This window comes from Cheilinus undulatus, linkage group 16 (genome assembly GCF_018320785.1).
Source record: "Cheilinus undulatus linkage group 16, ASM1832078v1, whole genome shotgun sequence".
Taxonomy (NCBI): domain Eukaryota; kingdom Metazoa; phylum Chordata; class Actinopteri; order Labriformes; family Labridae; genus Cheilinus; species Cheilinus undulatus.
In genome coordinates this window covers 44,312,747-44,601,104 of record NC_054880.1, presented here as the reverse complement: position 1 = coordinate 44,601,104, position 288,358 = coordinate 44,312,747, and the positions used below count along the sequence as shown (strand labels likewise).

Sequence of the window (288,358 nt, the reverse complement as noted above, 5' to 3'; positions counted from 1 at the left end):
TGTTTTGAGTTTTTGTCGACTAAAACTAGAATAAAACTATGAAGGGCAGAAATGACTAAAATGGGACTAAAACTAACATGCATTTCATTTAAAGGCTAAAATTAAGACTAAAATTAAAAACTGCTGCCACAGTTAACACTACTGAGGACAGCAGTGAGTTGTTTTCTTTCAAAAAAACGACAAAGTCGCACCTCGATTTGGGGCTACGACGTCACGTGTTTTGTTGCTCTGATTGGCCCATGAAGATGTGACAGAACGTCCAATCACCTCTGAGTTTTTTTCAAAGGCTCTGCTTTTTCCCAAACACGATCTATGGAAGGTTCTGAAATGTCAGGTTAACAAGCTGGACAACAGGTGACTGGAAAAGTGTGCCTGTTCTGATGAGTCTTGATTTCTGAGTGACATTGAAACGGCAGGGTCAGAATTTAGTATGATCAACATGGAAGGCAGCAAGACCAGCGGTAACCACGGCACATTTAAAGTCACTTCAGTCGCCTTTCTCCTCATGCTGATACTCGCTTTGAACTTCAGCAGGTTGTCTTGACATGTCTACCTGCCTAAAAAAAGAAACTGCTGTCATTTGATCTGCTGATAAGATATGTGAGTGTAGATGGCTTACAGTATAATTCATTGTATACATTATGTCATTTATGACCATTACTGACCTTGTCAATTATTAAAATGCTTTGCAAGCAAATGAATGAGTAATCTCAGCAGTAAATCAGGGCCTTTCATGTGAACAATTTTAATTTAACCCTGGGACGGCTCTTTTAAATCGTCTTTCTTCTTTATCTCTCTGCTGTGTTTTCTCTGCAGGTAGTTGGATGAGCTGTTTGTATCCAAAAAATAGTGCTGAAGTTTTCCCTTAAACCAATTTTGTGTTTGCCTTGTGCTGGCAGACTTCTCTGATAACACAGTGGTTATCAAAATAAAGTTTTACACTCAGTAGTAGTTTTATATCTGGTCTTTACTTTACCTTAGGCTGTCTCATTGATAAACTTGGCTTTAGAAAATGACCAGATTCAGCAGATAAATAATAATTTGAGCACTATTTTGTCGTGCTTTACTTGGTTTACAGTTGTTTAAAGGCTTATGACTCACTTAAAAACCACTTCGGTAAGAAACACACACTCATTCACGAAGGACAGGTGATTTTCTGACATTAAAGATTCATGGGTTGTTAACCTGAAATGGTCTTAGTCTTTTGATTTAAATACTGACATGCTCGAGTCCCTCCAGTTAGGTCAGCCCTACTCACCAAAACCACATTAAAATTTTAAAAAGGCTATTAAAGAATGAACAGACGTACCTCCTCCATGGCTTTGACACAGGTAAGGGAAGCGCCACACGTTGCCAATCCCAATGCAGAAGCCCACACAGGTAAGGATATACTGGGCTTTGTTGTCCCATTTGGGCCTGTCGCCTGCTTCCCCCTCGTCCATTTCCTTAAGATCTTCCAAGGTAGGGATCCTATGATCCAGACCGGGGTTAGAAAGTACCAGTTTCATGGTGCCCCAACAGAAGGAGAGACGTCACACTAATGGTTAGAGGAGCTAAAGTGAGGGCCAGGTGTATGCACCCTGTGACGTCTCACGTTTATGGTCCTTTTCTTTATCTGCTGCTGATTAGTCATGGCATTCGCTGCATTACGTTTTCATACAACCACTTAGTCACTCTGCTTATCAGCCTTTACACATAATAAACAGTGGCTTCATAGAAAGCACTGTTTGAATCTACCAGTCAAGGAACTGCCTGATGATTTGCCCATTTAAATATATAACTGTTCAATGCAGTAGCCATGTTTCTTCATGGCCCTGAGGCTGATAATGGAGCAGATAACCATTACTGTGTATGCAAGAGCCTTCATTAATGATGTCAGTGAGGCTCTGGACCTTCCTCACACTGGTTTGTTTCACCAGTATTCAAAGATATATATGTTAATATTAATGTAAAATATGTGAAAGCGCCCGTGTGTCAGCCTTCCTGCTATGAATCTGTGTTTTCTTTTACATTTTTTCCCAGTGTATGAAGGATGGATGACCAAATAGGCAGAGTTCACTAAAAGGTTGCTTTAAAGGTGTAGAAATGTTTATTTTTTTTATTCCTACATGTCTTTATTTTGGTTTAAGTACTGAAACACATTTTCAGCTTAGCTGATAAGGCCTTAAGATAGATCCTTCTTTATTATCTAATCTTAGGGCCTGACCTTGAGGAGTTCACCTGTGTAAAATCTGGTCTTATATTTTACAGTCTTATTATTCCTTTTTAAAGTGTAAAAATGTTAAAATGAAGAGAACATAATACTGATATGCAGAAGCATCATAAGAAAAAGTTCCAGTTGTTCCTTGCCAGAAACAGTGAAGGTTTGGTTGAGCTTGTAGGGAGGAGAAACAAGCTGCAGGCTGAAGTGTGATGATCAAAATACAGGCGCATCTCAAAAAATTAGAATATCATGAAAAAGTTCATTATTTTTCGTCACTCTTTTCTGAAAGTGAAACCCACATATTATGTAGACTTGTTACACACAGAGTGAAATATTTCAAGCATTTATTTCTTGAAATGTTGATGTTTATGGCTTACAGATAAGAAAACCCAAAATTCAGTGTCTCAGAAAATTAGAATATTACATAAGATCAGTTAAAAAAGGATGTTTTAAACAGAAATGTCAGGCTTCTGAAAAGTATGTTCATTTCTATGCCTTCAGTACTTGGTTGGGCCTCCTTTTGCATGAATTACTGCATCAATGCGGTGTGGCATGGAGGCGATCAGCCTGTGGCACTGCTCAGCTGTAATGAAGCCCAGGTTGCTTTGATAGCGGCCTTCAGGTCATCTGCATTGTTGGGTCTGGAGTCTCTCATCTTCCATAGATTCTCTATGGGGTTCAGGTCAGAATCCAGCACAGTAACACCATGGTCACTGACACAGATTTTGGTACCTTTGGCAGTGTGGGCAGGTGCCAAGTCCTGCTGGAAAATGAAATCAGCATCTCCATGGTGCTTGTCAGCAGAAGGGAGCATGAAGGTCTCTAAAATGTCCTGGTAGATGGCTGCGTTGACTGTGGACTTCAGAAAACACAGTGGACCAGCACCAGCAGATGCCATGGCAGCCCAGATCATCACTGACTGTGGAAACTTCACACTGGACTTCAAGCAACATGGATTCTGGGCCTCTCCACTCTTCCTCCAGACTCTGGGACCTTGAAGAGGAGCAGATGTCCATGGTGGTTTTAGTCCTTTGGATCTTGATCCTCTTTGACTTCTCATCTTTGGATTCTTGGGACTTTTGATGTCTCACTTAGGATGAAACTGTGAGTCTATAACTTTGTTATAGGAGGCAGGAGGCTCTGTGTTATGGAAAAGTGCTGGAGAGCAGATTATCCCCAGACTGAACGGAACAAAACTATGAACTGAGTAGATGGTTTCTGCCTTTTATCATTGCTTTTGTTTGTTATTGCAAGAACCATGTGGTAGACAGCATGGAGGCATGGTAACAGCCCTGGATGTTCTCCAGGTTACACGGTCCACAGACTGGTGGAGAGGCTCTGGAGGATGGAAGGGATGAGACAAATGGCAAGAACACAAACAGCTATGGCAAGGGTTCAACCTGATTGGTGGAGTCCTGGAAATGGTTGGCAGTTCAACTATATGAGCAGAGCAGCACTGAAGGATATTGGGAGTCTGACCGGTCGGTAGAGCTCAACAATTTGCAAAAAAAGTCTAATTGCGATTTTTTTCCTCAGTATTGCGATTGCGATTTGGTATGCGATTATTACTAGGTACCTCATCTTGTGTATTTTTCAACAAATTCAAGCAATAAATCATTCTATATTATAACCTAAACTTAGTCAAGCAGCATGTTTTGACTTTCCAGGAAGGGCATAGCCAGAAAACCTCCATATGGATTGATGCATTTATGAAAATGTGCATTGAAAACAATGAAATAATTCAGAAGAAATTAATCTAGCATAAGCTGAAAAGGAGGGAGCACCAGGCTTTATGCTATAAAGGAGGAGGCTGGGGTGGAGGAGGTGAAGCTTTGCTGCGTGATGCATCAGCATTAATGCAAGCAGGAAATAGTGAGCAGTTTGTCATCTTTAAATGGACTGTTGTGTTGAGAGAAATAGCTGTGATTGGCTGTGGGAGCTGAGAGGCAATAATTGGTATCAGCTGGCTATCAGCCAATCGCAGCTAGGGGTATGACTTACATGAATAACACTAAGCTTCATTAATATTAGATAGAATGACCTAGGGCAGGAGGATAATATATATACATATCTAATTAAAATTATATTTTCTCATATTGCAAATTTGATATCAATTGTTTTATTGAATGGGGATTATCGTTTTTGTCATTCGTTTTAATCAAGAAAAACTTACATAAAACACAAAATTGACAATTTTTGTAAATCATTTTATAAAAAATGACAGTTGACTGTTTGAAAAATGTGCATAAAATCTCTACAGCTGCAAAATGAATGTAATAAACTGGTATTTTTACATATTTCAAGTTAAAGCAATATTGCAATGTCTGCGATTTTTAAATTGCAGCGTGCCATACTGTGATTTAATCTCATCTGTGATTAATTGCCCAGCTCTACTGGTCGGGAATTTGTTCTTTTGGCTGGATTTAAGGAGAGTTATCAATGACAGACGTGGGCCTGCTCTAGGAGCCAGTGATGAAGGTTAGCACCAGAGTTAAGAGACCATGATAGCGGTTCAGTTGATTGTGTGCCTCCTGAAACAAAAGCCACTGCAGATTACAGATGGGATGTTTCTGCTTCTATGGGGGTAGGACCTGCTAAGGTGAAGGACCGAGAGAGTGCTGTGTCTACTCGACAGTTACAGATGTTACATTACCATTTTTCCTGTCTCAATTCTGATACGGAGTACCGATCTGATCCTAGTGTAGGCCTTCTGGCCAACTGTGATGTGGAAAACTAGCAAATTATTTTAGCTTTGAATCAAAATGATTGGCAGCATCAGTACTATTTTAGAGAGTGGCATGCTGTAGCGCTCATGTGAGTCAATTTAAACATTAAAGTCAACGCATGAATTAAAGCCTTTACACTAGCATAGGCCTGAATAGTTCAAAGAAATATTTTAAAAAGATGCCAGTTTGGTATGGGATTAGACAAAATAAACAGTAGTCACATTTTTAGGTTGACAGCCAAAATTCACTCAGTAAATAAAATAAAGAAAACATGTAAGCAGAGAAGAGGCGTTGCTCCAAGCAGCAAAATGAATAAAAGACGTTAATGCTTTACTGAAACAAAGTTAGTGTTGGTAACATGAATTATAAGGTATTTAAGAGGGCCTGAATGATTGAAGCAGTTGAATACAGCCTTTTCTTTTTTAAGATTTATTTATGGGCTTTTCATGCCTTTATTTGACAGAGGAGGACAGTGGATAGAGACAGAGTGGTGAGACACATGCAACAGAGGGCCACAGGTTGGATCCCAACCTGGGCCGCCCTCATACCTGGGTCGCATCTTGGACCACTAGGCTACATAAATAGCCTTTTAAAAATAATCGTTTATCGGCCAAAACTTGGCCGATAGATGTCGATGTAAACACTCATATTTTATATAGAAAATATGACTCAGTTTTACTCAGACAGGATGTCTATGTTCTATTATATATCCAGTAGAGGGCGCTCAGACTCCCTTCATGTCCCTCGCTCCATACTTACCTCCTTACAGTAGAGACGAGAGCTCAGAGCAGCTTGGCTGAGCATCAGATTTGTTGAAGAGCTTAGTCCAATGGTAGGTTTACCACTAGTTTGTGAAATCAAGAACTCTATAAGCTTCCTGTTTCTTGTCCATGAGGCATGATGTACTTCATTGTGTTGGTTACATTTATCTGTTTATGTTAGCGAGCTAAAGTCAGGATAACTTAGCTTAACATTAGCTAGCCGTAAACTGTAGTTCTGTCAGTGATGACAAAATGAATGCAACAGTACTGTATTACGCTCACTAAGGCAGCTGCATGCTGCCACATAGGACCAGAGAAAATGAGAATAACACCAGTTGTGACCAGCGGGGTTGGGGGTGTTTCTGGTCAGAGTTTGATTTATAATGACCTCAGAAAGATAGAGGACAGAATGTGAATGCACATTTAGAGGACATCGGAGCGGCGCTTTTTAAATCGTGGTTTACCAGAGACTTTTATGACGCTGCTTATCCACTTACTTATTACCTACAGATAATAATAAGTTCATCATTAGTAAATAAACTCACTGACCACTTCATTAGACACACCTGTGTGATATAATACACACCAATAACAGCATCATGAATTCTCCTTTGTAAATGTTGTCTTTGTAAGTGTTGACACTGTCAGAGAGATGATTTCTTTATGGTTATCACTGACAGAGTGAGTGTTGCTGTTGTTATAGGAGGTGTTCCTAATATTTTGACTCTCTGGTGCATGTGAGTGGGGTTGGCAAAATATCACAGACTCCTCAAAATGCTGCTCCTCACACCAACACTCATTACCACCTCAGTAAGAAGCAGACAGAAGAATATTCAGCTTCCTGGCAGTCAAGCTATTTTTTATTTGTAAATTAATAATAAAAAAAATAAATAAATCAGCTGATTTATCAGTTATCCAAATGTTTTATTCCCCAATATTGGAATCAGCCCCCAGAAATCTGTAATAGCTGGGCCCTGGTGTTTGTGCCTTTGTTTTGGCTGGCAGGGGGGTCACTCTGGAGTAGCAGGGCACTGAAATGTAGCACAGAAGTACGTACTTTGATTCAGCTTGTAGGGAGCTGGTTATAAATAGCTGCTGGTGCAGTCATAATTTGGTTTAATTGGAGGAAAGCCAGCTTTAAAATGGCCCCTTTTTTTAAACAACAATTCTGATGAGTGTTCATTGACATCCTTTTTTATAACTAATTAGCGACGGCCATTTAATTGATCCATTAAGCGCCAATGAAAAATCTCTTTACCTGATGGATAATGAGGAATGCAAGTGGTGTTGGGTTCAAACTTGTATTTTTGCTATCATCATGGGATGTTGTTTTCTGGCTGTACAGCAGAATGAAGCCAAAACTAGTCAGCTATTAGATACTTTATCGAAAGTCACACTGTTGGCTGCCAGTTTAAGAAATCTGTGCCTCATTTCAACCAGCCTCTTGTATAGAAGAAAGAAAGAAAGAAAGAGACGGCCTGCTGCAGATTATTCATAAATTAAAACTGATCAGGTGACTGAATGTATTTTACCGGATGAGGACGGAGTCCTCTGTGGTAACAAGATCAGCAGAAAAATCTAAACCAAGCTGAAAAGAGACAAAGCATCCTATAGTGTCTGCTCAGGTAGGTAACAATGATGGATGTTGATTTGATGATAGGAAAAATCATGAGTCACTAAATTAAATATTCACTTAATGATAAGTGCTTAGCAGGCCTTGCTCCATTAACTGATCATTGAATTGACTGGACCCTAGCTAGTATATGTTAATCATCTTCTGTCTCCTGTCTTTTGCGAGCATGATGCAGTTAAATTGCTGCAAGCGTCATCTATTAATCAAGGATTTGTGGTGAAGTTAGACGTTGAGCCGCATTTGCCACAACGACACACTTTCCACTCTTTGGTTGCTTATTATCTTGTAAAACATGATGCTAAATTAGGAAGGAGACCTCAGTTTAGTTTCAAATTGTATGGATGAGGATAAAATTATTAGCCCCCCAATGAAAATGTCAGTTTTTCACCAGTATTTGCCAAGTGCTGTTAAACAGAGCAGAGAGTTTTTAACTCGGCTTTTCCAAACATCCTGGTTTTATTTTGGATGCTTACATTATTTTACTTTGCACAAAGAAACAAAATTATTTCACTTAAACCAAAAACTACCAGGGTCAAAATTATTAGCCCCCTTTAGAACTGACCTTTTAGTGGAGCCATGGCAAAAACCACTGTTGGTCAATGATGTACGTGTTGCACACTTGGACAAAAACAGGGACTTCCAGGTGCGCATGGGTTCGTTTAATAACTTTAAACTGTAAATAAAAGAACACAAGTACATCACTTTAGCGTGGCATCATACCAGCGGGCATCTCCGTCTACTGAACAGCATGTACACTTACTCGCTCACAGACACACGCTGCTTATAAATGTCCATATCTTCTGTCATTCACACTCACACAGTACAACTCAAAGCAGGAAGTCTGAAAAACTACTAGCATCTTCGCGGGCAAAACACGTCAGGTGCAGCACTTCAAAGACTATCAAATAAGTTGCAAACTTCGACATAACGTTACTTATTTGCACTCACAGACGTCCGTTTCCACACACACTCGTTACACATCTGTTCCGTTATGTTTATACATAGTTTTATCACAGTTTAACACTTGGCTCACCTGTAAATACAAGAACACAAGCACATCACTTTAGCGTGCCATCATACCAGCGGGCATCTCGGTCTACTGAACAGCGCGTGCGCAACTGTGCGTCAGTAAGACCACTCGGCTGCCCCAAACAGTACCTGTGTAATCTTTACTCGTTTGTACCACAAATAATCCTGCTAAAACTCTACTAGTGTTCTGTGCATGAATATATCAGGTTGGAACTGAACTAAGTAATTTACAAATTAATATAAAAATAAAATATATTAAAGGGGGGTGTTCCTTGAGCTCATTTAAATGCACAAAAGTGTCCATCAACATGCTTCACATTCCTACGGGTCCCACATACGTTAACTTTGAAATGCTCAAAGTTTGTAAAATCAAGATTAAACCAACAGTTATTTTCCAGATTACACCCAGTATATCAGTTAGAACTGTTGAAATGTCATGAAATAGATGACTGCAGTACTCTACAAATTCTATATAAAGCTCATGAGAAATGATTGCTGTGGAGGTATTATGTTTTGCAGGTAAGTACATGCTGTTTTGCTCCTAAACATATTACACTCATACAAGGGTTGGCTGTCCCCAGCCTTTGGCTCAGCCCTGGAAAGTTCCTAAGGAGGAAATGTTTACTGGACCATTGTTCAGTTCCAGTAAGTGTTTGTTAAAGGGATGTTGGAAAGCTTTCAGGAAGTGTGTGTGTGTGTGTGTGTGTTGTACACTTACGAGTGTGTAGCTACACTTAGGCTCGGAGACATAAATATATAAAAGCCTGTGATCAGAGAGGTTGGGGGTCTCACTCTTGAACCATTGTCCTGTAATAAACATGGCATCAAGGCTGCATTCAACTCGTTCTGACACCTGACTCGTCTTTTAATGTAGTATTTCTTGCAACAACATTTCCAGCCAACATCCAGCAAAAATTAAAAAAAGGAGAAAGCACTATAACTTAAAGGGGACAGAGATCTTTAAAAAAAAAAAAAACAAGATTTAGAACCAAACTGATGGAAAGTTGTGTTTCTGTGAAAAGAATCATTTTATGGAATAATCTTGGCAGAGAAACCAAAGAGTCTAAGTCAAACATTATGTTTAAAAGAAATATTTAATCTAGTACGATGAGACAGTACGATGAAATAAGATACATTTTGTTTTGTATTGTTGTGACATAATCTTGATTTCTTGTAAATCTTGTAAACTCCAACAACCATGGTGACTGTAGACTTTTGTCACTTTTGAGAAGAAAACAACTCAGTGCTGTTCTTTGTTCTGATAAAACTGACGCTATAGCAGCATCCACGCTAATCTCTTCCACCATAATTGCACCGGCCTCTTCTCGCTGCTTGCTTACGTCACGACTCCGCCGCACCCAAAAGTACCGCCCCTCGTCGCTGATTGGTCCTGTCACTTTCTAACCGGGCCCAAACTGTTCAGACGGGAGCTTTGCAAGATGGATTAACCAGTGAGAAGCACAGGAACAAGCGAATCCATCTGCTTTGCAAGGTTAAGCGCTGTTCAATATTGAAAAACTGTATCATGTATTTAAAGACTTATCTCTTCTGTTTATGCACTACAATAGAAACAAAAGTTGCAATGTCAAAACTATTTTATTGCACCTTTCCTCATAATTTGTTATTTAATACAAGACAAAAAAGTGAAATCAGTGTAAAGTAAAACATTTTCTGCTGATTTGAACTTCATATAAACATATGAATACTAAATATAGAAAGGTATTCTTATTTATCACTGGAACTGAGAAAGATCAGGAGAAATGTTTCTAAAATCAGTTGCACTAGGCATGAGATTGAATACAATTCTGACAAAACAGACTTAAACTTAACTGAAATGGATCTTCAATAGGACTAAAATAAGACTAAAATCAAGTACAATTTTATGAAAATTATCAACACTTAAAAACAAAAACATTTATGGTCAAAAATGTAATGTAAAACCAAAAGCATTGTAAATTTCCCCATATTTATACATTTTTTCCATCACTTTGTAATATCAGTGCGTCCTGGTGTGCTGCAGACTTTCCTACGGTGCCACGTGTTTCTGGGTCAGTTTTCCTAAAATACTGCAGTAGATCCAGCCACGTCTGCAGAAAGTCAAACTCTAACTCTGGTATCCGACCAGCTTCTCAGATAAAGGGCCATTCCAATAAGCTATACACTTTCTATACACAAGTGCTTCAAGCAAGCTCACGTGCAAAAAAAAAAACTTTTAATTTCAAAAATAAGGGATGGACTTACTCATGTTATCATTTTCAAGCAGAAATTGAATAAATGGTGTTAAGTATTAGAATGAATGGCAGATTTTACAACAGATTTAAAAGTACGTCAACAACAACAGTTTCAACTTACACCACTTTAAAACAAGCTCCCAGAAACCCCCTGTCCCCGTCCCATGCATTGTATCTTGAGGTATACAGTTCAATAACCTTACCAGCGCCTTTAACGGCAGTTTGAGGTCTGTAAACTTTCTCCTCTTTCAGATATACTGTATGGTTAGGATCATTTAGCATTATTACAATTACAATATATTTTACAAGTTATTGTGAAGTGAAACAGGTAAAATAAGGCCTAACCCAAAAAATTACTACTACACCAAGAATGAACAGACAGAGAGCTGGACAGACAGTAAACATTAGACTCTTTAGACCCTTATTTATAAAGGCCAACCATAACAAAATATATAGGCAGGGTAAAAAGTGACATGTAACTACAGTGCATTAATTAAGCAGCAACAAATATGATGAAACATTCATGGAAAGCCAGTATTTATCAAGGCAACACTGCTATTATCCTTTCATAGCATGAATGTGTACAAAAAGAAAAACCACTGCATTTAAAATAATGGTTACTGAAATGAGGAAAGAGAACAGAAATTTGCGATATTAATCTAATTTTATGAACATTTGTCGGTTTTAAAAATTCTATTTTTTTCTGCACCTCACAAGGACCAGCCTATAAAGTGCGTACGCGGGCACAGCAAGACCAGGGATTCCTGCCAAAATAAAGATGACCAGATTTATCCATGAAGGGTACGGCACTGACGCCAGGGATGGGAACTTCTCCTGTAAAGAACATAGAAGTAGTATCAGTCTTGACTGTGGTAATCTGCTGACTAATTCTTAATCATGTGCTGCACCACAGAAGAAGAACAGCCCAAAGATGTTAAGCCAGAGGTTGTCAACCTTTTCAGCCTGTGACCCCCCAAAGTAAAGGTCCCAGAGACCCCCACTGTACCTGAAGGTGGATGAACAGCCAGGAACATTCAAGAACATATGCAGACAAGGCCGTCCAAAAATGGGGATAAAGGGGAGAGCTTTCTAGCGCCCAGCCAAACCGGGGCCCCATGGAGGTCAGCAAAACCATGGTCCATTGTAAAGTTACACTGTGATAACCATATTTTATATTCAACCTGATTAACAACCTCTCTTGTCTCTTATCAAAGACACAAATATCTGTATTTATTCATGTGTGTAGTAAAAGCCTTGTTAAAAATGTACATCATTTTTTTGGCAAAAAATAATGAAAATGGTCTAAAAAATGATAAAATGGGTTAATAATGGCAAAAAATGGTGGAAAAGGTGGTGAAGTTGGATTTTAGAAGTAGCAGAAATGGGTTTGAAGTGGCAAAACAACAACAAAATAAGGCCAAAATGGATCAAAGTTGCCAAAATGGGCATAAATAGTGGTTAAAAGGAGTTAAAATATGGCTGAAATGGCTTTAAATTGGAATAAATTGGTGGAAATTTGGTGAAATAGCGTTGGAAAATTGATATAAACATGCAAAAATGGTTGATTAAGAAGGAAAAAATAAGCAGATATTGCCAGAAACTGGTTTAACTAGTGGTTCTCAACGTTGGGGTTGGGACCCCCATGGGGGTCTGGAAACACTGCGAGGGGGTCGCAAGATGCCCTAAAAAAACTAAGAATATTTTTTAAATGACACTGTTGGCACTTTACATCAGTTTTGCTCAATTTTAACCCGTTTTTATCACTTTTCCCATTGATTTTGCCAATGTTAACACATATTTGCAACTTAAAACCCATTTTTTCCCATTTCAAACTTCTAACACTTTTTTCTGCCTGTTATTACCGCTTCTACACCAAGTCTTGCCACTGTACACCTGTTGTTGGCTCTGTTGACCCATTATTGCCTCTATTAACCACTTTTTTTTAGCACATTTTTTATGCCTATTTCAACCATGTTTCACTATCTGATATGCTCATTTTTGCCAGTTTAACCCATTTCTGCCAATTTCTGCCCAGTTTTTGCCAGTTTATATCAATTTTTCATCCCATTTCACCAAATTTTCCACCCAGTTTTGCCAATTTAAAGTCATTTCAGCCACTTTTTGAGTCCCCTTACAACTATCTATTCCCCTTTTTAGCTGCTTTAACCAATTTTTGCCACTTTTTTTTTTTTTTTTTTTGCCAACTTTATCAAATTTTTGTCACTTCTAGCCAACATCAGGTACTTTTAAAATCCAATTTCACCACCTTTTCCACCATTTTTTTTTTTTTTTTTTTTTTTTGCCATTATTAACCTCTTCTAACCATTTTAACCCATTTTATCTCTGTTTTTAACAAAAGGGATTTGAACCCATTTTTAAGGAGGCTACCTACCACACAAATGAATGAAACATATACTTGCTTCCCTAACCCTAACCTTAACCCCAAAGAGGGTCGCGACCCCAAGGTTGAGAACCACTGTATTGAGCACTACATAATTATTGCATCACACAACCAGGGTGAAAAGTAAAGTCAGCATAATGCTAGATTGATTATATAAGAGGTTGTCTACTTACATAGCTGGGATCCCAGACTAGGTAGGTGAGGTCTTCTTGGCCTTGGTTAACCAGATAGAAAACTAAAATAGCTAGAATGACAAGAGGACTGGTCAGCCTCCATGAAACCTGCCAGAAGATGGAGGGCTTATATCCAATCATGAACTTGATGTCCTCATTGAACCTGAAAAACCACAAAGATTTTAATGTATTGCAGTATTTTCTAAACCTATCCCGTGAGAAAAGTATCTCTCAGAGTTTGAAAATATGAAATCAGATTTAGGACACTTGCCCTTCTGAAAAAGGGGAAACGCTCTGGAAGAAAACTCTTACTCCCAGTTAAGCCCTAGGACCTGTTAATGGGAGCTATCAGATAAAGGCAATATTTTTGATTTTGCTTCCCTTCATGACCCCTGATATGCTTCAAAGCCCAACAGTGCAAAGCAGCAAAGGCCAAGACACCCCTGTGTTGTCAAGTAGGCATCTACCCTCGTTTGTGTCTTGTCAAGTTTGGCCCACAACAATTAGGATAGGCTGAACCCTCGGATCCTAGGACATTCATCACTTTTATCTTCATTATATCAGTTGATAGTCACATTTTTATAGATTGAGGCATCAAATTTGGCCAAATTTATTATTTTTCTTCATACTAAAAAAAACAAAAGTGTTCCCCATAGAACTCTATTGATGCCAAATAGCTCCATCCATCCTTGTTCTATGGCACCAAAACAACATATAGCATCCTTTTCTATGCAGTCACTCGATCACCAGGGCTCTAAACTTCACCATTCCACAGTGATCGAGTGGATAGTGCCAGTGCACCATTTTAACCCCTTCTACGACGCACATGCAGGATTTCTTCCATGGACTCAGAGCGTTTGAAGCGCTCTTTCACCCACTAAACATCATCAGAATTAAATGAAACAATTCGTGCTACTAAATATGGATGTCTGAGAGTGGGCCACATGTGTAAGGAAAAGTTTGTGTGCTCCTACGCGTGTGCTTGGGAGTGAATCTGCGTCCAAGTTTTAGAACCGGACATCCCAGAAGTGGAGTGTTTACACAGGGTATCAGCGGGGTAGTAAGGTACTAAAAGGTAGTAGATGAAATTAGCTCAAATTAAGGCCATTGAAAGGTAGTAAAAGATAACAAACACAATTTGACTTGGAAGTAAATTTTTCATCACCCCTACAATATATTATGACTTTTGCATTGATCCTGAATTTTTGTTTAAGTTTATTTAACCAAAAAAATTTTTTAAAATAAAATACACGTGTGAGCAGGATGGCAGGACCTGGGTCGGCGTTGATAGCCTCGAATGGTTCTGCTGCTCGATCTGTTGTGCTCATGCGTGGTGTCAAGATAGCATCACAATGGGAAAAGGTAAGTTTTCACAACTTTGGCTCGATGACCCGACATTTAAAGACTGGCTTCAGCCGGTCGTGAGGAATGACTGGGAAGCTTTTTGTAAAGTGTGCAAAAAAACATAAATGTAGGGCCCTATGATTTCTGCATTAATGGAATCACGGAATTGATCAATAAAAACAGAATTTACAATTTAACGTGGAAATTGAATGAATTTGACTGAAATACTGTGTTTTTTTAGAAAGAGGAAGGCATATCTGAGGAATATGTTCCAAGGGGAACACTAAAGCGGGGCACAACTTGTCCTTCACTCACAAACACTCACCCCGCCCCCTCCTAAACAATAACAGCATGTCAAAGCAGCTTCACGAAACACCGGCAAACATCACGTAGCCCCATACTGTGACCTGGAACGGTGTCAGGGCGGTCAAATCACACCGAGAATCCATCATTCACCAGCAGCAGATTCACGCGCAGGGGGAGCAGCTCCCTATTTCGTTTTTTGGTGCGACACAGAGCAGTGCAACTGCAAACACAAGCTCAGCTATGAGCACAAATATTGCATGTTGGTAGTAAAAAATATTGTAGAGGTAGTAAAAAAGGTAGAAAAAGGTAGTAAATCCAACTGTAGGATTCCTGTATAAACCCTGTTACATTCAAACATACAGTTTCTGTGTTCTGCAGACTGGGACAAAGAAAGGGGGAACTTTGACCAACTTTAACTTTGCCATCGCTTTACAGCAAGTGGATGGACATGCATGAGGATGCACGGGTCCTTCGATCAATAGGTAAGAATATATCATATCTCAAATATGCAGTAAATTTATTTATGTGTGTAATGAGCGTAATCGCGGTCACATTTTGGTTAGAGGTAGAAATTGTTTGTGATTCATATCCTACATATTTCCTCTGATTTTTTTTGCCTGTACATAAAACAAACCTAACATGAAGTTGTTGAATAGATTTGAAGCAGTTAAAGTAAAAAAAATAGAAAAAAAAGGTTGAAAAATGATTATTTTATTAACACTTATTTGCATGTCCGATTTCTGGACATACTGGCCTCAACCATGCTATAAATTACAAGGGAGCGGGGTTAAAGACCCTGTAAAGTGAAATCCGAAGTTTTTGTCTAAACACTCGAGAAATGTTGGAATCTGGTTGCTGTAAACATGTGAAAACTCTGAGATCTACATGAGACTGAATTCTGGATTTAGGCCATTTCATCTCTTTCCTGGCTTGGTTTCATGTGGGCGGGGCCAATATGTGGGCTCACGATGTCAGGAGCCCACAGTAGAGAACGACCCCGCCCCTCTAACACTACAAAGGTGCAAAGGAATTCAGTCTTGTACTCTTGTACTGTTCTATAATGTTCATGTTTCATTGCAAAGTTATAATTGTGCATGTTTTGTTTATTGGTTCATGTTTTTAGGGGAAAATATTTTTCCAAGTATGACACCATGAGTGAGGGGGTTAATGCTGCAGACTACCTGTGTCCTGAGTGGGCGTGGCTTCAGCTCATTCAACAGACACGCCCACACCATCCTGGAGCAGATTTTACTGCCTCATTTTTCATGATTTGAAGCTTCATTTTATAAACTTGGAGATGCTTTATGTGACTGAAATTTGACCTGGGGGTTCATAACACAGTGATCTATCATACCACAAACCTAAATACAGATTTATTTTTACTTTACAGGGTCTTTAACAATGCTCAGGCATCCTAGAACCACCCCTTCCTCGTTAGCTCTTCTTGCACATCATACCCACATGTGAATAGAGAAAAACAGAGTCAGCAGGGAGATGTTGAAGGGAACAAGACAAGGCAGAGCCAGGACAAGAAGCCTGTTTGTGCTATAGCGCTCACCCCTGTTAGGTTTGGCTGAACTCTGACCCAGCCTCCATCTCCTCGAGGGAAGAAAGAGAAAATAAAGATGACTGTGATTTCCTTTACCTTTTTTTGTTTGCTCTGCAGCTGTCATTATTTTATCAAAAATGAGCATGCTATGAACGCTGTACATCCCACCTACCCTTGTAATCCTAATGTTCTACACAACTGTGCAGCTTCTGCTACCCAATCTGCATATCTAATATTTGTTTCCTTCCATAGACCATATTCCCACTGTTATGTTCAGGGTAGGAAGCGTGCTTGTTTTAAAACATGTAGCACTGTTAAATTCATCTATATATTTTCTTTAATACTTATCTCGTTCTGAGTTGTGGGTGTTTAATCCCAGATATGTCATTAAAACATGGTGATTCTGACAATTTATTAATCCTATTTTGATTAAAATGTGACTGGAGAAACAATGGATGTTAAACAAATGTTAAAAAAATACATTCTCTTGGCCAATCAGCTACCAACAAACTAAAGCTAACTATAGCACAGTCACTTCCTGGTTAGTATTTCTATTTGGTTGTCATGGATACGACAGAAAGGGCTGCATTAAGACTCTGACATTCATTTTAAGCACATTTAAGTTTAACTCTGAGGTGAAACTCTTTGGATGTATTTTTGCTGACAATGTAACAATCATGCTGGATTATTCTTGAGCTTCACAGTCATTTTCATTTCCATAATTAATAAACAGAAATGCCAACTAAGAGGTGGCTGAATGCTAACAGTGGCTTGGTCCTGATGTCAGTGTTGGTTAGCGTTACTTTGTTACATACAGATTAAAGTAACAGGTTAGAGTACTATTGCAGCACCAAAAATCTAAACCCTTTAAGTGTTCGTTGCACATGTCTGTTGTAAAATAGTAGTGTATAACCTCCTGTAATAATAATAATTTATATACAGTGCTTAACAAATGTATTAGACCACCTGTCATATCTGTCTCAGAGACCATCCAGCATCATGAAGTGCTTTAATGCAGACTCTTTCATTTTCAGTCAGCTCTCCACGTTTTACCATTTTGAACAGGAATGAGGAATTTCCAACTGAATTCACCCAAATTTGAGCCGGCTCACTGGGCTTCTCTGAGAAGTCAGAAATGAATCAAGCATAACATTCAACCACTAAAACTCATTTTTCTCTTCAGGAATGACAGTAAATAACTATAATTTGACATATTAATCAAGAAATATTAATGTGCTTTACTGTATTTTACTAGGGATTAATAAACTAAATAATTAGCAATGAATCCAACAGAGAAAGTCTTGAGAATTTAAACAGAAAGTCAAACAAACTGAAACACAGAAGTTTACAAAATTCACAGTTGAAAAGAGTGGAAATGACACAGATGGTCTTGAAAGACCAGTAGTCCCTATCTGCAGGCTCGCAGGCAAAAGTTTCAGGACTGCAGATTCAGGACTAACTCCAGGATCCGTGTTTTTGACAACAGCGCCACCCAATGAAGTGGAGGAGCATTGCAATCAAACAGGTTGCAGCAGATTATGGACTGCAGATTTAGGACTGTAGATCTAGGACCTGTGTTTTTCATTTGAGTTGGCACAACTTTGATAGACAGAAATCTTAAGTTTACTTGAAGTACTTTTTTATGTTGGTGTTTTCCTTTAGTTTTATATAACTGTTTTACCCATGTTTAGTGGTGTAAGCCATATTTTTTCCACTATTATTATGACTGCCTTCTAAGTTCCAGGCTAAATAAGAACCTTTTTTGAGTACAGAATCACAAATTCCTTTATTTTTTTAATTTTACTTATCTCATTAAGCACTATATCCTGATTGTCATCCATTGCTGTCATGAGTAGTAGCAATAGCAATAGCTTAGCAATCTGTATTTGAAAGAATGCCCATAAAGGACACGTGTGCAAGCAGAGCCCCAGATCTACGGTCCTGAATCTAGTCCTGAAACAGCTGCCTGCAGATACCCCCTTATCTGAAAGACAGTTAAACTAGTAAAGATGAAAATATCTGGGAAAAGACAATCTGATATGAAAGTTTAACTCTATACACACGTAAGAGGAAGACATCACATCATTGGAGTTAAAATAAGAAATAATAAGATTAAAAGCAGGTAAGTAGAAGGAACAGATAAGTCAATTAAAAACATGATGTTAAGATGGCAATGAAAAGAAGACGCATGGATTAATAGAGCGAGAGCAGCAAATGAATAAAAGAGTGATGAAAACATAAAATAGATCAAAGGAGGCCTCACATGAAGGCTGTTCTTTAAGAATTTTAAGGAGTGATTTAAAAGATGTTAATGAATCTGCCTGCATACGTCTGCCTAATTTATGATCCATAGTCTATCACTCTGCAGCCTAATAATAGAAAAGCTTGCATTTTAACTTTAATATGCTCACAATCTCACTCTGAACTGGGCAGAAGCTCACAGTATAATGTATGTGCACAGATACAGTATTTTGCACAGACTGCATTTATGACCTTATTTCAAGTTTTTCTTTTCCTTTTTGCACAAAAATTTGTCTTCCACTGACTGGCATGCTGCTGCAATGGAAAACAGAAACAGTGTAGACGCTAAATGATCTTTTTCACTGCCATCTTTTTCGACACTCAATTCCTATCAATTAGTTATTCAACACACGGTCATATCACCACGTGTACTCGGTTTGAAATGGGCTTTTTTACAAGTTCAGTGTTAATTTTGGCAGCTATTTTTAATTTTAGTCTTAGTCTTTAGAGGAAATTCCTTTTAGTTTTAGTCACATTTTCCATTGTGTCTGAACACAATGGGAAATCCAGGCCTCAGTCTACCTGGCGTTAGAGGTTCTGGGGTGGGGTAGCATATCATAAATAATCTCTGTTTGGAACTTTTTCAATGTTTGATCAGTTATAGGGACATGCAAGAAAATACATGAGCTCCACAAACCTGTCAATGCCGTAGAGGTAGACAACAACTATCAGCTCAAATACTCCGATGATAAGAAGTGGAATAGATCCAGCAAAGTTGTCGAAGAGAGTTACCCAGTAAAGCCCCGACTGTGTTGCAAAGAGGAGGGAAATGACGAAGGCTACTAGACATGTTACCCCTGAAACACAAATACACAAAAGTATTTCATTTAAAATCTTGCTTATAATTCACTTCCAGTTGCAAATCTTAATGTTTATATGTGTAACTCTAAAAGAGAATACCTGTTACTGCTTCTTGGGGCCATTTTTTAGGAAATAAACTGAGATCTCTCAGTGGGACCACCACACCCTCAAAGCTTCCAAAAAGGCTTGAGACTCCCAAGCACAGAAGCATCATGAAAAAGAGGATAGACCAGCCTGGGGCGCCAGGCATCTTTGTGATGGCTTCTGTAAACACAATGAAGGCCAGACCAGTTCCCTCCACTCCCTGCATGGAAGCAGAAACCTTTGTAGTGAGAGGAAATAGGAGGAAAAGTAATGGACTGTGATAAATGCTCATCAGCTCAGTCACCTCATTGAGATTTCTCTGAAGGTCACATGTTTCAATGCCCAGTCCAAGGACTATGTGAGGATAGGAGCTGTTCAGATTAATCAGAGCTTCCTTGTAGTTGCTCGTCGTGATGCTTTCTTCAGGAAGTTCAAATGCGTTTATTAGCGTCAGGATGTTACTGGGGGACAAATATGTCACTTGTTAATATGTGAAAAATATACAGTAGTAGAAGTTAAAGATAAACTAGAGTAAATGAAGAAATGACTGCTTTAATATTATCCATGATCAGCTATAGAGGGTCCTGGAAGTTGGCATTTTTTTCATAGAACTGGAACAAACTTAAGACTCCCTGAGAACCTTGTTTAAGGTAGTAATGGAGTACCAAGGCAGTGGCTATGAGCCAAGTGGTCCTTGTATAGCCAGAGGGAGTTTTGTGTTTACCTGTGAAAAACTAAAGGTAGTTTGACAAATACTGCTGGGCAGAGGCCAGTCCAGGCTACCAGGCTTAAGCCTGATTTATGCTTCTGCGTTCCGTCCAAGCCGTAGGTACGCCGTCAATGCGATCGTTGACCATTCCAAGTTCTGCGTCGAGGGAACGCATCGCTCTGCAATTCACCGCCATGACGCTAGGGGGGTGTGGCTCTGTGTGTGTGTGGTTTCAGAGGGGTAACATCCGAGTGGCTGCGTCGCACTCCGCAGAATTGTATGTCTGTTTTTAATGAAAGAGTGGATGCTTGGGTGTGTGATTACAACCAGCAGACGATATTACATGTTGTTTGCACATGAGCACAAACCAGAGGTTGCGCTGGACTTTTTTGTTGTCCGTCACTCCTTTAAAATCCCGCTGGATCCATCCTGACAGAGAGTTTCATACAGCACACGCTCATGTGTCACAGCACAGAGACAAGTTGGAGAGATGGAAAACAACTTTATAATTGTGTCTCTGTTATGACCTGTGAGTAGGTTACAAACATATGCCTTTATCTGTGAGATTTCCATGACTGATATCATGAACACTACGGGGTTAAAGTGAGGTTTCAGAGAGAGAGAGAGAGGGTGGGGGTGAGCGAGCAAGAGAGAATACAGCAACAGGCGCTGATCTGAATCATCATTCACCCATCTCTCTGTTATATTTCCATGGTTGATATCCACATAATAAATGAGCAAGCTTTGGAGTTTAAAGTGAGGTTTCAGTGGTGAGCAAGCGAGGTGGAAGCAGTGAGAACTGTTCTGAATCATCGGTCACCTTGGACACATATGAAATTTTGCATAAAATCGAACCTGTTACAAAAAGAAAGGGAAATAAAACAACAATTTCGGCATCAGTGTGCAGACATGACTAGAACAACATGAAACAGGTTCACTGTGCAAAGGCCTCTGCATGCCGACCTGTGTACTGAAACACCTGCAGGCTGCAGCAGCCGCTCCGTGCGCTGTCAGCACGGACACCAATGTGCTTTCATTAATCTATGATGCTGAGGTCAGTGAGAGCCCACTGGCTACAAGATTTTTAATAGATTAAATAACCTCCTTGATAGTCCATGTGTGCAAAGGTCTATGCATCTGTCTGCGTGTGTGCACTGAAATGCAGGCTCGTCCTCATCATTCCAGCCCGTCAAAATGACGGACAGCCTTCAAAATTCTCCGTCATCCTTCAAAAAAAAAATCCATCAGTGACGGAGAATATAGGGTTAACACGACCTCTGCAAACGTAACCAATGATGTAGCGTTGCTGTTAATAACAGGATGAAAGACCAGAAAATACCACTGCTGGAAATGATGTTTTGATCGGACCAATCACAGCCCTTGCGGTCCGCATCGCCGCGACGCGTAGTTAGAATTTTTTGGAGGTGCGTGTCAGGCTATGGCGTAGGGGTCCGCATCAACGCAGAAGGCCACGCGTAGCTACGCATAAATCAAGCTTTAGCCTGCTGCCACTGCAACAAAGTCCCGACCAAGGGACTGAAGATGAATGTATGAAAGGACCGATAATATGATGATACTCTAATAGCAGACTGGCTTTAAATTCAAAGGAGTAAATCATCCATCTCATACCAAGACCTCCTGATTACTCACTTGCTTATACAGTTATCATATCTCTCTGTGGCCCTGAAGCCAATGATGGTATAGGTGACTGCAGCTGCATAGATTGAAGTGAGGCCGGTTACTACTGTGAGGATCACAGCATCTCTCATGCAGTTGTTGCTGGAGAAAAGAAAAAAATGAAATTTAGTGACATATATTGCTGAAAACCGTTTCCATCTTTATGCCACTGAAGTTTTGTTGTTTCTCTTTTTCATCTTTCTGTTTCTTCCTCGTCTATCTTCCTTCTGCTCCTCCTTCCCCTTTCCAACCCCCCGTGACTTTGTCAGATGGCTGTCAGTATGAGTTTATTTCCTCTCCGGGTTCCTGCCCATTAAAGAAAGCATTCCTAGACCTCCCTATTTGTCAAGTGTCTTGATAATTCTGGCTATGAGTGGGTGCTTGAATGGCTTGACATTTCTTGTGTCTCAATAAAACAGAAAAAACTATCTTAATGTCACTTACTGGATGGGGTTGTAGCTTGAGAAGGAGATGAGTCCCCCCCATCCCAAACCAAAGGCATAAAACACTTGGGCACCAGCATTCAACCAAGTCGTTGGACTTGTCAGTTTATCAACCTGCAAGGAGGAAGAAGCATTGTTATGTCTTTGTGTATGAGAATGATGAATTGCTTGTTTGAGATTTTGAACATACATCAGGTGTAAAAAGGTGTTTTATTCCACTCAGTGCTCCTTTGAGAGTCAGCCCTCTGACCAGGAAGATGGCCAGCACGATGTAGGGCAGGATGGCTGTGATGTACACCGCCTGAGGTGACGAGAAAATGCTTTAAATTATGAAATCATGTTACAGCGCGGATTTATTCATGCATATATGCTGTTATAAAGTTTGACAGACCTTGCCTGAGGTGCTGATCCCCCGTATGTAGCAGATACAGAGGATTGTCCAGGCTGCTATCAGGCAGACTACTATGGGCCATTGAATCTCACCAGAGTCCGCTATAGAGGGTGTGCTATTCAGAGTCACTCTGTAAAAGTAGTAATCCATAGTTGAGCTCCTCTGACACTCTGGGACAAAGCCTATAGGGGTGAGAAACAGTTGTCTTTTAATCCAGTGTGGCATTTTGATGATATAATGTGCTTGAGGATGTTCATGTATGCCTTCAGGTACCTGTCCTGTTTTCATTGAGAGGGCACTGGGACCACGGCAGTGGGCTTTGAAAGGAATTAAAGAGATACCACATGATCCAGGCTATTAAGGTGTTGTAGTACAGAACAATCAATGAGGACACCAGCATAGACCCAATACCTGTAGGAACAAAACATTAACAGCTATGAAGCTCATGAGTAGGCAAATATTTGCTTCATTAAAGCTTATGTTCATGTGTGCCAGTGGTTCCTTTAGCCTTTTTTATTTTTCTTACCAATACCAGTCAAATAAGGGTGGATGGCCCTCCAAACTCCCACGCTGCCTTTCCTGAGACGCTGGCCGATGGCAAACTCCATCAGCAGCAGAGGCATTCCCTCCAGCACCAGCAGGATCAAATAGAGAATCATAAACGCACCTGAAAGTTGAGAAACCATAACATGACACAGGGTCCATAGGGGAATAGTTATGCAGCAAGAGCCCCTGCTGTATTGATAAATTATTAGACTAATCAACCTTTTGAAGACTCAGGCTGCAAAGGCTGAAAAGATATCTTATAAAGGTACCAGGTAGAAAATTAAGAAATGCTGCAATTTCAAAAGCATAACTCTGATTTATCAACAGAATCATGCTACAGAAATACATTTAGATGGGAACAATGACTCCAAATATATCAATAGTGTCAGTCAGTGCAGTCTTCAAAGCCTTTAACTGAGGTTCTGGTGCTGGAAAGGGGGCACTCCTAAGACCCCACTCTCCTAATTCTGGATCATAAATCAGTGATCCTGTCTGAAGTAGATATTCAGTCACACAAATAATGTCCAGGTCTCCTCATATGGCTCCATCTCAAGCTGGAAAACTAGAAGCATGACCAAGAGCACCAGACCAGCGACCATTTCAACATCTTAACTCACTTAGAATTACAGATATCTTTAATTCGCCTCAATTCTATACAATTAAAGATATCTACATGTCCCTTTTTGGATATCTTAAATTAAGTTTTGACTAGTCAAAATGGAACTGCAGATATCTCAAAATGGAATTAGGGATGATCATAATTCAATTTTAGACATCTACAATTCAATTATAGATATCTTGAAATGACTTTTGATTACAGATATGCAAATTGGAGATATCTGTAAGTTTAATTCTTCCTAGTCAAAATGTAATTAGAGATGTCTTGAATTAGAGTTTTGACCAGGCGAAATGACGTTGCAGATGTCTGTAATTATGACAAATTTGACCTGCCTCCCACTTTGGGCCAGAGCGGAGCAGGCTGTTGTTCAAACCATCAAATCTATGGAAATCTGCTCGCCATACATGTCACATTGTAGGCCTACCTGTGTGAGCCAACGCCATGACTGCTTCTGTCTTCCTCCATTCATAAACATAAGGAAACAAACCCACTTCATGTTTGATTATAGCGGGGAGGGGAAATGACGTATTTCTGGATATCCAAAATAAAGCAGCGTCATTGATGACGTTTGAGATATCTTTAATTCTCATCCTGCCTAGGCGAAATTGAATTACAGATATCTGTAACTGTCATTTCAGATGTGTGACGAGTTGAATGATGTTTTCGGTGACGTCCTTGCAGATATCTATAATTCAATTTTGCCAAATCAAAATTGAATTACAGATAACTTGAATTAAAATTCCAACTGTTCAAAATGTAATTATGACTAGTCAGAGAGACATTGTAGATCTCTACAGTTTTAATTCTGGATAGTCAGACTTAACTTTTACATGTTAAACGGCTTGCCATAGGCCTCTTGTCCCTGCTTGCTTACATCACGACTTTGCCACGCCCAAAAGTACCGCCCCTCGACGCTGATTGGTCCTGTCACTTTCTAACCGGGCCCAAACGGTTCAGACGGGAGCTTTGCAAGATGGATTCACCAGTGAGAAACATGGAAACAGGCAAATCCATCTGCTTTGCAAGGTTAAGCAATTTATGAATGAAAAGAAAACACTGGTTTTCTGTTTAATACCTACGGCTTGTACTGTTTTTATTTATCAGAGTATTCCGTTTAAAACATGAAGTAGCGTTGAGCAGGACGCTGTGGAGGTGGGCGATGCTGAGAGGGCTGGTCTTAACTCACTGTAAAGGCCAGGTGTTGGGGGTTCTCATGTTACGGAGGTGAGTATAGGCGACTGAATTTGTAACCTATGGCAGCCACCATGACAGGTGACATCCTGTTACAGTTAAAAAAATAAAAAATGTCTGTCTTTGAAAACTTCCTGAAATATTTGTGATACTGTAACAAAGGCATGGTCACCTTTTAAAATGATACAAATATTTCAGTGCAGAAATTCTGCATACTGTATCTTTAAAGCACTCCTGTGGACATGCCGTGTGGTTTTGGCATTTCTCCCCTCCAGTACAGACGGCTCCGGTTAAAAACAGGAGCTGATAAGTGGCTCCTACTTTAGTGGCGTCTCACTATAACGCTCACATCGTTGATTGAATGCTGACTAAAGTAAATATTTTTTTATCTTCAGTATTAGTTTCTATATGATATGGTATCAGCAACCAAGGCAGCAGATAACTGAACCCAATGATACGGTGTAAATCAAGAGGAGAGGGGGGCCGAACATTGACCCCTAAGGCACTCCTTGGATGTGCCATGTGGTTTTTACATCTCTCCCCTCCAGTATAGACAGATCTGTCACAAAAACAGAAGTTAAATGGCCATTACTTTGGAGCTTTGCAGCTTATTGTCATGATAATGTAAAAGAGATTGAGAAGAACCTGTAGAATTAGCAGCTGCTCTAAGAAATGGCAGACTTACTAGTACTTAAGACAGTTTAGAAGGAAATATTAATGAAATGATTTTGTAGATTACATGGCTCTACTAGCTAGCATAATCAAGTTAGATCTGCATGTAGTTATTTCAGCAGCTGTGTGAGACAGAAGAGAAACTGTACCAATGAATATTCAAAGGAACTTTCTGCTGTCTTCTTCTCTTTGATGTTTTTAAGCAGCTGTTCGTGTCAGTGGGAGCCTGGGATGCTTAGACGCCACCGCAGCTATGCGGTCACCAAAATATGGCAGCACCCACAACTCAGCAGTAGGAGAGAAAAAATCTCTGGGATTTAGGACGCAAACCATCCGAGGGAAGATCCTGGCCAAGCTGCAGATTGTGTGGTTGAAACATGTAGCCAATGTGGAAGTGATGAAACTGCAGTTCCACGAAGGCCCACTAGAGGCCGCCTGCTGAAGCACCTGAAGTCACAGCCATACCTCATGTTAAAATGCACATTTATACATCACAAATTAATGTATTTACCACGTGGTTCAGAACTAATTTTAGTCAGAATGGTTCGTCTTATTATAGGCCCACACTGCATAGGGCGGGATTCTTATTTATTTCTAAAGGGACCTGCCTTCACTGCACCCTCTTTTCTGTTACAGGGTTGATCAAAAAGTTCATTTGAGGCAACTTTTTCAATATGGCAGCAATGGAAGGCCTTTATTGGGGGGCTAAAGAGACAGAGGAAATATGAGGAGAGAGTGGGGGAAGACATGGTGCACGAAAAGGTGTTGAGGACCAAAGTCTGACGCCACTCAGGCTTCGTCCAATATATCTGTGGTCTATGATTCTGACATACCAAGCTTATGAAGTGTTTAAAATAGTGGTGGTTCACTGTGCCTACACCATCAACGTGACGCCGTGACAACATGACCGTTCTGAGTTCTGCGTCGAGGGAATGCGTCGCTCTGCAATTCACCGCCATGCTGCTAGGGGGTGTGGCTGTGTGTGTGGTTTCAGAGGGGTCACATCTGAATCCTTGTTTATCTTCCGGTCATGGTGACTGAGGTGGAGCGGGTGTGTTTGGAGTTGGAGCTCATCGATATCGACGAAAAAATTATTTTGATGCAAATGTTGAAGCACGGGCGACAGGGAAGATGTTTGCGGAGGTGGTCTGTACGACCACTAAACGAGTTGAGGCTGAGAACGGGTGAATTTACCACACTGGTTCGCCCACTGAGGGACCTGGACGGTGAAATGACGTTTTGAGCAGACCAATCACAGCCCTTGCGGTCCGCGTCGCCGCGACGTGTAGTTAGGATTTTTTGGAGGTGCGCAACAGGCTACGGCGTAGAAGTCCGCGTCGACGCAGAGGGCTATGCTTAGCTACGGCGTGGACGCGACGCAGAAGCATAAACCAAGCTTAAGGTGGCTGATAGCCCCAGCAGAGAAGCAGAGGACTACTAGCTGCTCTAACCCAGGGCTCATCAAACACATTTGTACAGGGGCCAGCTTTTTTCTTGGAGAACGCTGAAGGGGCTGGTCTTCACAAAAAAACAAAAATCAAATGAATATTTGGTCTAATAAACATGTCATGGTTTGGTTATTTTATTTCCTTTCATACAATGTAAAGTATTTTTTGCCTTTGGCAGTGAGATCAGTCCCAATTGCCTAAACTGTAACTGCCACTAGGGGGCAATTGCAATATTTTGGCTACATATTTCTGGGGCTGGCATGTTGTCCATAACTGGGTTTGATGCTAAAACACCGGGTAGGAAACTGATCTATGGTTGTGGTTCTTTGGCAGGAAAACTTGAACTCTCAAAATGTGGAAAGTTGATGTGGAAAACAGAAGCTTAGGACTGGATAATGAGTGTCTATCATGAATCATATTCCCTGATAATGGCCAGCGGATGAATTTCTATAAAATGGGTCAGACATGAAACCACTGTAATGAAGTCTATAGAGATTTTTAAAACAACACACCCTTCATACCACAACATATTTTCCCCAGCACATTTTCTGATTTTTGATGATCTTCTGGGGGCCGGATGGGGGGCTATGATGGGCCTGATGTTGTCCCCAGGCCACCAGTTGATGATCACTGCTCTACCCATATTGGGATTCCATTACCAACTATAGTTCATACTAGGAAGGTTGCGGGGGCGTAGCTAAGGATTTGTGGCCCCCAGAATATTACACAGGGCCCCCTTAACTGGCTAGCCAAGCAACAAGTGTTGCGTCATTTTTACAAATATCTATGCATTTGAATGTATTTCTGAACCATAATTTCCCAGTGTATGAGCAGTGTTTTTACCATGGTTAATTTAAATTTACTTGCGTTATTTTGTGGTGCTGGACTATACCATTTGGACATTTATAAGGGGCCCCCTAGTATTTTATTCCACTCTATTTGATACAAATTTCAGTCTGTTGACCAGTTCATTTAATCACTTTTGATTCAATAATGACACTGATTACATCATAAATATTAGAAAAATTAAACAGTAATAAACTAGATAAAAAGTCAGGAACATGGGAAAGAAGTTTGTGTTTTCTCTACATTTTCAATTTTGCATCTCACAGTTATGACTAAATGTTATGGTTTTAACATTTTATTTCATATTTTAACCCTAACATTTCATAACTTTGATTTTTTTATCTCATATTTTTACCTTTTAGATTCACAATTTAAAATTTTAAAGCCTATTTTACCTTTTAAAGTCATGATTTTGACTTTTATCTCATGTTTTTACCTTTTTCAACTACTAATTTTGACTTTTATCTCATCCTTCTCACCTTTTAAAATCATGATTTTTTATTTAATCTTAGTTATTCGACCTTTTAAAAATCATGTTTTTAACTTTTATTTCACGTTTTGATCTTTTTCAACTCCTAACTTTAACTTTTATTTCAGTTTTTATCTTAAAAACTCTTGATTTTAAATTTTATTCATATTTTGACATTTTAGACTCATGGTTTTTAATTTCATCTGAGTTTTTTGACCTTTTAAAATCCTGATTTTGACTTTTATTTCACGTTTTGATCTTTTTCAACTCCTAACTTTAACTTTTATCTCAGTTTTTTACCTTAAAAACGCATGATTTTAAATTTTATTCATAGTTTGACATTTTAAACTCATGATTTTGATGTTTACCTCAGATTTTGGCAGTTTGAAATCATGATTCTTAATTTTGTCTCAATTTTCGACTTTTGAAATTCGTGGTTTCAGTATTCTTTCTCATATTTTGCCTTTTAAAAACATTATTTTGACTTTAAATGTCATGTTTTTACCTTTTAAACTTATGTTTGACTTTTTTCTCAGACTTTGAGTTTTTAACTTATCATGTTCACCTTTTAAAATCATTTATCTTTAGAGCCAAGTTTTTTACCCCCATAATTCATTTCTGCTGAAAATAAGGTTGCCATTTTATGGTTAAGTATGGACCCTATTAGGCCCTCAGGTTAGACCCAAGTTCAGAATCCGGCCCCTGCTGTTACTGAGTTTGACCCCCCTGATCTAAGGTAAACCACTAATCAGCTGGTATAATATATACATATATATATATGTATATATATATATGTATGTATGTATGTATGTATGTATATGTCAGGAGATATTGGGGCACTCGGTATCCACCATATGTCGCTCTTCTGTTTTTCATAAGCTTGCACAACGTGGTTAAAGATACCACAACTTTAAATTTTTTTTTTTTTTTTTTTTTTTTTGCTTTAGAAAATTGTCTTACTGTGTATTTCTTACTCTTAAATATTTGAATGCAAGGCAGGTAGAAATGATTTTTATCACTGTAAAGTTCAACCCTTCAACTGTTCCAACTTTCAGAAATGTTATTAGTGTAAAAAAAAGATATGAAGGTGGGACCCCCCTATCAGCACATTGATTTATCAACCATTTAGTGATTATCAGACAGGAAGTAGCTTGATCAAAACGCATCCACGCCATCTTCTTATGATCTTACCTCCTCCATTACTTTGGCACAAGTAAGGAAATCTCCACACGTTGCTTATCCCGATGCAGAAGCCCACACAGGTGAGGATGTACTGAGCTTTGTTGTCCCATTTTGGCCTGTCCTCAGCCTCCTCCTTCTCTATTCTTTTCAGATCTTCATATGAAAGTATCCTGTTATCTAGTCCGGGGTTTTGAAGCTGCAGTCTCATGTTACACTATCTTTCTTGGAAGCATAAGTGAGGGCTCAGTGTCGCGGCCGGCAATGTCAAAACAAGTTTATGACCTCTGCCATATCTGATTTAGGTTGCAGATTAGCATGCGCATACACTGCACTCGTATTTTTATACTCTCATTCACTCATCTATAAAATCAGAAGTGTTACTGTGGTGCAGACAGCTTCAGAGGATCACTGCTGCTTATTGGTACTTTACTGCAACCTTTAAAGACAGATTTTATGTAGATCTAAAACTTTGAATGATGAGAGACTTTGCAAACTTAATTTTTCCATTCTGGTCAACGATTAATGTCATTCCCAGATTCTCTAATGGACACAGGTCGGCTCCTACGTGAGCAAAGCTTCATTTAATGATTAAATGGTGAAGCTGTAAAAGAAACTTTAATGCTGCATTGATTAGGAGATATAGGCACATTGACAGGTAAACAATGAGTTGTTGCTCTTATCTGTTTATGTCATTGGTTAAATGATAACAGTCTGGAAGAGTAACCAGATGATCGAAGTTCAATTAGGCTGAATTAAACTTTACATCCTTGATGTGTTTCTTATATTTCAAAGCTACTTATTAGCTTACTATGTAGCCAAAGCTGAACAGTAAAAGCCCCTCCAGCACTGCAGTGATAGTCTGTATCAGTGCTCACTATCTTTCCTGCTCCATCCAGTATTGTATCTGGTTCACTGACCTTAGATCCACTCTGGTTTTACAGTCAGTGTGAGCTCTCCCTCTCTCGGCAACTGTACTTCTCAACACCTTGACCTTGTTTGAACATATTGTATGGCTCACACGCACACACACACCCCCCCACACACACACACACAAACACAGTGCTCTGACGTCAAAGAGCTTATGAGGTTAAATAACAACTGATTAGTTAACTTACCTTGGGTCTTTTAGAGGTCCAAATTTTCCACTTTGAAGACAATCCAGAGCTCAGCTTTATGGTGGTGCGTTCAGGTACAGTATGTAAACCAGGGGCTTTCATTCAAAACAATAACAGAAGATGGCCGGTGGATATGTGCTGCTCGGCCCCACCCATCCTCACTGCTTCCTAGAAGACTGCTTAGGTGTAACTATTAAACAGCAAACTGATGCTTTAGTTTTGTATATGAGTATTTCCTACTTAAGGTGAAAAGCTGTTAAAGTGTGGCCTTCCAAGGTAATGCTGCAAACTGTAAGTAGCACACTGACATAGCCACTGTCGCATTAACTGAAAATTCTCCATCATAGACAGAATTTTTAAAGGATGACGTAACATTTTGAAGGCTTGCCATCATTTTAATGGACTGGAATAGTTAGAGCCCTTTTCTATTTAGCACCCACGGCCCATCAAGGCGGTTATTAAATCCACTGAAAACAAGACTGGATTAAAACCTTGTGTATGGCTGACCACAACTATCCGGGATGCTTGTTGAAATGCTTGACTTAAGTGTGTCCTCTGGCAGAGTGATTGGAGTTTAGGGTGTGTAATTGTGCTGTCCTTAATGTCTGTGGGTTGAGAATTGAAGGATCATTAAAGTTTAAAACATTAAGCCCTTTCAGCAGGAAACAGCAAACCTGACACACCAGATCAGCTGAATATGTTTCACAATCATCTGGGAAAGCTCCCATAGAAAGTGTTTTGGAAGGGAAGGGCTTTTCAGAAGGTGATTGTAGGAACGTTCTGTCAGTCACATTCACAGATTGTTAATTTGGGAGCTTCATGTAAACTTGATGCCAAGCCCGGTCAGGAAGCATGCAAAAAGAACTGCTGTGCCGTGACAAACTTTCAGTGTTACACACTGTGCTTGTTAAAAAGAAATGTAGTCCAGTTCCACTTAAACATGCTGCTTTCCTACAGCTACATGAAAAGCATTCAGGGTTGTTTTTATTCTTTATTGCGTGCAGAAACGTGGTCCAGTTCAAGTAAAACGGACGCAGTGCTAAAGCTTTATCAGAGGTTTTTACCGCAGCCATTACTGAGGGCTTTCAGTACAACTAAACCACGCCCAACTCTGCACAAATCTGTATGTACAGTTCTGAAAGTAGAGTCAGTCACTCATTCAGTCAGTCACATACAGACCCGTGGGTAGGGCTGATCTCTGCGGTCAGCCAAAGAAATCTCATGGCCTGTGGGCTCTATCGCTGAGTTTGACACTATAGTTAAGTGAAAGCCAGCAGTCTCCATGCAGACAGCACGCTGAGAGGCTAGAGGTACCTGAGCACGTCACAGGTGGTCATGCTTCAGCTCTGAGTAGAGTTTCAAATGTGAGCACGTTGCAGACGCTGTAGAACTGTAGTCTCATAAACTGTGGCTCTAATTTTAGTTCAAGGAAATAGTGTTTTTATTAATTATTTTGCACGCATCCGTGTGCGTCTGCTGCTAAGAATCACGGTCACAGAGATTAAGCCGTTATGCAGCTATGTCCAGGAAATATCCTTTATATTGAACTAGTGTCAGCCTCATGCAGAGTGGAACATAATGATGAGAACAGCTGGTGAGCACTGTGAAGAATTTAAAAAATTGCAAAGTGCTCAGCCTTAATAAAGTCTGTTACATTTTCTTTGTATCACTACTACCATAGTATTAGTTAAATCAGTCTGAGTTGAGGATCCTCTACATCAATGGTTCTCAACATGTGGGTCAGGACCCCATCGGGGGTTGTGAAACACGAAGAGGGGGTCGCCAGGTGCCTTAAAGCTGAGAATACTTTTGAAATGATTTCTTCTCACCCAGTTTTGTTGTTGTCACATTTCATCAATTTGGACCCATTTCTTGCCACTTTACTCCATTTTAACCCATCTTCATCCCTTTTTACCAACAATTTCTGTCAATTTTAACACATTTTTGCCACTCTAAACCCATTTTTATCAATTTTAAACCCTTTACACCACTCTTCACTCCCTGTTTTTTCACTTCTAAGCCAATTTTTGCCACTTTCCATATGTTGTTGCCTCTGTTGACCCATTATTGCCACTATCAACCCCTTTTTATCACATATTATGCCCATTTTTGCCCATTTTAACCACATTTCACTGTTTGATTTGCCCATTTTGACCAGTTCAACCCATTTCTGCCAGTTTAAAGCACGTTTTCCCACTTTTAAATCCCATTTCACCAATTTTTTGCCACTTTAAACCTACACTCTATTGCCAGAAGTATTCACTCACCCATCCTAATAATGTAAATCAGGTGTTCCAATAACTTGCATGTCCACAGGTGTATAAAATCATCACCTAGGCATGCAGACTGTTTCTACAAACATTGGTGAAAGAATGGCTCGCTCTCAGGAGCTCAGTGAATTCCAGCGTGGTACTGTGATAGGATGCCACCTGTGCAACAAGTCCAGTGGTGAAATTTCCTGGCTCCTAAATATTCCACAGTCAACTGTCAGTGGTATTATAACAAAGTGGAAGAGACTGGGAACAACACCAACTCAGCCACCGAGTGGTAGGCCACGCAAAATGAGGTTATTTGAAATTATCACAACTTCCTCTCAGAAATACAAACTGAAAATATTTCAAAGATTCTTGAAGTTTGGTTAAAACAGTATGACCAAACACAGCATCAAGGATGAATATAAGACAGAGGTGTCAAACTCAGGCACAACAGGGGCCGGATTCTGACTTTGGGTCTTACCTGTGGGCCCAACAGCGTGGATATTTAACCATAAAATATCAACCTCACTTTCACCAGGAATGAATTATGGGGGCAAAAAACTGATTTTCATATTAAAATAATCAACATGGTAAGTCTAAAGCCTCAAAATCTGAGATGAAAAAGTCAAACTTATTGGTTCAAAAGGTAAAAACATGACATTTAAAGTCAAATAATGTATTTAAAAGGCAGATCTTTGAGATAGAAAGTTGATATCAGTATTTTTGATGTTGAAATTATGAGATAAAAGTCTAATTATTGAATTTAAGAGATTTTATAAGGGATAAAATTCAAAATTGTGAGTTTTAAAGGCCAAAAAAGAGATAAAATTCCAAATCACATGTTTTTAAGGTCAAAACAATAAGATACAGTTTTTAATCATTAGTTTTAAAAGTCAAAATAAGTTATAAAAGTCAAAGTTAGGAGTTGAAAATGTCAAAATGTGAGATACAATTCAAAATCATGAGTCAAAATATTGCTTAAAATTTAAAATTGTTGATCTGGAAGGTCAAAATATAGGAGAAAAAGTCAAAATTATGAGTTTTAATGGGCAAAATGTGAGACAAAATAAAAAATGATCCGTTAAAAAGATCAACTTTTACTTAAAATTTTAAATTGTGATTCTAAAATGTCAAAATATAAGACAGAAAGTTAAAACCATAACTTTCAGTTATAATTGTGAGATACAACATTGGAATATGAAATGAAAACAAATGTATTTTTCACTTTCCTGACTTTTAATCAGATTTATTCTACTATTTCTAATTTTTATGATTCATCGGGGATGTTTTAAATCATCAGGGTTTAGTTCACATTTTTGTTCTGGAGGAAATCTGCAGACCTCATACTGGTGGGCCGGGTATAACTGTGCCACGGGCCACATTTGGCCCCTGGGCCTTGAGTTTGACAGCCCTGATATAAGGTTTGTATAAGCCTGTGGGCCGAGATAGGCCTCTGTTTTTTATTTACAGGTTCAAGAAGAGCAGGAAGCATGTATTTGATTCAAAAATATAATATTTATTAGATTTGTTTGTTGTTGCTGAAAAAGCTGAGAAAAGAAGACATTAGTAAGTTTAGGGCAAATACTTTTATTTTACAAGACTAGTAAATAGCTTGAAAAAGATAAATAGCTGCAAAAACAGAAAACTCCAAATTCAGGTAGTATTTGTGGGTTTCTGTAACCAGATAGGGTACTTACTGTGGGGAGAGTCTCTCACAGCCCTCCCTACAGATACCCCAGCACACTGTCAAACTTCTGCTTAGTTCAGTCTAACTGCAAAAATGTTGATTGATATTTACTGAATCTTTAAAATGAATAAATAAATAAAAAAACACTCCAGGAGAGTCTATATTCCTCACAACCATTATACCATGAAGACAAAAGAACACTCAAAGCTTACTGAAGGGTTGAAAGGGTATTGAAAAGTATACTTAAGGGGATGGGGACAAAAAAGGCTCTGAACATCCCCCAGAGTTCAGTTAAATCCATCATTTAGAAATGAAGGAATATGTCACATGTGTAAATCTGCCTAGATCAGACCATCCTCACAAACTGAGTGGGCGTGCAAGAAGGAGACTAGAGAGAGAGGACACCAAGACCCCTATGACTACTCTGAAGGAGCTCCAAGCTTCAGCAGCTGAGATGGAGAGACTCTGCAGACAACAACTGTTGGCCGGGTTCTTCACCAGTCAGAGCTTTATGGGAGAGTGGAGAAGAGAAAGACACTGTTGAAGAAAACTCAGATTCAGTCTGGACTAGAGTTCACCAGAAGGACTGTGGGAGACTCCATGGTTAACAGGAAGAAAGTTCTTTGGTCTGATGAGACCAAAATGGAGCTTCTTGACCATCAGATAAGACACTTTACCAAACACTGCACATCACCACAAACACACCATCCCCACTGTGAAGCACGGTGGTGGCAGCATCATGCTGTGGGGATGCTTCTCAGCAGCCAGCCCTGGAAGGCTTGTAAAGGTTGAGGGTAAAATGAATTCTGCAGATGTAGGAAAATACTGGAGGACAATCTCACTCGGTCTGAAAGAGAACTATGGCTTGGAAGAGGATTTGCTGCAATTTCCAGTAAGACAATGATCCAAAGCACACAGAGAAAGCTGCACAGAAATGGTTTAAAGACAGCGAGGGGAATGTTCTGGAGTGGCAGAGTCAAAGACCAGACCTAAACCCAATGGAGAATTTGTGGCTGGGCTTGAAAAGAGCTGATCATGCTTGATTCCTCAACAGAGCTTGAGCAGTTTAGCAAAGAAGAATAGAGTAGCATTTGCAGTGTCCAGATGTTTGAGCCGGACTGAGACCTATCCTCACAGACTCAGAGCTGTGACTGCAGCCAAAGGGGACTCTAGTAAATACTGACCTGAAGGGGCTGAATATTTATGCAGTCACTAATTTTACGTCATATATTTTATGTAATTGATATTACTTTGTAGAAATCTGTTTTCACTTTGACATTAAAGAGGGTTTCTGGTGATTTTTGTGTCAAAAAGCCAAACTGTATCAACCATGATTGATTTAGAAAATCACTGAAAGGGTTAAACATCCAAGGGGTGAATTTGGGTGGCTCAGCCTACAGCCTACCCCTTCAACACAGGACAACAGACATCTGTAACCCTAACACAGCTCATGTTTCTACACAGAGCTCCCTTACCTGCACGATCAGTCCTACCACACGTCTACCAGGATTCAGACAGAGGCCTAGATGCTCCCACACCTGTCCTTACACAGCAGGAAACTCCCTACTTCTACCTACAGAGGGCAGTATTCTCACCTCACACAGCACAGCAAGGCCAGACTCCTTTCCCTGCCAAACATTAAAGACTAAACCTAAAGGTCAATAGATTCAGTAAAGTTATGATGTTTCTTAATAAGTCAGTGGAAATACTGCTGTTAAATCAGATGTTATTAATTCAGTCCTGCAAGTTGTATGTGTGCATGCATGTAATTGAAGAATTAGAGCTGTTTTAGCTTCAAATTGTGAATTAAATGCTCAAAGAAAAAAAAACCCATAAATGTTAATTCAGTTTCTGTTAATGCTCTCATATTTCTCTGAAGGATTTCCCTGAAGCTAATGATGGTGTAGGGAACTGCTGCAGCAGCTACTGAAGTGAGTCCTGTTACAGTCTCAGTATCCGGTATGTTGTCCCATGTAGGACTGTCCCCCGGGTTCGAATCCGGCCTGAGGCCCTTTACCGCATGTCTCTCCCCCACTCTTGACCCTGTTTCCGACTCTATCCACTGTCCTCCTCTATCTAATAAAGGCACAAAAATGCCCAAAAATAATAAAAAAAAAATCCAGTGACATTGCTGCAGCACACACATTCTTAAAGCTCAGGCTGTCCTAATAAAAGCATGTTTAGAGCTTGACTGTGCATCACAGGGTTGATGTTTTACAAGATTTTTAAGACAAAAAGTCCAGGGACACAGCGGTTGAAGAACAACTGAGAGCTCAAAGGGTTAAATGCATAAGAAGTCTTTATTTGCACGTATTCATTGTTCACATTATTATTCAGAGATTATTCAGAGTCATGGAAGTATAAAAGAATGAATCTTAAAGTTACAGCAATAGTACAAATGTATGGGAACCATATGTTTTGAATTTAAAGGACATTTTAAATCCACTCTTTTGTCTTTCACTAAACTGTCAGTAAATTGTGAGTAAAATAATTTGTTGTGCATGTTGTAGTTGCATCCATCTGTTGTGAAAGATGGGATTACAAAGCTACATACAGGCTCCACAGTGATAGTTTTCATAATTATTGTTATTACGTGTAGGTAGCTGCAAAAATGTTTTTCCTGTTTTTAAATTTGCATAAAAAAACAATAAATATTTGATCTTAACCTGGAGATGCCAAACCAAAGTCAGTAAAGCTTAAAACAACATTTAAACCCTCATAGTATCAGTCTCTAATTCCTCCAGATGCTCAGTATTATAGCAAATAAACACACTTTATTTGGAGTTTCCCTTGATTTGAAAAGTTAAGGACTGTTGACCATCTTTTCCCTCTGAGTACTTTTGGTTTTGCAGTAGACATAGACCCATCTACATACGGCATAAACAGGCACTGCAAGACTGGGGATTCCTGCCAGAACAAAGATGACCACATTTATCCACGAAGGGTACGAGACTGATGCCAAAGACGGAAACTTGGCCTGCAGTGAGAGAAAAAAGGTCTGTTACTTCTACATTTCCTGAATTATTGATATCTAATGATATTTTTCTTGTTCAACAATGACAGAACGAGAGAGCAGCCGTTTTCAAACAGGTGTGATAGCTGATCACAGAGCTGGTGTACTTACAGATTTGGGATCCCAGACTAAGTAGGTGAGCTCCTCTTGGCCCTGTGTAACCAGATAAAAAACTAGAATCACCAGAACGACGAGAGGACTGACGAATCTCCAGGAAACCTGCCAGAAGATGGAGGGCTTGGATCCTATCATGAACTTGATGTCCTCATTGAACCTGAAACACAAGAGTGTTTAAGCAGAGCGTTAAACAGTCAGCCAGGAAGCAGGCTGATGGCCGAAATCTGCAAAATGTATTCCAGTATAGAAGACCCTCTCTTTTATTATCCAGAGGAAATCTGCTGTTGTCTCAGGTGAGATAGGAACAACACAGAAACATCCAGATGTTTCAAAAGTATAAGAAAATGGAGGGCTTGATCAACAAACAGGAACAGTGACGCCCAGGCAGAGTGTTAAAGGCACGGAGATGGTCAGTGAAGCAAAGTTAGGTGATAGTTATCTTAGTTTTACAATCTGTAGCTCTGCTGCTACTCTAGAGCAGGGGTTCTCAACATTGGGGTCAAGACCCCATTGGGGGTCGTGAGACACTGAGAGGGGGTCTTCAGATGCTTTAAAAAACTAAGATCATTTTTTTTTATTAGACTAAGGCCACTAAACACCAATTTTGCCTAATTGTAACTCATTTTTATCACTTTTTCCCACAAATTTGCCAATTTTAACATATTTCTGCAATTCAAAACCCATTTTGTCCATTCTAAACCCTTTCCAACACTTTTTTTTTTCCTGTTTTTGGCATTTCTAAACCAAATCTTGCAACTCTCTGCCTATTGTTGGCTCTGTTGCCACATTATTGCCACTATTAACCCATTTTACCACTTTTTAAACCACATTTCACAATTTGATATGCCCATTTTTGCCATTTTATGACTTTTTCTGCCTCAGCTAACCTGTTTTTGCCAGCTTATATTAATTTTCAACCCATTTCACCACATTTCCACCTATTTTTGCCACTTTAACTCCATTTCAGCCACTTTTTAATCCCCTTTTACCACTTAATATGCCCATTTTTGCCACTTTAACCCACTTTTTTTGCCTTTTTTTTTTTTTTTTTTGCCACTATTGTCTTATTTTTGGCATTTCTAAACCATTTCTGATTTCACCACCTTTCCCATCATTTTTATGCCATTATTAACCCATTTTAGCTATTTTTAATTTCCTTTTAAACAAAAGGATTTGCATTTTTCAGGAGAGGGACCCAACTACAGTCAAGATGGCCAACATGGGCATTGCTATACATCCAATCCATGCCAGAAATCCCAAGCGGAAGTTTCTTCTTCATGTTGGACTCAGCTGCCAGTGTTTGTCAGTCTGTCACCCTTTGTGCTGGATCCTCAAATATATCACCTTCCCCCTTACCCTGAACCTAACCATTCAGGGTTTAATGCCTAAGCCTAACCTTAGACGTACGGACTTCCGGTTGAGACTTCCGGTATGGATTGGATGAATGTGGGCCATCTTGTCTGCATCAAGGTACTCTTGTTTTTAAGAGGGCTACTTATACACAAATGAATTTTTTTTAAATTCTTTGATAGGAGTGTTTTTTATTCTGGTTAAATATAAAATACTACAGCTTAACTTTACAATCCACCATGATTTTGCTGGTCCCCAGTTTGGCTGGGCCCCAGAAAGCTCTCCCATTTCCCCCCCAATAGACGGCCTTGTCTGTTCATGACTATTCTCGAATGTACATGGTTGTGTTCAGCCACCTTCTGGTACAGTGGGGGTCCCCGGTCTCTGGCACCTTTATTATGGGGGTCGCGGGCTGAAAAGATGGAGAAGCTCTGGTCTAGAGTAACATTTCAGCTACCCAAGGTCACCTGCAACTCTCCAGTTCCAACTGTCCCCTCTCATCTGTTCTGATGTGCCCTGAATTATCCCCACAGCAGCTCACCTTTAACCAACTGGTCTCACTCCACGTGTACCAGAATCTTAACTCCAGTAACTTATCAGTGCAGCCTTACTGTTATACGTTGTTACTCTGCTTTGTTAGCCTTGAAAAGCAGACGGATTCCTCCGTTTCTGTGTTTCTCACTGGCGAATCCATCTTGCAAAGCTCCCTTCTGACTGGTTTGGGCCTGGTTAGAGAGCGACAGGACCAATCAGAAGCAAGGGGCAGTATTTCCAGGCGCGGCAGAGTCGTGACGTAATAATAACTTTATTTATTTTGTATAGCACTTTTACTTTTTTTTTTGTCATGTGATGCCATGCAAACTGAGGCATGTCAGATGACAATCAGAGTGCAGACACCCTGTGATACTACACAGCTAAGACAGTGGGGACCTCATCAGGATGCAGGCAGGACACAGACATCAAGAACCATAAAAAAAATGGAACCAAGATGGAACCCAGGCGGTGCAGGAACCCGGCTACACAGGCTGAGACCGAGAGGACAGAAATATAAGACGTGAGAAGCAAAGAGGAGTAGAACAAAAACAAGAGCTAAACAATAGAAGTCAGTAAAATGTAAATAAAGAGGGCAGAAATGGATAAATAAAGCAGAATACAACAAGCTCTAAAACAGTAAAGCAGTAAAATTGACAAATAACAGCAATAAAAGGGACGTGATAAAGAGATAAAAGCAATAAAGAGGAAGACAGTGGCGGATTGAAAAACAGCCAAGGGAGAAGGAATTAAAACTAGGTTGACAGGTAGTAAAGGTGAGTAAAAGATCAAGAGGAAACTAAATATGATTAGAAACTAAAATAAAGTAAAAAATTTGTGAAAGGATAAAAACCAAATAAGAAGAATGAGACGACAACATCACGTAAAAACAAGCCTATAAAAATGAGTTTTAAGAAGTGATTTAAAAGATGTCATTAGCTGGGTTTCCTTTACATTTGGAAATGCGCAAAATCAAATAGCGCAATTAAACTGGTAATGGAAACACCTGAATTTCGAAAAAACCCTAAAATATAGCTAAAAATGTTTTACACTTTCATGAGGAGGTTTTCTCAGACGTTTCGATATAGAAATATATCGCAAAAGTGTAATGGAAACACTTTATCCGCATTTACAAGTCACGGGACGTGACGTACGGTGTCACATGATCAGTCACTCCAAGACAATATGGCGCTGTATGGGTAGACAGAAAAAGAGATGAGACTTTTCTTAACATCATACTTCTACCCTTATGCGTGGCTTTTACCATACACACGGACTTGACCTCTGAACTATCATCTGTTTCCTTCGTCTTTTGTTCAAAATTATCAAGGCAACCACCGTAGCTGTAACCAAAACCGTACCAACACGCAACAGGTTTTTAGTGTCAAGCTGCCCTGCAGCGGATTCACGTGAGATGAGATTTTACGAGAATGGCAAGGCCTATGCCCAAAACTCCCTTCAATGGAAACGCATTCAAAGCGCAATTGTACTTCATCAAAATTTAAGAAATATCGTTTTTATTTTGCAAAAAACTGTAATGGAAACCCGGCTAATGATTCTGCATGCCGTATCTCCTTGGGCAGGTCATTCCAAAGTCGAGGGGCCCTGATGGTAGAGGCCCTATCACCTTTAGATTTGAGTCTTGACTTCGGAACAACCCCCGCCTGAGGATCTAAGGCTGGCGGGTTGGCTCATATGGGGTTAAATGTTCTTGAATATAGATTGGAGCCAGACCTTTCAGCGATTTAAAAGTAATGAGTAAAATCTTAAAATCAATTCTAAAACTAACAGGAAGCCAGTGTAAAGATGCTAGATCCTGCTGCTTTCTGTACCAGTCGGAGGTGAAAGAGGAATTTATGGGAGATACCAGAGTAGGGGATTACAATAATCTAATCTGGAAAAGATGAAAGCATGAGTGAGTTTTTCCAGGTCCTGTTGAGTCAGTGTTGTTTTTATTTTGGAGATGATACATAAATGAAAGAAGAAAGATTTAACAACTGATTTTATGTGATGATCAAATGTAGGATTGTTGTCAAATAAATATCACACCTAAATTTCTGCCAGTGGGTTTGATGTTTGTTGCTGCTGGCTGTGAGTATTGGGGATTAAACAATATAATTTCAGATTTTGAGTTGAGTTTCAAAAAGTTCTGTGCCATCCAACAGTTAACATGATTTAAACAGCCAGCAACAACAGCTGGGAAAGAAAGCAGCGACAAGAGGCTGGTGCAATTATGGTGGAAGACATTAGCATGGATGCTGCTAAAGCGCCAGTTTTATCAGATATGACGACATTTCTTCATTCAAGAAGAACAGAAACAGCAGTGAGTTGTTTTCTTTTCAAAAACCACAAAAGTCGTACTGACATGTCTACAGTCGCCATGGTTCACGATATGCAGTTCTCTATGGAATTACTCCTCGGTAGTGGCTACGTCACATGATTTGTTGCTGATTGGCCCGTAAAGATGTGACAGACAGAACATTCATCCAATCACCCTCTGAGTTTCTTTTTCCAAGGCTCTGCCCTTTCCTGTACACCGTCTATGGGAGGTTTTAGCTATGAGTCACCTGTTCACAACCATACAAAAACCATACAAAAGTTTCAGGAGCACCAGGTTAACGCATCCATGCTGATAGAAATAGATTGTTCTGTTGACTCATGATTCGAAGTTTCTGTACAAGCGTTTGCATAGACATCTGTGTAAGGTTCAGCATTCTGAGATACACTACAGCAGGGAGAGTGAGCCTCCCCTTCAGTGGACCCCCACCCACAAAAAGGATTCAAATTTAAAAAAAAAAAAACAACAACAACAACACCATTTCAAACATTTATGTCTAATCTTTAAACATTTTTAACATTAATATATTTTGGATATTTTGGGCTGCAAATGTCCTTAAACATCTGCCTTTCCCTCTTATTCAGTTATCATGCCATTAAATACTCCTTTTTCATGTTTTTTTGGCCATTTAACAACTTCTTTTTGCCTCTTTTTCCCATTTTTTTTTCACTTTTTCCACTTTTTGCCCCTTTTTCACCTTTTTGCCCATTTAAGCTACCTTTCATCATTAAATATCCTTTTTTCCCCCAATTTTTTGCTCATTTTTGTGACATCTTTTTGCCACATTTTCCCAAATTTTGCATCGTTTATCCCATTTTTTACTTCTTTTTTAAACCATTTTTTGCAACTTTTTGTCCATTTAAGCTACCTTTTGTCATTAAATACCACTTGTTTTCTTTTTTCCCCAGTTTTTGCCTCTTCTTTTTGCCATTTTTTCCCATTTTGCCATTTTTCACAATTTTTTGCCACTTTTTTGTCCATTTAAACTACCTTTTGCCATTTCATACCACTTGTTTCGTCTTTTTTGTCCATTTTTCCCACTGTTGACTGCTTTTTGCCCATTTAAGTCACGTCCCACTCATTTTTTTGTCACTTCTCACCCATTTCTGCAGCTTTCTGACCATTTTCCCACTTTTTCTCCCCGTTTTCACCCCTTTTCACTCATTTTTTGCTGCTTTTTGACCATTTTGCCACTTTTAACCTATTTTTATTGCTACTTCAAGCTGTTTTTGTCACTTTTCACCTCTTGTGAAAATTGTAGCTTGAGTAGTTGAGGGTTGAGGAACACTGCTCTACAGCATAGTCCCCATGGTAACTATAAGTCTATCCATTTTGCTCCATGCACAGCAGAGGTTAGCAAAGCAAATCACCTTTTTTCAGGTTTATGGTTCCACGCCTCCTCTGAAGCTCTGTGGCACCCCCCAGGGGAGGCCTGCCTCACTTTGAAAACCACTGGACTACAGCCTTTATCTTACAGCATCTACCTCCCTGATCACAAGACCTTCGACATAACTGGAAAATGCTTCACTTTGTTTTTAAATCTAAATGACTGTAGTGGCCTTCTTGTCCTTCACCTATGGACCACTTTATCTGACTGAATCTGAATGATATTCCTTCCTAGTGAGGTAGGCAGGTGACCTTGAAGATAGGGAGTGGAAGTTTCCATGAAGAGACATTATAGTTTAGTATGACTGCGTTCTCATCACTGTGTGCCGTTTGTACCATCTTTGCAAAGATTAAAACCCCATGTGTTTGACTTTGTTTTCTGCTGTCAGCCTCTTTCTGGGTATTAACGACTGGAGGAATGTTTCTATCACATGCACACTGCCCTCCTGAATCATCCCGGACTGAACCAGTACGACTGCCCCACCTTCCCCCTTTCTACGCCTCATAATTTGGCCTTACACTCATATAGTCCTGTTCCAGCCCCCAGGTTATACCTTGCTACTATCTTGTCCCTATTGCATTTTACTACCTCTGATATGGGGGTGCAAAGTCTTCATCCCAACATTCCAACTCTGTGGGTTTTACATTGCACACATGGCTTAGCAAGGAAAGCAAATTTAAGGGATTCTAGCCTGGCCTTTACCGTTTGTTTCCTGCAAGCAAGATTAAAACTGCAAGCCCCCAGTCTACTACAAAGCTTGCTCACCCCAACTTTTGTGAAAGTCCCCCTTTTTCTCACTCATCAATATCAAAATCCTCTGCTTCTGCTTGCTCTGCTTTCAACCAGACTGAGAAGCTGCCATCAGGATCTTGTGGGCAGCCTCTGTTCTTTTTTGCCCCCAAAGCCGTCTCACCTAGTGGCATCAAGGTCGACCGTCAGAGCTCCTCTGACTGTTTGATAGCTTCTATATCAAGCTGGTTCTTTCCCAGGCTGTCTTGAGACACTTGCTCTGTCTCTGCCCTGTTTGACCATCAACCTTGGTTCCTCTGCTTCAGCATCTCTAAAGCTCCTACCTCTCTTCCCTGCCTCCAGGCAGCCAGCCTCAGGGCTCCTACTCTGCCCAGTCTTCCTCCTCTCTGTTCCCTTGACTTCCAGCTGGATTGTAGCTCTACTTTTAGACATCTTTTTTATGTCCTCTGTGCCGGCAGTAGTCAGGGCTAGAATCATTCGGTTTAGTTTGTCCTCCACAATTCTTGTGAATGTCTTGAGTGAGGTACGAGGGATTTTCTTCGACCTTTGTCATGGATTAACTGATAAGATTTTTGGAAGCCATGGGTCAACAGACAAGTTTCTTTTTCCATGGTTAAGTCTTCTATGTACCTGTAAAGCAGGTAAGTATCAAAACTGTAAATCCATTATTCTGAGTTTAAGACTGTAGAAACATCCAAAAATATGTAAAAACAGTCTTAAATGCAAAATAGTGGGATTTTTCAATGTGATAGAAAGGATACGATTAATTGCGATTAACCTGCATGAATGCCTTTAATTTTACTCCCGTTTGTGTCCTTTTAGACCAAAATGGCTCAAGTCATTCATTAAGCTATGAAGATTTTATACATTGATATTTTGACAGAAAGTTTTTGTTGATTTTCTTTTACCAACAACTCCACTAATAGTAGATATAAAAAATCTATAAGTCTGAAAATTCTTAACCCCTTTTGTGCCAAGCTCTGTCATGGGAATCCCAGGTGTTATAGATGGGAAAAATACAAATATTAGTGATTTCAATATCATATTTTCATATTTTTTTCAACCTTGTAATTTTTTTTAACCAAGGGTATAATTTCAAGTCTCAGGTAAATAAAAAAGGTTCTTTTTTGACATTATTCTAAAAACTCAGTGTTTATCTACATAGACCACAATAGGTAAAATTATGCAATCTGATGGAAAATAATAAAACATACAACTTTTACAAAAATACATAAGAAAACCCCCCAGCATGTATTGCATGCGTGTTTATATGTTCTAATAGCTCCAGGATAAACAAATCGAATTATAATGGAAGTAGATGGGACCAAAATGGACACTGGAGACACAAACGTCAGGATTTTTGTACAGAGTTCATAATAAACACGGACTATGAGTTAAAAGAACATTTTTCAGAAGATTGCCAAAGCTCATGCCTGAGGCTTGAAAACTCAAAAAATCTCCCCTTGTGCCCTCCTCGGGCATTTTCGGCCATTTTTCTCCACTTTTTTTCTTAATTTGTGATCATTTTGTCAGTTTTACAGCTTGTGGCATACATTTTTACAGGAACTTTTCTTTCTAGTTAAATTTTTGAAATCCAACGTGTTTTACTCTTACATGTCATTCATACTCTCTCAGTGAATTTTGTACCCGCTGGACACCTTCGAAGAAAAAAAGGTACACGTACAAAAAAAAAAAAAAAAAAAACATTATTAAATCAGCATTCATCAATATTTTTTTCTACTTTTTTTTCATAAATCTCTTTAACAACTTCAGACCTGCTCAAAACTACCAAACATTCAGTAATTCTCGGAGTTGTAACCCTTTTAAACTTACACAAAACTCTCCATAATATACAGTTGAAACCAGAAGTTTACATACACTATATAAAAAGGCACATAAACTTTTTTTTCTCACCGTCTAACATTAAATCAGATTTAACTTTTCCTGTTTTTGGTCAATTAGGATTACCAAAATTATTTCTATTTGCTAAATGCCAGAATAATGAGAGAGATCATTTTTTAGACATTTTTTTTATTATTTTCTTGAGAGTCAGAAGTTTACATACATTTCATTAGTATTTGGTAGCATTGCCTTTAAACTGTATGACTTGGGTCAAATGTTTTGGATATGCTTCCACAAGCTTCTCACAATAGTTTGCAGGAATTTTGGCCCATTCCTCCTGGCAGAACTGGTGTAACTGAACCAAGTTTGTAGGCTGCCTTGCTCACACATGCCTTTTCAGCTCTGCCCATAAATTTGCAATGGGATTGAGATCAGGGCTTTGTGATGGCCACTCCAAAACATTGACTTTGTTATCCTTAAGCCACTTTGTAACCAGTTTGGCAGTGTGCTTAGGGTCATTGTCCATTTGGAAAACCCATTTGCGCCCAAGCTTTAACTTCCTGGCTGATGTCTTGAGATGTTGCTTCAGTATTTCCACATAATGTTCTTTCCTCATGATGCCATCTATTTTGTGAAGTGCACCAGTCCCTCCTGCAGCAAAACAACCCCACAACATGATGCTGCCACCCCCATGTTTCACAGTTGGGATGGTGTTCTCAGGCTTGCAAGCTTCCCCCTTTTTTCTCCAAATGTAACGATGGTCATTATGGCCAAAAAGTTCAGTTTTAGTTTTGTCAGACCACAGAACATGTCTTCAAAAATTAAGGTCTTTGTCCCTGTGTGCATTTGCAAACTGTAATCTGGCTTTTTTATGTTTCTTTTGGAGTAATGGCTTCTTCCTGGGAGAGTGGCCTTTCAGCCCATGTGGGTACAGGACTCGTTTGACTGTTGATAATGATACACTCTTACCAGCTTCAGCCAGCATCTTCACAAGGTCTTTTGCTTTTGTTCTTGGGTTGAGATGCACTTTTCAGACCAAAGCACGTTCATCTCTGGGACACAGAACCCGTCTCCTTCCTGAGCGGTATGATGGCTGGACATTCCCATGGTGTTTATACTTGCGTATAATTGTTTGAACAGATGAACGTGGCACCTTCAGGCATCTGGAAATTGCACCCAAGGATGAACCAGACTTGTGTAAGTCCACAATTCTCTTCCTGATATCTTGGCTGATTTCTTTTGATTTTCCCATGATGTTACACAAAGAAGCAGTGTGTTTCAGGTGTGCCTTAAAATACATCCACAGGTGTGCCTCTAATTAACTCTAATGTTGTCAATAAACCTATCAGAGGCTTCCAAAGACATGACATCATCATCTGGGCTTTCCCAAATTGTTTAAAGGCATAGTAATCTTAGTGTATGTAAACTTCTGACTTTAAAGAAAGTCATAAAAATTGTCTAAAAAAAAATCATTTTCTCATTATTCTAAAATTTAGCAAATAGAAATAATTTTGGTAATCCTAACTGACCAAAAACAGGAGAAGTTTAATCTGATTTAATGTTAGATGGTGAGAAAAAAAAGTTTATGTGCCTTTTTATACAGTGTATGTAAACTTCTGGTTTCAACTGTAACTGGCAAAAATACAAGAATTTCCTGCATGGTCCTACCATGAGTGAACGGTTGAATCTGGTGGAATACGGTAAAAATGTCAATTTTCACTCTGTTTCTTCACATTGAAATGCTGACATTAAAGAATGCATGATTTTATACTGCAATGACAGTGAGATTAAAAAACGTGGTTTTAATGGAAGTCAATGGGGGCATTTTTGCCTCGATGGTGTCAAGAGGGTATTCCTGGCATTACATAAAAATTATTAATGCAATCAAATCAATTTTGTTTCTAATCTTTGACCCATCCAAGACTCTCATCAGCACCAAAGCCCCTTCTTTCTACTATTAATTTTATGGAAAATAATCCCCTTTTTGTGTTTTTTGCAGTCAAAAATGAAATATTTCAAATCATCAAACTGGCATTAAAAGGGTTAAAATTCCGAGAATTATTTGATTTTTTGTAGTTTTGAGCAAGTCAGAAGTTGTTCAAGAGATTTATGAAAAAGTAGAAATAAATATAGATGTATGCTGATTAAATGGCAGGTTTCATGTACGTGTGCATTTTTGCCTCGAAGGTGTCCAGAGGGTGCCTTAATGTTATAGCTGGCACTACAAAAAAAATACAAGCGCAATCAAATCAACTTTGTTTCTAATCTTTGACCCATCTAAGACTGTCATCAGCACCAAAGCCCCTTCTTTCTACTATTTATTAAATGGAAATAATTCACTTTTTCTGTTTTTTAGTAAAAAATCAAATATTTCACATAATCAAACTGGCATTTAAAGGGTTAAAATCTTGAAAATTATTTAATATTTGGTAGATTTAAACAGGTCTGAAGTTGTCAGAGAGATTTATGAAAAAAAAGTAGAAAAAAATATAGATGTATGCTGATTTAATGGCAGTTACAGTGTACATTTTTTCTTTGAAGGTGTCCAGAGGATAGTAAATTTGAGGAGGGCACAGGGGTAAAGGTGTGTACCTGGGTCCTATCTTCCTGGCTTCACCTCTGTCTGCAACATTTTGTTTGTCGATCGTTCCCAGCTTGTTCAAACTCAAACAGTAGTACGTGTGTTATTTGCCGTTACTTAAATGGTGAGCTGCAATAGTGAAGGTATAACGTCCTGAACGTGGATGATCTGACTCACCTGTCTATGCCGTAGATGTAAACAACAGCTATCATCTCAAAAAACCCAATCGTCAGCAGTGGAACAGATCCGGCAAAGTTGTCAAAGAGGGTTACCCAATAAAACCCAGAATGCTGTGCAAACAGGAGGGAGATGATGAAGGCGATAACACATGTTACTCCTGAAACACACATGCACAAAACACATACATTTTAAAGATAAGGGGATATATTTACCTGGGTTTGCATTATCAGTGTGTTATGTGCTGATGGACTTTTATACGTGTACCAGTTACTGCTTCTTGGGGCCATTTGTGGGGCAAAATTTTCAGATCTTTCAGCGGGACCACGACACCCTCAATGTTACCAAATAAAGTAGAGACTCCCAAGCAAAAGAGCATCAAGAAGAAGAGAACAGACCAGGCTGGGGAGCCAGGCATTTTTGTTATAGCTTCTGTAAACACAATGAAGGCCAGACCAGTTCCCTCCACTCCCTAAAAACATAAACAATGGTTAGGATCAAGGAACAACAGATGCAATCTGGATTTGCAGTGGTAACGTAGGAGGAATAGCTTGCATTGTAGTCACCTCACTCAGAAATATCTGCATGTCACAGGTTTTTATGTCTAATCCAAGAATAACATCAGGATAGGTGCTGTTGAGATGAGTAAAGGCTGCATCATAGCTGCTTGTAGTGATGCTGTCTTCAGGAAGGTCGAACGCATTTAATAGAGTCAGGATGTTACTGAAAAGAAAACATGTCAGGGAAAAGTCTGAACAGTCTTTCAGACATTAGTCTTTAGTTGCAAAGTGCACCATTGAATTCCCTTCAACCTGCAAAGTATACAGTTGAATTTGGACTAGTATTTAAAGGTCACTTATTTAACCCTTTAAAGACAAGTTTATATTGATCTCAGAGGTCCCCAAAACATGGCTGTGAAGTTTGTTGCTGAAAAAACACTAGTGTTGGATTTTTTCATGTCCTCTGTTTCAGCCCTGCTCAGAATGAGCTGTTTCAGTGTCTGTGGCTTTAAATGTTAATGAGCTGTCTGGCTCCGCCCCTCTAGGGAAATGGGTGTGGCTTAATGGATGTGGCTCTCCTGATTCTCAGCTGAGAGGAGGACAGAAGAGGAGAGCATAACTTTCTTTCAAGCAGGGAAGGCCAATTAAACCTGGGGGCGGGGCTAACTCCCCACATGACATCATGAGGGGAAAATCTGAGAACGGCTTGTTTCAGCACACATTTTCTGAAAGGTGGGGGGGGGGGGGGGATTTTTATGGTACTCGGGGGGATTGTGGACAGCCCAGGGCCACATGTTTTTGTGAGAAAAGCCTGAAAAAGTGTATTTTGCGTAATATGTGACCTTTAAGACATGAGTAGGGAGAGACATTCACTCACTCACTGATACAGTTGTCATAATTCTCTGTGGCCCTGAAGCCAATGATGGTGTAGGTGACTGTGGCAGCGTAGATCGAAGTGAAGCCGGTGATGGCTGTCAGGATCATAGCGTCTTTCAAACAGTTGTTGCTTGAGGGAAGAGAAAAGGTAAAAAAAATTAGACAAAGGCTGAGCATGAGACACAGCGGGGCTCCCATAAACTCTGTCTTACTGAACAGGGTTGTAGCTTGAAAAGGAAATCAGTCCCCCCCATGCTAAGCTGAAGGCATAAAACACTTGGGCGCCTGCATCCAGCCAAGTTGTCGGTTTGGTCAGCTCAGCAATCTGAAAGAGTGAGGCATACACTGTGACATTTCCCTTTGTTTTGTGATAAATAGATCAACTATTATATGATGGAGGTTTACACCCATACATCTGGTGTGAAAAGGTATTTTATTCCACTCAGTGCTCCTTTGAGAGTCAGTCCTCGGACAAGAAAGATGGCCAGCACGATGTAGGGCAGGATGGCTGTGACGTACACCGCCTGAGGTGACAAGAAAATGCTTTAAATCATGAAATAATTTACAGAGGTGATTCATAAAACCTCGTTTGTGGGAAATTCGACAGACCTTGCCTGAAGTGTTGATCCCTCGTATGTAGCAGATACAGATGACCGTCCAGGCAGCTAGCAGGCAGACTACTATGGGCCAGTGAATCCCTCCAGAATCCGCTATAGAGGTTGAAGTATTCAGAGTCACTCTGTAAAAGTAGTAATCCATAGTTGAGCTCCTCTGACACTCTGGGACAAAGCCTACAGGGGCAGAAACAGTTGTCTTATGTTCATGAATGGCATTTTGATGGTTAAGACAGTGTTACTCAACCCTGCTCCACCAAAGAGGCAAACTGTAAAAAGGGTAAAAAAGGCATAAAATGACAAAAACTGAGCAATAATGTGGAGAAAAGTGGCAAAAATGGGTGAGAAGTGACGAAACATCAGTTAAAGGTGGCAAAATCAGCAAAAAGCAGCAAAAAGGAAGCAAAAAATGAATGAAAAGTGACTTAAATAGGCAAGAAGCAGCAAAAAGGTGGCAAAAATGGGTAAAAGGTGGCAAAGAAGGGGCAAAAGATTGCAAGGAGCAAAAATGTAGGATATTCGTGTTAAAATTGGGAAAAAAGTAGCAAAAAGTAGTGGGAGAATGGTTAAAAGCAGCAAAGATATGGCCAAAAGTGAGTGAAAAGTGAGTAAAATGGGCAAAAAGTAGCGAAAAGGTGGCAAAATGGGCAAAAATTAGCACAAAACAAAGGGGGGGGGGTGCAAATTGCAAAAAGCAGGATATACGTGGCAGAAATGGGGGAAAAGTAACAAAAGTAGTGGCAAAATGGGCTAAAAAGTTGATTTAAAGTGACAAAATTGGAAATAAGGGGCAAAAAAATGGTAAAATAGGTAAAAAATGACAAAAACTGGGCAAAAATGTGGAGCCAAGTGGCAAAAATGGGTGAAAAGTGACAAAAACATCAGTTACAGGTTGCAAAATTGTCGAAAAGCGTCAAATATGTAGCAAAAAATTAGTGAAAAGTGACTAAAATTGGCAAAAATCAGTGAAAAGGTGGCAAAATGGGCAAAAGGCATTTAAATGGGCAAAAAGTGGTTAAAAAAAGAGGGGGGGGATATTGTAAACAGCAAAAAGCAGGATATACGTGTTAAAATTGGGAAAAAAGTAGCAAGAAGTAGTGGGAAAATAGGCTAAAAGCAGCAAAAATTGATTTAAAGTGGCAAAAAATTGAAATAAGGGACAAAAAAATGCAAATAAGGGCAATGGAAATATACAAACAAAGAATAAAATTAAAGCCTTCTTTATAAGTGTGGGAAAGTAACTGATTAATGTGACTTGGAATGGATCATTTCTGAGGTCAAAGTTTCCCTTTTTAAGGTTTTCTGGGGGAATAATATTTCAAATTTAGACATAGAAGAGCCACAAATCATCACTGAAGAGCCACATGAGGCTCCAGAACCACACGTTGAGTAACACTGGCTTAAGGAAATGTGTATACTTTCAGGTACCTGTCCCATTTTCATTGAGAGGGCACTGGGACCACGGCAGTGGGTTTTGAAAGGAATTGAAGAGATACCACATGATCCAGGCTATTAAGGTGTTGTAGTACAGTCCGATCAATAAGGACACCAGCATGGAGCCAATACCTGGGTGGAAAGAACCATCAGCTGATTCCCAACTTGCAGGCACAGATATGTTTCACATTCCTTGTTGCTCTGTTGGCTACTTTGCTTACCAATACCAGTCAAATAAGGGTTGATGGCCCTCCAAACTCCCACACTTCCTTTCCTGAGACGCTGGCCAATGGCAAACTCCATCAGGAGGAGAGGCATTCCTTCCAGCACCAGCAGGATCAGGTAGAGAATAATAAATGCACCTGCAAAGGTATGATTGGTAGAATCACCAGCAATCATCAGAATTACAAATATTAGAACTGTCAGCATTAATGCATTAATTTCAATCTGATTTGAGTCTACAGATGCATTAAAACTGCTTGCATCAATCTCATTCTTTGTTGCTCCTTTCTGCACACTTTGGTTGAGCCACTGCAACATCTCCCTGCAGCCACAGTGATGTAAAATAATACACAACTGCAGCTTAATGTCTTATCCGACAGGAAAAACCTCACAGACAGGAGGACAAGTCAAACATTATCTAAACCTTCTGTCATCACACATTTCCCTCCCTCAATCTTCCCTTATTTCATTTGCAGTCCTTAACAATATTTTTTTATATATCAAATATATTGTATTTTTTCCGGCCAAGTTTATGTCACTACCTGCAGTCTGCACAAGTTTCTTATTTTATTTATTTATTTATTTATTTTATTAAAGCAGGTCTGGATTCAAACAAGCTTAATTACCCTTAGTTTAAGACAAAATGAAGAATAAAGAACAGTTAAATATGCCAAAAAGTGGAATTTCAAAATGCAACTAAAAGGGGAGATTAACTGTGATTAACTGCACACACACACACACACACACACACACACACACATATATATATATATATATATATATATATATAAAGACCAGTGTATGGTTTGTTAATATTGTCTGTCCTAATTTTTTTTGAGGAGATAATCACTCCCAACCTCAGTTGTTTAGTAAATCTTGAGAATAAGATTCTTTTTGATCTAAATAAAAGTGAAAAATAAAAGCCTTTTTGAATTTATGCATCGCCTGAAGACTCACACATTATTCTAAACACAAATAAGCACAAAGTTCGATTATACGCAAAGATATTCTTATGTGTGTGCTGCCGATACAAGTTCCTCAAGTGGGATTTTATTTAAAATTAAAAAATAAATTGCAAAAAGTGTTGAATATGCCAGAAACACTTTTTAAAGCAAGCATTCGTACAAAAACACCGCTGGATCATTATAAATACGTCCCTTTTGAGCTCACCTCCTCCATGACTTTGACACAGGTAGGGGAATCTCCAAACATTGCCTATCCCGATGCAGAAGCCCACACAGGTCAGGATGTACTGGGCTTTGTTGTCCCACTGAGGTCTGTCCCCAGCCTCCTCCTCCTCTCTCCTCTCCAGATCCTCGTAGGAAGGGATCCTACTATCGAGCCCAGGGTTAGGGAGTAGCAACCTCATGGTGCAGCAGATATGACAAAGATGTTACACTGCTGTTCTGAGAGCAGAAGTGATGGCTAAGTGTTGCTCATGGAGACGTTAAAACAAGTTTATTATCTTTGGCATTATCTAGGGAAGCCTGCAGATTAAACATTAAACATGGGGAATATAGTTAGAGCCATCCCTCATGGTGTTTTACTGTCACCTTGGGTTTTTCCAGCATTATATAATCAAAGAAAGGAGGTACCTTTCACCTCGTTTTTACAGGACAACCTTCTTCTTTTGGGTATTCTGCCAGCATCAGGTGAGTAGATTACAACCAGCTGCAATACTCCAAAAACCATAAAGTAAAATAAACACACAGAGAGCCACCACTACAAAGTCCAACACAGTCCACACCAGTCCACTATCCTCATGTTTTTAACATCTTTACGACATGTCCAAAACACAAAACTAGCACCAGCTAATCTGAAAGCAGCTGACAGCCAGGTAGAGCTTTACCTTACTGCATCACAATCGTGGGACGTCGTTCGGCCTTTTAGAGGGGCTGAAGCTACCCTAGAATATTCTTAAGCCCCCCACCATTAACTACAGTAAAAACACTGATGAAAGTACTTAAGGAATGCACCACACCATCATGATTTCTGCTAGATGTATAGATTAGTGATACTCGACCCACGGCTCTTGAGCAGCATGTGGCTCTTTAGTGCTCAGTTTAAACAAGAGTACCTTGCTGCAGACAAGATGGCCGACATACATCCAATCCATACCGGAAGTCTCAACCGGAAGTCCGTACGTCTAAGGTTAGGCTTAGGCATTAAAACCCGAGTGGTCAGGTTCAGGGTAAGGCATGGGGGAAGGTGATATATTTGAGATCCAGCACCAAGGGTTAGGGTTAGGCTTAGGCGCGATAAAGACTGACAAACACTGGCAGCTGAGTCCAACACAAAGAAGAAACTTCCGCTTGGGACTTCCGGCATGGATTGGATGTATAGCGACGCCCATGTCAGCCATCTTTACTGTAGTTGGGTCCCTCTCAATTTAAATGAAAACTTGGATTTATTTTTTTAATCCATGTATTAATACTGTCGGGTGTGTGCTGCAGAGGAATGAGAAAGAGAGCAGAAAAAAGTCTGCTGGGGTTGCATCTCCTCAGTAGGTTCATTCATTGAGGTGTGCCGACTGGTGTTCAAGCTGAACCTTCTTATGCCCTCGTTTAAACTGTTTTCTTAAAGGCCACATATTTTACCCCTTTAAAGACCCTGTAAAGTGAAAATAGATCTGTTTTTAGGTTTGTTGTATGACAGGTCACTGTGTTATGAACCCCTAGGTCAAATTTCAGTGAAATAAAACTTCCCTAATTTCACTTTCCCAAGTGATTTTATATAGTCGTGCTGGGGGCGGGGTTATCCAGCATTGTGGGTTCGTGACATCATGAGCCCACATATTAGCCCCGCCCACATTAAACCCAGCCAGGAAACAGGAGAAAAACTTTCTAACAGTCCCAATCCAAAATTCAGTCACATGTGGATCTCAGTGTTTTCACATATTTACAGCAACCATATTCCAACATATCTACACTGTAAAAAGCAACATCCATTTTACTCATAAACATTGAGTTGAAATTACTCAGTTCTTCTTAACCTGTTCTAAATACTTATTATAAACAAGTTAATTGTACTTCTTGGCCATAACTGCAAAAGGGCTTGATTTACTTAAGTTTACTTAGTTTAAAAAAATTTAGTAAAAAGGGGGTGTTATTAAGTTGTGTTAACTTAAAAATCCAAAACAGTGATTTCAACTCTATTTTTATGAGCTGATAGAACTTATTTCAGTTTTAAGTGAACAGTACTCAAACAATTTAAGTATTTTTTGTTATAACTCACATTATTTGAGTTGTGGCAAATCTGCAGTTTTCCCAGAATGCCTTTGGGCACTAAACCTTTATGCACTCTGTTTGCTGCAGCTGTCTTTGCCAGGACACTTTTGAAAAAGAGATTTTTAATCTTAATGAGGTTTTCTCCTGGTTAAAAAAAGGTGAAATAAGATAAATAAATAAAATGCACCACGAGTGAAGTTGCTGTCTCAATTAAACATGTCCTGCCCATAGGGGACACTGATACTGTTATCAGCATCAGTGTAAGTTATATGGCACACTATCATTGATGAAGTGGGTCACCAATAGCCATTGTTGCAAATGGTGGCCCAAGATAGTCCACCTTAGGTGAAATGATGACTTACAAAACTTTTGTACTAGCTGATGTTCTAAGGTAATCAGTTATGTAAGATATTTTGAGTGCTATTAACTTATCTGAGTTTACAATGCACTAAAACTGTTAAGTATTACACACTCAAAGTAGATGATCTAGGCTAAGTCCTGCAAACTTAAATTAACATTTGAATCTCAGTTGTGAAAACTTAAAATAATTGATTTTAAACTAGTAGTGAATACTTAAATAGTTCAAGTAGAACAAGAACTGCACACTACTAACAAACAAGTTTTTTTAACTCACAAAAGTCAAGTGTAGTTTACTTGTTATTTTTGAGGCAACGACTTTCCATAATTTTTTTAAGTAAGCTCAACTAATTTTTTCTTACAGTGTAGTGTGTTAAGACAAAAACTTTGGATTTCTCTTTACTGGGTCTTTAAGACAAGTTTATATCGGTCTCAGAGGTCCCCATAACATGCCTATGAAGTTTGTCGCTGAAAAAACACTCTAGTATTGGATTGTTGCACGTCTAACAACCCTCTGTTTCAGCCCTGCTCAGAACAAGCTGTTTCTGTGTCTGTGGCTTTAAATGTTAATGAGCTGTCTGACTCCGCCCCTCTCAGGAAATGGATGTGGCTTTAATGGGTATGGCTCTCCTGATCAGGAGAGGAGTGGAACTTTCTATGAAATGACCTGGGGGTGGGGGCTAACTCCTCGCATGACATCATGAGGGGAAAATCCTTAGAAAAGCCTGAAAAAGTGATTTTTGCATAATATGTGACCTTTAAGTCACTTCCTGCTGATGCTCTCCCATCAGCATGATGTTTTATGATGATCATTGTGTTACATGTCATGAGACCCGTGTTGAGACAATTTACTGTAAGTCTCCTGAAACTGAGTTTTATTTGATCTTTAATGTATTGTTAATAATAAATACTGTCAAAACTGATATTTAAGTGTGTGAAGGATCTTGTTCCACAGCTTGTCAGTGAAATGATTGAAAAATACTCCAGTAAAGGAGCCACCACAAGAGGAGCAGACAGTCGAGACTGTAAACCAGCAAAATAAAAAACATTTGTCCAGTCCTCTTTCTCAGTTAAAGGCCCACAGATCTGGAATATTCTCCCATCAGAAATAAAAAAACACTGGCTGACTTTAAAGAGTTCAATAACAGTAAAACAACAGCTCAAACAAAGGCAAATCTGTGAACACTAAGCTACATGTTTTATGTTTTTATGTTTATATCTTTCTTCTCTTAGTCTGCATGTTTATGTCTGCCTTACTGTTAGCTTTGCTGCATGTGGCTGCACGTCTCCTTGCTGTTGCTGTTGTGAGGTTGTCCATTTATGTCTGCTGTTGTATCACGTGTCATTCTGTAAAAGCCTAACCAGGGACAAGGACTGTAAATGAGCCATGGCTAGGCAAGGCAAGGCAAATTTATTTCTATAGCACTTTTAAGACACAAAGCAATTCAAAGTGCTTTACAGGTGCACAAAAGCAAAGAACATTACAACAGAGTCCTGCGATCACTAGATCACAGTGCATTCACAAAGCAGACGTACGAGTCCAACAGAGACTTTCGCAGGCACTAAAATACACTCACTTGTGTGTAGTTATTCAGATGCTGACAAGGGCTAACATAAACACATTTACACATGTGCATGAAATAATGATTAAAATGGTGTTTAAAATGATGTTAAAATATTGACTTTTATTTGAGAAAGGAAAAAAGTAAAACCCAAAGGGTTAAAACAATGATAACACCTGAACAGAGGACGATGCAGATCTGGCAGATTGCTTCATTAAAATACTTGATTTTTCATTCACACCACTGTAACCAGGAATGTTTTGAGCCCTGATTTGAATGTGCTAACTGTTTTGGCACATCTCAGGGGCTCGGGCAGTTGGTTCCAGAGATGGGGCGCATAGTAGCTAAATGCTGCCTGTTTGGTTCTTGTCCTGGGTACAGTCAGGAGACCTGAGGCCGTTCAGAGATTTAAAAACAAGTAAAATTTTAAAATCTCTCCTTTGTGGTACAGGAAGCCAATGTAGAAAGAAGTCTTTTAAACACTGCATCAGTCGTACTGTAAGTAAATGCACCAATGCTTCTGTATCGTTCCTGACAAATAAACTGGTAAATAAATAAAATTGAAGCTGCACAATGAACTGGGGCTGAGCGGTGTGTCTAGGAAAGCAGGTGTGAGACAGGGGCGGTTTTAGTCATTTCAAGGCCCAGGGCAAAGACCAATATGAGGCCCCTCCCCCTTTAGCTAAAATCATTGATAATGATTGGAGAAAAATAGAAATTTAACTCCTTCCTTCTTGGTCTACCTGTGAACTCTTCAGCTGACCCTCAAAATTCATCACAGCAAATGAGGAAAATCCTCGTCTTTAGATTGCACAAAGAAAGTTAGGACTGTATTTTTAGGGACACCAAGCTAAAATAAAAGCGGACAGGCTAATGTGTGGAAACTCCTCAAGACGACTCAAAATGAGGCTCAGTAGTGTGTACGGCCTCCACGTGCCTGTATGCACTCCCTACAATGTCTGGGCGTGCTCCTGATGAGAGATCAGGATTCTAGGGGCCCATGACTGACAGGGGCCCAGAGAGGCCCCTAATATGATTATAATACTGACAAAATAATATGACACTCAGTAATAAATGTACAATCACACATGTATTTTATTTACATTGCATTGGTAACACTAAGTTTATTTGTTTTGGAAACATTTCTACATTTCTCAGAGTATCAGTCTTGCAGCAAATAACTGAATCTAAATGAATTTCATTGTATTTTCAGTGCTTCCCCTACCAAGTAACTGTCATGTTGTACTCTTCACAAATATGGGAATGATTGTCAAAAAATCATTAAAATGCATAGTTTTATGTAAAACAGGATCAAAACTTGTGAGGGGGCCCAGTAAGGGTTCTTTTCATGGGGCCCAAATCCCTGACGGCGCCCCGTCCACACTTACGATAAGTTTATTCAATGTGATGTGAAGTTATTCAGGAAAATAATAAATGGGAGAGAAAAAACATGTATCAGCAAGGAGAATAAAGGACCCACAAGTGCTGAAGTATATTTGTCTTTTTCTGAAATTTACAAATATTTTATACAACAAAAAATCTTTTCAGGTTAAAGTGAGAAGAGTAAAACATATCCAGATACAGCACTATAAAAACACAGATTACTGGACTGAACAGCATCTACTGGACAAGTACTGGGCTTTAATTTTGCATAGATTTGGACAAATGAGTGAAAAATGTTAATTCAAACACAAAAATATCCAAACAAGTTTAACAGTTGAGGAGCTGAGACCTGAGGCAGAGGAGCTGGTCAGAAGGTTGGGGGTTTGATCCCGTCATGCTGACGTGTCCTAGGGCAAGACACTTAACTCCAATCTGATGGACTCTTTACGTGGCAGCTTCTACCATCAGGGTGTGACTGGGTGAATGCGACCCATGGTACCCATTTACCTTTCACCATTCCCCTTTTTGCAGCAAATACAGATCAGTCTACCTAATGCACATGCAGGAATTGTAAGACTGGGAATTCCTGCAAGAACAAAGATGATCACATAGATCCAGACAGGGTAAGAAACTGATGCCAGAGCTGGGAACTTCTCCTGTGAATCAAAACACAGTGTGATATGTGCATTAGTACTCAATTAAAGTTAAATATTAGAGAGTCCTTATTACCCTCCATCCTCTACTTAACATTTCTCACCAAGAGCACACGAGGCATCATGGATGTTTTATGTAGTATCTGGTGTACTTACAGAGCTGGGATCCCAGACTAAGTAGGTGAGCTCTTCTTGACCTTGTGTAACCAGATAGAAAACTAAAATAACCAGAACCACTACAGGGCTGATGAATCTCCAGGAAACCTGCCAGAAGATGGAGGGTTTATATCCAATCATGAACTTGATGTCCTCATTGAACCTGAAACACAATCAGAACATTTCATTAGTTTGAAAAAGTCACGGAGTATTTCATGAAGATGCTCCTCTCACGGCTCATTTATGCTTCCTCCACTCTGAAACAGATCCAGTCATTTTAGGAGAGTTAAAAACATCTGGACGGACATCCACTTCCTTTGCTGCTGCTCTGTCTCATCTCCATCCAGCTGGTCAGCTAATTCAGGGGTGTCCAAACTATGGCTCAGGGGCCAACCGCGGCCCATGGAGCAGTTTTAGCTGGTACTAAAGTACCTCATTAGTGCGTAAAGCCTGTGCTTGACTGCCTTATACATCTTATTATTCAAACCTGGTCATGCTGCTGTGCTAATTTTGTAAACAAACATTTTGATGATAAGAGTTTGTGGACAAGCTTTTTCCAGTTTGATCAGTAGACTGGAATGGTACATATATTGACAACAAAGGCAATGAATACAGATGAAGACAAAATTCCCCCCCACCCCATGATATTTAACAACTGTTTTGGACAAAGTGAGACATTTTTGACAAACCTTTCCAAACATCCTAGTTTTATTTTGGAGGCTTACATTATTTAACTTTGCACACAGTAACAACATTTTTCTGCAAAAAACGATCAGAGGGGGGGGCGCTCGTGAGCAGCGACATGTAAAGACGTGGGTTTACGAGCTCTGCATGGATTAAAATTTAAATATTGTTTTTTCGCTCTCACTCAGTCATAAAGTCAAAAAGGGCATACTACAATGTGTTTGTAGTTGTATAATTTAAAAAACAGACGTCTCCTGAACCGTTCGGTGAGTTAAAACGCCTTGAAATTCCAAAACATTCAAAGGCCAAAACAGGCCCAGAGGCCTTGGACTCTCCCGACCCTGTATTCCCGGAAACCCCCGAGAGCTTGTCGGACGTGGACGCGATAATGATGGCGCTGAAGAGAACGGAACAAAGTGTGGTAGACAAGATCGGTACGTCCATCGCCTCATTATCAGGTGAACTTAACAAATAAACAATCTCTCGAGAGACATGAGGACGGAAATTGCCGGAGTCCAAAATGAGATAAAAGCATATGCTACACGGATCGACAGCCTGGAGGAAGGAGCTAACAGCTATGCTAACAGGGTCGTGGAGTTGGAAAATAAAGTTATGTCCCTCACATCAGAAGTCACTCGGTTGACGGCTAAAACCGACGACCTCGAATGTCGCCAACGGAGAGACAACTGCAGAATAATCGGCGTGGAGGAAGGTTTTGGAGACACGCGACCTGAGGCAGCGGTGGCTAATCTGCTGAAAGACACCCTGGACCTGACCTACACACCCACGCTGGACAGAGTGCACCGGAGCCTGCAGCCTAGACCAAATGGTGGAAATCCCCCGAGGGCTTTAAGCATCAAATTTCACTATTTCGTGCATCATTTCACTATTTTCAAGAAAAAGCTGATGTTCTTCGCAAGGCTCGAACCCATGCACAAGCAAGCACATCGAAGCTAATCTTCGGCCTCGGGAGACAGAGGGTGAGTGAAAATGACTTGTTAATGGGGACATTTGGACAATGCTACACGTTGATAGAGACTCAGTGAACTACTTATAAATATACTGAATCACCTCACTCCCGGAGTACCTTCTCCGGGGCAGCAGCAGAGGCTCACACAGAAGAAAATGCGTTATGTTGTAAGGACCAAAGACTTAATTGCGCCGAATCGTTGTAGGTACAATGATTTGTCATTTATGTGCAAATAAGCGGCTTTCTGATTCAAATTATGGTAACAAGAAGGGGGACCTATTTTGTGTTTACTTTTTAATGACCGCTGATAATATTAAGGTATATGACAATCCTTGGTGAACCAGTCCTCCTGATATTTTATTTTATTTTGAGCTCTTCTGAGTTCTCTGGAATTTTTATTTTAGCTTAAAGAGGCGTATATAAATATATTTTATTTCAGGGCTTACTCATTTATTTTGTGATGCTGTCTGCAGCTGTGGATTTTGAAGGATGGTTAAATTTTGTTTATATTTAATGGGTCTCATCAAGGTGTAGCCATCTGAAAAACAATTCAAAATTGCCACATTTATTGCCAGTTGATCCATGTAGGGTTCTGTTGAGAGTTAAGAATAGATCTCATGTGTTATATGCTAGGAAGTAGGGGGACTATTTGTAGGGCAGTCTCATGTTCAAGGAAGACCAGCCCAGGGATCCAGGACAGCAAGGGGAGGTTTGTATCTTTATCTGGTATGTTTTCTTTTTCTTCTTTGTTTTTTCTGATGCAGTATTGTAGTTTCATTATGACTCATTCTGATATAGTACTCTGCCAGTGGATGTATTTATACAAAGCCTTTTCATTACAACCCCAGTCTACAAATGGTTTCTGAAATAGAAAATAATCAAAAAGGTGCAATATCCTTTGTTAGCTGGAATGTAAAAGGACTGAATAATCCGGTGAAACGAAGCAAAATGCTGACTCACCTTAAATCACTCCATGTGGACATCATATTCTTACAAGAGACACATTTGAAGGTTGCTTGTCAGGGGAGGTTGAGGTGTAAGTGGATTGGACAAATTTTCCATTCAAATTTTAATTATAAGGCCAGGGGGACAGCTATTCTTATCCGGAGAGGGATTCCATTTGAACTTACCAATACTATTTCAGATGTTAATGGACGTTATGTCATAGTTGTGGGTAAATTATTTAATACCCCCCTCATTTTATTTAATGTTTATGGCCCAAACTGGGATAATCCTCAGTTCTTTAAAAATGTCATGTTGCATTTACCTGATCTGAACTCCCATCAGTTAATTTGGGAGGATTTTAATTGTGTCCTTCATACACATCTAGACAGATCGAATCCCAATCCAAGTAGCTCCCTGTCAGCTTCAGCAACTGTTGTGAATTCTTTTCTGCATTCCTACGGCCTGTGTGATCCATGGAGGAAAATGAATCCCACCACCAAAAAATTTTCTTTTTTCTCCCCCGTTCATCACAGTTACTCAAGGATTGACTACTTTATTGTAGATAATAAATTACTACCTTTGATTTCCAGCTGTCAGTATCATAGTATAGTTCTGTCTGATCACTGCCCTGTTCAGATGGATATACGGTTTCCAGATAATATAGCTCCCCAGCGTATCTGGCGTTTGGATCCCCATTGGCTCTCATGTAACCAATTTAAAACATTCCTCCATGAACAAATAGATCTATTCTTTGAAGTTAACAATACTCCAGATGTTTCATGGGGGGTTCTTTGGGAATCATTGAAATGTTACTTAAGGGGACAGATAATCTCTTTCATTACTCACAGAAGCCGGCAACGCAGTAAACGACTAGACGAATTAAGCCATAACATTGCTGAATTAGACAAAATATATGCTGTCTCACCTACACCGGATTTATATAAGGAAAAGCTGCTGCTTCAGTCTGAATACAACAACCTTTCAACCTGGCAGACAGAAAAAGCTTTACAGAAATCTAAACAAGTTCATTATGAGCACAGTGACAGAGCAGGCAGGCTACTTTCTCTTCAGCTCAAACAACATTCAGAGGAACGCGCCATACCAGAAATTAAGGTAGATCCTAATACAACCTCTCACAACCCCCAGACCATTAATGATCAGTTTAAACATTTTTATTCTAATCTCTATCAATCAGAGACAGAAAATGAGCTGACTGAAATATATGCATTCCTTGATTCATTGGATATCCCAAAAATAAGCCCTGAAGCCCAGGCCTCCCTGGAAACCTCCATAACGTCTGAGGAAATATTGTCTGCTATTAAAGCAACTCAGAGTGGGAAAGCACCTGGACCGGACGGGTTCCCCATTGAATTTTATAAGGAGTTTGCACCAAAACTTGCACCTATTCTCAAGTCTGTATATGAGGAATCTCTTTCGTGCGGGAAATTGCCACAGACCTTATCTCAGGCGATAATATCTGTACTGCTGAAGAAAGGTAAAGATCCCCTAGAATGTAGTTCATATAGACCAATAAGTTTACTTGGGTGCGACTACAAAATATTAACCAAAGTTCTTGCACGTCGTTTAGAGACAGTAGTGCCCTCAATTATTGATGAGGACCAAACAGGCTTTATCCCTGGACGTCACTCCTTCTTCAATATGCGGAGGTTACTTAATGTGCTATTATCTTCCCACTTAACCCTACAGCCAGAAGTCATCCTATCTCTAGATGCTGAGAAGACGTTTGATAGGGTTGAGTGGGATTATCTTTTCGCAGTGTTGGAAAAGTTTGGTATGGGGCCAGTTTTCTGCAAATGGATCAAAATTTTATATTCTGCACCTGTGGCAGCAGTCCAGACTAATCGGGTGATATCTGAATATTTTATGCTCCATAGAGGTACCAGACAGGGCTGCGGTTTATCTCCATTTTTATTTGACATTGCAATTGAACCCTTAGCAATCGCCGTAAGGTCAGAAGATAAAATCAGGGGTATAACTAGAGGTACAACCTACCACAAAACATCTTTATACGCAGATGATCTGCTTCTTTATTTGTCAAACCCATCAGAAGGTGTGCCACACCTGTTAGATCTACTAAAGAGATTCGGAAAGATCTCAGGATATAAGATAAATTTAACTAAGACTCTTCTCTTTCCGGTAAATGATTTGGCCAGACAGTTGACTTATAACCACCTACCCTTTAAAGTAGAAAATGATACCTTCAGTTATTTAGGAATCTCAGTGGCAAACACAATAAAGGCCCTTTTTAAACACAATCATAAAATCTTATTAGAACGTACTAAAATCGACTTGGATAGGTGGTCAAAGCTCCCTATTTCACTGGCTGGCCGAATTAATTCAGTGAAGATGACAGTAATGCCTAAGTTTCTTTATTTATTTCAGATGATACCCATTTTCCTCCCTAAGTCCTTTTTTGCTCAACTAGATCGTCTTGTCTCTTCATTTATATGGAATAAATCCACAGCAAGAGTGAAAAAATCTAATTTAGAGAGAGCTAAATCAGAAGGAGGTCTGGGCTTACCTAATTTTTTACACTACTATTGGGCTGCCAACATTGCCAAACTCAATTATTGGACCACAGGGTTCGCTGGCAAAGAAGGACCCCTTTGGGTGGACATGGAGTTAAAATCAACTCTACCAGTCTCTCCAGTTTCATTTCTAACAGCGCCACTATGTGCTAAAATCAATAACCAGAATTTGAATGTCAATTTGGTTGTCAAAAACTCAGTTAAAATATGGGACCAGTTCAGGAGACATTTTGGCCTTAAAGGTATAAATAGACTTTGCCCTATTATGTTTAACCACCTCTTCAGACCGTCTCAACTAGACTCAGGATTTTCATTGTGGCGTACAAATGGTCTTGTTTTCTTTAAGGATTTGTTTAATGAGGAAGGCTTCCTATCGTTTATTTCACTTTGCCAGGTTTACAATCTGCCAAACTCTCACTACTTTAGATATCTTCAGGTGCGCAGCTTTGCCTCCAATTTTTTTTTGGGTTATCCTAACTACCCCCCAGAAGATATATCATATTTAGTACTCAACATTGACCCATCCAAGAGAGGTTTTATCTCTAAACTATACAACTTGATCCAAAAAGAGCTTTTCCATAAATGGGAAAAATCTAAAATTGCCTGGGAGGCTGATATTGGGGAATCCATTCTGGATGAAACTTGGGAAAACATTATTTCTAAAATACACACTTCATCCTTCTGTGTTCGTCATGGAGTCATCCAATTTAAAGTGGTGCACCGTCTTCACTACTCCAATGATAAATTGGCTAAGATATATCCAAGTGTTGCCCCAGCGTGCCCCCGGTGTCAGTACTCTCCAGTTTCCCTTTGTCACATGTTTTGGTCTTGTCAATCTCTATCCAATTTCTGGATCCTGGTTTTTCGTTCTCTTTCAGCAATAGGGAATGAGACTATTAATCCCAACCCTCTGACGGCGATCTTTGGAATAACTGAAGAAGGTGTAAAGCTCCCCACTTCCTATAAAAATGCTATAGCTTTTGCGTCTCTGATTGCCCGTCGTCTCATTTTGCTTAAATGGAAGAGTAAAACCCCTCCTACTTTTACTCAGTGGATTCGTGAGGTCATGATGTTCTTGAACTTGGAGAAAATCAGGTATTCTGTACGTGGATCTGCAGAGAAATACAATAAGACTTGGTCCCTATTTGTAACACATGTCAAAACTTTAACACTGCTTTGAGATATTGGACTTTCCTGTTGCCTGGTCACTGTGTATGTGAGATTTCGGCTGTGGGAAATTGTGAGACATGGTGCGTCATTTGTTGTCTGGTGGTACTGGACAGATGGCACAATTCTGAGCATCAGTTTTGTTTTTGTTTTTTGTTTTTTTTTTTAAATTTTATTTTTTTTAAATTTATTTATTTTTTAAATCTTGTTTCATTTTTCTCTTATTTAAATTTGTTGTTTGTTTTTCCTTTTACTTGTTCTATTAATTATTTGCAATATATATTATTATTTTCTTCCTTTTATCTGTTTAATTTTTGGATTTTTAGTTTACATACTCCTGTTATTTGCTTCCTGAAGGGTGAGGGTGGGGGTGGGGGCAGGGAACTTATGTCATGATCTTCATTTTGTCATATGTTTTGTATATGTTAAAATAACAATAAATAAAGTTATTAAAAAAAACAAAAAAAAAAACGATCAGAGTCTGAATTATTGATGCTTATAGTCAGTTGTGTCTCCTCTTTTAAAGGATACCAGCCAGCAGTCGTTTGTTGTAGTTTTAGACCTTGTAGACACAGAGATGAAAATGATATATTACTGTTTCATTTTGAAAAAGTTTTCTGTAAGTATGGGATCCTTTCAGCAAATATCCGCATAAACATGAAACCACGTGAAAACAACAGAAAACACTGTTGTATGCCAAGCCTGTAAGTGGCGTTGTAACGCTGCCACAGAAATGCGCCAAAAGAGAAAAGTAAATGACGGGAAACTGCCCCAAACTTTCTCCTGGTTGTTCCTCTGGTTGTTCTCTGTGGTGGATTTAAGAACGTCTGGTGTGTGCTTGTTCTAGGTGGTAGAGGAGCATCAGATTTTGATGTAAAAGTCGTAATAAGCTAAATAGCTTCAGCAGCACGAACACAACACATGAAACACTGATGAGACAAAAAACCTACGTGTATGCTCCTGAATTCATCTCCATGTGGATGGGGCCTCAGTCTCAGTCACGTCGTCTGAGAAAACCCACCCATTTCTCTTTGGCAAATCTCTCAAGCTCCTCCAGATTTGATGGCCTTGTGGCATTTGGCCTTGGTCTTCGGTTCACCCCACAGATTTTAAATGGGATCCAAGTCAGGGATTTGTGCAGGCCGGTCAGTTACCTTGGTCTTCTGGAGGAAGTTCTTTACCAGGAAACACATATGATTTTGGATGTTGTGTTAGAAGACAAAGCAATGACCCAGACTGCTTCAGGTTTTCTTTCAAAATCTTTACATTTCCTTCTCTCTTGAGTCCTTCCATTCTTCCAGACTCACTGAAGCGTCCCCACATCATAATCCTCCCACCACCATGTTTCACTGTGGTAACGGTGTTCTTTGGGTGATACACCTCTGCCTTCTTTCTCCAAACATCACCAACGTCTCTGTGGCCAAAGAGCTCTAGTTTAGTTTCATCTGACCAAAGGACACGCTTCCAGTGTTCATGATCCTTGAAAGTTTCTCTTCTGCAGAAGGGTTAGGGTAATGGTCTGCTTTAAGACTACAATCCCTGGCTAAGTTGTCCACTAAAGTCTTGTCAGTTGTTCTGAGGTCTTTCGACACAGTTTTCTTTCCAGTCTTTGAAATCTCTCTATTCCTGTCTCTTCCAGGCTTGTTCTGGACGGTGTAGCTCTCTTTAAATTTCTTGATGATCCTTCACACTCTTTGCACATCACTCTCCTGCTTTGTGAGCATCGAAAATTATTATTCTCAAGTCTAAACTGCCATGATGCTTTCTCCAGTGACAGCTCAAACCCTTACCGAAGTTTGTATACGAAGTAAATTTGAAGATAACTTTCAGTTTTAACTTAAGTAACCATTACAAAGTTAAAGTTCATCATTTCACAGCAATGGTTTGTGCTATGGCTCAACGAAAAGGTTCTAATAACTGAAAACTCCCATAGACACCCAGACAAGCGACCAGGATGTGGTAAAATGCAAGCTCACCTCAGTGTTTTAGGACTCATTCCTGAACCGCCCTAGTCCATAAGGACAGCCTGTTGCTTTAAGAGCTTGAATAAGCACTCACCTGTCTATGCCGTAAATGTAAACGACCACTATCATCTCAAAAAACCCAATGGTCAGCAACGGAACAGATCCAGCAAAGTTGTCAAAGAGGGTTACCCAATAAAACCCAGAATGCTGTGCAAACAAGAGGCAGATGAGGAAGGAGACAACACAGGTCACTCCTGAAACACACGTGCACATTAATCCTTAGTTAAAAGACAACAGCAGTCAAAGAAAGAGGTTTGATTAGGAGGTGATGGCCACATGAGCTCATCAGTTACCTGTCAGTGCTTCATGGGGCCACTTCTTAGGGTATACTTTTAGGTCTTTGAGTGGGACCACCACCCCTTCAATGTTGCCAAAGAGTGTTGAGAGTCCCAAGCAGAAAAGCATGATGAAGAAGAGGACAGACCAGGCTGGAGAGCCAGGCATCTTAGTGATGGCTTCTGTGAACACAATGAAGGCCAGACCAGTCCCCTCCACTCCCTTCACAAATACACAGAAGTCAGATAAGCAATAGTACTTTATTATTATCACTTTATAATATGCAGTATGGTCACCTCACTAAGAAGAGTGTGCAGGTTACAAGGTTTGATGTCCAACCCAAGGATGATATCAGGATACGAGGAGTTGAGGTGATGAAGAGCCGGGTCGTAGTTGTTTGGAGTGATGCTTTCTTCAGGAAGGTCAAAGGCGTTTAAAAGCATCATGATGTTACTAAGGAGAAAAATATCACTAATTAGTCCTTAGGGCACTAATCATCAACTGGTGGCCCGGGGGCCACATCAGGCCCCCCAAAGCTTCCTGTCCGGCCCCCAAAAGATCTTTAAATTCAGAAAAGGAGGAAAAGAAGATTTTAAGAGTATCCTTTTGCTTTAAATGTCTGCAGCTGATAAATCCATCCCACAAACAATTAACATTGAAACAGTTTTAGAATGACTAACCATCTGATCTGTTTTTACAGAAATTTATTGTCAAAATTAGTCCATATTTAAAAAATGGTTAAGGTTGGCAGAAGTGTTGCAAAAATTGGCAGAAAAAAAAGTTGTAAAAAGAGGTTAAAATGTGTCAAAAATGGTAAAGGAGGAAAAAAGGGGCTAAAGGTATAAAAAATTGGTTACAAATGACAAAAAAAGTGCAAAAAAGTAAAGAAAAGGGTTAAAAAGTGGCATAAATTGAAGAAAAGTGGCAAAAAATAATAATAGAGATGCATAGAGGGGATAAAACATTTAGAAACACTGGGTTAAAGGCGGTTAAAATCTTTCAAAAATTGGGTTAATGAGGCAAAAAGGGGAAAAACGTATCAACAATGGGTTAAAAGTGGGAAAAATGGTTTTAAAGTTGCAAAAATTGTTGAAAAACATGTAAGAGAAGGTGTTAAAGAGTGGCAAAAATGGATAAAAGAGCGGCACAAAGGGGATAAAACATGCAGGAAAAGTGATTTAAAGAGGGTTAAACTCATGCAAAAACTGGGTTAAACAGGCAAAAAGTATCAAAAAGGGGTTAAAAGTGTCAAATGGGTTAATACTGGTGCTAAATGTCAATGAAGAGGGCCCATTCTCTTGGATTTTCAGGGGTCCGGCCAATCCTGTTGTCAGGTCTGTCTCCTTGTGGCCTGCTGCATCATAGATAACAGGGATAGATCTCACTGGTAATGACTAAAAATGTCCTGTAATTTAAAGAAAAATACAAATACTACTACAATATTATTTCAATCAGACCAAAATGTTCATTTAATTTTTGTGTATTTGAAAGTCTGGCCCCCAGAGTTTCTGTTGAGACTAAATCTGGCCCTTGTGCAAAGGTACTTGATGAACCCTGCCTTAGGGTTTATACTTTTCAGGTAATTCTAATAATAACACTAGTTTTAACATAGAAGGACCCCTGGGAGCTCAGGTGTTTCTATCCTCATGGTAAGATTAGGTACAATAGTGAAGGGCTCTAATCCACAGTAATGTTTGCAGTCTAGTTCAGACCCAGACTCCACTGATGCATGTTCTGTGTTATAATAATGCAGTGCATGCACTGGAAAAGATGGACGAATCAGCAGAAGAATCCCAGAAAGAATATTACACAGCCCCCCCTTAACCAGCTAGCCAAGCAAGAGATGTTATTACTAATATCTATGCATTTAAATGTATTTTTTAACCATAATTTTCTGGTTTATGAGCAATATCTTTACTTGCATTACTTTCAGCGCTGGACTATACCATTTGGACATTTTTAAGGGAGATGCAGGAGCCCCCAGTATTGTATTTTACTCTATTTGATACAAGTTTCAGTCTGCTGACCGATTCATTTAGTCACTTTTGATTCAATAATGACACTGCTTACTAGGGCTGAAACGATCCCTTGAATTATCTGAGTGATTTGATTAAAAAAATCCTCGAGGCAAATTATCTGCTTCGAGGATCTGCCTCAGTCCAAATTCAAGGCCATGGTGGTTGTTTTCTTCAATATTCAGGGGATCATTTTGGAGGAGTGGGTTCCAGAAAGATCAGAAGTGAGTCAACATCATTACAAACAGGTTCTAGAAAAACTGCTAAAATTAATCAGAACAAAGAGACCACAATCGAAAAAAGGTTTCATTTTTCATCAAGACAACACTCCAGCTCACACTGAGCTCTCAGTAAAGATGTTTCTGCACCAAAAACAAACCACAGTGTTGATCACCCTCCCTATTCACCTGATCTAGCACTGTGGGACTTTTTCCTGAGATCAGATCTGAGCTCAGAGGAACACGTTTAGAGTCCGTGCAAGAAGTTAAGAACCACGGAGGTTCTGAGACAGAAGAAGACCTGCTGCACTGATCTGATCAGTGAAGACCTGAATGCAGCAGTGTGTCGATGCAGGAGGGAGGAGATCGTAGGAGAGAGACACTGAAAAATGTTTATGTTTAATAAAACTATGTTACAGCATATTAAAAACTTTATTAAGAAGGGCGCTGCACATGATAGTGATAAGAAGGAACATTGCACACAGTAGTAAATGCAATGAAGCTCAATACAGAGGAGAAATTTTGCATCCAATAAACATTCAAAATATATTTTTCCAATTATAAAACAATATTGTTCCATTCTATATACAGGGAAGCAAAAAGCACTCCATCTCCTTAGTTAATCAATAAACACTGAGTCCATAAACATTACAAGTGTTTATCATTAGGATTATGGTCCAAATGAACTAAATTCTCTTTTTAACCACATTAATCACCTGTTATTTTGTGCTATGTTGTTAAGCTAGCTTAGCCTAGCAGCAGCTAGATGCTACTCACTGTAGCACATTCCTGTTTCCACAGTGACACAGCGCTGCCTTTGAATGTTTCATTTTTATTTCAAAAACTCAGACGAGGGCACAGATGGCCTTGTGGTCACATTGCGCACCACTTACGGCCCAGATTCAAGTCTAGCCTGTGGCACCTGTCCTGCATGCATCTCCCCCCTCTCTCTTCCCTGTGTCAATACAGGCATAAAAAGCTCCTAAAATATACCAACTCAAAACAAATTACAAAGTAAAAGCATAACCAATCACAGTCTTGAGGAAATATAAATTTTAAGGGGGCTTCTTGCACACAAAAAACAAAGTGGAACTCCTGAAGTGTATAAATGCTGTTAACAAGGATCACTGGATACTTGAAAGTCATTTTGTACATGCAGTCCTGCATATTCCTGAATGCATTACCGTGTTTTTTTTAGAGTATATTTCTTTGCATTCAAATCAAGAAACCAGTAAGTATTGCTTTATGTTGTCAATATGCACTAGAATATTTGTCTTTTAAAATAAAAATGATAAAACATGAGATACATCATCTAAACTTAGTGGTTAATTTAATTATGCAACAGAGATAATCAGGACTTTTTCAGTCAGAGAGTGTTGGTACTTACCTGTTGACACAGCTGTCATATTTCTCTGTGGCCCTGAAGCCAATGATGGTGTAGGTGACCGTGGCAGCGTAGATGGATGTCAGGCCAGTCACAACCGTAAGGATCACAGCATCTTTCAGACAGTTGTTGCTTTGTGGGTAAAGACAAACAGATGTTGAACTTGTGTCTGTTCTTGTTTAAAGCTGCAGCAGAATGAACTTTGCAAAGGTTTGGATTGGTCAGATTCCATGTCTGTCACCAGGCAGATCCAACCTGGAACGGCTGAGGCAGTTCTGAAAGCGGATCTGATCAATCAGCGTCGACTGAGGAGAATGAGGCGGTAGCTATGAACGGGGTTAATAATGGCTGCTGCTGGTGTAGCGATTACCTCGGATGTAGCCAAAGAATAATGACGGTTTTACTGGAACTGGGCACTGTTTCTTTATGGTAGCTTTATCTGGACTTGGCCACATTTCTTTATTCAAACAAGAGCAAAGACATCCAAAGAACTGCACAGAAAGCCTTGCACATCAGAAAAGATGTTTCTGCTCTGCTTTAGCATGAATTTGCTCCAGTGACAGGCAGGATTAGTCGTTTTGCACGCCATTAGCGATGACTGTCTTCAGTGAAGCTGTTAGCTCAGATGTAGCTTTAGCACCTGTTTTAATCAGATCTGGACAGCATTTCTTTATCAAAAGAGCAGAGAGAAACACACTGAGTGTTCTGTACTTTTCCCAGCATGACTTTTATCCCACAACAAGCTCCACCATATATGATCTACAGCAGCACCTGCCAGGTTACTACCAGAGCTGAGCATGCCTGCTGCCTCATTTTGTCTTATCGCTCTGATTGGCCTGCAGACAAAATGCCCGTAACATCAGAATTTTCTAAGAAGACGTAGCCTTCCTAACTACTTTCTATGGGGTTAGGGTTAAGATAAATCCTATGAAATGGATATATGAAGCAGTCTATCTCTCATATCAGGTCAGACTGAACTACAAATAAGCAAACACCCCAAGCTTTGTCCGTGTCTCTTACTGAACAGGGTTGTAGCTTGAGAAGGAGATCAGGCCTCCCCATGCCAGACCAAAGGAATAGAAGACCTGGGCGCCTGCATCCAGCCAAGTTGTTGGTTTAATCAACTCACTGACCTGGAAAAGTGACAAACACAGAAATGGTAAGAAGTTATTTAAGTCGAGAGAAGGAGAACCATTCTTTTAATACCGTTGTTAGTTTTTTTGGAAAACGTTTTGAAAAGTACATCAGGTGTGAAGAGGAACTTGATTCCACTCAGTGCTCCTTTAAGAGTCAGCCCTCTGATCAGGAAGATGGCCAGCACGATGTAGGGCAGGATGGCTGTGACGTACACGGCCTGAGGTGACGACAAGAGGAAAAGGATGAATGATACTGAGCAGGTTACAGTCAGTAGTGCTGTGTGTCACAATTGACTCTTTGCTAAACCAATCTCATGGGGCTTTAACAGTTATCTTACTGAAAACAGCAGCATGCAGATCAAAAGTTCCACGGCATGGGGATTTAAACAGCCCAGTTAAGGTGGGATAACAGGTCACTCATGATCCTATAAGACAGTGGCTTCTAACCTTTTTCTTTAGGGCCTCCCTTACTCCTGTCTGGAGGTGACTGTGGCTCAGTCGGTTGTCCCATGATCCGAAGTTTGTGGGTTTTGCTTCGTCAGTGGCATGTAAATGGTTATGGATATGTTTGAATGGGATTAGCTAATACTGATGGCCAATTCTCAATTTCTGCCATCAGTGTGTGGATGGAGTGATGGGGGGCAGGTGTGACCTGCATTATAAAAGTGCTAAGAATAGTCAGACAACTAGAAAAGAGCAAACACTGCGTTCCAAATTATTTTGCAAATTATTTGTTTTTTCCTGATTTTCCTAAATAGTCGAGCAAATGAAGGTCATTATAATTTTCAAGTCATCAACTGTTAGAGCATGATTCAGATTTTATTGAATAAACCTCCCAGGGATAACAATTTTTTTAAAAAATAAAAATACTCAAAATGCACTGTTCCATATTATTAGGCACAACAGAGATTCAGAACATTTTATAGGTTGTAAAGAAGTGAAAATGGTCATTTATTGAATCTGCAGCATTAGGAGGTCATATTTACTGAAATCAAAGCTATTTCAATCAAAAACATCTTAACAGGCCAAGTTCATGTTAACATAGGAGCCCTTCTCTGATATCTCCTTCACTATTCTTGCATCCATTGAACTTGAGAGTTTTTGGAGAGTTTCTGCTTTAATTTCTTTGCAGGATGTCAGAAATCCTCCCAGAGCTGCTGTTTTGATGTGAACTGCCTCCCACCCTCAAAGATCTTTAGCTTGAGGATGCTCCAAAGGTTCTCAGTAGGATTAAAGGTCAGGGGAGGATGGGGGATAGCAGCCAATGACACAGAGGGATTCTTTGCAGCATGAGAAGGTGCATTGTCATGCATGAAGATCATTTTGCTACTGTGAAGGAACTGTTCTTCTTTTTGTACCATGGAAGAAAGTGGTCAGTCAGAAATTCTATATACTTTTTCACACCTTCAGGGACCCTAAAGGGGCCTACCAGCTCTGTCCTCATGATTCCAGCCCAAATCACAAGAGTCGGTGATCCAAAGAGCCCTGAGACACAAAACTATCCATGAGTTTCACTGAAAATAATAAAAACTAAATGTTTATGACACTAAAATCAAATTTGCATAATAATGTGGAACACAGTGTATGACATTTGAAAATAACTAGCAGCATAGAAGAAAATCAGACCAGATGAAGTCCTGGAAATACTTGTGATTTTAGCATAAAAATTATTATTACCATTTTGGTCAAGAAAAGACATTTCTGTAAACTGGGGTTGTCCAACCACTGTTTTCATTTGGGTTTAAACTATTAGTTTTTTAGTTTGTTATTTCAAGCAGTGCTACTTTGTAAACTAGGATTTTTTTTTTTTTTTGCTAAATTTATGACTTTTAATACTCAGAAATTCTGTTTTTGGTTTCTTGTAATTACATGATTTCATGATCCCAAACATTTTCCTTTTTTCAAAATTTCTACTTTTTTTCAATTGATCTGATCCTCTTTTTTTCCTTTTTAATTTTTTTCAAAGTGCTTTCAGAATGCCACAATCAATATTTCTAATTGTGATTTTGAAAAAAAAAAAAAAAAAATACGCTCATCTTATTTTGACAACCTTAGGACAGACCAGCCCCCCCCCCCACACACACACACACACAGACCCCAGGTTGGGTTAGGGTTGGCAGCCCTAACCCAGGAGAACCAATGGTATAAGAGGAAGGAGGTGTAAGAAAAAAAGGTACAGACATTGAAAATATGATCTTGTAGGAAAGTGCCTCTGAGTGACAGTCACCTGTTCTACCACTGAGCTAATGGATTACCGCTGATGATTGTGTAGTTTTTGCACAAAGCGAAGATGACACCTGAAAAAGCTACTACACATATGTATAAGAAACAACAAATCATGGAGTACTGCTCTGACAAATAAACATGTTTGATCATAGACTTAATGAAGCATAAATGATTCAGTCAAACTGATGCTAAAATAATAGCCTGCTGCTTTCCTTCTTAGGTTTCCCAGATTTCCCTGAACTGAACAACGACTACCGAAGCATCTGGAGCAACTGAGCTGTCACTCAAAAGCTTGTTGGCCAATAAGGATAAACCCCAGAAAAGCCCGCCCACATGTTACATTTATGTTAGAACTGAAAGCAAAACACAAGAAAAGCAATCAGGCCGTGCAAAACAGAGGAGAGCAAAAGTCTGATCACTGAGAAAGAAAAACAGGAACTGTGCACAGAAACATGGATGTTCAATATTTAAAGACTAATCATTTGTTTGCAATTTCAAATTTGTACTCTTGATGTAATTTTTTTTTTTTTCGCTTGGATCACATTTTTTTGTTCTCAAATATGTTTTATTGTTTGATACTAAATAAGTTTGGTTTAAATCTTTCAAACTGCCTCTGACTGAAGGAACAAACCTTGCCTGAAGTGTTGATGCCCCTGATGCAGCAGATAGCAATGACAGACCAGGCAGCCAGCAGGCAGAGAACCATGGGCCACTGGATTCCCCCAGAATCAGCTATAGAGGCTGAACTATTCAGAGTCACTCTGTAAAAGAAGTAATCCACAGTGGAGCTCTGCTGACACTCTGGTACAAAGCCTGTGGGAGAAAAATAGACATGTATTAAAATATAAGGAGTCTTTGGTTATTTTTGCACTGCAAACAAGTCAGCTGGATTAATGCTGAGAGGACAATTTATGACTTTTTGGGTGCATCTTTGATAGTTAAATGGTAAATAAGACATATATAATACTGAGTTTCTTAAAACATGCAAGATATACACCAGCCACTTTATTAGGTACACCTTTCTACTACCAGGTTTGGCCTCCTTAAGCCCTCAGAACTGCCTTAACTTTTTGTGGCATAGCTACATTCCTCAGAGATTTTGGTCCGTAGTGACATGACAGCATCACATAGTTACAGCAGATCTGTCGGCTGCACATCTATGATGCAAATCTCCCGTTCCACCACATCCCAAAGCCGCTCTTCTGGACTGAGATCTGGTGACTGAGGAGGAGTACAGTGAACTCATTGCCATGTGCAAGAAACCAGTTTGAGATGACCTGAGCTTTGTGACATTTTTGTGCTTTGCATTATGCTACTGGAAGTAGCCATCAGAAGATGGGTACAATATGGTCATAAAGGTGTGTACATGGTCAGTATCAATACTCAGGTAGGCTGTGGCGCTTAAAAGATGCTCAATGGGTACCACAAAGTGTGCCAGGAAAATATCCCCTACACCTTTACACCACCAGCATCCTGAACCCTTGATGCAAGACAGGATGAATCTGTGCTTTCATGTTATTTACACCACATTCTGGCCCTACCACCTGAAATCAAGACTCATCAGACCAGGAAACGTTATTCTAATTGTCTGTTGTCTTTAGCCTCAGTTTCCTGTTGGTAGCTGACAGGAGTGCTACCTGGTGTGGTCTTCTGCTGCTGTAGAGATGGTACTGCAAACTTTGGTTGTAACGAGTGGTTATTGGAGTTACTGTTTTCTTTCTATCATCTCAAACCAGTCTGCCCATTCTCCTCTGACCTCTAACATTAAAATTTTCATTCGCACAACTGCCACTCCGTAAACCCCAGAGAAGGTTGTACGTGAAAACCTCAGTAGGTCAGCAGTTTCTGAAACACTCACACCAGCCCGTCTGGCACCAAAAACCATGTAACCTTCAAAGTCACATAAATCCCTTTCCTCCGTCACGTCTGCATGCCACGTGATTGGCTGATTAGCTGTTTGTGTTAACAAGCAACCCAACAGCTGTACCTAATAGAGTGGCCGGTGAGTGTATACCGAGTAAACGTAGCTTCAAGTTTAGCCAGCATTTTCTATTTTAGTTGAGCCAACTTGAATATGTAACTGAAGAGTAAACATTTTGACATTTTAGCTCTGATCATTTCCACTAAATGGGCCCTAACCTCAGTAATGCTGCGACAGTGTTTACAGTGAGCGTCTCATACAATACCTGTCCCATTTTCATTGAGAGGGCACTGGGTCCAAGGAAGTGGGCTTTGAAAGGAATTGAAGAGATACCAGAGGACCCAGGCTATCAAGGTATTGTAGTACAGTCCAATCAGAAAGGACACCAACATGGAGCCAATACCTGGGAGACAGAATCATGACCTGTGACATCACAGTTACAGGTGATCATATGCCGAGTATTTACTTCTGGGTCCTTGAGGTTCATGCTGTCCTTTCTATTTGTCCTTTCTTTCTTTCATAGCGGCAAGTTCACTCACCAATACCAATCAAATAAGGGTTGATGGCCCTCCAGACACCGATGCTGCCTTTCCTGAGACGCTGGCCAATGGCAAACTCCATCAGCAGGAGAGGCATTCCCTCCAGCACCAGCAGGATCAGGTAGGGAATCAAAAATGCTCCTGGAAAAAGTACATAACAGGTGTTCATGGGATTTGTATTTTTACATTCTGTGCATACGTTTATGCAAAGACGACATCAATGAAATTGCCTAAATATGTCAGTTTCCCACTTCTGTTTCCCTCTAAGAACTCTGTGCACAGTAAAAACACAACAAAATTTTGTTTGGCAGTCTCCTCTGTAGCAGCAAAAAATATCAAGCAATAAATAGGGTGCAGTGTGTCGCTCTGGGGTGGGGGGGAGTTGAGCAGTGCCAGTCAGAAACTCTATATACTTTGCCGAGGTCATTCTCACACATTCGGGGACACTAAAGGCCCAAACATACTCGGACGGAATGTACGCAGAACGGACTCTGCAGAGGTCCACGCAGACTCAAAGCGGACGTCCGCAAGGCCTGTGCGCACAAAGCTCAAATTTTACAACCGCGCGGACTCCGCTCTGCATACAGGTGTCACACAAAACACTGCTCAGCGTGCATTTTTCACATCGACCCGCATTAAATGTGACACCGACCTGCATTTTGTTCCGTGCAGCGTTGATGGGTGAGTGGCGACTCCCAGAGTGGAGAAGGAGTGGGGCTAGGCGCCTAACTAGATCATTCAAGTTTTCACATGTCATCTGGGAGTATTGAAAATGTTTTTCCACGTCAATACTTCGCATGTCCTTTACCAGCATGGCATACTCCCCTTCCTCGTCTCTGACAGAAACATGTAAACAACGCGCAAGGATTGTGGGAAATGGATTTCACGGAAATTTCACAGGAAACTACTACGCGGCAGTGCACTCAACTATGGAACCTCTGATGACTGAGGACATTCCGCGCGGAGTCTGCTCCTCTCACAGTACGCTCGAGTATGTTCGTGCCTTAAGGGGTCTACCAGCTGTCTCCCTATGATTCCAGCCCAAAACATGACTCCGCCCCCTCCTTGCTGACATAACAGCTTTGTTGGGACATGGTGGCCATCCACCAACCATCCACTACTCCTCCATCAGGACCATCCAGGGTTGCACGGCACTCATCAGTCAACAAGACTGTTTGAAAATGAGTCTTCATGTATTTCTGGGCCCACTGCAACCGTTTCTGCTTGTGAGCATTGGTTAGGGGGGGCTGAATAGAAGGTTTATGCATGACTGCAAGCCTCTGGAGGATCCTACACCTTGAGGTTGGTGGGACTCCAGAGGCACCAGCAGCTTCAAATACCTGTTTGCTGCTTTGTAATGGCATTTTAGCATCTGCTCTCTTAATCTGATGAATTTGTCTGTCAGAAACCTTCCTCATTATGCCTTTGTGCTCTGAATCAGCCACAAGTTTCTTCACAGTACGATGATCATGCTAACATTTTCCTGAAATATCTAACGTTTTCATTCCTTGTCCAAGGTATTTCAGTATTTGAGGCTTTTCAGCAGCAGAGATCCTTTTTCTTTCCCATATTGCTGAAACCTGTGGCCTGCTTAATAATGTGGAACGTCCTTCTTAAGTTGTTTTCCTTTAATTGGGCTCGCCTGGCAAACTAATGATCACAGGTATCTGAGATTGATTTCAGTGATCCAAAGAGCCCTGAGACACAAAATCACCCATGAGTTTAACTGAAAAACACAAAAAATGAATGTTTATGACACTAAAATCCAGTTTGCATAATAATTTGGAACGTGGTGTATCTGCCCTGATGCTGGTCATGGTCGGGGGTATGTAGGCTTTAATGCATGCTAGCACAAGCCTCACGAAGCATCATCTGCTTCTTGTTAATTTTTTTCAGTATTGCTGGCTTCATTTAAAATAGCTGGTTCATACTGGAGTCTGCTCTGGGAATCACTTTGGCCCAGATTGGAGAGGTTATGGCTTATTTTTCACTAATATTAAGAAATAATTCAGGTTGATTTTTATCCTCATAAAACAGTGATAGAACTGCATTTTAAAGCAAACATTTAAACGTCATATTGTATTAATATTTTATTCTTCTGTGGTTGCACACTGGCTGATAATTGGACTGTTTTACTTTGTGAGGTCTGGAGTTAATAATCCACCAAAAAAAAGCCAATTAGACATTAAAATATGCACTGTTTAAGACTTCATCGCTGACTTAAACAGCTGATCCAAGGTTGGCGTTTATACGCCATGACAAAGGTCAGCTTTGAGAATCATTGATAAACCTGAGCATACCACTGACATGTTGCTATGAATAAGTAATGTATACCTGTTAGTCTCAGGTTCAAAGTTCCTCTTATTTTCTCAGAGAGAAACTGTAAACTTCACAATGAGATTTTAGTAATACAGGGTTTAAAGTCGCTCTGTATGAAGATGCATAAAGATCATTTATGTGCATAAAATCACAGTAAATCCACAGGCGAGTAAACATCTCTCATCTTACCTCCGCCATGACTCTGACATAAATAGGGGAACCGCCATACGTTTCCAAGTCCGATGCAGAAGCCCACACAGGTGAGGATGTACTGGGCTTTGTTGTCCCACTTTGGCCTGCCTCCGACCTCCTCCTTCTCCATCTTCTCCAGAGCTTCATGGTCCGGGATCCGGAGATCCAGTCCTGGGTTAGGAAGTACTAGTCTCATGATAAGCACAAGTGCACTGAAGCAGAGAGGTAGTGTTGGCTAAGGGAAAGTCTTTGTTGTCCACATGTGAGCGCCTTGGCATGTTAAAGCTCATTTATGAGGTCTAACTATCGGCAGCAGGCCAAAGAGTAGTTACAGCACTCTGTGTACGTCTATGAATGCTACAAATGTGTTTGGAAAAGAAGAAGAAGAAGAAAGGCAAGAATTTTCTAAGTCACTCTAACTAGATATTTATATCTGTGATATCTTACTGTGATTGTTGTGGCAAGAGTTGGAGCCTTCTTGTGTTATTTTAGCACAAAAACCTTATGAGATCCTACATAATAAATGTAATCAGCAAATACTTCTTTAAATATTAGATGTTCATCTTGCTTCAGAACCAGACTGCTGAGATGATTCACAAAATCCCAGATCCCGGTAACCTGACACGCCAGATGGATTTGTTTCAAACATCCACCTGGTAAACCTCCCATTGACAGTGTTTGGGAAAGGGCAGAGCCTTTGAAAAGAAACTCGGAGGGTGATTGGATGAACATTCTTTCTGTCACATATCTACGGGCTAATCAGAGCAATAAAACACGTGACGTAGCCGCGACCGAGGAGTAAACTCCATAGGGAACTGAAAAACACAAAGCATGGCGACTGTAGACATGTCACTACACGACTTTTCTCCTTTTTGAAAAGAAAACAACTCACTGCTGTTCTTTGTTCTTCTTTTAACGAAGAAATGTCATCAAGGTCTGATAAAACTGGCACTTTAGCAGCATCCATGATAATCTCTTCCGCCGTAATTACACCAGCCCCTTCTCACTGCTTGCTGCTGTCACGGCTCTGCCGTGCCCGAAAGTACTGCCCCTTGTCACTGATTGGTCCTGTCACTTTCTAACCAGGCCCAAACTGTTCAGATGAGAGCTTAACAAGATGGATTCACCAGTGAGAATCAAGGAAACAGACGAATCCATCTGCTTTGCAAGGTTATGCTGTCAGAGGTTTGTATAAAAACTTAAAAGAATAATCTAGTAAAATCAGGAAGAACAGTTAGGATTAATATAACCAGTTTTATTACACCTATGTGGCCTATACCGGTCTTAATTACCTCCGCCAAGGAGGTTTTGTGATTGGATGGGTTTGTTAGTTTGTTAGTTTGTTAGTTTGTTAGCAACATAACTCAAAAAGTTGTAGACAGATTTTGAGGAAATTTTCAGGAAATGTCAGAAATGGCATATGTTTGAACTGATTAGGTTTTGGGACTGATCCAGATCACTGTCTGGATCCAGGAATTTTTTTAAGGACTCTTTACTATTGGGAGATAGGGCTAATGGCAGAGCTCTGCGCTATTTCCACCTCACTCCAGGAGATGGCGGACATGAGTAACTTCAATCCCAGCAGCATTTTTGGGTGTGTTTCTATTCAAAGTTTTGGAGTTTATAGAGTTTGAAAGACGCACGCCCGGTTGAGGAGACGAGTTGAAGCATAACAGAGAGAAAGACAGTGAACTGTAGTGAGAATACTCACAATGCTGGGAGGAATAGAGGAATATTCACCCTCTGCCATGACTTTCAGTCGTCCAGTGAGACCATGGGTGAGCCTGTCAGTGCATCTGTTGGCACCAGCAGGCAATGCTTCCTCCATGACAGTCCACCCATAGTGAAGCCATTGCTTTGCCTCACTGTGTTTCCACCCCACCGGGGAGGGAGTAATCGACAAATGCTGTGGTGGGGGACACATGGGGACGGATCCAGGAATTTTTTAAAGGATTCTTCATCATTGGGATATAGGGCTAATGGTGGAGGTCTGCGCTCTCTGGGCGCCTTTCTAGTTTTCACTGTGATCCTTATTTCTGCTAAAATTAATTTGGAAATTTATTTGAGATGTTTTTTACATTTCTTGTGGACTTATGAAAAAAAATAAGTGGTAAAAATAATGAAATATATGCCATCTTTGCCAATTATACAGCATTATATATATAAAAACTTAAATGGTATAAATCAGTTTTAATTCTCACTGTGAGTCTCCTCACTGCTAAAATTCACTTGGTAATTCAATATTTGTGATTTTCTATGTGTCCTCTGTAACAGTGGGCCTCAACTGGTTAGGTATCAGGACCCACCACCTTCTCCTTAAGAAAAATCACAACCCAAATAATAAAAAAAAAAAAATCCAAAAAGTACAAAATAAGAATTAATCAGTGCATGCAGTCAGCATGGTTTCAGCATTTTTACTTACTCTTTAATCAGTTAAGCTAATATTGAAGACAAAGTTATAAATCAAAAACTCTTCATCTCCCTAGTAAATGTCTAACTGCAGCTATCTGGGATGCCTGTTGAAATGCCAGATTGAATTCTGTGTTCTGGCAGAGCGATTAGTGTTTGGGGTGTGTATGCCAGACGTGAATGCAGCAAAAATGTTAAAACACACAAAACTTTTAATTTATTTTATTTATTTATTACGTACTTATTATTATTAGTCTAATCTGCCTCAGTGGACTCTCTCCCTCTGTCACAGCTTTGTTGCTTCATCCTGATATCTGGCCTATCAGGTCCAGTCTCATTAATTCTAAGTTTCTCCTCCAGTGTCCTCGTCTCTAAAGACCTTATTCTTAAATGCTTGACTGAGTTTATTGCATTTTTCTAACTGTCTTCCTAGCATCTCTCCATGAGATGGACAACAAACACGCGAGCAGTTTCTGGCAGAAAGCTAGCGACTTACTGTGATGGTGTATGACTTCCTCTGTGTGTCTCAAATACTGGAGTGTGCTTCTTTGCTGCCACATGTTGGCGTCTGGCGAGTGGTTAGTGGTAATGCCTTCGGGGGCGCCGTCATGTTGCGCCCACAGAGCTCCTACCTCTGGTATTGAAGAGGAGCAAATGCACATGTGCAGCTTATAACAGTTGTCTATGATAGCTGTGGGCGCAGGAGCCCAGCGCCCCAGGAAGGAAATGAGTGAACAGTAAGTAAAGCAAACATGCAGAACTTTAGTGATCTACTGATTTATTGCACACTACACATTTGAATCTCTTAATAAATCCTATTTATTCAGTGCATGTTAGAGTTCATATAAATGTGCTGATATTTAAAGCAAGTGTTTAAAAAATCTATTCAATGATCTTAAAGTGGGGGTATTATGCCTTTTTTCAAGGCTTTACACCATCTCTCTGATACCCACGTAGTAGCTTCACATGGTTTACAGCTCAAAAAACTCCTCATGTTTCTCACACTGGCGTTATTTTAACCTCCGTCGCTTCGTTTTCGCTGCTATCTCTTTAACACCCCCCCACCCCACACCTCCATGGAGGCTGGCTGGCGGCAGGACTCAATGTTTTGTTTCCATCCCCTCTGATGTGGCTAATGTTGTTATGCTAGTAGTTGAAAACTTTGAATTAACCGGTCCGACTGAGTAAAATATGGCAAATTTTGATATACATCCGTACGTGTTAGACCCGGAGTCTGATCCTGATAGTTTGGAGAGAGAGGGGGAAGAAAACTAGCGGCAGCGAAGGATAGAGCAGGACGTATCTATTTGGTAAGTGTTTAATTAGTGTGTTACTCAATGGCTAAATGGCTAAGAGGCCTTGTGGGGGCGGTCTGTTCTGCTTTGCCGGCAACACGGACGAACCACGAACCAGTCAGGAGATAATATTGCGATGACCTCATCAGTTCGCTCCCTGTTTGCTCCATTGAAATCTTGTCTTGGGGGAATCTTGGAGAGATTTTCAACGAACCGTTTTCATCAGTTTACGCGCTAATTCCAAGATTTCTGCGGCACATGTTTATCTTGCGGTTTGAAAATTTGCATACGTGGAGTATGGACACCCAACATTGTGGCTTTATATTTATGTTTAAAAAATCGGAAAATTATAATACCCCCTCGTTAAGATCTGTCCTCTCTTTGTGTCCTAGCACCCCCTATTGACCAGGTGCCGCTCATACATAAGTTCAAATCTTGAGAAGAATACTGAATTTTACCCATACTGATAGGAACACCTAAAAAAATACATGTATGAAATTACTGTATGTCCATTAAGGGCTTCTGTAGATAGAGTTCATGCCACATTTTTTTCCCTGGCACACCTTTGTGACCCACTTTTGGGTCCTGACCCACAAGTTGAGAACCACTGCTTTGGTGCACTGCTAGGCCTTCCTTACCTCTGACCACAGCTGGCTGAGACATAGCTATTATTGGTCTTTCAGCTGTGCTAAGCAAACCTGCTAAGAAACCAGAGTCTGAATCAAAATGGACCGATGCCCACCTTTTAAATGGGTCTTGGTCTGGTTGTTTGGTCCTCAGCCGAGGTCCAGTAGACAGCTGTTAAAGTATTAAAAACTAACCAAACTAACCTGGAAAACAGAGTTGATGTTCATGTCAACAGGGGTCAGGTGTGGAGGCACCCTATGTAATTCAGGTTAGATTACAGTAGACCACTAATCCTCAGCTGGCACCCTGAGGGCCATATCAGGCCCCTAGAGCTCCCTGTCTGGACCCCAGAAGATCGTTAAATTCAGAGATGGAGGAAAAGACGATGTTGTGGTTTTAAGATTATCTTTTGGCTTTAAATGTCTTAAAACCACCTCAAAAACAATTTACATTAAAATAGTTTTAGAATTACTTAACCTTTGATCTGTTTTTACAGAAATTCACTTGTCAGCTGTTATTAGTAAATATTTTTTAAAGAATGGGTTAAGACTGGGGCTGCACGGCAGCACGGGGGTTAGCGCTGTTGCGTCACAGCGAAAGGGTCTGCTTCCCGGTCAGGGTCTTTCTGTGTGGAGTTTGCATGTTCTCCTCATGCATGTGTGGGTTCTCTCTGGGTACTCCGGCTTCTTCCCACCACAAAGACATGCTCATTAGGTGAACTGATTACTCTTACTTGCCCGAAGGTGTGACTGTGAGCATGCCTGGATGTCTGTCTCTATTGCCCCGTTTACATGACAACGTTTTCAAGTGAAAACACAAAAGCTTTGTAGCGTTTTGGCTGTCCGTTTACTCGGCAATGGCGTTTTGGTGCCTGAAAATGGAACTTTTCCTAAACAGGCTCCAGAGTGGAAGTTTTTCAAAACACCCCCGTTTCCGTCTCCGTGTAAACAGGGAAACCGGCACTCTCTGAAAACGGACCTGCGCACTGCGGCTGCAGTAAATATCCATGCACGAGTAGGCTTATAGCGCATGCGCGGATGGGAAGCCCAAAGCAAAGATGGCCGACACCAGTGTACTGTTCGTGCTCCTCACTCTTTTGAATTTAACTGCACTTCTCCAACAATGTGTTGATTTACTTCACCATCACTTGGATCAGCGGAGAGGTTTTTCATGCCTGCACCAGATTCTGACTCGACCCATACACCCTGGATCGAGTCAGAATCTGGTGCAGGCAAATCACACCACCATCTACTGGCCTGGCATGTGTACTACATTGTTTTTGGTATTTCCCGCAGTCTCGTGTGAACGGAGATCGTTTCAAAAACGTTACCATCTGAACGTGGCACTTTTTGGAAACGAAAACGGAAAACTAAGCAAAACGTTGTCGTATAAACGAGGCCTATGTGTCAACCCTGTGATTGACTGCGACCAGTCCAGGGTGTACCCTGCCTCTTGCCCAGTGACAGCTGGGATAGGCTCCTGCCCCCCTGCGACCTAAAAACAGGATAAGCGGTATAAAAAATGGATGGGTTAAGACTGGCAGAAATGTTTCAAAAATGGCCAGATTAAATGGTGAAAAGAGGTTGGAAATGGTAAAAATGGTTGATAAGTGTCAAAATGGGTTGTGGAGTGGGGCAAAGGGACAAAAATTGGTGAAAGGAGGTTAAAATGTGTCAAAAATGGTGCAAAAAAAGTAATGAAAAGGGGTTAGAATCAGAATAAAAGTTTTAAAGGGGTAAAGAATGGAAAAAATGTCTAAAAGGGGCAAACAGTTTCGAAAATGAGTTAAGAGTATAAAAAGAATTACAAAAATAGCCTGGAAAGTAGTGAAAAGAGGTTAACTCTTTGGGTGCCACAGTTTATTCAAGAAAATATTCAATTTGATATCAAGATTTCACAAAGCCGTAGCTTGAAAGTGGTCAGAGATAAAAGCATACTGTAAATGAGAAAAATCTTCAGTATGACCCAAAGTTTGCGGTGGGAGTAAATTCACTCATCTAACTTGCATATTCTGACATCACCAGGCGGCCTCCACCACCATGGCTTCTACCACATCTGCCCCTACCTCTGCTGTGTTTTTTAAATACCCGCTACCTTCGTCAATATTTGTGTTTTGTCTACACCTAAAACCCCCACCATGTCCCCACCCTGGCCACTGTGAGGAAAAGCAACGGCTTTGATATGTGCTGCTGGTGGACTTTCATGGCGCACGATGTCGCACCACTATTACCAGATGACTGAACGTCATCGTCACAGGGGTGAATATTCCTCTATTCCTCCTGGCATTGTGAGTATTCTGGCTGCAGTTCCCTCTCTTTCTCTCTTTTACGCTCCGACTACAACCACTTCTACCACTTCCTTGTCTCCTCGACTGGTGTTGCGTCTTCAAACTCTCTCTCTCCAAAACTTTGAATAGAAACACGCCCACAAATGCTGCTGGGATTGAAGTTACTCATGTCCGCCATCTCCTGGTGTAAAGTAGTAACAACATCAGGCACCATACTTGCAGCTAGAGCCTGTTTAATTCAGCGATGTTGCTTGTTGCAATTTTTTTGACTTTGGCGTTTAAAGGGTTAAAGAGTGGCACACAGGGGAAATAATTGGCAGGAGAGTTGCAATAAGGTGTTAAAAAGTGACAAAAATGATCAATAATGGGTTAAGAGTGGCAAAAATGTTGCAGAAATAACCAAATGAAGAAATGAAAAGGGGTAAAAAGGTAATATTGGTGCTAAATCACAAGTGGGGAGGGACCATTCTCTGGGATTTTCAGCCAGCTCTGTTTGCAGCCCTGATGCATTATAGATAACAGGGATAGATCTCACTGGCAATGCCTAAAGTTTTCATGCATTTTGGAAGAAAATACAGATACTAATACAATAATATGTTCATCAGACCAAAGTATTTATTTAGTTTTTATGTGAAAATCCGGCCCCCGGAGTCTCTGTCAAGGCTAAATCTGGCCCTTGTGACAGTGTACTTGAAGACTCCTGTGTTAGACCGTGGTCGATCTAGCCAGGTTTAAAGAGACACTCCTTCCTGGTACACCCTCCCTGATCACCTTACTTTATAATCAGTGCAGAGATCAATCTTCTCTTCATGGTAAGAAAGGAAACAAACACATTTTGCAAAATGTCAAACTCTTTAAGGTACAACATAAACATACATATGACGAATGAAACAGTAGAAAGTGAATATCACAGTAGTAAGAAAAGCATTAAAAATTACTTTGTTATCCAAAACCACATTATTTTACAGAAAATACATTTATTTCTACAGTACTTTACAGGAAAATACTTCTAAATTTACTTCTTTACACCTCAATAGTCACTATCTTTGGCATTAGAGAGACAACAGCATATCGTCAGCATAAAGGCTATACATTTTACAACAAAAGTCCTTTTGTCACTTTTGTAGAGCAATCTAAAACTTCATTTTGTCATCCATTTGTATTTTGCCAGAGATGGTTTCCAGTTTTTCTTCATCGTAGTCCTTCTTCTTGCAGCATTTTGTCTGGATGACTTTGTAGAGAGCGAACAGTGGGATGGACAGACTGGGGATCCCGGCCAGGATGAAGATGATGATGTAGATCCAGGAGGGGTACGGAGTTGGTTCAAGAATGGGGAAATTTTCCTGTTTGTAAAATCAAGGGAAATATTGTATTTACATGTCATATATTTATATTATTTACAGAACTGTACTGACACTGGAGTTAAAGGTGTAGTTCACATCATAATGAGCATAGAGGACCTTTAACTGGTGAGATTACAACCACAGTTAAAGAGGTATTATCTATGAAAACAGTATTTCTGTGACGAGCACACTTACCGCCTCCTGGTCCCACACCAAATAGGTGAGGCTCTTGCTGACTTGGGTTACAAAGTAGAAAATCAAGATGAAGACCATGATGAGGGGGCTGATCACCCTCCACGTCGCCTGCCAGAATATGTTAGGCTTATGGCCGATCATAAACTCAATGTCCTTGTTGAACCTGTGTGAAAACACAGAGAGAGAGAGACATAATGTTAACCAAGTGAGCATGAAAGCATTCATAAACATGAGCCTGCTGTTTCACAGTGATAACAGCAGCCTGTGTCTGATCAACATGTACATGAGGGATAAAACACTTCTTTGTATCTTAGGTATGAGACCTTATCTGGTTTTCTAGAATAACTGGAAAAAGGCTGACACTATGCAATATTTGTCTTATTTTAAAACTCAGAAGAATCATTTGAGCTACAGCTTTCTGTAACTCCAGGGGAACATCAGCACATCAGCACTGTCCTGCTACATCCCCAGGCACACGCTGTACTTCTTTATCTCTCTAATAATGATACATTATCTCGTCTGAATCATGGACAAGGTCAGAAAACAATGTTGCTGCTCTCTGAGGACTGTGTTTGAAGTAGCCACATGTGCTTCTTTCAGATTATCAGCTGTGCTCGCAGTTCTTCATCAGGCTATATATATATATATATATATATATATATATATATATATATATATATATAAAACAGCATTGGTAATTACCAAAATCATTTATGATGTTTCTGCAATGGTAAATACACCAATATGTAGAAGCTCTTTGACCCAAATGATATTTTTAATGCTAAAATATAATTATTATTGCTATCCATGAATTTTCAAATTTACTGATTTACAAGAAAACTAAAAAGATAGTAAAGCACATTTATATATATATATATCTATATCTATCTATCTATCTATCTATATATATGAATATGAATATATATATATATTTATATAAATATAAAGATAGATATAAAGATAGATATATTGATATAGATATAGATATATAAAAGCTCCCTGGCCTTGTCATAAAATAGCCTTTTATTTGGAGACAGGCCTTTATTTCTAATTCTTTACATCTGAGAAGCAAATTACTTTTCATTTTAGCAGAATTCCCAACATAACTTCAGTGGAAATAACCTACAGCAAACTTTCATGAACTGAGAATTGTCCAATAGCAACATAACAAAAAGCTTTCAAAAGATCTAAAATTTTAATCGCAATCAGTCGCAGGATTTCTCTAATTAATCGTGATTAATTGCAACCCTTTTTAAAATCACATTGTAAAACTCCACTTATTTGTATTTTAAACTGTTCTGTGTGATTTGTGATTTTTCTGTTGAAACTAAGGGGAACTGACTTCCTGTTTAGACCGACTTTTAAAACTAGACTAAAGATTTTCACAGGAACTTAACCCCAGAAAAGGTTTGTTTTTTATGAGCTGAAAAAGAGAACATTAAAAAGGTTCAGATGACGTCTGGTTTATGACATGTCTGACATAAACCAATGTTTTGAAATGGGCAATAAAGAGGCAATTAATTACAATTTAGAAAATAGTGCACTAATTGTTGACCTTGATTAATCACGATTAACTCGATTGATCTTGAAAGCATAATCTTGACAAATATTATTTTAGTAAGTAAAGGCTAAAAGATATGACATACTGGTCTAAACTGTCCATGGCATGGGGAGATGGACATGTCACAGTTTGTCTGTGTTTGATGAAAAGCTCTTTTTAACTGACTACTCTTTGTTTGAGGATTAATGGTTTGTTTTTACTCGCTGTAACACTACAGGCATATTATGGGTCATAAAAATCTGTGATCTGGGCTGAATGACCTTATCTAGCTAGACACTGTTCCAGGTAAAACCTACCTGTCTACCCCGTAGATGTAGATGACAGAGATCATTTCACAGAATCCAATGACCAGGAGAGGAATGGAGCCGGCAAAGTTGTCAAAAAGAGCCAGCCAGTAGTTTCCGGAGCGCAGGGCAAAGATGAGGCCCAAAGCAAAAGATATCAAGCAAGTCAGACCTGAACAAAGAAGAAGACAAAGATTTAGAGACTCTCATTCCTCATCTGAGTGACAGGCATGCCACCAAACAGGAAGTTGTGAAAATTACCGCAGAAAACCTCTTTGGGCCATGTTCGGGGCAGGAGTCTGAGGTCCTGCAGAGGAACCACAACTCCCTCAATGTTGCCAAACATGGTGGATAGACCGAGGCAGAAGAGCATGACGAAGAAGAGGACAGCCCAGAGAGGGGAAATGGGCATCTTAATGATGGCTTCTGTGAACACGATGAAGGCCAGACCGGTTCCCTCCACTCCCTGAATGAATCATAGAACAGATATTTGAACCACTGATTCAATGTTGGTGAGATTTACTTTCTAAATAAGAATTAACAGCTGTGATAAAACATGGAGAAGCTTCTTACTGACCTGACTGAGGAACTGTTTCATGTCACATTCCTCAAAGGTCAGTCTAGCAATGGTGTCTGGACTTGTGGTGTTGAGGTGGTTGAAAACTTCATCGTAGTTGCTTTGTGTGATGCTGCTTTCAGGGTAGTTGAAGGCATTTATCAGCGTCATGATGTTGCTGTAAAAAACACAGCAAGACATTTCAGTCAGCTCTCCTTGCATGCAGAAACCTTCCTTTTACTACTGTTTGTCCAATCTAAACTCACTGGTCCATGCAGTCGTCATATTTTTCTGTGGCTCTGAAGCCGATGATGGAGTAGATGACAGTTGCAGAGTACACAGACGTGCAGCCGTTGATGATGGAGATGAGAACGGCGTCCTGCTCACAGTTATTGCTGCAGTGAACAAATGATCAAATGAGGGCAGCAGCTAATAAAATCATGTTGTTGGTGTTTAGAAGAGGTGGGTACTCACTGGATAGAGTTGTAACTTGAGAAGGAAATGAGACCGCCAAAAGCCAAGGAGAAGGAGTAGAACACTTGAGCTCCAGCATCCAGCCACGTCGCTGGATTCATTAACTCATTTACCTGAAAGAGAATGGAGGTTTGGATTCATCAGTAGAGGTGTGAAACCGAGCCCATGCAAATTACCTTCATCTGACAGTAAACATTGTCTCTCAGTGTCCCAGCCTTTGATAATTATTGACTATGGCTGGGACATTAGGCACATGTTGTTAACCAGGTTTAAACAGGTCATAGGATTATATGTAATCAGTTTGAATCAGTCATAATAAAAATACACTTTTAGATTAAGGCTCTGAACATTTTAGAAACAACAGCTATGCACATGCATCTGCAAAAACAACTAAGGCTGGAGAAAACCAGTGCTGAGAAAAGGTCTTTACCCCCTTCCTGATTTCTTATTTTTTCATATACACTATATTGCCAAAAGTATTCGCTCACCTGCCTTGATTCGCATTTGAACTTAAGTGACATCCCATTCTTAATCCATAGGTTTTAATATGATTTTGGTCCAGCTATAACAGCTTCAGCTCTTCTGGGAAGGCTTTCTACAAGGTTTAGGAGTGTGTTTATGAGAATTTTTGACCATTCTTCCAGAAGCACATTTGTGAGGTTGAATGAGAAGGCTCTCAGTCTCTGCTCTAATTCATCCCAAAGGTGTTCTATCAGGTTGAGGTGAGGACTCTGTGCAGGCCAGTCTAGTTGATCCACACCAAACTCTCTCATCCATGTCTTTATGGACCTTGCTTTGTGCACTGGTGCACAGTCATGTTGGTGCTTGATTTTATACACCTGTGGCTGTGGAAGTGATTTGAACACCTGATTTACATTATTTGGATGGGTGAGTGAATACTTTTGGCAATATAGTGTATGTGAAAACATTAAACCCATGTAAATATTAGACAGAGGTAGCCTGAGTAAATACAAAATGCAGTTTTTAAATGATGATTTATCCAAACCTACCTAGCCCTGTGTGAAAAAGTCTTTGCCCCTAACCCTATGAAGTGGTCGTTCCATCATTGGCGGCAACAACTGCAAGCAACTTGCAGTGAATCTTCCACATTCCTATGGAGGAATTTTGTCCCGCTCTTCTTTGCAGGAATGTGTTTATTCAGCCATAGTGGAGAGTCTTTGTGCATGGACAGCCAGGTTAAGGTCGTGCCATTCAGAGGTGGACCTGTCGTGCTGCAAAACTCCCAGTGCACTTGAATTTGAGATCAGGAACTGCTGGCCAGTCATTCTCCATCAGAATGTTGTGGTAGAGAGCAGAAGTCATGATTCCTTCAATTACGGCAAGTTATGGAGTTGCTGCAGCTGCAAAGCAGCCCAATATGCACACCTTTCAAAAAGTTCAATTTATATCTTGCCAGCCCACAGAATATTTTACCACAAACCTCGGGAAGTTGACTTTTTCTTGGCAAAAGGGAGATGAGCCTTTGTGTTTTTTTTGTTCAGCAGTGGTTTTGGCCTTTGAACTCTCCCATGGATTTTGTGTTCATTGAATAATGACCACTGACCTTAACTGAGTCAAGTGAGGCCTGCAGGTCTTTAGATGTTCTGGTTTCTCTTCTGACCTCCTGAATGAGTCATTGATGCGCCTTTGGAGTACTTTGGATAGGCCGACCACTACTGGAAAGGTTCGGTGATGTTCCAAGTTTTCTCCATTTGTGGATAATGGCTCTCACTCTGGCTTGCTAAAGTCCAAAAGCCTGAGAAATTGCTTTGTTTTTCAGTATATGTTGCTTTTTGAGATATTTTAACCTTCACTTTGTTGGACAGGTTCTATTTATGTCAGGGGTGTCCAAACTATGGCCAAGGGACCAAATGCAGCCCATGAGCTATTTTTGACCTGCTTTCAGCAAATTCTTGAAATTAGATGAAATATGGTCCACGTTAGAGCATGAAGCTTGCACTAGACTGTATTATTCTTCTTAGTCCCAGCACAAAGCAGTGCTACCATGCTAATTCTGTAAACAAACATTTTGACAAGATGAATTTGTTCATGTTTATTTTTTTTCATGACTGATTGAGACAACACTGTGAATGATGAATATATCAGCAACCAAAATAATAACGGTATCTTGATTTATAACACCCTGATAGATCACAACAGCAAATAGCAGCACCTGTGAAGTCCAAGGGATAAAGCCAGTGGCATCAGAGGCCCCTGAAATCTGGCCCAGTTACTAAGCATATCTTAACCCACACTGGACTGGTTTTACTAACTTTAATGTCTTCAAGGTGTGGTAAATGAAAGTGGCTCCACCATCCTTATATATTTCTGTATGTGGCCCTCAGTGGAAAAAGTTTGGACGTCCCTGATTGAAGTGATTTGTTGATTCAACAGATCTGACAGTAATAGTAATAATAGTAATAATAATGATCTGAAACATTTAAGTGTGACAAATATGCAAAAATAAGAAATCAGAAAGTGAGCTACTACTTTTTCACAGTACTGTACACGCTGTTAATTTTGTGTACGCAGATTCATGATTGCTGCCTACGTAAAAACGTCTTTTATCAGTGCTTGGTCAGTGCTTACATCAGGAGTGAAGAGAAACTTGACCCCCTCTAGAGATCCTTTCAGAGTCAGCCCTCTGACGAGGAAAATAGTGAGGACCAGGTATGGAAGAGTGGAGGTGACGTAGACAGCCTGACAAGAACAGCATGAAAAAATGAGTCCTAAATGATCTGGTTTAAAAAATAGTTCTTGCATTCCTCCAACATTAGATTTCTCAGACTTAAGAAGTCTTTCTGACCTTTCCTGTCGTCTCGATTCCGCGGATGCAGCAAACATAAAGCAGCGTCCATGCAGCGACCAGAGCCAGTACCATCCACCACTGCAGACCTCCAGCATCATCAATAGCTGTGGAGGTGTTCAGCGTCTCTCTGTACCAGAAGTAGTCAACAGTGGTGCTGCGAGCACATTCCTCCACAAGACCTGCACAGACATATGAAGGGGACTTTCAGTTTAGACTGTACTGAGGATTTTTTCTTTTGTCCTTTGACTGTAGAGACATGAAGACTTACCTGTCCCATTGGCATTGAGGGGGCATTGGCTCCAAGGCAGAGGGTCCTGGAAGGAATTGAAGAGGTACCACATGATCCAGGCCATGATGGTGTTGTAGTACATGCCGACCAAAAATGACACCAGCAAGGACGCAATGCCTGTAACAAAATGAGCCAATGATTCATGGTTAGTATTAAAACAACAAAAAATAATCAAGGTAGTGTTTTTAGAAATGTAAATGCTGGATCGGACTAAATATTTACTGCTACACTGACAAACTCTTATCCTCTCTTAGCCAAAAAACTGAAAGCACTACAGGTTAATCTCCTGAGACCTGAACTTTTGTTTTTTGTTTGTCACACTTATTTAAGATAAGTGGGAACTGATAAGTTTAAAACTTAAGCCTTTGCTTTGAACAGGAAGTGGTTTTGTTTTTGTTTTGTTTTGTTTTGTTTTGTTTTTTACCAAAAATAGAGTCTGTTTATGATGACAACAGGCTTATCTCACCATCCATTATAATCATTTTTATGAATTTATCTTGTTTTTTTTAGATTTTGAGTGAACTCCCATCAAACTCTCCAGATTAAAAAAATATGTACCCCAAAAATAAAAAATAATTCCTGGAAATTTTAGAGTAAATTCTCCTGGCAAAATGTTCCAGGAAAATGTCTTAGATTACCACCATGCTGTAGGAAAACCAAAATGAAATGTCCTCATATGTGCACTCAGGGTCTCAGGAGGTAAAAAGGAAAGTATGAACAAGCTATCAGTCAAGAAGAACTTGACACATGAGTGTGAAAGCATGCCAGATATATTAGCCCAATTAGACCAGCCATAGTGGCTTCTCTGTGTGTGAATAGAAGATCTTCAGAGGAAAAATGTTTGGATTTTTGGTATTGTCGAATGTCACTCTGGTAAATGAAAATAAAAGACAGGGTGCAGGTGTGATCCTGTAGGTTTAGGCCAGTGTTCCAAGCTCAACGGTAGCTGAAGCACGCTTTCATTTCAGTGGTGGCTAGACTTTCATAGTTGCACAAGTTAAGCTGTAGTTTATTTACTTTAACAACCCTCACTAGCCCAGTTGCACTTGTCAGCGTAATGTTTGCTCATTAACTGACCCTAACATCAGTAGAAGTGAAACTAAATGTCTGGTTTTCAATGACGTGGGGATGGTAAAATGTGTGCAGTAGGTGAAAAGTTCAGGCTGTCGTCAGGGTTGATACACTTGAATTTGATTTTTACCCACCAACTCCTGTCAGGCATGGATTGATCGATCTCCACACTCCCACACTTCCTTTCCTCAGACGCTGGCCGATGGCAAACTCCAGGTGCAGCAGCGGAATTCCCTCCAAGACCAGCAGGATAAGGAATGGGATCATGAATGCTCCTAAAAGAGCCAAATTCACATAATCAGAATGGGTTACAGGTTCGAGTTCATCAGCACTTTAATTAGAAGAATTATTGGAAACTGTAAAAAACTACAACAATAGACAGTTACAAGAATTGACAGAGCTTTACATCTCGCTAAAGTTAAGAAATCCAGTCACTTAAGAGTTAACTGGATCACCGGCAGATGTGCAAGAAAGTATTTAATTTAATGGTTTACATTTTTTAAATAGTTTACAATAGGATATTACAGAGAAGAATATATATTTACAGTATGATACAATAGATCTAATAAAGACTCCAGCTTTCATTTATCCCAGTGACAGTCATTTACCAAAGAGCAGTTAGCCTTTAGGTTGGACCTGCTGCTCTATTACTGCTCATTCACTCACCTCCACTCTGCACCTTACGTTTTAATCATTTCCATTTTGGTACGAGCTCTGAGCCAGTTTTAGGGTTGATTTTGTTTGCACTGATCTTTATGTGGTCTAACTTTTATTGTGTTAAGCTTTCTTAGACTTTTTTAATGAGCTTTTAATTCACTGTTGCTCTCCTCGACTAGTTTCTGTTGTCTTCAGTGTGGTAGTTTTGCAAAACTAGTCCCCAAACAACGAAGAGACTTTGAATATTTTTTTTAAGTGAAATAGATAGATCAGACCATTGAGGGACAATAAGAGAATGAAGGTTTGCTAATTCTCTGTTTCTGTGTTAGAGCAGGATTGTCTAAATAGAAAAGTGATACTAAAACACTTTAGATTGGTTTTACTTCTTGTGATTTTGTAACATAGTTACACTAAGTTATCTTTGCATTACTCACATATTTCAGAATTTTAAACTGAATTCTTTAAGTCAGTGGTTCCCAACCTGGGGTCCAGGCCCCCCTAGAGGGGTGCCAAAGGTCTCAGGGAGGTGCGTGGACCCTGTCTGCTCTGACTTTGTCAAAATTAGATTTGCATACATTTTTCTAAAGTCATGTTTTGGAACAATGTAAGACCGTGTATTAGATTTAAAAAATATAGAAATATGAAAGCAAATTCAGAATTTCAGAGTTGAAAAAGTTGGAAATTTACAATAAAAGCCGTGAAATTTTAAAGTTTAAAATCTTAAATTTTGACATTAGAGACATCAAACTTTCAAGTTCTTAAAATTGCAAGTTTATAGCTGTGACAAGTCAAAAGTGTAAAAGAAACCAAACTGAAAACAATGGTCTGATTTTCAACTTTGTAGTCCCAGAAATTCTAAACCTTGGTTCATGTACATCAGGGGTTAAACTTCATTTTCACCAGCTTTTTCTTGACTGACACTGTTGTGGCCAGACCTTAGATATACTGAAATAAAATCTATATTTTCACCTGATTAAAATATTCTTGTAAAAACATGAATTCCTCTAAAATTAATGGAACTTTAAGCATTTAACAATGAGATCAGTCACTATCGCCTTTACTACAGCCAGCCACCAGGGGGCGATTGATATATTTTAGCTACATATTTCTAGAGCCCTCTTGATGTCTATCTCTGAGTTTGATGCTAATATGCTGTGCTGTGATTGGCCAAAAACACATACAGGAAACAGATCTGTGAAGATTCTCAGAGCTGCCCTCTCAAAGAGAGTGCAACTTTAATCAAGATAACGATAATAAATACGTGTTCACTGTGCCAATCACAGAAATATCAGTGTGCTTCTTGTCTGATAAGCCGCTAGGTTGGAGGTTTTCTTTAGACTTCAAGAAAACATTTTTTTGCCTTCTCAAATTTTCTGAATTTGATCATCCTCTGGGGGCCAGATGGGAAGCTATGGGGGGCCTGATGTGGACCCCGGGCCTCCAGTTGATTATCATGGATGTACATTTATGACTTTTAAAAGAGTGGCCCTGAAACACCGTCAGAATAACGGAGAGTTTATACCAGTGATACTCAACGCGTGGCTCTTAAACTACATGTGGCTTTTTTATGTCTTCATTTGAAACTTTGACCCCAGAAAGTCACTTTATTCAGTTTGTTTCCCACATTTATACAGCAGGCTTTACTTGTCAAACTTAACTGTATATTTCCATTCACCTTATTTAAAATTTTTGCCCCTTCTCTCCAATTTTTCGCACATTTTTGTCCATTTTTGTCACTTTTATCCTGCTTTTTGTTTTTTTTACCCTCTATTTTGCCATTTTTTTCACTTTTTGTCTATTTTAGCTACGTTTTGTATCAAATGCCACTTATTTCCCATGTTGCCACTCTTTGCTGCTTTTTGCCCTTTTTTGCCCACATTTACGCTGATGTTTGCCCATTATAGTCACTTTTCACTCATTTTTCCCACATTTTGATGATTTTTTTACCATTTTTACCACCTGTTACTCATTTTTTGGCCTTTTTTTGGCCTTTTCACCATTTATGACATTTTTGACCATTTTGCAACAAATAACTTATTTTTATCACAACTTTAACCCATTTTTGCCACTTTTTTACATGTACTTCCAACAATAACTTATTTTTATCTCCACTTTAATCAATATTTGCCACCTGTTGACCAATATTTCCAACCATAACTAAATTTTATTGCCACTTTAACCAATTGTTGACACTTTTTGACCAATTTTTCCAACTTAAACTTATTTTTATCTCCACTTTAACCCATCTTTGCCACTTTTTGACCAATATTTCCAACAACTTATTTTTATTTCCACTCTAAACAATATTTGCCACTTTTTGACCAACATTTCCAACTACAACTTATTTTAATTGTTAAAGTGGCAATTATTTTAATTGCACTCTAACTCATGTTTGCCACTTTTTGACCAATATTTCTAACTATAACTTATTTTTAGCTCCACTTTAACCCGTTTTTGCCAGGGGTTAGTTTTTTCACCACTTAGATTGTGGCTCTTGCAAAGGTATTTCTTAACAGTTTGGCTCTTAGGTTGAGCAGGGTTGAGTAACACTGGTTTATAAATACATCTTTTGTCAAGAACAAATGTAGTAGGCCTATTATGTTGGGATTTTGTCCATGAAAACAAATGTAAATGTATGTAACTTTTTTCCATGTGGGTCCTTAGATATGAATATAAGAATAAAAGGCTGGGATCCACTGCTTTAACCACTCATTCTGAGGGCTCTTTGCTGGTCTCACAGTCTTGGTGCTGATGTGACTGTGTTTGTGGCGCACTTTGCCGTATTTGAGGGTTTAATTGGTGCTGATTTAGAGCTGTGTTCTTTTAACTGTGACCTGCCAAGGGACTGCAGTTGAAGATTAGCTTAGCTGTAGCTCTGGTATCAAACCTGGAGTCTGGGACCCCTGGGTTGGTTCCAAAGATCTCAGGGACTTGGCAAGGCTTTGTCTGCTCAGAGTTCGTCATAAGTGGATTTACACAGATGAGCTAAAATCATGATAAAACGCCTATTAAGTATTTAATTTACATAATTTTGTCAAGAAAAACTCGTAGACCTATTTTTTTAGGATTCTACCGATAAAACGATAAAAATGCTGATTTTTGACAATAATGTGTCACTTTTTTAATGAGCGGGGTCCCAAGGAAAAAAGGCTGGGAACAATGTGGCAACATCTCTGTTACTCATGGTTGGTGTTAAAATAAATATGAGTCTGTAAATGTCTCACAGTATTAGTGAGTGTATTATGGACCTGTTCATTTTTTTAGTGGACTAAGGTTGCTTTGTCCTGTAGAAGCAGCTCAGACCTAAACAGTTCAGAGCTCATTCACAGTGACTATTGTCTGGCAGCTTTTTTGTTTTCATGTCTCCCTGAGAGAAATGAAGAAGTCTCATCCCAGCTTACCTCCTCCGTGGCTCTGACACAGGTAAGGAAACCTCCAGACGTTCCCAAGTCCCACACAGAATCCCACACATGTGAGCAGATACTGGGCTTTGTTGTCCCACTTGGGCCTGTCCCCTGCCTCCTCGGTCTCCATCCTCTCTAGGTCCTTGTGAGAAGGGATCCGGTCATCCAGCCCTGGGTTTGGGATCTTCAGCTTCATTGTTGCTTTTTTGAAAACTTCACCGGCAGAAGGATTTGGAAGAGCGGCTGCTTAATCTCTCTCTTCAGTAAGGGCTGGTTCTGTTTTGTTACTTTCTTGCAGATCCTGTGGAGGCTGTGTCCTTTCTCATCAGTCTCCTCTGTGCTCTGTGTCTCTCTGACTCATTCACCCCCACTGTGTGTCCTGGGAATGGGTGCTGAGGTATTTTACTTTGACCTCTGGCACCCAAGCAGCAGTTATCAGCAGCTCCTTACAGTCTGTTTTACATTATGTAATGTCAGCATGTTCTGGTAGGAAAGGTGCAACCTTCTTGATAATGGTTAATACATCACATGTTGGAGTGTCATCCCAATGCAGATCTTAGTCATGAATTTGTGAGGGAGAATGTGAACAGTGACAAGATTTACACTAAAAAGTCAACTTTACTGACTCTTTATGAAAACATGAGGGATTATTCTGTTAAGACAGGCTGATGGATAAATAAAGCAGTTTGAAGCCTCTTTGCCTGGCACGGACTGATGAAGAAACCCTCTTATCCAGTGATACTCAAAGCGTGGCTCTAGAATGATGATTTGTAGCTCTTTTATGTCTAAATTTGAAATATTATTCTCCCAGAAAACCTTGAAAAGGAAAATTTGACCTCAGAAATTATCCATTGCAAGTCACATTAATCAGTTTGTTTCCCACACTTACAAAGCTGGCTTTAACCATCGACCTCTATTTTTTGTCTGCATATTTCTGTTGCCCTTTTGTGCAATTTTCTGCTACTTTAATTCCATTTTTACTGCTTTTTGACACTTTTATCCTTCTTTTGCAATGTTTTGCCCCATTCAAGCTGCTTTTTGCAATCAAATGCCATTAAATTCCCATTTGGCCAATCTTTCATGCTTTTTGCCAATTTTTTCCCACCTTTTTTATGATTTTTGCCCATTTTAGTCACTTTTAACTCATTTTCTCCATGTTTTGCTATGTTTGGACCAATTTTGTCACCTGTAGCTCATTTTTTGCCACTTTTCAACAATTTTTGACACTTTCTGCTCTTTTTTGCCACTTTTCTGCCAGTGTTTGCTGTTTTTTGACTATTTTTGTCACCTGTAGCTCATTTTTTACCACTTTTCACCCATTTTTGTGACTTTCTGCTCTTTTTTGCCACTTTTCTGTTAGTGTTTGCCACGTTAAGCCCATTTTAGACACTTCTTTTTGACACTTTTATCCTGCTTTATGCAAATTTTTTGCTCCTTGCTGTCTCTTCTCGTCCAATTAAGCTGCCTTTTGCAATTATTTGCCACTTTTTGCCATTTTTTCCCACCCTTTTTCTGATTTTTGCCCATTTTTGCCACTTGTGACTCAATATTTGGTCACTTTCCACCCACATTGCCACTTTTCTCCCAGTGTTTGCTGCTTTTTGACCATTTTTGCCACCTTTAACTTGTTTTAATTGCTGCTTTTCCCCACTCAGATTGTGACTCTTGCAAATGTATTTTCCCATAATTTGGCTCTTTGGGTGAGCAGGATTGAGTAACATTGCTCTTAATGATGACCAAACATTTTCCCTCACATCTTATCTTCACAATCAGGCCATGCCTCATGTAATCCTTGAGAAATCAAATTGTTTTACTGCAGAGGGATGTTCTCGTTGGCCTGATAAAGAACACTTGTAAGCAGAAACAATCATTTTAAATCACTAACTAACCTTCCTCTGGTTGATAATGGAGTCTCTCTTGAAGAACGTCATGCGTTAAATTCAATCTTCACTGTATGTGTTTTGATTGAATGACTGTTGTTGCTCTCTGATGGTGGAGAGTTCATTTAAGCCTTATCACACTTCCTCGATACGATTAATAACCTGAGAAAACAGGTGTTGGCATTTAAAGACAGGTTTACAATGCTGGCAAACCAATAAAAATCAGTACCAAGATTGCATTTAAATGGGCTTTGCATTACATACAGTATGTGCATCATTTCTTCCGTACTTTTGGCCTTGCTATGAAAAGTCATCTCATTTAAAAGCAGCAGTTCAGAGCTGTTTGTGACTCAATAACAAGTGAGCTAACAGATAAGATAAAACTTCAAATGGTGTATTATACAGCCTGATACTTTGAAGTTTCAGTGGCATTGTTCCAGTGTCACTTTAAAAAGTTCTTGTTGTTTTTTCTACTTTTAACTTCATCTGGGGCGACTGTGGCTCAGGAGGAAGAGACGTTCTTTTTGCAACCAGAAGTTTGGGAGTTTGATTCCTGCAGACACATGTTGATGTGTTCTAGGGCAGACATTTAACCCCTAATTTACCCCCGATGATGCCTTAGTGGTGTGTGAATGAGCAGGAATGAAGTTATTAAACACTGATGGCCACTCTTCATGGCAACCTTCATCATCAGTGTGTTAATTTGGAGTGAATGGGTTTGAATATTGTGCTTAAAATCCTTATAAAAACCCAAGTCCATTTATCATTACCATTTACTGGACTACTTCTTTTTCATTCTGGCTCAGAGGTTCCCAGGCATATCAAAGGCTACTGTATACCATTAGCTGTTTGTGTGTACCCACCTTGCAAAACGTCTCATTCTTTGTATGTTATAACGATAGATACTGACACATCACCGGTGTTATTCAAGGTTCACTGTATTATCCCTGTGAGGGGCTGTTTGTTTTGAAGCCAACAGTCAAGACATACACTATATTGCCTAAAGTATTCACTCACCCATCCAAATCATTGAAATCAGCTGTTACAATCACTTCCATGGCCACAGGTGTATAAAATCATCACCTAGGCATGCAGACTGTTTCTACAAACATTAGTGAAAGAATGGCTCGCTCTCAGGAGCTCAGTGAATTCCAGCGTGGTACTGTGATAGGATGCCACCTGTGCAACAAGTCCAGTGGTGAAATTTCCTGGCTCCTAAATATTCCACAGTCAACTGTCAGTGGTTATAACAAAGTGGAAGCCATTGGGAATGACAGCAAGTCAGCCACCAAGTGGTAGAACACGTAAAATGATGGAGCGGGGTCAGCAGATGCTGAGGCGCATAGAGAGCTTCATGAATGGGTTTCCATGGCCGAGCAGCTGCATCCAAGCCATACATCACCAAGTGCAATGCAACGCGTCAGATGCAGTGGTGTAAAGCACGCCGCCACTGGACTCTAGAGCAGTGGAGACGCCTTCTCTGGAGTGATCAATGGCGCTTCTCCATCTGACAATCTGATGGAGCAGTCTGAGTTTGGCAGTTACCAGGAGAACAGTAGCTACTTGTCTGACTGCACTGTGCCAAGTGTAAAGTTTGGTGGAGGGGGGATTATGGTGTGGGCTTGTTTTTCAGGAGCTGGGCTTGGCCCCTTAGTTCCAGTGAAAGGAACTCTGAATGCTTCAGCATACCAAGAGATTCTGGACAATTCCATGCTCCCAGCTTTGTGGGAACAGTTTGGGGATGGCCCCTTCCTGTTCCAACATGACTGTGCACCAGTGCACGACGGAAGGTCCATAAAGACATGGAGGAGAGAGTTTGGTGTGGATCAACTCGACTGGCCTGCTAACACCTTGGCCTTTAATTAGCAAATGGTAATTAGCTTCTAGCTAGCTAGCTGCTGTTAGCTGCGTGCTGAAGACCACCTGACCATTACACCAGCAGGAACTGTAGTGATATTGTATTCAGATACACTTATCATAGAGTGCCTATATAAAGTATTCATCCCATGGCATGTTTTACCCTTTTGTTTGCTTTACAAATCAGTCATGGTCAATATAATTTAGCTTTTTGACAAAAAATATTACAAAAGAAACCCTCTTTAATGTCAAAGTAAAAACAGATTTCCACAAAGTAATGTAAGTCACACAAAACTATGTAAGGTAAAATAAGTGGCTGCAGAAATATCTACTCAATTCAAGTCAGTATTTAGTAGAGTCCCCTTTGGCTGCAGTCACAGCTCTGAGTCTGTGTGGATAGTTCTCAGTCAGGCTCAAACATCTGGAAATTTAACACTTGGACACTGAAATTTAACTCTGTTCTTCTTTGCTAAACTGCTCAAGCTCTGTCAGGTTGCACAGGGATCAGGTGCGAACAGCCCTTTCCAAGTTCAGCCACAAATTCTCTATTGGATTGAGGTCTGAGCTTTGACTCGGCCACTCCAGAACACTCACTTCGTTGTCTTTAAACCATTTCTGTGTAGCTTTCTCTGTGTGCTTCGGCTCACTGTCTTGCTGGAAAATAAATCTTCCCCCAAGTGTTCTAACAGACTGAATAAGATCATCCTCCAGGATTTTCTTGTATTTTGCCACATTCATTTTACCCTCTACCTTTACAAGCCTTCCAGGGCCTGCTGCCAAGATCCATCCCCACAGCATGATGCTGCCACCACCGTGCTCTAAAGTGGGGATGGTGTGTTTAACGTCTTGTCTAATGGCCAAAAAGCTCCATTTCAGTCTCATCAGACCAAAGAACTTTCTTCCTCTTGACCATGGAGTCTCCCACAGTCCTTCTGGTGAACTCTAGTCCAGATTGAATCTGAGTTTTCTTCAACAGTGTCTTTCTCTTTGCCACTCTCCCATAAAGCTCTGACTGGTGAAGAACCCGGCCAACAGTTGTTGTCTGCAGAGTCTCTCCATCTCAGCTGCTGAAGCTAGGAACTCCTTCAGAGTAGTCATAGGTGTCTTGGTGTCCTCTCTCTCTAGTCTCCTTCTTCCACGCTCACTCAGTTTGTGAGGACGGTCTGATCTAGGCAGATTTACACATGTGACATATTCCTTCATTTTTAAATGATGGATTTAACTGAACTCTGGGGGATGTTCAGTGTCTGGTAAAATGTTTTAGTATCCACCCCCTGACTTATACTTTTGAATGATCCCTTCTCTGAGTTGCTTGGAGTGTTCTTTTGTCTTCATGGTGTAATGGTAGCCATGAATACTGATCAACCAGTGACTGGACCTTTCAGACACAGGTGTCTTCATACTAAAACCACTTGATACACATCCACTGCACTCAGGTGATCCCCATTTCCTCATTTTGAGACTTCTAGCAGTAGTGGCTGAACCTCTGGTCAGTCACTGTAAAGGGGGGGAATATTTATGCAATCACTGATTTTACATTAAACATTTTTGTTTAATTGACATTACTGTGTAGAAATCTGTTTTCACGTTGACATTAAAGAGTTGTTTTTTTGTGATTTTTTTTTTTGTAACACAGCCAAATTATATTGACCATGACTGATTTATAAAATCATCAGCCCATCAATAATAGAAAAGCTTTTTCTCACAGGAACCACTGATTTAGTTAGAGAGGAGAAATGAGAGGGGGGAAAGAATTGTCACAGTATTATGAGGGTAGGGTTAGTGTTAGGGTCAGGGTAGGGTTAGGGGTTAGTGTTAGGGTCAGGGTAGGGTTAGGGGTTAGTGTTAGGGTCAGGGTAGGGTTAGGGGTTAGTGTTAGGGTTTAATACCACCTACTTACCAAAGCATAGCCACAATATTATAAGTATACTTTCTTAGTATATCTGGACTTCTGAGTTATTGCTTATTACTTTCCATGTTATTTCTGTGTAATTGCAACCTTATTCTTGAGTAATCAATAGATAATCATGCTTATTACTATGAAGTTTCAGGATAAATACCATAAAATTACTAGGTTATCACTATTGTAAACAGGTCCTGCTAAGATGAAGTGTTACCCTTGTTTGCACAATGAGGGGAGAATTTTTGCACCAAATTTTTGAACATTCCCTCATTTACATGCATAAAACTTGATAGGGTGCTGATTGCACAGCTCGGCTGTGCACGGCTGCACAGTTTGCATGCATTTTGTGCACACTTTTGGTGGAATTGCCCTTTGTGCATGCTCTGTGGATCAGACGCTACCTTCTTGCCATATGTACAGCTTCAGAAAATGCAATAGGCAGCTCTCTTCTATCCTGGATCTGCCCCTAAGGTACTTTCACAGAACCATGTACAGCACGGGTCATCAACTGCATTTGCACAAGGGCCAGATTTAGTCTCGACAGAAACTCTGGGGGCTGGACTTTAAAATACACAAAAGTTAAATAAGTATTTTGGTCTGACTGAAATATTATTGTAGTAGTATTAGGATTTTCTTTCTAAACACAGAACATTTTTAGGCATTACCAGTGAGATCTGTCCCTATTAAGCAGCAGGCCACAAAAGACAGGCCTGACAACAGAGTTGGCTGGGCCCCTGAAAATCCAAGAGAATGGGTCCTTCCCAGTTGTGATTTAATACCAGTATTAACTCATTTTTTGACACTTTTCTTCTATTTTTGCCACTCATAAACCCCTTTTCATTACATTTAGTTCAACAATTTTTGCAACTTTAAAACAATTTTTGAAACTTTTAACCCATTTTTAATACTTTTTGCCTCTTTAACCAAAATCTTGCCATTCTTTGACCCATTTAAACTACTTTTCGTGCATGTTTTATCCATTTTTGCCACTTTTATCCATTTTTGACACTTTTCTTCTATTTTTGCCATTTTATAACCTCTTTTCATCACTTTTTCACACTTTTTTGTCATTTTTAACCAATCTTTGATACTTTCTGCCCCTTTTTCCTCTTTTACCAAATTTTAAACCCTTTCCACAACATTTTCTGACAATTTTTGTCCCTTTGTGCCACTTCACAACCCATTTTGCTACTAATCACCCATTTTTGCTACTCTAACCCCTTTTCACCTTTTTATTTGGTCATTTTTGCAGCACTGCTGCCAACCTTAACCCTTTATTACATATCTTCTGATTATGACAGTGAATTTCTGTAAAAACAAGAAATGTTAAGTCATTTTAAAACTATTTCAATGTAAATTGTTTGTGGGATGGATATAACAGCTGCAGACACAGCGCCGCATTATGTAATAACGCCACATTATGTAATAACCCTAATCATAGGATTTAGTGTGGGTTCCAAGGTATGCCCTACCCAACTCCCTTGCCCTAACCCTAACCGCTTAGTGACTTATGCCTAAACCTAACCCCCCTTCAGGGCTCTAGACCAGTGGTTCTCAACCTTTTCAGCCTGGGACCCCCAAAATAAAGGTGCTAGAGACCGGGGACCCCCACTGTACCTGAAGGTAGTTGAACAGCCATGCACCTTCAAGAATAGTTATGTGGAGACAAGGCCACCCATAAGGAGTGATAAAGGGGAAGGTTTCTGGGATCCAGCCAAACTAGGGGCCTGGAGGTCAACAAAATCATGGTCCATTGGGAAATTAAGCTTAAAATGGAATAACTTTTGTTATAAATGTTTAAATGGGTAAAAAAAAAAAAAAAAAAAAAAAAAAAAGGCAAAAAAAAGGTAGAAAAGGTGTTGAAATTGGATTTTAAAGAACATAAATGGGTTAAAAGTGGCAAGAATTAGATACAAGTGGCCAAAAAATGACCAAAAATGGATTAAACTGGCAAGAATGGGTACAAAAAGTGGTAAAAGTGGATTAAAACTAGCTGAAATGGCTTTAAAGTGCAAAAAATTTAGGGAAATTAGGTGGACTGGGATGAAAAATTGATATAAACTGGCAAAAATGTGATGACTGTGGTTAAAATGGGAAATAAGGGGTGTAAAAAGTAATTAATAGTGGCAATAATGAGGTAACAATAGGCAGAAAGTGGCAAGAAGTTACAAAAACAGGCAGAAAAAAGTGATGGACAAAAATGGGGTTTAAGCAGCAAAAATTGGTAAAACTGGTGTAAAGTGGGAACAGTGTAATTTAAAAAAATATTCTTCGTTTTTTGAAGGCATCTGGTGAACCCCTCTCAGTGTCTCCCGACCCCCAATGGGGTCCTGACCCCAAGGTTGAGAACCTCTGCTCTAGACTAAACACCTAACCTTAACCCTAGGACTTAAGGTGGGCTCCAGGGTATACCCTACTACCTTACCCTAACCCTAACCGCTTAGTGGCTCACAAAATGCAGGGTTATTACATAATGAATTGAAAATTTATTACATTATTACATAATGTGGCGTTATTACATAATGTGGCGCTATTAAACCAAAGGATACTCTTAAATCCACATCTTCTTTTCCTCCTTTTCTTAATTTAATGATCTTTCAGGGGCCAGACAGGAAGCTTTTTAGGGGCCCTGATATGGCCCCTGGGCCGCCAGTTGATGATCAGTGACATACAGGGACATGCAGTGAGGCCAGAATCAAAATCTTAAAGCAAACTACCCCTGCATTTAATCATCTTTGGTGATTTATTTCATCAAGCAAGATTACTCTGTAAACAGTTTAATAATAATGATAATAATAACGATTTGAAAAGAATTGCATCAGATTTTATGAGATATCTTTCAAAACTACAGACTTTAATAAAGGCTATTTTCTGGTAAAATGGAAGTTAATGGACAAAGAGTGTCAAAAGTAGATGAAAATAAGAAAATACAGACTAAAATCTGGTCACTTGATTTAATTCAGGGTTATGCACTGGAGCAGCGACAGTTTATTTAGCCTTTTAACAAAGAGACAGTGATATTCACATGAAAATGATTTAACATTCTTCAGATACAACCTCAGTATGTACATTCACAAAATACACAACACTTCTATCTACAGTGGTCTGGTCATCAACACTGACGGAAAAAAAAGTTAATTTATCATTTTAGAGCAAAATTTATCAGGAAAAGTTTCAAATAAATAATCCACATTGCACTAGCTCTTGTGTGTGTTTTAGCATGTGTATCAAACATATGTAGGTGTTTATGCCCCCCTAGAGCCTGGTATATGCTCCTTATACTTGACACTATATTTTGTGCTTAGTACTCTGTTTCAGAAATACTTTTGTTGTTGCTTTTCTTGCAGCAGTGTCTTTGGAGAACTTTAAACAGAGCAACCCCTGGAATCAGAAGACTGGGAACTCCGGCCAGGATGAAGATGATAGCGTAGACCCAGCTGGGGTAGGGCAGCTTCTCCAACACTGGGAAGTTCACCTGTAAACACAACAAGGGGTACACTTCAGGATAAAAACAAGCATTACAGATCATACGGAGCATGTAGCTGACTACAGTCATACCGAGCTGGGATTCCAGGTGATGTACGTGAGCTGGGCGTTGACTTGAGTGATGAGGTAAAACACAAAGATGACTAAGACAATCGCAGGGCTGATCACGATCCACGTGGCCTGCCAGAAGATGTTGGGTTTGTGCCCAATCATGAACTTGATATCGTTGTTAAACCTGACAAAAAAAAGACTCTGAAGTCTGCTTTGATTGTTTAAACCTGGATTTGGTACATTAAAAGTGATTTCATCAAGTGTCTTAACAGCGTACCTGTCGATCCCGTAGAGGAAGACCACGGCCGTCATCTCACAGAAGGCGATAATGAGCAGAGGGATGGAGCCTGCATAGCCGTCAAACAGTGCTAGCCAGTAATTACCAGACTGCAGAGCGAAGATGAGGGCGATCAAGAAGGATACAAGGCACACGAGCCCTGAAATCACAGGATGACTCCGTTAAAACCATGACAGTCACACCTGGCTGCATGGGTCTCTGGGATCTTTCACCTGTGACTACTTCTTTAGGACACTTCTTAGGGAAGATCTGCAGGTCCTGCAGAGGAACCACGACTCCCTCTACAGCTCCGAACATGGTGGAGAGGCCGAGGCAGAAGAGCATAATGAAAAAGAGAACGGCCCAGAGAGGAGAGAAGGGCATCTTTGTGATGGCCTCTGTGAACACGATGAAGGCCAGACCGGTTCCCTCCACTCCCTGGGAAGTAAGCGAGCAATCAGCTGCAGAAGACTTTTTAACATAGAGAGGAATAGTTGCATTTTGATGGAATGATCATACATCACTGAGAAAAGTCTGCAGGCTGCAGCTGCTGAGGTCCAGCCCTTCAATGATCTGTGATCCTGAGACCGTGCTGTTGAGGTTTTGTAGCATTTCATCGTAGTTGCTCTCTGTGATGCTCCCTTCAGCGAGGTCGAAAGCATTCAGCAGCAGCATGATGTTCCTGGAAGAGATGGTTTAGGAAGGGTAATTGAACCATTAAATGTCATCTCCAGGAGCAAGCTAACGATGTGAAAGAAACTCCTGTAGTCTTGAATGAATGAACCCTTAGAGATCTACTGGATATTTTGCCATTTTTGACAAAATAAACCACTCAGAAAATGTATACCTTTCTCATTTTGAGTATAATCTTTATCAGCACTGCCTACATTTCCATCCATCCATCCATTTTCTACACCGCTTATCCCGTTAGGGGTCGCGGGGCTGGAGCCTATCCCAGCTTTCATTGGGCAAGAGGCGGGGTACACCCTGGACTAGTCGCCAGTCAATCGCATATAGAGACAAACAACCAGGCACCTCACATTCACACCTACGGCCTATTTAGAGTCACCAATTAACCTCATGAGCATGTCTTTGGTGGTGGGAGGAAGCCAGAGTGCCCAGAGAGAACCCACACATGCACGGGGAGAACATGCAAACTCTGCATGGAAAGGCAGACTGGAAAGCGAACCAAGAACCTTCTTACTGTGAGGCAACAGCTCCAACCCATGCACCACCATGCAGCCCGAAAACTATTTTTCTAAGTTTAATTGATTAATTAGATTTAGGGCCTCCAAAAAAACACAACACTCCAACAACAGGATTTTTGAAAGTTGTTATTTAAACAATATATTGTCATTTTTAAAAAGAAATTACAAAATGCTGAAATTATGAAAGAATGCCAGTGCACAGTGGTCCACTGTTCCCTACATGTAACATAAATTTTTCATAAAAAATTCAAATGATCATATTTCCTGTTGTACTTGGCCGATTGACATCAAACAAAAACTGAAAGAAGGCTTAAAGATCACGCTTTCCACACGCAGTGATTGCAATGCAAAATGGCTTTTATTTCATGCTGTCATGAAATCATGCTGGCGTGATCGTGGACCCCTAAAAGTTAAAGGAACTACTGTAAAAGTATAACACGCACATACCCCTCCAGGCAGGCATCAAACTGCTCTGTAGCTCTGAAGCCGATGATGGAGTAAATGACAGTAGCAGCAAAGACAGAAGTCAGGCCGTTAATCAGGGCGATGATGACGGCGTCCTGCTCACAGTTATTGCTGAAAAATAAAAGCAGCAAGATGTTTTTTTAATCTATTCTATGAACATTCATTTCAGTTACATTTTTGTTTCTATTGAAATTATATTGAAATGAAAAAATAAACAGATACAAAAAGCAAAGTAGACCATTTATTCTACAGGGGCGTAGATAGGGAGAATATTACACAGGGCCCACCTTAATTGGGCAACAAATGTTGCGTCATTTTTACAAATATCTATGCATTTTAATCTATTTTTGAATTATAATTTCCCCATTCATCAGCAATAATTTTACTATGGTTAAATTAAACTTACTTGCATTATTTTGCAGCGCTGGACATTTGGACATTTTTCAGGGATGAGCAGGAGACCCTCAGTACTGTATTTTACTCTATTTCATATCAATTTCAGTCTGTTGACCGATTCATTTAGTCGCTTTTAATTCAATAATGACACTAATTAATAAAATAAAATAAATAAAAACAAAATTTTCATTGCAGGCTTCTCCAGGGCCCCTCCCTGCTGTGGGCCCGGGTAATCATTATCCTTTTCCCCCTGTGCCACGCCCCTGTTCAATGTATGATTATGAAAGGTTTAATGTAGACTCATTATATGCTGATGGCTATGTAAGTGTGCTTACTGAACAGGGTTGTAGCTCGAGAAGGAGATGAGACCTCCAAAGGCCAGAGAGAATGAGTAGAAAACCTGAGCGCCTGCATCCAACCATGTTGATGGGTTCATCAACTCATTCAGCTGGAAATAAAACAAGAGAAAGAAAACACATTTACTATATGAAGCAACTGTTCCAGTTTCATGATGTAGAAATCTAATTCATGCAAATAAAAGCGCTTTAATATCTGGACTTTCAGATTTATTGTTCAAATCAGGGCTGACCTGCTCCACCAGCTGTTATTTGATGACAAACATTGTTTAACACTGCTGATTAGTCAAGAGTGCATGTACAAAATGACTCACTGACATGCAATGCTCCTTGGTTAATGTGCAAGTATTTGCATTTTTTGAAATTGCATTTTTTTTCAGCGCTTACGTCTGGTGTGAAGAGGAACTTGATTCCATCCACTGATCCTTTTAAAGTCAGACCTCTGACGAGGAAGATGGTGAGGACGACGTAAGGCAGAGTGGAGGTGATGTACACAGCCTGAGAGACAGAACAAGAATTTTAATGTCTAAAATCCTTCAACAGCAGTTTTTGAATGAGGGGAAATATATCACTGCTCAAGTGGGAACTTCTGCTGATGTTGTAAGCACATTTTTACCAGTGTTGCATGTACTTGAGTTTGTTTTATGAGAGGAAGATGCAGGGATAGATTTTCTCTGTGTGTTTAGAACAGAGCTGAATGAAGGAAATCTGCATCAGCTAAACTTAACTATTCACAGGAAGCAGGAATAAAGTGATCTTTCCTAAGTGAAAAAACAACAGTTACTCTTTTTAGAGGCAAGAAAGCACACGTGGAAGTAAATCAATCATTTTTGCTGCACTAAACTAAGCTAAAGCAGTTGTGTTTACTGTAATATTCACTGAATCTTAGCAATCATATGACTTTTCTGGTGGCACTGCTCTGCTTGAAACTGCAAAAATGAATGTACCCTTGGAGTCTAAGACCCTGTCACCTTCACTGAGACAATAAAATGTTATTGCATAAATGCTAGCTACATCTTTTTTATCCCGCTGAAAGGTGAAAGGGTCTATTTCTTCTGCAAAATCAATCAAAAATGTCGGTGCACGCATGGAAACTTTATCCTGTGACTGTAAATGCAAACACAGTGGTAAGCCGCAGGTGCCCAGTAAATGTTTATGGCCTTTAAAATGCAGCTTAACATGGTATAATGTTACATTTAGTCTGTTTTATTGCTCATAAATAACGCAAGGATCCAGGCCTCATTGCAACTATGATCCTACCTTGCCTGTGGTCTCGATCCCTCTGATGCAGCAGATGTAGAGCACACTCCAAGCAGTAACCAAACAGACCACCATCCACCACTGCAGACCCCCACTCTGATCTATAGCCTCTGAGGTGTTCAGGGTCTCTCTGTACCAGAAGTAGTCCACCGGAGTGCTGCGTTCACATTCAGACACAAGACCTAAATGTAGAAAAGACAATGAAATAATAATGATCTGGAAAAGGTTTAATGAACAGGGGAACAACTGAAGGAAGGGGCACGTGCCTGTGAGGTTTTTATTGAGAGGACACTGACTCCACGGCAGGGGGTCCTGGAAGGAGTTGAAGAAATACCACATCACCCAGGCGATGATGGTGTTGTAGTACATGCCCACTAAGAATGAGACAGCCATGGATGCAATACCTGACAGGAAGGGACAAACACAGAGTCATGGTTTGCACCAAAGTGAAGATCCGAGGTAAAAAGTGGCCTATTTCTTTTTTTGAACATCCGTTTTGATGATAATCCAGCTAAGACTGTCTGAAAGGAGGCTGAAGGCCTGCTACAGCTCTTTGTCTTAGATGGAAGGTAAGCTAGTGCAAACAGACTGGAGCTTGATTAGCACTTCTGTTGTTGAAACCTGGGCTGCAGATGGCCTAGTGCAGTGATACTCAATGTGTGGCTCTTTTGTGATCGTTTGTGGCTCTTTAATGCCTTGAAACCTTAAAAAAAGAGAAATTTTGACCTCAGAAACTATCTATTGCAAGATGCATAAATCAGTTTCTTTCACACACTCGTACAGTAGACTTCAATTGTCAAGACTTGTTTTTGTCTGTACATTTCCAGTGCTGTTATTTGCAATTTTTGCTCTTTTTTTCCTTTTTATTGCCACTTTTTAATCCTTTTTCACTGCATTTGGCCCGTTTTTGCCACTTCTTTTTGCCATTTTTATCCACTTTACATTGCATTTGGCCATAAAATACTACTTTTTCTTATTTTTCCCACTTTTTTGCTGCTTTTTGCCAATTTTAGTCACTTTTCACTCACTTTTTGCAAAGTTTTTGTTGCTTTGTGGTGATTTTGGTGACTTTGCACTTATTTTTTTGCAAAGTTTTTTGCCATTTTTTTGCACATTTTAGTCACTTTTCATTCATTTTTTTCCAACGTTTTTGCTGCTTTTTTCCCATTTTAGTCACTTTTCACTCTTTTTTTCCAAAGCTTTTGCTGCTTTTTGCCTATTTTAGTCACTTTTCACTTTTTTTTGTTTTACCCCTTTAACCCAGTTTTTGCCACTTTTCACTACTTTGATTGTGGCTCTTACAAAAATAATTTTTCAACAATTTGGCACTTTGGTTGAGCAGGGTTGATGAACACTGGCCTAACGCCTGGGTTCAAGTCATTCCCTACTCTTTTATCCCTGTTTGACTTTACAAAAAAGAAAAAAACCCTCAAAATGAATATTTAAAAAGAGAGACAGAGGCAACAGACTCGACTCATTGCTATCTGTGATTGAAAGCATTTCTAATACAGTGTGTGGTGTTGATGGTCTTCAAAATTTCACCTCAGAAACCAGTGGGTGGTGTCTCTGAGAGAATGTTGATACAATCAGTGTAGGCACCACGCACATTTCTCTCAGTCATAGATGATGCACTCTACAGCAGGAGGCCAGAAGAGTTAGATTACATAAGGCTTGACCCAAACTTGGGAAGGTCGCATGAAACTCTTAAAAACCAAACGGGCTTTCATGTGGAGGTTTATGCAAACTTTAAGTGTGCTTTCACCTGTTTTTCAATGAAAAGAGGCTTCCATCTAGCCACTCTGCCATAAACCTAGATCGGTGGAGGGCTGCAGGGATGGTTTTCCTCCTGGAACTTTGTCTCCACACAGGATCTCTAGAGCTCAGTCAGAGTGACCATCAGGTTCTTGGTCACCTCTCTTACTAAAACCATCCTCCTCCAATTGTTCAGTTTGACCTGGCACCCAGCTCTTGGAAGAGTCCTGTTGTGCCAAACTTCTTCCATTTCAGACTGGTGAAGGCTGCTGTGCTCTTGGGAATCTTCAGTGCAGCAGCTTTTTTCATAGTGCGTAGAAATCAAGCCTGCCTCTGCAGCTCTGCAGGCAGCTCCTTTGACCACATGGCTTTGTTTCTGCTCTGATATCACTGTCAGCTGTGAGGCCTTCTATAGAGGTGTGTGCCTTTCCAAATCATTTCCAATCAATTTAATTTACCACAGGTGGACTCCAATCAAGGTGTGGAAACATTTTAGCAATGATTAAGAGAAATGTGAGCTAAATTTCAAGTGTTTTTGCAAATTCAGTCTTCACTTTTCCATGATGGGGTACTGAGTGTAGATTGATGAGAATATATATTTTTTACTATAGCTTCAGTATCACTGATATGATCTTACCGACTCCAGTCAAGTAGGGGTGGATTGCCGCCCAGGCCCCCACGCTGCCCTTCCTAAGGCGTTGGCCGATGGCAAACTCCAGGTGCAGCAGCGGGACGCCCTCCAAGACAAGCAGGATGATAAACGGGATGATAAACGCACCTGGGGACACACCAACCAAAGCTTAGATAACTGCACAGATAAAGGAAATATGTGTGTTACCACAGAAGCTCCTCGTGTACCGCAACCATGTCTGATCACTGAAACACATTTATGAGCATGAAAATACTTTCCCTTTATATGCAGATTTTTAAACGTTAGACCAGTTAAATAAAATATCAGCCTTCAAAGACTTCAGATGAAACTCTCACATGTCCTGTTTGAGGACAGAAACAACATGGAGTTTTTATGGACTTCACTATCAAACATGACAAATCTGGCATATTCTCAGGGCTGAAAGTGCGCTCCTTTATCAGGACAGTTATGGACTCCAGAGATTTCAGTCAGCTGATATGGAAAAGCTGAATCACAGATTTAATCCATTAAGAACAATCATTCTGAAATCCTGAGATAACGTATCACGTATCTCCAGCATCACTTTTACCACCTGCTGTCGTTGTTGGGGTAATTAAATTAAATCAGATTATTTTACTGAAGCTTTTACTACAACACGATCTTTTCACCCCGAGATAAACAGACACTCTAGTAGCACATGGGCTGATGGGAAATGCTTCTCCCTTCTCTGTTCAGTTGCATGCCTGAGGGTCCTCAGTGAGTTAAAGATAAAAGAGCTTCTTTCCTGAACTGACCTGATGCATAAAAGCATTTATAAGTTAGCTATTTAGCTAATGTTAGCATTCTGCTGGGTAAAAACTGTCCATCTTTTAAAGCTGATTTTAAAGACAGTGCTTTACTCCATTAAAGAAATTAATCAAGTTAATCACATCACAACGCTGTGATTAATCACAGCATTTTCTATAGTATATTTTTATGTTTTCAGATTTTTAAAGGTTGTTATTGTCAAGTGTTTTATTTTTATTCTTTAATTCTATGTACAGCACATTAAAGTGCTGATCTGAGTCCTCATCAGTACTTTCTATAGTTTGGTGGAAAGACAAAATAAGGGCAAATATTTAAACTACAAGTGGTATCTATTGAAGTTTCTCATTAAAAACTAAATGTTCCTATATTTATGTGACATTTGAATACGTCATAACAAATAGAATACAGTCGTCTAATGCAGGGGTTCTCAACCTTTTCAGCCCCGGACCCCCAAAATAAAGGTACCAGAGACCAGGGACCCCCCATGTACAGTTAAGCTGTAAAACACCATATTTCGTTTGACCTAAATAATAACCACTCTTATCAAAGAAACAAATATCTCTTTCTATTTATTGTGTAATAAAGAGCCTTCTTTAAATGAAAATAACTTTTGTTAAAAACATATTTAAAATGGGTGAAAATCACTTGAATTAGTGAATAATGCACAGGCCTTTTTGGCCTGTGGGACTCCAGAGGCAGTTGACAGGTACCGGCAGGCCAAGCGGCTTGCGGCTTCAGAGCTTGCCAGGGCAAAAACTCGGACGTGGGAGGAGTTCAGAGAGGCCATGGACCACCATCTGGCGTCTCAGGAGGGGGAAGCAGGGCGTTGTCAACACCTTGTATGGTGGAGATGGCGCGCTGTTGACCTCGACTCGGGACGTTGTGGGTCAGTGGAAGGAATACTTCGAAGACCTCCTCAATCCCATCAACACGCCTTCCGAGGAGGAAGCAGAGTCTGGGGACGCGGATGTGGGCTCTTCTATCTCTGGAGCCGAGGTTGCCGAGGTGGTCAGAAAGCTCCTCAGTGGCAGGGCCCCGGGGGTGGATGAGATCCGCCTTGAGTTCCTCAAGGCTCTGGATGTTGTGGGGCTGTCGTGGCTGACACGCCTTTGCAACATCGCGTGGACATCAGATCTGGACCTGGAGAAGACATTCGACCGTGTCCTACGGGGAATCCTGTGGAGGGTGCTCTGGGAGTATGGGGTGCCGGACCCCCTGATAAGGGCAGTTCAGTCCCTGTACGACCGGTGCCAGAGTTTGGTCCGCATTGCCGGAAGTAAGTCGGACTCGTTCCCAGTGTGTGTTGGACTCCGCCAGGGCTGCCCTTTGTCACCAGTTCTGTTCATAACTTTTATGGACAGAATTTCTAGGCGCAGCCAGGGCGTTGAGGGCATCCGGTTTGGTGGCCTCAGGATTAGGTCTCTGCTTTTTGCGGATGATGTGGTTCTGTTGGCTTCATCAGGCCGTGACCTTCAGCTGTCACTGGAACGGTTCGCAACCGAGTGTGAAGCGGCTGGGATGAGAATCAGCACCTCCAAATCTGAGACCATGGTCCTCAGTTGGATAAGGGTGGAATGCCCTCTCCAGGTTGGGAATGAGATCCTGCCCCAAGTGGAGGAGTTCAAGTATCTGGGGGTCTTGTTCACGAGTGAGGGAAGAATGGAGCGGGAGATCAACAGGCGGATCGGTGCAGCGTCAGCAGCGATGCGGTCTCTGCATCAGTCTGTCATGGTGAAGAAAGAGCTGAGTCGAAAGGCGAAGCTCTTGATTTACCGGTCGATCTATGTTCCCACCCTCACCTATGGTCACGAGCGGTGGGTAGTGACTGAAAGAACGAGATCACGGATACAGGCAGCTGAAATGAGTTTCCTCCGCAGGGTGTCTGGGCTCTCCCTTAGAGATAGGGTGAGAAGCTCGGTCATCCGGGAGAGACTCCGAGTAGAGCCGCTGCTCCTCCACGTTGAGAGGAGCCAGATGAGGTGGCTCGGGTATCTAGTCCGGATGCCTCCTGGACGCCTCCCTGGTGAGGTGTTCTAGGCAAGTCCCACTGGGAGGAGGCCCCGGGGAAGACCCAGGACAAGCTGGAGAGACTATGTCGCTCGGCTGGCCTGGGAACGCCTCGGGATCCCCTGGGAAGAGCTGGATGAAGTGGCCGGGGAGAGGGAAGTCTGGGCTTCCCTGCTTAGGCTGCTGCCCCGCGAGCCGATCTTGGATAAGTGGAAGAAGATGGATGGATGGATGGATGGATGGGATGTATAAAGTGGTTAATAGTGGTAATAATGAGTCAAAAACAGGCAAAAAGTGGCAAGAATTGGTTTAGAAGTGTCAAAAACAGGCAGAAAAAAGTGGAGGAAAGGGTTTAAAATTGACACAAATGGGTGGCAAAGTGGCAAAAATGTGCTAAAATTGGTGTTAAAAAGTGATGAAAAATGGGTTAAATTTGGTAAAACTGGTTTAAGATGGCAACAGTGTAATTTAGAAAATATCCTTAGTTTTTAAGGCACCTGGTGACCCCCTCTCAGTGTCTCGCGACCCCCAATGGGGTCCCAAACCCGAGATTAAGAACCACAGGTCTAATGTACTGAGGTTAACTGAACATATCATATTTTCTGTCTTCAGCTCGTAAAGTTCGCTAATTAACTTCAATTTTGCTGATTCCACTGTGGATTTCTACACTGGATTAATATTGTTAACAAACAGGACTGTCTCAAAGTTCTGGAGAACTTTTCAGCATTAATCTGAGCAGCTGAAGGAGAAAACTGTCCTGCAGCAGCTGAACAGAGTGGTATGACCATGGCTTGATCCTTTGTTGTTGTTAGCATCTTTGCTAACATTAGCAAAGATGTGCTTTACCTGAAGGTGGAACTTCAGACTGGTTGTGCTTTGGTGTAAAGACAGTTCATCACTGCAGCATGTACCCACAGTTTAGGTTTTATCTTAAAGCTCGGGTGTGTAACATTCAGTGAGAGCCGTGTAGAATCAAGAGATAAAGGCATACTGTAAATGAGAAAAATCTTCAGTATGACTCAGAGTTTGTGATGGGAGTAAATTCACTCATCTAATTTGCATATTTTGACATCACAAACATGCACAGCCAATGGCAGCCTTCACCGCCATTGGCTGTGCATTTTTTCCCACAGCTTCTAACGCGTCTGCCCCTACCTCCTCAGTGTTTTTTATTCCCACTACCTCCGTCAATATTTGCTGTGTTTTGACCCCTAATACCCCCACCACATCCCTTCCTTGGCATTCGCCGATTACTCCCACCCCGGCCAAGGTGAGGCAACGCATCGGCTTCAGTATGTGCTGCTTGTGGAATGTCATGGAGCACGAACTCGCTGTCGCTGCTCACAGACGCACCGTCACTCTCACCCATGGATTCATCAGGCGACTGAACATCATGTCAGAGGGTGAATATTCCTCTATTCCTCCCGGCATTGTGAGTATTCTCGCTATAATTCGCTCTCTTTCTCTCTGTTAAGCTCCAACTACAACCACCACTTCCTCGTCTCCTCGACCGGGGGTGCGTCTTTCAAAACTCTCTCTCTCCAAAACTTTGAACAGAAACACGCCCACAAATGCTGCTGGGATTGAAGTTACTCATGTCCGCCATCTCCTGGTGTAAAGTAGTAACACCTTAGGCACCATAGTTGCAGCTACAGCCTATTTAATTCAGCAATGCTGCTTGGCGCAATTTTGCGACTTTGGCACTTAAAGAGTTAATCACAAGCGTTAATGCGTTAATGTTACCAGCCCTAGTTAAAAGCCTTTGCCTGTTTAAAGCTTTGTCAGCCCATCCATTCTCAAAGAAAACGGGACATATCAGCTATATTTAAGCAACCTGTCTCTCATGAGCATGTTTAAGAGAAAGCAGAAGTAATGGTGGTTATATATCCTGTGGTGTAGTGCATAAAATATACACACTTCTGAATCTCCTCTCCTAGGACTGCAAAAGTAATTTTTGTGCCTAAAGCCGTCCACACACTACAGGATTTTAAGCCCAATTCAGGGCAAGATTTGCCTCCCCTGAAGATCATGGGGGTGTATCCTGAGAGGAGCCTCGTCGCAAACGACTGTTTGTCTGAGTAGTCTGCATGTGTGTGGTGTCAACACGATTGTTTTGACACTCCAAATTGCGTTGTAGCCTCCAAAACCCCGAATCGTAAATATCAAACACATTTGATATTTACGATTCTAGGTCATAGTGCCGCTGACGGAGTACCCACAACAACCAATGAGAGTGAGCAGACTGGGTAGCGTCACAGCCAGATCATACGTACTTTCACCGCTCACAACCATGAACACAACAGTACCTTAATTTCAGCCAGGATTTCACCCTGAGTCTTTCCCTTGTATTATATTTTTTGCTTCACCTGTAACACACGCCAGGACAGCCTGTTGTGGAGAGACAGCAAGACGGTACCAACAGACATCCGTGTTTTGTTTTTTTTCTGAAGTCACGTGATCACGCGAGGTCGTAGGAAGGTCGGCAGGTGTGTGGTCTCCACACAGTCTGGACAGTCTGGCTGAGTCGTCTAGTTTATGTTCAGAGGATTAAAGATGAAAAATCTTTGGAAAATGTCCTCATCTTGACATAAACTTAACTTAGTTTTTGTCAGTTTTAGTCATCACAGATCTATTTTTGTTAGTTTTAGTCTAGTTTTTGTCATGGAAAAAGGCTGTTGAAGAATAGTTTTAGTCATAGATTAAGTCGATGAATTTAACACTGCTGGGGAGCCAGACAACCAGCTCTGCTGAGCTGAGCCAAATGATCCGGATCTCTAATAAAAGATACGGATTTCCCATCCCAATGAGTGAGACAGACATCAGCTGAGGAAACACCGTTAGCACAAACATGGCCATGGTTAAAACGGCCTTCATGGTAGCATTTTTCCATGTGGTGTCTAAGGGGTGTTCTTCAATGCTGCTTGATGTCCTCTGCAAAGATCCTATTAAAATTCTGTTTATGAGATTAAAACATGGAGTCATGTTGTGCTTTGGTGGGCCACAGTAGATTTTCAGGTTTTCATTTTGGCCGTGGCGTACCGACATTTGGGAAAAGCTGATCTGGATCTCAAAGAGCTGCTGGTGTGTCATTCTCAAGGCAGTGAAAAACATCAGATGAGTGTCATCAAAGTGTCTGAATCTTAAAGAATACAGTGTTATTTCTTAACGTAATGAGCTGTTTGTTTTTTTGTTGCACTTGCAGATGAATTCTGAGTTTTTATCCTGTTCCAAGTCCACATCTGTAGATATGCTTGTCTGATAAGTGGCCGTGCTATCTGAGCGACGCCTCAGCACATGGCCGTGTTGTTTATGTGTGACGACGCCCTTGACCGCTAACCTGAGAGTTCACAGAACCTGAAAGCAGGCTCCATATTCAGTAGAAAACCTCTGGTTTTGGTAGTTGATGATTCCTCTGAGTTTGGTCTTTAGCTCTCCCTGTGTAAAAGCTGGGGGGGAAAATCACGGCGGTTTAACACACCAGTAGTTCTTGGCTGTAAATGGACATTTTATTGTATTACTGTAGTGTCCATTTAACTATGCTGGTTAATATTTAACCATTGAATCACTTTAAGTGCAGATGTTAGCCTTAAGGTGACACATCAGGGTTTTATAGGCCTTCTAATGGAGTTTATTTGCTTTTCAGAAACATTTGAGCCATTTTTTATTTTATCTCACTCTTCAATCCTTTCTCTTAAAGATCACTCATAAAGCTGGTACAAGTAAAACAGAAAAAGTGAGGCTTTAACATCATTTTCTTTACATTTTTATGCTGTTGGATAGAACAGACACCAAGACAGAGAAGCCATGAAAAAGGTGAAATCACCTTACTAAGGAATAAGAATTCAGACGTGATTTAATCTTTAATTTTATAAAGTAATCCTGATTTTATTTTGAAGTTTTAATCAAAAGCACATGCAGGCTTATACTTTAACCTGTCCAGTACTTATTAAACCTAATATGACACCGAGCAGCATTTCCAGAAGTTTTTGTCTCCTTTCCTTGTTCTTCTCAGTTCTTCTAAAGCCGGTTAAGCTGAATTAGTTTAATATTTAAGCTACAGATAAGACGAGCTTACCTCCCCCATGGCTCTGACACAGGTAGGGAAACCTCCACACGTTGCCCAGTCCCACACAGAAGCCCACACAGGTGAGAAGGTACTGGGCCTTGTTGTCCCATTTGGGCCTGTCTGCTGCCGTCTCCTTCTCCATCCTCTCCAGGTCCTCGTGAGAGGGGATCCTGTCTTCAAGCCCCGGGTTTGGAAGAACCAGCCTCATGGTGGTTGTGCTGTAAGTCTGATCTAAGGATCCTGAGCGTGTGCGGGCTTCTTCAGCGGGGGAAGACTGGGAGGTTTCAGAGCTGCTGGCTATCTGAGGGTATAATTACTGGTGGCTGACTGTTTTACACGTTCAGTTTATCTCTCCGGCTCATCTGCCATCTTGTAGCAGCGATGGGTCAGGGGTGTCGCAGTCATAAATGTCACATCACATGTGTTTAGACTGGTGTGTGGTGAACAGACACATGACCACTGAGAGCCAATATATGCACATCTTATATGATAAATTAATCACACAGCAGCCCCACGATCACACAAGTCAAATACAAAGTTCAAGATGTATTTTACTACCACCAATAAATGACAAGAAAATCAACCAGAGACAGCAGGGGTCGGGTTCTGAATCTGGGTCCAACCTGAGGGCCGAGCAGGGTCCACATTTAACCATAAACTGTAGACCTTACTTTCACCAGCAATGAATTATGGGGGAAAAAACCTAAGCACAAAGTCAAACTAAAGTTTTTAAAAGGCAAATATATGAGATAGAAAGTTGAAATCATGATTCTTGACAGTCAAAATATGAGATCAATTCAAAATCAACAGTTTAAAAACATTCAAGCATGAGAAAAACATTAAAATTTTTAATTTAAAGGTTAAAATATGACTTAAAATTTAAAATTAAGGATCTGAAGCAGGGGTCATCAAGTAAATTTGCACAAGGGCCAGATTTAATTTTTAGAGAGACTCTGGGGGCCGGACTTTCAAACAAACAAAAATTAAATACATATTTTGGCCTATTTAACATAATATTGTATTAGTATTAGTATTTTCTACTGGAGACTGGACCTCCCCAGTTGTGATTTAGCACCAATATTAACCCATTTTTGATACTTTTAATCCCTTTTCACAACTTCATTTGGCCATTTCTGCAACATTTTTTTGCCACTCTTAAGCCATTTTGATAATTTTTGACATTTTTTGCCCATCTGACCACTCTAAATCCTTTTAGCCACTCTCCTGCTGATTATTGCACCTGTTTGCCACTTTTAACCCCTTTTCATCACTTTGCCAGGCTATTTTTAGTATATTTTCACCACTTTTAAATCATTTTGCTACTTTTGCCAATTTCCGCCATTCTGTAATCCTTTTTTACCACTTTTCCTTCATGTGTTAAACCTTTTGTGCTACTTATTAATCATTTTTTGCAATTTTTCAACTATTTTTTTTACCACTTATCATCTATTTTGCCCCTTTGTACCTCTTTTACCCATTTTGCCTCATTTTAACCTTTTTTCACCCATTTTCCAGCCAATTTTTGTCCCTTCGTGCTAGTCCACAACCCATTTTGCGCTGTCTAACCCCTTTTCACCACTTTGCCAGGCTTTTTTTTTTTTGTATATTTTCACTACTTTAAGATCATTTTTAATATTTTTGCCGATGTCTGCCATCCTGTAATCCTTTTTTTTTTTTACCACTTTTTCTTCATGTGTTAAACCTTTTGTGCTACTTATTAATCATTTTTTGCATCTTTTCAACTATTTTTTTGCCACTTTTCATCTTTTTTGTCACTTTTGAACCCTTTTTAATTGCTGGTTTTGTACCATTTTTGCCACTTTTAACCCATTTTTGACCATTTTTGCCCCTTTGTACCTCTTTTACCAATTGTTGCCTCATTTTAACCTCTTTTCACCGCTGTTCCAGCCAATTTTTGTCCCTTTGTGCCATTTTGCTGCTGTCTAGTATCTAAAATAAAATTGCTTTTAATGGCTGACAAGTGAATTTCTATAAAAAAAAAAAAAAAAGATAAAATGTTTAGTTAATCTAAAAATGTTTCAATATTAATTGTTATTATAATAATTTGGGGGTTAAACAGCTGCAGACATTTTAAGTAAAACAATACCTTTAAAACCACAACATCTATGTTTCCTCCTTTTCTGAATTTCATGATCTTCTGGGGGCCGGATTGGAAGCTTTGGGGGTCCTGATACGGCCCTCGGGCCACCAGTTGATGATCAGTGATCTAAAGGGTCAGTTTATGAGATAAAAGTCAAAGTAAGGAGCTAAGAAGGTCAAAGCATGAGAAAAATTCATAATCATGAGTTTAAAAGGTCAAAATATGAATTAAAAAATTAAAATTGAGGATCTAAAAGGTCAAAAATAAGATAAAAAGTCAAAATTGTGAATTTAAAAGGTCAACATGAATTAAAAAGTCAGAACCATGACTTTGCGTCATAACTGTGAGAATAAAAACAGAAATGTGTTGTCCCACATTCCTGACTTGTATCTGATTATTTTAACTTTTAACTTTTTCTCATTTTTATGACTTAACAAGGATATTTTAGATCGTCATGGTTACGTTTACATTTTTAAACTGGAGGAAATCTGCAGACCTCAAACCAGTGGGCCAGTTTTAATAAATATGATAGGGTCTGGTGGGCCGGGTGTAACTGGACCACGGGCCGGATTTGGCCCCGGGGCCTTGAGTTGACACCCCCGAAATAAGGTACAGAAGGGTTAACTCTGCCAAAGCATGGATGAGCATTTGTCTTGTAGCAGTAAAGTAAATTCAGAAAAAAAAAAAGAAAAAGTAGAAAAAAGAATAAAATGACCAGTGAACTGGGTGCTGATGGTCTTGCAGTGTTGTGCAAGGAAGCGGGCCAGGCTCAAGTCCAACCTGCGGCTCCTTTACCATGAACCTCCCCACTCTCTCTGTAAACCATCAAAATCAGCATCCTCAGACAGTGAAGCTGAAATAGTCTGAGGGCTTGTGCTGTGCAGCTGGACTTGTCTATTTTTGACTGAGTCAGATGTAAAATAAAAGTCTGAGGATTGCCCGTGTTGTTGGGATTAATCTCCTGGAAGCTGCAGATGTAGCCCAATAATCCCAACATAGATGCTGAGAAATTCCTCTGACTGAAGATTTCTTTATCTGGTTGTTTGTGGTGGTTCTGAGGGTCAGATAGAAACTCTTCTACTTTCTGGGAAAACCTTCCTACCTGCTTCAGCTGCTGCTTAATATTTTATGTGCTACAAAGTATTTTACATCCACAGGTGCCACAAAACACCCTCATGTTAAGTATTTCAAGTGCTGCAAAAAAATCAGCTGCTGCAAACTAATATTTGGTATAAATTATTTTTTATAGTTGGTATAAAACATTTTGCATTTGACCTTCAGGGCCTCCATAGATTGCAGCAGTAGAGACTGTTCGTGGTTATACATGTAGAAACATCACTCTCACAGTCAAACATGTCAACACATACTGGTGCTTGTAAAAAAAAAGGCAGGGTAAGAAAACTGGACATTGATGAATTCATAAAAACTGATTTTTTTTGCCACATAGTAATTTAGCAAAACAAGACTGCTGGATGGGAAAGTCAGGGTTTATTTTGATTCTTAGAGACTAAGAAACTTCATTCTGCTCTTGTGCCTGTGTAAATTTGATGCTCTGACCGAATTAGGAAGGTAAGACAGCAATGAATGGCAAAAGGATCAATCAGTCACTCTTTATTTTTATAGCACCAATTTATAACCTACATTATCTCAAAGCTGTTACCAAGATTACATATCTAGACCTCACTCTTTACTGTATTATTCTAACACTGAGCACTGAGTCACAACAGTCTAGGAGCCAGGAGGGCGGTAAATCTTTGACAAACTGGATGAGAAAATTAAGACTCAAATGAAGTTTAATTTATTCTTGGTTTAGGGTGGAATTAAGAGATGGGAATTAAAGATAGCTGCCACTCCACCACCTCGGCCAGGGTCTCATTTTATATGAGTATTAATATGACAAGTAGAAGTTGGTTCAATGAAACGTACGTATTCATCACGATGTAAAAAAATGGATTGGAATTAGCAAAAATAGGCAGAAAATTGGACAGTGGCAAAAAAGGGCTTAGCAAGGCAAAATGGTGAAAATGAGCAGGTTAAAATTTGGGGAAAGATGTTAAAAAGTGGCAAAAAAAAAAAAAAGGTTAGAATAAGCAAAAAGTTGTGAAAATTGGTTAAAAGAGACAATATTGGGAAGAAAGTGGCAAAAATGGGCTAAGGAAGGCAAAAATAGGCAAAATGAGCCTTAAAAAATAATGAAAAGTGATTAAAAAGAAGCAAAAATGTGTTACAAGAGATGAATTTTAAATAGAGGTAAACTGGTCTAAGCAAGCAAGAATGGGAAAATGGTGAAAAGTGGTTAAAAAGTGGCAGAAATGGGTTGTAAATGGCAATAAAAAAGTTGCAACATATGCAGAAACAGTGATGAAAGAGTGTCTAAAGCAGCAATAGCAGTGTTAGCCAGGACTAGCACAAATGCTTCTGATCCCACATACAGTGCTTAACAAATGTACTAGCCCACCTGTCATATTTGTCTCAGAGACCATCCAGCATCATGAAGTGCTTTAATGGGGACTCTTTCATTTTCAGTCAGCTCTCCACGTTTTACCATTTTGAACAGGAATGAGGAATTTCAAACTGAATTCACCCAAATTCACTGGGCTTCTCTGAGAAGTCAGAAATTAATCAAGCATAACATTCAACCACTAAAACTCATTTTTCTCTTCAGGAATGACAGTAAATAACTATCATTTGACTTACTAATCAAGAAATATTAATGTGCTTTATTATTTTTTCAGGGTTTTTTTTTGTAAATCAGTAAATTTGAAAATTCATGGATAACAATAATAATTATATTTTAGCATTAAAAAATAATTTGGGTTAAAGAGCTTCTACATATTGGAGTATTAACCATTGCAGAAACATCAAAAATGATTTTGGTAATTACCAATGCTGTTAATTTAGGGCAGCTGTGGCATAAACCTTACTTTGGTTAGGGTTAGGGTGGTCTAATACATTTGTTAAGCACTGTATGTACAATGGACCCAGGTTCAGGAAACTACCTTTGTGGTTGAAAAGGTGAAGTTGATGTGAAGTACAAAAACTGCAGTTCCTCAAGTGTCCACTTGAGGCAGGCTGCAGAAGAACCAGAAGTGAAATACACACCCCATGTTATAATGTCAGTTTGTGCAGTAATAAACATGTTTACAAGCTGGTTTAAATGACAGTTCTGGTCTGAGTGGTTAGTGCCTCTGTGAACACAGACTGGGGCTTACTGTTCATGGTCATGGCTGACATGACTGCAGCTGGTACACTGTAGCTATTTATCCGGAGGTTCAGAGCCGTTTCAGCTCCAGGTTAGGTTGATCAGAGGTTAGTTTGATGCAGCATTTTCACAGCAGATTGGACTCAGAAGCCTTCTTCAGTAACCACAGGTCTGATATCACTCAGAATCTCTGAAGTCTATGTTGTCATGTTTTCTTCATGTTTATGATTTACTGTTATTCTAAACTGACTCCTGGGCCACACTGAGGGAGGACGGTGGGCATATTTGGTCCTCAGACTGCTAGTTGCTCACCCCTGAGCTCTCCAAAATAACTTATTTGGATTCCTCATCAGCAGTAGCATCCACTGTGTTTGACAGTGAACCCTCAGTATAATCATTATCCTACTGCTAAGACTTCCTCTGGATAAAGTACAATGCACTGATATCACCACAGGAGCACAGAGGGATCATATAAAAGCAGAAAATAGGCACACCTTGGCCTTCAACCTAGCTCCTGTTATCTCAGAGTGACACTGGGAGTTCCAGTTTGAATCAAAGAGCACGCTGTAAATAAATATATTTCTGTTTGGGATTGATGCAGAGGTGTTTGTGTTGTTTTTTTCTGTCTGTTCAGGTGCAAATGGAGATTTCTGGACCATCACTCAAATGTATACGTATTATTGTCAATAAATGTGTTTATGCCACTTGCAAACGTCCTGTAAAGTCTGTGATCTAATGGGATTAAAGTTGTGATAGTAGCTATAAAACATAATAAATCTTCAATCCATCACTCAGCATCTACTCATTCATGCAGATGATTTATGGTTGGGGATTAGTGCTCTATGTTTAGACACAATTCTCCATCAGACACATCAGAGCTCCAGATAAGACTGCAGTTCTGAGTAGTTGGCAGGATGTGTGAGGAAATCTTTGTACTTTAACCCTTATTTTACCACCAGTCATTAACTTTAGACGCACGCTACAAACATCACCTGCATCTTACACGTGGAGCTGATTTTGTCTCTCTCTTTTAGTGCATCAGGGTTAAAAGAAGCCTCTTTCTGCCCTCAAGTGGTAACAAAGAGGTGCTTTCCAGTGTTTTTCCCTACAGAGTTAATCACACGTTACATAACAGATTTATGGATCTCGCTCACATAACCAGATAATGTTTACAGCTGCTGAGGCAAAGGGCACTTCATGTGGTAAACGCTTTGTGTTTATAAAACACTTTACAGTTTGACTTTTGTCCACACACACCTGTGACAGGAAGTCATCAAACGAGAGGCGGCGGCATGACCATCAGGAAAATTTTCAGCTCAGAGGTGTGCTCGGAAAGTTTTCTGATGAAGAGGAGTAAAAGGTGAGGATCAAACAGCATCTAAGTTCAGTCAGACCTCTGAAAGAAGACACGTTTAGAGCTATTACTCCTCTCGGGTTTGCCACAAATGCATCAAATTGCAGCGCTGCACACGTCCAAGAATCTGCTGATCCTCAGCTAAGAAAATGTCTTAAAATGTATTTCAGCACGGACAGAAATGATGCTCTGCATTCAGAAAGTTTCCAGATCCCCCTATTTTTTCAGTACCTCAGTACCCCACAAGACAGTGAAAACAGAGTTTTAGATTTTTTTAATATATGAAAAATAAAATGCTGAAATATCACACTGTCACAAGTATTCAGACCCTTTACAACAACACTTGACATTTAGCTCAGGTTCCTCCCATGCCTCACAGCTGATAATGCATATCAGAGCAAAAACCAAGCCATGAGGTCAAAGGAGCTGCCTGCAGAGCTCAGAGACAGGATTGTTGACAGGCTACAAAAACATGTCCACTGCACTGAAGGTTCCCGAGAGCACCATGGCCTCCAAGATTCTCAAATAGAAGAAGTTTGGCGTAACCAGGACTCTACCAAGAGCTGGGCCAAACTGAGCAATAGGAGGAGAACGGCTTTAGTAAGAGAGGTGACCAAGGACCCTGATGGTCACTCTGACCGAGCCCCAGAGATCCTGTAGGAGCTCCAGAAGGACAACCATCACTGCAGCCCTCCACTGATCTGGGCTTAGAGTGGCTAGACGGGAGCCTCTCCTCAGTGCAAAACCCATGAAAGCCCAAAAAAGCACCTGAAGGGTTTTTTTGGTCCGATGAAACCAAATTGAGCGGTCTAAATGTGGAGGAAACCAGGCAACGCTTATCACCTCCCTAAAATGAAGCATGGTGGTGGCAGCATCATGCTGTGGGGGTGTTTTCAGCAGGGGAGACAGGTCAGGGTTGAGGGAAAGCTGAATGGAGCAAAGGACGTAGAATGAAAACTGGTCCCTCAGTGCTCAGGACCTCAGACTAGACGGAAGAGTCACCTTCCAACTTGACAGTAACCCTAAGCACACATCCATGTAAACAGTAAATAACAGTCCTGTTTGGTGACGTGTGGAGCTTTGATTTCAGAAGACTAGTAGGCTCTATGCATGCATTACTTCAGCATTTGACATTCGGCTGCTCCAAACTTCCAGTTGGATAGCACGTTTGGATGCCATTATAATTAAGAATTAACACAAGCAATGACGGAAAAAACAAACAAAAAAGCTGACAAATAAATGCAGTATAGGACAGTTTACTTTTGGAGCATGTTGACAGTAGGCCTAATTTTCCTCCTAAAATACGTCACACCCTGCCGTGCACAGAGCCTAATTGTGCAGTTAAACAATATTCTCTTTACCTAGGAAGTTTTTAAGAGTACCTTGATGCAGCAGAGGACCTCCACTTCACGAGCGCTGCCATATCTCGTCTTCTTATACCAGAAGTCACTTAAACCGAACGTCTTCTCTGATGTTTTCTCCATGTGCCGCCCCCATATTAATAGAGGCAGGGCCGCCAAATAAGGAAATACAAGTAGACGGAAAATATAAGAGTTTTCGAGTTAAAGGGATATTTCAACATTTTGGCAAATTGGCCCATTGCCATAATCCCTATAGTCTTAGTAATAGGTCCGTTTCCTTTAGTTGTCGGTGCAAGCTGTTTTCAGATCTGTGGGGCTGAGATGCCGGCTGCTCGGCTAACGCTACGGACACAGATGGTTTTTCCGGCTTTCCCTCATCAAACTCATCAAATACACAATCCAACAACTCCAAAACGCTCTCGTGGACAAGTTGTGACCTGCACATTCACCATGCTATGAAATAATAACGTATAATTATGTAACATTACGACACATGAAGTAAATACTCGGATCTACTTTCTTGAGTGAACCACTGGGCGGAGTGGCACAGTGGGCACCTCTGGCAGTGCCGTAGTTACTTACTGGTTTCACCTGGAGTGTCATCTGCTGGACGTAGCAGAAACGGCTTCTTCTCAAGTTTTGTTGACAGAAGTACCTGCACTAAACGTGCGCTTTTGGAATCACTCCGCCCAGCAGCCATGTCTGTTCCGGCTTTGCATTTGCCTCTGACAACTTCGTCTCGTAATGTTCCATGATTATTTCATAGCGAATTTGCCAAAATGTTGAAGTATCCCTTTAACAAGCACAGCAAAAACAACACATTAACTTTGATGAATTGATTCATGATCCAAATTCACGTATCACTGAGCCCAGACATAATATGAGGCGGGAGATCGGCTAGCTGGCCGGGGTCAACGTCACCGCCATATTGCCGGAGGTAAGTCATCATTTCATTCAATACAGTAGACGAGGATTATGCACGTTTTCTGAATAAAACTAGGACATAAAGACAAAACTTTGTTTGTATTTATGTTTCTGTGTGTATCTCGATGAACACCTGTACGTGCCTTTGTGTTTCAATTAAAAAAAAAAAAAGTTCAAGTGACTTCCTGTATTAGAAGACTAAATATGGTGGCGCTTGTCCGACTTCCAGCGTTAAGTAGAGGTTCTCGGCTGCATTTAGGTCCCTCTTGAATTTTTGTGCAAACTGAAAAATAGCATGCATTTGACTTGGCCGGTTTTCCAGAATAAAATGACAATCCTGTTATGGGATACTAAGTCTATATTATTAAAAATATACAAATAAATGACATATACACATGATTTTTTTTTACACCAAAAGATCATGAATCTACAGTGTTAAATAATCTACTGACTAAAGCCTTGGATTAGTCATCATGTAGGAACAGTGGAACTGAGAGGAAATGTCCTACCTGCATTTACAATTAATGGCCACAAGGTGGAGCCATCGGATAGAAAAGGACTTTAACACGCAGCAAAGCTGAACTGTATTTTTCCTGCAGGAGTAAACCTGCACTTTTATCAGCTGATGACTGTTAACATTTAAGACTTTTGATAAAATCTTTGTTTTCTGCAGCTTTTTTAAATGTTAGGTAATGAATTTAAAAATAGCCTGTGGGTAAACGAGAGATATAGAGATTTTATTTGAACAGTTTCTGAGTACTTCTAAGTTTGCAGTACTGAATTAATGATTTATCCCTCTCTAAAATGTGTCATCTTTGCTGCTTTACACTGATATCCTGCACACTTTTATAGGATCAGTCCGGCACTTTTCATTTAGGAAGCCACTGCTAAGCCGGGGACACTGAAAGGAGGGGGAGGTGAGGCAGAGAGGAAAATAGATTTGGGAGGGAGGGGGGAGGATTTACTGGGACTCAGACAGACAGCAGACCGGCTGTCCCAAGCTGCTCTGATCCTTCACTCTCCGGCAGAGAGCTGTGGTCCGCCTGCTGCCTCCTCTATCACCGGACACCTGCCCTCCTGAGAATAACCCAGCGCTAGCGACCAGCTCCGGGACAGTTCAACCAAAGCGAGGAGGCGAGGACAGAAACTCACCGGTTTCTTGTGGCATCTTTCCGGCTTCTGACACCCCCCCGCTCCTCTCACCCCCCCTCTGTCCTGCGGGAGGACAGGCAGCGCCGCGCGCAGGGCGCACTTGGCGACCCGGGTTTGTTGTCGTTACCAGGAGAGGAGAGGAGCCCACAGCGACCACAGCCTCAGCTGCTCCGGCTCTCATTAAACCGGGCTGACCCTCTCCGAGGAGCCACTTGCATGGATGCACCATGGCCACGTTTGTCTGCAGGGTTCAGTTTTTAGATGACACCGATCCATTCAACAGCACCAACTTCCCAGAACCGACGAGACCCCCTCTGTACACTTTCAGAGAGGACATCCCCCTCATCAACCAGCTAGCAGGCGTCCACAGGCTGCTCAAAGCGCCACACAAGGTAGGATTACCAGCCTGGTAAACAACAATAACCTAGACTTAACCCACGTTACTAAATGTGCTTTATAGGAAATAGGGATTTGGAGCTGGCGCAGGCTATATGGTCCAGGAATCAGGCTTTTCTTAGGCTAGCTGAACGGTGACAGGGTATTTGTTTTTCTCTGTAAAGAACAAATAGTCACAATATCAGAAATATGAGCCTTTACATGGTTCTAGTAAAAATCAAACCACATTTCCACCTGTCTGATACAATGACACCTTAATGGAAGTCCTACACCCAATATTAGAAACACTTTTATATTTTCTATCATCAAAAGTAGCAGCCAAACTCCTGAATAACGTCCAAATAGTCCAAAAACATTGGGGACATGTCTATATCATAATCTAACTAGATCAAAATTGACATTTCAGCTGAAATTGTGTGGGGATGCTGAGAGCTGAATTGTGGAAGAACAGCTGAAAATAGCCAAAGGGTACAAAAATAGCTGAAAATAGCATTAAATAGCATGAAAGTAGCTAAAAAGGGATTTAAAAAATAGCTGAAAGTAGTCTAAAAAAAGCTGAAAATAGCATAAGAATCGCTGAAAGTAACCTTATAATAGCCGAAAATAGCAATTAAAATAGCATGGAAGTAGCTGAAAAGGTATAAAAAAAATAGCTGAAAGTAGTCTAAAAAGGCTGAAAATAGCGTAAGAATTGCTGAAAGTAGCCTTAAAAAGCTGAAAATAGCTTAAGAATAGCTGAAAGTAGCCTAAGAAAGATGAAAATAGCTTAAGAATAGCTAAAAGTAGCCTAAAAAAGCTAAATTTAGCTTAAGAAAAGCTGAAAGTAGCCGTAAAATAGCTGAAAATAGCCTAAAAGTAGCTGAAATGGCATTCAGTAGCTGAAAAAGCATAGAAATAGCTAAAAATAGCATAAAAGCCGAAGAGTGTAATAACTGATTTGTGAAAAATGTGAAATCATTGCTCAAAATACAGAATTTTAAAAGCAAAATATTTGAAAAAGTATAAATAGTATAAAAGTTTTAAAAATAGCTGAAAAGAGCACAAGAAGCTGAAGAGTATGATAGTAGAATAGTGAAGAGATGCCAGAGTTATGAGGAGTTGAAGAAAGTGCAGATTTGTGAAATTTTGCCATCTGTTTAACATTGTTAATCAAAGTTAGATATTTTAAAAATTATAAAAGTTAGAAATAAGAAAAGTCATAGCAGTCGAATGATGAAAAATATGAATTTTTAAAAGGTAAAACGGTGTTGAAGTGTGAAGGAGGAGATAGAGGTAAGGAAGAATAATAGTAATAAACAATAATAAACAAAATGGCTGACGTGAATCTCAATAGTGTGGATGCTTACTATATCATGTGTTTTAAATGATTAAACCTCCATTATTTTAATGATTGTTGGTATCATAAAGTACAGAAACATAAAGATCTTGAGTCATAATTAACCAAATTAGAGAGAGAGCTGTCCACATTGCACAAACATGATGGCAACATTTGGAAAAGTGGGTGTAACGGGCCGCTTCCATAAACTTTTTAAATATTGCCGATGTATTTGTGCAATTTAGACAGCATGCATGAGTAGGGTTTGGCAATTAATGAAATTTTAGATTAAATCGCAATATTAAAAACTACAATTTTTAAACCGCAGAAGTTGCAATATTTCCTTAAACTGAAATGTATGTGAAAATAGCAGTTTGATCAATGTTTTGCAGCAGAGATGCTACTCTACATATCATGCAACACTTCGCAAAAATTCTGTCAATACAACAGTGACTCAAAATGATCACAATGAAATTGTCTGGTCTTTGTTTAGTCTACCAAATGTTGTGTATTTTATAAAATACACTGATTTATTACTTGTATGTTTAGAAATACACAAGATGACGAACTTAAAATACAATCGTGCGTTAAATTGCAATCACAATATTAGGGAAAAATATCGTAATTAGATCATTTTCCACAAATCGTCCAGCCCATGCATGAGTTTGTCTGATATTTTTGATCAATAAATTACCCATTAATGTTTGTCTAGGACAGTGGTGCCCAAAGTGGGTCGGGACCCTGGGGGGGGGGGGTCGCAAACCATTAAAGGGGGGTCATGGGATGCCTCCAAATCAACATCAACACAACCCATAGCTGTATGCAGGGGTGAAGCAAGGGATTCTGGGCCCCCAGTAAGGAAATTACACGGGGCTCCGACTAAGCCAGCTGCCCTCTTCTCCTCCTCACAACCCTAAGACAAAACTACAATTTTCTTCCTTTCTTCTCTTACAACACTCTAATTTTCTTGCCCTCCGTCCCTGCTTTTATTACCTCCAACATCCTCATCTTGCCCTCTGTCCCTGCTTTTTTGCCTCCATCATACTCATCTTACCCTCTGTCCCTGCTTTTTTTCTCCTCCATTATCCTCATCTTACCCTCTGTCCCTGCTTTTTTTCTCCTCTGTCAACCTCATCTTGCTCTCTGTCCCTGCTTTTTTGCCTCCATCATCCTCATCTTACCCTCTGTCCCCGCTTTTTTGCCTCCATCATCCTCATCTTACCCTCTGTCCCTGCTTTTTTGCCTCCATCATCCTCATCTTGCCCCCTGTCCCTGCTTTTTTTGCCTCCATCATCCTCATCTTGCCCCCTGTCCCTGCTTTTTTTGCCTCTATCATCCTCATCTTGCCCTCTGTCCCTGCTTTTTTTTGCCTCTATCATCCTCATCTTGCTCTCTGTCCCTTCTGTGAAAAAAACTTTGTGACAACAACGTACCTACTTTGGGCCTTGGTAATCAGTACCCCAACAACATTGTCTTACCTATTTCTCACACTGATCTGTCTCAAAGACTTGGTATAGCCCACCCCCACAGGGATTTTGTTGATTTGCTGCTCGATTATGCAACACAAAATCACCAGAAGCTCGTGGGCAACTGTAGTAGATCTCAGAAGAAAGAAGAGGAAACCATTGCTGTCTAACGTTTTTATATCTTGATGCATTCAAAGGTTGAAGTGGGGGCCACATGAGGTTGTATTGCAACCTAAGGGACTGCTGTTTTCCACTTTAAGCCTTCTCCAAATAAACTTTCATACCCACCATCCACAGGCTATTTTGAGCACACATGCAAGCACAACTGATTGGCTCAGCAGACCCAGCACTGAAACAAGGTTGCAAATGTTTGCTTCAGAGCCCACAGCAACAATAAACACAGGATTCGGTTGTTTTTGACTACATTTTCTGATTTAATCCTGTGCTGGCACACTTTTGTTCCACTGAGTTGTCCTCCCACTTTAAGAGCCTTGAAATAAGAATGCATCCTCCTCTTAAAGTGAATAATCTTTTCTTATTGCTAAATATATTTTGCACTTTGCTTAGCATGACACGGCGACAGGTGTGCCGACGCATTAGTGCAACTGGATCTCTCCTGGGTTGCCTCATTCATCTGCGAGTGACAGTCAACAGCTCTGGTGTCCACAGAGAGTGTGAATCATGGCTGATCAGATTGAGAGTGTCGGATTACCAAGGGTGTGCAATGGAGGGGAAGAGTTTGTGTACTCTTAGTGAATTAAAGATGAAAACAGCAACACATTCCTCACTGACGGGGTTGAGTCACAGAGCACATGAACACACCCAGAGGTGAAACGAGTGAAGCTGTGCTACCTTGTTTGATCGTCCCAGCTGGAAAGTGGATTTAATCGAAGCTAAAAGTGAGACAGTGAGAAGTCCCACTGCTGGCACACAACCCTGACAGCGGACCAGCATTTAACAGCAAAGTGGTTTTCCAGACCGAGTAGATCTTTAGCTGCCCCATCTTTAAAAGCCACAAAACAAATGAAAAATGGCCCGCAGCACAGAAAAGCTCATGATTACAACCTATACACGGACAGATGGCATGTCCTGAGTTCGTGTTTGCAATTTTGCAAACATCAGTCAGGACGGCTGTGTGCCATGGTGACTGGATATTGACTTTAGATTATAGGGATAACCCTAAACTGTTGCAAATTTGCTTTTCAGTCAAGCAAGATGTAACGTTTTTAAGGTCTCGGTCGTATTATATAATTTGAAAATGCCCAATCAAGCAGGATATTTTCTTGAGCTTTTTCTTGGCCTTTCTTTGTTAAAGCAATCTCTTTTTGTCTCAGCCGTCAGTGTTATTCTGTGGAAAAAAAAAAAAAAACCTACTGTATTATTATGCTGTGATGCTCAGGCTCTGTGTATAGCTGGCTGGCTGGGATCACATTTAAAGTATAGGTCACTTGTCCCAGAATTCCTGTGGTAAGGCCCTGGATCCCTGCGACACTTTGTTCTCCTCACTTTGGCTGCTGTGGTTTTCCTGACCTCTTCCTCCTTCTCCTCTTCTACCTCTGTGACCATGCAGCAGCTCAAACACAAACACACGTAAACACACACATGAGGCTGAGCTAATTTAGTGCATCACTGTAGGGGATGTGCCATTTTATCCACGCTGCTAAAGCAATATTCCTCCTGACTCTCCTGACTCATGACTACTTTTACTTCTGGGTTGTAAGAAATAAACAAAAAGTAGGGTGCAAAAGTTGATCACAGGTTAGCATTTGAATCTCTGAGACAGGGGTGTCAGTCAGTCACAGCAGGGGCCGGATTCTGACTTTAGGTCTAATCTGAGGGCCTAGCAGCGTCGATAATTAGCCATAAAATGTCAGCCTCGCTTTCACCAGAAAGAATTATGGGGGGGAAACCTTAGCGCTGACGACAAATGATATTGATATTATAAAAGTCAAAATGACTAGTCTAAAGGCTCAAAATCTGAGATGAAAAAGTCAAAACTTATTGGTTCAAAAGGTAAAAACATGAGATTTAAAGTCAAAATAATGTTTTTAAAAAGGCAAATATATGAGATAGAAAGTTGATATCATGATTTTTGATGGTGAAAATATGAGATAAAAATTCATTAGTTTAAAAGGTCCAATATGGGATAAAATTCAAAATTATTTGTTTTAAAGGTCAAAAATTAGATAAAATTTAAAATCAACAGCTTTCAGGGTAAAAAATATAAGATACAATTCTTAATTATTAGTTATAAAGGTCAAAATAGGAAATAAAAGTCAAAGTTAGGAGTTGAAAATGTCAACATGTGAGAAGAAATGTCAAAATCATGAGTTTAAAAGGTCAAGTGAGTAAACCACTGGGCGGAGTGACACAGTGCAGCAGCCATGTCTGGGGTGTAGTTTCGGCTTAGCATTTAGCTTTAAAACATCTCTGTCTCGTAATGTTCCACGGTCACAACTTGTCCACGAGAGCATTTTGGAGTTGTTGGATTGTGTATTTGATGAGTTTGATGAGGGAAAGCCAGAATACCGTCTGCTTACATTGAGTTGGCACAGCAGGTCCGAACTCGACAGCGCCGATCTAGAAACAGCTTGCAATGATGACTGAAGGTAACGAACCTATTACTAAGACTATAGGGATTATGGCAATGGGCGAATTTGCCAAAATGTTGAAGTATCCCTTTAAGAACTCTCAGAAGACTTCTTGGGTGTACTGGTTTGAAACTGGAACCATAAAAAACCTAAACATGTACAGATTTTCTACAAAATCCCAAAATGTTGTGCCACGTCTTCATTCAGGGACTTCTGCTGAGTTCCATGTACCACTGGAGTCAGGTGTCAGAACTGGGAATGACGTCACACCCAAGTTGGATGCGTTTCATTTGCTACAAGTTCGTAAGGTTGATTGCCAACAGGTCATTAAAATGATTGGGTATAAAAGGAGCATTTCAGAGAGGCAGATCTCAGAAGTAAAAATGGGCAGAGGTTCACCAATCTGAAAAAAACTGCTTCTAAAAATTGTGTAACAATTTAGAACAGTGTTCAACAGCGTAACATTGCAAAGCCTTTAAATCTTTCACCATCTACAGTACATGATATCATGAAGAGAGAGAAATTTCTGTGCACAGGGGTCAAGTGGATGCCTATATGACCTTTGGGTCCTCAAGCGTCACTGCATTAAAAACAGGCATGAATCTGTACTGAAGACTTCCAGAAACTAATGTCTTGTCAACACAGTTGGCCGTGCCATCCACAAACAACAGTTAAAGCTGTATCATGCAAAGAAGAAGCCATATGTGAACATGATCCAGAAATGCCACCATTTTCTCCTGGCCGAAGTTCATTTAAAATGGGCTGAGGCAGATTGGAAAACTGTTCTGTGGTCTGGTGAATCAAAATTTGTAATCTTTTTGGAAACCATGGATGCAGTGTCCTGCAGACTAAAGAGGAACTATCAATGCTGGAAAGTAGAGAGGTTTCAGAGCAACATATGCTCCCATTGAGACAACGTCCTTGCATATTTCAGCAAGACAATGCTAAACCACATCCATCACAACAGCATGGCTTCGCAGGAGAAGAGTCCAGGTGCTGAAGTGGCCTGTCTGTAGTCCAGACCTTTCAGTAACATTTGTAGCATCATAAAACCCACAAAAGAAGTGGTCTCCTCACTTCCCAAAGAGGGGATGCTGCACATGACTCTGTCCCTACTTTTTTGAGACGTGTTGCTTATAGCTAATCAGTAAAATTTCTGAGTTTTGACATCTGATATGAAATGATAATATAGGTTTATGAGATTTGCAAATCATTACATTCTGTTTTTATCTACATTTTACACAGTGTCCCAACTTTTTTGGACTCGGGTTGCACAAAGAGTTAATTCCCTGCTGAAGTGTTAAATGTAAGGCTGAATGCATGCGCCTTAAACTGTGAGTCATGCTACAGAAAAGCTTTCCCCTTTTAAAAAAACACCAAAGCCCAGACTGCAGCGTTCAGCTTGTATTTCATTACTACAGGGTTCCCATTAAAGCAACACTGGGTGGTTTAATAGCTGTGCAGAACACACCCTCCTCCACTCTCTTCAAAGAGTCTGATCCTTTGTGGCTCTGATTTTGACACAAAACGTTCCCAAATACTCATCACCAGAGTTACGTAAGGGCATTGTTAACTGTCAACCCAGCGTGGTCGCCAGCCGGCTTTGTGTTGTTTTAACATGGAAGTAATTACTCCCAAACCCCCTCACTTATTTTTCTCTCTGCTTCACTCTTCTCGGAGAATCTGATTAAATGAGTGTAAAGTATACTAGCCACTAAGTGTTTCCCTGGCCCGTCCCAGAGCTTGAGTGTGAAAGCTCTGGGGTTCGCTCTGGAGCCGCCTCTCTGCCGGCTCCATCCAGAATGATGTGTGTTTTTCATGTCGCATTCAGCCGAGCGAAGTGTTTTAGGAAAGAGAGTAAGCTGTTAATGAATTGTGTGTCCTGCATGGTTTTGAGCTCACTAATCATAGCATAATCCCTGTTTGGATGATCAAGTAAGCAGAGTCGATAAGGACAGCAGGGAGCTGGAGGTGAAAGCTGGTGCATGTCTGCGTTGGGACATGAGACAGTGTTTTAGAAAATAAGAAGTGCTGAATAATGCCAGAGAATAGGGCACAAGAAATGTCTTTGTCTTATTCCTGCATGAAACTGGGGCAATGGGACAGCCCCCCCTCACATGCCCTAATAACACCTCAATGTGATTTACCAAATCTCACAGGCTTTATCTGCATGGACAGTGACAATAACAAAGGACTGAGAGAGTAAATAGCAGGAGAAACTGGGGTGAGACTACAAAAAAAGTCCCTTCATGCATGCAGCCAGCATGTAGGATGGAAGCTCTGCATGTTTATCCTAATGACCATAAAGAAAACACCTCTTTTAGGAATAAGACTACAGGGCAGTGTGCAAACACAGATGAAGAAGTGATGAAACATTAGCAATCCAAATTAGAACATGCTGTAAAAACAATCAAGCACTGGACTCCATTTATAAGAAACACTAGGATAGTTGCTCCAAATGAAACAGGAAAAGGTCAAGTAAACACCACATTTATCACTGGACTCCAGAAAAAACAAAACAATAGTTAAATCTGGGGTTATACTGAGACACTTGCCATCTCATATTTTTTAAAAATAAATTTGGTTTGATGGAAATTTATGTTTAATCTAAAAGCAAAGGCTGTTAAATGATGGCACATCATTGAAACATAGTTTAATATCCTGTTTGAAGGTGGGTTTTTAGGGTTTAATACAAGGGATAACCAATATTAAAGTCCCTGTAAAGTAATAAAAAAAATCATTTATTTTAGTTTTTTGTGTGATAGGTTGCTGTGTTATAAACCACCAGGCCAAATTTCAGTCATGAAAAATATTTCTAAGTTTATGAAATGAAGCTTCAAATTCGGGAAAAATGAAGCAGTAAAACCTGGATGGTGTGGGCCTGTCGGCTGAATGAATTGAAACCACGCCCACTCAGGAGAAATACAATCCTCTCAATTTAAAAAAATGTTTCTGATCAGAGAGCAGCCTGGCTCTGTGCCAGAGTAAACACAGAGGTTGGGGTTAAATTTACTGTTTTCTGGTACACATGTCTCTGTTATGATGCTTTTTAAGACCCATAGTCCACTGTGGCTGATAGATTTGGGAAATTTACCTCACAATGAACAGAAAGACTGCATGTAGCTGGCTGTTAACTTTCAACAAAGGCAATGACATCAGCTAACAACAGACTGGACTGAGATGAACTGCTCTGTGGTTTTATATCATTGAAGCGTTAGGGGGGACAGGGTAATTCCCCTTTAAGACTGGCGATGGCGTTGGCTCCTATATATGCCCTGCTAAAATAAAACCCAGCCAGGAAAGAGGTTAACAACTTTCCAACCGTCTAAATCCAAAATTCACTCGCATATAGATCGGTGTGTGTTCACATGATTACAGCAACCTTTTTCTAACATACGGTATCTAGTGTGTTAGTTAGGATCTCACCAAAGAGAAACTTTCAGAAGTGAAATATCAAACTGGCAGGTATGAAAATTGCTGCTGATATTTACAACCGATACTAAAGCTTTAGAGTTCTGCAGCTGTTAATATTGGCCGTACAAAACGGATAAGTTAGTGGAGTTTCAGCCTTAATTAGCCTGCCTACCTCATCTGAAGTCCTTTTCTCTGATCATCATCATTCCTAACGCTTTAAAACGGTTTTAATGACTGAAATGTGTTATTTTGTTCATCCTCAAACTATAAAGGGGACATATTTTACCCTTTTAAGACAACTTTATATCGTTCTCAGAGGTCCCCAAAACATGCCTGTTTAGTTTATAGCTGAAAAAACACTCCAGTATTGTCTAAAAACCCCTCTGTTTCAGCCCTTCTTAGAACGAGCCGTTACTGTGTCTTTAAATGGTAATTAGCTGTCTGACTCCGCCCCTGACCACACCCCTCTCAGTAAATGGATGCAGCACTTGTGATATTACAGACACTTTATTTCCCCAAAGTTTAGACTGGAATTCGAACCATCAATCTCCCAGACCGTAGTCAGCAGGGTAACCCACTGAGCTATCCAGTATTTTCAGCTGGTGCTGAGAGGATCAGTAGGGGAGGGCGGAACTTTCCTCCAAGTGGGGGACGGCCAACCAAACCTGGGGGCGGGTGCTTAGGCCCCTGGTGAGGTCACTAGATGTAAAATCCGAGAACAGCTTGTTTCAGCACACATTTTCTGAAAGGTGGAGAAAGAGAGGGGAGAGGGAGTGGATTTTTCTAGTACTCAAAGGGATTATGGACAGGCCAGTGACACACATAAATGTTAGAAAAGCCTGAAAAAGTGATTTTTGCACAATATGTCCCCTTTAATTTGTAGAAGTTTTAGGTCTGAACTACTATCAGCTATCAGCTAAGATGAATTTGAAATTATTGGCACATAGGATATTGCTATGTGCTATGTTTGCATTCATAATTTAGCATTTATCATTCTAGATCAAACAAAGCATGAATATTTTATCCCCCAAAAAACTGGGACACTGTTTAAAATGCCATAAATGCCATTCACATTTTTACATAATGTCCCAACTTTTTTGGGACTAGGGTTTGTATTTGTACACATTGTATAATCATGTTTAATTTATCACAATAATGCAGAAAAATTCAATCAGAAACAACATGATTTTTAGAATCTGACATATTTTAGCGCTCATAAGTACAAATTCAATCATTTTAGCCATTATTGTAGCACCTAAATGTGTGAGTTTTATTCTACACTAAGAACAAAACAGATACAAAACTTTGTCATAATCTTGATAAAACTGCAGAAGATTATTGTAAATTTTTTTGTGTGTGTGTTTAATAAGCAGTCTATTAAGCACCCTCCCCCTTTTCATTTTAGGACAACTATCATTTATTTATAGTTATATAATTATTGTATTATTTATATTATTTACATAGAAGATTGGACTAATATATACTGTATAAGCCAGGACACCTTACCACACCACAAATTATCAAACACCAATGCCATAATAATAATGTCTGTTTTTGTTTTTATGTACTTATTGTCTTTTTTTGTTTGTTTGATTTTTGGTTGTCTTCTTGTTTTTGTTGTTTTCTAGTTATAATTTTATGTATGTATATTCACTTCATCACCAGTTAAACAAAACAAAAACAGAACATAGTTTAAAAAAAAAGAAGTTCTTCCTTACACCGGCTGGTGAATGCGGCCCTCCCAAATAATACAACTGTATAAAATTTTTCCATGAATCTTTCATTAATTCTTTTTAACAGTTGATCATCCTTTTCTTATAACTAAAGCTTTTAAAACAAACATCATTGTCATCAGGTTTAGGGGTAATTTGTGCTCAGTGCTTCTTATAAAGGCATACATGCTAACATGTTCAATTAAGATTAAAAACGAGGTAAACAGCACACTGACAAAAAAGGATATGCTGCTGTTAATGCACTATTTTTGCTAGATTTAGCATTCAGATTAGGACGGATAAAATCCAAATAATGTCCGTGCGTTTCCTTTTTTTTAATCTTGGATGGGTGTAATTATTGTGAGTTTTAATGGTTGAGGTTATTGCGAGTTCTAAGGGAAAACTGGAGCAGAATAAAAGTCATTCAAAGTTTGCTCATGCTGCATGGCTCCTGTATGTAGAAATGGGATTATTAACATAATCTGTCATAAGTTGGAGTGTTCTTGCAAAGTTCATTGCCACATGGATAAGAGCTTCTCCTAAGAACATCTTTGGCCTTGGCATTGCCCCCTTTAACTTCTAGCCCCTGAGGACACACCCACCATGAGCTCCTCGGTGCAGAGTAAATATAGCAAGGTTATATTTATGCCGTGAGTCCATCCGACAGTCAGTCTCTGTGTTTCCGAGTGAGCGGCGGAGACAGAGTGCAGCAGCAGGTCTTGTGATCTGCGGTCTCTGCTGGTCAGTGAGTGTCGTCATGCAGCTCGACCCGACGGCCGAGGGGCGTTTGGCGGCGCTCCAAACGCCAGGCTAGGTTAGGCCTTACAGTGTCATACAGGTGCTAAATGCTACCTCGACTCGTGACTCTGATCTCATTGGCCTATTCATACATGAACAGCTTTAACAAAACGTTGCAAAGCACATAGCTCGTGTATTCAATGATGTATGTTACTTTTTATGACTTGTAGCTGTTTGCACCTGCTATCGACTTGTGACTGTACTCGTAAACATCAATGCCAGTCCTGTGCAGATACATTACTTTGCACCTGGTCTCAAACTCACCGGGGTCTCTCATTACCCAGCAAAGTGGGCTTAACTCTGGCAGCTCTGCAGTTCTGCACAATATGTCATGTGCAAATGGGCAGATATGTAAATGATGTGTGCTGAGAGTAAACAAACAGAGGTTTAAATGTGCAAGAGCTTAGCAAAATTAAGATATCATTTGAAGTGTCATTTTTCCTGCTGCTGGTGCTGAAACACATTCATATTGCTCTCTCCCTCCCTGGTTTCCTCCTGTTTTTGGTTTCATGTTCTCCTGTCTTTATAGCTATGTCTCTACTACTTAATTCCCTTAACAGCTTTGTAATGCTGAAAGCAGAGCCAGGCTGCATGGCTCTCCCTCTTGTCATGGATCACTGTTGTTTAAATCAAAGTTTAAATCTTTGCCCTGTTGACTGGCATCATTTTACACGCTCAGAATGTTTTAAAAAGGGTGTGAAACACATGCTGAGATTTAGTGAGCTAGTGCTAAAAAGTAATGGGCTCAGAACTGGGTGATTTGTTACCGCATATCACAGCGAAGACTTTATATCACACACATCATATTTTCCTTCCTTTTTTGGGTTTTAATGCCAATCTAAGCTGGTATACTGGTTGGCTCTTGCAGATTTTGTAGTTCTGGTCCATTTCATTTATTGGGACTTTTGAGTTGAAATATGTTTTTCATTTTTCCCCCCATAGCTTGATGACTGCACGCTGCAGCTCTCCCACAATGGCACCTATCTGGATCTGGAGTCCTCTCTGGCTGAGCAAAGGGATGAGCTGGAGGGCTTTCAGCAGGACGATACAGGGTGAGACTGATTTTCATCCTTTATTCTGTTTGTGCAGTCCCATTTTCTCAAATGCAAAGTACTTGGAATTTTTCTATTGTTAAAATGGGAATAATAACCAAGTACTGGATGTGGATACCTTGGATGCACAAGTTCATGGAAAGTATGAAGTGCTGCTAAAAGCTGGACAGATGTGCCCGTCCTCCAGCAGCTTCAGCTTGCCTTACACTGAGTTTTCACAGGATTTTATATTCTGAACTTTAATGTGACTAAAGTGAATAGTTTCCGAATCTGTCAGCTTTAGAAAAAGAGTGCATTGTCATTTTTAAACAATTGCATCAAAAGTTGTTTTTGTTTTTTAAAAATGTTCAAGCAGTAGTCACTGGTGGGGCCTGCAATAGAAATGGAAAATGAAAATGTAGGACACCTCCTAACAGCCTATTCAGCATTTAAATTCAGTGTTGCCAGGATCACAATCATTCCTGAATTTGGATTACCATTATCTCTAAAATCAATAATTTCAAGGAAAACTGTATTGTTAATTTATTAGCATTATGTTTCATTAGCATATAATGAGTGAATTACATGCTTTCTGGTCTAATAACTCCTCTTAGATGAACATACTGTAGGCTACGTCACACTGACCCTGGATGATTAATGATCCAATCAGTTTTGATTTGGAACACCTGGCTGCAAAGAGCCAGCGACACCCAAGACAACCTTCACACAGTGAGAACTCAGAGCTAACATTGCTGTTTAAAGGGATACTTCAACATTTTGGCAAATTCGCCCATTGCCATAATTCCTACAGTCTGAGTAATAGGTTCGTTACCTTTAGTTGTCGGTACAAGCTACTTTTAGATCGGCGCTGCCGAGTTCGGACCTGCTGTGCCAACTCAATGTAAGCAGATGGTATTCTGGCTTTCCCTCATCAAACTCATCAAATACACAATCCAACAACTCCAAAATGCTCTCGTGGACACGTCGTGACCCGTTCACCACGCTATGAAATAATAATGTATAATTATGTAACATTACGACGCATGAAGCAAATACTCGGAACTATTTCTTGAGTAAACCACTGGGCGGAGTGACACAGTGCAGCAGCCATGTCTGGAGTGTAGTTCTGGCTTTGCATTTAGCTTTAAAACATCTCCGTCTCGTAATGTTCCATGATTATTTCATAGCGTGGTGAATGTGCAGGTCACAACTTGTCCACAAGAGCATTTTGGATCCACAAGGAAACCGCAAAAAGCAAGCATCTGTACTGAGAAGTTTTGAAGTAAGTTACAAAAAAATGACCAACTATTGTGTTTAGAATTGTTTCTAAAAGAATGATGGTTATTAGTGGGGATGCTTATCATCTACACTATTGATATTCACGTGAGCCATTTTGTTTATTATTCTTCTTCCGTGCTGGCTATTTGATCCTTCTTACTTTGTCATATCGACACTGTTTATACTTTTAAAAAATTCAGTTTTGTCGTCATTCAGCTGCTGTGACTTTTCTCATTTCTAACTAGCAATGATTAACACCACTTAGCGAAGCGTTTTTACTAAGCTAGTTTATTAAAGTGTCAACCATACAAACAAACAAACTAGTAAAACACAGGGCTCACTAACCTATCTAACTACATGTTTTGTAGCTGTAGCTGCATTGCTAATTTAAGAATATTAAGTAAGCAAGTTTTGTCACCTTGTAGCGCCACATTATGTAATAACGCCACATTATGTAATAATGTAATAAATTTTCAATCCGTTATGTAATAACACCGCATTTTGTAAGCCACTGAGCGGTTAGGGTCAGGGCAAGGTAGTAGGGTATACCCTGGAGCCCACCTTAAGTCCTAGGGTTAAGGTTAGGTGTTTAGTCTAGAGCCCTGAAGGGGGGTTAGGTTTAGTTATAAGTCACTAAGCGGTTAGAGTTAGGGCAACGTAGCTGGGTAGGGCATACCTTGGAGCCCACACTAAGTCCTATGGTTAGGGTTATTACATAATATGGCGTTATTACATAATGTAGTGCTACAAACTTGTTAAGTGATGCAATACGCTATCAAAGGAGAGGGCTAACTATTAGCTAACCTAAAACATGATTGCAGCTAACTGGAGAAAATGCAGTGTTAACAATGAGTTACTGTTTTTCAGCTGAGCAGGTGTTGTTGCGTTGACTTAAAAGTAGTGTAGCAATGATTATCTTGTAGCTCTTGTAAGTACAGATTTACTTAAGTAGTTGGTCAAATTGACAAGCTACAAAATGACCAACCCACATGTTTGCTAACTTACTGTTGCGAAAATACCTTTTTTTTTCCAAGCGGCAGCCTCCAGTGCTGACAAATTGATCTGAAATACAAAAAACTGCACATTCTCAAGTGTCCACTTTGTGCTTGTTGTTAAAATGACTTTACAGCAGAAATAAGCATCTCTACACTCTGGTTCCAAAAAAAATGAAAAAAAAATGTTGGTGAGAGTAGTTCATGTCTTTACGGGCTGACAGTAAAATAGGGGATTTTTTTAGAGTTCGTCTGTTTTGGTTTTAAGAAGAATACAAGTTATGCAGACTTAATTAGAGGAATGGCTCATATTACTGCAAGGCAGCTTGTTGTGGCCTTTTCTGCAGGAGGCTATGGCTTGCCTTAACTCCACCTCTCTGTCTATTACTTGGCTGATTGAAAGTTAGATTGAAACAGCATTTTCATCATGGTCACTGCCACTGACTGGCTTCAGAAGCCCCCTTCAGTATGGCTGACATTACCCTGGCTTCACCCAGTCCTCTCCACACACTTCCTATGCTTGTACTCAGAAGGAGCCTGCTAACTGGTTTAGTGTGTGAGCGTGTGTTTGTGGAGAGTTGTGGTATGTTGATCTGTTTGGAGACTTGGGGCCGCAGCATGATAAGTGATGGCAGACTCACGCAGCAGGGCTCTTCTCAGTCTGTTTGTGTGCTCGTCTTTCCATGAGTACATCGTATTTGTTTGTGTGTGTGTGTGTCTTTATCATGTGCCTTAAGCTGTGTGACACATGATGGACAGGTGTATAAAGGTGTGTGTGTTTTGGAAGTGGTTGACAGGTTGGGGAACTGGTTTGATTGGATAGGGCTGTGTGTCATCCTTTCAGACTTGGCTTTTAGCGAGGTCACAGTGTGCTGACAGAGGGAAATGAAGCAGATATTTGGTTTTGTTTGACCCTTTCTTGACCAAACTTTTCATGTCATTTTACCTACCTGGTCATTTCTGGACACTTGTCACAAATATGAAATCATTAGTTGGACAAATCTGGTCTAGACAACTGAATGTTCACATTTACTGAAAACTGCTGAGAGTGTGATGTAAAGTAGATTGGTGTAAAGTGATTCTCACCCAGAATTTATGTTCCCACGCATCAAAAATGTGTTTTGCTCCCAGCTGTGGCGGACATTGCTGACCACAGCTGACAGTAAACAAGGTCCTCTGGTGACAGGGACAGCTAATAGATACTTTCACTGACAGAAAAAGGAGGAAAACTGCACTAGATTATCATGCAAGTCTTTAGAGAAGTTTTGCAAGACTCAAAATTGACTAAAACATTTAAACAAACTCTAAAAGATAAAGAATCCTATATAAATTATCTTTAAACTGTTGCATAATAAGTCTTGTTTCCCTTCCACTGCACTGAATAGCGTCTCTCTCTCTCGCTGAGTCCATGAAATGATTTGTCTTCCCAGACAATACATTATCAGAGAGGTATAAAGAAAATGGAATTGCCAGAAAAACTCATTTCTATCAGCAACTCCACAGATCGTGTTAACATTTTGCTCTATTTCCAAGCAAAGCTGATAACGCAGCTTAAGAGCAGGATAAGAGGCCAGCTGGTCTCTTGTTTGGGTGTGTGCTATTGCAGCAATGCGTTTTATTGGAGCAATGCTTTCCCTGCTGGGGTTGCATGCTATCGGCATGTTTGTGATGGAGTTTGGTGATTAGCCCCCAAAGATTAGACGATAAGAACCGAGGACAGCAGAGAGAGTTTGGATTTCTCTGAAATTCCATCAGATTTTACCTTCATGTTTGTGTGAGCTCATTTTTGTTGTTCACTGCAAATATGCCGAGCATGAATGTGTGATCAGGAGGGTATGTGGGGGTGAGTGTGTGTGTGTTGTGTCTGCGCCTGCATTTCTGCTGTCTGTCTTCGAGGCTTAGATATGTATCAGTGTGGGGGCAATGTAGACCGCTGTTTGTCTGCACCAGTCCCATCATGTCTATTATACACTATTAGAGCTGTTCATACACTGATATCAGCTGTGAAAATTCCCCTGATATTGCCAAACATGACAGATTACTGATCTGGCATAACATACTGGAGCTGCCGAAAACAAATTCTGTCTTAGAGGAAGGAGAACTGAGATGAATCACTAGGGTTGTAGTCAACCAACAACAACACAAAAAAAATCACACCCAGACAGCAGCCGATCAATTGGTCTTAGAAAAAAACTGATCTATCAAATCAGTGACCACGCTCTGATAGTCAAAGCAAACGTAGAATAAACATAACATGCTTTTTGCAGCAAAATACATTATTTTTATGTCATACTTGAATAGTTGCAGCAGAGCTGATCAGAGCTGATCAGCGTGAATCTTCCTATGATTTCTGAAATATATGGAAAAAAAAACAAACAGGTGATCACAGTACAATGTCTATTTAACATTGTATAAAATAACTTTGTAACATTGCGTTTGTCTTGTTTTATTGCAATTTGCAGGCAATACAGTCTAAACAGCATAGAAAGTCTATTTGCGGAGGTGAACTGAAAATTAGTCAGCAGGTTGTGACTAAAGGAAACATTCAAGGACCAGGAGACATCGCTGTCTCTCTCCTCTACTGTATCTGTTAGGGGTGTAACGGTATTTGTATTCCTCCCGTACCGTCATGGTACGGCCATCACGATTCGGTGCACGCAGTAATACAACGAATACGTCTGAGTGAGTATTAAAAAAAGTCGAGTTCTCACTTCAGTCCAGGTGGCGGCAATGAGCCTAAAAGCTGCCAGCAACCGTCATTACAGAAGAAGGAGCAGTTACAAAAACAAACGAAGAAGAGTGATGGTGTGTGTGGAGTTAGAAGAGCCGCCGGCTTCATTTAAATAGCAATGGTGCTCTGGCTCTGTGAATCATATTATCTTTACCTTCAACTATCAGCCTCGAATGAGTGAGAGAGGGATCCTCAGATTTCACACCGCTTTAACCTCTTTATCCCTCAAGATGGGCTGTGGAAAGTTCTTCCAAACTTTGTAGTAGGTCCCATTGGTTAAAAAAGTAATCCAGTGCTGAAGTCCGTGTTGAAATCGGCAAAAAAGATGCTAATTTGCATACTTAACAAGCTAACTTGCAGTTGTGTAATGATGTGTTCAAGTAAGCTGGGAAATTTTAGTGTTTAAAAAATGGGTTTAAATATGTCAATATATCAATGAAAATAAGTTATTAAGAAATGTATTTATTTATTAATATTTTTAATCATTGAAGAACTTTTGGAGGGAGGTTGCAGCATTATTTATATATGCAGTTTATTCAGCCTATTCATTTTAATACAATTTAATTTAAAAATTAGAATTAGATTTGATTTATCCGCTTCAATCATCGTACCGAAAACGTACCGAACCGTCACTTAAAAATCAAGGTACGTACCGAACCGAAATTTTCCTGTACCGTTACACCCCTAGTATCTGTACAGATGGAGCTTAGCATTAATGCAGCTGTAGCGCCAGTTCTATCGTACACCAAAGCTTTTCATAGTGGAAAATACGCCTTTGCTCTTCCCCTTTAAACAACACCCAACAAGCTTGCCTTAGTTTTTTTACACTTACTACATTATGTGTTTCATTTTTCTGATTGGCCTACAATTAATATGACAGACGTAACACTCTCCAAGATTTATCTTCAAGGTTCTGCCCTCCCCAAAAAACAGTGTATGTCCTGACGGTTATGAAACAGTGTTAATTTTGTCAACTAAAACTATGACTGAAAATGTTCGTCAACAGCCTTTTCTTCCATGACAAAAACTACACTAAGACTAACAAAAATAAATAAATGACTAAAACTGACAAAAACTAATTTTAGTTTTCATCAAGATGACTAAAACTAGACTAAAGGTCTTAACACACTGGATCCGTTATTTTCTGATGGGTTTTGTTTCAGATCCGTAATCCGAAAAAACGTCACACACTCGGATCTTGCACACTGGGTCCGATGTGTTTTTATTTGCCTTCACTGCGAAAACTCGTATAATGTGGGAAATTGTTTCGTACTGTGAGGCTGTGTCTCTGTCATTCCCTTAAACTCCTGCTGGATCCATCCTGACAGAGAGCTTCATTCATTCATGCGTCATAGCACTAAGCCACATTGGACAGATGGAGAGCAGCTTTTTCATTCTGTCTCTATTATGACCTGTGAGTCGGCTGCAAACTTCTGCCTTTATCTTTTATATTTCCATATCTGATATCCACATAATACATGGCCAACAAAACAACGGTGTTTGCAGTGAGGTTTCAGTGTGAGAGAGGGAGAGGGAGGAGTTTAGCGGGGGTGAGTGAGCGAGAGAGAATAAGGCAACGGGTGCTGATCTGAATCATAAATCACCCATCTATCTGTTATATCTCCATGGTTGATATCCACATAATAAATGAGCAAACTTTGGTGTTTAAAGTGAGGTTTCAGGGCGAGAGAAAGGGAGAGAGAGAGGAAGGAGGTGGGGGTGAGCAAGCGAGGAGAAAGCAGCGGGCACTGTTTTGAACCATCACACCCATTTAAATGACTTGGACTGATGCGAAATTTCACAAAGAATCGAACTTGTTCCGATTTTGTTGACAACAAAAACAGATCAGTTCACTTCTTTTCCTGATAAGAAAATGCTGTGCTAGATAAAAGTCTGACGTTGGTTCCTGCCACACTTGATGATTGCTTCTGTGTGTATATGTTTGCATTTTGATTCAGAGTGGTAGTATTATTCAGCTTATATACCAACGTACACATCACTGTGATATGAAACAGCTTAAATATGTATGAAATGTTTATTCGTATTCTTTTTAGCAGAGTAAAATGATTAATTGCTTTTTCCAGTGCTGTAGCACCTGCTGCTTTATTTTTGAGCTTTACTTCTTTGTCATACATGAAAGCACATGAAACATGTTCATTTTTGTCAGGAAATGAAATTAATGTGTGCAGAAACAAGGCTTGATTGCTGACATAAAGATATATGTGAATAAATAATGAGTCTTTCTGCTCCTGCCTCCGTCAGGTCCAGGGGGAAGAAGCACAGTGTTATTCTACGGACCCAGCTGACCGTCCGTGTGCACGCCTGCATCGGTGAGTGCTGCGTTCAGATATGTGTTTAGCAGGAGTTGCTCCACGCACACACACACGTGCACAGTCAAACACATACAGTAGACCTCAGAACACGCTGTTCAACACATTCAGACGACTGTCCCGGTTGGTGCATGCTGAGGTCAACTCTGAGACCTCCCACTCAGAGGCAGGTTTGACTGGTGTCTTAGCTTCTTTTTCATTCTAGTGCTGCAGTGGTGTCAGTAATTTTCTGAAGCATACAGCTTATGCCGGGAGCTCTGGCATGGTCTAGTGAGGAAAAATGGTCTTTTCTGTTGTGTGTATGCAGGTTAATGTGTTTCTACACTTTTACTGTGCAGCTCAGCCTTTTCCCCCACTGTGATGTTTCTGACTACACTGGTGAAAAGAAGGGATGATGAAGTAAAGGGATGTCATTGAGTGGAAGAAGGGGTTACTAAAATATAGAAATAGGAAGGCAATATTAACAGTGGAAAACAAGGCATGATAGGAGATTCAGGAAGATGCATAGTGAAGCAGGACTCAGTCTCCAATGCTGAAAAACAAGTGCATTCAGAAACTATTAAGAACATCTTCACTTTTTTCTGTTTTGTTATGTTGCAGCTGTTTAAATTTATTTTTTTCTCATTAATCTATATACAGTAAAATACCACATTGACATAAGTATTCAGACCCTTTGCTAGGGCTGAACAAGTTGCAAAAATAATCTAATTGCGATTTTTTTCCCCAATATTGCGATTGTGATTGAAAATGCAATTGAATGTATTTTTTGACAAATTCAAGCAATAATTAATCCATAAATAAGACCATGTGCATTGAAAACAATGAAATTATTTAGCATAGTAGCATGAGTCTGAATATGGAGGTGAAACAAGCTTTAAGCTATGAAGGAGGCAGCTGGGGTGGAGGAGGTGAGGCTGGCTACCAGCTGATAGCAGCTGGGGTATGACTCGTGAAGTAAAGCTAGGCTTCATCAGTTTTATTTAGAATGAGCTCAATATTTCATATTGCAAATGTGATGTCATTTGCTTTGTCTAAAGGCATTATCATTTTTATGTCACTCACTTTGATTAAGAAAAACATACATAAAACAAAAAGAAGGATTTTTGTAAACCATTACAAAAAAGTGGCACTGAAATGTTTGCATAATGTGTATACAATCTCTGCTGGTGCCAAACATTATTAAACTGGTATTTTGACACATTTCAAGTTAAAGAAATATTGCAACTTCTACAATTTGTAAATTGCAGCAGGCCAAATTGCAATTTAGTCTAATTTGCCCTACCCTTTGCAACAGCAGTTGAAATCTGGCTCAGGCTCCTCCCATTTCTCTGGATCTTTGAGATGTTTCCACACCTTGATTGGAGTCCACCTGTGCTAAATAAAATTGTTTGGCCATGATTTGGAAAGGCATAAACCTCTCTATAGAAGGCCTCACAGCTGAGAAGGATATCAGAGCAAAAGCCAAGCAAAGAAGGTCAGAAGAACTGCCTTGAGGAACTGTTTTGTTTCATCCACTCCAAAGAAATCCTGACTTTGTTAACTTTATCATCAGAAAACAAGACAGGAGGGTGCTGAATGTTACATGGGCAATAAGATAAGGTTTTATCAGAAGGCAGAGAAGGGATAAAGACAGAGGAGCAGCTGAAAAACGATACCAGTGCTGTCTTATTTTGTCCTGTTTGTCTACCTCACTCTCATCTCGTCTGTTGGCTCCTGCAGAGTTCAGCTTCACTCCTTCAGTCAGGTTGTGGGTTGCCAGGTCTCAGGGACAGAGGGGTTGCAGATGTGATGGTGTGCATGTTACGTGATTCATACACTATAGTATCCTCAGACGGATTTACAAAATGTCTAGCTCTGCATTCATGAATTAGCCTATAATATAGTAGAGACATAAAAATTACGGGAGTTTCCCGGGAGAAGTGACAAAACAGGAGTTGGGTGGGAGATGTCATAAAACTAGAGGAGAAATCCGGGGAACACAGGAGTGTTGGCAGGTAAATACATGTCTGATGAGGATAAAACTAAACAAAGGGGTATTCTCAAGGACAGCTACAGTAGAAGCTTTAATGTTTCTATCTTTTGTCAGAGAAATTCAGACTGATCCTTGCAATCTTCTCTGCTTTTGTGGGCTCTGAGAGGACTGTTCCCATCTGAGAGACTGATTTAAGCGGGCTAATTCTGTTCATTTTTGTTAATTCCCCAAATACACTGTCAACATAATTACTGACTAAGAAAGAAAATTGCAACTTCTGCAATTTGTAAATTGCAGCAGGCCATAATGTGATTTAATCTAGTTTACAAATAATTTTCCAGCCCTTGTATGATTCCATATTTCTTCTAAAACCAGCCGTTGCATTGTAGTTTAGGTCAGGTCACACCTCATAATAAATAACCTAGCTGGAGTTCCATATTTTCTTGTTGCTATTGCACATTAAGGACAGGTCATATTTCACTGTGAAAGCCCCTTAGGTATCAAACATACAGTCTATTCAGTATTTTGGGTAGATTTAAAATGACTTACACTTTACTTTTACTTTAGCTAATTTATAGACCAGCATTTTTACTTCTACTTGAGTAGATTTTAACCAGAGTAACTGTACTTTTCTTGTGTATAATAGTCTGGTACTTTTTCACCTCTGTTAAATGCACTGTAGCCTGATGCCTACCACTACTCTCCAGCTCACACTGCAGTGACATACATAGTAGTCACATGTCTGCACACGGCCAATAAAGAAGCTGAAAAGGTCCACATACCAGTAAGCTCCTGTTAAAGGGTTTATTTAGCAGCAACTATGGGCCACCATACTCTTCCTCTGACTTTTTTAATGCATCATGATCTACTATCTTAAATATACATGACCCAACACAGCTGGAGTTAATCTATTTGTGACGCATGTTAGAGATAGAAAGTGTTTAATAGCCTCATACCTTACAGTCCTAACAGCCTGACAGAAGTCAAAATGCACAAGGTTATATGTGCAGGATCTGGCAGACCTGGTTTTGACCTGGTTTTCATTTCTTTGTAACTATTCCGATAGATTTCCATGAAATTTGGAGGAAATATTCCCATGTTTTCTTTTGAAACCTCTGTAACAACTTCATGATAATGCAGTTATTGTCTTTCAAACCGCAAAGACGAAACTGCTGCTTCTTTCTCTGACTCGTTCTGTGTTTCATGTTTGTCCACATGGCCAACATTCTCCATGCCAGTGATAGCCGTGCTAATTCTGGATCCTTGAATCAGCGCCTCAGATTGGTTGGGAATGTGGCGAGGTCAAAGGTGGTGCTGGAAGAAAAACGTGCAACCCACATACAAAATAAACCACATAGTTTATGTGAGCTACATTGGAAAGTGGTTTAAAACTTGTATTAACCCTCAGGCATCACTAGGGACACTTTTGTCCATTTTGGCAAATGTTTCCTCTTTCTCTGCTCACCATTTGGCCGTGTTAGTGCATATGGTCTAATTTTTTGCAACAAAGTATCTTTGTAGGCAAATTTTTGATTTAAATTTAAATTTCTCTCATAGGTCAGGGGAACCCTGTGAAACAAATTTACTACCCTTTTAAAGCCATTAAGGACAAAAATGTCCACTTCCAAAAAAAAAAATACTATAAAAACTTAACAGATTAATATTTTTTTCTGCTTTTTTGCATAAATCTCTTAAACAACTTCAGCTGTGCTCAAAAATACCAAACATTCAATCATTTTGAGGATTTTAACCCTTCAAATGCCAATTTAATTACTTAAAGCAATTGTTTTTATGGAAAAAAAAGGTGATATCTTCCTCAAAGTAAATGTTGGATGGCTGGGGCATTATTTCTAAATCCAGCTTGGACATGTCAATGGTTAGCCAAACTATTGACTCTGATGCATTTTTGTTTTTTGTTTTTTTGTGACTTTAGAGTCATTAAGGACAAAAACGTCCACTTCCAAAAATGGCAATAACAATAGTGCACATTAATATTTTTTTTCTGCTTTTCTTGGTCAAATCTTTTGGTCAACTTCAGTTCTGATAAAAAAAAACAATTATTGAATAATTTTGAGGGTTTTAACCCTTTAAATGCCAGTTTGATTACAGGATGGTCATATTTTTTCTAAAAAAACCCCACACAAAACAGTAATTATTTTCCAGATAACTAATGTTGGGGGGGTGGGGGGTGTTTTTTAAACCAGTCCTGGGTATGTCAAACATTAGCCAAAATATTGACTTTGAAGCATCATTGGTTTTTGTGTAGCATCTGATTTAATATTTACTATCTGTTTGAGCCACTTGTGGACAAAAATGTCCCATTGACTCCCATTCAAACCACATTTTTTGATCTTTAAGTAATCAAACTGGCATTTAAAGGGTTAAAATCCTCAAAATAATTGAATGTTTGGTAGTTTTGAGCACAGCTGAAGTTTAAGAGATTTATGCAAAAAAGGCAGAAAAAAATATTGATCTGTTAAGTTTTTATAGCAGTTTTTTGGAAGTGGACATTTTTGTCCTCAGTGACTTTAAAGGGTAGGAGATTAAAGTGATGCCTGAGGGTTAAACACAGAAGTGATTGAAGAAATATAAAAAATCAAAGTAAAAATAGTAGTGAGCTGTAACTTTCTCTCATGCAGATGCAAAACATGCACCCATAAAAGAAACTCTTTAAAAGAGATGTTTCCATTGCTCGGTCTGAAGATTTGACAAAAAAGCCTGGATCTAGTTCTAGTTTCACATTTTTTTCCAAATTAAAAGCTGCATGATCTCCACAAGTTTCATTTCCTTTTGAAGGGCATGAGTAAAACTAAGATTTTACCCGCTGCCAAGACTTGATGACAGAGTTTGCTGGAATTATTGACCGCCATCCAGATTCCATCCAGCATGGCACAGATGCTGATCAGCAACCAGATCCTGATACTCTGTAATTCTGCTGCATTAAACAGATGTGTAATCAGATAACGCTGGAGCGATCCATTCACTTTAGAGATCTACTGACCATTTGCCACCCCCCTATCTGCGATGCCTCAGTGCTCTCCACTTATCTACCCGTTTAACGCTCTCTAATCTTCAGAGGACTTGACCTTCAAATCGCCTGAGTAGTGGACGCCACACTATCGCCAGATAGAAAGTCCTACAATCAAGGAAACAAACTGCAGCTGACTCACAGTTACGTGTGTCGATAAACTACCTGTTCAACGTACCTGACGGTTAATTTAGTTGTGACTTAAGTACAGGAAAGGATCAATTCCTTACGGTTCCTCTTAATCTCGCTGTCTTCATCAGCTCTCAGCTGTGATTGAACGGATCAGGATTTGATTGTATTCAGGTCAAACATAAGGGAGATCTCCGAGTTTGTGACCTGCTCCATTCAATGATCCTCAGATCTTAACTGTGAGAAAGGCGGCCCACATTGGCGTTTCTTGGCACGGATGCTAACGGAAAGATCAAATTACACCCAGGCCGTCCAGCTAGGGATTAAGGATGTTGCATGTGTGTGTGAGAGAGTGATAATGTGGACGAGTAAATGAGTTTCTCTGATGTATATAAAACACTGAACACATCGAGTTTGACTGCTGGAGTAAGCACAAACCCTGCAGCCGCTCTGGAGAGGCCTTCATGGCACTTTAATGATCCAGCTCTCACTGCGTGGCTCCCCAAGGGAGATTGAGGTCAATTTTACAGGAACTCATCTTTTTGTTTACGCCCTGCATCGCAGCTGTAGGTTTTGCTCTGAATCATTCTTTTCTAATCTACTTTTATATCCCTCTTTTTTCTCGATATGTGCCCTCTGTCCTAACCTCTCGGTCTGTCAGGCTTGTGGTCTGCAGGCCCATCACGGTGCCAATCAGAAGTCCTTGTTTAAGGGTTAATTTTAGCCGTCTCTGTTGCTGTAGAGTTGTTCTAGACTGTAGCAGGCGGATGGAGAGAGGGGTCTCTGGGATGGGGGTGAAGTGGAGGTGTTATCTTTAGAAAGTGTTGACAGCACAGAAACATGTGAGGGAGGCAGCACAGCGCTGCACTGACTGTGACGGTTACAGAGCAGGTTTAGGAGAGCAGCAGAAATGAGAGTGGTGATGACTTCTATAGAAAGTAGCAGATATGATGGCAGTGATGTCTCAGGCTACAAAACTGCAGGTTCTCAGACTGTAGGATCAATGCATGATGCTATCATTATTAAAGTAATTGTAGGACCAGCTCAGGTTTTACTGAACTGTTTTTAGAGAGATTCCAAAATTGTATTTAAAAGGTAAATATTATATAATGAACGCTCTTTAATACATCCATAATTCCAAAAAAGTTGGGATGCTGTGTAGAAAGTAAATAAAAACAGTGCAGTGATTTGCAAATCTCACAAACATATTTCAGATATTTGATTCACAGGAGAACATATGAGATGTTTCAGCATTTTACCATTTCATGGAAGCTCATTCTGAATTTGATGGCATCTCAAAAAGTCGGGACAGGGCCGTGATTGCCATCGTGTAGTACCAGCTGATCACAGCTGGGGTATGACTCAGTGAAGTAACGCTAGGCTTCATCAGTTTTAGATAGAAGGAGCTAACTATTCTAGCTCTTATTACCCACGCTGATAAAATCAGCAGGGGGTTATGTAAAGGGTTCCTTATCTTTCTTTCTTTGTTAGTTTGTATGTGTACAAAATAACTCGAGAACGGAAAGTCGGATCTTCACCAAACTTTCAGGGAGTATTGGGATAGTGACAGGGAAGAATCCATTAGATTTTGGTGATGATCCGCGCCCCCGTTCGGTTTTTCTTGGACTTCGAAATTTTGAACACCATAGTAATCAATGGGAGCGTGAGTTCCTCAGTGGCGCTGCTTCGGCGTGGGTCTGCCGCCTCAGACGGCCATTCTAGTTGCAAATGTGATGTCATTTGCTTTGTTTAGGGGTACGATCATTTTTATGTCATCATTTAATGAAGAAAAACATACATAAAAAACAAGAAAGAGGATTTTTGTACACCATAATAGAAGAAACTGACACTTGAATGTTTGCATTATGTGTATAAAATCTCTGCCGCTACAAAAAATCTGATTTGTTAAACTGGTATTTTGACACATTTCAAGTGAATGAAATATTGTACCGTTTGCGATTTGAAAATTGCAGCAGGCCATATTGCGATTTAATCTAATTTCTAACCACACTTTCAGAATCTGTCAATAGCTAAAAATGCCCCTGGGGAGTCTTGTTCCTGGTCTTTTAATCTGGCAGCTTGTCAGGAGGACTAAAGGAGGCATGGTAAAAGGAGAATGTGCTTCACTCATGGTGCAAGATCAACAGCTGAGTGATGACAGGCCAGCCAATCTGCAGATTATTTATTCTTTTCATGATTTTTTCTTCAACAATGCAATTGCTATATCGATTGTTTTCAGGATATTAAAATAAATTCCATATGCATGACAAAAACCAAGTGTAATGCAACCTACAAATAGTATGCATAAAACGATCATTATCGGACAATTAGGAGCATTCAAGGCCAAAGTTAAAAAGTCATGATAAACCACAGACAGAGCTATAGCAGCTGAACACACACTGTTACTTGTACTCTGTTCAGCTGGACATTATGTACCCAAATGTTCATGTTATCACAAAGCTTCAGTTTCCCACATGGCCTCTCTTCTAAAGTGAAAGGCTCTGCAGCAATTAAACACAGTTTAAGTGATCAAATATAGAGAGGGTATGCTGTCTGACAGGTAAAGCTCCCTGTAATGAGTGCTGCAGCAGGTGAAACAAAAGAGTCGGGGTGCAGAACAAAAGACCTGGCATGTGTTTTGGAGCCTGTTCAATCCGTTGGCACTCGGCTCTGGAATTCAGTCCTTTTCCCTAAAAAAATTGGCTCCTATACTGTTGGATTTTTGCACTCCAATTATCCATCCCTAATTACCCCCCACGGTATTGTAAAGGAGAGGCGGGGGCTGGAGGTTTCGATGGACGAAAGGTTGACTTGCTTTGATTTTCTCTGGTCGTGCTGTTACATAACAAATTCACAGCTTCTGCATCCGTCTGCCTGTTTAACCCCAACTCTCACTGTCAGCAGAGGACTCATATATAACAAAACACCTAACGTATTGTGTAATAACCTGTGTTTGTGCATTTTTAACCTACTTTCAATGAATAAGGGCCTTTTGGGTATTTCCTACAGCTTTACGATATGATAGGTATCTACTGAGGCCACAACAGCATGCATATCACGATAGCATATCATGCTATGATTAAAGTGATTTTCACATTTGCTTTTATTTTGGTTCCACAAAAATATTCAGCTTCACTTTAAGTCTGCATGTTAGCTTGATCATCTTTCTGCCATTCATCTCCTTTCAGAGTAGGCTTTGCAGTTTCTTCAATAAACCAGTGGAGATTAAACAGCGTTACTCACAATCGTTAAGCAGCTACCAGAAGCCTTTGTCATTAACAACGCTGTACGACTAAAGTCCTTACAAATAAGGCATTAAAAGAGCTGCTTGTTATCTTCCCATCCTGCTAACAAAGTCGACTTTACAGTGTCGTTCAGTGCTGGTTTGGACAGCCTGCACTGGCCTGGTGCAGAGAGCCTAGCTGTCTAACTGCTAATTAGCCTGGTGTCTTATCGTATGTTAATGGCAATATTTTATCCTGTATTTCATTATCTTGCATTTAACATGACTCATATCCAACCATTGACCTCTGGTATTTGAAAAAATTGGAGCATTCAGTGTTTGTTTTTAGTCCTGCTGGCTGCAAAATAGGCTTTCTCTTTTTTGTTTGTTTTGAGTTGAAGAATGCTGCATCATGCAGTTTACTGTTTGCTGCCTCCTACTGGCTTTTTTGTTTACTGCATCATAGAAGATTATTTCTCAATCAGGAGAGACTTAACACTAGTTAAACAATAATTTATTTTACACATTTAATGAAAGAGAAATGTGCAAAGTCCTTGGTGATTAGACTCCATCGTGATGATTTCATGTATTTGAAGGGGTAGTGAGGCAAACGGCAGGAATAGGATACCCCCCTATGGAGTCTACACACTGATGGTGGAGTTGAGGGATTCGGGATCAGATGAGGAGACTTCTGAGAAACTGGGACAGGAGCCAATGAGTTGGCATGGCGGAGGAGACTGAGCAGGAGACCTGTGATGATCTGGACTGGATGCTGATGAACTGAGTGGAGGTGGCTGGGGTGGAGGAGTGTTGCAGCGTCCACACTAAGCGACAGGCTGACTGAGAGAGTGGATAATAGATTTAAAATCTGACAGGTGCATGATGATTGGTCAAACGATGATGTGGCAGAATCTGATTTGCTGAGTAATTAGGAGGGTGAACACCCATAATCAGCCGATCAGAGCATGGAGAGAGAAAGAGAGCAATAGGGGAGATCCGATCCAATATCGGTCTGATATTCATATTTTATATTGGAGGTCAAACTAAAGGGGTCCATGCTATCAGCCTGTCTGTCGCTCTAATACGAGCTGCAGCGACTCGTATTACAACAGTGTAAAGTTGTGTTTTAAATCAAAACTCCCTCGTTTTAAGTCCATGATTATTTAAAGATATGGGCGCTGACTGTAAACACAACTGGTCCTTCACAATAAAAGTCACCAGTTGTTTTCTTCAAGTGCTTTTAATGTGAAGGTCCACATCGGGAAATGTAGTGCTTTCAGTGGCTGCTTGTTCATATTTGTTATTTTTTCATTTGAAATCTTCACATCTGTTGCTTCCTGCTACAATAGTCCCTAGATATATCCTGTTCAGTTGGCTTTTTATTTACTTGATGTTTTGTGTAAATATTTAATTTGACATATTGACATTTTTCATTATTGCATTGGTTTTTTAAGTATTCAGTTTGCTGCAGTAGCCCCGTGCTACTGTTGCTTGTCTACAGTTGTTGCAGCTATTTTTTACAGTGCATTTAAGTTTCAAATATTTAATTTGAAAACATGACAGTTGCACAAAGTTTCTATGAATTCATTGGGAATATGAAGTTTTATGCATGTTAAAATAGGTTTTGGTCTTTGAATAAGAAATGCTGTTTCAGGTTTAACAGAGCTTTGTGTAACCTTAAACATAATACCAGCAAAAACAATGAGAATATTATTTATGGCTTTAAAATATCTGATTTCATATCAGGTATTTATACTAGTGTTTGGAATCAGACCGGGGCTGATAAATGTGGCCCATCATCTAATTTATACTGTTACATTTGATGAATGCATGTAGGCAGCACTTCCAGAGCTAGCAGCATTAGCTCGTCTCCCTTTTACCCATATGACCATTTTTAACTCACTTGATCACCATTTTAATTTATTCAGGGAAAAAAAAACATATAATGCACAAGAATCAAGTCCTGGCATGTGAGCTGCAAGTCTCAATGTGACATTGAGACGTGCAGGGATGTTCAAAAACTTTGTTTCAGCTGAGAGTTCTGTGAGCACAGTGACGCCCTACAGCAGGGGTCATCAACTACATTCACACAAGGGCCAGATTTAGTCCTGACAGAAACTCTGGGGGCCAGACTTTAAAATAAACAAAAATTAAATAAATATATATGGGTTTGATTGATTGAAATATTATTGTAGTAGTATTTGTATTTCCTTTCAAAATGCAGGACATTTTTAGGAATCACCAGTGAGATCTATCCCTGTTATCTATAATGCAGCAGGAAACAAGGGGCCTGACACAGAACTGGCTGGACCCCTGAAAATCCCGGAGGATGGGCCCTCCGCAGTTGTGATTTAGTACTAGTATTAACTAAGTTTTGACACTTTTAAGCCCTTTTTGCTTCTTTAACGAAATTTTTGCAAGATTTTAACCCCTTTTGAAACTGATTGCATTTTTATCCCCTTTGTGCCAATTTTATCCGTTTTTGCCACTTTTGAACCCCTTTTTGTTAAATTTTTTTCCAACAATTTTTGCAACTTTAAAAACAATTTTTGCCACTTTTAACACATTTTTGCTACTTTTTGCCTCTTTAACATGTTTTTTGCCATTCTTTAACTCATTTAAACCACTTTTCCTCCATGTTTCATCCCCATTTTGCCACTTTTCTTCTATTTTTGCCATTTTTAACCCCTTTTCATTACTTTTTTTTGCACTTTTTTTTTTTTTTGTCATTTGTAACCGGTTTTTGATATTCTTTGCCCCTTTTTTTCTTTTACCAATTTTTGCCTCATTTGAACCTCTTTTCACCACTATTTCTGGTCATTTTTGCAGCATTTCTGCCAACCTTAACCCTTTTTTAAATACACTGCCTGGCCAAAAAAAAAGTCACCACCTTGATTTAACTAAGCAAATAGGTACGAGGCTCCTATTGGATAATTACTGCATGGGCGATTATCTTTCAGCTGGCAACAAGTTATTTAACCCCAGCTGATGCAATGAGTAACTTCTCATTTCTTAAACAATGGATTTTTTCTTCCCTAATGGCACGGGCATATTCCAAGATGACAATGCCAGGATTCATCGGACTCAAATTGTGAAAGAGTGGTTCAGGGAGCATGAGACATCATTTTCACACATGGATTGGCCACCACAGAGTCCAGACCTTAACCCCATTGAGAATCTTTGGGATGTGCTGGAGAAGGCTTTGCACAGTGGTCAGACTCTCCCATCATCAATATTGAAATTAATGCAACACTGGATGGAAATAAATCTTGTGACATTGCAGAAGCTTATCAAAACAATGCCACAGCGAATGCGTGCTGTAATCAAAGCTAAGGGTGGTCCAACAAAATATTAGAGTGTGTGACCTTTTTTAGGTGGCGACTTTTTTTTTGGCCAGGCAGTGTATCTAATAATTATAACAATTGTAAAACAGATCAAATGTTAAGTCATTCCAAAGTTATTTCAATATTAATTGTTGTGGGATTGATTTAACAGCTGCAGACATTAAAAACCACGGCATCTTCTTTTCCTCCTTTTCTGAATCTAATGATCCTCTGGGGGCCCCCAGGCTGCCAGTTGATGATCAGTGCCCTACAGCGTTTTTGCACTGAGCACCACAAACATTTGTATTGAAAATAAGCTCTGCCAGCACAAAAAGTGGGCCGTAACATTAGGGCATCTGTATTTAAGCACTGTTCAGAGACATATGGAGATTCTGATGGCTTCAGTGAGAGTTAAACAAATCAAAATCTCTGTAAGTACTATCTCGCTGACATGGTGATTTGTAGCGATAAAGCTGTAGTCGCTCTGGAGTGTTGCTTCGCCGATGGGGGTGCAGTGGTAGTGACAGCAGTCTGGCCTTAAGATGCTGCAGAAAGAGATGACTACAGCTGGTCCCAGCAGCAGTTTACTGTGTCGCTGTCCCCCCGCTGTGGGAGATAAGGCCTGGTAATGGCATGGTGTGACAGCAAGATAATGCTTGGTAATGGGTAAGCTGAAAGGGGGCAGGGGTATCGGACATCTGTGGCTGTGCAGTAGTAAAACTCCAGACACATTATATTACATTTTAACTACTTTTCAATCTGGCAGCATTCCCCCTTCATCCTAGTTAAGTCTGCTGTGCTCTACTTTCGCCCCCATTTCTCCCAACTTGTTATATTAAACACTGTCCAGTCCCGTTTTAACCCCTGCATTTCTTTCTTTTCCTGGCCTTCCTGCTCTGCCCTATAAAGCTATTTTTACTCTACATAGCTGTGACTCTTTGTTCCTTACACCTGTGGCTTTGGCTCCACAGATTGTAATTTATGATCTCTCTGTGTGCACGTGTTTACGTTAACAGAGGTGCTTGTCATGCTCATAAATTGTTGGCATGTTTTTTCTGAGTTTAATCCTGACGTTCAGTTATTTGGCTCTGATAATATCATCTCGGTTTATGTCTGTGAACTTTGTATTTTGCCCTCAGTTGCTTAAAATCGTCAGTTATGCGTTCAGATTACAAGACACCCTTCTCTCTCTCCATCTGTGTTTCACAGAGAGAAAGAAGGAAGGAGAAAATCCCTCAAATACTTTCCTCTCTACCCTCACCAGCAGCTGAGGCTGTGATGAGCCGACCGAGTACATTGCACCCACATGAGTCATGCCTAAGTTACTGCTGTGGGAGATGGAGAGATGGCCTGATGAGGCTTCAGGGAATGAGGTGTAGAGCAGTGGAAGCGGTGAAATAACTTCACGGGAGTAGCTGCTGTAGAAAAGCTCGAGACTCGTATCCATCCTGCAGCTGTTCTCTGCTCCTGTACTCTTCAGATTGTCTCTGATTGTAAAGAAAAAAATGCTGAGTTGCTCCTTTTTTCCCAGCTAAAATAAAAAATGGCTTTTTGGCCTTTTTTGGGCATATCACCAGTCATGTTGTGCACATATTTAGCTATAAATGTCTGCTGTTTTGAATGGATGTGGTCAACAAAGACTCCTCCTCACACAGGATACTTATGCAGCAGAAAACCGACATTTCAGTTTCACTGTTGACTCTCATAATGAGGGAGAAAAGCAGTTAAAAGTGGCCCACAGATCAGTCTGTGATTGCTGAGGACATAAACCAGGAGGGGCACTTTAACAGATTTTCCCCTTCACTATGTGAAATCATCCATGAAACCAAAAAGTTGTTGCTGTAAGGAGCGCCGTTTGTGTTGAACAGATCCCTCACTTCAAAACAAGAGGAAAGCCACAGACGAGGGTTTGCTGATCAACAAAACGTCTGAAGGCTTTGTAATGGCTAGTGTTACCTGGGGGTTTCCTACGGTGGCTGGGAGGTCTCACACAAATGCATATCTAAAATGCTTTGCATTAACAGAAAACACAAATGCTAACAGCTGTGACCAAACTCAAAGATGATCAAACACCAGTGCCAGCAGGATGTTGCAAGATCTTGTTGATGTGGATTTGGCCACAGCTGTTTTTTCTCAGTTTGAAAGCATCATGAGTTTGGTTTTCAAAACCAATTTTAACTCACACAGAGTGTCCTGTTGCAAGTGACAGAGAGTATGATGCTGTGTAGGAGCAGAGCAATAAATGAGCATGTCATCTGCATATAAATTAACATTTGCATCAGGAAACTTATGCCCAGTACTGTTGATATACAGTGTAAACAACAGCGGCCTCAAGACTGAGCTCTGTGGGTCTCCATTTTTAACTTTAAGATATTTAAAGGTAAATCCCTCAGCCTGCACACACTGTGATCTGTTTGATAAATAACTTTTAAAGCAGCAGGTGGACAGTTCTGATACAGCACAGTCTGTCAAACAAAGTTAAAAGTTCTAGATACCGAATAGTTGTTTTGTAGAAAACAAGTACATTTTTGTAAATTGAGTTCTTCAGCTCTTATGGCCTAGGAGAACAAGTAAGTAGTTTATGATAAGAGTTTATAACAGGTTAGGCCTGGGTGATATGGCCAAAAAATCTAATCCCCAATTTTCTTTCAATAAATTCGATTTACGATTTTAAACGATTTTTTTCTTATCCTTGTTTAAAAAACACATTAATGATCAAAAAAAAGTAAATACATGTTTTTCTTTTATTTTGTGAATTAAATGTAACAAATACCAACTGGATTTTCCTCTTGGGTAAGAGCAAGCTGTAATTTGGTCTCAAATATGCACCTTTTTACTGCAAGGAGAGTTTACATCAACACAGACAGGCTGCATTTATTTGCAGAAACCTGTGATGGCATACAGAATTCATGTCTGAGCATAACATGGAAAATGTTTTTTTATTATTAGTGTTTATGTATGTTCAGTATTGTGTTACTGCTTCTATAGTTTTAGGTTTCACTTCTGTAATGCTGAGGTGAATCAAGCGACGATTGACTACACCTTATTTCCTATTGGGGGCTTTCACAATAAAAGCCCTTAATAAATATCAACAGCTACAGACTTTTATCGTGAAGGAATTTTTTGAAGTAGCGTTTTTATCATTGTTCAACTACGTTTCTGCAGCGGTACCGGCGACTTTCTGCAAAGTGCAGTGTTTACAGCTGCATCTCTTCATACATCTCTGTGTCGTTTACCGCCACAGCTCGTTTCTAACACTGAACATGGATTTATTAAGAGAGTCAGGAGTTTAAACACATTTCAAAGTGTTGTTTTTGCGGAATCATTGCAGCGCTGAGCAAACAACAAACTGAGGTGGTAAAGCCCTGAACAGACCGACACATACGCTCTGCAAAGCGAACACAGTCCTTATTATTACTGGTTACTCGATACTGGTTTACTTCCAAGTGACCACCACTAGATTTCAGTGCTATTGGCTGCTTTGAGTGTGTGTTTGATAGATGTAAAGCTTTTGTCAATTCCGTAGTGAGACACGCTTTCGCCACTCCACTGCATGTCTTTGAGATGGTGACACACGTTTGTCGTGCTGCCTCCTTCCTGCTTCCACTACAAATATTGCAGTGTGTTGTGGTGTGTTCATGGTCCGAAGCTGCAAACCTGAACCAGGTCCAAACAGCTGACGGAAATATCTAGTTCTTACGGGATGAAACTCTGCATTTGCGCAGGTAGCCGTGCTGTTGTTTGCACGTCTCTGTGGGGAAGGAGGGGGAGGGTCTAAACTACGGCAGTCCCAGGGGGAGAGAAAGAGGAGCACAGAGGAATGTAAAAAAGTCTACATTTTTATTTTTTAATTCGCCCTAACAAGAAAAATCCAATGTATCGATAAAACCGATATATCGCACAGGCCTATAACAGGTTATAAAAAACTGAGTTCGTTTAACTTAGTGTTTGGTATATTTGCTGCATAACCCTGTTTCTAGCTGATCAGATCAAGCTTTCATATTTGATCACATGCATGGGTGTGTAACTCATGCAACGGTCGTGTGCAGGAGGTGACACTGAGGTAGGACTGAACGATTTTGGAAAATAATTTTATTGAGATTTTTTTCCCCCAATGTTGCAATTGCGATTTAAAATATGCAACTAGAAAAGCAGACGCACCGACAGTCTCACCCATGGTCTCACCAGATGACTGGAAGTCATAGCAGAGGGTGAATATTCCTCTATTCCTCCCAGCATTGTGAGTATTCTCACTACAATTCGCTGTCTTTCTCTCTGTTACGCTCTGACTCGTCTCCTTGACCGGGCGTGCGCCTTTCAAACTCTACAAACTCCAAAACTTTGAATAGAAACACACCCAAAAATGCTGCTGGGATTAAAGTTACTCATGTCTGCCATCTCCTGGTGTAAAGTGGTAACAACACAGACCTCCGCAATTAGGCCTATCACAGAATCCTTTAAAAAAGCTCCTGGATCCAGACAGTGATCCAGATCAGTCCCAATATCTAATCAGTTCTTCCTTATGCCATTTTTGACATTTCCTGAAAATTTCATCAAAATCCGTCTACAACTTTTTGAGTTGTGTTGCTAACAAACAAACAAACCCACCTGATCACACAACCTCCTGGGCGGAGGTAATTTTATCTGAGTTTCCTGATCTTACTTCTGATCGTTACTTCCAACAAACATGAGCAATAAATCAGTTTATTCTATAACCAACACAATACTAGATTAAACAAGGGCTAAACATGTTTGAAAAAATGTCTTAACTTAAAATTACTGCTGATTTTGACTCTTATTGCAAGTCGGATATGAATTTTTGTATTGAAGGGATTGGTAATTTTTATATCATTATCATATTCAATAAGAAAAATGTATAAAAATGTAGGATTTTTGGAAAACTATTTTAAAAAATGTCAATTGAATGATCGCATGATATGTATAACATAACATCTCTGCTGCAAAAACAAGCTGTAAACTGGTATTTTGGCACAAATCTCAGGTTAAAGAAATGTTGCACCTGTGATTTGAAAATTGCTGCAGGCCATAGTGCAATTTAATCTAATTTGTGATTAATTTCCCAGCCCTACACTGAGGGCAGATGTTTATTTATAAATCTATCTCAGAGCAAAGAAAATGTGTTTTTATTAGATTTATAAAGCTGTACAATGTTAGAGAGGGATTAATCTACAGTCATGTTCTAATCATGCTTTCTCTTCCTTCCTGTGATTATTTAATCAAAATTAATGTATGACTGCTTTAGTGCTAACATAACCATGAACTGACCAATTCCAACCATGACATCCAACATTGATTTTATCCTTCTGTAGATTTTAGACTCATTGGTTTCTTAGTTACATGATGATGATAAATGTAAACCCAAATGCTGCCTATCCTCTCTCTGATGCAACGACCACCTTAAAAAAGACACAACCACATGGAGCTGCTCTCCTGTTTACACTGTGATGACAGGTGAATGAAGCTCAGCATCTATGTACCCTGCAGATTTGCAGGTTTTTAAGGCTGATGTTGCACATTCAGGAGGACCCTTGGGCCGGGGTCTGGTGTTCTGATCCTCCCTGACTGTTTAGGGAAAAAGCAGCTCAAGTTAGGGAAAGATCTTTTGTTTGAGTGTCCTTTAATGAAAATCAATGCAGCAAGTGTTTTCTAAGATGGAGAGCAGATAATAAATGTCACTGAGAAACATTTTACTTAGACAGTATCAACTAACTTCTGTTGGCATCACAGGGCTGCAGTAAGCCATCAGCAGATAAACATCTCCATAGATAGAAGCATTAATGCTATAAAACTAGGATGGGATTGTTTATGGATCTTAATCCATATAGTCGGGCTGCTCCTATAGTAACCGTGATATCGTGGATCCATTCAGTGTGCTACTGTTGTGCTTTCTGTGGATGTGGCAGGGTTTTCCCTGGACTTCAGTTATGCTGACAACCCAAATGTTGTACTTTGGCACGGCCCGGTGTTGTGCAGGGTTTGTTTTCCCAGTCCTCTGCATGTTTACTGTAAGAAAGGAAGAGCTATATCACTGCCTATGTGTCTCTGAGTGTTATGTCTGTGCTTGTTCATATCCACAGCTGAGTGTGCCTTCTCAAACCTCTGGCTGGTCTGTTTTAATCATTTTGAAGCTATTACATAATGCAATAAAACATTACAATTACCACAAGCTCAACATCCAGAACACACACTGGAGGATCTGCGGGCTTGGCATCTCATCCAGCCGTGGGGTTTGAGAGATGATGGGTTTAGGGGATGTGTGGAGTGAGACGGGGAGAGGGATGATTTCCAGGGAAATGGTAAATCACTTAGGGAAGGAAACACAAGGGAAAAACAAAGCAGGGAGGAAATGCACCTGCCAGACAGAGCTGCAGCCGTTGGCCGGCAGCCCCACAAGTTATGTCACCGCGGCCTGCCGTCTTACAGGTGAGCAGAGCGGCGAGGGAAGGAAGGTTTGCCAAGGTGGTTACTGATTTAAACTCCCGCTGTGGCTCCTGCCGTTCTTTCACACTCAGGCCGTAGCAACAGAAAGTTCCTTTTAAACTGATAGGTGCCAAAATGGCCTCTTCTAAAACTGACATAAAATTAATATTAAACTTTTTTTTACTTAAGAAGACTCTGATATTTTCATCCTTTTCAGTCCTGATTATAAACATCAATTATGTAATCACTTCATTTATTTAACCCTTAAAATACCAGTTTACATACCAAACACAGCAGGTTTTATATGACTAGAAAAAACAGGCCTAATTTCCACATACTTCATGCTAGATGTGATTTTTTTTTTCATTGGTGGACATAGTCCTGGGTGGGCCATTAAAGTACAGCAAAAATGATTTTGATGCATTTTTTTTACAGTGTCCAGTTTTTAAAAAATCCATTTGTTATGTTAAGTGACAAAAATGACCTTATCTAAAATCAGCCATAAAATAAATATAAATCACTATAATTTTGTCCTCTTTGAAATACTTAGATCTTTTACCAGCGCTACTGTTCATAAAAAAACAAATATTTGATAATTTTTTAGAATTTATACCTTTTAAATGCCAATCTAGGGGCCAAAACAACAACCATGTTTTAGTAAAAATCACAAAAAATAGCTGAATTTTCACATAGCTTATGCTAGATGTGATTTTTTTTTATTGATAGACACAGGGTTGGTCACTGATGACCAGCAAAACTGATTTTGATGCATTTTTTTAGAGTGTCCAATTTTTAAAAAAAATCTCATCTGCTATGTTAAGTGACAAAAATGTCCTCGTCCAAAAACTGCCATAAAGTAAATATAAAACATTTTTTCTACTTGAGAAGAAACTGACCTTGTCATCAGTTTCAGACCAGATTATAAAAGAAATATGTAATCACTTTAATTGATTTAACCCTTTTAATGCCAGTTCAGATACCAAATATGACAGATTTTATTTATGTAGAAAACAGAAAAGTGTGATTTATTTTCATTGGTGGAAACAGTCTTGGGCATGTCTTTAAACAACCACAAAACTGATTCATGTTTATTTTATTGTCATTTTAAAACATAACGTCATTCATCATGTCAAGTGACAAAAGTGTCCCCATTCAAAAAGAACCATAAAATCAATATAAACCACTTCATTTGTTCTTCTTTAAAACATTTAGATCCTTTAACAACTAAATTATTAATGTTTAAAAATGATTTTGAATTTTAACCCTTTAAATGCCAATCTAGGAGCCAAAACCAACTATTGTATCTTTGTAAAAATCACAAAAATGGCTTAATATTCACACAGTTAATGCTAGATGTGATTTTTTTATTGATAGACACAATCTTTGACATATCATTAATGAACAACAGAACTGATTTTGATGCATGTTTATGTTTTTTAGTGAACATTTAAAAAAAATCTCATTTGTTATGTTTAGTGACAAAAATGTCCTCATCCAAAAAACTGCCATTAAGTTGATGTAAAACTTTTTTCACTTTAAAATGCTTTGATTTTTACATCAGCTTCAGTTATGTTTAGAAAAATCAATGAAGTTATCACTGCCGTTGATTTAACCCTTTTATTGCCAGTTTACATATCAAATGCAACAGATTTTATAAAATAAGGCCCCCAGTTAATTTTTGCATACTTCATGTAAGATAAGCTTTTTTAACTGATGGATATTTCACTGATGTACAGCAAATTTATTTTGATGCGTGTAATTTTTTCAGTGTCTGATCTAAAAAGAAAGATCCCATTTGTTATAGGTGTCAAAAATGACCTCATCCAAAAACTGCCACACAATTAATATTAATCAATATTTTTCCCTTTATAAAACAGGCAAATCTGTTCACCATCCCTAAATCATTCATTAAAAAAATCATGTTTAATATATTTTTTAACTTAACCCTTAAATTGCCAACCTTGTGGCCAAAACCATCTATTTAATCTTGGTGAAAATAATAAAAGGCTAATTTTCACATAATTTATGCTAGATGAGTTTTTTTAAATTGATGCACACATTCTGGGACATTTTATTAAAGAACAGCAAAACTGACTTAGATGCATGTTTTAAAAAAATTACAGTGTCCAATTTACGTAAAATAATCCCGTTCGTCGTGTTAAGAGACAAAAATGTCCTCATCTAAAAACTACAGTAAAATGACTATAAATCAGTTTATTTCTGTCCTCTTTAAAAGACTCTGATCCATAAAAAGCAAATATTCAATAATTTAAGAATTTTAACCCTTAAAATGCCGATCCAGGGAGAAAATCCACCATTGTTTCTTAGTAAAAAATAAAAAAGGTGTAGTTTTCACATACTTTCTGCTAGATTTGATTTTTTTATTGATTAACACAGCCTGGGACATGTCACTGATTCACAGCTTTTTTATGTATGTTTTTTTTATTTTACAATGACTATTTTTCATTGAAAAACTCCTGATTTATTAATGTGCAATCTCATGAAAGTTCCCTAAGAATTGGTTTGCATTCTTTAATCGTGCATAACTCCAGAAATGCTCCAGCTTTAGTGCTTTCAGGACCTTCTTCTGTGCTACAACAATTGCAGATCATGATCCTGCTGAAGTTGGACATTAGCAGATGTTTTTTCGGCCTAGTTTTTTTTCGGCGGATTAATTTTCCTTTTGATTCGGGGCAGTTGGAAAACTATTTTTGCACCACAGCAACCACTCTGGTCCCTGTTAATCGCCATACACTTCTCTTGAACGTACGCAGACGCATATTTTCCTGAGCTAATGAGCACCGTTATATCATTTATACAACCTATTCAAGAAGCCAAGACCAACAGTGAAAGTCGTCTCAAAAAGCTGATCCAGCAAACTCTCCGCCGTGTCTGTAAATATGGTTAACTTTGCTTTCACGCCCCGGCGGTGGCTTTTGTCATATGTCATCATGCCAGCTGCATGAGACTGACACACACAGAGGAGTTAGCACACACAAGAAAGGGAGGAGTGTAATGACAGGCAAATGTGGTATGACTCAGAGCAAGACTTCTCTGGGATAATCCTCTCAGCAAGCAGCACATATCCTCCAATATCCTCTCTGTTTACCCGCTCAGGCTGCTGGTCGCTGCACTCTGGTTTCTCCTGTTTCTGCTCTGTTTGCTTTTCTCGCTCTCTCCATGTCTGTCTTCTCTCTCTCATTTATCAGGCCCCCTTTTTCTGGATGCACAATCCTCTATTTGGATGGCTGTTTATGAAAACTACTGCCAAAGAATATTCTTGAGGCCAGTGAAAGAGCAGTTTAAAATTAAAACCACCTCTAAATGATCATATTCTGCACTATTACATAGAGTTACATAATGAGGGCTGCTTGCTGTGAGTGAATATAGCCACACAAACTTTGGCTGGATGTAATCTCTCTGATTTTCAATCACTGCATTTGTCCTGTGGATGCAGTCAATTAAAAAAGGCATGACACAGCAAACATGAGGGACGAGGAGAGAGAGAGAGACAAAGAGAGAGGGAAAACACTGGACGCTTGTTTCACACGTGCACTCTTGTATGTTGGGATTGAACACCACAACAGTCCCCACAATCAGCTTTTCTGCCAGGCTGCACGCTGCAGGAAATCAGGCCGCACTTTGATTCATCGCACCACGGCCGATAAAATGTTATTACAGAGCATCACTGTGGCAGTCGCACGCAACAGCAGGAGAAAAGTTTTATGAAACTGATTCAGAAATGTTCAAAAGAAAGAATTTGATCGTTCCAGAGATTAGCAGCCTTGTTATTCGGGGTTCAAAGAAAAGCTCGACATTCTTCATGGAAGTAAAAATGAGATGATTGAAGCTCCGCTCTCAGCTCTGAGTGAGAATCAGGTCTAAGAGTCACACGTGCACTAACGTAACTATCAACAGACTCAATTCATAGAAACAAACAGGTCAAAATAAGAGGAGAAATATGGCTGATATGCTGTAGATGTTCAACTATCCTGTCAACAATCCAGCTTCAGTCAGCAGGTCTGAGCGATTTGGGAAAATAATCTTACTGCAATTTATTTTCCAATATTGCGATTTTTTTTTTTTTTAACTTCCTCATCTTATGTCATCTCAACCAACATAAGCAATGAAAGGATGTCAAACTTAACCTGAGGGTCAAGCAGGGTCCACATTTTTACCAGTGATGAATCCTGGGGAAAAACACCTGAGCACTGATACGTGATTTAGAGATTGATAAAAAGTCAAAATGAGAAGTTTAAAGGCTCAAAATCTGAGATAAAAATTCAAACTCATTAGCTCAAAAGGTCAAAACATGGCATTTAAAGTTGAAATCATGTTTTTTGTCTCTCCCCACTCTCTCGTTCCTGTTTCCGACTCTATCCGCCGTCCTCCTCTGTCAATAAAGGCACAAAAAGCCCAAAATATATCTTTAAAAAAACAGTTGCACTTTGGTTCCCCTGCAAAGCGTGTCTTTGTCTCTGGCTTCTATATCACAAATACTCAGTCCTGCAGGCCAAGAGTCTAGAGGAGTCATGTACTGAGCTAAGAGGCCAACTGAGACCCTTTAGCATACAAAAATCCTCATTTTGTCACAGACATACTTTTCATTTATAAAACAGACCCTGTGGGGTAAGCGATTGATAGACGATGAGTTCATGTTCACGAACGAGGTTGTGCTACAAAACAACTCTTTTATATTAGCCCTGGTAGCTAGCTCTCGTCTGAGTGCCAGTTTCCTTTCCTCCATCCTTTGTCCTTATCTAGGATTCGTCCACACAGAGACGACAATGATATATTGATGTTTCGTTTTGAAAACGCTGTAATGCTGCAACGGAAATGCGCCAAACGAGAGAAGAAGACCACAGAAAACTGACACAAACTTTCTTCTAGTTGCCCTTCTGGTTGTTCTCCGTGTTGGATTTAAGAACATCTGGTGTCTGCGTTTCGTGGCGGGGTTAAAGGAGCATCAGATTTTACTGTAAAAGCCATAACAAGCTAAATAGCTTCTGCAGCACGAACACAACACCGTAGTCCACAGGCCCCCTAAGAGAGCTAAATTATGTGTGACGTAATCGTTTCAGGAAAGATGTGGATAGCCGTCGACACAGAGACGAAACGGTAGTCATTTATGGATTTATGCACTCTGGGACCCATTTTCAAAAAGTATCGTTTACAGTCACCCGAAACGCTGTTTCCATGTGGACGAAACGCAGATACGACAAAAAACGTTTGCGTATTGTGAATGCATTTCCGTGTGGACGGGGCCTAAATCCACGTACAAAAAAGCCAAACTGGTACCAAATTTAGAGCAGTTTGGCGCCAGACAACCAGCTGTACTAAGCCAAATGATCTGGATCTCTTAAATGAGACTGATTCGCCATCCCAACGAGAGAGGCTGGAGGTTGAAAATGGACCATATGTGAGTGTTGTTTGACACCGTTTGTCCTGGCTTTAGACAGAGGCTTTTTTAAAACTTCTTTCCCCAGAATATTTCACCACTTCTGGGACCCAAAAGTAGATTAAGAATCAAGAATGTTTTTATTTCGGCACTTTGAGTGCTTGGCATACTCGTAAACAGCACAAAACGTGCCTTTTTGGCAGCTTGTCTCCATGTAGAAATCACTACTTGCCCCCCAAGGGATGTTCTCTGGAGCTGTGTGGCCTCAACTGCAAAGAAGGTTTTTGTAAATGCCCAACCCTGTTGTTAAAATGAAGTTAATATCGTTACCTCTGTCCAGTGTTATGCTAGGATTAATCACCTTTTAGCCTTATTGATAACTAAATAAAAAGCACTGACTCTAAAGTCATGCTCATATTAACATGCCCACTGTTGTGGTGTATCAGTGCAGTAACAAAGGCAGTCGGTGTGGGTGTTTCCGTGCGTGCATGTGCCTGGATATAGAGCTGTTTGTCTGCCTCTGACCTGTCATCACGGTGGTGCATGCTGGGTAAATTTGAGTGTGTGTGATTACTATTCCTGTTTGTTTGTTGGTGGACTGATCTGGTTCAGTGGTGCAGGGGGCACACGAAGGGCACGAGTGTGTTTGTGTGTGTATTTTTATTTGTTTGCATGTGTTTATGTGGCAGTAAGTTTCCTTCCTGAAGACATCTGCTCCTGAGCTTTCACAGCTGACGGCCTTCATGAAGGTTCAAGGTTACAGTCCAGAGATGCTGAGTGTGTATTTAACTGTCTATTTGTGTGTTATCCATAAATTAAAGTGCCAATGTGTTTCCACAGGGACAGATTTATGACAGTCATATAAAAGCTTGTTTTCATTTACCTCTGGTTGGCCCGTGTTGTTGTACTCCATGCTTCAGTTGTGCTGTATGTGTACATGCCAGTGTTAGTGTGTCATGGCGTGGTGTAATCTCTGTCCCGGTCCTTCACCGTATTTTATAGAGGTCTCCCTCTCTCTTTCTACCTCTTATCCTTCCTCTCTTTTGCACACCTTCTCAAACACAAAACTGCACATGCTCACTGAGCCTCTACCGTCATCTGTAACATCAGCAGCCTCCAGCACTCACACCGAAGGCCAAAACCAACAGACAAAAAATAGACTGTCAAAAAATAACCAGGCTGTCCTCTGCAGTCTGGCTGTTGCTGCTTACCATCTTTGATTTAATTCTGCTTGACATGAGGCTGAAATCACGCTTTATTGGTGGAACTGGATTCCATTATGACAGGATGATGAAGTATTTATTCTTTTAACAACAGATAGATGCACATATGGCTCAGTATGTCCACACAAGACCAGCCAGCTGCTGCTTTGTGCATGGGTACTAATGCAAATGTTTGCTGACAAAGCTCCATAAGGTAATTTTGCTTTGAATGAACTTAATCAAAGTCTGTCGCAGGTGAAAAATCATGTCTCCAATGATCAGCAGAAGGACAAAATGAATTATTTGTGCAGGGAATGCTTTCAGACATAAAAATAACAGGAATGTTCTCTTTCTGTGGTCACACTGGAAGCCTTAAAGATCAATCTTGATGGGTTTTTTGTTTGAAAGTTCACATAACCTTTTAAAACACTGCCTGTATCAGACTCCAGCATGCGCTGGTCACTGACCTGACCTGCCCTGCATGCATGGAGGAATCACAGCAAAGACTGTGCAGCATGGTGTGAAGATGGGCAGACGTGATTATGAAGAGGGGCACATACTATCAATTAGAGGTAACTTTAGGGTTAACTCTGACGCCACATCAGCAATTTCAAGTTCTATACCGTGCATCCAGTTGTCCATTTTCTTGAAACTTTGTTCTAATATTCTCTAATCAAGGAGGAACTGACTCAAGGAGGTCATATGTGGAATGGAAGAAGTTTTGCACATCCAGGACTCTTCCAAGAGCTGGTGGTCTGGCTAAACTGTGCAATCAGAGGGAAAGGTTTATGAAAGAGAGGCATCTCACTGTAGTTTGCAAAAAAGAAAAAAATCTAAATGAAAGGAAAGGGAGCCTTCTTGGGTTTTGCGCTGAGGAAAGGCTTCCATCTAGCCACTCTGCCTTAAGCCCAGATCAGTGGAGGGCTGCAGGGATGGTTGTCCTTCTGGAACTTTGTCCCAACTCCAAACAGGATCTCTGGAGCTCAGTCAGAGTCACCATCAAGTTCTTGGTTGCCTCTCTTACTAAGGCCTTTCTCCCCTGATTGCTCAGTTTGTCCAGATAATCAGCTCTTGGAAGAGTTGTGCAAATCTTCTACCGTTTGAGAACTCTGGAGGCCACTGTGCTCCTGGGAACCTTCAGTGCATCAAAATTTGTTTTGTAGCCTTTCCAAGATCTGTGCCGTGCAACAATCCTGTCTCTGAACTTAGAGACTGGATCCTCAAAGCTTGGTTTTTGCTCTGATATCATTGTCAGCTGTGAGGCCTTCTATAGAGGTGTGAGCCTTTTCAAATCATGCTTAATTTAGCACAGGTGGACTCCAGTCAAGGTGTAGGAACCAAAGAGTCAGAATAACTCTGTCATAGTGATATTTCAGTTTTGCATTTTTCATAAATTTGCAAAAATGAAAAAAAGTGAAGGGGGTGTGTATACACTGTATGGCCCCATGGGTTAGTTCTAGTTCTGTATGAAGGTGGTTCACTTCTTATTGGGATAGTCCACCTCTGCTGTATACCTGGCCTGCTCCACTGCAGGTTATGTGAGGGATATCAGCCGGTATTGATCTTAATTTACTGATCAGTCAGATCACGTAATCAAAGAGCTCTGCAAACTATTAAAAAAAGAAAGAACAGAGACAAACGCTGCTTCTCCTGTATGCTTTAAGCTTTCTGATTGAAAAAGATGGATACTAAAACTTCACAATTTGATCCTACAACAGAGACCAAATATTTCACTGAATCTTCTTATATTTTGTGTTAATCTAGAACAGCGTTACCCAACCCTGCTCAACCAAAGAGCCAATATGTTGAAAAATACCTTTGCAAGAGCCACAATCGAAGCAGGGAGAGTGGAAAAAATGGCTTCAATTGGCAATAAAATTAAGTTTTAGGGGGCAAAAAAAAGCAAAATAGGGTGAAAAGGGGCAAAGTAGGCATGAAATGCTACAAACTGGGTGAAAGGTGACAAAAATAGGGGAAAAAGGTGGCTTCACAGCAAAAATTTGGGTGAGAAGTGACAAAAATAGTTACAGGTGGCAAAAATGGTCAAAAGTTAGCAAAACTATGACAAAAAATGAGTGAGAAGTGACTTTAATTGCAAAAGGCAGTAAAAGGAGAGAGTATGGGCCAAAGCAGTAAAAAGCGGTAAAAAGCGTGGCAAAAATTGGGGAAAAAGTGGCATTTAATGGCAAAAAAGGCAGCTGAAATGGGTGAAAATAGCAAAAAGCATGATAAAAGAGTAAAAAAAGGGGCAAAAACTGGATAATAGTGGCAAAAAGTGGCAAAAAGAAGCAGCAAAAGTGGGTTTAAAGCAGTAAAAGTTGATTAAATTGGCAATAAAATTAAGTGTAAGGGGCAAAATAATCAAAAAGTGGCAAAAAGGGGTGAAAAGGGGCAAAGAAGCTTAAAATGCCAAAAACTAGGTGTGAAGGGACAAAAATGGGGAGAAAAGGTGGCCAAAAAAAGCAAAGATACGGGACAAAAATAGTAACAGGTGGCAAAAATGGTCAAAAGGTAGCAAAAATATGACAAAAAATGAGTGAGAAGTGACTAAAATTTGCAAAAGGTGAGAGAATGGGCAAAAAGTGGAAAAAAGTGGCATTTAATGGCAAAAAAGCCAGCTGAAATGGGTGAAAATAGCAAAAAGCATGATAAAAGAGTAAAAAAACAGGGAAAAGGGGGCAAAAACTGGATAACAGTGGCAAAAATAGGCAAAAGTGGCAAAAAGAAGCAGCAAAAGTGGGCTTAAAGCAGTAAAAATTGATTAAAAGTGAAAAAAATGCAAAAAGAGCAATGGAAATATACAGACAAAAAATAAAGGTTTGACAATTTAAGCCTACTCTATAAGCATGGGAAACAAACTGATTTATGTGACTTGCAGCGGATAATTTCTGAGGTAACATTTTCCTTTTTTTTTAGCTTTTTGGGGGGAATAATATTCCAAATTAAGACATAGAACAGCCACAAAACATTACAAAAGAGCCACATGTTGGTATCACTGATCTAGAAGGTAAACTATGCTACTTTCATTTTCTAAACCTCGATTACTCCATTTATCATCAGTAGTTCAGCTGAAATATAAACATTCAGACATGCAGCAGATGAGAAAGTTAATGTTTAAGGGAAGCAATGGGGACTATTTGTTCAGGTCTATTGTGCAATAATGATGACAAAATGATTTAAGATGTGCACATTTACACTGTGACTTTTTCTAGTTCTTCTTGCTGTAGCTGTGATTTTAGCCTGGATTTAGCTTCCTCATATGTTCTAATGCCATCCTCAGCTCTGAATAAGTGAAATACAGTGATTGCTGGCAGATTTATCCCTGATTGGGAAGGCCTGCTTCTGTTAAACACAGTTCATGTCTGCTCCTTCCAGTCCTGTCAGCACAGACCTGAGAGGAGTGACAGGAGGTCACGTGGACTCTGTTCAGACCGAGGCTGCTTTGCAGGAGATTTGGTCCACATATGAAGGCTGCTGTGTCACAATGGGGCCAAAAAATGAGAGTTTGACCACAGCCTGATTTTTCTGCAGGGCTGTCCACACACAGTGCACCTCATGACCTGAACCACCACTAAATCCAGGATTCGGGCTTGCTCCAGTGTCCGACACCCAACCCACCTATATTTAGACTGGTACCAGCATAGATGGGGGAAAGACTTCCTAGGATTAAATCCAGCTCTGCAGCATGCCAGTACACCTCATGGCCCTCTCACTTCTTTATTTTAGATCCCGCCGAAGACCTAGTTTGAGAGCCAACTGACTGATTGGCCTAGACAGCCGCGTGGAGACTTTTTTAGAGGGGTGCAAAGAAATCCTTCAGAAACACGAGTCAGCGGTTTTAACTGGGCTTAAATGTAGGACCACCAGCTGTGCCCTGCCTCTCCCTTTGCCTGACCCACAGACAGCCGTACCGTCATGAAAAATATTACCCGTGTTTGACCTCAGTGTAGGCTTATGTGGAAATATTCTGTAACCCTGTACTGATGTGCCACACTGAACTAAGTCCCCCTGATCAAAGCACATGCAGTATGGAGAGCAGGCTTTCACTGTGGGGTGATTGCTGGAGGGGATTTGCCTCTTTTTATTGCCAAATGGGGTCTGTTTTGTCATTCATTCACAGCAGTTCAAACTTGATGCTTTAATTATGCTGAACATGTAAGTTTTATCTTAAAAAAAGTTTTAAAAGGGCTTTGTCTGTGTAGGTCATTGTTCTGGCACTGAAACAGTGGAGCAACCCTTTGCAGGTCACTGGGGAGGGGTTAGCAGACTTCGTTCACTGTTGTTTTTTGGACTTGGCAAAGATCCGTGATCATGCCCCCCTATGGGGTTAATATGGGGACTGTGGGAAAGTAGGGTACCAGGTCTGTTACTAGAGAGCATCTAGAAACTGTACAGCTAGAGTGAGAGTGGTGTCTGCAGTTTCAGTATGAAGTCAAACATGGATCCCAGTCTTACTGCTGTTGACCCTTGTCTCCAAGTCTAGGTCTGATTGTCATGGACAGAATCTCAAGGCACAGCCCTGGGGAGAAGACCAGTTCTGGGACCTCAAATTGCAGGACTGCTTTTTTCTGAGATGATGTGGTTGTGTGGGCTTTTTCCTTCTTTTACCTCCAGCAGGCACCAGCAGGATTGAGTGGTTGGGAAGATGAGTCAGCATCTCCAAGTGAGTCTGTGAGTCTTTGCCTGAAAATGGGGACTAACTCCCTCTTTGTAGGGAATAAATCTCTAAGTAAAGGTATAAAAGTATCTGGTTCCTTTGCAGGATGGCTGGTCTCAGCCTTAAAGAAGCAGACACATCCATAGTTGTCTTGAAGTTGAGCTGTGACCCCTTTACTTTGGAAGATGGTCTGACTGGATGCTTCCTGGACAAATCAAGTTAAAGGTCTGAGCTCACCTGACAGTGAGGAGACCACAGAGAAGACCCAGAGCTTGCTTGTGAGCTGGCCTCAGAGACCCTCACTGCCCTCCATGGGGACCTGGAGAGGTTGCTGGGATGAGGGATGCCTGTGCTAACCTGTTATTGGACTGCATCCATGACTCAGCCCAAGATAAGCAAAAGTAAAGAGGCGAACCAATAGAAGGATGGGTGGAGGGACATAAGGATGGTGATGCCCCTTGGTGACAATTTAATTTTAATAATTACACATTTGATTGAATGCAAATCATCACTGAGTTTAGTCGCCTAGTCTGAAGTAAAAAAGCACCAGAAAGAGTCAAGACTGAGCACTGTGTATTTATGGTGGCAGTTCATAGCAGCTGGAAACTAACCAACAACAGCAGCGCTACCTCTGTCAGTCTCCCATCCCCTCTGCAGGTAAACATTCACTTCCAGTGCTGCATACTGTCGCTCAGTGCTTCACACCAACAGGGACTGTAATGACAATGCATGGACTATGACATGGCTTTGCCCCCCTTTGGCAGCTGTAACAGCCTCCACTTTTCTTGGAAGGCTTTCCACAAGATTTTGGAGTGTTTTTGTGGGAATTTGCACCCATTCATTCTGTGGAGCATCTATGAGGTCAGGTATTGGTGGTGGATGGGAAGGCTTGGCTCACAATCGCTGTTCCAGTTCATCCCAAAGGCGCTCAGTAAGGTTAAGGTCAAGGCTCACCTGTCCTACTGCCAAACAGAGAAGTGTAATTCATCACTCCACAGAACACGTTTCCACCGCTCCACTGTCCAGTGTCAGTGTGCTTTACACCAGTGGTTCTCAACTGGTCTTTCCTCAGGACCCACCAGACAAATCCCAACCCACCAGTGTCCAAAAATCTAAACAGCTCACATTTATTTAATGAAAAATGGTGCCGTTTGGATTCAGATGGAGCAAAATCTTGAGGACTTACCCCATGATCATGTGGAAATAAGCTTTGTTATCGCAAGAAATGGAGATAAATGATTTAAAAATCCATTATCACAGTGAAATAGTAGAGGGTCCACTTCAGTATTTCATAGACCTATACCAGCATATATTGTTCAGACATTTTCCTGGCCCACTGAAAACAGTTTTACAACCAGTTGAGAACCACTGCTATACACCACTTTGGCATTAGACTTGGAGATGTGGGGCCTACGTGCAGCTGCTCGCCCAAACCAGTTTCATGACGCTCCTTCTGCACAGTTTCTGTGCTCATATTTATGCCAGTGAGATTTCAGAGCTCTTCAGCTATGGAATCAGCGGAGCAATAGTGATTTTGTGTACTGTTTGCCCCTGCTCTGTGATTTTACGTGGTCTTCTGCTTCGTTGTTGAGTTGCTGTTGTTCCTAAATGCTTCCGCTTTCTTTAAAAAATATATTTTGGGGCTTTTAGTGCCTTTTACAGATAGAGGAGGAAAGAGGATAGAGTCAGAAAAAGGGATGAGAAGGTAGGGAGCCACAGGCCGCCCGAGTACGGGGGCGCACCTTAAACCACTATAGGCACTCCTAAATGCTTTTGAAAAATATCACTTTCAGTTGACTGTGGAATATCCTGCAGAGATGACATTCCTCAAACTATCTTATTTCAAAAGTGTCATCCATCACAGTACAACAGCTTAAGTCACTGAGCTCTTCAGAACGACTCATTTAGGATCACAAATGTGTGCATGGCTAGGTGTTCCATTTAACACACCTGTGGAAGCAAGTCTGATTGAAACACCTACATTCAGTAATTAACAGGTGTGGCCAAATACTTTTGTCCATGTAGTGTATTTGAGAACAGCCCTCATATTAGATGCTATCATTATTCATTTCATTATTGTTTATTCAGGCTGAAGAGCTTTGTGGCAGCATGATAGTATCTATTTACTGGAGCTACAGTGACTACTAGTGGCGGGCAGCTGCATTACAGTTTACACTGAGGGGATGGATGGATGGCAGCAGTTAGTATGAGCTAAGGTGGAAGAATCCCTATTCAGTCAATAAATCACTCTTATTTTATAAAGATGTGAATCTGCAGCACTACAAATAAAGACTGATGTTGAAATGTCGTGGTTTTTCCAATGATTTGAACATCTAATAATTATTTATAGAAGTTTAAACCTCAGATGCCCTAAAAAAGTGTTAAACACAGCATCTTTGTGTCCAAAAATGGACACCATACACTATTTTTTCCACACTTGTTTTGCCCTAAGTTTTTAATCAACATAAGGCCTAATGAGAAATATCCCATTTTATTTAACTTTCAGAAATTTAACCCTTTAAATGCAAGTTTAATGGCATAAAATCCCTTTGTTTGGAATGTGATATAACACAAAAAATGAACAAAAAAATTCATAAACTACATGCAAATTGGATTTCCTTGAAAGGGGTTTTCACAGCCTTGGATATGTCAATCATGAGCAGCACCTTTTAAATGTATCCATTATGTTCACACTGTAAGACTTTAAAAACATGTTAAACACGGCGTCTTCATGTCAAAATAAAAAATGGACACCATATATCAGGTGTCATCAAGTACATCTGCACAAGGGCCAGATTTATTCTCGACAGAGACCCTGGGGGCCGGACTTTCAAATACACAGAAATTATAAAAATAAATATGTTGGTCTGATTTAAATATTATTGCAGTAGTATTTGTATTTTCTTTCATAAGCAGGACATTTTTAGTCATTACCAGTGAGATCTATCCCTATCTATCCCCCATTTTTGACACTTTTAACCCCTTTTGATACTTTTTAGCCACTTTTTTCCTCTTTTACCAATTTTTGCAACATTTTAACCCCTCTTAACCCCTTTTCCTGCATGTTTTACCTACTTTTATCCATTTTTGCCACGTTTCTTTTTTTCCACTTTTTAACCCCTTGTCATTAATTCCTTGCACTATTTTTGCCACTTTTAACCCATTTTTAATACTTTTTTCTCCTTTAGCACATTTTTTTTCATTCTTAACCCCTTTTCAACCACTTTTACAGCATGTTTTATCCTCCTGGTTCCACTTTTCTTCTATTTTTTCACTGTTTTTGCAGTATTTTTGACACTTTTGATACTTTTACCCCTTTTTTCCTGTTTTTAACACCTTTTCACCAATTTATGTCCCTTTGTGCCACTCCACAACCCATTTTACCATTACTCACCCATTATTTTTGTAACACTTTTGCCAACCTTAACCATTTTTTAAAAAACATATAAGTATGACTGAAAAATACATTTCTGTAAAAACAGGGATGGAGTAATTTTAACACTGTTACATTAATTGTTTGTGGGATTGATGTGACAGCTGCAGACATTTAAAACCACAGGACACTCTTAAATCCACAACATCTTCTTTTCCTCCTTTTCTGAATTTAATGATCTTTCAGGGACAGGAAGCTTTGGGGGAGTTGATGATCAGCCATACATTAAATAGGCATTAAAAATATTATACTGTAATATTTTTCTACACTTGTTTTGCATTAAGTTTTTAATCAACATGGGACTGGATGAGAAATATCAAATTTTGATACATTTTCAGAAATGTAACCCTTAAAATGCCGGTTAAAATTAGAGAATCCCCTTGTTATTATATTTATAGTTCCTGCAATTTTACTTCAACATGAAATAACTCATTTCTGCATTCAGGAACAGTTAAAACCAGCTTTAAAGACAAAAATTGATACATCTCTTTTGAAACTTTAATCCTTTGCACGTTCAGTAGATTTGGAGCACAGTGGTCATTTTTAGTCAGATCTTTGTCCGTTTTTCTGTCTACGGTCTGGGTGAGGAATTTACAGTATCTGTTTCTGTAGCTGTGAGCTCTGAAACGCTCCACTATGACCACTGACTCGTTTCTAACTTGGTCCGTTCATTGTTCAGTGCTGGTCAGGTAGCATGCTGCGGGTTTTTATGGCCTTTTCTAAAAAGGAAAGCTGCTGCTGTGGCCGACAGCATCACAATGCTGGTGGTGAGGGTTAACCAACATCACTAACGTCTGGGGAAGGAAAAACTGAGTCTGAGAAAAGAGGCGGAGAATAGAGATGGATAGCTATTACACTTTTCACAGCCCTTGAAGATGCTTGTATTATTTATGCCTGAGTGAATTGTGTGATTCTCTGCCTTCACAGTCTTACCTTAACATCACTGTCTCCTCGCTCTCCTTCAGGAAACATCTGCTGAGCTCGCTGCCTATTGTTAATTCTGGGGATTAAGTAAAGTCAAGTAGATTGTGGGTGCCCTTTACTTTGACCACCGGAGCTGAATTAGACTTCAGACATTTGCGGACTCTTGGATTTTGCATTTGATGTGTTTGAGCGGTACAACAAAATAGCGTGCGGTTTGAACTATAATTGCTGTGGATTAGGAAGCGTAGCCCGAGCTGGCCTGTGTGTTATTCTGTTTGGAGACGTGTAGATGGTGCAGTAAATGTTGAGGGATTAGTCAAAGCTGAAGGGTCACAGCACTAATCTCATTACAGCAGGATGGGAGGGAGGGATCTGACCACTCGTGAACGACTAAGCAGGCAGCCTCGGTACTGGGGGAATCCCTGTTTGACTGCAAAGGACACGCCTACAAATGCGAGCGCAGGCCAGTGCACATACAGTACAGGTGCTCTCACTGTGGCTGTATCATTAGAGAGTTTATTTACACTTTACACCTACTCATTGAGAAAAAGAAAGGCATATCACAGATAAGACATGACAGACAACCGGCACTGTGACATCTTTAAGACCAGCACAGAGCAGGAATCCCAGTTGCAGCACAGCATGTGTGTGTGCATCGTGGCAGAAACAGTGAGTGCAGGAGAGGAGGCCAGACTCCTGATAGAATGTCAGAATAAAGATGCAAATAAAATACAAAACTGCATGCAATGTGAGATTTGGATGCCAGAGATTTTTGCTTTAGAATGGGCACTAAGTTATTTTAAAGGGGGCCACATCAGGCCTCCTGAAACTCCTCTTCTTACATCCAGAAAATGTGAGGAGGAAAATACATGTCTTGTTTTTTAGAATATCTTTTGTCTTTTAATCCCTGCAGCAGTGGCTAAATGACTGATCCATGTTTTTACAGCTAGTGTTTCTTAATATGATGCATGATAAAAACACACTGACCAATCCACTCCATGATTAAATCTGCAGTTTTCTGTCTCAACTTTCCACTTCAGGCTTTTGGAGAGTGCAGGTTTCTTGCCAGACAATCAAAACAAAAAAACTTTTTCCTGCATGTGTTTTTACCTTTCAGCATTTTAAACTGCTGACAGTAGCTGGACACTCTGATCCATGGTACCGGCGTGAGCACAGACTTGTTTTGGTGTGAGGGGTCAGGAGGTTTGATTTGTTGACATCAAGCTTTATTTGTACTTTTGGACTTTGGATGGGCTATTTGCTTTTTTATTTTTATGAACATACCAGTCACTTTAAAGAAAGCCAACATTTAGTTATTTGTAACCTGCAAGGCAGGTGAACTGCTACTATTTACGTAAAATGTGGATCTAAAATAACACGCCAAATAACTGCGATTAATCAACTAATCGGAAATTTATGATAGATTAGTCGACATAAAAAATAATCATTAGTTGCAGCCCTAGACAGAACCAATCAGTGACGAGGGGCAGTACTTTCAGGCGCAGCAGAGTCGTGATGTAAACAAGCAGCAACAGATCCAGAACTAGATGACATTTCTTCATTTAAAGAAGAACAAAGAACAGCAGTGAGTTGTTTTCTGACAAAGTCGACACTACTGACATGTCTACAGTCGCCATGGTTCTCGCCATGCACTTCTCTATGGCGTTTACACCTCTGTAGGGGCGCCCCTCAGTTTGGGGATACATTGTCACGTGTTTTGCTTTGATTGGCCCGTAAATATGTGACAGAACGTGACAGAATGTTCATCCAATCACCCTCTGAGTTTTTTGCAAAGGCTCTGCTCTTTCCCAAACACCGTCTAAGGAAGGTTTACCAGATGGATGTGTAATCCATCTAGTGTGTCAGGTTAGAGCTGGTCCGATCTAAGGAAAGCTGAAGGTTTGGGACTTTGGTTGGTAGTGGAGGTTGATCTAAGATGGATGATTGACTGGTCTGAGCTGGTGATGGCGTAGCTGAAGGGAGTTTGAGAGCTTAAAACCTGGACGGAGGGGTTCAATGACTTGCTGGTGTCAGCAACGTCCAGGAACCATAGGGGGAGAGACTCTGGGTGGGGGGACTTCTCCTTGCTGCTCTCAGTAAGGAGCCCCCAGTGGTTCCTGTAATAAGTAAGAGAGAAATTAGAAATAAAGGGGTTTTGGGTGGAAGGGATGTGAAAGCAGAGTCAGAGATACATGAATGAGTGAGGCATGATGGGATTAGATAGAGGCGTGGTCTTTATTCCTGAATTTACTTTTAAAACTACATTATTAAACTACATAAAGGGAATTTAGAGACAATAATGTTGCTAGGAAAGTTAGGCTGAATCTCATTTCTCCCCTTAACCCTTAAGCCCAACCCTCAGACTTAACTCGCCCCTCAAAACCAAGAGTAAGGGCCATCTGGTGACTTAGAAATGGGACACCCCTTAATAGCAGTTATGACTTCGAAGGGAGCTCCAGGAACATCTCAAAATTGAGGGTGATAACGCCCTCAGACTCACCCCTCAACTCAACCCTTGGGAGAATTGGGACAGCCCTCGTACCTCACGGGAACGCGCATTTTGAGACTGAGGGTTAAGGTTGAGGGTTAAGGGGAGAACTGGGACTCAGAATTAGTTCATAGTCACAAAGTATAAAAAAATGAGCCACCACTGTTTGTATTTTTTTGAGCAGGCATCTGCAAAGTCACCTATATGTATTTTAAAATATTTATCTCTTGAAACATAGTTTGGGATTCTGAAAAACTAACTTTAAAGTCTCTAAAGGCACTGATAAATTCCTAATATCAGGAAGTGAGCTGCGTGGTATGATGTTCAACACAGTGTCACCAGATAATCCAGCACCAGTTAAGCCTTGACACCCGAATGTAGAAATATACTATTATAGCATTTTTTCTGTTTAACATCATTAAAGGCCTTTGGAACAAATGGTATTATTTAATCTAACAAAACTGCATCAGGTTAAATAAGTTATCCTCTTGGCAGATGTGTCTTCCAGTTTTAGAGAATGTAATTTTTAAGGTGGAATGTGGGCCCAGCTGACTTGTTCAGGCTGACTAATTGCTCTGAATGTGAGGTAATGGTAACGAAATGAATTAAAAACAAAGAACTTTCCAAAACAAAACCGTAAAACTCAAAAGGAACCTATAAATAAAATGTTCTTTCCCTGTCGTTCCTTCATCTCTGTCTGCACTCAGCACACAGAGACACAAGCGTACACATGGAAGTGTGCACAGAATCACACTCCGCAGCCATAAGCACACACCAGCACACACACACAAGCCACAATGACACATCCCAGTGAGTCTCTCAGCTTTTTCTGTGACAATAATAAAACCTGGGGCCAGGAAAAAAAGAGAATTACAAGAAAAGACACGTGGACAGGCAAGTCCTCCATTCACAAACCAGCATTTCTCTATTTTCCCTTCTGCTCTGTTAGACCAGGGAGGCCGGCTGCCTCATTACGATGGGTTATCTTCCTATTTTGTGTTTGCTGTTATTTTATTCTCCCTGTAGATCAGCGTTACTCAACCCTGCTCAACCAAAGAGCCAAACTGTTGAAAGATACCTTTGCAAGAGCCACAATCTCAGACGTAAATAAGCGGCAAAAATGTTTTAAAGTGGCAATGAAAATAAGTTAAAGGTAGTAAAAATGGTCAAAAAGTGGCAAAATGTTTTAAAGTGGCATTAAAAATAAGTTAATGGTGGTAAAAATGGTCAAAAGGCAGCAAAAAAGTGGCAAAAAATGGGGAAAACTGGATGAAAAGTGGCAAAAATGGTTTAAAGTGGCAATGAAAATAAGTTAAAGGTGGTAAAAATGATCAAAAAGTGGCAAAAATATTGTAAAGTGGCAATGAAAATAAGTTAATGGTGGTAAAAATGGTCAAAAAGTGGCAAAAATGTCGTAAAGTGGCATTAAAAATAAGTTAAAGGTGGTTAAAATGGTCAAAAAGCAGCAAAAATGTGGCAAAAAATGGGGAAAACTGGATGGAAAGTGGCAAAAATGGTTTAAAGTGGCAATAAAAATAAGTTAAAGGTGGTAAAAATGGTTAAAAAGTGGCAAAAATGCTGTAAAGTGGCATTTAAAATAAGTTAAAGTTGGTAAAAATGGTCAAAAAGCAGCAAAAATGTGGCAAAAAATGGGGAAAACTGGATGAAAAGTGGCAAAAATGATTTAAAGTGGCAATGAAAAAAGTTAATGGTGGTAAAAATGGTCAAAAGGCAGCAAAAAGTGGCAAACAATGGGGAAAACTGGGTGAAAAGGGGCAAAAATGGTGTAAAGTGGCAATAAAAATAAGTCAAAGGTGGTAAAAATGGTCAAAAAGCAGCAAAAAAGTGGGAAAACTGGGTGAAAAGTGGCAAAATGTGCATACAATGGAAAAAACTAGGTGAAAAGTGGCAAAATGGGTGCGACATAAAAAAAATTAAGTTACAGATGGTCAAGAAGAAGCAAAAAAAGAGTGAAAAGTGACTAAAATGGGCAAAAAAGCTGTTAAAAGATGGGAAAATTGGCATTTGATGGAAAAGGCAGCTTATTTGGGCAAAAATTGCAAGTTAGTAGGATAAAAGTGGCTAAAAGTGATGGAAAATTAGAAAATGAGCAGTTGTTAAATTTGCACTTATAGTTGTTATTCACATTCGGCTGCTCTGGAAAGGAGGAGCTGGGGTGGAGGACGGTTGTAAAAGAAAGTGGTTTGAGGCATACAAAGGAGAAAACTGGGTGCAAAACGGCAAAAATGGGTGCAAAGTCACAAAAAATTAAGTTACAGGTGGTCAAGAAGCGGCAAAAAATGAGTGAAAAGTGACTAAAATGGGCAAAAAAGCTGTTAAAGGTGGGAAAATTGGCATTTCATGGAAAAGGCGGCTTATAAGGGCGAAAAATTGTAAATAAGCAGGATAACAGTGTCTAAAATGAAAAATGTTAAAAGTTGGATCAAAGTGGCAAAAGTGGTTGAAAAAATGCTACAAGAAGTGGTAAAATGGGATAAAAGTAGCAGAAATTGATTACAAGTGGCAAAAAATGTAAAAAAAAAAAAAAAAAAAGGACAAAAAAATGCAAATAAGGGCATTGGAAATAAACAAAAAAATAAAGCTTGACCATCAAAACCTGCTGTATAAGTGTGGGGGAAAAAACTGATTAATGTGATGATTTATGGATAATCTCTGGGGTCAAATTTTCCATTTTTAAGGTTTTCTGGGGATTAATATTTTAAATAAAGACATTAAAGAGCCACACATCATCATTAAAGAGCCACACGTTGAGTATCTCTGCTGTAGAGAGATGCAGCCACTGAAGCAGCGGTCAGACTGTTAGACCCTGAGGTTGGAGGTGAGGGTGATTTGTTTGAATACGTTTCAGCGTGGAGGCGCCATCTCTCTCGACTCTCGGTGTTCAGACAGCCGGAGCCAATGAGAAAAGGCTTTTTGATTATTTAGCATGTCAAACTGTGTTAACTCTAGAGCAAAAGGCTAATTATGATAAGACTGTCAGCAAGATTTTCATCATGACATCACTGTGAGATTTAACTTTGCCATTAAAATTTAACAGCTGAATATCTGAAGTTTCCATGAAATTAATTTTACACATGACTTGCATTATTGGTGGGCGACACGGTGGTGCAGGGGTTAGCGCTGTTGCCTCAAAAACAAACAGGTTCCTGGTTGGCTTTGGCCTTTCTGTGTGATGTGTGGTTTGCATGTTCTCCCTGTGCATGCGTGAGTTCTCTCTGGCTTCCTCCCACCACCAAGGACATGCTCGTTAGGTTAATTGGTGCCTCTAACTTTGCTGTGAGCGCTCCTGCGTCAGTCCTGTGAGTGACTGGTGACCAGTCCAGGGTGTATCCCGTCTCTTAGTGACAGCTGGGATTGGTTTCAGCCCCCTGTCACCCTGGACAGGACAATAATGGATGCATGCCGTCAGTCGTGTCAAGCAGATATTTCACTAGGTAGCTGTCAGGAGAAACTCCAGAATAATCCAACTGTTTGCATTCAGACATACAGCTTCAGAACATTTGTACAAGTGTGAAAGCAGCTTAAGCAAATCTCTGTTTTAATGAAAACAACCAACACATGATTCAGACCAGTGTGTTACAGAAGGGTTTCCTTTGGTGTACCAAACTGCTTCTGCTGCTAATAGCTCTGATCCTGCCTTCAGCCTCTCTGGCATGGAGCTCAGCTCTGGGACAATGTGTCCCAACAGCACGTTATGTACTGTACATTATCTATATCCAGCTATCACAAGGCTTGTGTATTTTCAATCCAACAATAGCTTGCTAATAACAGGACCATAATGTTTGCTATGCAACAATGAAACCTCCAATATTAGAGCGTACAGGATCATATGTTGTGTGTGTTTGCCAGGGAGCTATAAACCAAAGCTAAACTCAGTTTAAAACTCCTCTATCCCCACGTTTTCACACCTGACTGCATCACCAGCAACACAGCGGACGACATCAGGCCAAGTTCAAGGCTTATCACTGCTGACATGCTCCTGATGGACAGCAGACGTCGTTTTTAAAGGTTAAGCTGACAGCCCATCTCCTGATAGAGAACAAAAATATCACACATGACCGCCTGAATGAAGGGTTCCCCGCATCATCGAGTCACTTCCAGGGAACCCTTGAGCACTGGCTCTCTATCTTTTCACCCCCAGACCCCAAAATGAAGGTGCCAGAGACCGGGGACCCCTTCTGTACCTGAAGGTGGTTGAACACAGTTATGCACATTCAAGAACAGTCATGTACAGACAAGGCTGCTCATAAGGGGGATAAAGGGGGAGCTTTCTGGGGCCCAGCCAAACTGGGGGTCCATGGAGGTCAGCAAAACCATAGTCCATTTTAGAGTTAATCAGTCATATCCATGTTTTACGTTTAACATGAATAATAACCACTCTTATCAGATAAACAAATATGTAGAGATTTTTTTATTTTGTGCCGCAGTAATTAGCATTCTTAAAAATATCAATCCTTTTTCTTAAAACACAGAATGAGAATGGGCTGAAATGTGCTAAAAATGGGGGGAAAAAAAAGAAAAATGGGGGAAAAGGTGCTGAAATTGGATTTTAAAAGTAGCAGAAATGGGTTAGAAGTAGACAAAATTTGATAAAAAAAATTGCTAAAACAAGCAAAAAATGGCAAAAATGAGTGAACTGAGGCAGAAATTGGCAGAAAGGGTCATAACAAATAGTCACATGTGGTTAAAATGGGAAAAAAAATGGGAGTAAAAACTGGTTGATAGGCGCAATAATGGGTCAAGAGAGGCAGCAACAGGTGGAAAGAGGCAAGAATTGGTTTAGAAGAGGCAAAAACATGCAGAAAAAAAGTGGTGAAAAGATTTAAAAGTGGCAAAAATGGGATACATTTGGCAAAATTGGTGTAAAGTGGCAAATGTGAAATTTAACAAATATATAAATATATGTATATAAATATATTTAAGCCATCTGGAGACCCCCTCTCAGTGTCTCATGACCCCCAAGGGTTCCCGACCCCCTGGAACAAGACCAAGGTGATGGATCAAGCAGGCTTGAAAAGACGACTTTGCAGGGATGCAGTTTGGAGTCTTTTGTGACTTTAAGGTTAAGGTCAATGCTCCTGTAAAGCAGCTATAAATATAAATGTAACAAACACTGTTCTTCCTTCAGCAAAACTGAAGTCCTTTGTCGTAGCATAAAAGTAATGATTACTGCAGTTGAACTCCTGCAGCCTCCTAGAACTCAGAAAAGTAAAAAAATGCTCTTAGCATGACATGGCAGAGACATTCATGCATGCTAATTTTAGAATGAGAGTCCCATGTCACTGAGTCTCTTCCCTTTCATGTCCCTCCTTTTCTTTTCTATTTCTGTTCTGTCTTGTTTTTCCTTCCCTTTATTTCCTTTCCTTCCTCTCCCGTCTCTTAGCCCGTCTCTGTCATGTGTTTTCATGTTTTTCCTATTGTTTCTTGGCCTTTTCTGGTCGGTTTGGTCGGAGAGTCCCTTTCCCTGGAACATCAGTCCCAGTTGCCTCCTGGCACTTACGATTTAGATTTTTTGATTATTTTTGCTGAAGTCTACCACAGATGTTTTCATAAAAGCTGCTTTAGATCTCACAGAGAGGGTCCAGCAGATGGAGAGGCAGACTATAGTCATTCATTGTTTTTGTGGGGAATGATAATGATTTTGACCCGGGCCGTGGGTTGGGTTAGCCTCGTCCAGCTTAGCAGCGGTTACCACAGAGGTCCAGACAGGACGTTAGTCTCGGAGCACTTTTAAGTCACAACCCCTCCTGATGGACTGAAGGATTTATCAGTAACACGCAAACCAAGGATTTACTCGTGCAGGTCCCCAAACCCCCTGCTGACACACAGTTAAATGGACAACTGTTCATAATGGACAGTATGGACGTTTATTTTAACAGACGCTGAGCTTAAAGAGGAGCACGCTGGAAAAATCACTCTGTTGTTTAGCCGTACTCTCCCTCTTCAGCATGAAAATTAAAAAGGAGGACGAAATAAAGAGGAAATCTGTCATTTTATTGATCATGTGTATGTTGTTGTTTGGTTAACTTCACAGATACAGTCTTGGACAAAAATATTGGCACCCCTTGAATTTTTCCAGAAAATACACAATTTCTCCCAGAAAATGTTGCAGTTACAAATGTTTTTGGTATACATGTTTATTTCCTTTATGTGCATTGGAACAACACAAAAAATCAGAAGAAAAAAGACAAAATTGATATAATTATACACAAAACTCAAAAAATGGGCCGGACAAAATGATTGTCACCCTTTTAAAACTGTGAGTAAATCATTTTATTTTAAGCATGTGATGCTCATTTAAACTCACCTGTGGCAGTAACAGGTGCTGGCAATCTAGAAATCACACCTGAAGCCAGTTAGAATGTCTAAAAGTTGACTCAACCTTTGTGTTGTGTGTCTGTGTGTGTCACACCAAGCATGGAGAAGAGAAAGAAGAGCCCAGAACTGTCTGAGGACTTAAGAAGCAAAATTGTGGAAAAATATGAACAATCTCAAGGTTACAAGACCATCTCCAGAGATCTTGACATTCCTTTGTCCACTGTGTGTAATATAATCAAGAAGTTTATAACCCATGGAGCTGTGGCTAATCTCCCTGGACGTGGACGGAAGAGAAAAATTGACAAAAGAATGCAACGCAGGATAGTTGGAATGGTGGATAAACATCCTCAGTCAACTTCCACACAAATTCAGGCTGTCCTGCAGACTCAGGGTGCAAAAGTGTCAGCTGGGACCATACGTGGTCATCTGAATGAGATGAAGCGCTATGGCAGGAGACCAGGAAGAACCCCACTGCTGACAAAGAGACATAAAAAAGCCAGACTGGAGTTTGCAAAAATGTACCTGAGTAAGCCTCAATCCTTCTGGGAGAACATTTTGTGGACAGATGAGACTAAGGTAGAGCTTTTTGGAAAAGCAGGTCATTCTACTGTTTACAGAAAACAGAATGAGGCCTACAAAGAAAAGAACACAGTACCTACAGTCAAACATGGTGGAGGTTCAAGGATGTTTTGGGGTTATTTTGCTGCCTCTGACACTGGGTGCCTTGACTGTGTGCAAGGAATCATGAAAACTGGAGACTCAGAAGATTTTGGGCCGCAATGTAGGGCCTAGTGTCAGAAAGCTGGGTCTGTGTCAGAGGTCATGGGTGTTCCAGCAGGACAATGACCCCAAACATACCTCAAAAAGCACCAAGAAATGGTTGGAGACAAAGTTGGAGAGTTCTGAAGTGGCCAGCAATGAGTCCAGATCTAAATACCATTGAACACCTATGGAGAGATCTCAAAACTGCTGTTGCAAGAAGCACCCTTCAAATCTAAGAGACCTGGAGCAGTTTGCAAAAGAAGAGTGGTCCAAAATTCCAGCTGAGAGGTGTAAGAAGCTTGTTGATGGTTATAGGAAGTGATTGGTTTCAGTTATTTCTTCCCAAGGGTGTGTAACCAAATATTAAGTTGAGGGTGCCAACAATTTTGTCCGGCCCATTTTTTGGAGTTTTGTGTAAAATTATGTCAATTTTGTATTTTTTCTTTTAATTTTTTGTGTTGCTCCAATGCACATAAAGGAAATAAACATGTGTGTACCAAAAACATTTGTAATTGCAACAATTTGTGGGAGAAATGGTGTATTTTCTGGAAAAAATCCAGGGGTGCCAATATTTTCGTCCAAGACTGTACACGACCAGAAAAAAGAGGAGTTCAAGCTTCTATATAATTTCAAAAATATATTTAAGAATTCACTTCAACACAAAATAAAGCTATGACTAAAGATTAAATAGATTTGATAGAATTAACAGAGATATCAACACTGCTGAAAACAATCACCAAAGATAAGAAGGCTCTCATTTTCCAAGTCAGTGTAGCTTCTTTTTATCGTAATTTTGGATCAAATATTTACATCATACTTAACAATGTTAGAAATTAGTTTATGTCCAAACTCTGATGTGGTCCAGAGGGTTTTTGTTTACAAAAATGGCACAATTTATCCAAAAAATATCTAATTTCTGTGCAAATACTTACAGGGTTCCTGCAGATCCTTGAAAAGTTATATAGTCTTAAATTGCACATTTGAAATTTTGGACAAAAAGTCCTCAAAAGTCTGATTTTTACCAGGAAGAAGTCTCAAATTTTAGTAGGCACTTTAAATAATAAATGTCCTTATCCAGTCTTAGTTTTCTAGTCAACCTTTTATAATTTTTATCATCTTCCTCCATAAATTGTTGCATAAATATTCTCCATAATTCAGGGAATTCAGAGTTGGACATTTTAAATTCCCTGGAGAACCCCAGACCCTTTCTGATTTTGTTTGACACACTGTGATTTAATAAAGTCTGTATTTTTGTGAAACAAAAGTCCAGTTCTCTAACGTCTGGGCCACCAGGTTGCACACTTAAATAATCTTGCAGCCCACCTTTATTTTGACATTTCTTCCCTGACAAAAAGAATTATTATGCTTTTCAATAGTCAGACGGTTTAGCCTCAGCACCAAAAATATATGATTTATTTAATTTACTGAACATTGATAGAATAGGGGCATTAAATGTGCCAGAAATCATCAAATATGGGTGTTTATATTATTATTTTGCCTTATACCATTTAACATTTTAACAGTTTATTAAATCAGAAAATTCACCTCAGCTCTGGTATACTGGGAAATATCATGTGTCTCATTTTTACAGTGCAAGAAGTGGTATTCATTTTCTTAGTTCAAGTCTTAAAAATGTATTTTTTTTATTTTAGCAAGTGTGAAGGAAACGTGTATTTAAGACCTTAGAATATAAAAATATCTGCTCTGTTTGTCTGTCAGCAACATTTTTCAGGGGTAGTTCGTAGCCAACCTGAGCTTCATCCATGTGAAACGAATGTCAAGGGAGAAAGCATTGCTTGTTTAAATTAAATTATTGTTATTTGATGTAATCCACGCTTATGCCATGTGTGCAAGTCAAGTGCTTATTTTGCAAATGCAGTGAAATTGTGATAAATATTTGATGACCTTCAGTGATGTCAGCTGTGAGAGCCCTCAGGCTCTGATTGCTGCTTACCTGTCAACTGTGGTGCTCTCCTTTTTGGCTGTTGGAGTGCACTGCTATATATTAGTATATTATGAAATGTTTATGATCTACTGTTTACTGAAGACATTTAGGGTTACCAAAAAGTCATGCTACAGTGGTTCTCAACTGGTAGGTTGGGACCTGCTAGTGGGTCGCAGAGCTCTTTCCAGTGGGTCAGGAATGTGAGCCACAAGAAAAAAATGGCAAAAATGTCTATGGACAGAAGCTTTAAGTCAGTGGTTCTCATGGCATTGTGACTCCTTATAGTTTGAATGCTTTTACATTTCTGGTCCTTGGGTCTCTTTTAATGTAGTTGGTTACTGTGAGTCCTGGATTGGTCTAGGTTATTCTGGGTTTTTATTCTTGGTCTTCACTTTTACTCTGGAATCCTACAGATCTGAGTTTTCTATGGGTGCTTTCACACAAGGGGCCCGGTCCCAGATCCGAGTGCACTTGAGCCTAAAGTCCGGTTTGTTTGGGTAGTGCGAGTGCAAACAAACCGCGCCCGGGCACCGGGCCTGGGCCCACTTGGGGAGGTGGTCTCGATTCAAGTGGACTCTGGCTCGGTTCAGATGAGATGTGAATGCAACCACACTCGGATACGGGACAGAGCGTCAAATCAGCTTTATGACATCATCATAAAAACTAAACTTCTTTCCACGGCGTGGCAGTTTGTTCACATTTTTCCTCAATAAAGGGCGGAAATCATCAGAATCCAGCCAATAAACGGTCTGCTGTGACTCATCTTACAGATGAACACAAGTTGGAATCAGTGAGAGGAAGTGCAAAGGCAACAAAAGTCTCCTGTCACCTCAAAAACCGCTGCATCTGTGCAGCGTGAGCCCATTTAATCCTCTGAGCTGCAGTAGATGTGTAGATACAAAGAGCAAAGTTGCTGGCATCTTAAAAGTGATTTTGATCATCCATGGCTGCAGGATGGACTTTTTGCCAGATTAAAACAAAAACAATCTTTGCTCAGGTCATGACCCCAGTGGTTTCCATGGTAGCTTCTTCTTCTTTCTCCTCCTTTGTGGGGTTGTAAACCAGCTACGTGCATACCGCCACCTGCTGTTCAGAGTAAATACGTAAGTGGGCCTGGCACGGTTCGATGTTGCTAGTGTGAAAGCAAGCCAGAGGGGGATGGGGGAGATGGAGGAATCGCTCTGCGGCGCGGTTCCAAACAACCGAGTTTTCTTCTTTTTAATGTTCTACTGGATTCATGATGTTGAGCTACGTTGCTGGCAGAGTCTTCCATGGGTTCTTCTGTTGTTGGGGTTTTGTCTTTCTTGTGATGTTTTGCTGTTGTGTTTGAAGTTTTGTCGTAGTTGTTGTTCTGCTTATTGTCAAAGCACTTTGTGAACCTGTTTTTTAACATGTTGTATAAATAAAGTTTATTATTATTACCTCCGCCAAGGAGGTTATGTGATCGGGTGGGTTTGTTAGTTAGTTAGTTAGTTAGTTTGTTAGCAACATAACTCAAAAAGTCATGGACGGTTTGATGAAATCTTCAGGAAATGTCAGAAATGGCATAAGGAAGAACTGATTAGATTTTAGGAGTGATCCGGATCACCGTCTGGATCCAGGAATTTTTTTAAGAATTCTTTACTGTTGAGAGATAGGGTTCATGGTGGAGGTCTGCACTCTCTGAGTGCTTTTCTAGTTATTATAAGACCAAAATACATGATATAAAAAAGAAAAGGGACAAAAGTGACAAGTTTTATACCCTCTTTCCCCAGCATCATATTTTTGCCAATTTTCCAAAGATCTTAGGAAATTACTTCATGGGAAAGTCATCCTTTCACTGCAAGAAAAGGAGATAAATTACTTGAAATATTGCTCAAACATTTAAGTAACAGTAAGAGTAAAACAGGGTAACATAAAAGGTATCAATGCATGTCCACTGAGGACTTCAGGACTTTTTGCCACCATTTTTTTTACAGACATCTAGTTGACCCACTGACAACTGCTCTGCGACTCACTTTTGGGTCCTGACCCACCAGTTGAGAACCACTGCTTTATATGGATATACAGTAAATAAATGCATCTATTTTGTAGGGTTCCTGTGATGATGAGAACATTTCAGTTTTTGTCTCAAGTTTCTCCTTTTCTTTGGATAACAATGCTGGATTTCCCAAGACGAGTGGAATTACTCTAGAAATTGCCAAATTTCAACCAAGTGACTCATGAAAATTGGGTTAAATAAGATGCATGCATGCATGTAATAAACACATTATGTAGTAAACATATTTGTCTTTCCTCTTTGTTCAGTTACGTTTTATTCCATTTGGGGTCCAAACTACATTTTTCATTAAACAAATTTTAGTGTTTTTTTTAATGGGTTGGGATTTTTCTCAAGGAGGTGGGACCAGTTTAGAACCACTGATCTAGATCATTTATGACTTTTCTCATTTTTCTCTAAGTCTACAAATCCTATTCTACTTCTGACTCAGTTGGCTCCTAGCCGTTAGCTGATGGTTAGTGCAGTCTTTCTCAACAGAGGTTCAGCAGCACCCTGGGCACCCTCCTGGGATAGTCAGGGCTGGCTTCAGAATACTTAATATTCAACCAAGAATGACCCTAAATATAACAGTCTCACATGCCCTGAAATAACATCAGTGAAGATGTCAGCAAATAATAAGTTATACATCGGTACAAGCTGTGCAGTAGTAGTGCAGGTTTTTTCTCTTAGTTTGGCAGGTGAGCTGAAACACAACAGTGTGTTTTAATGTCGACAAAAATACCAAGAAAGGTTCCTTGCTGGAATGCTTGAGTGATTATTCATGTAAATATAAGAATTTAACTGTTTTAACAAAGTGCTTTAGAGCAGTGGATCTCAATTGGTGGGTCGAGGCCCAAAAGTGGGTCCCACACTGGTTTCAGGAAAAAAAAAAAGGCAGAATATCTGAAATTGAAGCCCGACATCTATCCATACACTTTTTTTTGCAGGAAAATGAGTCAATTCTGATCATTTTCTTGAGCTCTTCACTCCTTTATCCTGTTATCTTGGATGGAAATATTTTAAAGAAAGTTAGTTTTCATATGATAATTTGTAAATGTCTTGTCACCTTTCAAAAAGCAGCCAAAATATGTTATAATGGTGAAACAGTGAATTAAAACGTTTGCTTGTGTATCCTCTGAAAGAGTCAGTCTCTTTGTTCAGCCTTTGGTTGTATTCATTCCAAGCTCCAAATTTTCACTTTTTTGGTTGAATTCATCTCATAAAAATCAGAAGTTTGGGTCCCCATTTCACATTACAGTCGGTGGTGGGTCCTTGGCTGGGATGACTTGAGATTTTTTCACATTTTAAAGACTGCCATGGCAGAAAAAAGGTTGAGAAACACTACTTTAGAGTTTGGTGTTGATAGCACTAAGGTCATGGGTTTGATCACCATACTGGCCAATGACAGATGGATAAACTTCTTTGGGGGGCCGAGACAGTCTGTGGGGACTTGGGTTGGGAACCAGTGGGTCACTGGTTTAAGTCTTGGTCAGACCAAGTCTAGGAATATGTCTGGTGGAGAGGTGTCTGTTTACCCCATGAGCTATGCCAATGTGCCTTTGAGCAAAGTATCAGACCCCAGTGGCTCTTCATTCATACCCACAGGACCCTCTTTGTGCATGTGAATGCATTTCAGCCTGTTTTAAGCTGTTTTCTAACATTATAAATGTCCGTTTCAATTAGATTTTACGCCTGCTTAATGCAACTCTCAACTTTGGTGGCATTTTAATTTTTAACATCTGAAACCAGATTGATGAAGTTTAAAATAGTGGCTGTTATAAAGGTGAAGGACTCTAAGTCCATTTAATAGGCTGACAGAAACATTTCAATTCTTTGTAACAGCAGTGACTATTGCTGTGTTTGTGCTGAGTGAGAGATATCAGACTACATATCAGTGAGGTGGTATCAGAGCTTATATCCGTTTGTTCTGAGTGCTTTCCATGTTGTGACCTGAATACCTCCCCATTGAATCCCAGCCAGCGGCTCATTAACATTCCAATACAGCTCTAATCACCACAGCAACTCACATGTGGGAGTGTGTGTGCAGGTAGTTTTTGTGTGTAGAGAGAGACCATGCACGTGCGGCTCTGCAAGCGAGGAAACGGTGACAGCGACTAAGTGACACCCACAGGTGATGAGAGGAAGGCAGGGTCACTGGATCCACCAGAACTATCATGCAGCTTTAGCACAGCTGAGACTCATTTTACAAACTATTTTTATTGATCCAGTCATGAAAGACATGACGTGATTAAACTGTTTCAGTCTGATAGTGTAAAAAAGCTTTTATCAGGATGGGTGGAAGCATCGTTTAATGATTTTTCATACATTGTTGGAGCACTGTGGGTTATAGAACGACTCACCTATCACCTTAGATTTTGTTCTTGAAAAATAACCACTTCCTCTCCTCTCTCTATTTTCAGAAAGACTTTATAACTCCAATGGACGGGACTTGAGACGAGCACTGTTCTCTCTAAAGCAAATTTTCCAGGTAACACACTCACATATTTCATAGGCTGTTGCTGTCAGTGTGTTGTTGCAGAGCACAGTTGTTATTGTGGCCACTGTGTGCTTCCATGATGACCGGGATCTCCATCAACGTGGCATTTCTTTCCCGGTGTGTGCATCTGTGTGGGTGTGTGTGGGACTCACAGTGTGTGTTAGGGGGATGTGTGGGAGTTTGCATTTGTGTTTGTGCATTTATTTTAGGAGCCATCTAAAATAACATGGGATTTTTCTGGAGCCTTCACACAAGACTTCTCAAACAGTGACACACAGTATAGCAATATGTGAAAAGAATGTTTGAATCACAGACAGCACAGTGTGTAAATTAAAACTGAACTCTGTGAAAGTATAAAAAGTCATGCCTGTACCTGATGGCAAAGAAACAACAGTGAAAAAATTATTGAATCATCAGAAAGCTTCCTAACTGGAGTATTTATCTTTTTCAGTTTATCTGCATCCTTTCTAGCTGAGTTTTTTTTTTTTATATGATGTGTCAAAAATTGCAAAACACATGATTGCTGACATGTGGAGTGTGCATTGGCTGCTTAAACCAGTCACTTTAAAGTTATGAGGACATGTAAACTTTAATCTAAATCCTGACCATTACTGACACCCTGTGGTCAAAAAAGTTAATGCAACTAACAATAAACGACAAGAAAAGAGGGTTTGTGTGGTCCTGAATGTACACTGCTTGTGTGTTCTGTGGTAAAAATATAATTTCTATCTTTTTTTTCTTTTTTTTTTTTTAGGATGACAAAGACCTGGTCCATGAGTTTGTGATGGCTGAAGGTCTGACGTGTCTCATCAAGGTGGGAGCAGAGGCGGACCAGAACTACCAGAACTACATCTTAAGAGGTATTTTACTCCATAATTGAAAGAAACAAAATTATTCGAGCATCTCTCCACCTCACTGTCCCACCCGCCTGCTTGACCACCATGGGCTCCAGAGCTTTAGACGCTCTGCTACCTGGCTTTGGAACTCCCATCAGACATAACTGTCTCTCCATTTTCAAATCCTGTTTTAAAACTCATCTTTTCAAACGGGCATACTCAGTCTGACTGATTTCTTTCAGTACACCTGTTTTAACTTATTGCTAACTTGTGCTTGTGGTTTGAAAAGCACCTATAAATAACATGCATTATTATTATTATTATTAATATGAAAAACATATAAAAGGAAAAGGATAAAAATGTAAGTAGAAAAATGTTTAGAGGAACCACCAGCACAGAAATCTTGGAAATGTCTTGTTTTTAGTATTTTAAATATTTGCAAAAGTTAGCAATGAATTGAATTTAAAGTCAAACTGTTAAGAAAGTAATTTAAGCAAACATGCATTTTTATATTGATATTTTCACAACAGAACACAGAAGAAAGAACATTACAATGATACAGGCCTGAGAATTAATGATGGCTCTTAAAGTTTTTTTGCAAAAAATTTCACACCAAGCCAGTGTCAGGGGAAGCCGTCCAAGTCTGTTTCTTTGATTTCCCTAAGAATCTCATGACTCCAGTGTTAATTTTAACAGCTATCTTTAATTTTAGTCCAAGTTTTAGTCTTTAGAGTAAATGCCTTTTAGTTTAAGTCTAGTCATTTCTACCCTTTATAGTTTTAATCCATAAAAAGTCCACATGTTTTGGTCTTTAAGTCCAATCATTTATTCTCTTGCCTGAATTGGGTACCAAATCATGGTGGTGTGTGCTATGCTGGGGTCCCTGCTTTTTACAGCTGAGAGGCAGAAGAGATACAAATGTGTTGTATTTTGACACATTTACCCACAGTGGAGAAATATCATGGATTTTCCATGTCAGACAAAACTAAATTACATTTTAGTCTAGTTTTTGTCATCTTGATGGAAACTAAACTTACCTTTAGCCAGCAAAGATCTATTTTTAACTAATCTTAGTCTACTCTGCAAATATTTTAGTCATAGTTTTAGTCGACCAGGTTTACCACTGCATGGCTCACTATTTTAAGCCGGCTAATACCAGGGCTGGGAAATTAATGGATTAAATCACAATATGACTTACTTATTAAACTGACCTGAAATGTGTTTCAAAATATGGTTTAATGCATATTTAGGCAGAGTTGTTATGCTCTACACATGTCTATATTTTTTAGAGAAATCAGTAAAAAATCCAACTTTCCGTGTTTTTATGTCTTATTGTGAGATGATTTTTCTTACCTTCAATTCAATTTATATTAAAAATGCAAAGAGTCTAAATAATAACCGATCTTTTCTCCGATTTGCTAAGCCTTAGTTTGGTCTACCAAATATTGTGTTTGTTATAATATGGAATGATTTATTCCTTGTTTAATAAGAAATACATAAAATGAGGAACTTAAAAAAAAAATAGCATATCAAACAAAGAACTTCATTGGATTATTTTTCCAAATCATTCAGCCCTAGCAGCAGCTATAAGCAGCTGTCACAGGATTAGTCATCTATGAACAAAACTTTAATTGATTAGCCCCAAACAGCCCTTGAAAACCTGAAAGCGCTGTAGCATAGGGAAATATTCTCCATCCACTATTTAACTCCCCCCACTGCTATTACTACTACTTTTACTACTAATAATAATAACATACAGGTTTCCTATTGATCCTGAAGTCTTACATTCGATTTTTAAAATTCAGGTTAAAAAAATGTCAGATTTTCTTTCATCAGAGGTAGTATTTTTGGCAGCACGTTGACTGAGACATTTATTTTATTTTGTATTTATCCTTCTGTAGAATTGTTTGTTCTAATATCAGTCACAGTGATTGAGGCAGCACGTTAAATAAGCCTTCACAAACTGCAAAAATGAGCTTTTAAATAAAGCACTGATTAGAGCATTCAGCCCTACATTAAATCCAAAAAGTATGTATCCATGCAGGGCAAAAACATGCCTACATTTGTCTTTGTTTTGATCTTAGAGTCTAAAATTTTATGCTGAAAAGTGTGCAGCAACCCTAAAATCTCTACCTGATAATGGTGTTAGCTTTGTTTCATCTATGTTTCTATTACAACAGGGGTGTCAAACTCAAGGCCCGGGGACCAAATCTGGCCCATGATACAATTACACCTGGCCCCCAAGATCATATCATATTTTAACTATAACTGGCCCACTGGCATGAGGTCTGCAGATCTCCTCCGGTATAAAAATGTAAACTAAATCTTGATGATTAAAAATACCCTTAAGTCAGGCGCAGGTGGCCTAGTGGTTTAATGCCAAAAATAAATCTTTAAAAGCAAAAAATATCCTTAAGTCATCAAATTTAGAGTCAACAGTAAAAACAATGTTGGCCTTTTAAACACACAGCTTTTAATTTCATCTCAAATTTTACATTTTTGATTCACCAATATTAATCTTACCTCATATTTTGAGCTTTAAAACTCATGATTTTGAATTGTATCTCATATTTTGGCCTTCTAAACTCACAGCTTTTAATTTCATATTTCACCTTTTAAATTCACAGCTGTGAATTTTGTCTCATATTTTGATCTTTTACAATCATGATTTATTTTCAGTCTCATATTTCTGCCTTATATATTATTTTTCTATTTTTTTTATTTTGTGTTTTGACCTTTTGAACTAATGAGTTTCCCTTTCTACTTCAGATTTTAAGCCTTTAAAGTTATCATTTTGACTTTTTTTTACGTTGATGTTTAATGGTGTTTATCATCAGAGCTAAGTTGTTTTTTTACTTCCCATAATTCATCACTAGTGAAAATAAGGTGTTAGAAGTTTTATAACTTGATACAAACAAATAAGATTACCCTCCTTTGTTTCTCTTTTGACCCCTGAACCAAGAAAAGTATGACAGATCAGTTTCATACTTCATTTTAATACAAAAATGTAAAAACAGTAAACATTTTTCCAGTAACAGGCTGTCTCGGTTGCATAAAGTTCAGAACAAGAAGAACAAAGTGAGATTAAAGTCATCACAGCTAGCTCTCTAGAGCCATGTAACCTTAAGACTGTAAACATTCACTAATGCTGATATAGCTGGGTTTATTGTATTCTTAAACTGTTTGAACAAAAAGCATGTATAAGGAGAAAGTCTAGGTAAAAGTTAGGAAATAAGCATCCTCAGGGCTTACTTTGAAACAAGGATTTAAAATGTTCCTGAGAAACTGTTGACAGGTAAGACGGACATACTGTCATTGTCAACAACAAAAAACAAGCTATAGGCCTACACCTTGTTCTTTTTAGACTGGATTGTTGTGTATTCCCACTGTTTCATCAATCTGGGGCCCTCACAATTATTTTCAGTTTTCTTGCATCATTTTGACCTTAATAATATGGCATAAACAAAAAGCAAACATAATGTGACATGAAGTACTAATAACAAAAAATTAGATTGTTTTTTTATCTATGAAAAAAAAATTATAGGCAGGCAATAGTGGAAGCTCTTTGGTAAAACAATCCCAGTGTAATTATTAAACTTGTTCTTGACTCATGTCAGACATTCATTAGACCAGTGGTTCTCAAATGGCGTGACAAGGTGCACTAGTGTGCCTTAAGGCAAGTCTAGGTGTGCCATGGGAATCTGTACCATACTTTTTTACTACAGCTTCATGGCAAGTACTGTAACCAGGCCTGTCCACAGATCTGGACCCCTGAAAAACCTCAGAGAATAGGCCCTCCCCAGTTGGGATTTATTGGTGTTATCAGTGTATGTGTGTTGGATAGCATCCTGGCTAACAGTTAACTCATTAAGAGCTGGAAAGCATGGCAAGCTATTATTGGGTTGAAATTGGTGTTGAAAGTATTAATTCATGTAATTTTTAACCAAGTTAAGCAACTTTAGCCTCTTTGCCACTTCCTATTACTACTTTTGACCCATTTTTTCCATTTCTTTGGAATTTTTTTGCCACATTTAACCCATTTTGCTACCTTTTTGCTAAATTTTGCTACTGTTTGGCCATTTTTCCCATGGTGTTTAACCCCTTATTACCACCTTTTAGCAACTTAACCATTTTTTGCTACTTTTCTGCCAATTGTGATCTATTTTGCTGACTTTTTGCCACATTTACCTGTGTTTGACCACCTTTTTGCCCAAATTTACCCTTTTTATCCCTTTTAACCCATTTTTACCACCTTTTTACAACATGTAATCCTTTTAGGCCTCTTGAAACCCATTTTTGCCACTATTTTGACACTTTCAAGAGTTTTTTTTTGCCAATTTCAACCCATTGTTTGGACACTTTATTTTTTTTTACCAATGCTCTCCCATTTCCAACTTTGTTTTGCCACTTTTTGCCCACTTTTGCCATCTCCATGATTCCCCAATTAGTTGGGCCCCAGAAAGCTCTCAGCGTTATCTCTCCTTACAGGCCACCTTGACTGTAACATTATTTACAAGTCTATCTGTATTGATTTAAATATGGTGTGCATTGAGATTTTGGCTTAATCTTAGGTGTGCCTTGGGTGAAAAAAGTTTGAAAACCACTGCATTAGATGATCAGTCATCAGTACCAGTCATTATCATCACCATCGTTGTAACTGCCATCTGTGTCATCGTGGCAGGAGTATCCATCGTCCTCATTATCATCATCCCACCAACTTTCACGGTCATTGCCATCATCGTATTGGTCATCATCACTTGCATCACTGGCGGAGTCATCATTGGAGTGGCCATTATCATCATCATAATCATCATCGTCACCGTCGTCAGTCTGGTCACTGTGATTGTCATCTCCAGAGCTGCTGTCATGGCCACTTCCTTCGTCGTAGTCCTCATCACCATCGTCACCATCATTGTTTTCACTGTCACTTTCATCACCGCTGTCAGTGTCATTGTCAACATCGTCATCTTCTTCATCATATCTGCTGTCTTCATCATCATCATCCTCATATTGGTCTTGATCATCATCAGCTTCCTTGTCATAGCCATCACCATCATTGTCACCACTGCCAGTGTAATCTCCACCTTCATGGCCATCGTCATCTTCATCATGTTCTTCACCATCACCATCATCATCATCATTTACCTCTTTAATCAGGATACCATAGGGTCGAATAGAGTCCTCCACTATGTCTCTCTCCTCCTCAGCAGAAGTTCCTTCAGGAACATTGACCAGCCAGTAGTCAGATCGTCGACAGATCTCTCTGTTTTCAGGATTGATTCGGTTTTGCAGGATCACTTTGTAGCGTCTCCCCGTGGTCTCTGACGTAAAGGTCTCGGCGTACTCCTCTCTCTCAGCCACACGTATATCAGGTGTTGAGTAGATCCCTCGTCCGTACATGTCTCCTTCACCTGCATTGTAGTGACTTCTGATGATGCCTTTGGCTCCCTGTAAGCTTGTGCCATGGTAGGAAACAGGCCATTCTCCCCGCTCAGAGCGCTTTCTCCACCTTTTGTTGCCCAGCCAGGCGTCCCCACCCTGGTACCTCCCTTTGACCTTTAAGCCGATGCGGTACCAGCCTTTGGGGCGCTCATAATGCTCATCGCCCCTGGTACACTGAGACCCTGAGCCAGGGAGATCTGTGAAGTCGCAGTCATATTCCGGGTCGAAAAAATCCTCCTGGTCGATGAAAGTCTCTTTTCCTTGAGCTCGTCGCTTCCCAGTGAGGTTGTGGAAATGAAAATCGTTTACAGATAAACTACTAGCAGCTCCTCCACCTTTTTTCTTGCGATAAGGGTGAAACCTTTGACCAAAAAGTAGAGATACAACTTCGTTTTTCAATTCTGGGTCCAAAGGCATGGTTTTAATGTTTCCTCTCTCGCTCCGTGTCTGACCAGTGCTGCCTGCTGGTAAGTTTCACTTTCATTTCCGCACTTTTCCTCGTGATGTTTTTGTTTTTGGTAGATGAACTCAGAGGCAGTAAAAATCCTCTAAAAATAAAGAGACACCAAAAAGTACCTTAAAATATGCAGATATTACGACGGAGCATTGGGGCCACACGAAGAGAAGAAAAAATAGTTTTACTGATTAAACAACCTAACAGATTGAGTTATGGTTTGTACATTTTTAAGAGTTGTTCCTGACAGCTAAGCTGTTGATACTGGCATGTCAGCATCAAGGTTATTATAGCTGAGTTAAACAACTAAATAACTAAAGCTACAACCTAAAAATCATTTTAGCATTCAAACATCAAAATAGAATAAATGACAGTAAAGAGCCCCTTTGGGTCTTGCCCCTGATAAGTATTTAATCTAACACTAAAACTAATAAAACCAAACTGAAAAAAAGCATTTTTGCATTATTAATATCACCTGAGTTTGCTAGTTTTGTTTCTATTGGTTGGTTGTGAACTGGCTTTTTGTGCTGTTGGGTCCCCTACACAACCTTGTTTCATAAATGAGCCATCATGAGGAAGAACATTTCTTTTATAGCCATTAGTATCAAAAAGATTTCTTGCTCTGAATTAGAACTATTTATATGTCAATGGGACCCAAATTTGATTTAGAAATGATGAAGAATCCAAGTTAAATTGGTACCTCGGCTTCATCAGTTTGTTGAGAGTTTATTTGACCTTAAATCAGAGTTTGTGTGAGATATGACCTGCACTGGGCTTTGACATACAGAAATACATGCCAGTGAAATTGAAACTTTTTTCATAAGCAGTTTATGTTAGTCTGATTCAAAGCACAAATATTGTAAGAAGATGTAAAATTATATTTATATACATGTAGGACTTATGATGCATTGGAGAATATGCCTTGACAAACAGCTTTTTGGTTGCAAGTTTCAACACTCTTGTTGCTCTAATCATTGGAGGGAAAAGACAAAAACATTAAAAAAGGATTGTTAACTTTGAAGCTCAAACCTATTTAGAGATCAGTTTTCTGTTCTGCTGTATTTCTTATCAGTCAGAAAGATTAAATGAATGTGAAGGAAACCTGTCTACCTGTTGTTAGAGCTACAGTTGTAGCTACAGTTGTAGCTGTAGTTTGGTGCTGCCCACAGTTGTCACTTGGGTGTTTTTGGTTTTAAATCATCTTTCTATATTTGTCCTGTCTCTCTAACGTTTTCTCTTTTCCCTCCTCCCCCTCTCTCAGCTCTGGGCCAGATCATGCTGTATGTAGACGGGATGAACGGTGTGATCGGGCATGTGGAGACGATCGAGTGGCTCTACACTCTCGTCGGCTCAAAGGTAAAGCTGACTCATAAAAAAAGACAAAAACAACCGCAACACACACAAACACATTGAAACTGCAAGAAGGCTGTCATCAGCCATTCTTCAGGGATTATTTTTAACTCTGACAGCCATAAAAACAGATAAACACATGTGCCACACATAGCAGTCAGTGTCCTGATCCCTCAGTGTTGTGTTTCATGTTGGCTTTCTCTTTTTAACTATTTTTGGAGCCATACGTTGCTCCAAAGCATAAATGGTTGATTCCAGTCATTAAAGCAGCACATATCAATGTTTCTGTTTCTTAATTTAGTTTAGTTTTTGAGTTTATTTGTCAGGAACTTTGAACAAAATTAGTCTCAATAAGAGAAAAGAAGCTTTGTACCAGATTTAGCTAGCTAGCTAATTATTTTTAGATTTAATATTTCCATAGTTATAAAACAGTGATTTAGATGTAAGATTAATGCTGACAAGACTCCTTAAGATGTATTTATTATTTATTTAAGGTTTATTGGTTAGGAACAGATACAGTATACATAGACAACTAAGAACAGCCATCCCAGGTCAGTATCATAGTGTTTGTAAAGAATGCTAATTTGCAACACCTGTCCCGAGAAGGGCTTTTGTGAGAATAAAACACTAAAACAGTTGATTAAAAAGGGAAAAAGTGAAATGGGCACAATAGAGACAGTAAAAACACATTCAACAGTGACAATGTTACAGAAAATCAAACATGAGAGCAGCTCTGTTGCTGAAATAACCAGGATTTGGTCGCTCTCTTAAAGGTAGTGAAGTTTGTGATTCGTTTCAGATCATCAGGTAGAGAATTTCAGAATTTTACTCCTTTCACAGAGAGAGCAGTCTGAGCAGATCATGTTTTGCAAAATCCACTTTTTCACTTCTCCAGAGAAAATGTCTGTCCGTGCAAGGTTTTAAAACGTTATAAATAATAATAAAAATAAATACATAAATAATAAAAGGTTAAATAAAATCATTTCATATAGACTTACAAATTCACTCCCTATTCTACTTGCCAATCACTTTATGAAAGAAGAATTACATGGAATTAACCTAAGCACACTTAACACAAACATATTTAACACACTCATACAAATACAAATAAATGAATAAAGGTGGTTGATATGCACTTCCTTGTTGCCTTTGTAGTTAAGTGTAGAAAACTCAAACAGCTCTGATTTAACACTGGACTTGTGGTGTATTTAATGTTCATTATAGGATGTTTGCTGAGATCTGTTATGTCAGTATTTACTAATTGATTTAGTTTCCTTAAAACACACAATTTAAAGTTTTAGGATAAATAAATTTAAAAAAACATTTAAAGAGTAAGCAAGCTTTAAAGAGTAGGGGATGATGATGAACACTGAAAAAGACTTCAGCTGAGATGTTTGTTGTTCCAGCATTAAACTCCAGCACCTTTTTTGTCCGTACACCTGTAATAACAGCTGATAAAGGCAGATTTATACAGACAAAATCTTGGTTGTAAGTATTGGCATGAATGTTTACATCTGCCTGTACTGATATTTCCCTTTTAAGTTAATATCTGCTGATACCATGCAAGCAATGTCGTTCATCCCTACTATTTAAAGGCCACATATTATGCAAAATAAACTTTTTCAGGCTTTTCTAGTATGCTTGCTGAAACAAGCCGTTCTCAGATTTTCCCCTCATGATGTCATGTGTGTTGGGGGGGTTTAGACATGCAAAAATCAAATACTGGAGTGTTTTTTCAGTATCAAACTTCACAGGCATGTTTTTTGGGACCTCTTAGACCAACATAAAGTTGTCTTAAAAGGGTAGAATATGTGAACTTGAGTCAGTGTAAATAGGTAAAATTTATTTGATATAGCACCTTTCACAGAGCAAGTCACAAAGTGCTTTACAAAAACAAAAAATAAAAGCAAAAATGCAAAGAGCAAGAATAAAAGACAAAATTAGTGCAAGTGTAAGAAATGACATCAAATGATCAAAAGCCAGTTTAAAGAGATGGTGTTTTCAGCTGCTTTTTAAAAACCTCAACTGAAGCAGTTGAGGCTAAAAGGGAGAGAGTTCCAAAGAGTCAGGTTCAGGTTCAGGTTCAGGTTTCTTTGTACATGAGGTAGATTTGTTTTGCAGTCAGAGAGTTTACAACATCCATTTTGAAATGCAGGTCACAGGACAGAAAGTCAGGGCCACAACCTCGAAGGCTCGACCCCCTTTGGTTTCTAAGTTGGACCCGCGGGACAACCAGTAGACCCTGATCTGAGAACCTGAGGGTTCTGCTGGGGATGTAGGTGCTCTCTTGCTTTCGAACCTACCGCCCCAGCATCTAGCTATAATCTCATCACCACTCCTGAAATTCTGCATATAAAATAAATCTTCCAGGAGCGATGAGGTCAGAACCTAGATGCCAAACACCAACTGTGTCCTGCTGCTGCAATTAAAACATCACAGTCATGAGCTGTCTGACTAAAGTCTGGAGAAGAATACCTGAGACTGATTTCCAAAACACAGTAAAATGTAATTCTTTGTGACTTTGTCCCTTTCTTCTAGTTTCGTCTGGTGGTTAAAACAGCTCTGAAGCTGTTGCTGGTGTTTGTGGAGTACTCTGAGTCCAACGCCCCTCTGCTGATAGAAGCCATCGCCTCTGTGGACAGCAAGACTGGTAGGAGCAACCACCAGAACTAAATTCTGTGTGATTAGCTGTAATTTTTATTAGACGTGCTGCTCTTGTTTCAACATTGTTAAGAGTGGTTAGATACGGATCACATGTTTATCTGCTATGCATTGACTTGCAGGCTGCAAGCCGTGGTCCAACGCTATGGAGATCTTACATGAGAAGGATGGAGTGGACACAGAGCTGCTGGTCTACGCCATGACCCTTATCAATAAGGTGTGATCTCTATAATGATTGATAATATTCATTTTTATCTCTTAATCCTGGCAATACTATGCATGTATTTAAGTTTTTTAATTTTTAACTCCAAACAAAATTAAGTGACTTTCCCTGCGACATTAAAATAATCTGGCCATCAAATTACATCAATCAAAGGATTTTTAACACTTTCTACCCTGTTTTTTTTGCAGACTCTTGCAGCACTGCCTGACCAGGATTCCTTCTATGATATGGTGGATGGTTTGGAGGAGCAGGGCATGGAGACAGTGACGCAAAGACACCTGGGAAGGAAAGGCACTGATCTGGACTTGGTTGAGCAGCTCAACATTTATGAGGTTTGAGACATTTAAAGTCTTGAGATTCCATGGAAAAAATGCAAGCAGAAAGTTTGCCTAATTAATGATCAGGTTTCAGTTATTCAGTGGCCTTCACGTCTAATGAACACGACTCCACACAGTATTTATAGTGTTTGCTTGATACTCAAACTCTACTCCATCACCACTGTGATTTCTCTCCCAACCGTCTTTACCCACAGATGACCCTTCGACATGAAGACGGTGATGATGACAGCCAGCCTCCTCCAATGGGACGCCGGGACCGCCGTCGAGTCAGCCTAGGGGCTGGGGATAAAAAACGCGGCCTGGAGAGGAGGCGAAGCCGCAGGGCCTCCCTTGGGAGATCTGGTCACGCCTCCCCCTGCAGCCCTGCATCCCCTCAGAGAGGCAACTTCCAGCCCTTCAACGGGCAGAAAGCTGAAGACATGAGCGAAAGGTGAGAGAGGAAATGGAGGAGACACAAAGTTTAAATCAGGAAGTCTCATAAGAGAGAAGTGCTTGGTTTATATTTTTATTTTACTTTCACTGAGTGTGGTGTTAAATTTTAAGTCACACATCCTTGTGTGCATATGTTAGCTGAACTTGAGAGATTTGACTGTCTGTACTGACACTTTCTGCTCCAGAGCTCTGTCAGGCTCCCTCACATCCATGTAAGTTACTCAAAAGAAGGTCAGCTGTCGATCTATCTGCCCCCTGCCTCTGTTCCCTCAACTTCTGACTGTAACTAGCGTGTCTTAAGTCACATGAAGTACTCTCCAGCCCTTTCACAAATGCTGTGCAGTCCTGAAAATGTCTCAGCATTAACCAGATGAGCTGCATGCACCAGAGCAAAAGGTCAAAATATTAACTCTGATTTAATCTGAAGTTTTTGCTGCCAGCCTGCCTGAGATTTTCAGAAGTCACTTAGCCCTCTCATCTCAGTCGGACAAACAATCCACGTGCTATCCAAGTTAGTGTAAAACTGTACAGTTAGGCAGGCTTCAAGTAGTGAACGCTGGATCCTCGAGTGGCCTTTTTTGAAGGATACTATGTTATAGCATGCCATCGGAGGACTGTTCCAGTCTCAAGGATCCTCAAAATTTTACCAAGGACTGAGTCGTTCAAAAAGAGAATTCCTGCGGGCGGAAATTACCCACAATCCAATGCGCATTGTTTTACTTCTATCAAAAAATGAATAAATAGCTTAATATCAGGAGAAAGCCAGGTCCTAGAGCACTCAATACACTTTTAAATGTCCTGTTCCCACGGTAAATATGTTGTCATCATTATTTCATATCATCAAAGTAAAGCTGGACAGTTAAAGGTAGCGCCATATGATATGATTATATTATATAATATATTATATGATTATATTAAATAATCAATATGATTAAACAATCATATTATTATTATATATATTATGATAATATGATGATGTGATAGCTTATTAGAGGGTGTGGGGTAAAACTTGTGAAAGTTGTTGTTACCCCTCCCAATTTGATTTTTGCCGCCACTGTGTATATGGGCGTGTCCCTTTCCTACGATGTAATCACTGTCAGACAAATGAGTGACATTTCACACAGCTTAATCCAGTGTTTATTCCCCACATGAAAACCAGCCCAAGCAGTTTACAAAGAGAAAAGCAGAGGAGCTCTAACTAGCATGCTTATCATTCCTAACGTATAACAGACACAATATCTGATAGCTTAAACTAAGATTGAACGATTTTTATTAAGTTTCAAAGTGTGATTATTTTGACTTATTCCAAATGTGACAATAATTTTTTAAAAAAGGGAATGATGATTTTATATCTATAATATTTAACAGGAAAAACCTATACAGATCAAGGAAACTGGATTTTTTGCAAGCTATTCTAGCAAAAGTTGACACTTGAATGTTTGCAGGATGTGTAGAGCATTAACATCTCTGCATAAAAAAAGTATTTTTATACACATTACAGGTCAAAGAAATATAGCACCCTCTGCCATTTGAAAATTCCAGGACATAAATTTAGAATAAATGCCCAGCCCTACTCACCAGTGTATTTTTCCTCTCTTTTGCTGATGCGTTGCAATATTACACCGTTGCATCCACAATATCCTCTTCACCTCTTGCCCTGCCTCCTGAGTCCCTCCTTTGACAGTGAAAGTCTTCTGCAGGGAGAAAAGTGTGGAAAATAACGTATTTAAAATACAGAAGGCAAAGAAAAATCCAGAAATCCAGAGAAATTTATTGTTTGTAATGAAACACCGGTGCAGAAACAGCCAGAAGCCTTTGTGGAGAGCTTGTGATCCTAACACAGGTTTGCACATTTTTTAACCTTCAGAGGTTTATTTTAGTGCTAAATGTGCACAGAAAAGGTGGAATAAGGAGAAAGTTATGTCTGTGTCCTCAGGTGAATCCCTCCTCTCTTCTATTCCAGCTCTTCACTCTTTTAATGTGTCTTCTCCTGTCATCTCTTCATCCTGTCAGTGTGAAACATGACAAACCAGATTAATCAAATCATTAAATGGTGCATGCTAGCACACATTCGTATCTCCAAACAGATGTAAGAACATATATATACCTTTGAGAAATCCATCTGAGTATGATTTATTGGATGAAATAATGGGTGAATGTTGTTTAGGTCAAAGATTAGGTTCAGTTTCACATTATACACTTACACAGAGAGGAAAAACAAAGACAACTTTTATTTGCTGGCTCATTCGTCACACACATGGCTCTGGTCTTGTGGAACAACACCTGGCAGCGCACGCCGACTCCGCTGCAACAAGGCTCATCTGGTTTCACTCGACTAAACCGTTTTAGACACTGATCTCAAGTCAGTTGTTCAGCCCTGGCATGTTCTCCTCTCTGCCTCTCTGCCCTTCTCTCTGTCATCTTTAAATGCATGTAAAACTTCTCACCTTGAGGCCCGGAGTGTCTAATGGGAAACAGTCATCCCTCCCTTACCCTGTCTTATTTCTGTCTTTTTATTTTTCTTCACCTTATCTCTATCTGATAAATGTCATGTCCTTGTTTGAGTTCGTTAATTCTGTTTTCACACATCAGTCTCATCTAATCTTCATCTTCACTCCTTTTGCTCAAACATGTTTTTCAAGCCTCTCTCTTCATGTTTATGTTGATTTCCATTTGCATGTTTCTCGTATCTTTCACATTATCTGTCCTTCAACCCTTCTCTTAAATCTTCCGTCCATCCATCTTCACCTGCTGCCTTCACAGAGAGGAGGAATATGAGGATGAGGTAGAGGATGAGGAGGAGGAGAAAGAGGAGGAAGAGGAGGAGAAGAAGGAGGATAATGTGGAGGAGATAGAGGAAGAGGAGGAGGAGCAGACTCCTGTGACTGAGTCTGATTCGGATGAGCAGCAGGGGGCTGAAACAGTGTCTAAAGAGACCACCCCCAGGTATTTTAGGACATAGTGGTTACATGGAAATTACATGATGTGTTGTGGGTTGGGTCTATATATAAATCCACACAGGTGTGTGTGTTTTTGCTGCATTTTGTTTGGTATCTGGTTTTTATCTCACTGTAATCTCTGCACCTGGTAGTAACTAGTATGAATGCAACACTGCTAACATAGGGCTGGGCGATATGGACCACAAACTGAACACTGATAGATTTAGCTGAATGGCAGTACACAACAGACATATGTTGATATGTTTTCTGTAGAGAAATAACTAATGATTATAGAATTATAAACTTTGATACAACTGTAATAAAAATCAAACCCTATTGATACCTGTTTGATATCGTGGCAAAAAGTAGACATTTTGACACCCAGTTTGGGAAATACATATTATTCTTAATTCTCAAAAATTGCAGGCAAACTCCCACAAACTGTCTAAATTGTACAAAAACATTGGCAACATTTGCATGTATTGAGATTGTCAAGTTTTCTTCTCTGGCTATGTGACTGAGACAGATAAAATCTTTTTTTGATGGTTGGAGGTTGGAGGTTGGAGGTTGCTGTTTGGATTGTGTGTGCAATTTTTGATAATGAAAAACAGTTTCCAAATTGTTTACAGGTAATATCACCTCACAGCAAAGAACTCCAGATCAGGCGTAGGAAGTGATTTCTGCATGGAAAAGCACTATCAAAAGGACATAGTTTTGTAACACATTAAGACAGAACTTGTGAAAAGTTCACAGAGGAAAGATGGCTGATTGGATTAAAAGCCTCTTACTGTTTTTAAGGAGCAGTCAGATAATACTAATGTATTCAGACCCACCAAACTGTCTGGTTTGGTAAAATCTGCCACAATAAACTCTTATCTTGCTTGTTTCAGCAGCCCGTGTCCGTCTGGCCTTGCTCGTTTAATGGGAAATCCATATCTTTTTAGAGTTCTGGCTCATTTAGCTTAGCTCAGTTTAAAGGGGACATGTCATAACCAGCGCCCCCCATCTGACTTTCCTGCCTCGTTGGGATCACAGATTTAAAAAACCCTCACTGGGTGCTTAGGACTTCCAATTTTGTTGCTGTGGTATTAAACAAGTATCAGTATAATTTGATTCTACTAGTCATGCTACAGAATAAAATGGATAAAATGTTTATTCCCCATTTTGCCAAAACGTTCCAAATGGATTATGTTCGGTCAGTAAGCACATAAATGTGAGTGGCTCTTAATCTAAACAATCATTCTACTGAGGACCAAGCATCTATTTATTTTAAATCAACATCATTACAAACTGTTTAAGTACAAACAACAATGTTGTGTTATTTGTTATTTGAAAATACATCAACATATCTTAAAAACTCATCATATTGCCCAGCCCTACTGCAATGCTGAAACAGGGTTGTAAACCTTCTCATGAGTTTGTGCGGTTCTGCTTTCATCCATTTATTCCTCTCAATCCATTCCTCTGTTCCTAGCCCAGCTAGACATCTTCCATCCTTAATTCACCGAACGACCGTCCAGTCCATCACTATCACGTCCAGAAAGGAGACGATAAAAGAGGAGGAGCAGAGGAATTGGACTGAACCCCCTCCAGCACCCACCCACAACTCACCCCCTACTCCTACCTCCTCCCCTCTCAGTCCCCCAGCCCAACCTTCACTGCTGGCCTCCCTGCTGGCCAGGAAGAGGTCCATCGTCACTGTACCGGCTACTAAAGAAGTCAGCCCACCGTCACGCGGCTGCAGCCGCCCCTCTCCTGACCGTCTGCCCTACCTGCCCCACACGCCTTTCCACCTCTTCTCCTACGACCTTGATGAGGAGCCGTCGCCCCCGGCTCCGGCCAAAACCAGTGAGGAGTCTCCCAAAACAACTTCTCCCAGGTCAGACAGCAGCAGAGCTGAGAGTCTCTGAGGTCAAGAAGCACTGAAATCTCTCCTTGCATCTCCTGGACTTTTTGAATTTCCTGTTTCCGTTTCCGCTTCTCTTTCTGGCTTTTATCTCGGCACCAGCTTGGATCTCTGCATCGCTTTAACATTCATCAGCTTTTCACAAGCTTCTTTTCACTTCTTTGACTGCTTCACACCTTTAAGTCTGTCAACACTCTCATCATCTGTTGTTCCTTCACATATTTTCTTCTTAGATCTGTCTGGATAGTCCACAGCTGCAGTCCTCACTTTGTTTCCAAGAGCCACAGCTTCTCCTTTCCTAAGAACACCTTGAATATAGTAGTGTCTCCACTGAGGCCTTTTTCAACTAGTTCCCTGTAGTTTCACTTCCTGCTTGTAAGCACGATCACTGTCATAGAACTTTCTCACCTTTACTTTCGTTCTTCACTGAATACTTGATATGTTTGATATCTCGATTTCTTGTTCTAAGGATTATCTATATGATCATTTATCTTTTAGGTCCTTTTTAGTGGCTGCTTTAGATTATTTGTTTGGGGAGAGATATCACAAGGAGCTAGTTTTAACAGAATAAACATAGACAGCATAGACAGAATAACATTCATGATTTAGGGGCAAAGTAACTCATTACATTTAGTCATGTTACTGTCATTATTTATTTGCACACTGAAACTTCAGCCCAATAAAACACTCCTGTCTCCAGGCTGCAAAACTAAATAATACATGAGAATTCAGTGTTTTAGTTCTTTCAGGAAACTGTGTTCTTGTTTGGTTTATGCTACCGCATGACGGCTAGTAGACATTGGTTCCACATTGCTTTTACATGCACTTGATTATAAAGGTGTGCCTTTAATTTAACAACCTGGTTAAAGATCCTTTTTTGGTATTCTCCCTGGGGTCCAACACACACACACACACACCCACACACACACACACACACACGCATGCACACCCCTACACACAACCACATAATGCAACATAAACAAACAAAGATGGCCAAAACCAAAAACAGCTCTTCTCAGAAAATATATTTTAAAAATAGAAACAGAAAGGAAACAAAATCACAATCCATTTAACAGAAATCATGCAAGAAAACATGATAATGAACTGTATCTTCAGAATCATGTCATACTTCTATCACAAGAAAATTAGATGACATGCACATATACAGTGCACCTTTATTTAAATCAACAATCATTGAATGCTCATTTAAGTGTACGTCTCTAACTGCATAAATTCAGTTATTTTTGCACTACACATGAAGGAAATGTCAAATTTGTATTTTCATCCTTACCCACTAAAGGATAAAAAATAACAGTATAATTCAGAACCCTGAGTAAACTCTGGATTAATAACTTTTTTACTTTATTTAAGTAGATTTATAGACCTGTAGTTCACTACAGGAGTAAAAAAGAACCAAAATAACTGTTCTCTTACTTGAGTACAAAATTATTCTGCTCTTTCCAACTCAGAAGAGAACCCAAATGCAAAAAACTCAAAAATTATTTAATCGATCAAAAAGGGCAAAAACCAAAAAAAAGACAAAAGTCCAAACACAATAAACTCAACTAAGTGACCACAGGGAAAATATCCACAAAACAAAACTTACTTTAGTTCCAAGTTAATCCAAAAGGGGAAAAAATCCCTGGAGTCACAGGAAGGACTCATCACTGATAGTGCTGTCACACAGACATGGTTCTGGTTCTGGTTCTGGTTCTGGCTCCATTCTGGAGTCTCAGAACATTGAAGCTTTCTGGTAAACCAGCCTGCGCTCACACCAGTGTAAGTGGAACCAAAGTGGGAGGATGCTACTCAGCTCAATCAGGCGGTCTGTCACATCTTTACGGGCCAATCAGAGCAACAAAACACATGATGCAACCGCACCAAGGTGCACGTGCGCAGCTGCTGAGGAATAACACGGACCAGGGCGACTGTAGACATGTCAGTACACGACTTCTGTCGTTTTTTTAAAAGGAAACAACTCACTGCTGTTCTTTGTTCTTCTTTTAACGAAGAAATGTCATCAAACTCTGATAAAACTGGCGCTTTAGCAGCATCGGCACTTAGCTCTTCCGCCGTAATTGCACCGGCCTCTTGTTGCTGCTTGCTTACGCCACCACTCCACCGCGCCTGAAAGTACTGCCCTTCGTCGCTGATTGGTCCTGTCACTTTCTAACCGGGCCCAAACAGTTCGGACGGGAGTTTTGCAAATTGGATTCGCCAGCAGGAAACATGGAAATGGGCGAATCCATCTGTTTTGCAAGGTTAGGTGAAGCCAGCCTTTACCATCTCTTCCACAAGTCAACATATAAGTTGCTCTTCCCTGTACTACTCTTCAGCTTCACCTGGAATTCTGTCGATGCCCAGGTAGCAATCAATCATTTTGTCTCGTCAGCAGACCACTTTTTCTCCATTTTCTGCTCGTCTTCACAACCCAGAATATGACACGCCCACTGATGATGTCATGATTCGAGAGGAAGAACCAACTACTTTTCTTCTCCTGCTGAGAACTAACTTTTCAGGTTCCTAACTCTTTTTTTTTTAAGTTTGAATGTGTCAGTTAAAAATTAGGTTCCCTAACTGTCATGGAGTCCTGCCAGTCTGAAAGGCCTCTTGGACAAACTGGGACATGAATCTGACGTAAAACAACATGGTGCACTTTACTACAACAATCTGAAGAAAAGCAAGAAGCTGCCGAGTGTTACCCAAAAGACAGGGGCTGAATCTGAAACTCCTCCCTAAACCCTCAGCCCTGAGCCCTCATTGGCTTAACTGACTGCACCTAGAAAGTGATTGAGTGAGTGAGGCTGCAAGGGCTCGAAGGGTAGAAACAGGAATGGGACAGCCCTTTGTTTTTGTTGACAGTTGGCATCATGCAGAGCTTAAAACAAAGATTGAAAACAAGCGTGCCTCAACTATAGACCCATTTCCTCAGTGGATTAAAGCTGTTTATATAATATACTTACAGGAAATATACTTTTTTTACAACGTCCACCCCTTTTTGCATCTTCCATGTTTTTTGTTTACAATTTTGCTCTTTTCACTTTACTTTTGTAGCGTTTACTAGCAGGCATCCCTGGAGAATCCCTGTCATACGTCACAATGCAATGAACTATGGGTAATTCCCTCACGTTAAGTCTGCTGAGATGCCCACTCACGGAGAGGGTGCATGAAGGTACTCAAAACACAGAACCTGAATGCACAGGTGGTGATTACAAGCAGGGAGACAGGTGTGACAAACGAGACACGGGTGAAACAGGTGAAGGCAATCAAAGTGGAGGGAAAACACCAGGGAGTCAAACAAGACATGAAACACAGGGGACAAGGATTACAAAATAAAACTCAACAAGAGAACAACAAGGAACAAACGCAGACAGAAGGGGAACAATCTAACACAAGCGTCAAAAGTACAAACTTAGAAATACTCAAAGCAAACAGGAGGATTTGAAAAACAGAAAACACTAGAAAGAAGTGGGACAGAATGACACAAAGTACACAATTACTTAAAATGAAACTGGAAACATGAAAAATACACATAGAACTCACACAGAAACACAGGAAATTATCAAAACACTCAGAAACATAAGTTAAAATCTGGATTATGACATTATCGTGCATATAAAAGTCAGCTTTCTGTATTAAACTTATGATTAACCACGAGGATGGAGAGAGCACAAGAATACTGATGTGTACTCGAGTAAATGTGCTCTAACTCCTTACTCAAACAGAATTAAAAGGTCTTTTATAGAAATATAAATCATTTAAAATGGACTTTAAGTGCAGGGTTCTGATTAATTTTATTAATGAGAGATGAATGGGGTTAGAAATAAAGTATTTCCCACATATTCAGAGCAAAAACAAGAGAATCACTAACCAGTCTAGTCTAGAAACTTACTCAGTCAGGAAAACTAGAGTAAATTACTTCACTACTAGACTCTAAGTCAAAATACAGAGGACACAGTCTACCTTAACACAGTTAAATGAGTAAATGTAATTTGTTACTTCCTGCCCCTAACAGTTATCAGATGTTAATCTGTTTAAAGTTGTGCAGTTTAGCGCAGTGCATTTCTCCCTCTACAGCTACATTTTTCACGCTAACAGTGACCAAATGACTTGCCAAGGTGAATATTTGTTAGTAAGGGTTCTTCATTTTTACCCTGAACTGTAAATGAGGACAGACTTGTCTGGGATAAGCGTCTAAACTCCCCAGGAGTCTCTAATCGGGGTCACCTGAGTGTTGCACCAACAGCATTCCTGTTATGTAACAAGGTGTAGCTTTCGTTTCTCACTAACAGTTCTAAACCGAGGAGTCAGTCAGTGGCGTGTCATGTAACCGGGTGCCTGAAGAGGTCACTCACTTTCACCCATTTTCTCCCCCCTCTCTTGCTCAGGAATGGAGGTGTCATGTCGTTCTCCCCTCTCAGCAGTCCAAGCACACCCACCAGCCCCAGGTGAGAGGAGGCTGCTCCAACACGTGCCTGCACACACATCCTTAAAAATGCTCACACATACTGTTAACATGTTCACATACATGTGTTTATACATGTGTTTTCATGAGCAAACGTGCACCCACTCTCTGATGTATAACAAGCAGGGGCTGTGTGCAGCCACATGGTGCTGATGGGCTGAAGTGAATGTGATCTCAGCTCTCAGGTTCCCTGGTTACTGAGCTGCTCCTATTTCCTCCCTGAAGAACATTGTCATTAAAACCAAATTTATGGCCTGTTACATGCATTCACATAAAATATAGCTGTGTTTATTCAAAGAGAACTTGTTGTGTGACCAGTTTTAGTTTTCTATAACATTGTACTATAATGCAGCTGAAGCTAGAAGATGAAAAATCAGCAATTAATCATCACAGACCATTATCTTTAACTTCTGAAAATGTTAAAATTATTGAGTAAAAAGGTCATAACACAATGTTTTAGGAGAAGCTTACAATGCACGAATCTTAATGCTGAATCTAATTTTGTGCTAACTGTGCTGTTCTCTCTCTCGTTCCTTCAGACTGGCTTTGGGTGGACTTCTGTCCTCCTCATACCGACAACACCAGGAGTCTCTGGCAGCTGAGCGAGAGCGCCGCCGCTTGGAGAGAGAGGAGAGACTACAGAGGATAGAGAGAGAGGAGAGGAACAAGCACAGGTGAGACATCAGTGGTTCCAAAGCAGCATGAGACACATGGGAATACAATTCTGTAAAAGTGGCACTCCATCTCACTTTGGGCTTCAATAAGGGACACACAAAATAAATAAAAAAAAGATTTTTGACCGTCATAACTGTTATATGAACAACTTTATTTGATTTTGGTCTTTTAAACATTTTTAACCCTTTTCTATAGCAAATAAATAAAATAATCAGGATTTGCTCTAATTTAAAGTGAATTCTAATGAAACAGATAAAACAAATGAGATTTGGTTTCATAAATGTTCAGTCAGTTGGTGGCAGCATGTGTCCTTCTTGGTCAGCAGGTATGACAAAAGGAGAGGACCTACTGCACACGTGCAGCTGGGCAGTTCAGCTGACTTTTGTTCAAGAACTCAGGGGTTCAAATCCTGGTCAGTTCTCAGTGTGGGCCCTTGGGTAAGGCCCTTAAAGACCCTGTAAAATAAAACCCAGTCACAGAAGTGATACCAGCCCACCACCGCTGAGCCATGGTATCTGTTGCTTAGTCATCCATCCATTTTCTATACCGCTTATCCCATTGGGGGTCACAGGTGCCAGAGCTTATCCCAGCTGTCACTGGGCAAGAGGCAGGGTAAACCCTGGACTGGTCGCCAGTCAATCACAGGGCTGACATGTAGAGAGACGCCCACACTCACACCTACGGCCAATTCAGAGTGATCAGTAAACCTACTGAGCATGTATTTGGTGCTGGGAGGAAGCCGGAGTACCCGTAGAGAACACATGCCAGGGAGAACCTGCAAACTCCGCACACAAAGGCCCTGAAGCGAACCAGGGGCCTTCTTGCTGTGAGGCAACAGCGCTAACCCCTGCGCTGCTGTGCAGCCCAATTATAAAACATTTAGAGTGCCAGAGATAACCCTAATTCATTGAAAATATTTAAAGTATTCAAATAAAAATCAAACAACATTTAATATGATGTGATATATTAGGGAAAGGGCAACTTTTCTTTGTAGTGTTTTAACAAAAACATCATATTATTAATATGGAAAGTTAACACTTAAAACTTGATTACTAACTGTATCTTCAAATGAAGGCCAACTGTATGGGGAAAATGGTTTAAGCACATACCTGAGGGCACATGCTTACTGGTGTGTTGGAGTATAAATGTGTGTTATTCTCACTGACAGGTTTATTGGCATCAGAGTAGTTGTTGGTATAATAATGACATTTAAATTCTCCACTTGTGTCTCCCACAGCCGCGACTTTGTGGATAAAATGGAAGAGGCCAGGCATGCGCGGGAGGAGAGGTGAGTGTGTTCACTAAATCAAAACAGCAGAAACTCAGCGAACAGCTGAACCTGCGGGGAATACGTTTCAGCCTGTGGTTTGGGAAGCTCAGTAATAGCCTAATTGTTTTCAGGTTAAAAAGCTGCTCTATGCTGCCAGAGGCTGCAGGGAGAATGAAACCATTCTCTCCTCTCTCTTGTATTTTTCTTTCTTAAGGAGCTGTAGTTTAAATGCTGCTCTCTGCCAAGGGTTTGATTGTTTGAAGGCATGCTGTGAGAAAATCAGTTTCAAGCAGTCTTCTCGATTTTCAAACTGAATGCATTTGCAAATACAAAGACTGGGAACTGTTTTACATGTATTGAGAAAAGGATTTTCCCGTGACTAGTAAATGTGTTTCATGTGCAAAAAGGAGTCACAGGAAACCTCAAAATTACTTTAAAGGGTATGCAAGGTCACGATCAGATTTAGGAGACACAGTGATGAACGCAGCAGCGTAGGGAGAGATATTTGCTAAGCACAGTAGAGGAATGATGTAACTGTATTGTTTTTCTTTTAAATGACACATGGGCACCAGATGCCAGAAAACAAAAACATGAAAATGATTTCAAATTGTATATTTCATCCATTTAATAAGTATATGCATAGAATTAGTGAAATTTGAAATTAAGCATGGTCATTAGGTGAGATTTATGCTGAAATCAAAGGAATGTTTAAGAAATCCTCCAAGTGAAAGTCTCTGGCATCTTGTTTTGAGGGGTCGTGGGCTGAAATGTTTGGAAACCCCTGGCTACCACACACTCAAGGGGGGCCCACTGTGAGCCCTGATCATTTTGATTGAAGCCCCAGATATAAAAGATCTACTAGACTGTCTACTTCCTTACTCCTCTCTCAGCTCTGTTTGACTCAGCCTCTATTTACATACAAAAGTTATACACAAAAGTGTGCATATATCAGTATTACCTAAAATGAGTTTGGAGATATCAGCATATTGGATATCCGTAAAACTACACTTGTGCATGCCTACAGTCAATACGTCCGTGAACTGTTAAAGTTCTAAAGGTTGAAAATTCAACATTTGACTGAATGTTTCCAATGGCTCATGTAACTATTAAAGGTCACATATTATGCAAAATACACCTTTTCAGGCCTTTCTTACAAAAATATGTGCCCCTGGCCTGTCCACAATCCCCCCAAGCAAAAATCAGAACCCCTCCCCCCACAAAGCCATTCTCAGATTTTCCCCTCATGATGTCATGTTGGGAGTAAGCTTCGGCCCCAGGTTTGATGGCCCTCCCCACTTGGATTAAAGTTCTGCCCTCCTCTCCTGATCCGAGGATCAGGAGCGCCACATCCATTTCCTGAGAGGGGCGGAGTCAGACAGCTCATTAACATTTAAAGACACAGAAACAGCTCGTTCTGAGCAGGGCTGAAACAGAGGGGTTTTTAGACGTGCCAAAATCCAATACTGGAGTGTTTTTTTCAGCAACTTCACAGGCAGGTTTTGGGGACCTCTGAGACCAACATAAACTTGTCTTTAAGGGTAAAATCTGTGACCTTCAACGCATATCAGTTTCAAATATCAGTTACCAAGCTCAAGAACTACTAATCATACGCTATGGAATCAGCCCCGATAAACCAAAACCAGTCAAACTCTTCTTACAGAATTTGGAGTCAACAGCAGACTGAGGACATACAGAGGTGGAGAGAATGCAACAAAGAGGGATGAGCTGCTGAGTGAGCAGGTGGGAGATGAACCCACAGGAGAGGCTGATGTATTTACGGTGTAGTTGGACGACACGATTATCAGGAAAACATGAATTCTTAACCCAGCTAACCTCCCTGAGGGACGCATCTGCGAGCTACAATCCTGCAACACCTGGACTAAAAAAGCTTAAATAAAGAGTCCAGAATAGATTTTTAATGGCACAAGTTCAAGTGTTGGATTTAACATGATTCCCAAAGCATGTAACAAATATTTAAGTTTATTTCTGCCTTGTTTAATGCCATTAATTTATCACCCCAGAGTGTGTGTTTAGAGATAAACACTTTGTGTTTACTGCTTAGATGTGTTGAGTCCAGCATTGCAGACACAGGATAAACAGCCAATCAGAGACTGTTTTACTGACAGTGCTCAGAGAGATATTCTGGCACGTGTGAATGCTTTGCAAACAATCACTCAACTCATTTCATTTTGTAGTGTGAAAGGACAAAAAGAACATTGAAGGTTTCGTTCCAAGTTGAAGCAAACAATACACAGTTGGCTCGCTGGCCCAATTTCTCTCTTAAACACTCACAAACGCACACATACGCTGGTATCCAGTTTCTCCAGCTCTCTGAAGTGGTCTGATGCTAATGAACCCTGAACAGAAGCTCCACACATTCACGGTACGGTGGGAAAGAGGAGGGGTCATTGAAAAAAAGAGAGCGAGGGGGAGACAGTTAGAGAGAGGGCTGAAACAGTGCCCTGAATCTCTTCTTCTAGCCAGCAGGTTGAGTGGTAAAGTTTGGTAGAGAGAGACAGAGGAAGGAGAGGAGGACAAGGGAGGATAGCTGATCGAGCACATCTTGAACAGGTTTACTCTTCTTATGTTTGACCTTTCAACAGCCAAATTAACTTGAACATCTCCACATCTCTCCTACTTTTCTCTCCTGTCGCTCTCCTCTCTTCTACATCCTCGACTCTGCCTCTTCTTCTCTAAACTCCCTCTGGTCACATAGTTGGACTGCTGCTCAGGGCTGAGCAGCTGGACATAGGCAAGGAGAGAGGGATTGAAATGAGTGAGGAATGCTTTAAATGCTTTGTGGACAGTTAATGGGCTGAGGTAGGGGAATGAGGAGGGCTTGTAGTGAGAAAAAGGCTTATTAGAGCTGAAGAGTTAGGAAACATTCAGGAGATAAATGCTTTCTTTTTTTTTTTTAAGGTTGAAGTTTTGGATCGTTAAATGCTGGAGGGAAGGTTCATTTATGTTTATCCTTCTCTCACCCTCCCTCTCTGTCTCTCTCCTTCAGGTATAAGAACGTTGAGCGTCTTGCGGCTGAAGAGTACGAGAGGGATCGTGTCCGGGTATCGAGGACCCGCCCTGACCTCAACCTGAACTTTGGACCTGCTGAAGCCTGGCCCTCGTCATCTCGCAGCAGCAGCCCTTCCTCTTTCGCCTCCCAGGACGACACCGAGGCTGACCTTGAACAAGAGACCCCTGCTACAGCCTCCACGCCTTCTGAGACCGGTAGGATGACTGAAAACACTGTCATATTCCAAAGAAGTTATACTTCATGAATCCCATCAAGGAAAATTCATTTATACACATTATTATTGAGCAAGCTACACACACAAAGGCAGGAGCCCAAAACAGGATCCTGTGGAAATGCAATAATGGAGAGATGTCACAGTGAGGGGCTGCAGCACACAAAGAAGCGCCTAAGCAGTTTGGGATCCAGTGACTGTGTTTACATGGACTTGAGTGTCCCAGTTTCTGCTTGTGCATGTATATGGTGTCAGAAACCAGGATGTGCCAGCATCCTGGTTTTGAGAAGCCCGTTTTTGCTACCTTGAGAACTCCAAAAGGAAACGGGATACCGTGCCATGTATACGCCGTATCCCATTTGCAGGTCTGCTTCTGCCCAGAGAGAGAGTGACAAGCAGGCTGCAGTGTCTATAGCAGATCAGTCAGAGTGATCAGTTAGAGTGATCTGACGGCAGTTTTGTGTCTAAATAAACGTTAAACTCAACAGTTAAAATGTTTCAGACATTAATGAAACCTGAGTGTAGTTTACTGTGGAGACAGAGACACTACGAGTTACAGAGTTCAGAGCTCTGTGAGCCGAAGCTGGCCTCCTGCTAAGTCTGTTAAGACATCCCATCCCTGAAGTGAAGATACCAAAGCTCTTCTGGTATTCTTTTCAAAATAAAAGGTTGAACTACCCACGTTTTTACATAATATTTTTATTCTGAAGCAGTGTCTGGGTCATTTATGTAGTAGATGATTTTGCTTGTAGGATTGCTACGCTCTCTTCTGGAGTCTAGGCTAAATTTTCTCAGTGACTGATAGGGGTGGGAGAAAAAAATCGGTACAGCATAGTATCGCGATGTTTTGTCTGGTCATGTATCGTATTGTCTCGTCCCCCACTGGATCATTATTGGAACAAGATAAATATTATATCTTAAACATGATGATGGCATTTACATCTCACATATTTTACCCTTTAAGAGAATATTGTTCTAAGAGGCCCCCAAAACCTGCCTGTGAAGTTTGCTGCTGATAAAACACTCCAGTATTGGATTTTTGTCTAACAACCCTCTGTTTCAGCCCTGCTCAGAACGAGCTGTTTCTGTGTTTGTGGCTTTAAATGTTAATGAGCTGTCTGACTCCGCCCCTCTCAGGAAATGGATGTGGCTCTCCTCTCTGGCAGCAGAATGCAACTCCTCCACGTGGGGGGGACCAGCTGAACCTGGGGGCGGGGCTAACTCCCCACATGACATCATGAGGGGAAAATCTGAGAGCAGCTTGTTTCAGCACACATTTTCTGAAATATGGAGAAAGAGAGGGAGGAGGGAATATATTTTTCTGATTCTTGGGGGGATTGTGGACAGGCCAGGGGCACATATTTTTGCAAGAAATGCCTGATAAAGTATATTTTTTCATAATATATGACCTTCAGTAGTGTTAAGTCCAAAATAATTCACACTGGTCCTTTTTTCAGAGATTTAAAAAAATGCTACAGTTTGTGTTGTAAAAATAAATTAACAGTTGCCTGCGCAGATAAGATGTAGGGATCAGAGACTGGGTTATTGTGATTTCTCATATATACAGGGACAAACCAGGTTTCTCTGTGTGCATGTAAACACAGTATTAATATATGATAAAAACCAGGATAGGATTCATAACCAGGATACTAAAGTCCATGTAAACTGAGTCAATGCCTTGATCAAGGGCAATACTCAGGAAATGAACTCTCCAGCTGCTAGACTGCTTTTTAGATTTACTCAAACCAGGTCTTGAACCTACAACCCACTGACTTCTAAACTGATCTACTGCCACCGAAACCACAGCAACAATTTCTACAACAAAATGTTAAAGGACAAGCGGATGATATTGTATGAGGTGATATACAGGTGCATCTCAAAATTTTACAGTACCATGAAAAGGTTATTTTCTTTTTGCTGTTTCACATCATAAAGTATTCTAGATTCATCTCCTACAAAGTGATAGTGTTAATTTTAGTGTGTAGTAACCTCGGTATATACCTTCCTCATTTTAATGTCGTTGTACAGGGTTAGTTAAACTGACTGTTGGCTGATGACAGGCTCAGTCATGGTCATGATAGGTTTTTTTTTTGATGTGAACCTTCTCCTAAAAACTTCTGGCTGCCATAACCAGTTGATAACTGGCTTTGTGTGACTGTTAAGCACAGTCTCTTATGCCAGGGTCTGTGACACCATCCAAAGATACCCCGGGTATGTTCATTCCCCTCATAGTAAAGGCCCCTGTCGTCAGCATAACAACAACAATTGTGCTTTAAAAGAATCACTAAGTTAACACTAGTTAAATATCTTTTTTGTTGAAAATACTGTCAAATTGATGTGCTCTTAAGTCAACAGCCATCTGTGCCAACATCAATGTATGTATGGATGAAAATTAATGTTAAGAAGTGTTTGTATGATCCTAACAGAAATTCAAGAACAAATGCCATCAGAACAGGTGATACTTCATTAAATTTAGGGCATTTAACTATGGGGTCATGTTTTAAAGGATTTTTACAGCAGATTTTTAAGGGCTGAATTCTTCTTTTTTTATCTACTTGTGGCACATATGATTAAGACCATAAGGTTCAAATGCCACTACGCTGCAAAAAGATAATTTTTAACCTTGAATTGTTAAAGTTTGCAGTTTGATTAGGATTGGCTGGAGCAAAAGCAGGAAAGGTGAGGCAAATAGTGGAAACTCCTGAAAGAGAGGAGGGGCCACCACTAATGGGGGTGACAGAAAAAAACACACAGAGTGGATATGGGTTGAAGGGTCAAACGGCTGTTTGAAAGACCTTTTTGAAAGTCTTGTTCCAAAACATCTTGCGTAAGAAAACAAGCTTGTTTTGGAGCTAAAAGCGAACACAGCCATGAGCTGAGGTACAGGCGTGTTTGAGGCGTCACAGTGCCGTGTTATTCTAACCCTGCCTGCATCACTGAATGGACTGTACCGGTGACTTGCGTGTTTGTAGCGCGTACATTAGTATGTTTACATGTAAACAGGAACTTAATTCTTCATTTCCTGTTCATATCCTGATTCTGCAACAACCAGGCTTTCTGTGTCTGCCATATTGTTTACATAAGTATGTGGGTGTGTTTTTGTTTTTCTTGTTGGTGTGTGTGAGTGTGTGTTGATACAGGGTGTCCCATGTGTAGGCTTAACAGAGAGGCCTTTAAAATTCAAAGACAGCCATGTCACATGATTTAAACACTATTTCAGAGCAGACAAGTCATAAACCCCATGTTTGGGCTCTTAAAGCTATAAGAGATACTCATGACAACCTTTTCTTCTAAAACGTTAAAGGACTCTGTTTTTTCTATGACAGGAGAGGGTGAAGACTCCTGTGCCAGTGTAGAAACAGAGGAAAAGGAGGCTGCTGTTCAAGAAGAAGAGGAACAGAAAGAAGAGGAAGAACAGGAGGAACAGGAGGAGGAGGAGGAAGCACAGGAGGAAGAGCAGGAGGAACAACAAGAGGCAGCGGCAGAAAAAGAGGAGGAAGGTGAAGAGTGTGAGCAGGAAAAAGAGAAGGAGACAGAGGAGGCGGAGGAGGACAGTGGCATCCTGAGTGACAAGGAACGACAGAATGAAGAAGTGAATGAGAAAGATAACTGCTCGGCCTCCAGCATCTCCTCCGCCAGTAGCACTCTGGAGAGAGAGGAGAGAGGAGGCAATGAGAATGGTGGGTAGTTTTGAGTAGAACTGTGAAGCAATAATAAAATTATGGTGGTTTTTTAAGTCAAATGTTGCTTTGAGGAATTTTACTTTTCCCTCTGTGGAAATTGATAAAATTATCTGTTTTACTTTAGCATTATTTATAGCACTGTATCAGTATCAGAACTTGACGACATTTCTTCGTTAAAAGAAGAACAAAGAACAGCAGAGAGTTGTTTTCTTTTCAAAAACAACAAAAGTCGTGTACTGAGATGTCTACGTGATTCTTATCATGCAGTTCTCTGTGGAATTTATTCCCCGGTAGCAGCTAAGACGTCACGTGTTTTGTTGCTCTGACTGGTAAGGATGTGACAAACAGAACATTCATCCAATCATCCTCTGAGTTTTTTTTCAAAGGCTCTGCCCTTTGCCAAACGCCGTCTATATGAGGTTTCCCAGATGGATGTGTGAAACAAACCCATCTGGTTATTAGGGTACTAGATTACTGCAGCCCTCCATAGTTTAAGACCAGACAGCCACTGAATGCTAATATGACGCAGATGAAGTGACTCTTACGCTGCTGTTGTCCATCAGGCTAATACAAATCCAGATATAATTATGATTTTGGCTGCCAATATGTTTCCTGTTTACATCATCATTTCAAAAAACACCAATAAATCTTTGTAAAAATGTTTGTTTACAGAATTAACATGGTAGCATCGCCTTATGCTGAAACCACATGCAATGAAGTCAGTTGGGGCCATATTTCATTATATATTTTGAATTTGTTGTGGGCCAATCAGAAGTAGGCTGTGGGCCACATTCGGCCCAAATTGATTATAGTTATTATAGTTATTATTATTGTTGATAGGACAGGAGTCTCATAAAAGTTGGTATCAAATATGATACAATAGGCTTTAAGGGTTAAATATTGAATTTATCAAGTGTCAGTACGCTTGCACCCCTCTCATTACACTGATCCTGATAAAACAGCTTTAAAGCATCCCATGTTTTGCACAGTATTAGGGACCAATTTTTAATTATGCAATTTACAGTGCTTAACAAATTTATTAGTCCACTCTAACCCTAACCAAAGTAAGGTTTATGCCACAGCTGCCCTAAATTAACAGCATTGGTAATTACCAAAATCATTTTTGATGTTCTGCAATGGTTAATACACCAATATGTAGAAGCTCTTTAACCCAAATGATATTTGTAATGCTAAAGTATAATCATTATTGTTATCCATGAATTTTCAAATTCACTGATTTACAAAAAACCTGAAAAAATAGTAAAGCACATTAATATTTCTTGATTATGTCAAATTATAGTTATTTACTGTCATTCCTGAAGAGAAAAATGAGTTTTAGTGGTTGAATGTTATGCTTGATTCATTTCTGACTTCTCAGAGAAGCCCAGTGAGCCGGCTCACATTTGGGTGAATTCAGTTTGAAATTCCTCATTCCTGTTCAAAATGGTAAAACGTGGAGAGCTGACTGAAAATGAAAGAGTCCGCATTAAAGCACTTCATGATGCTGGATGGTCTCTGAGACAAATATGACAGGTGGTCTAATACATTTGTTAAGCACTGTAGCTACGATAAGTTTTTCCAAATCAAGGGGCTTTTGTTGCTTTAACATATCTTCAGATTATATTAATCCTGCCAGTGTTTCATGAGTTTCTAGTATAAACATGTTTGGAAAACGTGTACTACTTTAGTTTAACAACTCTCTAAGGTGGAGTGCATTTTGAAGTGAAAAACCTTAAAATAAAAATCTTAAATTGAGATAACTCAGGTGGATAATAGCTGATCGGTAAAACTAGAATATAGCTTCTTGAAAGATACCCGTCTTTGCTAACGTACTCAGTGGGGTTTTATGAGAGATTGTGGGCCACAAAAGCTCACCTAGAAGCTGACTGATAAACCACATGAATGCACTGTCGGCCTGTGTGTAAGGCAAGTGGAGTCCCTGCCCCATCTTCTTCTTGGAGGTTTGATTAAATGTAGAGTATGTCATGAAAATAAATGATAAACTTTGAGTTCATTTGCACGAATGATGCCAGAAAAAGCATAATAGCTATGGTTTTTTGGGCACTGTATGTGAGATCATGAAAAAGTGATAAAAAGAAATTCCACACGACAAGCTTTAGAGGAAAAGAAACAATAATACCAGATCCTGCAGTCGTCCCAGTAAAACTCAACGTCTGTCTCCTGTGAATTACAGCTGTTTGATGCTATCTGTTCATGCTTCAGTGCTTTGCCTCGGCTTGGCTCCCCTCTGCACAGTTTCCTGTATTGTATGTGTGATTAGGTTGATACTGTCAAGTACTTTACTTTGCAGCCAAGGCATTTGCATACAGAGTGTGCTCTCCCTTAAATTCTTCTCTCCTCCTTCTCAGGCCTTAAGGAGGCAGACGTGAATGAGCACAGCAGCAAACTCCTCAACAGTAAGCTCTTCATGCTGGACATGCTCTACTCTCAGAACAAGAAGCCCAGTGATGAGGAGGATGAAGAGGAGGATACAGAGAAGGAAAAGGAGAAAGAGAAAGGCGAGGGGGAGGACAAAGACACTCAGGAGGACACTGAAGAACAGCCAGGTGCTGAGCAGGAGAGCAACAACAGGGCTGACAAATCAGAGCACCGCGGGACCATCCGACCGTTCGCTGAGCGGTTTGGAGACTTGATCAAGGACTTGAATTCACCACACCCTCACCTGGATGCCCCAGCTAATGAGCCCCCTCCTCCCCCACCCAAAAAGGAATCAGATACAATCTGGGACCAGCTCCTGGCGAGCCCGCGAGAGCTGCGCATTGGGGACATCAACTTCACCGACCTGACGGAGGACGATGACAAGGACATTCTGGATAATGTTCTCATGGGAGGATGTGGTGACCTTCCACCTCCACCACCCCCTCCACCCTGCATCCCACGCTTTCCGCCACCCCCACCCATGCTTGGCATGCTAGGTGGCTGTCCCCCACCTCCCCCCTTGATAGGAATTATGAGACCCCCTCCACCACCTTTATTTAGTGCCCCAATTCCAGTGCCTCCACCCCCGGAGCCCCCTCTGTTTAACAAGAAGAAGAAGACAATCAGACTGTTCTGGAGCGAGGTGAGTCAAATTAAACCAACCATTTCCACAAATCAGGTTTATCTCAGGCATTTTGGACAAACAAAGCTATCACAGTATTGTTTTTATTCAGATTATTACATTCTTTAAAGATTTAAACTTCATAATAAGCATAACTAAGTATAATCATAGTATGGTATGATGATGTGTCTGTGCTCAGGCTGAGCTTGGAGAAATTTAATCCCAGGCCAGCAGGCTACTGGAGAGGGGGGCAGTCCTGCTTCAGCATGGTATAGTGCAGTGAAAATCCCATCATAATCAACCTACATACACTTTTTCTTGATCAAAGATGTATGTATAAATTATCTGTTAATACAGCAGTGTATTAGGGCCACTCTAAAAAATAATAATAATAATCGCAATAATAAAGATCTGTTGATTTTCAAGAAAAAAAATCAAATTTCTCAAGACTTTGATTTATGAGAAAAACATATTTCTTTACTTTAAAAGTTGTAAGTGTGCTTAAACTAAAATGTAGAATTTTGGAGACGACAGGGTGAAAATTCCAACCACTGGTTTCAGTTTGGTTTCATGTAAATATATGAATTATTAATTCTAAAAAAATGTATTTCTTTCCCCTAAAAAATTCGTGTTTTTTTGCACAAAATTAACAAATTCGTTTTGTTTTTTCATCTTGTAGGTTGGCCCTAATATGTTATGTTTAAATCATGGTTTAAAATACAATGTACATCCACTGGCCCAGTGTGAGTATGCCCTTGGTGCAGGTTTTAGTTCACAACATAACTTGGTAATGTTACAGCACTGGTATTGATCATCAGACGTCCTCTGTTCCTCCCTCCTTTTATAGTTAAAACGGCATTTTTGGCCTTATAAAAATTCTGCCAAGGGCCCCACTTTGACCAGAGACAGCCCTGCTCTAAATGCAAACATATTTCAGGCTTTCCCTGCCTTCAGACTTTGTTGCTGGCCACCACCGCCTTATTTCTTACCACCAGCCCTCATCAAAGCTGGACATCTGTTGTCATGCAGAAAACCATCTTCCAAAGGCATCTTTGGATAAATCTGACATCTCTAACTGCAGTTTGCCATATGTGACCTTGGCACATTGGTTGCATAATAGAACAGAATTGTCTTTTCTTAATTACACGATTATTTAAATTCTTAAAGCTGCTTGTAAAAGCAGCTAGTGTGCACACATGCATGTGCACATGGTAAGAAAGATACCACCACCACCTCATTTGCAGCCGGTGAAAACCCTGTTTGTGCAGCACTTGCACCGATAATTGACAAAAAACAGCACAATTTAAACTCTGATACCTCTGTGAGAGGTGCTATAGCTAAGTGTGGTACATTTCTCTGTTGTGTTGTTTAATATGTGCAGGGAGAAGTTCTTTATTGAAGGAGAGTTTTACTTTGATTAGGGAGACAGGGGCATGTGTTTCATTTCATCTTAGACGTGTCAGATTTATGCTCCTTTCACTGCAGGAGACACCGACACTTAAGTGTTTAGTTTAACTTAGATGTTCCTAACTACAAACATTATGCATGAGTATTTGGAAATACCTAAGTACCAGATTATTTTGATTGTCTGTTGTAGATTATTGATCATTCTTGTGATAAAGACAGGGGGGTCACTCTAAGACAGCACATTCTTAGTAGCCAGAAAACTTTAAGGAGTCACATGAACCACAGTAACTTACTTACTTTCTAACCTTCTAATGTGTAACACATGTCTGTGCCTAATGCAGCCCTGTCTTGCTCTTTTTCTGTTCAGGTGCATCCGACAGACTCTCAATACAGGGATTATAAAAGGAGTGGAGACTCACTATGGTCCAAACTGGAACCAGTAAAGGTGGACACAGCCAAACTGGAACACCTGTTTGAGTCCAAATCAAAGGAAATACCAGTCACCAAGGTAAACAGTCCATACCTGAAGAGGCGTCAGTGAGGTTTACATATGACATTCTTAATCCACCTCTTCATCTGTGTAACGTTTAAAGAAGTACGAGGTCTTGGCAGCAGTTGTTTCCTCTCTGTTTTGATTTGTGACATTTTTTTGTGCCTTATTGGCTGCTTTTGAAACACAAACAACTATCCTTTTCAAGACATACAGCCCAGGGTTTAGTTCCCATCATCTCCATCACTCTAAAGTTGATGTTTTAGGGGTTAAGTAAGGTCACATGTGTTCTGATGCTGATCAGACCTGAGAGTTTTTGAATCCCTCTTGATTCTTCCAAAGCCTTTAAATAAGAAAAGTATGGCCAGCTAAGAAGGAGAGCTGAAACAGGCTTCTTACACTTTGAACTCCTGAGCTACCGCTTTGAATCCACATCTTCCATTACAGACAAACCAGTGGTAACCCAGCAAGACCTGACTTCTGGTCTGCACGTCATGTGTTTGTATGATGGTGGTCTTCAGCTTCTGGATTGGGAAAGCTCAAGCAAAGCTGTCAGTTAATGAAAGAATCTGAGATATAGAGGACCACCTGAACACTGAGGTCATCAGGGAGGGAATGATATCACTTTGTTATTGTACTGGCTGACTCTTCTTTGGTCCCTTCTTTAAGTGTGATGGGAATCCTTTAGAATGTTAAATATGAGTTACAGTTGTTATTAAAGAGATTTTGACTGATATCACATAAGCTTTTATTCACCTCTTTGGAAAAATTTGGTATTTGCATGACATTTTTCAACTGGATGTCATGCAAACTTCAGTCTAGTACTACTTTTTAAAGTTTGCTCCTCATGATCTCACCAGTTTGGACTTGAACTGAAATATTATGTCATGTTTTACATTAATATGTTGGTTAAAAGATGAACAAAATTAGTGTTATCTGGCTAGAAATTAAAGTTTCTTACACCACCTAGCAGCAACTAGTGTTATGCTTATCACATGCCTGTTTGTTATACTCAGTACAAATGCATACAAAGTACTGCAGGCCTAATATTCAACACTCTGAACATAAGTGAAGCAAATAGTCGACTGTAGCTCGTGCAATTGGTGTGACTTCAAAAAGAGACAGTGAAGTCAAATGCTTCAGCTTATTTACAGTGCTTAACAAATTTATTAGCCCACCTGTCATATTTGTCTCAGAGACCATCCAGCATCATGAAGTGCTTTAATGCGGACTCTTCCATTTTCAGTGAGCTCTCCACGTTTTACCATTTTGAACAGGAATGAGGAATTTCAAACTGAATTCACCCAAATGTGAGCCAGCTCACTGGGCTTCTCTGAGAAGTCAGAAATGAATCAAGCATAACATTCAACCACTAAAACTCATTTTTCTGCTCAGGAATGCATAGGGATGGGTACTGAATTTGGTACTTTTATAGGCACCGATTGAATTCTGTCAGTACTAACGAGTACCGATTCACCTAAAATTAAACCGTACCATGTTTCGGTACCTGAACGCACCCTTGTGACTGAGTGGAAGAGTAGTCAATTTTCCATGCCTGACACGAACGCAGCATTGCACACAGTGCTGCGTTCGTCGGTAGCAGCTAACTGAATCAACAAAACAAGCATGGCTGATTGGCTCCCCCTGTTTCCTGCTCGTTTGCCTCCCTCTCGCTCTCTCGTAGTGAATCCCCACTTTAAACACCATGATTTGTCCGTTCATCATGTGGATATCAACCATGGAAATATAGTAGATAAAGGGATACGTTTGTGCGCTCAGTCACCTAACAGACACTGAACTAAGGCAGATGCCCCAGCCTAGTGTGACCGCGTCCTTAAAGTTCCTCTCCATCTCTCTAACTTGGCGCAGCTGGTGCCATATAAAGCGCTCTATCAGGATGGATTCAGAGCGATTTTGAAGGAGTGACAGAGCCACAGGCTCATCCTCACTGCTTATTTCACTGCAGAATGATTCAATTCGCCACGTTCTGTTAACTTTTTGCTGTATACAAATATAAAACGTAACGGACCCTGTGTGTGCTGTTTATGCGTCTGCATGGAAGGTCACATAACTGATTGATGAGTGAGGAGCAGACTCTGCTCTTACCAGGGAAAGATGACATCTTAGTTTTGTTAGAAAAAGAACTGCATGAGGAAAGAAGATGTACAGTACATGTAGTTCATGGTAGAGGAAGTAGTTTGTTTACTTTCATTTATAATACTTTTAAAATTGTATACCTTTTGTTTATGTATTTAGATATTTTGACTCCATACTCTATTGTTCATTTGTTTTAAACTTATTCTCCCTCCATGGACCCCAACACACATTTTTCCAAGAGGGGAAATTAGAGGAATAGGAGGTAGTGGGCAGGGTTTTCATTTGTGCAATATAAAGAAGAAACACTGGGTATTTGTAGTAGTTTAGGTTTTCTATGTTGGAGTAATTTTTTAAAAACACTTTTTTTAAACACTGATATTTGATAGTGTTTTGATATTAAAAATTCAGAAGTTTTGAGTTAATGTAACATTTATTAATGCATATTATTCACACTCAAAAGTACCGAAAATGGGTACTGTTGTGTACTGGTACCGGTTCACAGGTACCAGGAATCGGAACCGTACCGGTTCAAATGCGAAAGGTACCCATCCCTAGGAATGCAAGTAAATAACTATAATTTGACATAATAATCAAGAAATATTAATGTGCTTTACTATTTTTTCAGGGGGTTTTTTTGTAAATCAGTCATTTGAAAATTCATGGATAACAGTAATATTTATACATGACAGTAAATATTTCGGTTAAAGAGCTTCTACATATTGGTGTTTTAACCATTGCAGAAACATAAAAAATGATTTTGGTAATTACCAGTGCCGTTAATTTAGGGCAGCTGTAGCATGAACCTTACTTAGGTTAGGGTTAGGATGGTCTAATAAATTTGTTAAGCACTGTATGTTTCACTCTGAAGCTCAAACTTGTTTCCTGCATGTTTTATTTTGCCCACTCAGGGATGCTGAGTCGAGGGGCTTAATGCCAACTTTTCTGCAGGAGTACTACTGAAGGGGAAACGACAGAGTTTCCAGACAGAATAAAATCATACATATAGCAGTGATTCAAATTTTAGATGGATATTTTCACCTGGAATTGGGGTCAGAATCTTATCAGATGTTTTTCAGTACTTGTGGGTTGCTCTGTCTGTCTCACAGACACTTACAGGTAAAAGCGTAGGGCTTGGGGCTGTTTCTGGAGTGAAGCTGTGCTGACATTTAGTAAAATGTCAAACAACAGTACACTGAAAGAGAACGCAGCAAGTAATTGTTAAAACTAGCCACGATCAAACAAATCAGTCAAAACATTTGCAGACAGATCCGACTGCCTCCAGGTCAACCAGCGTCTTCTTAAAAGCTTATGATGAGACCAGTTCACTAAGTTTTAGGTCTTTCTGTTTTAAGTCATTCCAGGCAATAAGGAAAGATCCTGAGATTGGAGATTATAAGTTCTAGAGGTCTTCGGACTGATGTAGGTCAGAAGGTAGGAAGGTACCTTCTGACCTACATCAGTCTGATCCGGTTCAGATGTGTGTGCTCATGAATCATACATTTAATCTGAATAAAACTGCTCTGACATGCACAGCATCGTCCCACTGGTTGAATCTACTGAAAATTTCCCTTAGAAAAAGAAATTCTTCTTTGCCTTGCACTTGCTTGTTTTTTCAACTCCTACTCCCGTGACATATTGGACTGTTCTACTATTTCATGTCTGTACCTTATATTATCTAATCAACAATATGGTGCTCTTTTAAAGCTTTGAGTAAAAACGCTGTCTCTGTAACAGGCCAGTTATAATTAGCTCCCACTATGTTTCTGTCTGGTCTGTCCATGGGACAGGCATGTGCAGTAAGACAAAAATCACCCCTAACAAGGAGAGATGATCAGATCAAGTGTTTTCATGGATGCTGATCTGAACGACTATCAGCATAAATCACCCCTCTCAGTGAGCCAAATTGGAGGATTTTATTCCAAATGAAGAGTTTATATGAAGCATTTTTATTCAGATAAGGCATTAATTCAGATTACAAATGGTACATGTAAACATAGCTACTGAGATTGGTCCCTATATTGCAACCAGCCACAAAGGGGAAACTGATATTTTAGCTGAATGTTTCTATGGCTGTCATGTTGTCTGCTACTTGGTTTGATGCCAATATGCTGTACAGTGGTGAGTGAAAAACCCAAGCAGAAAAATTGCACTCCCAAAACACCCAAAGCCAAAAGTTTCCACTGATAATGTCAGTTAGAATGGACTGATAAATACATGTTTAGCATGAATTATAAATACTTCTCACAGCTGACAGGGGGATCTCTGAAAATGGATGAATCATAAAGTCTTTCCTGATTAAACTGTTTCAGTTGTTTTGGAGTTGTTTAGTAGCTGAAGAGAGTTATGAAAAAAAGGATACCTGAAATACAACAACTTGTGTTTCCTCTGCACATCTTCTGAATTTGGTCATGGTTCTGGTGGCCAGACAGGAGGATGTGGGAGGCCTGATGATTATCAGTGATCTAAAGTATAGATGGCTCGCCTATTTAGGAGCAGATGCAAAGAAAGTTTTGGAGGCATGCAGGGAGGTGGAAATTAAGGGGGTGTCCAATTAGAGTACAGTCTTCCATATTGCAGCATAAACTACAAGATGCAACAACTCAAAGTGCTGTGCTGCAGGTGTAGGTCTTAAGCACCATATGGTCAGTATCCAGTAACCAGATTTTAGCACTTACTCTGTTACACTTTAACTGATGACATAAAACAGCTTCCTCTCTTTAATAGCTGAAACTGGCCTTAAGCTCTGGTGAGATCATATGTTCACATACAGCGACCAAAAGGCTGCAGACTTCTGAAAGCACCCACAAAAACACACATTTACTGCACAAACCTTACCTGCACTGTCATTTCCTGCCTCTTCTAACCATGCAGTTTCCACAGCTGCAGTCAATGATTATTTCTCTAATCCTTACAAGCACATAAAGCCGACCACACAGGGAAAAGAGACCCAGCCCTGATCTGCCTTGTACCTTTTTGTGTCACAGAAAACAGCCGCAGATGGGAAGCGTCAGGAGATCATCGTTTTGGATTCAAAGAGGAGTAACGCCATAAACATCGGTCTGACTGTGCTGCCTCCGCCCCGCACAATTAAGACAGCCATCCTGAACTTTGATGAGTACGCGCTCAACAAAGAGGGCATTGAGGTGAGGATACAAATGTTCTATGTGACGCCTGTCTGTCATGTTCTGATAGCATTTAGAAAAGCCTTGATCTGTATCAGAAAATATCCCCTCAAACAGAGGGTTTAAAGGTAGGTTTACTATATAGTTAGAACCGCCGAACATCACTTACCCTGTATAGGTGGGATGGGATGGCTTTTATTGACATACGGCCTGGCTTCGTACACTAAAGACTTCCTGACTAACAGTACCAAGAGAAAAGCTGAGCTAAAGTTAGCTGCAACTTCACACACCCCTCACCTTTTATCAGAGAAACCTTGCTTCCTCTTTGAGTTTTTACCTGTTTGATTTGCTAGGCCAAATGTCAATAAGAAAACACTGATTACTACCACAGTATGTAAATGACTCCTCCACAGGGCTCCCAATCAAATCCAGGAAGGACACTTTTAAAAGCTTTTTCTTTCTGAACTTGTAACTGATGGCACAGAATATTCTTGGTCCATCACAAGCAAGACGAACAAAACCTAAAATGTGATGCAGTAGCGAACAACAGGGGACAATTATGCTTCAGCATGGTGCAGGGCAACTGGAGTGCAACCTAAGAAATTACTAAAGGCTTTTTCAAGACCAACATTGCAATAGGAGCAACTCATACTTATTCCTCTCCTATTCTTTTATTCTTTCCTTGCGTTTAGAAAATCCTGACGATGATCCCCACAGAGGAGGAGAAGCAGAGGATCCAGGAAGCTCAGCTAGCAAACCCTGATCTCCCGCTGGGCTCAGCAGAGCAGTTCCTCCTCACCCTGTCTTCAATCAGTGAGCTCTCTGCCAGACTCCAACTCTGGGCCTTCAAGATGGACTACGAGGCAACAGAGAAGGTCTGTAAATTTGTGGGGCAGAATAAAAAAGCAGAACCAAACAAACCCCATCATCAAAAGCACATTTAAATTCATGCTGAGCAAGTGAATTTACTTTTATGAAAGCAAAAACGGACCAAACGTATGAAGCCAGCTGAACTCTGCATCATAAAGGTTCTAGAAAATGTGCACAGCATGTGTGAAATTTAGTGTGTGTGTTTGTGTTATGCCCAGCATCAACATCCCTTCAGTACAAACAACATCCGCAAAACATCAACACAGTTACATCATAATATAACCAAATATGCACCCTTATTAGCAGCACCTTGTCCTCTTCTAGCACACTATGAATGCATTCAGCAGGACGAGTTCAAAGTCAGACATGCAGAGAATGAAAAACATCCCACCCCTGCGTTTCTGTCCTGTAAATTTTACGGCTTTCCGCAGGATTCTGTTGTCGTTAATCTGTCCACGAAAGGCACAATTCCTGAGCGCAGGTTCCGCGCAGAGCTGTTCCCGACGCAGCTCTGCGGGACGGTTTGGTAGTGGGGAACTTAATGAAGGGCAACATACCATGCAGGCACACAAACACATGCACAAAAACAAAAGCTTTATGTAATCCAAAGCATGTTTAAAGGAAGAAATCTGACCGAGGCAAGAACCTTTAAACAACCTGATGACCTTAAACAATCACAGATGAATGGTGGTGAGATGTGAGGTGCACCTGTGCTCCACTTATGTAACTGTAGACACATAAAACACATGTGTTTAGGAGTCCTAATTCACTCTGCTAATGATGTGCGTGCGCTTGTGTGTGCTTTCCTCCCCTCAGGAAGTAGCAGAGCCGCTGCAGGATCTGAAGGAAGGTATGGAGCAGCTGGAGAAGAACAAAACTCTGCGTTACATTCTCTCCACGCTGCTCTCTATTGGGAACTTCCTCAATGGCACTAATGTGAGTCATCTCTATTACAGGGTCACGTTATTAGACTGACACATAATTACAAACTTTCTATCTCAGAAGTTAGATTTTATAGCAATAGCAAAGAACCTTTAATTTGTAGATTACAGAATTACATCACATATTTGCTGCTATAAAGTGGTGAGAACAGATATATATCTAATGTTTGTTCTGCAGCCAACTTGAAGGTGATGTTTGTGAAAGATTGTTAATATACAGGAAAGTATAAAGGAAGTTTTTAGTAATCTGTGTGTCCACTTGTTTAGGCTAAAGGCTTTGAGATGACGTATTTGGAGAAGGTTCCAGAGGTGAAGGACACGGTTCATAAGCAGTCTCTGCTTCATCACGTCTGCTCTGTGGTCGTGGAGAACTTCCCACAGAGCACTGACCTCTACTCAGAGATTGGAGCCATCACCAGATCTGCAAAGGTATGTTCAACACTCAGATATCACAACTCATACTGCTCTTCATCTGCCTTAAAAACAGGAGTTAGTCACTAAGGCTGACTTAAAGAACTTGCTTGTGCTCTAATTGCAAATAATTAATTTTACCTAGGGACCTCTGGTAATGTGTAATAATCACACAGGACGTCCACAGTTAAAAGGAACCTGCATGATCAGACAAGTTCATCTTGTTGGATAGGTTTATGTATCTCTTGAATGTATGTTGAACTAAAAATCTCAGTAGATATATGCATTTTGAGTAAATTTGAGTTTATAAACTCAGCAGGAGGCCACCATGTTTTGGTCCGCACTGGCAGTGCGATGTCCCAGTTCCGCAGCGCTCCTCACCATTTCTATGCAGTAACCGCTGTTTCAGACTGGCAGCTAGTGTTAGGGCTGCAGCTCAGAAACGCAGCACGTCTCACACACAGAGAATTTTAAAATTTGAGGTCTCTTCTATTTTTTATTTGCACCATGAGCAGTTATCTGTCCATCTAGAGAGGAAAATGATAAATACAGAGCCATATTTACCTTCTTATTGCAGATATTTATGTCCACATTTGTAGAACATGTTTGAAATCTGTTTCTTGAAGAACCAGATGAAGGCCACGAGCTAAAATAAGTCTGTTTAATAAAGTTGTTCCCCAAACTTCTACTCTTTATGAAGCTTTCTGTTTCCACACAGTTCAGCTAAGGGTAAACACAGAACAAAAGAACTTTTGGTTTCTGCTTTTCAAAGTAAAAGTCCACTTAAACATTTCTTTGGAGAAACTCCCTTCGTATGTACATAATGCTTTTATTTTGAAAAGCTTCGGGCACGCTTCTTCTATACACTGAATCCAGCCACTTATAGCGAGTTTTACTGTGGTAAAACTTAGGAGGAATGACAGAGCTTTGACAGCAGGGAGACAAAACCAACACACACACACACTACCAGCACGGACCAAAACATGGTGGCCTCCTGGTGAGTTTATAAGCTCAAATTCATTCAGTTTTTTAGTTCAATATGCATTTGAGAGATACAAATATCTATCCAACAAGATGAACTTGTCTGATCATGCAGGGTTCCTTTTAATACTATGTACCTCTTAAAAGTTTGAAATAGGTAAGTTCAATAGATAATTCACTGGACCCCTTCTCACAGGAAAATCCATGGAATAAACTGGAGTGTATGAGTCACATTTGGCGATTTGATAAGCTGCAAGGAATTTATGTTTTTACTCGCACTGCGTCTTCATCAGTCAAACAGCATAGCTGGTTGGACATCTGCCTAGAATTTGATATCCATGCTGTTTTTTAAGTTTGTTGAGATTTCTTTCATTTATTTCCTCAGGTGGATTTCGACCAGCTGCAGGAGAACTTGTGTCAGATGGAGAGGCGCTGCAAAGCCTCATGGGACCACCTAAAGGTGATTGCCAAGCATGAGATGAAGCCCCAGCTGAAACAGAAAATGTCTGACTTCCTCAAAGACTGTGCCGAGAGGATCATCATCCTCAAGATCGTTCATCGAAGGATCATTAACAGGTACGAAATCTTCGTTTCAAAGGCTATGCAGCCTTTAGCCCTAGCCCTTCAAAAGAGAAATGGGACACCTCTTCACCTGACGTGAACGTGCAAAACCACATGGAAGGGCTAAGATCAGGGCTGAGGGGTGGAAATGGGATTCACCTTTAGTTCCACAGTAGATAGTATGTAGGATTCCACAGTGCTCACTCACAACATTCTCCGTTTCCATTTTAGCCTCTGTGATTATAAAGGATTGAAAAGCTTGTTAAATGTTCTGCAGCCATTGAAAACAAGGAGCTTGTAGATATATTTTATATTTAACTTTATAATTTCTCTTACTCACAAGAAATTATGTCAGTGCTTGCTGAAAGTTTCTAGTATTTAAGAATCACACTATTTGTTAAATTTGTTCTTCCTCTCTTTTCCTCCTCCTCTTCTCAGGTTCCATTCGTTCCTTCTGTACCTCGGACACCCAGCCTACAGTGTGAGAGAGATCAGCGTCCACAGGTTCAGTAAAATCATCAGCGAGTTTGCACTGGAGTACCGAACAACACGAGACCGCGTGCTGCAGCAGAAACAGAAACGAGCCGACCACCGCGAGCGCAACAAGACCCGAGGAAAGATGATCATGGACGTCAACGCTCCTGTGAGTGTCAGACAAACACGAAGATTCACTCAGCTTCAGCTCTCTCTTCATGTTCCTCTACCGCAGCTTTTCCTTGTTTCCAACTCATTTTCTCTGAGCTGTCTTTAATTTTACTCTGTCTTTCTCCTGTAGTCTGATGATGAAGAGGAGAGTGAGGTATCAGCCTGTGTGCTGGCTGTCTGCATGAGTGTCTATGTGTGCATGAAAACCACCTACCCTTGCTGCATCTCTTTAAGTTTCTCTTTCACCTATTTAACATCTAATCAAATGAGTCTGTACGTTTAACTATCAATTGACATATTGGAAGGTTCATTGTTTTGTTTGACTTAGCATGTTTTTGCAAAAGCCTAAAAGACTTTTAAAAAACACAGGCTGCAAGATTTTTATCCTTTTTTTCTCTATCTCTTCTCTCAGTGTGGTCGCTATGGCTCGAGCAGCAGCAGCGCCCCCAGTGGCAGCCAGGAGAGCGAGCAGCCTCAAGGTCTGGGCCATGCTGAGGATGCTGCAGAGCATGAGAACATGAAGGCCGTATTGAGAACCAGCCTCAGCGGCGGAGACAAGGAGGGCAGTGGAGTACCAGGACTTAGGACACGAACAAGATCCCGGCCCGGACGGGGAGGTGAGGGTGACAGGAAGTTCTTCACAGAGTCACACACCAGTCACTACATTTCCTTTCATGTACAAACCATTTCTGTTCGACTCTTTATGTTCAGGTCGCACCATGCAGGCTCGGACGCCAGCGGTGGAGGACCCTCAGATCTGTGGAGACGACGCTGCAGATGAAATTATGGAGCGTATAGTTAGGTCAGCCACTCAGGGTCCAGGAACCAGAGCACAGCCCCGAGAGAGAAGGAGGTCAAGGGCCAATCGGAAGTCATGTAAGTCCCGTTTTACCTCAGTGCTCAAACCTGTCCCTAATCAAAAAGTCACGCTGTTTAAAGTGTGAGACGCACTAAAAAACGTGAATAAATAAGCTTGTAGTGGCTACAGATTAATATTTTCTGTCTTACTCTGTAATAACACGGTGGTCTCTGTAGGGCAATATGCAGACTTGAATATCATCCAAACATCAGGAATTCCACTTTGGAATGGTAGTGATTTATTAACTTTTACCACACTAACTTTAATATTTCCAAAAATAAAACTAATGCAGTTTGAATTATTAACTTATCAAGTTCAGGTTCTTATTCCAAAAATAAAAAGGAAGAGAAATAGGCCTAGTTATCATGTGTAGGGTGATAGATAGTTGCTGAGTTTGTAATATCCCTCTGCTCATCCTTATTTTCTCCTATCAGGATTTATAGGTTTGACAATGACTGTGCTTACGTGGACTTTAGTGTCCCGGTTTCTGACTGTTGCAGACTAACTGCACAGGCGCGACTTTGATAAAACTGTTATACTGAAATATGGGGGGTATGGCGGAGGGACAGCCGGTCTGCTTCTGCCCAGAGAGAGAGAGAGTGACAAGCAGTGGATTACAGTGACCTAATGGCAGTCTTGTGTCTAAATGCACTCAAATCTAGATAAATAATGGACAAACAGTTCAAGTTTAGCCATTAATGAAACGCGAGTGTAGTTTACTGTGGAGACAGAGACCGACTGCTACGAGTTACTGAGAGTTCAGAGATCTGTGAGCTGAAGCTGGCATCCTGCTAAGTCTGTCAACAATCCCAGCCTGGAATGAAGATAGGATAGCTCCTCTGGTATTCTTTTCACAATAAAAGCTTCAATTTTTACATGATGCTTTTATTCTGAAGCTGTATATCATCCCCTCAAGTATAGCAAGTGATATCAAATTTGCTTTATGAGCCAAAGACACAAGCAAGTAGATAATGTTTCAAATCATTTATTCTTCGTTTCATTTATCTAATATTGTGCTAGTTATAGTATAGAATGATTCTTGGGGCTGCAAAGGGAAAGTGGATGGATGTTTCTGGGCCAGTCATTTAGTGAATGTATTTACTCGTGGGATTTCTACACTCTATCTTGCATCTAGGCTAAATTTTCATAGTGATTGATAATAGTGATGATTGCCTCATATTTTTAAGAATTTGAACATTATTGGACTGATGTAAATCATATCTACATCGGTCATATCTGAAACTTAATGATGATGACTAAATAATGATTTAATAGTGTTCAGTCCAAAATAAGTCAAAGTGTTCTTTTTTTCTTAGATTTAGAAAAAATGCAAAAGGGTATTGAAGAAGGTCTTTAAAAGTATTAAACTGGATATCAGACTTTCTGTACATTCTCTGATAAAGTGTTTTTTATTAACCGTGATGCTTACTAATTCGTGCTGTTTAAAGTCAGTGTGTAGTTTGGTGTTTGCGTACAGGAAATAAGGGTATCACAACTTCTCTTTTGCTCTCTCCCTGCAGTGAGGCGGACTCTAAAAAACGGTCTGACCCCAGAGGAAGCGCTCGCTTTAGGACTTACCGATTCCCCCGAACCACAAATGTGATCAGCCATCCTCCAGCCTGACCTTGTTGTCATGGAAACATAGCCACACCCATCAACCATCATCTCCATCAGCCTTCCGCCTTCACCACACGTCGCAGAGTGGTTTTCCGCCGATCATAAACCCCCTCACCGTTTTACCTGCTGCTTCTTTTGCCTGATGTGTCTGAGAGACGAAGCTGCAGCCTTCAAAGTGTTTTAATGCAAATCAGGTTAAAGTGAAAGTGAAGAAAGAGAACGTGTTGAAAGTGAAAGAACAACAACATTTTCTCATTTTAAGATTTAAGATGTTGCATTAGTCCAAAGGGATGAATTTTGCTAGTGAGTTTCTGCAGCTGTGACTTCTTTAAGCTGTGAATTTCAGTTGCAAGGATGAGCAGGCTCAAGAGAAAGTCTGTTTGTTCTTTTCCTGCTTTAAAGCATCCAAGAGGTCACCTTAAACAAAGAGGCTTACTAAGTTTAATCCTTTTGTAAAAAGGCAAATGTTTGCTTCTGCAGCAGCGCTTTGACAAGTGACGAGTGTAGTTGTTCAGTAGGAATGTGAAAGGTTTGCATTCTGATGTGTGCCTTTCATTTAAAAGGGACAACGCTGTACCTTTACCACACCTCTCCTTGCTTCATGCACCTCCTACTTCCTAGATAACTCACTAATGTCACATCTACAGCCATCACTAATCTATGATTGTTGATTATCATTGACTTTGTTATTTTGGTTAAAATTGTTGTCAGTATTTATTCGTGAAGCTCAAACATCTTGCACCTTACTCAACATTAAGAGTTTCTCAAGCTGAAAATGATTCAAAACACAGAAGTAAAGAGGTTTTAATCTCAGAGGAACTTTTTGTAAAGTGTAAAAAGACACAAAGATGAAGACATTTTTTAAATTTTAATAATCTATTTTGAAGGACATGCAGAGACGTCTGCATAAAATGTGTACATGCCCTTTTCAGCTGCCTGGTACTAAATACTGTAGAACTACAGTGTGCATGTTTAGTGCGGTTCATGTGATGTATTATTTTTGTATTTTCTGTAGAAACTTGTATTATAGTCTGAGAGAAAGGGTAAACGATGCCGTTCTGTGAATTGTAATAAATAAAACATAAAGAGCTTAAATATGTGTTTTCAAAGTGTCTCTGTGCTGAGAGAGCGGTATCTGGATATTTGATTCTGGTTCCACGTTGTATTTTGTATGAACTTGAACAGGTTGTGGATAATTTAAGTCCCATCTGAATCGTGTGTTCCCTTTACAGTTCAACAAAAACTGCATAAATATCACGTGGTGAGCTGAACATGAAGCCAAGGTGACAAACATGTTCACTTGAAATGCTGTGTATACACAATCTGCAATAAAAATGAGTGAAAGTGAAGGCTGTGTGTTGTTGCTTCTGTCATTGAACCTTTGAGTACACATGAGCGCGTTAACACTGACCAACCGTTGGATTAAAACAGCCACCATAGATAACAGCACTCTTTATTGGTACTGTTTAGTATTGAGTCTCTGAGTTTGATCAGCAGAGCATCCACGGCCTTGTTGATGACTCTGCTGTCGGGGGTCGGATCCCCTCCAAGCTGGCGAGCGATGATCACTCTGGAGGAAAAAAAAGCTGCAAGGCTACCAACACAAGCTACTTCCTTTTGAGAAATGGGAGCACGAATCCTAAGAAGTGTTGGAAATCAACCCAAGAGGGCAGGTATACTGTTGCATCTCATCCTGTTTGTTGTTCATACTAGTGAATTCTGTTTTTGCTGGTGGAAAGAACTTACCTCTAATGTCCTTGTATAGTGGGCAGATAGAGCCCTTAGTTTAAATAAGCACAGAAATCAAAAATTCCCAAATGCAACAAAGAGAGAGGAAGAGATTAATCAGGACCGGGAATAACTAGATGTTCTCAGATTTACTGTGATTTTCAAAAAATGCAATCATTTGACAGCCCTAAGTCAAGGCCTTTAAGCTCTTTTGAAATCTCTCTCTAAAAAATACGCAGACCCCTCCACCAAAACTGTCTTTGTTGCATGGGAAAGCCTAAAAACATCCTGATTTTAAGAATAGAAACACAAGATGATTATTTATTGTACTGGTGTTGTTTGTAGGGCTAAGTATTTAGAGCAATTATGTTCATTCAAACGCAGAGAAAATAACCCGTCTTTTGTGTAATTTTCCTATTTGTCCTTATCAGTCTGAGCTCTCCTTATGTTTACGTTTGCGGTGGCGGTTGAGTTGTAGTTCCTACTCCCGAACATTAGGTGGCGATGTACGCTGTTATTTCGGTTTGGTATCTGCACAAACTGTAAGACGAATGATTCTAATCCATTTTCCTCTGGGTGGTGAGTCACACTTCTTTAGTGACAGGGAAGGTGACAGTTGAGTTCCCGGCTCCTAAAGCTAAAACCATGGCCACGGACATGACTCTGCTGTGGGGCACCGGCTCTCCTCCCTGCTGGAGAGTGATGATCGCTCTGGAGGAGAAGGAGCTGCAGGGATACAACCAAAAACTGCTCTCCTTTGATAAGAACGAGCACAAGTCTCAGCAAGTGTTAGACTTAAATCCAAGGGGACAGGTAGGAAGTAGCGATCATATCCTGTTAAACTACATTAGACAGATAAACTTACGTTTCTCACATAAACTGCATTGGAAAAGGTGCTTATGAACCGTAAATGCTTTAAATAGCACCCGCGGTCTGCAGCCACACCAGTTGCAATGGTCCAGCCTGAGAGGTGTTCAGGATTAAACCGTGCTAGCTGAAGACTTTGGCCGAATATGATGGTTGTATCTTTTTATTCGGTTTGTATTAGGCTTCAGTAGTCGAGCAGTTCTGTAAAAGGAGACTTTGAACTTCATAAATCCATATCATCCAAAAGCCTTTTACGTAAACGCACAGCAGAGGGCGACAACGACCGGCATTAACGGTCAATCTAAACTGCCGGTGTTACAGTTAATAATGTGACCGTGTTAACTGGCGACTTGCGTCGGAATGCGTCAGTGGCTGTCGTAGCTACACAAGACTTAAAGTTCCGCGTTACTTTAAACGTTTTATAGTTTCGATAGGAGTTTTTATCAAGGGTATTTGTTGACGTGATTAAAAAGATAAACAGTTAAAGAGGACTGCTGCCGTTTTTCAGCCTGTTGTTGTAGCCTGTGGTAGAGATGTTCGACCGCAGGACTCCGCTTTTCATGGTCGCTCCTTTAACCGTAACACCAGTGAACTGTCAACATCTGGAAGCTAGCCCAAGCTTCAAGTGTCCTCAAAAGACCCTCTACATATTAAGTTGCATGCAAGACGGCCTTTGTTTGCGATATACATTCTTTCAGGTCTATTTTCACTGAATTCTGAGTTCGTCCTACACATCATTATTAGTAAAGTAAGGACATGTTTGTTTGAACTGCCTGTGGTGAAACAGGTTTCTGTCCCACAAGAGTCCCTGTGTGGTACAGCTCAGCAGGGTTTTAATTAGCTCCCAGCAGCATTAAGACAAGACATGGCATGATAATACAACAGTCAACGCTTTAATACCATACATTGCTGATAAACCGTTTTTTTTTTTCTTTAAGCTTCCCACCTTCAAACATGGCGACATCGTGGTGAATGAATCTTATGGAGCCTGCTTTTACCTGGAGGTGAGTGGGCCTTATCTGTCTGCTATCAACTATAATTTCAGCAAAAAAAACTTTATAGATGCTCCAACAATAAATTAATGGTGTTTTTTGTCTTGGTGTGCCTGACAGAGTCAGTTTAAGTCCCAGGGAAACAAACTGATCCCAGACGGCCAAGCAGAGCAAGGACTGATGTACCAACGCATGTTTGAGGGGCTCACCTTCTACGAAAAACTGAGTAAGATAATAAAAGTACAGACCAGTAAAGGAGGAAACAATCTCTAAAATTAGAGAGTGGTTAATTTACCAATAGTTTGACAGATGTTCTTCCCATAGTTATAGCCTTTATTCCTATTAAAGTGATTATTGCTAAAAAGCTACAGTGTCCACATTTGTGACTTCAATTATATGATCTTTAAACAGCTGATTGCTCCAGCTATGCCTAACTTCAAACAAAGCCTAATTTAAATGCAAGTTCTTATTTATGACAGACTTTACACCTGACTGACATTTCAGGGAGCTGAGATAGTTTCAATGTAGGTGTTAGTTATCACTTAAATAGTACACCTGCCTCCTGGAGACGATCTGATAAAGGGGGCAGCACTGTAACAAACACTGTAAAGTATGCTAGCCATTGATTAATCAAATAAAGTGAAAACATCATGCTTTGGTTAGTTTGGACTAAGGGTGTCAACGACTAAGGTTTTTCATAGTTGAATCAGACTCCTCTGAATCGAATCAGACTATTCCAGGTGACCCCTAGTTTGGACGTTGTATTCCGTTAGTTAAGATGAATTAGTTAAGTTAAAACTGAACTTGTTTCAGTGTTTGATTTAGAAATGATTCCAGAAATCTGATACCAACATGGCAATGGTCCAAACTAGGGGTGGGCGGCTTTTGCCATGCACGATGTATAAAATGACTATATCACGAACATCGAGTATAAATTACGTGGAAGTTTTGAGCCGTCAGCGTGCATTTCTCGCTAGAATAACGCTTCACCCATTGTCCCTGAACGCACCTCTCACAGCAGGGTGCTCACTCCCCTGCCCATCCTGAAAACTCTCCTCTGCACATGTGCGTTTTTCTATCAGCGGAGGAGAGAAGCAGGGAAGAGGGAAGAAGTAAACAGAGCAGCGAGGCGAGTTAGCGTCGAGTTAGCAGCGTTCAGAGACGGACAACAAGAAACAGCGCGGAATCTGTCATCTGGCAGTGCCTCAGTTTTAAAAAGGAAGAGGTTGAACTCGTGCAGTTATCGCTAAGATATGCAGGAAGATGACTCTGAGGTAACGGCGGCAGTACACAACACGTCGCTAAAGACATGAGCCCAGTGTTGTTGAAAAGCCAGGTTTTAAAAATCCAAAAGATACTCCGACCAGAATACGTGATTTGCCTGGGTGCGATCATTTTTCTGAAAACTCCCTGCCAGAGTCGTACATGTCAGAGAGAGGACAGCCCAGCAGCGGATAAATGTGAACCACTTCCCCACAACTATGGAGCCCTATCTTAGCCTAACAGTTCAAAACACCAGCAACACAGAGTTAAAAAGTTACTGCCTCCAAATGAGCCTTTCTGCCATGATCACACAGGACGGTTTATTGAATAAGGTCTAAAGACGCTCTTGTGTCTTGAACTTGTCAGAAACTGGTCCAGCGTTCATCAGCACAGATAACGGACTAATATAATCACAGCTGTGAGCCTGAATGGTGGACTAGACTGCAGGGTTTTGGCCTCTGGCTGCATGCAGGATTGGTGAGTTTTGTGTAGGTTTGCTTTACTCTTAATGAGGTAAATAATCATTTTATTGTCAGCAATAGTAAACATAACACAGAAAACATTTCAGGACTTTCCTTACACTAATTATATTTCACAATTTATGTATGTCTGATTTATTGGTAAAAGATTGAATGAAGTCCTTTTCAAAATAAAACTGCTGAATTTGACTTTGTATTGTTTTTTATCCTTTCTGCATAAAGTTCAATTAAAAATTGTGTATCATGATATATTTCAGGTATTGGGATTTAGCAAAAATATCGGGATATAAATTTTAAGCCATGTCGCCCAGCCCTAGTCCCAACATACCTAATACCTACCAAACTGAATCAAAACAAAGATTTTGTTATCATATTTAGGTGCTGCGCTACTTTAACCCCCCCCCGCATGTAGATTTGCACATGTTTAGTTCAGCAGAACAAGAACATCTTTTATTCAGTTTGAGTAATGTCTCTTCTCTGTTTGTGGCATCCATCTTTATTTTATTTACTTTATGAGTTGTCTCTGATGCAGCACCAGTGGATATATATTGTTTCTTTTTCTTCTACTGTGCTCAATTGGCATCTTTTAATATTTATATTTATATTCATCTGACGCATTTAAGCCTACAGTGCAAAGACAGGTTTTATTCATGCACCTTCTTCAGTGTTTTAATTGATTCACATGAGTTTTTTTATTGTGTAAATTTGTTCAAAGTGAATTTTATAATTGCAAATGACTTTTCAATTTAAAAACTTACTTTAGTGCCATCAACCATTATCATTTTTTCTTTTCCCCTCCTAAAAGTGTTGATTCGGGTACTGGTAACGTTTTAGAAGTATTGATTTAGCACTGATATCAGGAAAAAAAAAAAGAAGGCTACCCAGCCATAGCAGGGTTACACTGGGCCCTATGATCAATCAATTATCAATAAATTTAAGGTTATTTCTATTTAATAAGTGAACATTTTATTCATTTACATAAACAGGACACTCTTTTTAATGGTAAAATTAGTGGAAAGGTTAAAAAATGGAATTCCAAAGAATTAAAATGGAAAAAAACAGAATTTGGCCAAAATTAAAACGGAATTTGGCAAAAAATAAAACGGATTTCATAGTCTCCTAGTTACATGGGCTTTATGCCCTAACTTAAGACAGGACTTAAACGTAACTGGTGCTGGCTTTTTCTCATGAAATCCACCGTTAACTGAGGTTGAATTTGCTGATCTACCTAATAAACAGCTATGGTAAAAAATACCAACACTGTGAACAAGCGCCCTCGCTGTGTGCTTCTGCCAGCTTTATCTTATCTATTAGGGCTGTCACGATATCAGATTTTCACGATTATCGTGGGGAAAAAAATGTCATGATAACAATATTATCACGATATCAATAGAAATGTAAATAATAATGGGACATTTGATCAAATTGGTCTTTAACTTTATTTATGTTGTGTTCCCTCTTTTGGCAGATGAATTACACTCAAAATACCTGTCTAAGGAGGTACTGCAGCTGCTGTGTCATTGCAGAGGGTCATATTTCTTAAAAAATGCAGAAATATTAATAGTAAGGTTTTTATTTATCCTGTAGCATGTGCTTTTAAGCTTTTCAAAGTAAAAAAAAAAACATCTGGTTTTGTTTTTTTCAGTTTGGCAACAAGAATGAAATTTCCATGTTGTGATCAGCAGGGTCAATCTGTTTATCAAAATCCAAGATATTTCTTTTTACATTCATCAGTTATGAGAGATAACACACTTTCACCAGAGTTAAAGATTCAAGGCTTTTGAGAAAACATTAGGGGCATAGACCCCACAAGCCCCCCATGGCTCCACCTCTGACTGATAAACTCTCCACCATACAGAATTTACATTATCATAATGCCAAAACAGTGTCAGAAATATAGGGTTATAAACACATAAGGAAATAATTAATTACAGACATATTTCAAGAGCTCCTGCAGTAGTTTTTAACCAGAATTATCTTGTTAACTCTATTAAAAGAACCCAGTTAGAGGGCTGCGTTGGGATCAGGTCTGAATTTAATTTTTGCACTAAAACTGTGTAAGTTAGTAAACAAGGCACAGTCTAATTTCTTTAAATGCGCACAGAAGCTTTAACGCTCCTTGTAGCCGGTGTAAGCGTCTCCACTGCTCTGATGACGCACAGGAAGAGACTGGCACAGAGATACTGAGCCAACATTCTGTTATTTGAGGGGAAATTCCTTCTATCCGTAAAAATTGGCCTCTTTTCATAAAGCGTTTAATTTACAGACAAGGACAGGAACAGAGAGGAGCAAACAGAGTAAAAATGAACTCTCAGAGAGAGCTGACAGAGCGCTGCGCTTTTTGGCACTCGTGAACAATGATCAGGAAAATAATTCCACCTACGGCTTAAAAAACAAAGGATGTAGTCTGTAAATATCACCCTGATGTTATTCTTAACAATATTGCCCAGTTTATTAGTCCAGGCTGCCAGCTGCCGATGTTTTTGGAGCGTTGTAGCTGACAAGGATGTGAGACTTTGCTTTCGTGCTTTATTCAGTGAGAAGACTTGGTTTAGAACGGTGAAAAAGACGTATTTGTCAAGGACAGTGCTTAAGTGAACGCAGTATTATAATTTCTTAAACTGAACGCAGCTTCTGTCATTCTGTGCATTACGTGGATGGTCAGACTTTAGGAGGAATTGGACACGCATGTTGTGGGTGCAGGTGGGAGAGAGGGATGGTGCACACACGCACCAGCAGGTGTTAATGATCAGGAAATCAGGGGGAATGGGCAGGTAGGGTGTTAGCTGTCCGATGCAGGGCTCTATCTCTGCATCCTATCGTTAAGAGCTGTGTGAACGAGGAAAAAGAAAACTTGTTTTCTCTAGACGTCTTGCTGGGCTCCCAGTGTGTGTATGCCGAGTGAGAGAGAGAGAGAGAGCGGCGAAGTGAGACTGGACCGTTTCAGAGCGAGGGGCGCAGAGGTTAGACGAGAGCAGGAGTTGATGATCTGTTACATTGATGGGCTTATTAAAAATGTCGAGGGCTCGTGGCGGCGCTGGAGTGGCACTGGATCATTTACACAATATTATCATATGCACATTTTTAACACCATATTGAAATTTTATTTTTTAATACCATGGTTATCGTCAATACCGGTACACTGCAATAGCCCTATTATCTACATATCTTAATGTGTGTGTGTGTGTGTGTTTTAGATGCCGTCATCTACTATGAGTGGTTCACCCCTGAGGAAGAGCGGCATGACTCAGCACTGAAGAGAAACAAGGAGGCTCTAACCACTGAGCTGAAGCTCTGGGAGGGATATCTGCAGAAGGTACGGATATTTACAGGAATGCAAACACAGTTTGACTCCAGACTATAGAATGAATCTTTGAATCAACTTCAGCATTATACAGCCGCCATACTGATTTACTGAAGTCTGACCTGAGCCGTACTTGAACTAGAGGCTGCTGCTGCTGGAGAGAGGCCAGGAGTCAGCTAACACCAAGTTATAAAAGTTAAACAGTCTATGCTAATGATTAATTCATCAGGCAGTGAATGAGCCGGTTATAGTGGCGCCTGGCTGCAGCTGTTAACAGGTATAGTGTGAATTACAGTCACCAGTCTTCTAAGTAGTACCGTTGACCTGAGAGTTGGCCACCAACAATTGTAACTACATTGCACTAGTAACAAATTTATAAAATAAGCTTAAAACTTTGGGTAAAAGCCAAGAGGCTCAGTTACTGAGCAGTACCTTTTACTGTCTCTCAAAGTGATCTTGCCCAAACCATTCAGAACGTCAGCCCTGATAACAAGCAGTAAATCTGATGCCACTCTTATTTGGTTTGTTTTCACCATGCCATTCTTCCTGGAGCCTCAGACCAGACCTGGTTATTATGAAGACAGCATGGCGTCACCTGGACAGAGAAAGAAATTAAAGATAACCTAAAGCTAAAGAAAAAACTTTAAACCATAAGATCCCTCCAAGACAGTTTTCTCAAAATGATTCAAGATGTGCTAAGTGCTAAGGAAAATGAACATGGCAAAGCTAATGAATTTTCCATATTCTATGTCTATCATCTGCTGGACCCAGCTTCAAGCTGAAACACTCGTTCCAGGTCAGAGATTGACTGAACTTATCAGAGCAGAGAACCACACTGAATGACTTTTCACCACACTTGGTGAAAAGTCAGCACTGCTCTTCTCCTGACTGGCTGCTAGAGTTTGATATAGCGGTCAGCTCAGCTGAATGTTCATGCAGTCACTCTCTGAGGTGTTTTTAAGTTTCCTCCCCTCCCAAACACTGTGTATGGGGTGTAAAAATATATCCCACACCACGGATGTATGAATGAATCACTCCTTATTTATTTAGGGCTTGTTATCTGAAGACACGTTACAAAGAGGGCAGGTAAAGGCTGTACTCTCTGTTGTATTATTTATGAGGAAAAATTTCTCTTTATAGGGCAGAAACCTGAAGCAGAACCAGACTCATGTTAAACAGACACTTCCTGAAGATGTGCTGGGGTTGAAAAGGCATTGAGGAAAATCAGAGAGAGAGAACATGTGGAATAAAACATAGTTCAATCAGGGAGACTTAATACAAGTTTAACAATAATTTATTTTAAACATTTAATGAGAGAAATGTAAAAGGTCCTTGGTGATTAGACTCCACCGTGATGGCTTCATGTATTTGAAGGGGTAGGAACGGCAGGAACAGGATACCCCCCTAATGGAGTCTAGACACTGGTGGTGGTGTTGAGAGATGCTGGATCAGATGAGGAGTAGATTTCTGAGAAGCTGGACCAGGAACCAGTGAGGTGTTATGGAGGAGGTGACTAAGCAGGAGACCAGTGAGGATCTGGACTAGATGCTGATTAACTGAATGGAGGTGGCTGGGGTGGAGGAAGGTTGTAGCACCCACACTAAGCGACTGGCTGACTGTGAAAGAGAGAATGACAGATTTAAAAACTGCAAGGTGCATGATGATTGGTCAAATGAGGTTGCGGCGGGATCTGATCAGCTGAGTACTTATGAGAGTGGACGCCTACAATCAGCTGATCGTCAGAGCAGGAAGAGAGAAAGAATGGAAAAGAGAAAGACATAAACGAATGAGCAGAAACAGTCTTCCTGCTTGAACTTTCGCTCAGCTCCATTAAACCAACAGATGAAGAAGTGGTGCAAGTCGTTTGCAATATTTTGTAAAGAAAAAAAAATCATGTTTGAAGTTTTCATGATGGAAAAAAATAGCAAATAAATAGAAAAGCCTCAAGTAGACAGCAGTTTTTGCACTTCTGCATTGATTTTTGACACAAGATGTTGCAGCATTTTCAAAATATATAAATATTCAACAACATTTTGCATTTTCCCCTCTTTACTTCCAGCTTGGCCCCAACTCTTACCTTGCAGGGCCGACCTTCACCCTGGCAGATGTGACTGTTTTCCCAACCATTGCCTACCTTTTCAGATTTGGGTAAGTGAGCGCCAGCTTTAGCATGTTTCTGTAAGGCAGATGTCTGAGACTCTTCAGCTCACACGGCTTCTTCTCTGCAGGCTGTCTACTGAGCGTTACCCCACGCTGGGAGCGTATCACGCTCTGCTGAAGGAACGGCCCAGCATCAAAGCCAGCTGGCCTCCACACTGGCTGGAGAACCCTGAAGGACAAGACACGCTCAAAGACATCTGAGGTTCTCCAACACTTCAGTCACACCTGCCTCGGGGGCTTTGGGTTTTCACTAAAATGCTTTTGCTTTTGTTTAAAACGGTTTCACTTTACAGTTGGTAGAATGTGATTCTACTCTTTTATTTTCCTGCCGTTAAGAAGGGAAGAAAGTGTTAAAACACAAGTTTGTTCAAAAAATCTTGTTAAATCAGAAACATCCGTCTTATGTTTTGTTATGTAAACTTTGGCTCAAGTTCTTTCAGGTGTTCAGAAAAATTCAGCTGCCAATAAATGTGATATTAAACTAAGCAGAGTATCAGGCAGAGGTTGCAGGGAAAAAATCACGCTGTGATGCTACTAACTGTGCAGCTTTTGGACCCAACATTAACCCCTGTCTACTAATGGTGAACGCAGCAGGGTGCAGCTCATGTGAAGTGTCAATACAGAGTCAATTATTGAAATGAAAATGTTTTGGAACTACTATTTGCACTAAATAATCCATGTGTAACCGACTGCCAGCCGGCCGCATTGTAACCTGAAGCTTCCACTGTGTAGAAAGCCCAGCAGGTGTGTTTATATGGGTTTATCTCTCATATCAAATATAACCTGCTTCAGAACTGGTTAGGTGTGCAGAGTCAGTTACCTTGATGTGATAAGAAGTGCCACCCTTGCCCTTAAAATACAAAAACTAACCTGAAGGTAACACAAATCCTGCCCTGTAGCAGTAAATATACCAGGCTAGTATGAAAACCATATCATCACTGTTGAAGGTGTGAGAGATGTAGTAATGTTTGCAGTCAGGAGGTCAGGTCTAAAGGTCTTCTTTGTGATTACATAAACACCAATACTTGGATCATTTCTCTCAAAGCGTTGTCAAATAAAAGAGGTGGGCGGTGTCTTTGAGGACGTGACCCTGTGCTTTTATGATTGAACTGTGGTGCCAGTCCTGGTTGGCTGCACAAAGGTAACTGAAATACCCTGTGTTGTCATGACTCTGCATAAATGAGATGGATGCTTATTGTGGTCTGATTTTGTTTTTCTTTTACCCTAATGACAAAAATGATGGAGTTGAACACCTGCTTTGAAGGGGTAGCAACAGAACCTTCTAGTCTTTGGCCTTTTTTCTATCAGGTACCTGTTAGATGTTCTGGATCTTTCTGAGCCCATGCTAAGTAGAGCTGTAGTCCTATTAGGTAGGGCTTGGCTATAAATCCGTGAACATGTTTTTTGAAAAATCGAGATTTTCTGTTAAACTTAACTGCAAAATACCAAAAGTTAAAGTCCCTGTCAAAAGCTTTAATTATATGTTTATGTTTAGCAAACCTCATTAACAAAAAGATGCATTTTTTTCATATTCATGTTAAAATTCAGTTTAATTAACCATGTCGTCCAGCCCTACTATCAAGTGGTCAAGTTAACCCCTTCTCTTACTCGGACCATATGTGCTTAACGTCACAGGCAGCGCGAATCTCTGCTGTTCCAGACGCTCAGTGGAAGAAAGTTTGAAGTGACAGGAAGTACGCAGTGAACATTATTATTTCAGCTGCCATGTTATAAAAGCTATAACTGAGCCAATAACGATTTGTAGATTAAAACACAAAGGAATCCAGGCTAACAACCATTCAGTTAGTAATGAATTCAATCTAAACTAAACTCCATTCTCCTTCCTCTAAATAAAGACCCTAAATTCAGGCAATCAGCCATACTGGGAAATAATATCTAAAGGGACAGGCAAGGCCACCCATCAAGGTCCGCAAAATTATGATCCCTTAAACTGTGATTACAGTATTTATTTTTAACCTGTGCAATAATCACTCTTATTAAAGCAGCAAAAATAGATTTTATTCATTTATGCTGTGGGACAATATACCCTTTTTAAAAATGTAAACCCCTTTTCTTAAAACAGAGTGACCTTTTAATGAATGTTAACAATGTAGATGGGCACATTAGATTAATTAATTTGGAAAGTAATGTCAGACTTGCAGGCTAAGCCATGATGTGCACAAACATCAGGATGTTAGGGAATAAAGCAGAATACATTGAGACAGCTTTAATGGAAAATAATTACATAATTGGGAAAACTGGCAAAAACCTGGGTTAACACAGGCATAAAAGAGTGGCAAAATCCTGTGAAAAGCAGCAAAAACTGGGCTTATTGTGGGAAAAATGGGCCAAAGGTTGCAAAAAAAGAGCCAAAATTAGGCTAAAATGGGATAAAAGTACCACAGTAAAATTGGCAAACATGGCAAAAATGGGTTAAAGGTAGAAAAAAGTTGCAAGAGACAGACAAAAATCTAAAAAAAGTGGCGAAACAGCAAAAATGTTCAAAAAGTGGCATAAAATAGACAATTCGTGGCTAGAATTTGATAAGGTGGACAAAAGTGGCAGAACATAGGCAAACATCTAAAAAATGGTGATATTGGCAAAAATCAACAAAAATGAGATCTAAGTACCAAAAGGAAGTGTCAGAAATAGGTGTAAAATAGCAAGACGATAGAAAAAATGTACAAAAAAGTGGCATGAATGTGCAAAATATGGCAAAAATGGGTTGATGGTGGAAAAAAAAGGTGTCAAAAATAGTGACAAACATTTAAAAGGCTTTAAAATTGCAACTAAAGAGACAAAAATGTGCAAAAATCAACAAAAATAAAATTGGAGTACCACAAAGAAGTGTCAAAAATGGTTGGAAAGTGGTCAGAGAAGTAGGAAAATGTACAAAAAGTGGCATAAAATGGGTTAAAGGTGGACAAAAGTGGCAAAACAGTGGCAAGTATAGTGGCAAACATCTTAAATATGGTGAAATTGGCAGAAACCAACAAAAATGAGATCTAAGTAGCAAAAGGAAGTGTCAGAAATTGAAAAAGTGGCATAAAATGGGTTAAAGGTGGACAATTTTGACAAACAAAACAAAAAAAAAAGGTTATCGTGGAATGAAGAAGTAGGAAAATGAGCAACAAGCATTTTGAAAAGGGGTCAAAGGGCATAAATGAACAGTTCCAACATCAGAATCCAGAAACATTTTAACACACTTTTCAGCTCCAACATGAGGAACTGTTAGCCAGGACGTTAGCACCGATGCTACTGATCCAACACACATGCACTGATATCATCATTGATTCACAACAAGAGGGGAGGGGGCCATTCTCTGGGTTTTTCAGGGGCCCAGACAAATCTGTGGGCGGCCCTGGTGACCGGTTACTGTGTTCTATAACGCTACAAATAAACCCGCCATGTCCGATTCACATGGCTTTATAGGAGAAAGACCAAAAACTTGTGAAGTCCACTGATATTTAATGAAGCAGCCTTTGTGAATTAACCTGATTTCTATTTGGTTAAATACTGACATCAGTTCAGTGAAAGCTGTAGCAGGTAACACAACATAATATAAAAGCTGAGAGCTGGACCGTGTGAATTTATAACATTAGACATAGAATGAAGGGGGTTAAAATTGAACTAGGTTAGGTTAGAAATCCTGGATATATCGATATATTTAGCAGCAGATTTAACAACCACAGAGTGGATAGACTAAAAAAAAGTAAATGAATCACTGAAATAGTGAGAAACAACTGATCTAAAGCTTCTTATTAACAAAACTGGTACATTGATTCAGTTTCATGTCCATCACTGATGAACCAGGCTGATGTGAGCCTTCAGCCTCTGCTTTATGTGCATAAAATCAGTTTAAGGTCAGGAAACTCCGTTTATGAGCACATATCAATGTCCATGGTAAAAAAAAATATTTGACTGTGTTCATTCATGCAGCCCACTCTGAAGTCAGTCAGTATCCTGATTTGCCTCATATGCCTTTTTTTTTGCTGTGCTCTCATGTTCTGGAACAGCCCCACACTCATCATTGTCACTTCTCCCTCTCTGGTTTGACTAAAAGAAACAAGAGAAGATCATGAAGAGTTTTCTAATATCTGTTTAAACAATAATGCCAGAGAAGAAGAGGCTGCAGACAGATCTGTTTTTTCCAGGGTTCAGTTCCAGCTGTAGAGCTGCTGCTGATGTTTATAACATCTTGTTGATTCTACTGAGGGAAGCAGCTTTTGTAACCTATCACCTGTAAGCTCTGCTGAAACTGAAGGTGTGGGTGCTGACAGCAGGAAAAAAGCAGGTTTATACTCACAAGCCCTCATTTGCCATTTTAAATCTATCCTCAGAAACTCAATTTATTTGCAAAATCTGAAAAACACGTGACTTTGGAGGTAAAGGGTAAAGATGCAACAAAGAAACCCAGCACATGACATCATTAGTTATTATTATAGATACATTTTACAACTATTTAGTAATAGATGCTTTGATTACAAGCATTTAAATGGATTTATAAACTCTGACAAGAACCAAACAAGACAAAAGGAACTGAGGTGAAGTGTGAAAACTAATACATTACATCCTTTCAAAAGTGTCTGAGTCAAGCATGAAAAGCAGAAACGGCTTATCAGCCAACATATAAGACTCTTCATTGTAAGCATCATTACTTCTGCCATTGCTTTGTAAACAACATTTCATGTTTGCATTATGCCAGTCATGCAAAAGATTGTTAAAGACTCGAGAACAGTGACAGGAACTGACACAAAAAACAGGCCACATACTAATGAAGAGACTTTTTTTCTGCAAGATTTGACATAACATGAAATAAAAGGTCTACTATAAAGCACAAAAAAGAGACAAAGATTCTTAAAACATGCAAAAATGTTTGATACAGTATTTGCATAATTCAATAAAGCCACTCACTTTTCCAGTGATTTCTGCAGAATCCTTTTATTTAGGAAGTTGTTTTTCTTTTGCAGCTGCAGATCAAACCAGCGAAAAAACTGCAACACATGCATGATATATTATTATTATTATTATTATTATTATTATTATTATCTTAAGTGTTGATAGTAAGTACTTCAGTGCACTACACTCACTGACCACTTCATTAGGTACACCTTTCAACTGCCCATTTAAAAATATATCTGATCAGCCAATTACATGTCAGCATTCAAGGCATGCAGACATGGTCAGGACGATCTGCTGAAATTTACCCTAGCATCAGAACGGAAAAGAAAGGTGATTAAAGTGACTTTGAACATGCCATGGTTGTTGAAGGCTGCTGCTTCAAGGTTATTCTTGTACATTCAGAGATGCTCCTCTGCATTCCTGTTGTATGAGTGGTTTTGGGATTTATTGTTGCCTTTCTATTTGCTCAAACCAGTCTAGTGATTCTGGGCTGGATATTTCTTCTTTTTCATCCCATTCTTTGTAAACCCTTGAAGTGAAGACAGCCTGTGAAATACTCAGACCAGCCTGTTTGACAATAATCACAGCACATTCAGTGTCACTAAAATCCACTTTTTCCCATTGTGATGCTCTGGATGAGCTTCAGTCTGACTATGTCTACAGGTGCATGTCATAGAAAAGTTTTCCTGTAATTTAATTAAAGAAGTAAATCATGCAGGGTGAAATATTCCAAGATTTTTTTTTAATGTTCATGATTCTGGCTTATAGCTCACACAAAAAGTCCATGAATCTGCTTGGATACAGCCTCTGGCAACAGCCTGCCCAGCAGTGACCTTTGGCCTGCCCTTCTTGTGAAGGGTGTCAGTGATTGCCCTCTTGACCAGTTTTTTTCAGCTGTTGGGTTTGGACCCAAAAGTGGGTCATGGAGCAGTTTTCAGAGGGTCGCGAATGTGGTTCTGGAAAAAAAATGTGACAAAAGTCTATGAAGAACACGCAACCATACTATTTCTTTTACTCTGTTTTATTGTGATACTGGGTACATTTAAATGTTTTATCAATATTTCAACTCATTTATCTCCTTTTCTTGCAATAAAACAGTAACCATTAATGATGTTAATGAAGTAATTTCTCCAGATCTCTGGAAAATTGGGTAAAATTTACACATTATCATGGGGAAAGAGGGATGTAAAACATGAGAGTTTTGGCCTGTCTGTTGTTTCTGTCATAAGCTCTGTTCAATCCGAGATCCTAAGTGCAACATTTTTATTCATAAACGTGCATAGTTGAAATTTTTTGGAAATTTGGGTTGCGATTTGTCATCAAAGATTCATTATTGGGTCCTGACGCTAGACCGGTTGAGAACCACTGATCTGGACAACAGTCAATTCAGCAGTTGTGTGCATTCAACAAGACTGAGAAATAGTGGAATTGAAGAGCTATACCTAATAAAGTGGTCATTAAATGTACAACTGCGGATCATAGCCTGTCTTAGAGGAAGAGGCACAATGAAACTTCAATTAATTTAAATGCAGTAGGTGCTCCTTTAGTAAAGGCCACTCTTAAATACAGGACATAAACACAGGTGGCGATTACTGCCTTCTGATTTGAATGACTGGCAGGACTGATTTTCTCTGTGTGTGGAGGAGCAACTGAAAAGTGCTGAGTCACTGTGAGTCTTCAACAGTCACATATCAGGATGACATGAACACACAACAGTAAAACAATAAAACACTGCGGCAATTATTCAAAACATTGAAATCAGATAATGTTGATACGGGTGTCCACTGACATAAATTATAAGGGGGTCTAAGTCTGCAGGAATGATTTTGCAAATAAATGTGGTTGCACAACAGCGTCAAGAACTGTGCAGTGATGACTAATGCACTCTTACACAGCTGCAGAAATTTACGCTTTTCCTCATCTTTTTGGTTGAATGCAATGCTTTTCAACATGTTTTCATGTCTATTCTTTAATTTAGTGTGCAGGAAGATTGGATTTATAAATGCATTTAAGGTTTTTTATCAAAAACATTTTCATGTTTGCCATGAACAAATGCTCTTTTATGATGAGCGCAAAAGAGTATTTACACAAAGGAAGAGAAGACAATGAACCTAACAGCAGACTTTGCAAACATATGTGCAAGTAATTTCCTATAGAGATTATTCACATACAAACATTTTAATGCATCAACTAAAATGTGCAAACGTCATCTGGATCTATGTTGTCTTTAGTTAAGAGGAAGGAGGTTAATGTGCCTGGATGGGGTGTGAACTGAGCTCTGCTGATGACACAGAAATGGGATGGGGCTAACTTCCACCAATCCAGACTCAGAGGGCCAGGGCTTGTTATAAAACCAGACCCAGCACATTCCAGCTTCACCCTTCACTTCCTCCACAACCTCAGCTTCTGTCAGGATTAGCACCGCTCACCAAGAACCATGGCCAAGGACATGACTCTGCTGTGGGGCTCCGGCTCTCCTCCCTGCTGGAGGGTGATGATCGCTCTGGAGGAGAAGAACCTGCAGGGGTACAACCAGAAAATGCTCTCCTTTGAGAAAGGGGAGCACAAATCAGCAGAAGTCATGGCCATGAATCCCAGGGGGCAGGTGAGTTTACTTTGAACCTTTTGTTAAGTCTAAAAAAAACATGCAAACATGCAACTAAGTTTTCATTTTGCTCCATTTTCCTTAAAGCTCCCAGCCTTCAAACATGGAAATAACATCCTGAATGAGTCCATTGCAGCCTGCATGTACCTGGAGGTAAGAACTTGTTAAAATTTAATGTCTCTGCCTGCCACCGAGGAGTTAATAGTTAGGCGCTCTGTGTTAACAATGCCTCCTCTGACATCGAACACCACAGAGGAACAGAAACCGGAGCTTCACACAGCTGCTCACAATAGTTTTTTTTTTCATGTCTACGACCACAGGACCAGTTCAAGGCCCAGGGAAACAAGCTGACCCCAGAGTGCCCTGCAGAGCTGGCGCTGATGTACCAACGCATGTTTGAGAGCCTCACACTGAATGACAAAATGGGTACGCAAACTTTACATGGCAAACTGTGCAAATTCTACAAGGCAGTAAGAATGAATGCTGGCTTTAGAAATTAGAGCGTGAAAGAGTAAAAATGTAAGACCTTGCTGATGTTGTTGCCACTACAACGTTATTCTTCTGGGATCCTGTGACTCTTGGCAACATCACACAACATCTCACCACATTCAAACCTCTGAGACTTCCTGTCCTCAGCCAGTCTCCTCAGAGGGAGCTTAGCATGGACTGCTCCCTCCTTTCAATAAGTCTCTGAAAATGCAGGTTATGCACTAATGAGATGTGCATTCACAAAGAGAAGAGCGATGTGATAAGACCGCAGTATGGTGCTCCCTCAAAACAGGTAGCAGACTTCAGAGGTTATGTGTTAATCCTGCCAGGGATCACATGCTCAGACTGTCTTGCAGTGTTGTCCAAGTCATAAGACAGGGTACTTTGCAAAAACAGACTGCTGCTTTCCTGCCTGGTAAAACTCCTGCTTAGAGAAAGCATATGAATGGCTCCATTTGAGCCACTTTCACTGTCTTCAGTGAACTGGTGTTATGTAATAGTGGCCTGACTACACTCAGCTCTGCTGCACAGGAAATGAAAGCATTTGGCCCAAGCACAATGTGGGTAGTGGATGTTGCAAAATATTTTGTAAGATTATGCTGATATATCTGGAAGAAGCCGCTCCAACTGGATGTCTGTCTGCATTTTTTTTTCAGCCAGTGTTATTTACTACAACTACAAGGTCCCAGAAGGAGAGAGACACGACTCGGCCATACAGAGGAACAGAGCGGCTCTTAAAGCTGAGATCCAGCTGTGGGAGGGATACCTGGCAAAGGTAGACAAATACTCCTACTCATTCATACTGGTCAGGCATCAGGACTCACTGACTCCTCCTTAGAGAAATCACAACCCTAAAAAAAATCTTCATTCATTTTATGAATGTTGGTTAATCAGTAGTCACTGGTTAATCAGTATTCTTGGCTACCATTACACCATGAAGACAAAAGAACACTCTAAAACAGCGATACTCGACATGTGGCTCTTTAGTGATGATTTGTGGCTCTTTTAAGTCTTAATTTGAAACATTATTCCCCAGAAAACCTTAAAAACAGAAACTTTGACCTCAGAAATGATCCATTTCGAGTCACATTTATCAGTTTGTTTCCCTACATTTATACAGTTGAATTTAATTTTCAACCTTATTTATTTTTTGTCTGTATAATTTCATTGCCCTAATTTGCAATATATTGCCTCTTTTTTGACACTTTTAATCTATTTCTGCTGCTTTCAGCCCATTTTTACCACGTCTTTTTGCTACTTTTTGTCCATTTTTGCCACTTTTACCTGATTTTTGCCCTTTTTCATTAGCATTAGCCGCTTTTATTCCACTTTTTTTGTTGCAATTTTCCCCCTTTTTTGCAAACTTTTGCCTATTAAAGCTGCCTGTTGCGATTAAGGGCCACTTTCCCCCCATGTTCCCACCTTTTTTACAGTTTTCTGCCCATTTAAGTCACTTTTACTCATTTTTTGCAGCATTTTTACCACTTTTTCCCCACCTGTAAATCATTTTTGTGACTTTGCACCCATTTTTGCTACTTTTCACCTAGTTTTGTCCATTGTATATCTTTCCTTTCTCTTTTTCACCCAATTTCCCACTATTTTTGCCACTTTGTGACCATTTTTGTCACCTTTCACTTATTTTTATTGCTACTTTAACACATTTTTGCAACTTTTCACTATTTAGATTGTGGCTCTTGAGCCACATGTGGCTCTTTAGTGATGATTTGTGGCTCTTTTAAGTCTTAATTTGAAATATTATTCCCCAGAAAACCTTAAAAACAGAAACTTTGGCCTCAGAAATTATTCATTGCAGGTCACATTAATCAGTTTGTTTCCCTACATTTATACAGTTGGATTTAATTCTCAACCTTTATTTATTTATTTATTTTATGTCTGTATAATTTCATTGCCCTAATTTGCAATATATTGCCTCTTTTTTGACACTTTTAATCCATTTCTGCTGCTTTCAGCCCATTTTGTCCATGTCTGTTTGCTACTTTATGCCAATTTTTGCAACTTTTACCCCATTTTTGGGCAGTTTTCTCCCTTTTTGCCATTTTTTTGCCCATTTAAGCTGCGTGTTGCCATTAACGTCCACTTTCCCCCCATGTTCCCACCTTTTTACAGCTTTTTGCCCATTTAAGTCATTTTCACTAATTTTTTGCTACATTTTTACTGCATTTTCACCACCTGTTAGTCATTTTTTTGTGACTTTGCACCCATTTTTGCCACTTTCCACCCAGTTTTGTCCATTGTATATCTTTTTTTGCCCCTTTTTCACCCAATTTTCCACTTTTTTTCTACATACATTTCCTGCAAGGGGCGGGGTCAGGGGCGGAGCCAGACAGCTCAGTAACATTTAAAGCTGCAGATACAGCAGGGCAGGGCTGAAACAGAGGAGTTTTTAGACATGAAAAAATCCAATACTTCAGTGTTTTTTCAGCAACAAATTTCACAGGCATGTTTTAGGGACCTCTGAGAACAATATGAAGTTTTAGTTAGAGAGCTCTAGCATTGATATTCACACTTAAGGACAGTGCCAGGCTAACAGGCTATTTAAGCTATGCTAACAAGCTGTTAACTTTAGCTTCATATTTAATGGAAAGACTTGAACTGGTGTCAAACTCCATGATACATTTTTGAGAAAAACAAAACAAAAAGACATTAGTGAAAATGTAGACTTATTTAAGACATTGTTTTTCTCATCTGTCTTTTTATCTGTTCACATAATAGAATTTAGTCTGTATCAGACTGTATTCCCACACAGTAGTTGCCTTCATCTGACTGAACACATCAGATATCAGAGGGATTTGTGCTGCACAAACTGTCATGGAAATCAAATCATAGTAAAATAAAAGTATGAAAGTGTATTTCAGCCTGCTGTTCAGATGCAGCTGAATAGAAGCCAGAGTTTCTATACAGTCAGAATGGAGTTCAGCAGCTGGAATAAGAACGCTTGTTGTTGGATTAGTCTGTTGTCACATGACCTGATGTCACTCTTGTGTTTTCTTTCCCAGCTTCCATGCTGCTGCCTGACAGGAAAGTGCTTCTCCCTGGCTGATGTGGTTGTTTTCCCAAGCATTGCTTATCTCTTCCGCTTTGGGTGCGTGTTTTAAAGACTGAAAATGACTTCTTTTTTTTTTAAATCAAGCTTACTGTATATGGTGTGAGCTTCTTACTAATGGTTTCCCTTAAACTGCAGGTTGTGTGGAGACCGTTACCCTAAACTGGCAGCTTACCATAAGTGCATGCTGGAGAGACAGAGCATCAAAGCCACCTATCCTCCTTCCTGGAAAGACTCCCCAGGACAAGACTTACTGAAGGACCTCTAAGATTCAAGCTGTCAGCTGACACACAGGACCTGATCCTGATGTATGATATGTAACCACTCCCTGCTTTGCACTACTCTGTGTGTGTGCATTTTTACAAATGTACATTTATTGTAACTGTGGTTATTACTGAACATACAAAATTTGTTAAAAACATGCTGTAACCAAAAGCAATAAAGATTGAATTTCACTCTTTTTAGTCCAGTTTTGATTCGTATATGCTCTACAGACTTCCTGATATCAGAGTGCAATGATATCAAAATGAATCAGTAGGTTTCTACATCACATTTTACTCAGTGGGTTCAAAGTGCAGTTCCTCCTCTTATCAGGTTTGACTGTAGAGGTTATTTAACTTGAATGCTCTTGCTGTCCTTATTCAGTTCTTTGAACATGACATCCAAGATTGGCCAACAGGTTAAAACACATCAGGATAACACTGGGTGCTTTTGGGTGCTGTTTTTTTTTTCTTTTTTAAATCAGAGTCCTCTTTAGTTCAGTTTTGATAAGAATATACCATCCATCCATTTTCTACACTGCTTATCTCGTTGGGGGTCGTGGGGGCTGGAGCCTATCCCAGCTGTCATTTGACGAGAGGCAGGCCAATCACAGGGCTGACAACCAGGCGTTCACACTCACATCTACAGCCAATTTAGAGTCACCAGTTAACCTAAGGAGCATGTCTTTAGTGGTGGGAGGAAGCCGGGGTACCTGGAGATAAACCACACATGCACAGGGTGAACATGCAAACTCTGCACAGAAAGACCCTGACCAGGAAGCGAACCAGGAACCTTCTTATTGTGGTATGACGAAATGTCTGTGCTGTGCTTTGGTCAAAATATATAATGCATTTATTGATTGACTGATTGATTGATATCTTTATTTCGATCATGTAAATGACAACTTAAAAACAGTTAAAAATACAAATAAGAACATCAAAAAAATAAAACAAAATAAGGCAGTAACTTGCATTTGCAAATTCTTAAGCATCTCAGTTTACATGAGCGAAAAGGAGTAGGAAGAAGTATAAACTTATCTAATCCTACCCCCTTAAATTTTACTGTAGTTCATAACTGAAATCATAACACAGTCTTAAATTTATCAATCATTTTTAAACCTGTACAACAAATATACAATGTATCACTCACACAAAAATATACAATTATTGCTTTTTCATTCATATACCTTCAATACAAATATACTGTATTTAGAAAGCATTCAGACCCCTTCACTTTTTCCAATGTTGCAGCCTGATGCTACAACCAAAAATATCAAAGGTAAAACAGACTTGACCTTAGATAGCACTTCTCTAGTCGTCTGACTACTCAAAGCACTTTAACACCACAGGTCACCTCCCTATTCACACTACATTCACATACTGAGAGCAACGGCTGCAGTACCATTCAAACCCATGCCACCGACAGAGCAGTGGGAGCAGGACCAACTCTTCTGATCCACAGTCAGCCTGCAGAGTATATTCTTCTCATTAAGATACAGTCAATAGTCTATCACGACAAAGTCAAATCAGAATTTTATTTTTTATTTTTGGCAAATACATTAGAAATAATAAACTGAGGGCTGCAGGTGGCTTAGTGGTTTAAGGTGCGTGGCACTTTCCTGCATCTCTCTCCACCTCTTTCATCCCTGTTTCCAATTTGTCCACTGTCGTCTTCTGTCAATAAAGGCATAAAATGCCCAAAAATAAATAAAAATAATAATAATAAACTGAAACTGACATTGACATAAGTATTCAGGCCTTCTGCAAAAATGCTTACATTTTAGCTCAGGTTCCCTCATTGCTCTGGATCTTTGTTAAGATGTCTCCACACCTTGATTTGAGTCAACCTGTGCTAAATTTAATTGACTGGACATCATTTTGTAAGGACCATACCTCTCTATAGCAGGCCTCACAGCTGACGATCATATCAGAGCTAAAACCAAGCTATGAGGTCAGAGGAACTGGAGCTCAGAAACAGAGCTGTTGCAAGGCACAGATCTGGGAAAAGGTGCAAAAAATTCTGCCTCACTGAAAGTTCCCAAGAGCAAAGTGGCCTCCATGATTCTTACATGGAAAAAGTTTGGTACGACCATGACTCTTCCAAGAGCTGGTCGCCCAGCCAGAGTGAGCAATCAGGGATTAGGGCTTTATAAGAGAGGAGACCTAGAACCTGGTAATCACTGAGCTCCAGAGATCCTGTGTGAAGATGGGACAAAGTTTCAGAAGTTGCTTGGAGTGTTCCTCTGACTTCATGGTGTAATGGTAGCCAGGAGTACTGATTAACCAGTGACTGGTACTTACAGAAACAGTTGTTTTTATACTAAAATCTCTTGAAACACATTCACTGCACTCTGATCCTCGCTGCATTAATTGTGAGACTACTAGCACCAACTGGCTGGACTTCTGTTAAGTTAGGTCAGTCACTTTAAAGCATTGATCATCAACTGGCGGCCCTGGGGCCACAAAAGGCCCCCAAAGCTTTTTGTCCGGCCCCTGAAAAATCATTAAATTCAGAAAAGGAGGAAAAGAAGATTTTAAGAGTATCTTTTGGCTTTAAATGTTTGCAGCTGATAAATCCAACCTACAAGAAACTAACATTGAAATAGCTTTAGAATGACTTAATATTTGACCTGTTTTTACAGAGATTTACTGTCATAATTAGTCCATATTTAAAAAAGGGTTTAGGTTGGCAGAAGCGCTGCAAAAAATACCAGACAAAATGGCGAAAAGAGATTAAAATGTGGCAAAAACTGGTAAAAGAGGAAAAAAAGGCACAAAAGGTATAAAAAATGGTTACAAATGACAAAAAAAATAGTGCAAGAAAGTGAAGAAAAGGGGTTTAAAGTGGCAAAAACAGAAGAAAATGGCAAAAAAAGATAAAAGAGTGGCACAGAGGGGATAAATCATGCAGGAAAACAGGTTTAACGGTAGTTAAAATCTTTTAAAAATTGGGTTAAAGTGGAAAAAGGGGGCAAAAAGTATCAGAAAAGGGTTAAAAGTGACAGAAATAGGTTAATATTGGTGCTAAATCACAACTGGGGAGGGCCCATTCTCTTGGATTTTCAGGGGTCCGTCTGATTCTGTTGTCAGGCCTGTCTCCTTGTGGCCTGCTGCATTATAGATAATAGAGATAGATCTCACTGGTAATGACTAAAAATGTTTTAAAAAGAAAATACAAATACTACTACAATAATATTTCAATCAGACCAAAATATTTAATTTTTGTGTATTTGAAAGTCTGGCTCCCAGAGTTTCTGTTGAGACTAAATCTGGCCCTTGTGCAGATGTACTTGATGACCCCTGCTTTAAAGGGAGTGAATATTTATGCAGTCACTTATTTTACATTACAGATTTTCCTAATAACTAAGGGGGTGACTACTTTTTAAAGGCCCTGTATAATTAATGCATCATGTGGACCTACACTTGATTGCAGTCACTTGGTACATGACTATCATTAATTCTTGATAATGCATTTACTGAAGGAACAACCCCATTTGTATCAGGAGAGCAGATTGTGAACCGACTGTCAGATTTTGTGGTTTCAGACTTCGATTGGTCACCAACAAAGGTCTGGGGCGGCTTATTTCACATATTGTAGCTCAGTGGATTCTCACATCTATGTGCTACAGAACTAAGAAGTGTGTTTTCAGGGTTTGTCCTCTATAAAACAAACGTAAAATAAATATGTTTCTACACCACACCACCAGATGGTCATTTACTTTATAAACTAAACCTGATGACAGAATGCTCTCTGACTGAGTTATTGTAAGAACTTCATGCTTTCTGTTGGTGCATTGAGTAACACACACTAACAGAGGGATACAGAAAATTAAAACCCATATATTCAAGATTAAACATTAATCTGCACAGCCTAAAAGGAAAAACAGTCACAAGGTCTTGGTGTACGTTGATTATGTTGGTTTAAATCTGGACTCTGAAACAGTCACCAGGCAGAAGAGGTCATCAAACCTCGTTTGATTTCATGTCAAATAAAACATTTGGCCATTCATGCTGGCTAACTTTACACATCAGTGAGGGAAGAATGAACACATGACAATAATCAATAAAACATCTGATATAATATTGGCCTTTATTTGCTGAATATGTACTTGACTCACTTTTAGGAGTGTCAAACTCAAGGCCCGGGGACCATACCCCGCCCGTGGCACAGTCATACCTGGCCCACCAGATCAGATCATATTTTTATTCTTACTGGCCCACCAGTATGAGGTCTGCAGATTTCCTCCAGGATAAAAATGTAAACTTAACCTTGATGGTTGAAAAGATCCTTGTTAAGTCGTAAGAATTCAAAAGAGTAAAGAGTTAAAATAATTTGAAAAAAAAAAAAAAAGGCAGGAAGGTGGGAAAAGAAATTTGTGTTTTCTATTTCCCATTTTCTAATTTGCATCTCACAATTATGACTTAAAGTTATGGTTTTCACTTTTTAGATTATATTTTTGGATTTCGATTTGGAATCACAATTAAAATTTTTAAGTCATATTTTGATGTTTAAATTATAAATTTGAGTTTTAATCCCAAATATTAACCTTTTCGATTTAAAATCTTAAATTTTTATCTCACCTTTGGACCTTTATAACTCAAATTTAAAATTTTATGATTAAGAATTTTATCTTATATTTTGACCCTTTAAACTTAGGAATTCAAATTTTATCTCATATGTCACCTTCTAAACTCTTGATTTGTAATTTTTTTCTTCTATTTTGACCTTTTTAACTCTTTAATATAACTTTAATTCCTATTTATTGACCTTTTTGATTCAAAAATGTAACTTATTGTTTAGAGTTTTATCTCATATTTTGCATTTAAACCCATAATTTTTAATTTTATCTCATATACTGCCCTTCGAAACTCTTGATTTAGATTTTTTTTCTTACATCTGGACTTTTTAAACTCTTAAATACAACTTTATTTCCGAATAATTAACCTTTATGATTCAACAATTTAACTTATTGTTTAGAATTTTATCTCATATTTTGCTTTCAAAACTCATAATTTTGAATTTTATCTCATATTTTGACCTTTAAAAGTCATGATTTTGAATTTTATTAAGTACTTTAACTGTAAAAAATCATGATTTTAATTTTTTGACTTCTTTATCTCAAAATCATTTATCATCAATGCTAAGTTTGTCCCCTATAATTGGTTACTGGTGAAGATGAGGTTGACGGTTTATGGGAAATTTTGACCCGGTTAGGCCCTCAGGTTGGATCCAAATTCAGAATTTGGCCCCGGCTGTGATTGGGTCTGACATCACTGTCCTACTACACCCTACTTTATTCCAACTTTGAAGTCTGTTTTTCTAGGTTATATGAGGCTGTACTGGGGTAAGGGGGATCCAGTTGTTTAATGTGTCAACAATGTGCTGTTCAAATAGACCAGATGTTCAAATTCAGGGTCTGGTGCACAGTCCTCTTTCCAGGCTGCAGCCACTGAATCAACTCAGAAGAGAAGCAACAAGATGAGAGGATATTTGATTTTTGTGGCTCTGCTCTCTGTGTGCAGCCTCTGCTTCAGCTCAGGTAATTTATACTCATAAGACATACTTATAGAGTAAATTTCTGTTTATGTTCTGATTAGCTTTAAATGTAAGTAGTTTTGTTTAAACATACATGTGTGATTTTCCTTAACTGTTCCTTCAGAGTGTAATCCAGAGTTTTTGGAGAATGAGGATTTTCCAGGAACAGATCTCCTGCACCTCTACTCTCCTGATGCAGAACACTGTCAGCACCTGTGCACCCAGCACCCGTCCTGCCAGTTTTTCACCTTTATTCGGCCAGACTGGACCAGAGACAACAGGTAAAATCAGCAAATGATTAATTCATGACCAATATATTTTGAATCGCAAGCCTGAAAGTCAGTGTTAATTTTGTGTAGTAAAACTGTTCGTTGTAAGCCTTTTGTTCCACGACAAAAACTAGACTAAAACTAACAAAAACAGATCTGTGATGACTAAAACTGACAAAAACTGTTTAGTTTTCGTCAAGATCACTAAAACCAGACTAAAATGTAATTTAGTTTTCGTCGGACATTCAAAATCTTTGATATTTCTCCACTGTGGGTAAATCTGTCTAAAAACAATGCATCTGTATCTATTCTGCATCTCTGCTGTAGAAAGCAGGGACCCCAGGTTTAGCAGAGTGCAGAGAACACACTACCATGATTTGGTACCAGATTTAGGCAAGAAAATAAATGCTTGGACTAAAAGTCAGACTAAAATGTTTAGTTTTCATGGACTAAAACTAGACTAAAACTAAAAAGGATAGAAAAGACCAAAATGTGAGTAAAACTAAAATGCATTTTATTTAAAGACTAAAACTAAGACTAAAATTAAAAATAGCTGCCAAAATGAACACTGCTAAAAGTAAATCTTGAATGCTTTGAAGTCTCAAAGTATAGGTATCAAATCTAATTAAACTGGATCAAAATTGAAATTTTAGCTGAAATTGCGTGAGGATGCTTAGAGCTCAACTGTGGAAGAACTGAAAATAGCAAAAAGCACAAAAATAACTGAAAATAGCATAAAAATAGCTTAAAGTAAATTAAAACAGCTGAAAATAACATAAAAATATCTTAAAGTAACTTAAAACAGCTGAAAATAACAAAAATAGCTGATTGTGACCTAAAAGTAGCTAAAAATTGCATTCAATGGCTGAAAAAAACATAAAAATAGCTGAAAATAGCATGAAAATAACCATATTTAAAAATGATAGAAATGAGAGAAATCATAGCAGTCAAATGATGTACAAACTGATTTTTTTTAAAGTTTAAATGGTGACGATATGACAAAGTATGAAGGAGGAGCTAGCTGGCCCGGAAGAATAACAATAAACAAAATAGCCGACGCGAGTTTCAATAGTGTGAATGCTTACTCAGCATCCCCACTAATAAAAAACCAACAACTTTATTTTCCCCATGGGGGCAGATCGAGGTACTTAGAGTAGCAGCATTATGTGACTGCTGATTGGTCCTTATGGAATTGTCAAATATGAGACGGATGCTGCATCTAAAACAGGAGGAAGTTGTACTGTACTGTACTTACTCAGTGAAATTTCATCAATTTTTACAACTTGAAAGTATTCATTTTGAATTTGCCTGGCTCTTTCATGTAATGTCAAGAATCCAAATGACACTGGAAGCCAAAAATATTTTAAATCTTGGTAAAAAAAAAATCAATGCATGCTGTAAAACCCTTTAGACAAGTAGACGCTGCTTTTGTAATGGAAGTTCTTTGTCTATAAACACTTGTCTGTTTTTTTCTGAATCTTTAATCCCACGTTTCTCCTCTGCAATTAGTTTCATAACGGTGAAGTTTAAGCTAAACACACTGACATCTGCACATGTACAAATCAACCAATCCAAAAAAATCTGCCTCCCCCTGCAGACACTTCTACTGCTACCTGAAGTCCACTCCCTCTGGACAGCCCAATACGAGGACTGCACTGCTGGGTGTCACCTCTGGCTTTTCTCTCAAACCCTGCAACCCAACCCCTGGTTGGTCCATAAACCATAACCATGAGTGTTTTAATTTGTGTTTGACAATAACCCTCCACTGTCTGTCTGATAGAGCCCTGTCTGTCTAAGGTGTACGAGAACGTGGATTTCTACGGGGCGGACTATAAGACATTTTTCACAGCCACCTATGAGTCCTGTCAGAGAGCCTGCACACAGGATCCCTCATGTCAGTTCTTCACCTTTGTCAGAGATACCTTCACACCTGTAAACATCAGGTACATTCAACAGCATCATGCTACAATACTGTTCAATCAACCAACTTATATTAACTAGCCTGTAACGTAGAACTGTAGAACTTTCCTTTGCTTCAGGGAAATTTAGAAAAATGTGTTTAAATTATGTTAAATCTTAAATTTGACCAAAAAAAAGTGTATTTATTTTGCAGCTAGTTGTACCAGTTTTTGGTCTAAGGTTCAACTCAACAACAGCTCCCATAATTATGTTATTCCTTTTCCTGTTTCAGGTACAAGTGCCACCTGAAATTCAGCTGGACGATACCTAGGACACCTGTTGTTCAGAGAAAGGCTGGAGTAGTGGCTGGATTCTCTCATGAAGCAAAAATGAGCCAAAACTTTGACACAGGTACACAAAAATAAAAGGTATGAATGAAGATTTAAGAACATTGCATTAACACTGTGCATTCTGTTTTATGTCTTACCCATGTTTGATGCAGCATGTCAGGGCAAGCTTTTTCCAAACACTGCAATCCCTGGAAACCACCTCCTGGCTCTGCCTGCTGCCTCTGCTGAGCACTGTCAGACGCTGTGCTCTGCTCATCCATCCTGCACCTACTTCAGTTTTGTCAGGTAGCTTTTTTGACAGTTTAATCAAGGAGAAAGAAATATGTGTGTCAGCTGCCCACGCCATAGACACTAATGTAACCCCATACCATCAGAGATGCAGGGTTTGAGCTGTGCCAGGCTAACAAGCTGGATGGTTTCTCTCCTCTTTAGTCCTCTAGAGCAGTGGTTTTCAACCTAGGGGTCGGGACCCCCATAGGGGTCCACAGCACACCAACCTTTTTGAATTGGGGTAGTAGTTGGTATCCCATCTAGTGAAACTTGTTTTGTTTAAGATGGCCTTTAACTTGTTGTAATTCAGATGTTCCTTTTGTGTTTGTGTAGTGAAAGCTTCACTTGTAACTTGAAGAAAAATCCAAATGAAATGGTGATCAGCGCCAAAGCTGGAGTCACATCTGGGTTACCTCATCACGACTGTCAGCCTGATAACAGTGAGTACTGATCTCCATTAACACTGTCAGGAAGGACATACCCTCAGCAGGCTGTCCAGTACTGCCGTTTACATAAAGCTGTCTACGACTACTGATGTCATATCAGGGGCTTCAGGGCCGTCCCACCTCTGTTTCATAGGTGTAGATTCCCCTCTATCCTGTGTTACTCTCCTTTAGAGCGCCAAAAAACAAGGGGTAGAAGCAAAGGAGAAATGTGGGATTTGGGACTCTGAATAGACAGATATTCATGCTTTTAAATAATGACATAAATATGTCTCTAGTTCTACAGTATAAAACATTTTTCTCTGTGGTTTTAATGTTGTTTGTTTCTTGGCCCAGTTTTGTTTGATTCCCACCCACCATAAGTTTTTGCCTGCTAAAAGGAACCCTGCATGATCAGACAAGTTCATCTTGTTGGATAGATAGTTGTATCTCTTAAATGGTTATTGAACCAAAAATCTCACTAGATATCTGCATTTTTTGTAATTTGAGTTTATAAACTCACCAGGAGGTCACCATGTTTTAGTCTGCACTGGTACTGTTACAGCACTCCTCGCTGTTCCTGTGCAGTAACCGCTGTTTCAGACTGGCAGCCAGTGTTAGGGCTGCATCTCAGAGACGCTGCACGTCTCACACACAGAGAATTTAAGCATTTGAGGTCTGATAAATGATAAATACAGAGCCATATTTACCTTGTTGCAGGAAATATTTAAATCCACATGGGGAGAACATGTTTGAAAGCTGTTTCTTGATGAACCAGATGAGGGCCATGTGGTAAAATGTGTCTGTTTAATAGAGTTGTTCCCCAATCTTCTACTATTTATGAAGCTTTCTGTTCCACACAGTTCAAAATGTTGCAGGTAAAGATAAACACAGTACAAAAACACTTCTGGTTTGCACTTTTCAAAATAAAGTTCACTTTAGCATGTCTGGAGAAACTTCCTTTGCATGTACGTACATAATGCTTTTATTTTGAAAAGCTACTGGCAAGTTTCTGCTATACACTGAATCCAGTCAGGTGTAGGAGCTAAAAGCTGAGGTCAAACTTAGGAGGAATGACAGAGCTCTGACAAAGCCAAAACTTGTGTCTGGTACAGAGGCTGTTGTGGCAGCAGTGGCTGCAAGCAGCAAAACCGCAGCAAAAACGGCTACAGCATAGCAATGGTGAGGAGTGCTGCGGCACTGTGACGGCACACTACCAGCACGGACCAAAACATGGCGGCCTCCTGGTGAGTTTATGAGCTCAAGTTTACTCAAAATGTAGATATCTCATAACCTTGCAAAGCAGATGCATTCACCCGTTTCCTTGTTTCTCACTGGTGAATCCATCTCGCAAAGCTCCCGTCTGAACCGTTTGGGCCTGGTTAGAAAGTGACAGGACCAATCAGCGATGAGGGGCAGAGTCGTGACGTAAGCAAGCAGCAACAAGAGGACGGTGCCAATCACACTCACAGAGTTTTGTTCAAATCCTCTGCCCTTTCCCAAACGCTTAGTATTGAAGGTTTTCCAGATGGATGTGTGAAACACATCCATCTGGCGTGTCAGGTTAGATATCTCGGATATCTGGTGATTTTTCTTAGTTCAATATAAATATGAGAGGTTTATCTATCCAACAAGATGAACTTGTCTGATCATGAGACTCTTGTTGAACAAGGTTATGGATTTCCCTGTAAACATTATAAACTTCCTGTGTCTTCAGACTGGATCAAACTTGTTCATGAGGGAGTTGATTTCCTGGGCTCTGACATTCGTTTTGAGCTGATGGATGATGCAGAAACCTGTCAGAGGACCTGTACTGCAAGTCCTAACTGCCAGTTCTACAGCTACGTCACTGAAGCCTTCCATGACCAGGATTACTGGTACAGTATTCTCACTGAATGATCCATGTCACTAAAAACAAATACTGCCAAATTTCAAGATCAACTTTTGTCAAGAGTTGAAGCAATTTGGAAGTGAAGTCATGTTTTCCATTTTCTAAATCCTGTCTAGCTTGTTCTTAATTGTCTCTAGAAGATCTCTAGCCCATGTTATATAACACATGAGTAACACACATGAGATATGATCTTTCTGACAGGGTTTGTGGACAGGAGCTTAAAGGCTTCCCCACAATCTCAATCACACCGCAGAGCTCACCTGTAAGGTACCTGTGCTGGCATGCACTCACTGATTATGTGGACTCCGTCTGAGTCAGGGTGCCATACATGATCAGTTAGGGTGGCTTTCACACTAGGGGCCCGGTACCGGATCTGAGTGCACTTGAGCCTAAAGTCCAGTTTGTTTTGGTCAGTGTGAATGCAAATGAACCGCGCCCAACAGGCCAGGGCCCACTTAGGGAGGTGGTCTCCAGCACAATTCAAGTGGACTCTGACATGGTTCCATTGAGATGTGAATGCAACTGCGCCTGGATACAGGAGTGTCGTATTTGCTATATGGCGTAATACAAACTGAACATCTTTCCCTGGCGTGGCACACTCAAAATAATAACTTGCTCAGTGAACGTAATAAAATGATGGAAAGTGGTTCACCCAAGTAAAATGCGTTAACTTAGCCAGAAACAATTTTACTGAGTGACCTAAATGTAGTTATGTTGGGTCAACATGATGTATTTGCGTTCCTCTTACTTAATTGCCATGGTTCAGGCCAACTAGATTTGTTCTTGTAAAGCGTCCTTGGGTTTCTTAAAAGGTGCTATATAAATTCCAGATATTATTATTATTATTAAGGGCAAATGTAACACACAGACATAATTTTCTTAGACCATTTAAACATGTTTAATTTTGTGGCGAGCTGTGATGAGGAACAACTCCACACAGGCTGACAGAGTTTCACAAACCCTCGTGCAATCAACATGAGTGGCTAATTTTTATTTAAAACATAAATAAAGACGGGTACAGACAGCGTAGTCTGCAGCATTAACCCCCTCACTCATGGTGTCATACTTGGAAAAACATTTTCCCCTAAAAACATGGACCAATAAACAAAACATGCATAATTATAACTTTGCAATCAAACAGGAACATTATAGAACAGTAGAAGAGCGAATTCTTTTGCACAAAACAATCCCAGAAGTCCTTGCTCCAGGTGACTGCTTCCTGGATCACCACAGTATGATTACGAGTTGAGTCAACTTTGCCAGGGAGGGGCGGGGGCACACCCTTTACCACGGCCTTTGACTGATATAAAATAGAGAGAGGAACTCCTACTTAAGTATATGCTCATTACTGCCACCTACTGGTCTGGAGTTGTAACCAGAGGTGATTAGCGATTTGAACTCATTGGAATTAGGTTGTGTTAACATAAATTAGTCTAGTAAGTTTGAAGTTGTTTCATGTTATGTTAAAACTACATGATTTGAATGTGTTCAACCATAAAACTTGATTTTATATAGTAGAAGCTAAATGTTAGACTTACGTTCATGTAACATACACCCATGTTGTTTTTTTTGAGTGCAGTTTGTCCACATTTTCCATCAATAAAGGTGGAAATCATCAGAATCAGGTCAGCAAACGGTCCGTTATGACTCACTTTACAGGTGAACACAAGTTGGAGTCATTAAGATGGGATGCAGAGGCAATAAGAGTCTCCTTTTACCTTAAACAGGCACATTTAATCCTTATGATCTGCAAGTAGATGTTGGATGCGAGAATGACATTGCTGATGTCTGACAGTGATTTTAAATCATCCATGGTGGCAGGATGGACTTTTTTGCTGGGTTGAAACATGAACAGTTTTCGTTCAGGTCATGACTCCTTTGTGACAGCATCTCTTTGGAGCATCTTTTGGTGTGATAATGGATGCCCAGGGTCCGGTGGGCTGGTCCAGATGCCAGGGATAAGTGAGTGTGTCGTGGAGGGGGCAGCTGGGAGGATACCTGGTGAGACGGGGCATGGGCATACTTAGAGGATGGCCATTAGGACGTCAGAGCAGTAAAAGACCAAGGCTGATGGGGCAAAGTGCTCCCATACCTGACCTGACCTTACGCCAACACATGTGCCTTATAGACAAGCCACTGTGTCTTAGAGTAGTTGAAGGTTCTCTTTTCTTGTGTTAAAGCCAAATAAAGTAGGAAAAACTTTGACAATTTCAACGCTTAAAATTGTCTTTATTTACTTATTTATTTTCTATGAAACTGGTGGAAAACCTAAAGAAATGCATGATGTCAAGTGAGGCTTTAAATCTATTTATGACATGAAAGAAGTGGATAATTCACCCTCTTAAAATACCATTCCTTTTTCATCACCTTGGCTCATATTGTTATTGGGAGAGACAAAAGAAAACTGTTAAATATATCCTAATTAGAAAGAATTCTAGAGAAATTATAATTTACCCTCAGGGCTTCAGTCCTATAAACAGAAATCTTGAAATAACTTTAGTTTACCATCAAAAAGTGTGAAAGGCTCACACTAGTTATTACGGTGCTGACTAATATTGTGGGTTTTTGTGTTCCAGGCGCCACTGCTATCTCAAGCGTGTCATCACTATTCCTTCTCCTCCAAAGGTCGCCAAACTGGCCAATGTCGTCTCCGGCTTCACTCTGAAGCATTGTGATAGTGCTCTACTCACAAGCACAGATGTCTGAATAAACTGTAATAAAAACCTATGAAACAGACTCAGTTTTTGCTTTTTTCTTGCTTAAATTGTTTAAAAACCTAAGCAGTGTTACTCAACCCTGCTCAACCAAAGAGCCAAAATACATTTGCAAGAGCCACAAGTGGTGAAAAGTGGCAAAAAAGGGTTAGAGTGGGAACAAAAATAGGTTAGGTGGTGAAAATAGTTAAAAAGCATGAAAAAAGTGGCAAAATGGATGAGAAGTGACTTAAAATTAGTTACAAGTGGTGAAAATGGTCAGAAAGCTGCAAAGGTTGGCAAAAACAAGGATAAAGTGTCATTTCAGCCAGTATTCTCACATAGATGTTTGTTTAACCATTTATTATGCAACATATTATATTTGGCGCCGGGCTCCGACTTAATCACTCCTAACAGATTTTACATACAGAATTTGAGGAGTGATAATATAACAGCTTTAACCCCCCGTTGGAGCCAACAGGTGGATGCTGGGGTGGAGGAGGGTTGCAAGCAAGAGCACAGCATTAATCTAGGCACAGCATTGCAACAGAGGAAGAGAAAGGAAATCTTGCAGCTTAAATAGCCAACTAGTTTAGGAGGATGTGAGTCATGTGATTTGATTAAGATGCATGTCAGGTGTGAATGATTGACTCAAGATTCTGGCAGAACTAACTCGCAGGCTTCGTTTCATTTAATGGCTAAAGGCAGCTTAAATGGGTGAAAAGTGCCAAAAATGGGGAAAAAAAATTGGCTAACAGCAAAAAACAATAATGGTGGCAAAAACAGAATAACAGTGACAAAAATGGTCAGAAGGCTGCAAAGAGTGGTTAAAACAAGGAAAAAGTGGCGCGCCGGTAGTCGAGTGGTTAAGGCACGCGCCATATATGCAGGTGACCCGGGTTCGAATCTAGCCCGTGGCACTATTTCCTGCATGTTTCTCCCCACTCTCTCCCCCGTTTCGGACTCTATCCACTGTCCTATCAAATAAAGGCAAAACGCCAAAAATAAATCTTGAAAAAGAAAAAAAAAAAAATTAAAGCTGCAAGCAGCATTGGTCGGGTCCTCGGTCTGTTGCACGTCCCTCATGCCCGTTTGACCTCCACTTTGAGGGTTTCATCCCTTTTTGACCCTTTGACCTGCTCAAAGTTAGACTGAGGTGTGTACCTGTAGCTCTGTCAGGAGCCTCATACTTTATAATGGGTGTATATTACACATTCCATTTTCCCGCCTTCAGTGAGTCACATGACCAGCTGCACGGTAAGCTTATTGTAATGTTCAAAAAACCTGCATCTGTAAGACACACAAACACACACTCAAGCGCGCTTCGCGTGCTAACACACACACAAATGCACAATCTCTCCCATTCACTTCATATGGGATATATGTGTGGCTGTGACTTTATTGGGGACTGTATGTGGATGAGACGCCACCCACAGTCCCACCATCCTGTTAAAGCATTATTTAAATGGGCTACTTTATTGGAACAACTCCATGTGTGTGCCTGATCAGAGCTCACTGAGGGCTGCACGGTTGCCATGGTAACTAATCCCTGCATACCAGCTGCTTTGATCTGTCAATCAGTGAGTGACATCATCACCAACTGCTCTGTGTTTCAGGAGTCAAATTGACTGAAATTTTTTTGAACCTCACCTCACAGATGCCACAATTTTGACCAAATCTCTCTAAAAAAAAGATATTTTTGTTGTAAATTTTGTCAGGAATCCATCCATGTAATTTTTAAAGCTGTAGGACCTTTGGTTTTTTTGTGTAGAGGCCCAACTGCCACAGCTTATGTGGACCTGAATCCTCCTCTCCCCATTCATTTGAATGGGAGCAGCAGGGCGGGCTTCTTTGGGGTTGACCAACTTTGAGGGCTTGGTTTGGAAACCGTTCAAGAAACAACAAATTGGTTCAGAACTTTTGATCAGCATGGCCTAGAGTTTCTTCTCTGCCCGTTTCAAGCTGATACCATTTAAGGCGTAGGAGGATACGTTCTGCTCGGAGCCCTTTTTCCTGGAAAATTTTATTTTGAAAGGCATATTGCCAGCTTCCTGTTTGAGATAGGTTAGGGGTGTCAGTGCGTGATTTGTGGGTCTTGATGAGACGAGCGTTTCAATGTTGGTTTGATCTCTCTATGACTTTCCTACTGGCCGTGAGGGCCATTTAAGTGTGCCTAGGTGGCGCTAGAGAGCACATTTTGGTATGTTTGGTTTTTTTTTTTTTTTTTTTTCATTTTATCAAATTTCTCACTGAATCTGAGGTATGTGCCAATTTTGGTGAGTTTTTGAGCGTGTTTAGGGGGTCAAATTAAGGTTTAAAGAGGCGTGGGAATAATAAAAATAAGAAGAAGAAGAAAGAAACGGAGCAAAAACAATAGGGTCCTTGCCCTTCTAGCTCAAGAAGGGGTCCGAGGACCCTAACAAGGAAAAAGTGGCATATAATGGCTAAAGGCAGCTTAAATTGGTGAAAAGTGCCACAAATGGGGAAAAAACTACAAACAGCAAAAAACAGGATAACAGTGGCAAAAACAGAATAACAGTGACAAAAAAATGGTCAAAAAGCATCAAAAAAGTGTCAAAATGGGTGAAAGTGGGCTAAATAGGCATAAAAATGGTGAAAACTGAGTCAAAAGTGGCAAAAAATAGTTGAAAAGTGACAAAAAAAATTAGGTACAGTTTGCCAAAAATTGTCAGAAAGGGCCAAATGAGTGATAAGTGACTACAAAGGACAAAAAGCAGCAAAAATGTGGTGTAAAAAGGGCAAAAATCTGCAAAGAGTGGCAAAAACAATGGGGCATTTAATGGCCAAAGGAGCACAAGGGAAAATAATTCAAATAGAAAAAAGCAGGATATAAGTGGCAAAAACAGGCAAAAAACAACCAAGGAGTTCCAACAATGGGTGAAAAGGGTCAAAATAGGCATAAAAGTGGCAAAAATTGAGTGAAAAGTCAAAAAAATGGGTGAGAAGGGGAAAAAATATGCTTGAAAATGGCAAAAACTGAGTGAAATGTGACAAGAATGGGCGGGATTTGACCAAAAACTTGGTACAGTTTGCCAAAAATAGTGACAAAGGGGGAAATGCATAAAATTGACTGAAAGTGACTACAAAGGGCAAAAAGCTGTCATGGTTACTTTGAAAGTTCATTTTATTTTTATGGACTTCCGGTTTCCGGTTACCGGCCTTGTTGCTGGTAACTTGTCACTGCTTTCCCTGAGGTTCACCATCCCCCCACGGCGCTGCGGAGAGTACTCACACCTGCGATTAATCACTCATCACTACTCACCTTCAAGAGACGCCTGGAAACTCTCTGCAGTGCCAGAGTTTCGCTCTTTACTCCCCGTGGTAAAGCTCCAGCGCTCGGCTCAGTATTTCTCGTGATTCTTTGATTAATTCCAGTACTTACCTGTGGCTTTTCTCTACTAACGTGTCTCTCCTCTTTTCCAGTGCCTCACTCACCGCTCACCAGCAGCTCGGCTCCAGCACTCTCACCCACGAAGATTTCCCCTCACTCTCCGGACACTTGGATCCCCCCCCCCTTTTCCTGTGCACAATAAATCTCTTAAAACCGCTCCCGACTCTGCATCTGGGTTCATCCACCACGCACGCACACAACAGTAAACTCTGGCCAAACCATGGACCCAGCGGATCTGGACCCCATCAAGACAGCCATCACACAACAAGGACAACGCCTAGGACAACACGAAGGCATGCTCACCGGAATCATGAAATCCCTGCAAGGCCTCAGCACCCAAGTCTCCACCCTTTCTGACCACCTGCAGTCCCTCTCTCAGCCTCCCTGCGCACCTCCTGTTCCCACCTCTGTGAGTAATGCCACCGCTAATCCCTCAGCCCCTGCTTCTCCTTCCCCTCCTTCCTTGAAAGAGCCTTATGTACCTCAGCCTGAGTTTTTCGCTGGTGAGA

At 40.0% G+C, this 288,358-nt stretch overlaps 10 protein-coding genes across 15 annotated transcripts in view; 4 read left to right on the top strand and 6 right to left on the bottom strand.

Annotated features, from left to right (window-relative positions):
- LOC121524096 (sodium-dependent neutral amino acid transporter B(0)AT1-like) overlaps window positions 1–1,508 on the bottom strand; it is a 16,312-nt gene extending 14,804 nt beyond the window's left edge. The window contains exon 1 of the mRNA XM_041809288.1: window positions 1,310–1,508. Within this exon, the coding sequence (XP_041665222.1) occupies window positions 1,310–1,508 (199 nt within the window). The remainder of the gene's footprint in view (window positions 1–1,309) is intronic.
- A 9,768-nt stretch (window positions 1,509–11,276) lies between these two features.
- LOC121524117 (sodium-dependent neutral amino acid transporter B(0)AT1-like) lies at window positions 11,277–29,943 on the bottom strand. The gene is made up of 12 exons (XM_041809329.1): window positions 29,745–29,943; window positions 23,289–23,429; window positions 23,036–23,173; window positions 22,763–22,944; window positions 22,562–22,672; window positions 22,373–22,485; window positions 21,902–22,030; window positions 19,847–20,003; window positions 19,558–19,762; window positions 19,295–19,454; window positions 13,158–13,320; window positions 11,277–11,417 (listed from the first exon to the last, which is right to left on the bottom strand). Exons 1-12 carry the CDS (start codon window positions 29,941–29,943, stop codon window positions 11,277–11,279), a joined length of 1,839 nt encoding a protein of 612 aa, XP_041665263.1.
- Window positions 29,944–37,104: 7,161 nt separating this feature from the next.
- On the bottom strand, window positions 37,105–53,953 carry LOC121524015 (sodium-dependent neutral amino acid transporter B(0)AT1-like). Its single transcript, XM_041809174.1, has 12 exons — window positions 53,695–53,953; window positions 52,524–52,664; window positions 52,297–52,434; window positions 50,864–51,045; window positions 50,668–50,778; window positions 50,467–50,579; window positions 50,256–50,384; window positions 49,445–49,601; window positions 49,146–49,350; window positions 48,879–49,038; window positions 37,917–38,079; window positions 37,105–37,769 (listed from the first exon to the last, which is right to left on the bottom strand). Exons 1-12 carry the CDS (start codon window positions 53,891–53,893, stop codon window positions 37,596–37,598), a joined length of 1,872 nt encoding a protein of 623 aa, XP_041665108.1. The 5' UTR covers window positions 53,894–53,953; the 3' UTR covers window positions 37,105–37,595.
- A 4,853-nt stretch (window positions 53,954–58,806) lies between these two features.
- Window positions 58,807–80,652, bottom strand: LOC121524016 (sodium-dependent neutral amino acid transporter B(0)AT1-like). The gene is made up of 12 exons (XM_041809175.1): window positions 80,425–80,652; window positions 77,917–78,057; window positions 77,643–77,780; window positions 76,088–76,269; window positions 73,338–73,448; window positions 73,115–73,227; window positions 72,098–72,226; window positions 68,774–68,930; window positions 68,495–68,699; window positions 68,236–68,395; window positions 59,863–60,025; window positions 58,807–59,709 (listed from the first exon to the last, which is right to left on the bottom strand). Exons 1-12 carry the CDS (start codon window positions 80,621–80,623, stop codon window positions 59,557–59,559), a joined length of 1,851 nt encoding a protein of 616 aa, XP_041665109.1. The 5' UTR covers window positions 80,624–80,652; the 3' UTR covers window positions 58,807–59,556.
- Window positions 80,653–87,939: 7,287 nt separating this feature from the next.
- On the bottom strand, window positions 87,940–100,039 carry LOC121524032 (sodium-dependent neutral amino acid transporter B(0)AT1-like). Its single transcript, XM_041809204.1, has 12 exons — window positions 99,686–100,039; window positions 95,762–95,902; window positions 94,536–94,673; window positions 94,265–94,446; window positions 94,048–94,158; window positions 91,459–91,571; window positions 91,251–91,379; window positions 91,006–91,162; window positions 90,690–90,894; window positions 90,441–90,600; window positions 88,584–88,746; window positions 87,940–88,388 (listed from the first exon to the last, which is right to left on the bottom strand). Exons 1-12 carry the CDS (start codon window positions 99,882–99,884, stop codon window positions 88,179–88,181), a joined length of 1,908 nt encoding a protein of 635 aa, XP_041665138.1. The 5' UTR covers window positions 99,885–100,039; the 3' UTR covers window positions 87,940–88,178.
- An 8,303-nt stretch (window positions 100,040–108,342) lies between these two features.
- On the bottom strand, window positions 108,343–122,301 carry LOC121524068 (sodium-dependent neutral amino acid transporter B(0)AT1-like). The gene is made up of 12 exons (XM_041809250.1): window positions 122,100–122,301; window positions 115,217–115,357; window positions 113,094–113,231; window positions 112,828–113,009; window positions 111,955–112,065; window positions 111,547–111,659; window positions 110,798–110,926; window positions 109,662–109,824; window positions 109,376–109,580; window positions 109,143–109,302; window positions 108,887–109,049; window positions 108,343–108,803 (listed from the first exon to the last, which is right to left on the bottom strand). Exons 1-12 carry the CDS (start codon window positions 122,296–122,298, stop codon window positions 108,630–108,632), a joined length of 1,878 nt encoding a protein of 625 aa, XP_041665184.1. The 5' UTR covers window positions 122,299–122,301; the 3' UTR covers window positions 108,343–108,629.
- A 9,676-nt stretch (window positions 122,302–131,977) lies between these two features.
- fhod3a (formin homology 2 domain containing 3a) lies at window positions 131,978–250,343 on the top strand. 6 transcript variants are annotated; one of them, XM_041808733.1, is made up of 29 exons: window positions 131,981–132,576; window positions 144,819–144,928; window positions 152,171–152,238; window positions 201,940–202,007; window positions 202,771–202,876; window positions 210,010–210,104; window positions 212,637–212,748; window positions 212,882–212,976; window positions 213,171–213,314; window positions 213,515–213,750; window positions 216,516–216,698; window positions 218,166–218,570; window positions 222,986–223,045; window positions 223,602–223,736; window positions 224,975–225,025; window positions 228,015–228,232; window positions 231,576–231,929; window positions 234,302–235,014; window positions 236,768–236,908; window positions 241,972–242,130; window positions 242,802–242,984; window positions 243,796–243,915; window positions 244,188–244,349; window positions 245,698–245,888; window positions 246,312–246,516; window positions 246,649–246,672; window positions 246,931–247,135; window positions 247,230–247,394; window positions 248,898–250,343. In XM_041808733.1, exons 1-29 carry the CDS (start codon window positions 132,412–132,414, stop codon window positions 248,978–248,980), a joined length of 4,956 nt encoding a protein of 1,651 aa, XP_041664667.1. In that variant the 5' UTR covers window positions 131,981–132,411; the 3' UTR covers window positions 248,981–250,343. The 6 variants fall into 6 exon arrangements, with proteins under 6 accessions (XP_041664668.1, XP_041664667.1, XP_041664669.1 ...); XM_041808734.1 differs by lacking the exon at window positions 246,649–246,672 and having other exon boundaries at window positions 131,978–132,576; XM_041808735.1 differs by lacking the exon at window positions 216,516–216,698 and having other exon boundaries at window positions 131,983–132,576.
- A 949-nt stretch (window positions 250,344–251,292) lies between these two features.
- LOC121524493 (glutathione S-transferase A-like) lies at window positions 251,293–260,982 on the top strand. Its single transcript, XM_041809914.1, has 6 exons — window positions 251,293–251,535; window positions 252,528–252,593; window positions 252,702–252,807; window positions 257,521–257,639; window positions 259,687–259,775; window positions 259,856–260,982. The coding sequence occupies exons 1-6, from the start codon at window positions 251,368–251,370 to the stop codon at window positions 259,986–259,988; spliced, it is 681 nt and encodes a 226-aa protein (XP_041665848.1). The 5' UTR covers window positions 251,293–251,367; the 3' UTR covers window positions 259,989–260,982.
- Window positions 260,983–267,069: 6,087 nt separating this feature from the next.
- On the top strand, window positions 267,070–271,302 carry LOC121524586 (glutathione S-transferase A-like). Its single transcript, XM_041810036.1, has 6 exons — window positions 267,070–267,294; window positions 267,382–267,447; window positions 267,615–267,720; window positions 268,440–268,558; window positions 270,801–270,886; window positions 270,986–271,302. The coding sequence occupies exons 1-6, from the start codon at window positions 267,127–267,129 to the stop codon at window positions 271,113–271,115; spliced, it is 675 nt and encodes a 224-aa protein (XP_041665970.1). The 5' UTR covers window positions 267,070–267,126; the 3' UTR covers window positions 271,116–271,302.
- Window positions 271,303–276,486: 5,184 nt separating this feature from the next.
- On the top strand, window positions 276,487–284,480 carry LOC121523359 (coagulation factor XI-like). The gene is made up of 9 exons (XM_041808209.1): window positions 276,487–276,647; window positions 276,768–276,924; window positions 278,510–278,619; window positions 278,693–278,855; window positions 279,104–279,222; window positions 279,314–279,446; window positions 279,765–279,871; window positions 281,571–281,730; window positions 284,321–284,480. The coding sequence occupies exons 1-9, from the start codon at window positions 276,587–276,589 to the stop codon at window positions 284,448–284,450; spliced, it is 1,140 nt and encodes a 379-aa protein (XP_041664143.1). The 5' UTR covers window positions 276,487–276,586; the 3' UTR covers window positions 284,451–284,480.
- Window positions 284,481–288,358: the final 3,878 nt, after the last annotated feature.

Bases quoted from the DNA above. Each gene is read 5' to 3' on its own strand.
- LOC121524016 (XM_041809175.1), bottom strand. From the start codon at position 80,623: ATGAGACTAGTACTTCCTAACCCAGGACTGGATCTCCGGATCCCGGAC. The intron at 77,781-77,916 runs GTGAGTGAACTT...TCTGTCTCCCAG, and splicing joins CCCTTATTTGATTGGTATTG to GTATTGGCTCCATGTTGGTG. The intron at 73,449-76,087 runs GTTTGTTCCTTC...TCGTCACCTCAG, and splicing joins GCATCAACACTTCAGGCAAG to GCCGTGTACGTCACAGCCAT.
- LOC121524586 (XM_041810036.1), top strand. From the start codon at position 267,127: ATGGCCAAGGACATGACTCTGCTGTGGGGCTCCGGCTCTCCTCCCTGC. The intron at 267,721-268,439 runs GTACGCAAACTT...TTTTTTTTTCAG, and splicing joins CACACTGAATGACAAAATGG to CCAGTGTTATTTACTACAAC. The intron at 270,887-270,985 runs GTGCGTGTTTTA...CTTAAACTGCAG, and splicing joins GCTTATCTCTTCCGCTTTGG to GTTGTGTGGAGACCGTTACC.
- LOC121523359 (XM_041808209.1), top strand. From the start codon at position 276,587: ATGAGAGGATATTTGATTTTTGTGGCTCTGCTCTCTGTGTGCAGCCTC. The intron at 278,856-279,103 runs GTACATTCAACA...TTCCTGTTTCAG, and splicing joins TTCACACCTGTAAACATCAG to GTACAAGTGCCACCTGAAAT. The intron at 279,872-281,570 runs GTGAGTACTGAT...CTGTGTCTTCAG, and splicing joins CGACTGTCAGCCTGATAACA to ACTGGATCAAACTTGTTCAT.
- LOC121524068 (XM_041809250.1), bottom strand. From the start codon at position 122,298: ATGAGGCTGGTTCTTCCAAACCCGGGGCTTGAAGACAGGATCCCCTCT. The intron at 113,232-115,216 runs GTAAGATCATAT...CCTTCCTGTCAG, and splicing joins CCCCTACTTGACTGGAGTCG to GTATTGCATCCATGGCTGTC. The intron at 108,804-108,886 runs GTATGACTGTAG...TTGTGTTTACAG, and splicing joins TCACCTGGAATCCCAGCTCG to GTGAACTTCCCAGTGTTGGA.
- LOC121524015 (XM_041809174.1), bottom strand. From the start codon at position 53,893: ATGAGGTTGCTACTCCCTAACCCTGGGCTCGATAGTAGGATCCCTTCC. The intron at 52,435-52,523 runs GTAAGCAAAGTA...CTTTCCACCCAG, and splicing joins CCCTTATTTGACTGGTATTG to GTATTGGCTCCATGCTGGTG. The intron at 49,039-49,145 runs GTACACGTATAA...TGTGTGTTTCAG, and splicing joins GCCCCAAGAAGCAGTAACTG to GAGTAACATGTGTTATCGCC.
- LOC121524493 (XM_041809914.1), top strand. From the start codon at position 251,368: ATGGCCACGGACATGACTCTGCTGTGGGGCACCGGCTCTCCTCCCTGC. The intron at 257,640-259,686 runs GTACGGATATTT...CTTTACTTCCAG, and splicing joins GGGAGGGATATCTGCAGAAG to CTTGGCCCCAACTCTTACCT. The intron at 259,776-259,855 runs GTAAGTGAGCGC...TCTTCTCTGCAG, and splicing joins GCCTACCTTTTCAGATTTGG to GCTGTCTACTGAGCGTTACC.
- LOC121524032 (XM_041809204.1), bottom strand. From the start codon at position 99,884: ATGAAGCTGAAGATCCCAAACCCAGGGCTGGATGACCGGATCCCTTCT. The intron at 91,163-91,250 runs GTGAGTTTAGAT...TGTTTTTTACAG, and splicing joins TATGACGACTGCATGGACCA to CAACATCATGACGCTGATAA. The intron at 90,895-91,005 runs GTCAGTAAGAAG...TGATTCATTCAG, and splicing joins TGAAACAGTTCCTCAGTCAG to GGAGTGGAGGGAACCGGTCT.
- fhod3a (XM_041808733.1), top strand. From the start codon at position 132,412: ATGGCCACGTTTGTCTGCAGGGTTCAGTTTTTAGATGACACCGATCCA. The intron at 231,930-234,301 runs GTGGGTAGTTTT...CCTCCTTCTCAG, and splicing joins GAGAGGAGGCAATGAGAATG to GCCTTAAGGAGGCAGACGTG. The intron at 247,136-247,229 runs GTGAGGGTGACA...CTTTATGTTCAG, and splicing joins ATCCCGGCCCGGACGGGGAG to GTCGCACCATGCAGGCTCGG.
- LOC121524117 (XM_041809329.1), bottom strand. From the start codon at position 29,943: ATGAGACTGCAGCTTCAAAACCCCGGACTAGATAACAGGATACTTTCA. The intron at 19,763-19,846 runs GTGACTGAGCTG...GCTTCCATGCAG, and splicing joins TTCAGAGAAATCTCAATGAG to GGAGTGGAGGGAACTGGTCT. The intron at 11,418-13,157 runs GTAAGTAGACAA...TGTTCTTTACAG, and splicing joins TAGTCTGGGATCCCAGCTAT to GAGAAGTTCCCATCCCTGGC.